This window comes from Manacus vitellinus, unplaced genomic scaffold, assembly GCF_001715985.3.
Source record: "Manacus vitellinus isolate BGI_N305 unplaced genomic scaffold, ASM171598v3 scaffold_21_pilon, whole genome shotgun sequence".
NCBI classification, from domain to species: Eukaryota; Metazoa; Chordata; class Aves; order Passeriformes; family Pipridae; genus Manacus; species Manacus vitellinus.
The window spans coordinates 12,310,800-12,589,758 of NW_021939546.1; the positions used below are offsets into that span (position 1 = coordinate 12,310,800).

General features: G+C 41.0%; 5 protein-coding genes across 9 annotated transcripts; 3 read left to right on the forward strand and 2 right to left on the reverse strand.

Annotated features, from left to right (window-relative positions):
* Positions 1–27: 27 nt before the first annotated feature.
* LOC103758125 (phosphatidylinositol 3-kinase regulatory subunit gamma) lies at positions 28–31,714 on the forward strand. Its single transcript, XM_008924342.4, has 11 exons — positions 28–225; positions 14,519–14,630; positions 16,928–17,026; positions 18,519–18,699; positions 19,548–19,673; positions 20,452–20,594; positions 21,647–21,823; positions 22,316–22,390; positions 22,739–22,909; positions 24,335–24,532; positions 25,005–31,714. The coding sequence occupies exons 1-11, from the start codon at positions 120–122 to the stop codon at positions 25,261–25,263; spliced, it is 1,647 nt and encodes a 548-aa protein (XP_008922590.2). The 5' UTR covers positions 28–119; the 3' UTR covers positions 25,264–31,714.
* A 12,549-nt stretch (positions 31,715–44,263) lies between these two features.
* On the reverse strand, positions 44,264–196,510 carry MAST2 (microtubule associated serine/threonine kinase 2). Of its 5 annotated transcripts, none has more exons than XM_018072085.2 (29): positions 146,906–146,955; positions 146,316–146,555; positions 144,162–144,368; positions 112,084–112,175; positions 105,273–105,348; positions 102,778–102,798; positions 100,435–100,513; positions 94,944–95,098; positions 87,287–87,362; positions 85,779–85,988; positions 79,889–79,990; positions 75,890–76,022; positions 74,191–74,252; positions 73,450–73,535; positions 71,293–71,501; positions 70,092–70,230; positions 69,531–69,663; positions 67,992–68,157; positions 66,800–66,901; positions 65,003–65,125; positions 62,660–62,769; positions 60,324–60,478; positions 58,780–59,084; positions 55,981–56,196; positions 53,961–54,187; positions 52,312–52,434; positions 51,458–51,594; positions 51,042–51,229; positions 44,264–50,333 (listed from the first exon to the last, which is right to left on the reverse strand). In XM_018072085.2, exons 2-29 carry the CDS (start codon positions 146,363–146,365, stop codon positions 48,232–48,234), a joined length of 5,784 nt encoding a protein of 1,927 aa, XP_017927574.2. In that variant the 5' UTR covers positions 146,366–146,555; positions 146,906–146,955; the 3' UTR covers positions 44,264–48,231. The 5 variants fall into 5 exon arrangements, with proteins under 5 accessions (XP_017927574.2, XP_017927572.2, XP_017927578.2 ...); XM_018072083.2 differs by lacking the exon at positions 146,906–146,955 and adding an exon at positions 146,642–146,869; XM_018072089.2 differs by lacking the exons at positions 144,162–144,368; positions 146,316–146,555; positions 146,906–146,955 and adding exons at positions 153,115–153,146; positions 196,311–196,510.
* Positions 196,511–245,815: 49,305 nt separating this feature from the next.
* Positions 245,816–257,572, forward strand: LOC103758126 (riboflavin-binding protein). Its single transcript, XM_008924343.2, has 6 exons — positions 245,816–245,880; positions 246,768–246,922; positions 247,560–247,659; positions 248,750–248,878; positions 253,145–253,256; positions 257,202–257,572. The coding sequence occupies exons 2-6, from the start codon at positions 246,784–246,786 to the stop codon at positions 257,448–257,450; spliced, it is 729 nt and encodes a 242-aa protein (XP_008922591.1). The 5' UTR covers positions 245,816–245,880; positions 246,768–246,783; the 3' UTR covers positions 257,451–257,572.
* Positions 257,573–263,936: 6,364 nt separating this feature from the next.
* IPP (intracisternal A particle-promoted polypeptide) lies at positions 263,937–274,604 on the forward strand. Its single transcript, XM_029959759.1, is given in 13 exon segments — positions 263,937–263,988; positions 267,389–267,757; positions 267,760–267,794; positions 267,797–267,818; positions 267,821–267,883; positions 267,886–267,924; positions 268,006–268,437; positions 268,747–268,902; positions 269,645–269,812; positions 270,577–270,714; positions 271,034–271,156; positions 271,782–272,002; positions 272,816–274,604. Coding segments are annotated over 13 exon segments (2,043 nt in total). The 3' UTR covers positions 273,041–274,604.
* A 606-nt stretch (positions 274,605–275,210) lies between these two features.
* Positions 275,211–278,948, reverse strand: TMEM69 (transmembrane protein 69). The gene is made up of 3 exons (XM_008924344.3): positions 278,831–278,948; positions 278,196–278,258; positions 275,211–277,570 (listed from the first exon to the last, which is right to left on the reverse strand). Exons 2-3 carry the CDS (start codon positions 278,238–278,240, stop codon positions 276,854–276,856), a joined length of 762 nt encoding a protein of 253 aa, XP_008922592.1. The 5' UTR covers positions 278,241–278,258; positions 278,831–278,948; the 3' UTR covers positions 275,211–276,853.
* Between the last annotated feature and the right edge of the window lie 11 nt (positions 278,949–278,959).

A 278,959-nucleotide genomic window follows, 5' to 3' on the forward strand; every position in this document is an offset into this window, starting at 1 on the left:
CTTCTCGGCTCTTTTTTTTTTTTTCCCTGTCTTTTTTTTTTTTTCCTTCCCCCCCACTCCGTTAAAAGCCGAGCTGCCCAACCTCTCATTCCCAACCCTGCCGGGACTTGGCTGTCGCGATGTACAACACGGTGTGGGATATGGACCGCGATGACACGGACTGGAGGGAAGTGATGATGCCCTATTCCACTGAGCTGATATTTTACATTGAGATGGACCCTCCAGGTAGGGAGCCGAAGCCTGGGTGCTGCCGTCCATCCCCGCCCTCCCTCCTCCTGCACACTTTTCCCTTTTGAAATAAAAGGAGAGGGGGAGGGGGGGGGAATTAATATCTGTTAGTTTAACTTTGCGTAAACTTTCCAGGGACTTGAGCTCGCTGTCTCCTGGGCTAAAGTATTTTGATACTGGGGGTTTTTTTTGGGGGGGGAGGTGGGAGGGTAACAGCGATTTATGATGCCTTTGGGGAGATGGAAGGAGGCAGGAGGAGGAGAGCTGCTCGCAGCCCCTCTCCCGAGTCTCCTTTTTTTAAAGCCTTTATTGAAAAGCGTATATTTCGGATGTATTCGCTCCTAGAGGAGCGCTTTTATTATCCTCTTCACCTGTGTGCCTTTATGTGCCTGTAACACTTTGATGGTGGTGATTTACCCACCTCCATTCAGTTCCAGTTTAATCGCTTTTACAGTCTCCGAGACCCTTTTCTCCCCAGCTCTCTTCCAGCATTGACAGATGAGGTGTGTGCTGTCGCTGGGTTTTGGTGCTGGGGGGATAATACTTGGGAACAGACTGCAATCCATCCCTGGAGGCACTGTTACTTTGATAACACTTAATAACCTTGTTCAAAAGGGTTCGATGCAACTTTTCCCCACACACGCTCCCCCACCCCCATGGATTGCCAGTGCTGAAAATGGGGAAATGCATTGTCCCTCCTTTGCCTGAAGTTTGTAGATGGGACAGAAAGTTTCTTTTGTGTCTAAAGAGTGAGGGAAGGCTTATGAGGAGGAGGAGGTGGAGGAGGAGAGGGTGAGTCTTTCTTTGGTAAGGAATTAAAGTAAGGCTAAATGGGTACTGGTGAAACTGTATCTGTACCTGTAAGAGTCAAACAGGCTGAAAGCAGTAAGGTAATTGAAGGGCCTTTATCTTCTCAGGACTCTGATCTGTACAGCCAGAAGGTACAGTAAAATATGCACCAAAAATCTTAGCCTGCAGAGGAATTGATAGCAAATAAGTACTTCTAAGTGGTGTCTTCTGTGGGGTATGTACTTTCAAAATATTCTTTTCAACCTGTGCCTCAATTGTGGCATGTATCTGCAAGTGTGGTTTAGTCTCTTTGTTTCAGCACAGTGAGCTGTATTTTGCTCTCTGGAGGTATGTGGTACTTTAATTAAAAAGAGGAGGAGGTGATCATCCTGAGATTTTTGGATCTCAAGGACTTGCTTCCTCTGGTAACTCTGACGCTTTGAAAACTGGGCAGATCTCTCAGAAACACAATACTGGCCACTAGTCATTAAATTCTTACATAGCTGACACTACCTATTTTTAGATGTTGCTCCTGAAAGCCTAAAGTTCAGTCAAATCTGTTTTCTTTTGTGAATTTCAAAGGATATCTTTCCTGCAAATGCTTTTGATTCTGAGGTTAGTATTTGTATGTGCTTGTATCAAGTGAACAAATACCTAAGTCCCATTGTAGGTGGCTTAAAGCAATTGGTGTGAGGTTTTTATGAAAAAAACATAAAGCCCCTTGAATGGTTTAGTGCAAAGAGGCTGCTAAAAAGGGCTGGCCTAACTGAACTGGTCAGAAAACAACTTTCCAGTGTTTCTGCAGGAATTTGGCCATGCAAAATTCTTAGGAAGCCTTACAAAGTTTACATTAAGAAGCAACTCTCCTATCGTTAATAATGTCAGTATGTCCATCATTGAAGCCCTCTTGTCAGGGATCAAGGCTCTGCACAGTCCAAACACCAGTTAGCAAAAGGACTTAATGTTACAGGCTGATCCCTGGAGTGCTCAGTAACTTTATCTTTCATATTTTTAAACTGGAAGAGCCAGAGCTGGAAATGATGTGGGGGATAATCCCCGTGTGTATGTCCTGATTTCGTAGAACTACAACTTTTAAATTGCAGGGGGAGGGAGGGAAGGAGAGTGTGTGGCAGAGGGGCTCTGCTTTTTCCCTGTCCAGAGGTGGGGTGGGAAGGCGTTTTCCGCTCTGGGATGATAGGTCATCCCTAAGGGGAGCGTGGAGGAATTTATTTGGAAGGCTTAAACATTCGGCATGCCTTGGGATAAAGTCGCTGCGCTTGCACCCGGTAACAACCACAGCTCCACCTGGCCCACTTCCAACAAAAATTTTGTGGAGGTTTTCGGTGCAGCGTTCCCCGGAGCTCCGGAGCAGCTGAGCGGCGGCGAGATGTTCCCTCAGCAGCAGCGCACGAACCGGCGATGTGCAGCACAGCTCTTTTGTTCCCAGAACTTGCCTTTGGAGAGAGATCCCTTTTCGGTTGGGCTTTATGCCGCAGCACCGGGCACTGGCGGATTCCGGGAGCCAAGTGTCTGGGATCACGCATGACTGCTCGTGATTACATTTTACTGCGTCTAAACTTCGGGCAGAAGACAAAAGCAAGGTGAACATAATGCGCGGTGTCACCCGTAACCTCCGAGGCAAGGGTGGGGATACTGTTTCTTGTTAAGGGCCGGTAGACCTTTAATTTATCTTGGCAGGCTCTCTTAATACCCACCTTAGCGCTGCCCAATAATAATGCAGAAATAAAATCTGGTGATGGCAGGCAGCCTGCAGCGCAGCCGGAGCTTCTGTCAGGCCTCAGTGCACCTGCACCAGCTTATCAGTGGGCTCGTGTTTGCTGTTCAGGGCTGTAGGTGTAAATGGATGTTCGGAGCAGGTCCTGGAGCCTCTCTGCTGGAAGGGCTCGCTTGAAAGTTCAAAAATAACAATAATGCCTCTCACACACGAGTTTTCCCCGATTCTAGCAGAGGCAGGGCCAGGGCGACAAAGGATTGCAAGCTTTCTGATAGCCTTTAATCCATCCTAAACGCAGGAGTGGGACAGTTCTCCCAAACGGAGTGGTGGAACTAGGGATTCACCTCTACCAGCTTCACAAAGCAAAATTTAAAGCAGTACAAGTAACGCTGGAGCCACAGTGATGAAAACCAGCAGGGTGACTCCTGTTACCTAATGGTTTTTCCCTCTGCTTATGTTTCATTTTGCATTTATACATTCGTCACTGGCATAAGGTAGGACCTCTCTGTGGCAAATAATACTACATGCAACAAATAACGTTCATTATCTAAAGACACAGCTGGAACCATCAGTTGCATAGAGCTAACATAGCTCCTCAACTTTCCAGTGATGGATGAAGTTAGAGTATTATGGCCATAGCAGCATCATGTGCTGGGTTCTGGCATTAGGAAACTGTCTGTTGGGGGTTCATTCACATGTTTGTCCTTCCCATGGGTCTTGCTGTCTGAAAAGACAAGAAAATAGGTTATTGGATTGAATTTAGTTTTTATTTCAGGTCTGCAAAAGTTCATTACTGCCGGAAGTTAAGTTTTTGAACAGAGGATGTCAAATTGACTGCAAAAGTTACTGGAGGACCTCAAGCACCACTACCTATGTATTGTCTAACTTCTAATCAGTAGGACTAAGTAATGTCTTTTTCTCTGTAGATCTGGGATATATTATCAGTTGTGTTGATGATAAAATGTGTAATCACTGAATACATTTTGTCACAGTTGGATGAAAATCAGTAAGAGTGCTCCACTGGGATTTCTGATACAGATGTCAGTAAAGATATTTGGCTCAACTACAAATTAGAGGTTAGTTTCATTTGTGTGGATTATGAAGAAAACCACAAGTTTAAAGTAGGCTTCCTAATGCAGAATGGGCTCTGTCTGTCTATGACTAAATAGTACAATAACCATTTGACCTAAAGCTATAGGAAAGTTGCCTTTTTGGAGCCCATTAGACCCAAATATGACCAACTATGTTTGTAACTTGATCCAGCTGTCTTTTTCAAGAATATTACTTTTCCTTGCCTGATGTGCTGAGACTGGCTGTAACAATGCTGTTGCTACAAAATCTTTTGATAATTAAGGGGGGGAGGGCAACAATAGTCTGTAAGCTGCTTGATTTAGTCTACTTTGTAAAAGCAGCACTGCCAGTGTATGAGTGAGACGAGTATTCAAGAGAAAAACTGTATTTATTCATTATAGTTTCTATTTTCTTCTCATATATAATTTGACAACCCTTATTTTAGGGGAGTGATACTATAATTGTAATTTGGAAAACACAGGGTTCCGAGCTCCAGGGCAGTGTTTACTGGGATACCAGGCGTGCTGTATCATTATCAATGTTACAGTGGAAACTGAGTGTGGCTTCTCAATTAGGGTGTGTGGTACACAGTAGCCAGATGTAGGTGAACACTGCGTGTCTATGCCTGACTAGTTTTCCAGTGGGAGAACAGATGCAAATTTTAATAGCACTGTCAGTATTGTCCTTCAGCTTATCTGAAGCTGACTCCAGAAGCTTATCAAAGAAAAGTTCTGCTCTTGCACATCTTAAAGAGGAAAAAAAAAAAAAAGCTAGTTCTACTAGTGCATGTAATCAAGACAGCAGCACTGTAGCTGCAACTGTCTTTTTTTGCTAATTTAGGTCTTGCTGAAAATCACATTTCAAAGAAAGTAGATGTTTAGGGTTGAGAGATGCCTTATTACAGACAGGAAGTTTGTGCAGGCTGGTTTGGGGTAGAGGAGGGAGTAAATTAGGCTCAGTCACTTTATTTCTGCACATCCTAGAAAATCCTAGTTTGATTGGAGTCTCAGCTTCTATGAGGACAGTGATGTGAAATGCTTATATTCTCTTCTTTTTATGCCTAGTTTTCTCTGCTGGCCTTTTCACTTAATGACTGCTGTAACCATTTTTTATTTCTGATTGCATTTCAGGCTTGCTTTTGCATTCCTTGCATTTCGTTTTCATTTTGATGGCTCTAACTGTTAAAGAATATCACTCATCAGGTTTCAATTAAATACATGAACACAAAAAATAGCATCATTAATATAAAGTGAAATGGTGTTTTGCTTGAGATGAGAGAGCCTGCTTTAAAAGGCCAACTTTTGTGTTTATCAGTAGGCTTTCACATGATGTAGAAATAGTTGGGGAGGGAAAGCTTGCTGAAGGGAGTTGTTCAGTTCTGTGTTCTGTAAAGCTGTAGGCTTATGCAAACTGAAACATGAGGGAACATTCTCAGAAGAAACCAAGCTCTTCAACACATGTTTGAAGGCAAAACTTGCAGCAAATGTTATTTCTGCAGTTTTTGTTCCCAACACTTGTGTGTCTTGCATGATGCCTGTACCTGACAGGAGCTAATCGTGGTGTTCCTTCTATCTCACCCCTTTAAAGGGAGAAAACTGTTCCTGGAGTTTCCTCTGGAGACTATTGCTTTCCCAAGCAGCAGAGTTGACTTCTGTCTCTGCCACTGCCTGCATGGTATCTTATTCCAGACTGAAGCTATTCGGGCTTATCTTTGCTCTACAGCTTGGGAAAACAGAGGCATAGCTGGTCATACACATCTGCGCCCAGGACTGAAAGCAGTTGGGTGCCTTACATCACCTCATTTAGTTGTTTAGTGAGTCACCTTTTGGGCAGAGAAAGAGAGAAGCATAAAGAATACTTTTTATCAGCATGCTCTGTGTGTTTTAAAGCTTAGGCTTTATTATTGTCAAAAAGACTGTTAACTGTGTTGAAACAGGTTGCTGTAAAACTTTGGCCCCATTAAAGCAATAGGTGTGTTCTAGCTGGATTTTTTGGAAACTCATTTTTGTAAAGTAGGTTGCTGAGTAATGCTTAAAGAACAGTCTCTGCTCATGCACTAAGTACCCCTATGGAAATGAGTCAGATTGTCTTTTTTTTCTTCTGCTTTTTTATCTCATTTCTTCTGACAGGTTAAAGTCTGCACAATAGCTAAGTAAGCAAGAATTCACTTCTCCACATAATCTCAACTACAGCATATGAGCTGGTGCCGGGTCCCCAAACAGTGTGAGTGGATGTAACTTCTTTAGAAGATATTTTCGTTGTCCTCCACTCAACAGTCAAAGATTTTGCAATGTTTCAGTGAATATATTTCAGTACCTTAAGTTCTTCTAGTTCTGAAGAAAAGTGTCTGTATATAGGGAGTTTTATAGGGATTCATACAGTTCAAAAAAGGCAAAGTGCAACTGCTGCCTCTTGTAACCCTTTCCAAAAAGGACTCCAGCTGCCCTGCTGGACACTGACCAGCTGCCTGGTGAATCCTGATGCAGAAGCGCGATGCACTCTGAAGCTTTCCTGTGGCTGAACAGGATCCAGGTTCTTCTCTGGCTTTGAGTCCAGCAGCACACTTAAGATGGATACCTTCCATCTGGAGCATTTTGAAAAAGGAGATGAAATGCTTCAACTGCTTCGGCCTGTGACTGCTTCCAGCATTCACCCAGACTCTACCAGTTTTTGTGAACTGGAAAAAATGTTGTTTTAGTGGACTATCAGTCCATAGGAGTGTTACTTCTAAAATCAGATATCCCTGAAGCTGACACGTGGTTATCTAGAAAAGGCTTGAAACCCATCATGTTTCTTGGTGCAAAAATTTGAGGGTTTGGAAGAATTAAAAAAATACCAATCTGTTCCTTATCCCCTTAATATTGTTTGTTCTTTCACTACAGAATAACTTGACTTTTGGTTGTGTCACTTTGGGATTCTTGTACTTCAGGTCAGTTTTCTCTTTCCAAACATAAACCTCCTGTTTCTTTTTATTAGCTACTCCTTACTCACTATTGCTTTCCTCCTCTAACCCTTGAAAGAAGAAAATCCACTGGAGCTATTTTTTTCAATTTTTTACCTTCTCTAGCCTTATCCTAATTTTCAGTCTCTGTCCCTCAAATCTGCTGCTGCACCCACTCATCTTTTCTTTTGGAGGAATTCTTGAATCCCTCCCCTCAAAAAACCCCAAACAAACCCCTTGAATCCAGAACTGCTGTAATGGAGTTCTAGAAAAACTGCTGTAATGAGGGAACATGACCCTCTGTTGGGGTGTGGGTTTTTTTGAATGCGGGCAGTAGGGCTTGCACTCCAACACTTGCCCCAGGGAAAGGTTTTAGAGGTGAGATGGATGAGGAGTTCATTGACAGTGTTGTGTATGTGAGTTCTGTTGTCTGTTACAACCTGAATTTGTACATTGCAGTGGAATTTCCGAGACTGTCAGTACTCACTGATAAGTCCTTGGACAGTGGGAGAAGTCAAGTTCCTGCTGTGAAATGGATTTCATTAAAATACTTTGAAGATCACCGTGTACTGAGTAAGGAGACTGAATCCTCTCGTGTTACACCTTGAGATGTGAGCATGAGCAGCAACCAGGCTTGACTACTCCACGTCTGCTCCAAATCTCCCCTTCTCCTGCAGGCACTGGAACACGTGGGTTGGTACTTCTGCCTCGGTGGAGCTTCCTTTGACATCTCCGTTCTTAAAGATGAGGCGTGACAAAATGTGCAGCAGATTTCCTCTGAAAATACTTTTCCACCTTCACATTTCTTCTGGAGCGTTGATTTAAAAATGCACCTTTTGATCTTGATTTAGATGGCTTACTGTTAGTAATTTAGGTGGTGTTGAAATATTTGTACTTTGGCACCTAGAGAAGGGTTTCACATAGCACAAGGACAGGTACTGTATGAGGAACAATTTTACATGCTGCTCTGAAAGATTGGAGCTAATGGTAAGCTGAAATAAAATGCTGCTTAGAGCAGCAAGAATCACATGTATTTGCAGCTGTATTATTATTATTTTTAAGTAGCCTCTTATGCAACAAACTTCTCAGTAGCACCAATTATTTCTATGAATTGGTTCTCCTATGAGGTTTGTACCTGACATCTGGATGAATGGTTAGTCTTTGAAATATCTGGGGGGGGGGGAAAGCTCTGGGCTGTTTTTATTTAAATTATCTATTATTTAAAATTACTTTTGATTTAAAATGGCTTTTTCTTTGGGCTTTGGTATGTCTCTTAGCCATAGTGTGTCACTGCTCAGTCCTGACTTCATTCTGTCTCTCTCACAGTGAAAAGCCAGTTCTTGCTCCTTGATCACAGTAATTCTCTGCTTATTCTGAATTTTTTGTTTTTTCCCTGCTCTTATCCAAAAATCTATTCCCATGTATTGACGAAATAGTACATTTTAGTAGGAGTTTGAAGACTCTGCCTGTGGAGTGGTATAAAACATGCTGTGATATTTCTTCTGTGAAGGCAGATGAGGAGCTGCTTTAGTAAGCAAAAAAGAGAATCTACTGACTCCTTGCACTTTATATTTACTTTTATTGTACACTCTTCTGGACCTGACATTGGATACTGTAAAGTACAGTGTTCTTATAGAGTATGGCGTTTTCATGGCAATAAAATGTCTGTCGTGGACTTTCATCCAGAGTTGGTAAAAGCCTGGACCTACTGTCTACATGATAAAACTACTCTTTCCTGCAGGGAGCTGGGCATGTGATGCTGGGTAGTGACAACCTTTGAGTGATGAAACATGTCAAAAGTTCTAAAAGCTATCCAGTTTATTAAGTGTGCTAATTATGCCTGGTAGGTAAAAGAGGACTTATCCTTTTTATCCTCCTTGTGTTAATTTTGGGACAGTCACCTCAACCCTGTTCATCATGGAACCTCTGACACTGCTGTAGATTTGCAGCTGTTACACTGTGGTCTGGGTTGGAAGGAAAACCATTTTTCATTAGGCAGTGAAAATAATTGGGAAGCTGAGGTTTCTTGGCTTTGCAACTTCATGCAAAGGCTGGAATGAAGAGGAGGAGCTGTGTTATAGTACAGAAGTCAAAGATCCCCATGTCATTTATGAGCATCTTCCATTTATTTCTTCCATCTCTGCCCATGAAGTGACAGGCCTTGCCAAGTAGTGAGGGATGCTTTTGAAATGCCCAAAAGAATGCGGAATTTGAACCATCCTCTTCACACACTGTTGTTGTCCATCATAGTGCAGGTGTCCCATAGCAGATAATTTTTTAACCTGTGCAGTAGCTGTGGATGCTTGTGGAGAACAGAGTGCAGCAGAAGCCTGGCGGGCTTTAGGAGGTGAAACAGTGACTGGGAGGTGTGGGAGAGGGCTGGATAGCTGGGGAGTTTTCAAACAAAACAGATCTTTATCAAAAAAGCCAATTAATCAAAACTGAAATATTTCTTAAAGGTGTTGTTTTTTATGAAAGTTCACAGAAACACAAGCAAAGCTATAATGGGAGTGTTTTCATTGGAAGCCCGTCTGGCTTTCTGCCAACTTGTCTGCTGTTTTCTGTAATGAGATATTGAAAGACCTCGATTCTTTGAATATGTCTTGCTCTTTGGCATGTCGCCTGTTCTGGGGGAGGAGAGCGAAAATGCGAGCGCGCCGGGGGTGCTGTGGCCAGCAGTAACGCCATGGAGCGGCTTCCTCCTCTGTCCCCGGCGGAGCTCTCCGTGCACACGAGCTGCCCTTTGAGGAAGGGCGGCCTCGAAGGGCACCGGCGCTCAGCGCTCTGCGAGAGGGGTCTTGGCAAGAGAACTGAGGAGCCGAGATGTGGAGCTGCCAAGATAATTTACCTGCCAGTGGTGGGGAATGAGCTGCTGTCAGCAGGTGCGCACGACCCTCCTCGTTGTCAGCTGGAAAACCTCTCCAAGAGCACGGTGCTTCACTGCTCTGGTGGGCACACATGGAGCACTTTCATGGAAATGACGTGCAAAAAGCACCTTTGTTCGGTACATGCTTTTATTCTCAACTGTCTTTGAGGGCTTCTTGTGCAGCAGGGACAAGTATAGGACTCCTGAGGAAGGGAAAGATTTTGAAGCTTTGCCTGAAAAGTGTTAGAGAAGTTGAGAAGAGTGTTTGAGAAATCGAGTAAGACTGCAGAGAGCAATTAAAGATTGGAGAGATTTTTTTCTTTTCAAAAAAGCTAGCTTATGTTTTCATTCCAAGCCTTCATCTATATCTCCAAAGGGAGAACCCTTCTCTCCTCAAGGACTATGTCACTAAAATGTTAGCTGGCCTAACCACAGATAACTTGCATGTTTCCATAGTAATGACACTCTGTAGAGCTTTATATTACAGTTTGCAGGGTATCTACTGTACATCAACCTTTTTGAAGCTGAGTAAGTGTCTTGGAAATCCTCTGATCTGTTTTCTGCTTGTCACAATGTGGAGGGAGAGTAGATTGAGTGCATCAGAAAGAAGGCTAGTAAACAAGCTTGTGGAAGTGCTAAGGGACTTAAAATTGACTTTATCAGAGTACTTGGTAGTTGTGATTATTTTTAACAGTAAGGTAGAGTTAATGCTGCATTTAAACCTGCTATGCTTTTAAGTATCTGGCCTGCAGCTCTTGAAACATACTGGAAGAAATAAGTTGTGGAGTCATTCTTAGGCTAAGTGGCATCTGCCTTAAAACTGAAAACCAGAGTTTAATTAACTGGCAGGTTGATTCTGTACACAAATACTGCAGCCAGAGAAGAAACAGGCTTCTTGACTGGATGCTGTGTGGGATGTAGCACATGGAGACCCGAGGCATCCTTCTTTTTTCATTCCTGAATTAGTGCCATTGAAATCCCTCACACGTAGGGCTCAGTGGCTCTTATATCATGTAAACTTGTAAAATTTTTTTATTCAAAACCCAACTGGGGAAAGTGTGTATCTCATGGAAGTCACGGTCTACTTCGCCCAAGTTAAATCCGGGTTTAATGTAGCCTACGACTTTTTACGAGAGACTCTAAAAGAAATACAGCGGCGCTAAACTTCAGACACTTGCCAGCTTTCTCAGTTGTCTTGGTGTTGGAGGTGGTTTGCATTTCAGGGAATCAAGTCAGTTATGTCTTGAGCTGCCTTTTCAAAAGAAGAGTTCAGTGCAGTCAAGAAAGCACCACAAAACTACCCGGGCAGAGCCTGATCAGTGGTCTTCCCTCTGCCCGGACCTGCGCGGCCGCTCGGCGGAGCAGCTCAGCTGGAGGTACCTGCTGGAGCAGCCCTCGGTTCCTGACGTCAGCAACATCCGATCCCGTGCCCCGACCACATTGGCTGCCATCGCCTCCACTCCATCACCAGCTCCTTTTTATTTCCCCCTCCTAAGTGACACCGAGCTGGGATTGGGATTTAGTTTCCCCAGGCAACCTAGCTTGAGCTAGGAAGAGAGAACTAGAGTTGCTAAAGAAATTAAAACCAGATATGCCCATAAATGCGTGAGGGAGAGACAGTCTGTTCTCACTGCTGCGTGCCAGGCGGTCGCTGAGGGCTGAACCTGATCCTTGGAATGTGCTCATATGGGAGTGGAAGGGTCCAGCTGAGCTGTCACCTTTTGGGATTTGGAAAGATCCATGCTCTAAAGCTGTCTTAGGGACATGGCAGGGGAAGGATGCTTGTGTATCTGCTGCTAACAGCAAGTTCTTTATTAGAACGGATAGATCCGTTGTGCTGTTAATCACTTGTGATCAATGTTCGTTCTCTCCCAGGAAAAAGGGAGGCAAGAAACCATCAGGATCGTTCACTTTAATCAGAGCTTGTTTTGAGATAAAGTAAGATTGTGCCTGTGGCTAGATCAGAATTGGGCTCAGTGACATGGAAAGAAACACGGCTGCTCTTGAAAGCATTTCTGTTGACTCCAAGCCAGCCTTATTTTACTTCACTCTAGGATTTTAGCTCTCTAATGTTCATCTAGTAAAGTATATAAAACTGGATTATTTTGAATTTAAATCAAAATCCATGGACTCTTTGAGGCTCTCTGTAACTTCTCCTAGAAACATCACAAGATTTCTCCTAGCAGGGCTGTTAGTACTGTCTAGGTACTAGTAAAAACTATTTTAGGATGCCTCTTTCAACAACCCATTTGGCCAGTGTTATGAGAGCAGCAGTGCAGTGATGCTGTTCTGTTGCAATAGACTTGCCATGCTGTTACAGAATATTCCCCTTGTGGCATCCAGGGTCTGGGCTGTGAGGTTTAAACTACCTTTGTGTCAGTTCTCCATTTGTGCAGGACTGCAGTACATGGACTGAAATGGTAGCCATGAAATGCTGAAATGGATGGGCATGTTGGTCTATGGGGTAAAGCATTAGCAGGGTCCTGGTTCTGTATCCAGTACAGGGGGAAATCTCAAAGACCTCTAAGTATTGAAAGTAAAGAATTAGATACATAGCTCTCTGGAAACAGGATCCACCCTTGCAAATAGTTTTGTATTTTTGAAATGTGCAAGCTATTAAAAAGCATTTTTCAAAAGTCTATTGTGTAAAGGACTGGCTTCCATGAGTCAGGTTTTACAGGAAGCGGTCCAAGCCTTATTCTTCTCCCTGAAAGAATTTCCTTCCAGTTTTCTCATGCAGGGTGAAGTTCTGCAGACATCCCCCTGATAGTGAGAACTGGTACCTGCCTACTAGAGGGAAGGAGAAGCTCCCACCTGTAAAAGGGACACTTGGTGTAATGTCTAGTGCTCTGTGTCCAAACTCCTGTTCCCTACCTTTCTGCTCTTTGTTACTTTGCTTTTCTATGCCCTGTGCTTTGGAGTGAGGCCTAACAAAGCTGCTAAATAATTCCACAGTATATAAAGGAGTAAGACTTAATCTTACAAGGAGGGCTAGAGAAGTATTCAAGTACTCTAGAGAATACTTGAAAGCCTCTTCTGGAAAGCTCCTATTACCAGTGTAAAACAGGCTTTTACACTGTAAAATACCTTGAAGTTTTTGATATGTCCAAGCCTTAATTTGAAAGACCCAGTGAAATAATTGCTGGTGCTGGTACCGTTTCCTAAGAACTCTCTGCATTGTTGTATGGTTTTTAGGTGAATCTTCACATGCTTGTTAAAGACTCAGAATCTACACAAGATTCTCAAGTAGATCAGAACATCTACAGGTTTTCTGAAATTGGATTAACTGCCTTGTGCAGACACTGATGAGACTCAGAACTGCTGAGACTCTGCTATCCCAGATGTGAGGTGGGGAGGAGGGAGGACCTGAAGACATTTTCTAATTCAGGAACTTTCAATGGGGGAGATGGAACAGCACAGTGAATACAATTGACTCTACAGGCTTAGCCTGGATATATGTTCCTGTGACCCCTGGATGGGGCTGAGACCTTCAAGCAAAGTAGGGTTAGAACCGTGTCTTGCTCTTAACGGTGCTTTGTACAAACACTTGTAGTAACTGAGCTAGGAATAACCGAAGCTTCCTAACCAGGAAGCTACTTCACTGAATCCGAAGGTTTTCACCTTCCTTTTACAACAAGAGGTGTTATTGCCTCACTAGATGTGTGCACACCTGAGAGTTCCCAGCTCACCCCATAAAAAGAACCTGTATGCTACGGTTTAATGCTCAGTCCCACAGAATGAATGCTGCTATCTGAATCAGGTGTTTGGTCAGCAACCCCAGGGTGCAAACGTCTGGGTCAAGGTTCAGGTTTAGTTTAGATTGGCTCAATTAAAGCATCTACTGGTTTGTCTGAGAACAGTGAAGTTACTGTGTTGGATATCCAACATGAAATGGTGTTTGGAACTGCAGTTGGAAGCCTGTTTTCTCTTCTTTAATGTGGGAGGTGTGGCTCAGAGGTGAGCAGATGGATGGTGCCAAGTAGCACACCTCTCAGCACTGAGCCATTCCATGCTGAAGCTAGAGATCAAAATCTTCTTTCTGCTCCCTTTATTTGTATTTCTGCCTGTGCACTGGGATTGTGTGCATCTGAAAGATGGCTGTTGTCAGTGTGTCAGGCCTGCTCGCTGATGCTTGTGTAATCTGATGGCGAGGGCACAGGGCTGGGAGCACAGATGTTCAGGGTCTGGCTTGAAAATGTGCTAGAAGCAAATCAATGTGTGTAGTTGCTTTCTTACTCTGAATTCAAATGTGACCTGTCCCTCTCTAAAACAGTCTCATGAAATGCCTAAAAAATGCCTGATGAAACTCAGGCGTTTTGTGTGGCAGTGTTTGTGATGAAGCATTCAGCACCTGCAAAGCAGGGGCCTAAATGACAAACCTTATATGAAACGTGAACTTTGGGTCTTTGATGGATATGCCAGTGTTTTTCCCTCTGAAGAAGAGTTTACCTGTTTGCTCTTGTGAGTTGACATAAGGACTGGTGATGCCTGAGCAACTGGAGTTTTTCCACAGTGGTGCCCAGTGCTCTCCAGGCTGTGACTTTCAAACACAATACACCTTTGTCATTTGTTTGGAGCTTTAAGCGGCACCTGCCCTTGTAGTTGTGCCTGTGCCAGTCTTCCTTTTAACAAAAACTCGTGTTTCCTCATGCTCCTTCCTTTTCTACTCCATCCAGCAAGTGTTTAGTTTGATGCTAGGAAATCTGGGATCACAGTGGAACTGCTTACTTCAGAATTCCTATAAAATTACGAATTCCATTTGATTTGAGAGAGCTTGAAAGCCAAGTTCAAGATGCACATTGTCTCTCGTTTTTTTACTGTCAGATTTCATTAATAGTTTAGTGATTATCTTCTATTTACCTTTTGTTCATCTGTTTTTAATTTTCAGCTCTTCCTCCAAAGCCCCCCAAACCAATGACTCCAGTCAATACGAATGGAATAAAGGACAATTCCAGCTTCTCTCTGCAGGAAGCAGAATGGTACTGGGGGGACATCTCAAGGTAAGCAATACTGTTAGACTATATTAATTGAAATGTATTAATATATTGTTAAAAACAGATCAAGCCAGCTACAATTCAAGATAAAAAGAACATGCCTGTTTCAGGCAGCATTTTACAGGAGGGGAACACATCAGGACTTTACTTAGCAAAGCACCTAAGTGAAACTATTCAGCTGGATTGAGGACATTTAAGTTGTTGCTCTTCTGGTGCAGATATTGCCAGTCTTGGTGACACTTATTTTTGGCTTTCTAAATTTGTCCAGATAAACAGTCTTTAAAAAGGAGAAAAATCTGAATCTGCTATCTAATAAGGTGTTGTAAGCATACAGTGCTGGAGTGCATGCAGGTCAGCGAAGTTTCAGTATAAAAATAAAACTTTAGAATAAAAGGAATTGCATTCTTAGTTTTGGTTTCTTTAACATTAGTTTAAAATTGCATCTGTATTAATTTCTATTACGTGGTGATATAAAAAATAGCTCTTAAAAATGCTACCCCTCACCAGCTATACTGAGCAGCTGATAGAAACACATATCAAATAAATTAAGCTTTACCTCTTAAGAAAACCTCTTTCTATGCACTTGAGAAAATAGATGGCTTGGGTTACGTTCAGAAAATGAAGGACTAGTTTTTATATACTTGCATAAAAGAACTGAAGTGTTCAGTCATCTCTTTCCCTCTTAAGGCACTTCTGAAGAGTCTAGAATTTGGAACTGTAAGAGGAAAGGTGAGCGTGCTGGGAGTGTGATCAGGAATTGCTCAAACTTGTGCACATAATACTTTGAAGCACTTTGGCAGACAGAGGCAAGAAGAGCGTGTTTTCCACATTAACTTATTGACGTTCTGAGAAAGGAAATAAAAGTTTTCATATCTTTATTGCACCACCCTTATCTCTTTATAAAGTAAACCCGCAGAGATCTTGCTTTTGAAGGGCCTCAGCAGAGATATTTTTCTGTTAATTTTAAATCGAGGCAGAGTGGCAAAAAGTGATCGCAAAGCCCACTAGACACAGTTTATTTAAAACTGCTCAATATTGGTATCAGTTTATTGACTGTGGATTTGCTCCTCAATCAACAGTGCACAGGATGGCAGGAGCTAATGCACTGCAAATCGCACTGGAGTGGCTTTATTAGATTAAAACGTGATACACGTGCATGTAAAGATGGAATTGTTTATGACCTTAATTTGGCAGCCAGCAGGTATGGGCTGCATTGGGCTATCATGGCAGGAGCAACGTTCTTCAGTCAAGAACTTGTGCTGGAAATTTTGTCACGAGCTCCAGGGTGCAACCTGCAGGCACAAGCCCAAACCCATGGATCGTATCTATCAATTCAAAAAGAGAGTTGTTTGGGTTAACTGGGTCCAATCTGTAAAATGGTCAGAGTAAGTGAATATGCACATGAAACTTCACAGGAGTCAGTTTTACTAACAGAATCATTTTCATGTAGCTAAATCAGAGCTAGGGCTATTCTGTAGGAATATTTTTCTTCCTTAGTATTTGAGCAAAAAAGCTGCTGTTGATTTTGCTTTGTAAGATTCAACTAAGCTTCATACAGCACTTAGACAACGTTGAGGCTACCTGAGAAACTTTAGTTTCCAAATGATTGTATTAAAAAGTGCTTAGTACTTCTGAAAGCTTTGAGGGAGCTGTTATGAAGCGAGATACATAATCTGGGTGAAATGCTCAAACCTGGCAAGATGCTTATCTCTTCAGCTGAAATAATTTTCTTAATGCTTACAGGTACTCACTTTCACTACAAGATTTCTTGGTTTAGCTTAAAGCTCTGGACTGGGTGTCCTTTTGTCTCAGTTGTAAATAAGGAAGAGTTGCCCTGAAGCTGGAAAGGTTGTAGAGCTTTAAAACGGCTGTAAATAAGATCAGAGTTAAGCCAATAAAGAGCCTCTTGAGACTAAAACTGTGCTAAACTTTAGGCACCTTTGAGCTGTGATGTTAGAGGCCATCTCTTAAGGGGTCAGGACTGGCTTCTCAAAGGGCACCTGTTTTAGTGTGGACTTTAAAACCTGAGCAGATTACAGGGAAAGGTTATGAACTGAGTCACAGCTGCTACTGTTGTTTAAACAGAGACTTCTCTCTAAGTGGCAGTTGACTGTAGCTGCTTTTCTTTAGTACAGCTACACAGGTTGAGACTTGCTTTAGATGTCCTAAAAGACTGGAGAGCCCGGACGTCAAAGAAGATTGAACTCTGTGCATGCTGGCGTTACTGACTCCGATGTTTTACCTATGGCAAAGATGATCATGTCCTCAGTGCTTCTAATTTTGCCTCCCTTTCCATTCTTCAGGGAAGAAGTAAATGACAAATTACGAGACATGCCAGACGGAACATTCCTGGTGCGCGACGCATCAACCAAGATGCAGGGAGACTACACCCTGACCTTACGGTGAGCACCGAGCACTAGCAGCCCACACAGTGAGACCCTGAGTAGCTGTTGCTATACCAGTGACAGCCATGGCTGTGTAAAGCTCATGTGGCTGGAGAGATGTTCCCAGGACTGCACATCACAGAATAAGCAAATAAATAAACCAGGTCACACAGTCAGTTTTGTTCTGTGCGTTGAATCCTGTCCCTCACTAAACAGTACTGTAAGGATCTGCGTGTGGATGAAATGAGACTTGGGGAGGAGAGCTGCTCAGAAGTGCTTCATAGTTTCAGATCATCATCACCATGGCTAGGCTTCACCAACAAAGATTTGGGAAAGGCTCTATCCACATAGTTTCAGAACTGCTAAGGTAAAAGATATTTGTAAGCTAGGGCTTTGATTAATGGGAGAGTGTTGAATATCTCATCAGTCTACAGCTGTAGAAACCCAAGTACAGTGTCTTTGTAAAAGGAGTATCTTGTGCTTTCTGATCTATCGTTTAGGAAATATTGAATTGGAGCCATGTTCTTTTCTTCATTAAAATTGTCTGCGAGTGGAAGGTTTCCCAGAGCTGCCCCAGCCCTGTCTGCTGCAGTTGGGCAGCAGACCTCATGTGACTGGCTCTGGTGCCTTGCCCAGCCTGCCCAGCCACTTGCCTCTGCCAGGCTCCCAAGACTGGTTGTTAGAGGCAAGCAGGTGAGGCACATAAGCGACTGCCTCTGTAGCACACCTTTGGGAGTTACTGTGATATAGCAGGTATTTGATCTTACCATGAAATTCCATTGCCTTAATAGCAGGTTTGACCCCAAGGGTGTAGTTGAAATTCTGCTTTAACTTCTGCCTTAAAGTTCACACCATGTGCACTAAGGTTTGGCGTGGTTTTATTTTGCCGAAATCAGATGTCTTTAGGAACCAGAATTGTGAGTGCAGGAAGGACAGGACAGTGTCTAAACAGTCTGTTGGTGGAAAAAAAGGAAGAAATAAGTGCTAAATTTGTGGAAACCACTAGAACAGATAAATCTGGGTAACATAAAGTCCTAAACTTAGAGCCATCTCATAATCCTCAAAGGATTTTGTTTAGGTTCAGGTATCCTGTATTAGCATCCATAACTCAAAAGACTTGTTAATAATTGTATAAATCTATACTCAGTTGTATACTATTAGTGAGCCCAAATTGCATGGAATTGTGGGTTTAGGTTTTCTTATGGCTCCTTTATTCAGCCTTCAGCATCCTCTTTTTCCCTTGCACAACTTCTGGCAAAGCTTGGACTTAAATACCATAAGCTGGCTTCAGAATGAACACATAGGAAGAGATTTACTTTGGGCTTTGCTCCTGTTCAAATAATCTGATGATAATTTCTGTGTGTATTGACTCTCAAACTACTTAATACTGCTACTGTGTAAAGAATCACTATGAAGGCCACTTGCCCAGGAATTTCGCTGGTGTCTTTGTTAGCAGCCCTAGTGTTGAAGAGGGATGGGAGTGACACAGTAAAACCTCTGTGCCTTACAGGAAGGGTGGCAACAATAAGCTGATAAAGATCTATCATCGGGATGGAAAGTATGGCTTCTCCGACCCGCTGACGTTTAATTCAGTTGTGGAACTCATTAACCACTACCGCAACGAGTCTCTCGCTCAGTATAACCCCAAGCTCGATGTGAAGTTGATGTATCCAGTGTCCCGGTACCAGCAGGTAAGATCTCCATCAGACCCCAGTACCTGTTAGGGCAGACAAGAACAAAAATAATTTTGTTTTCTTTCTGTGAATAGCTTGATTTTTTTTTTCTTTCTTTTATTTTTTTTTTTTGTTGAATACGGAAAAACTAAAAAGGTGGAGTTTTCACATTTGGCCTCACTTGGGTCTTTCAAATTTTCTAGCCATTTAAGCTGCTTCATTTTGTCAAGTTTCTGGTTTCCATCTGAGCAGCCATCAGGCAGCAGAGAAGAGAAGAGAAACCCTGGCATGCAGCAGCTGAACCTCTGAGAAGCCTTTTTATTTCCCCCTGGACCCTTGTGGACCCACCAGGCACTGTTCTAGGCAGTGTTACCCTTGAAGTACATATGACCCATGCAGATGCTCACTCTGTGCATAGAAATCTAAATTTTTCAAGAACATTTTTTTAACTTTTATTCAGTAGCTTGAGACATTTTCCTGCATTAAGGAAAAAGAACTACAGAGCTTTTGGGAAAAAAAAAAAAAAAAAAAAAACAACCCTCTGATCTCTAGCTTCAGATTCCAAGTAATGTGCTTCCTTCTTTCTTGAATAGGGGATAGCAATTCTGAAAGTAAGGTATGGTGTCTTTTTGGAAGCTTAGTATTTGGCATAGGTCTTGGTGTCCTACAGTTCCAGTTCCTACTGTCTGTAAAGTGTGGAATGTGTTGCACGAAGGAAGGGGGATTTAGAGACAATGTTCTCTAGAAACTGGATTATAAACATGATGCTAATATCTGTAAAATGCAAATGTGCATAAGTGGACAAATGAATACTCTTAAGGAAAAGCTGCTTTGCTTGAAGACTTAATAGCTCTTTGTATGCACAGGATCAGTTGGTGAAAGAAGATAATATAGATGCAGTAGGTAAAAAACTTCAAGAATACCATGCTCAGTATCAGGAAAAGAGCAAAGAGTACGACAAATTGTATGAAGAATATACCAGAACATCACAGGTTGGTTCTTCTTTGGCTGTTTGTTGAGTCTGTTTCTTGTTGTTTAAAAAGTAAAGAAAATTATTTTAACCTGTTATGGCTAATAAAGGCAGTCCATACCCAGAAAATACAAGGAAAAAACTTAGTAAATTGTGGAATAGAGCAAGGTAGTTTCAGAGGTGATGGAAAGAGTGAATATTGCTTTTGCTGGTAGTCCTAGAGGCGTGGTGTGGGGCAAGGAAAAAAGAGGAGCTGAGCTTCCAAGTATAAGATAAAGCTGTGGAGAAGGCCAACACCTAGAAGCTTTACACTGCAGACTTCTTCCCTGGCTGCTGAGTATTTCCAGCTGCTGTATTCTGCAGTGAGAATTGTAGAGGGGTTTGTCCAGGTTTTTTGTGAAGTCACGTGCGAGTCAGTTACCAGATATTATGCATTAAGGAAGTGTGAATACGATATTTGGACTGCTTCTTGTAAAATAAGATAGTTCATATATGGGGAGGAGGTTTGCTGGCAGTCTTCCTGAAAACTAAGATGGAAAATATGACTAAAATATTTGAGGGGTTTGCAGCCTAATAGAGAGCACTGTGTAGAGGAGGAGGGTAGACTTACAGGGAGTAAGTCTGCCCTGTTATTCCCTGACTCTACTTGGACAATTGACTAAATTTAAAACTGATTAATTTCATTTTGACTTAGTGGGGGGAGAAAAGATGGTCTTCTCAGTCAGTTTAGGGAATATACTTGGGTCTTGCTTTGTTGTCTGTATTATGGACAAATGATGAAGGACTCTTTCCTTACATAGGAAATCCAGATGAAGAGGACTGCAATCGAAGCATTTAATGAAACTATTAAGATATTTGAGGAGCAGTGCCACTCACAAGAGCGATACAGCAAAGAGTACATTGAGCGATTCCGCAGGGAGGGGAATGACAAAGAAATCGAACGGTAAGCTCAGGCTGTGTTTGCTTCCCTGGCAAAACTAGTGTCCACATGGACACTGCCATTAAAGCACCATAGAAACCACTTTGTAAGCTCAGTGCCTTCTCCAGTAAAGCTCTCTTCTGTCAAGGAATTGCATTGTAGATAGCAGAGGTGAGAGATCTCTGGATTGGTCTTGCTCTTAACTTCAGTAAATCAAGGTACTGTGATGAGGACCAGGAAAGAATTAGGAAATAATAATTTAATTTGCTTCTTCCACTTCTGTTTGGATTTGCTCAGAACGTAATCCAGAAAAATCTTTACTTTTCAGCTGTGAAACGTACATAGATATGGTGAATCTCATAGTCCATAGTCAGTTTTAGTCATTTTCAAAGATTATATTTAATAGCTGTCATCTAAAAAATTCAGTAAGGACCTCATTTGAAACTGCTTTTCTGTGAGGGTGCTAGCAGAAAAAGCTGTATCTGGCCCTTTGAAGAAATGCCAGGTATAATGCCTAACTTTTCATAGTGTTTTTTGAACCACGTAGGGTAACCTTAAGGAGATCTTTAGACTAAGAACAGTTACCTGTAACAATCTTACTGTACAACTGTGGTGCTTCATTCTGAACGAAGATCAGTTAACAGGGAAAATATGTAATTCTCCTGAATTATACCAAACCTGTAAACTAGTCTTGAAAGAAGAGACAGGCAGCATTACTTCCTGGTAGCTCTTGATAGTAATTGAAGTCTGCATTTGAAATCTTGCTAGTCCTGATACCTACAGTGGGATTGCATAATTGATATTACAAAGTGAATCTGACAGTGAAGGAGGAATCTGTTCTTGCTTACCCTCCTTTGGATAATTTGTTCCTGCATCTCTGCCAGGAAGAAGTATATTAAGGTAAACTGAAGGTTGTAGGCCCTCTGGCAAGAGGTCTTTTCTGTCACTCTTACAGTAGTTTTCATGTGAAGATGAGGCAGTCAAAGGGAGGAGCTGCTGTTATGGTACTTCTTGTGATACTCTTCAGTCCTAGACTGAAGTTGACCTTTTCTCTCCAATATTGTACTTGTTTTCAGGATAATGATGAACTATGAAAAATTAAAATCCCGCCTGGGTGAGATCCATGACAGTAAAATGCGCCTGGAACAAGACTTGAAGAAACAAGCTCTGGACAACAGGGAGACTGATAAGAAAATGAACAGCATCAAGCCTGACCTAATTCAGCTCCGCAAAATCAGAGATCAGTATCTTGTGTAAGTAAGCCTGACCCGTACCTCAGAATAGTGTCTCTGATGAACCTGATTAAGGACTGTTTCCATCAGGATAATGAGAATTTAATTTTCTTTTCATAACCAAAGTTCTGTGAGTGCTAAGGTGCTACTTTCTGGCATGGGATATTTGAATATTGGTTGACTTCTTCATGGCTTCATTATTTAAAGAGCCAGCCACAAATAGGTGCACATTCTGCAACTCTTGTACATAAAAATTTTAAAATAAATGAGCTATAAACAAAATCTGTGCCTGCTAGTACGACAGAGATTAATACTGCTTTTGTTAGGTGTGTCAGATGTTGCTCATACCCACACTTGATTTCACCAACACTCCTGTTATCCAGCTCCTAATGTCCTTGAGTTAGGCACAGACTGTTTCTTTGTGGTACCTTGTGTCTGAGCTTGAGCTTGCTTAGTAAGAAAACCCATACACGTACTCTGAAGTAATGTATTAATGCTCTCTTCTTCTGGCAGATGGCTCAATCACAAAGGGGTGAGACAGAAGCGAATAAACGACTGGCTGGGGATCAAAAATGAAAATATTGATGAGTAAGTGTCACTGTACATATGATTTTGTTGAGAAGTGTTCCATCTATGAACTTTTTCTCTTGTGGGGTTTGGTAACAAAAAACACCAGTTTTTCAGTAAAGGACTGGAGAAAAAAGGAGAAAGTCTCTAGGGGAACTTGATGTCATATGAAGGAGCAACTCTCCTGAAACATTTAGGATTAAACAAAGTGGAAACAATGAAGTTCTAAGTGGAAACCTTTAATATATGTCCATTAGGAGCCTGACCTCCCAGTTTGGGCAATTCTGGTATTTCTTTGCATGACTCTGCAAAAATAAATAACTCTGCTTACCAACTCCTTTGCTGATCACTGGTTAACCTCTCTTTCAGCACATACTTTATGAATGAAGAAGATGAAAACCTGCCACATCATGATGAGAAAACTTGGTTTGTTGGAGATCTCAACCGTATCCAAGCAGAAGACTTGCTCTGTGGGAAACCTGATGGAGCATTTTTAATTCGCGAGAGTAGCAAGAAAGGATGTTACGCTTGTTCTGTGGTGTAAGTCTGTTTTCCTTTTTGTTCTAACTACTCAATACATAAATCTCTACCAAAGCTTTTTATTTTGGAGAACAAAAGCCAGGCCTAGCTTAGGCCTACCCATTGGAATGTGTTTGCAGGAAGACCAGCATGGTATAAGCTTTGTAACAAAAATGTGCTTTGAACGTGGAATAACTGTAGTCCTGCAGTCTCTGTTTTTGCCACAGTAGTTAATACAAAATTCTGAAGTATCCCAACTTGAAGCTCTACAGTCTATAAGTAAGTTAACTCTGAATTCTACCATATTCCTGCTAAAGAACACATGGGAAGAAATAAAGCACGACTGTAAAGGTGTGACATCTTCTGTTCTCATTTTCAGACACACCCAACTCTGAATCTTTCTCTTGTGTGTTTAAGATAATGGTGATGCTTCAGAGGAGGCATTATTTGTGAGCCGTAGTTTTTACGACATTCACACAGCCTTGCATTGATTTCTTGTATTTCACTTCATTTTATGCTGGTGTGATGGAGGTCAGAAATACTGATTCCGTTATCTAAAAATCCTCCAAGCCCGTTCTGGAGTGCAAAATGGCTCCCGCTGATTTATTTCCCATGAGGTTAATTGCTTCTGAACGCAGGTCCGAGAAATGAATACATGAAGGTAAAGCACCTCAAGGTAGCTGAATACTGTAGTGTCTGCTCTGTTCAATGTACTGTTTATCACAGGCACTGTAGTGATGGGTTCCTCAGATGCTTTCTCTTGGTCGGTATCCCGCTGCAAGCTCCCAGAGGGATGGCATAATGTAACCTGTCCCTACATGTGACTCGGATTGTAGCAGGCTCCAGTACAGGGGTTACATAATGCTCGATCTTTCTGGCAGATAAGTTTTTGTAGCAGCTTTGGAAATGCTGCGTTCCAGTAGCTGCTTTGCCAAGTTAGAGACTCGGTCGCTATGGCTTCAGATAATGAATCAGCTTGAATCCATCCCGTGCTTAACATTAAAAAATGCACACTGAAGGTTAGTGCTGTATTTCATGGAGTACTTTGTAGGTCCTGAGAATTTGTGGATTTTGGCTTCTTTGCTTAGTGGAAAGGTTTCTAGGTAAGTTAAGCACAAAGTCATTGCTGACTTCGGGTGCTTGTCTTCTTGGTTAAGCTCTTGACTTTTTTTTTTCCAAGGAACATTTGGAGAACAATGCAGTAGGGAATTGTACTGCTGGGATGGAAGAGGCCTCTTATGTGGATTATTATGCAAGAGTGTTTAATCGCATGCCCTGAAGCACTGTTTCTTCACAGACTATATTAATCTCCTCTACTTGCATCTACTGGGTCCTCCATTATGTAATTTAGTGACTGGCGGGGCTGCTGCATTAGTTAATTGTTAATAGACTGTCACTTTGGGTTTGTCCTTTGATGTTAAACTCTCCTCTTTCCTTTCCTTGCAGAGCTGATGGAGAGGTGAAACACTGTGTGATCTACAGCACTCCGAGAGGTTACGGGTTTGCAGAACCGTACAACCTGTACAGCACACTTAAGGATTTGGTTCTTCATTACCAGCAGACATCCCTTGTCCAACACAATGATTCCCTAAATGTCAGGCTTGCCTATCCTGTCTACGCACAGATGCCCCCCTCTCTCTGCAGGTAAATTTTGGGGAGGAGGAAAGCGTTGGCTATCTTGGATTCTTTTCTACGATTTTTATTAGAACTCGGAGGGCATTCTTTCTCCTTAGACTGCTTGTTTTGCACAAGAAGTGATTCTGTGAATGTGAATCAAAAAGAGGCCTAGCAGCAACAAGACGACAACTTGGGTGTAGGTGTCCTGGTGCTACCTTAAAAGCTCAGCTGTGCTTTTACACCAATACTTTTGTTTCCTTATGAGGGGAATAAACTCAACGCAACGCATACAAAAATACTGGAAGCAAAGCATCATCTTACGGAGAAAATTTTTTGCCAGGCACCTTCAGTGGAACTTCTAATTGGATTTTGTTTTCTCTTGTTCTAGTAGAGACAATTTGAATCCTCTACTCGAGGCATCAGTAATGTCTTTCAGTCTTAAACTCCCAACGAACTAGGGGGAAACTCTACCACAGCAATTCTTCTCTGTTAATTTTAGCAGCTTCACTGCGATTCAGCCGGACTTCCAAAAGAGGGCTTGTCTTGAGGTAGCATGGAATTTGGTGAGAGAAGACCAAAGGAATTACGGGAAAGCTTCAGGTTTTTTGTTTAAATGGAAAAATGCTTGTAAAAGGAAAGTTGCTTTATTTTTTTTGCCAACAGTAACAAAGTTTTGGTTTCAATGGCACTACAGGTCTTCGCTTAAAGGAAACATAACCAAATTGAACATGCCAAAACTTTGTTCGTTGCTAGATTGAACACTTACAGGGGAGGTTGCATTAGCATCCACACATACTTTCTGCACCAAAACTTGAAACAAATAAAAGGAAAAGCTAAACATTGTGTGGCTTCAACACACTAAATTTGTCTGATCTGATGTAATTGCTCACTCTCCTCTTTCTTCACTCCCCCCTTCCTCCCATTCCTCGGCTTGGGATTCTGTTTTCAGTTTTTAATGATACTGTGCTTCAGAATGTAAACCAGAAGGAAGCTTGCACTCACCTGCTGCAGGTCTCTTGCTGAACAATGACAGACTCTTGTAAAGCTTGATCTTGGTACAGAAGAGGTCAGTGTAATCAAATGCTTCTGGATGGCTTATTGTACCAAATTTTTTGGTGAGGTGTAGTCACTCCCAGTTGTAGAGAGGTGAGCATGGTAATCATAGATCTGCTCCAATTTGTTCTTTGCAAGAGGGGTTCTAAACTCTCACACCACTGCAGCCAAGCAAGACTTTACGCTGGTATAATCTAAATTCCCTTGTAGTTATTTTGGACATGATGCAAAACACAGGAAGGGAAGAAAGCCATACTCCTTGATTATTGGTACCATCCTTTGGCAAGGGCTGCTGTCAGATACTGGAGTGGGTAGTCCTGGGCTTCATCAACTACAGCAATCATCAAATAAATCCCCTCCCTGGAAAGTGTACAAAGCAGCTTATTTCCATTCCTTAAGCTTCTAAAATGAAAAAGAGCTAAGTTTGGCAAACTGAACCACTTGGCATCAAAGCACAACTGGCAAAGTAATTGTTCAGTGTGCAACCTTGAAAGTTACTTTTGTTCCCATTACTGGAAGCGTTTCCCTTGCAATGCACCCATTGTGCAGGACAGGAAGCAGACAGTCATGCAGGTCTGAGAATGCTGGAGACCCGTTTCTGACCCTGGGGCTGATTTCCTGTTCAAATGACTTTTTTCTGTAATGCCTGGGCAGTAGTGCCAGGCTTGTTGATGTATAATGTTTACACTAGAAGTATTATTTTACTGAATGTCTTGAATTTGCAAGTAGGGAAGTGACAAGGCTGGAGCACTGACAGCCATTGCAGGAAGGGTAGTCTGGTTGCCTGGCATGCCAGGAGATGTTTTATTTTGCACTAATGACCCTGATGCATCCCAGGCACTTTCTAATCGGCCAGAGTGCAATCTTCAGGCAAAGAATTCTGTAGATGCCACTTTTCTCATTAAATGAAACACTTCAAAACTTAACCAAGACTGTGTGAGAGAAAAATAAAATCCAGATAAGTTGCTATGTCAAAAGTGAAACACATCTGCTAGTGTGTCCCTTCTCTCCTACTTCCCCAGGAAAAGGAAAAATGAGACATAGCCTTTGCTGTTAGTGGAAACCTTGAATGGATTCCTCAGTGGTATGTGGACATGGAATTCTTTTCTTTATAAAGAAACTTGCCCTACATTTTGGATAATTTGCAGTTCTAATCTGGTAGCTGTAAAGCTGTCATTCTCACACTTCTTGAGCATCTAGCATTCCCTTGATGCTGGGCTGAGACCAAATGCCCAATGAGGGAAATCAGTTCAAAGGCACAAATGATAGCCAGGTGCCTCATGCCTGTGGAGAAATCTGTGTGGGAGGAGTGTCTGATTGTTTTCACTGCCCTTGGGATCTCTCTGGACTCTCCTCTTACTGACAGCGTTAACATTCAAGGCTGATGGGCCCCATATTTCTGATCCCTGATTTTGTGACAGAGATAACCTGGCTGAAGTGTTTCACCTCTGCCCTGTTTTCAGGTAGGGTTCAGTTTTGTTTTAAACAAGCGCAGATCAACTTCCAGGCTCATAAATCCTGGCACACCCTCGCAGTACTGACAGCAGCGGGGTAGCAGAGCGGGGCTGTCTGAAGTTTCCCTGTAGTGGAATCTGACTGATCCTGTGAGGTCTTGGTCCGGGCTCCAGCCCTGGCTCTGCCAAGGTAAATACAATGTAATTCCATTAACGTCTGTGAAGGTAGCTTGGCTTTATCGTGGTGTGAGTGAGTTGAGATTCTTGGCCCTTTGCTCTCCGAGATCTTTTCGCTGATCACAGGTGATGTGCGAATGATGGACTCGGAGCCAATAAGCCATCTTGAAGCGTTCTTTGAAGTTCTGTTTTGCCCAGACCTTCAGATCAGGGCCATGGACAGACTAAGACCATGGTCCTTGCGTTTGGCTCCATTATCCTGAGCAGTCTCCCTGAGGCTGTTTTGCCATTGTATCTCTGTGTTTGGTTTAGGCACCTGAAGTCCTGCAGCTGCTGCAGTCGTTCCCCTTTTTGCATCCATTTTGGACTCACAGAGCAAATGAAAATGGGTACAAAACCAACTGACACATGTAGCTGGTGTGATCCATGAGGCAAGGGCTTGGTCCTGCACCTCTCATTGTGCTTGACCTGATTTTGTTTGCTCAGTGTCATTAGACCTGTGAGAAAACCCACAGCTTCCAGGAGCTGTTCTACACTTGCATGGCTGAGAAATCAGCAATGGGCCTGAGAGGTGCAGGATTACACCCCAGGATGAAAAGCAGCTGTTAAACCTAAAACAAATACAGGAAATACGAACATAAAGGCAAAACAAAGGAACTCAAGTTCTTTTAAAACAGTAAGATGTGAGAAGGTTTTAATTTTAAGAGTCAGAACGTCAGGAGGAAAGGGGGGAAATAGTCTCACTGTTGTAGCAGCCGTCTGGTGCCAGACTGCAGTTAGAGGAGCATTGATCTCATTGACCCATATTGTATTAAATATATATGTAGAGTTAAATAAATAACTTTTGCACAGTGTTAAATGGGGGGAGGAGGGGGGAGGGGGACGTTGAAACTCGAATATGCACAGTTACTTCTAATCTGTTTTGAAGTATATTTGCAGGGATTAGGGGTGATTCGGTGTTTTATATTGGTATGGATGGAAATCAGGTCTGCTTCCACAGTTGCCATTGGCCCCATTGTGTCAGCCACGAGTGCCATATTTTTTGAAGTTAGTAAATTATAAATCTTTTCCCACTAGTTTCTTTATGGATTACATGTTATGTGAGCATGGGAAGAACGAACCTAGAAACAGAGGGATGTCCCAACAGATGCTTCACTAGTATGTGGAGCAGTAATATGTGATTGTTCACTTTCTGATTCTGGAGTGCTCTAGTTTTGTGGCTTGTGTTTTGGTTTTTATTTAATTCTTTTCAGCAGTGCATTTGAGTCACTGCTTTGCACCGTTGGTAGTTGCAATCTAGAGTTATATCCAGTACAACCCTCTGTCTTATGCCAAAAATAAAATGCTCTTTCCACACTCATCTCTCCTGATGTGGCAGATGGTCAAGAAGTTTTCCATTTAATGTGATGGGCCTGATTCTCTTCTCGCTGATACCAGTGTTAGCAAGACTTCCACAACCAAAAGCCATTTCCAGGGAAAGATCTTATCTTTAATCACACCTGAATTCTAGTCACAGCAGGGCGAAAGTCAGTTTTTCCTTCACAAAGCCAGGCAACTGTAATGGGACTGTGGAAATGAATGTTGACACTTAGTGCTGTTTTAGTGAGGACAGGAGAAGGAGGAGGGTCTTGGTTGCCCCAAATCCTGGGCTCTCTGCGGGCTTGGGTGGCACCATGTCTGTAACTGAATGCTGTGGCTGTTTAAAACAGCAGAATTGCTATAGGAGTGTCACACTTTAAGTTTGGAAAAGCCCCTTATTTGGTACTTGAACAATCTCGCTTCTGTTTTTGAATGTCTGTTTATTTTTTATTTTTGTTACACTAACAGGGAATAAAAATCTGAAATGTTAGTGAGTCTTGTATGCTTGCTGCATTGTGCAGACATGAAACAGGTACTGCTTGTGGATCAGTAGGGGTAAGAGACAGGTTCAAAATGCAGTTTTACAAAGCGCTGTGATGGGTTGGGGGTTGTTTTGTTCAGGTCACGTTTAAAATCAAATTTTCTTGTGTTTATTTTCCTTATGTTGATTTGCAACCTCTGCTTTTGAAAGAGCAAAATCAAAATAACATTCCCGAAGATGCTGTGAGGGGAGGGGGGTCAGGCTCGCTCAAGTTCAGCATTCAAAGCAAATAGCTTTAATGAAGAGGAAGGCTCAGCACCCTAAAGCATCCCTCTGGTTGTAGTTTGTTGAAGCAGGAGACAGACCATGAAGCAGGACCTCCGCCTGGAACCACAAAAATAAGAGGAGATGCCAGAGCAGACCCTTCCCTTTGGAATAATCAGCTATACTCTCCTTAAATGTGCATGCCAGGAGAGAGTTAGGGAATTAACATAAGTCCTTAAGGAGTTGCTCCCCTTTCTGTGTTGGAAGGGAACTTGCATTGCTGATCCCTTTGCTTCCCTTGGCACAGTGTGTGCAGCAAGGAGAAGGGAACCAAGTCACCAGCCCAAATAAGCGCCGGCCTGTTCGCGGAGCGGCTCGGCCGGTTAAGTACTGCGTGAGGAGCAGCTTTGGATGGGGTTACATGAAGTTTGTCCAACATTTTTGTGAATCTTGCATTCTGTGGGCAGAAATACTTTCCACCGAATGGGAAGGGAAAAAAAAAAAAAGAAAAAAAAAATCTCTCTTGAAATCTTTTCAGTTCCTTCCTGTTTGTTCAAAGGGGCAGATCGGGAGCTTTAGCTTGTTAACTGTTTAGATGATGGCAGTGCTTGAAGTGCTGGTCTTTGGGGCTGGCTCCATACAATTAATGCAGAATTTGCATATTTTAAATTGCTTATTGGCATAGACTCACCATATTTCATGAGTAGACTCACCATTTGTCCTAAAGTTTGCCTTTAAAAAATGTAATACAAGCATCAGAGGCAATTAAAAAAAAAAAAGAGATGGGCCCTTATTGATACAAAAAAATGCTTCGTTGATCAACCTGTATTAGAGAAAGCAGCTTTAATTTGATGCCCCCCTCCACCACCTTCCCCTGGGATCACTTCTGTGAGATCAACATTGGCAAATGGGGGGGGAAGGGAAATTCCCTCTGTATTCAGCAACGCCGCACCCACGCACTTTCCAAGTGCTTGTAGCAAGAGGCTCGGGATCATTTGGAGAAAGTTATTACATCCAAAGACAGAAGGGGTCTCTAAGGGTGAATATCACCCCCCAGCACCAGTCTCGTCGCTTCATGGGGGTTGTAGGATGCTGGGACCAGCCACGAGCTGCCCCCGGGTCTCTGTTGGCTGCCGGGGTGGGGCTCACGTTCAGTTGGCTGGGTTGGGGTTTTGGTCTGTTTTGTTTTTGTGAGTGACTTCTACATCCAGCAAAGATATGTTTGATGAAACCTGTTAATTTTGTATATCTGGCTGTTTATTGCACCATGGGATTGTAATGGTCTGCATCATCTGTGTGTGCGTGTGTGTGCGCGTGCGTGTGTGTATATGTACTGTATGTATATAGATATATGTAAAATATATTCACGTACACATGTATATGCATTAGCTGTAAGTGGCACTGCCCCTTAAAAATAAAACAAAATTCACTGTTAGCACATTCTGCCGCGTGTTCAGGCAGAATTGGGTTGGTTTTTGTCAAATGAAAAGGAGTTTATTGTGTTCATCTTGCATATGTGCTTCTGAAATGCTGAACTCTGGATTTCCTTGGGGGTTACTACTCTATTTGTAAACCGAATTGACTTGGGGTGTTACTTACCCTGGGACAAAGCATTCGACTTTGTCCCAAGAAAAGGTTTAGCAAAAGAAACCCCTCTTGCTCTCCTGCAAGATGCAGTGATCGTTTGCACGTTCCAGTCGCCCCTCAGTGCCCCCTGTCCAGAGCTGATGTGCAATGGGTGGTGTTGGTGCGTGTCCCTTTGTGAGTGGACTCTTTGTACAAGGTGTGGTTCAATGTAAAGCATGAGTGGGTGTTTGATCTTGTGTCGAGGGCTGAAATAACAGCACACTCCTTTGTACAACCTTTGCATCAATGTTTCTGCTTTTCTTTGACTTCTATTTTCTTTAAGGGAAACTGCATCTGTTAAGAACCTGCTTCTCCAGAAGCTATGGAATTATTTTGTTTTCCAGATGAATTCCAGCATGTAACTTTGGTACTCTTGTTTGTTATTTGTGTAAAATCTGTTCTTCTGTCGTTTATGGTGTAGTCGGGGAGGGGGGTGGGGGGAAGAAAAGAAAAAAAAAAAGGAATTCATGTAGTTTAACTTTTAAAGAAAAGAAACAAACTGCTTCATAAGGAAACCAAGTGTATGTTAGTGTTTTCTGACAAGTCATCCTGTAGTTTCTAGCTCAGTAATGCAACACTGTACTTGTCACCAGGTGTGTTACAATTTTGCTGTACTTTCTTTTACTAGATGGTTGGGCTTTTAAATCCCAGACACTAAGCATCCTGGGCCTACTTGCTCTAGATCAAAAAAAAAAAAAAATGCAATAAAAAAAATTGCAATAAAGCACATTGACATGTAATGTTTTAGAAGGATGTACTGACAGCTGTTTCTAATAAATTCAGAACTGCAGCGTGGTCGGGCTGTCGTGGTGTTAGCTGTGTCTGTCTCCCAGCCGAGGCCACGGGCATCATCTTCAACAGAGGCTTTTAAAAAAAGACTTGCAGAGGTCTGATTTCCTCTCGGCTGGAGAGAAAGCCCCTCTCGGGGCTGGGGCGAGGGAGGGATACACGTAGCACACGCGCGCTCCTTAATGGAGCCTTTCCTGCGTTCCTTTTGCAGCCCCTTCGGAGAGAGCAGGAGCCATCAGCAGTGTTCTTGCATGCCTGGCTGCTTCCCCTGCCACCAGGGAAAACCACGTTTGGTGATGCTGATCCCGGTGCTGGGGGCTGAGGGGTGGGGGCTGCAGCACTGAGCAGGCTTCCCAAAGACCCGGCTCGGCTGTATCCGTTCGCCTGGATTTTGCAGGAGTTGGGGAAATCACTGTTCGCTTTCCGAATTCCTTCGTGAGCACCAGGCACTGAATCCACTGAAAAATCAGTGAGTTTGGGGGTAATGCTGCTCGTATTCTTTCATTCCAAACACAGGTGATGGCAGGAGGGCAAACTGTGGGGGATGTTTTGCCGCTTAAACGTGGGGGTTGGTTGGGATGCCAGAGCAGCATCCTTGGAAAATTAGGGCAGGGGCAGTTGCTGTGGCTGTGCGGGGCTCAGTGCTTTTGCAGCCCCGTGAGTCGGCGTTTTCGCAGACTGCTGAGCAACATTTTTCCAGCCTCCTGAGTCAACCATTTAAAAAAATGCTGCATCAGCATTTCTCACACTGCCAAGTAAGCCTTTTCAGCTGCTGAGTCAGCATTCCCTCCATCACTCACGCCACAGGACCCTCCACCATCAGGCAGGGAGCACCCAAAAAAGCAGAAGAGTCCCTGATGGTGCAGGAGAGCACGGACCCTGAAAACTTGCTCAGGCATCTGTCGTTTACACCCGGCAAGGAGCTCAGCCCATGTTACAGCACCTTGGGGTGCTCCTGCTCCCCTGTCCTTCCTGGGAAGGGACACAATGCTGGAGGGATGCAGCCATTCAGAGACATCACCCAGAGCATCAGGAGCCACATGGCTCCCAGTGGATGAGCCATGGGCACTCTGGGCTGATGACTACTGTTGGCAGCACTGGGCACCCAAGTGGGAGGGGAGCGAAGGGAAAACATCAGCGAGAAACTGGGAGGACTGCAAGGGGCTCCTGGGGCCTGGCTTCTTTTTATTATTATTTAATTTATTTCCTTTTAATAAAGACTAATGAGGTAGAGTTGCAGGAAAGATGTAAGTCACTAATTGGCGAATCGTTTTTCAGGGCTTTGCCAGACAGTTCGTTGTGTTATGAAAACATTACAGCCGGGAGCCGAGGTAGGAAATTTCCAAGCGGCCGTGCTGACTGGATGGAAAGAAAAACACCTCCCAGCTCAGATGTCTTCTCAGAGAAAGGGCAGATCCTGGGGATTTTTCCATCCTCAGCAACGCCGCAGAGCTTCCTGCAAGTCCCTTGGGTTCCCCCCCCCAGTCACATACAGGATCCTTCCTGGGGGCAGGCAATGGCATGGCACCCCCAGGCACAGCACCAAAGGGGAGGCTGTGGAATGGAGGGACAGACATCCCCAGGCTGCTTTCATGGGATTTCTGTTCCCCCATGCTGTAGTGGGAGGTTTGTGCTCATGGGAAAAAAATCTGGGGGGCAAACCCCAAACATCTCAAAGACTCCATCCTCCCCCAGCCAAAATGACTTGATGTAAGGGATCAGAGTTTAGTTTGAAAGCCAGAGGCTTGTTGCAGCAACCAAGGTCCTCCACTTCTCCTCTTCAGTTTCAGCTCTCAAAATAGAGTTATTTTAGTCTAATAGTTTAGTTTAATAGACACCGTGTTGCTGGGCAGCAGGAGCAACACAACCAGCAGCTGTAGCTCTGAGTACCACGGTCATGAATAACGGGCAGGGCAGTGAGATGGGCTGCACAGTGCCTGGAGCTACCCAAAAACCATGAGGGACAGGATTGCCTGTCCCCTCTGGCCCACTTCAAAATACACAGCCAGTGCATGGGATCCATCAGGCACCTCTGCCATGAAGGAAGCACCTGAGCATGGAAATGCAGCTGGGGCAGCTGCTTCTCACACCAGTCCCACCATGTTTGAGTCAGGGTGGGTGCAAAGGTGCCCAAGACAGAGGGTGCAACCTGAATCCCCTGGGAACAGGACCCTCCCCAAGGATGCACAACCTGGCCCCAGGGAGATATGAGGAGAATGAGGGATCATTTGCCCCGGCCATGGGCCACAATTCCCCCCAGTGAGACACGAGGTGCAGCATTTCCCTCCTTGGAGCATCAGATCCAAGCTTGGAGCAGTGAACAGCAGCTTTCAAGCAAACTGGTGGATTAGGGTTGGCCACAGACCCAGAATCCCCATTTCATGGGAAATGTCATCAGCTCACTTGTCGGGTTTGATCCAAGTTGGAGCAAAATGTTAATGTACAAAATCTGACTCTGGACAATACTTCCAAGGGGAAAAAAACACCTCACACCAATTTTGGTTCAGCTGGCACAGTCCCTCAGCAGCACTAGCAGCACTAGCAATCCATGCACCCGAGGGGTTTGAAGGACAGAGGCTTCACCCTGACCAGCATAAACCACTCCCTGGCTACTATTTTCTCCAGACTTTCTCCTGGCTACTATTTTCATCAAATCTCTTCTTTCTGATGGCAAATCTTTCTCCCTGAGGAAACAAATTGGCTCTGTGGAGAAGGGATGGGTAGGGGACAAGATGCCAGGACACCCTCTGCATGATGACTCTGTGCTCCCTGGGCCAGAGAACATGCTGGAGCAGGGGAGAAAAGGCTCCAGAGCACCAGCTGGGCTGCTGCCCACTCTCCTGTCTCCAAACCCATCCTTGGTGGTGGTGGCTCCTGGGAAACATCTTGGCCACTACCCAGTTGCTCCAGTGCATTGCAGGGCAAAACCACTGCAGATTCCCCTGGGCTCCTGCTGCCCTCTGCAAAACCATCTGCCCAGAGCCCCTCCCTTCCCCAGACCCAAGCCACAGGGCAGAGCCTTGACCTCTCCCTCCAAGTGAGAGGACGCTGCTCCTCATGCCCAGCTGCCTCAGCCTTCCAGCCCTGATGCAAACCAGAGCAACCCAGGGGCTGGCTCCCAGAAGAGGGATAAGGAGCAGGAAGAGGAGCATGAGCTGTCTCAGGGCCTCAGGGGCAAGCAAAGGCATGTCTCATGATTGAGCATCTTGGGCAGACTGGAATGCTAGGAGGGAGGGGGCCAGGATGTGTCCCTCCCTCCCAAAAACCTCTCCCTGGGCTCCTGTGTGGGAGAGATCCTGGTTTTTTGGGCTGCTGTCACAGGTCTGTGCCCAGGAGAGGCACTCACTAGGCACAAGCCTGCTTCAAGCAGAACTGTCACTGAAACATTCCCCAAACTTTTTCCCTTTGCTCACACTTTCAAGGGAAGGGGCAGGAAGGGTGCACGGAGAGCAGAGCCAGCCCGCCCTGGGCAGGTGCTGTGCACGCTCCCAGAGCCGCTCTGCCAAAGGAAACACAAACATCCTACCCAAAGAAAGCACTTTTCATCGGCAACACAGGTTCCCATTTTTGCACAGGGCTGGTCTGTTCCGGGCAGTTTTCCCCACCGCTCCGCCGGGCTGAGCAAGAGCCCGGCCGAGCTTTCCGGACTGGGCTTTGGCCAGAGCCGCCCTTCCTGCCCCATGTTAGATCCACCAAAACCAGTCAATGTGACCACGTCCGGCACCTGGAGAGGATTTAGGCTGGCCTGATGTGAGACACCCCGGAGTTAAAGGGGCTTAGTCAGCCTCAGAGTCCCTCCCACGCTTGGGGTGGCAGCTGGGGGTAGCAAACCTTGGGATGTGGCACTTGGGGTTGTAGGACCCCAGAGATTTGAGACCTAGAGGCTGTGGGACTCTCCTTCTCCTTACTTCTGGCAAGTGGAATTTTGGCCAGACCTGACTGTCTCTAGCCCTGAAAAGGCGAGCACCCCCCATAGCCTAGAAGGAGCTGTTGGAGGGAAATTCCAGTGTCATGGAGTGATGCAGCTTATGTATGAAATAGTCCAGGACAACACAAGTAGGTTGTTTAAAAAAAAAAAAAAAAAAAAAAAAAAAAGAGAGAGAGAAAAAGAAGGGGAAAAAAAGGATAAGTGTTTCTTTGGCCTAAAGTTTGGGAAGACCTGAGGAGGAGACAGGAATCAGAGCAGAAAGAGGGGGTGAGAAGGAACACAAGGGCACTTGGACGCACATCACTCACGGAATAAATAGCTCCGGGTATCTTATACCTGCCCTCAGTGGCAGGCGGGGAAAGGAGCAGCCGGGGCTCCTCATCCTGCTCCTCCGTGCCCATCAAAGCGCTGCCGCCGCGGCAGAGCCGGCGGTGCCCCTGGCAGGGCTGCCCTCCGAGGATGGAGCTCAGCCCGAGCTCAGCCCGCCCGGCCGCCGGCGGGAGCAAAGTCCGCGGGGGCAAACGCGGGGCCGGCACTCCAGGAACAAAGCGGCCTTTCACGGCAGCGGCTTGGCCAAAGGAGACGGGGAATATTCCTGTCCAAGGGCTTCCAAACGGCTCCCAGCTTTGATCCCGGGCACAGGGTGGGTTGCTGGCGTTTTTTCTTTCCTTCTCTGTGTTGATCTTATTTTTTTTTTTTCCTTCCTACTTCAAGGCATAATTTTTGTGAGTGTCTATAATTTCTAAGAGAAATTTCTTGCTGCTCCAGGACGAAAAACCTTCTGCTGGGAGCAAGGTGCAGGCACTGCATGGCCCTTTCCCCTATCATGTCTTTCCCCCATGGAGCGAGGCTTCAGCTGCCATTTCTGCCAGGAATTTTGGGTGCAGCACCAGAGTGTGTGACCCCTACCACTCCTCTGAGGACACAGCACTCCTCTTTTGTACCCAGGTGTCCTCCCAAAGAGAGAAGCCCCTCCTCCCAGGCCCACTAGAGGTGCAGGTGCCCATCATTATCATTTTTGACTCAGAGGCTGGTTTCTGAACATGTCTGATAAATCCCAGCCTCACTCAGTGGGGGAAATCAAAATAGCTCCACAGTTGTGTACCTTCTTTCCCAAACCATGCCCTTTCCAGGGGACCTGAGGGCTTGCACAGGCCTCTCAGGTGGTGAGGACAAACATCCTCCTCCTGACCAGCTCCCACACCTGCTGGCTTCCAACTGGTTCATCTGGCACTTGTCTAAAATCTGCTCCCCCTCCCTAAATGCAGAGGGAGGGGGATGCACCAGCCCCTCCCCACCAGCTGAAGCCATGCCAAGTGCAGGGCTCCCCCCTCCTGCAGCACAGGGAATGGTTCCCCACAGACCCATACACCCACACGGTGTGGGGCACACCTGACACCCCTGGCAAGGCAGGCCAAACCTCCCCTGCCCACCGCCCACATCCCAAAGATTTTTAGGCAGCTGGAAACACGCCTTCACTGCTGCCAGCCTCCAGTGCAGGGATGGGAGGAGACATGGAATGGAGAAGTGGAGTCAGCCCCGAGAGGTCACCGCTGCCCTGTGAGCTGGCAGCCAAGGGATTAAAACCACCCCCCTCCTTTTCCTCCTTCTCCTCCTTCTCCTCCTCCTCCTGGTCCCGCCAGCCGCCTTCTGACGGATGTTGCCTTTGGACCGGACCCTCTCGCAGCCCAGCTGCCGAAAAAATGCTGCGGTGAGCCCCGAGCGCCCGTGGGCCATCTGGAATCCATCACTGTCTGTGCACAGGGACACCGGCCAAGCCCTGCTCCTGCCTGCTGCCGGCACCACACGGCTTTCCAGGGGAGCACCTGCGGGTGCCAAGGGGTCTCCCCACTTCCCAGGACTGGCATCCACATGGAGACCCCGCTGTGCCGCCAGCAGTGGCTGGGAACGGGAACAGCCACCCCACAACCCCATGGGAACCCCAAACCACAGTGGCTGATGGGGGCCAGCCCCATGCTGGGGGAATGCTGCTTTTTTTCCCCCCCCCCCTCCAAGTTATGGGTTGGTATCTCCAGAGTATGGAAGGGCCACAGAGGATGCTCCTTGCCAGTCCTGATATGCTGGGCCATGCAGCAGGGCTGCAGGTGCCACAGGGCATTTTCTGGCCCTTCCACTGCATTCCCAGAAATCCCTTCAGCCCTCTCCATGAGACTCAACACCGTTTGGGGCTCATCCCCCTCTCCATGAGCAGCAAATGCCCCATCAGGCAAACAGACCCCAAAGGAGCATCATCCCCCTGTTTCCATGGGTTGCAGCATCTGCCCAAAATGTCACTGGTGTTCATCCCTTGGGCTATCTGCACATCAGGATAAGCCACTCTTGGAGCTCCACCAACGCCTGGCCAGAACACCCCTGCAGGTCTGTGGCAGTTCTGATGGAGCTCCAGCCTCATTCCCCAGAGAGCAGGAATTGGGGAGGGATGGGCTGGTTGCCCTGAATTTGGGACGTGCCTGCACACACGTGCCTGCCTTTCCCCTGTGCAGGAAGGCCCCAGTAGGCAGGCAGAAAAAGGAATGCCAGCCCAGCCTCAACTGCAATCTCACAGCAGATTAAACTGCCAAACCCCAGAGACCCCCCAAAATTCAAATTCTGTCTCCCAATCAACTGATCTCATTCCTGTCCCAGCACCTGCTCCTCCACCACAAGGACAGAGAAGCAGGGCTGGAATGTGTGCATCCCACGAGCAGGAGAGGTTTTCCTGGGTGCTGGGTGGGAGATTTAACAAAAACCAGAAAGTCTTATGGCACTGGCTGTATGAGCAGCACTGGCCTGACTCCTGCAGCTGGAGATTTTCCTGGGGAAAAGTGGGGCCTTCATCCAGCTGCAAAACAGATGGGTGGGCTGCCCAGGCATCACTGCGCAGGCAGGGCAGGGGCTCAGCTGCTCCGTGGCACTGGTCCACCAGCATCCCCTTGCATTTGGAGGCTGACATCCCCAGAAACAGTTTTCCATCTTGTAACAGCAGTTGCACCCCCATGGGTTTCTTCTGGACATTGTTGCATCCAGCTGAAAGGCTTGGGAATAAGGCTGGGGGGGGGGAATTCCTCTTAGCCCAAAGTACTTAATGGCTAAAGCAACCAGGAAAGTCAGCACATGGAAATGCAAGGGCTGAGGAGACAGGGAGGAGTAAAAGGACCTGCTTTCCTCCTCATCCTCTTACCATCCTCATCTTATTAGCAGTGAGAGGGAATGTGGGCAGTGGTGGGGAGCAGTGTGGCCCCCCTGCCCCAGACGAGCATCCCCCACTGCTATGGGAATGTGCATCCCTGAGCAGCCCCATGGACAAATCCGAGGGTACCAGCAGGGTTAAGGAGCACCCTAATTAATGACAGCTCCAAAATTAACAAGCTGGCCCCACCATCCACATCAACTTCTACAAAGTCAGGTGATGGCAGGAGGGAGGTAACAGGAGCCCATTTGCTTGTAAGATCACAGGGAAGCAGCCCAGGGTGGCAGAGCAGCGAGCTGGGGCTGGAAACTTTTAAAATCCCACTTTAATCTTCTCCTTTTCGTCTCCAGCAAAGCAGCCGTGGCCGTCAGAGGATGAGGATGGGGAGGAAATGGGCTTTTGATGCCGCCCTGTTTGCAGAAGGTGCCCGTGCTGCCTCGGTCTGTTTTTCTTGGGGACTGATCGAAACTGTTCAAAGATCCTCAGCACAGCCAGGGGGGTGGAGAGCAGGAGTCAGGGCCAGGGAATGCCAGCCCCAGTGAGGTCCCACTTCAGGTGTCAGCCTGTAAAGCCAAAAATCACAGCTGAGGGTCAGGGAAAGGCACTGCCCTGGCACCAGTGCTGAGAGGGAGCAGGTTCGAGGGATGCAGGAGCATGGGAAGAAGTCCCAGCACCAGCTCAGCTCCAAGCCGTCAGAACAATGCTGCATGTGGATGGCAATTCCTGGGAACTGCCTCCTCTCAGGAATGCTGCTCCTGCAATTTTAAGTCATGAACCCCTGCAACATCCATCTTTTCAGGGTCCTGGATCCATCCCTTACTCTTCCCTGTTGGAGGCGAAGGCAGAGCCCAAGGGCCTGCTTCATTCCTCAGCCAGCAGTTCCAGGGGAGCCGCCTGCATCCAGCAGAGTTTTAGGAGGTCCACTGCACAGTGCCCATAGGGACAGCACTGCTAAAGAGAAACTGAGACAGGAAACAGGAGAAGATGTGCAACCCCCTGGGTTGTGCCTGAGGTGTCAGGATCCGGCCCCAGAAATGCCACGTGCTCAGGAGCCCAGCGAGGGGACAGCTGCTGCAGAAAAGAGCCAGCTTAGGGGGTTGGCTTCTGGCTCAGTCCCAGGGACTCAGGCTGGGAGATTAAAGGCAGTGAGCTGGGCTCATTTATCAGGGAATGCAACCTTCCGCTGCCAGTGATCTGGGAGGGCAGCACCTTTCCCAGAGACCTTCTCCTCCAGGATTAATAGAGGTTGCCAGAGCAAAGCTCAGACTTATTCCTAGACCAGTGAGACCCACGTCCTCACTTACAGCAGCAGGGGTGGCTTGGTCATACACTCTAAAAGAACCCAAGGGAAAACCTGCTGGGATGCTGTCCCACAGTGTGCTGCTCACAGAGCCTCCCAGAAGCCAGTTTTGGGGCAAATCCAGCCTTTTATTAAAGAGGAAGAGCCAGCTGCTGACCAGAGAGGAGTCTGCAGCCACCAGGCCCACGGGTTTAGCCCATCCTCCCCTGCATCCCTCCCTGCTGGAACCCAGCGCCCTTGCACAGGGGCAAACCAGAAAAACGTTTATTTATATGCCTGTATTAGAAATAGAAGAAGATGCTAAAACCAGCAGCCATGGTGCAGCTCCAACTTACAAGCAGTTCCCCCTTGAAGGACCTCAGAGCCCAGTGAAGCCGTAACGAGTTAAATATTGTCTGACCCACTGCCTCGGGTGAGCGCCAGGGAGAGCCAGGGATGCTCCCAGTGAGATGTGGGGGAGGAGGGCACTCTCCCAGCCTGACCCCCGTGAGTTCAGTGGCAGCCCTGCACACTGGAGCTCTCCAGGCAGTGACATGGGAGAGCAGCCCGCTTCTAGAGAGGTTCCCACCCCGTGGTACCCCCACCCCCGGCACACAGCACCCCGTGGGATGCTCCCGCCTCACCGCTGACCCTCCTCACGCCGATTTAACCCCCGTGCCACGCTGCCCTCCCACGCCAGGCCATCCCTGGAAGCCTCCTGCCACGCCGAGGCCGAGGGCAGGGTCAGCAGGAATGAGCCACCAGCAATGATGCTCCGTGCCCAAGCTCAGGGAAGGCTCTTCAGGGGAGCCCCGTGACGCGGGCACAGCTTAGTGGGATTAGTGGGCAGACGGACGTGACTGCGAGGCAGTCGCCTGGTGCTAATTAAAGAAGGGATATATTTAGGCACCCGGTTATCCCCTGCATTTCACTTATTTTTAGCTCCCAGGCTGCCAAGCCGGGGTGGCACATGGGGAAGGGCACGGACGCGGGGCAGGATGGGGCCATCCCCTGCCGGTGGCTGGGCGGGTGGAAGGGAGGTCATGGCCTCATGTCCTGGCCAGCACTGAGCCCCTGTGGGAAGAAAACCTCTGTCCACACTGGCTGCAAAGGAGGAGAAAGCTTTATTTTTTCCCCAAAAGGGCGGGAAAATGAGTTTCAGGGAGCAGTTGGAGCAGCCCTGCTCAGTCCCTGCCCCAGGTCCATCCACAAGCCTTTGCCACCACCCTGACCCCCATATTCAAGGCTGAAAAGGGCCCTTTTTGGCATCACCCAGCAAAAAGCACAGCTGTGCCCAGGGAAGAGCAGCTCCCCCATCCTCAGAGACACATTCTTTCACAGTGGCACTGGCCTGGCAGCAATGCTACTGGTCCCCATCCCTTGTGTTGTTCCCGAACTGTCCCTCAGCACAATAAGGAGTGTGTTCCTGGCACATGGCTGAGCCCTGTCCATGTGGGCCATCATCAGGTGTGGAGCTTCCTCGGGTCTTAAATACACTGAAGAGAGTGGAGAAACAGCAGGTAGAACAGCGCCCAGCATCCCCCCTCCAGCCCTCCTGGGCCAGGACAGCCCATTAGTCCCATTCATTTCCCTCTTTGTTTCATTCCCACAAGCACTCTGGAGTTTTAAACTTTGGGGTTTAGCTTTTCCTCCCCCTTTCCAGTGTGAAATATTGATCAGGTCACTGCTAAGTTTACCTCCCCCCACCTCCCAAAGCCTCCTGGCTGCCATGCTTCCCTGGCGGAGCAAAGGGTGGGGTGGGGAAGTAAATCTAAATTAACGACCCAGGGTGTTGAAACCCAGCCCGAAAGTCAGGCTGCTCTAAGAAGGTTTCACAGCAGGGAAGGTTTGGTTTGAGGGCATTTTTGGAGCCCAACAGCATGCAGAGGTGGCCAAATTCCCTCCTTCAGTGGCCCATCAGGTAAAGCCTCTCCCAGAGCAGTAAGGCTGGGCAGTTTGGACTATGACTCAATACATTCGAGCTGGCAAAAACATCCCAAGTTTATTTATTTATTTGAATCCTTTTGACTCCAGGAGCAGGTGTCCTGCACCCTCCCGACTGCAGAGAGCAGCAGGGCCATGTTGGGCCATGGGCTCCCATCACCCGGGCTGCAGCTCGCCCTGGTTCCCTGCTGCCCATCAGAATTAGGCAGCCCGTTTGAGCGGGTTTACGATAATCATCAAATAACTCGTTCATTGACAGCGTGTCAGGCTGAGAAGACTGACTGAGCCCTCGTTTGCTGATTGCTAATTAGCTTAACATTCCTAATCCCTCATTAGTGACTATGAAGTAAGCTCTGAAATATGAGGTCAGCCCTAATCAGCGTTTAAAATATAAAGCTCACTAGCAAGCGATGGAGGCGGGAGAGGGGGTGGCTGCAGGCCAGCCCTGAGGGTTTCCATGGTCAGAGGGAATGAGGCTGCACAGGGCAGAGCCGGATATGAAGGGTTAAGCCCTGTGGAGCCACAGACATCTGCACATCCCCCCCAAATCTCAGCCCCCTGCACTCAGTTCACATCCTTGATGCACATGGGGCACAGGCAGCAACATGTCGGGTACACGCACGAGGTGCCCCAGGTTCCTGTCTAGTCCCTGGTGCATCCAACAGCAATTCCAGCTGCTGCTTCTATTCAGGGCAGGCTGTCAACAGTGGGGGACCAAGCACCCATGCAGATTGCTTTGGCTTTCTCCATTGTTCCCCTCTTCGAAATTCCAGGTTAACTGCAGGCAGCCTATCTGTTGGCATCGGGACTTTGCCTGGAGACTCACTCACACCCTCTGATTCTGGGGGAAGGAGTCAAATATCAGTGTTGGCAAGGGCACTGAAGCGTGCTGGGCTGCCCACGTGCATGCCATCATTTGAGAGGAAAATGGCCCTTATTTGTTGTGGCTTATTCCTTTGGAAGAATAAACTGCTGCCGACTAAGAGTAATTTATTCCTAGCCGGGGGAACCTCTGTAGGAGGGCTGTGGACGTTAAACTTAACCCCAATTAAACTCCAGCTAGTAAGTCTTTAAAAAGGAAGGGGGGAAAAAAAAAGTACGTTTCCATGAAGACGTAATTTGAAAATCCCTTGCTGCCACATCCCTGCTCGCCCCAACAGGAAGGACCGAGAAGACGATGCTCTGGACTTGGGCTGCAGGGCACAGCCAGCTCCTGCTCCAAGCCAGGTCCCTGCACGGTGGCCGAGGCAGGGAGCCTTTGCCGTGCCAGACAGGCCGTCTTGTTCAGCGCTGCAGGAGAGGCAGCAGCGTCCTTTCAGAGCGCTCCCGTCCCCGCGGGCCGTGCGGTCCCTCCCCGCGTGGGCAGGAGCATCGCTCGTCCCCGGGCCGGCGTCAGCGATGACGCCCAGCGACGCGGCGAGCGGCTGCCGGCGGGGGCTCCGCAAATCTCCCGCGGACGGAGCTCTGCCTCGCCCCCGATTTCTGCTCGGCAGCTCCTCCGGAGCACGGAGACATGGGATATTTTGAGCATCCTTGGCAGCGGCGAATGAGGATGAGTCCAATCCCCCCCAGACATGAATGTCTCCCCAGCACTATTTCCAAGGACAGGAATAGCCTCTGAAGGCTTTTCCACGTGGAGAGGGCACACCTGCAAATGTTACAAGCAAAGGGCTGTTTCTGGAAAGGTTTTGGGAGGTGCATCATGAGGGCAGCCTAAATAAGTGGGTGCCATTTGGCTGATCCAAGCCAATCCCATACCGGTGCCGCCGGCAGCCCCTGCCCTTCGGATTTTATTGTGCACCCAATTCCTACACCCTTCAGCCACGGTATTTAGTTGTGGCCAGTCACATCATCTTGCTCAGCCAAATTTCATGTCTTACATGTTTTTACTCATTTAATAAGAACTGAGAATCAGGACCCTGCATTGCCAGGGACACGGCACACTATATACTTATGGACTTGGTGGAGGATGGTAAATTTTGGGCTTGAGTTTCAGAGTGGGAAGCTTTGGCTTACCCACACACCTGGCCTTTGGAGCAGAAAATCCCAAAGAGCCTGGCAGAGTTACTGCAATACCCAGACGTTCCACGGGCCATTTTGTGCCCCATCCAGCAGCCGGCTGAGGAGGCGGGTTGGAGGCACAGCCACTCCTGGCACTGAAGGAAAGTGAGGGGAAACCAAAACAAGAGACAGACACGAGTTTGGATTTATGTAAAAAAAAAAAAAAAAAAATTATTTATTTTGGAGGAGGATTTGAACATCGACATGCAGGTACAACATGAATAAAAATTATTGCACCGCTATTATGTGGCAATTGTTCAAGTTTCTAAAAACACAGAAATTCCACACTTTCTCTTATCTAGCTAAGTGCTGAGTGACACGGCTTGGCAGAGCCCAGCGCAGGAGGTGCTCTCACAGCCACCTGGATATGGTAATCGAACACAACGTAAACACACACTTCTGTCAAATCTTCTACTAGAAGTACAGAATTATCCTTCACATCCAGTAAGAGAAAACCAGAGAAAGACTTAATCCTCCCCTCTTCAGAAGAAAAAGAAAAAAAAAAAATTAAAAAAAAAATACTCCAAATCACACCTTAATGCAAGTGTGGCAAACAAACCCACTGGTCACTCCTACCCCTTCCCCACAAGCGCTCTTTAGTACAGCAGCAGCCAAAGGCCTCTGACATTCGGACCGGGAGTGGCCGGAACAACGCTAAAGTCTAATATTTACAATAAATATCATCCATTTCTCTTAGTTTGCAACAGTAAGAGACAAAGGGAAAAATAACACTGAAATGAGGCACGGGGCAGGGATGGGTCAGCTGGATGCAGGAGCAGAGAGGAGCTGCAGAGGCTGAACCAGCTTAGATGCCGCCATCCCTACATGGATGAGGAGCAGGAGACACATCCAAGCTGACAGAAGAGGGAAACAAAGCGGGAAAGCAGCATATTTGGATGGTGACACGCACGGCTCATTCACCAAACACACACCTCACGCTCGTGACTTCCACCTTCCGCCTGCCTGACTCAGGGTTCCCTACGGAGGCCGAAGTCTGGGCTTGCCAAGAGCTTCCCTCGGACACTGCGGGTCTGAGTCGATGCTGGGAACACGCTCTTGCTCCTCACACACAGCTCTTCCAACATCTTGTTCTTCCCCAATGCATTTTTCAAGTTTATTTGAGAAGGCATTGAAGGAATTTGTAGCAGAGCAAGGAGTAAGGTCTTGGCGTATCTACCTGGTTTATTATCAAAAATTAAAAGGCTTTTTTCCCTGACTTTCTGCTAAGGTGCGCCATATAAATTTGACAGAAGGTGGAACTGGGACGATGGGGCACCTGGCACATGGAGGGAAACTACAAGACTGACCAGGAGTAGGGGATACAGGGCTTCACTAGGATGCTTTCCTGGCAATGCTGTTCGGCTTTCGCTTCCAAAAAACCAGGGATTGTAAATTGCACTGTTCACTTCCTGTACCGTAGCTACAAAAGAGGCAAGGAAACACACACCTCACCTCTTCTCTGGCCAACGTAGGCAAAAGCAGGAAGAGCTGTGACATAGCAAGGGGCTTCACTCCTCTTTTTATGCCTAAGAAAGGAAGCACTTGCTGCCAAGGCAGGGAGTCAGCAGCTTACAGCTGGTACCATCCCATCCCTGCCAGTGTGGGATGAGCCAGGTTACCCAGCCTGGCTCATCCCGTGCTAACCTCCTAGGAGCAGTGGTTGGTTTTCCCCTTGGGTTTTCTAAACACAGAAGGAAACAGGGGACCTGCTACCCAGGGAACAGCCAGGTTGGACCATGTCCTCACACAACTCTGAGCTCCCTCCTTAATTTACACAGACACTTCCATCTCGCCAAGGTCAGGTGCTCTCAGAGATCAGCCTGAGGCTTGTCTTTATAATTACCACAGACTCAGGATGCCAAATCCATTTTTCACTACTCCTGTCCATGCCATAACATCCTGCACTGTTTCTCAGCAATTTCTCAGGGAGAAAACCAGCCAGGTAAGTACCAGATCCTGCCAAGTCTGTTCTTAACTTGCTATTGCTCCAAATCAGCACTGAATGATGCTCACCACCAAGAGCGCTTTGAGAGGATGGAGACACCCAAGACCCTGACCAGGCAGTGGAAATACTGTGGTTTATAATTGCAAACCAAGTGTATACGAGCAGCTTATGAATTCCAAGGAAAAAGAGCAGACAGACAGCACAGCAGGCTCTGCTCTCAACACCATCACAGCAAAGTTTATTAACGTGTTACCTGGGAGCACTGAGGCTTTGGTTAGTGTAGTAGCAACACCATACATGTTCACACAGACTCATGGAGTAAACACTCATTTAAACGTGTTAAAGAAAAAAAGCCCAAATCAAACCAAACCTTGGTCCAGAAATGAAATTCAAGCAGCCAAAATCAAATATATAACAGGGGAAGCAGCGGCTACACAGAAAGAAGCAGGGTGAGATTTCAGAGATTTTTTTTGTGAGCTGTGGATTAAACTGAAATCAAGTTGAGAGATATGGAGAAAATATATTCCTATATAAAAACATATTTGCATTTAGGGGAAACGAATCAAAACTTCAAGTTTAGAAAAAGCCAAGACAGTGAAGGAAGCAGCAGCGTAAGGAAATCAGATCAACAGAGTGGGTTTTAGCTTGGAATACTGTTGCACAGTCATTCTGCTTCTAACAGAGTAAGCCAGTGAGCAGGATACTACCCCTCATGGGTGATCTGCAGGGAGATACACTCAGACAAGACTAGAATACAAGCTGAGCACAATCTGGGACAGATGATGGGAGTGTTCATCGAGAGGAACTTTTAACTGGATGAAGAAATGGCTTACAGTGCTATAGGTATCACCACTCAACACATTTATTGGTGCATTATTATTGACCTAATCCTCAGCAAGGAGCACTGTTACCCAGAGTCAGTCACACTTAAAGCAAAGCCATGTCTAAACCTAAGAGCCAAGAGTAAGTTTCTAATGGAAAGCGACCTCAGCAGTGGCAATGATCTAGCTATCAAAGCTGAAATCTGAAAATATCACATGTGGTTTGAAGTCTGCTTGCAGCTTGTCCACAGAACTTGAGGAGTCCAAACTCTTCACGAGTTCGATTGTTTTTAAAACGGGCAGATTCAGAAAACCCAGCAAGTTTCCCAAGCCCCAATTCAGAAATGTTAAGGAACACCTTAAAATCCCTACCTACTTAGACTCACCAAGAGAAGGAAAAGTCTCCAAAGGCCGTTTATCATCGAGATAACTTTCCCCGAGACACACTGGAGAACACATGACTACAAATTTCTCTACTTTAAAACCAACCTACAGGTACCCCTTTCCTGGGGTCACTTACTCCAAGGCAGGGCAAGTTATGAATTGAAGCCAGAGAAAGGAAGATAAAACATCACTAAAATTTTAAAAACAGAGGGAAAAGTTGCCATGTGTCCTATAAAGGATAAGTAAAAACAATCCCCCAACAAGCCAGCTTATGGATTGGAGATTTCTCTTTCTGATAATTCCAATGAAAAATACTCTTACTTGTTTTAAAGAGAAGACAGGGATCTCTCCCTCTGTCCAGCCTCTCCAGCCAAGTTCCTTGTCTCCATATCCTCTAAGGACACAGGACCGTGGAGACACACAAAGAGGTCAGACTTGCACCAAAGAGGGTCTGTAGTTTCAGAGTAACTTGTAGACAAGAGAGCAGTTTCTTATTCTTGTCAAAGGACATCAGATTGTAAAACTGAAGCAAAAACTTGATATTTTTGAATTTCAATGGAATTTCAAAGAGAATGCTGAAAAGCAGAAATCTGAAAACAAGCTGCCTTTTTTGTACTCAGAATTTTGAGGATCTCAAATAAATGCAGGATTAGAGGGAAGATCACACCAGGCCCTAAAATCAGGCAAAACAGAAGGTCTGGAAGGGGAAAAAAAAAATAAAAATAAACAAACTGTTTCTTAAGCCCTGCTTTAAAGATACCCTGTTCTAAAGAGACCTCAAACAGCAAGCATTACTGTGTACAAAAATAGAATAGCAAGGATGAAAAAACACAAAAAACAGTATGAAAAAAACCCTCCCAAAAATAGATGTACACAAGTTCTATTTTATATTAGTGTATATTACAAAATTCAAACATGCAGTCTCTATCTTGAATGCAGAATGCTCCAGTCCATGAGTACCAGTGATGCTGCTATGTTTTCTTTACAGCATCGTCATGTGACAGGGGAAAGTCTTGTATTTTTAACTGATTTCCAACCTCTTTGCTTTTTGCCTGTGCCAGAGTCCCTTCTTTACAGGGCCTCGTGCTGCCATCTGGCAGAGGAGAGGCTTTCAGCGCTGCTTGTCCAAGAGCATGAGACAGTTCTTTCGATGGAGTGATTTTGCAGCTACCTGCCAACGCTTCAGATGCTTTAGCACTGCAAGAAGTTGCCTCCTTTTTGACCACCACAGGACATGCTGCCTCCTTTTTGGCCACCACAGGACACGTTGCCTCCCAGGGCTTTGCTGAATGTAAGGACTCTGAGCAGGACCCGCTCCTCGTGGTCAGACCGTCTGTGCTAGATAGTTTGGCTTTCTCTTGGCATTCTCCTACCTGCGAAATCTCCTGCCTTTTTTGTTTCAAATCTCTCTCTTCTTTACAGGAAGCACCCGAATCCTTTCTCTTTTCCACCTCTCCAGAACCAGACATACTGAGCTTCAACGGGCCTAACACGCTCTGAGCCAGGGGCACCAACTGAGACACGGAGAGTGCGCGTTCAATGGCACCAGGGATGAGGAGTGTGGAGGATGCGGGTCCCGCTGGGCTCGTTTTCCTGGAGCTCAAAGCACTCTCTGCCTGGGACGAGCTGGGCTGCTGCTTTTCAGTACCAGGACTTCTTTGGGACATTTCGCTGGCGCTTCCAGGAGACAGGAATGAGGTGCTGTGCTGTTCCGCAGGCTGCAGCGTCTCCTTGGGACCCTTCTCGCCGCGGTCTGGGGGACTCACCGAGACAGGAGTGCTCGTGTTTGCTGGGCACCATGAGGAAAGTGCCAGCAGAGGTTTGGAATCCTGTTTTTTCTGACTGCTTTCTGTTAGCACAGGGTCTTTCAGGTCAAGTTTACCACAGGAGGCCCCAGAAGAATCACTTTCTTCAAGTTCCAGGAGTTTGATAGACGGGCACCGTACATGTTCTGTGCCATCTACTGTTTTTTGAGTACCTGTAGTTCTCCCTAGGTCTTTGATTGCTTCAGAAGACCTGTCTTTCGGACCAAAACAGTCAAAAGTTTTGTTTTCTGGCAATTTATGTTCCTTTGCAGTTGTTTCTGATTTAAGGAATGGCTTTTCTGAATTAGCTAATTGTTCTGGAGAAGTTCTTGACAGGAGCCCTGATGGGGAAGGCTGCACACTGACTTGCAGAGGCTCTGAAACAGGCTTGGCCTGTTGAGTATTTCCCTTCTGCAAGTCTTCCATACCTTTTGGATCTTCAGGTAGAAAAGCATCATCTTCAATACTATCCTTGCTTTCCAATTTAGATGAGAACTTATTATCCTCATTAAAAGAATCTGAGCCTGGGTCTCCACTGCCATGGGGCTTGTCCAGCCTTCTCCCATCCTGACTATCTTCTGAACCATCATCTGTTTCATCTTCAGAAGAATCCACTTCCCTGATGGCCTCTTGCTTTTGCAGAGACTCCCTCCTCTCCACCCTGTCCTGTCGGATGGCGCCCAACTTCCGTGAACCCGGCTTCTGCAGCATCCCTTTCTCTGCTAGCCCAAGTTTGCCACCTGTTGTCTCATTGGCAGACTCCTGCAAGCTCTGGAGACTGGGATCCCGCTGTAACATCTCCTTCTTAAATTCAGAGTGAGAGATATCCAAGCTGTGCTTACGTGAGGAGCCCAGCTTCTTCTCAGAGGAGGACAGCGAGGCAGCCAGCTTCTCGGCAGACTGCACTCTCTTCAGCAAAGGAGACCGAGGGGGCTCCGCGCTCTTGGGGCGAGAAATTTGTCTCACCAGTGGTGGAGAGGAGTGTAGTTTTACTGGGAAAGACTGAATAATACTGGAGCTGCCAACTGAGTGTCCTGGTAGAGGAGATGGGGAGCGCTGCGGTGATGTGGACTGTGGGGTTGGTGATGGAGTGTGAGCCAGTGGTGACAGAGGGATGTTTCCTGCAGATTTACGCCTTGGAGATCTGTACTGCCTTTGGAGCTTTGGTGCTAGTCCATGCAGAGAGCTGGGGCGGATGTGTCCAGAGCTGGCTGGAGAATTGGGAACACTGGAACTGGGAGAGCTGCTCTGGGAAGAATTGCCACCAACTTAAAAGAAAGAAAAAAAAAACAAAGAACAAATGAAAAAATACTAGACGATTAATATATATTTGACCATTAAAACAAGTTATTGCAAGTAAGATATGCAAAATCAAGGTACAATGCCATGTTACTCCAAAGGCCAGTGGTAATATTGCAAGGTAACATTGCCAGGTTTCTGATGGAAATTCACATTATTAGGCCCCAACACCAGAGCAGAGTAAGAAACACTCAGCTATCAGAACACTTTTCTGAAAAAAAAAAAAAACTCTGAGCAGACAAACCACGTGTCTCATTGCTATTCTCCAGATGTAAATCCCTTTATTCCAGCAGCTGATTCAATTTTCAAATATGACTCTGCGACGCTGTTTTGATTTCTTTTCTCTGAACATAGGAAATGTGTCAAACTGATATGAAAAGATTGCAACTTACAATACACATTTGCATCAAAGTGAAAGGATGCTCTAGTACAGCAAATGCATTCTTAAAAGGATGTATGGATTTTCATTTTTAAATGAATCAATGAGCGAGAATACATCCATCCTTAAGGTAATCGAAATCACAGTTGTCATTTACTTCACAAAGAGACCTACTACCTGCTGCTGTGTATTTTATTTCCAAAATTAATCAATCAGCAAAAGTTTTCTCCAAGCTTTTTTTCTGTTTGACTAGATATTTTTGGCTTTGTTTGTTTTTGTTTGTTTGTTTGTTTTTTACCTGAGTGTACAGACTCGGGAGTGGATCTGTAGCTCTGGGTTGGTGAGCGAGGAGACAGGTTGTGAGTGGGAGAGCCAGGCACACTTTCTCCAGAGGACAGAGACCGGTTCAGTGACGATAAACTCCGGCTGGTGTGAAGTAACGATGCTTGTTTAGTGATCTTCCTCAACAGAGAACTCTTCTTCTTACTGTGGAAGAGCATTCAAATGGTGTTTACAAGCCCAAATGATTTATTTACCTTTATTAGCACATTTCAGTCAATTTTATGTCACAGTTACAGAGAAAAAATAAATAAATAAAAGAAAAACTAAAGGATGTACCTGCTGATACACATTATCTGCAAATGGATTTGAGAAGATGGCTCTTACATTATCTTGGTTACCCTTTCACTGTGACAGAGAAACATCAAAACGAACCTTTCCTGACCATCCTTTGTTTTGCTCTTCTTGTTCCTACGAGCCATCTTGGATTTGTAGCTGGCTTTTCGAGCTGGACCAACTTTGATGGACGTGTTCTCAAATGGTGTGGTGGAGATGGACACTTTATTTCCACTCTGTTAGATACAAGACACAGGGACATTGCTTAAAATGTGGTTATTTGAAGCAGATCTGCAGGCTAAGCAGGTAGGCTGCTAGTTCAGTGCTGCCTGCCATTTTGTAATCCTTTGTCAAACTCCATTTTTCCTCTCAGCATTTCCACCTATCATTTATTAAGGAATTGCTGAGAGAGAGCCCTCGTTAGTCAGGCTTTCACAAATGATTAGCTCAGACCCCAGCTGGTAGGTAAAGCTTCCCAGGGCAGACAGAACACAGCATCTGACCTCTCTCATTGAGATCCCAAATGACTCAATTTAATACTTGTAATACTTGGAAACTTGAACAAAGTGATATTCTGTCACCAATCCTATTCCCAGTGCTCTGACTGATGGTAGATATGAACATATCAGGCATCTATCATGATGAATCTGCAATACAGAGCATGGTTCGTTTCATTCATCTTAAAAAAAATAATAATCCTGATTGCTCCTCTATTTGCAATCCCAAAGTCTTCTGTCTCTTAGAATAGTCCAGAACTTTAGGGTTTTTTCTCTGTAAATGGATTCTGCTCAGAGGAGGTATCAAACACAAGACCAACCATTACAAAGCTGCTCTTAAGTACCATCAGGTGCTGTGTACACACTTGTATTTCAGATAATGCCAATTACCTACCTATGGCATATGAAACAAGCTGGCTCACATTTTCCAAAATGTGACAGTGCTGAGCCCCCTACCTTCAGAATCAGCTCCACCACTTCTGTGTGCACCAGCCCATGGACTGGCTCCCCGTTGACGTGGGTTATCAGATCCCCTTCCCGCAGACCCGCCTCGTTCGCCGGGCCACCTTCCTCCACGTGCTGGCAACGAGAAGGGGATGACTGATTTGAGAAGGGGAACGAGCAAGATTGCTGGCCCAGATCAGACTCAAAGCCCACCCATCCACCTCACCTCCTGCTGCAGCCAGTGCCAGCTGCTTCAAGGAAGTGTGAGAGAAACCACTGACTGGCACAGACGAGCACAAAACCCTGTGCTCTTTCACTCCTCCCCCAGCATCCTGCAAGTCTTCCCCTGATCCAAGGCAGCCAGGATGGTTAAGCTGATCAAGAGACCAGCTCTTCCCAAAGCAGAAGGCTTAGCACACTTTAAAAAGTTTTTAGCACTTACAAATGTTAACTAGATACTCTAGATTTACAGACAAACATTCAATCTTTTTCAATTTCTTTGCCATCCCAAATCCAGCATCCTTCCATGTACATGCTGGAACCCAAGGTGGCCAACAGATTTTTAACAAAGACTCTGTGCCATGTGTTTAAGGTGCCTATATTGTATCTCATGCTAAACAGAGTTTCTCTTTCCACTTTCCATCCTTTATTAACCTATCCAACACCAGATCTTTTCCCCTGTGAACACACTGCCTTTCCCCTGTTGCTGATCAGAAAGGTAAACCTCCTTCACCATGAGGAGACAGATGTGCTGGAGAATGCAGCAACTCTCCCTCTAGCCAGAAAAGACTCCAAATTTATATCTTGGTAAACTCAGTATTTTTCAAGGAAAGCAAGAGAGGGGCAGGGGAAAAAAATGCAGCCTAAGGTTATATCTCTAGGTAAGAATGAGTGTTAAAAAATGACCAAAGCGTATGAAGTCCAAATTGTCTGATGAATACAGAAATACATGGAACAGAATGGGCCACTTTTACCCTTACTGCATTCTCCCTAACTACACAATCCTAACAACACTGCTTCGGGGAATGGATCATTCCAAGAAGTCATCTATGTTAATAAGAAAGGAACACAGAGATCAAGTACCAGAAGTAATGGGAGGGAAGCGATACAGCCATGGAAACCAGACCTTTTAGCACAGCTCACAACTAAGCCAAGAGCTAAATCCCATGGCAATCAGCATAGCAGCAGTGATGCTTTAAGGCTTGTAATCAATTCCAAGCGACTGCTTGGAAAACCCCAGCAGACTGAACCGATCAGAAGCAGGTTATAATCACTAGCACGAGCCTGAATAAATTAGGCACAACGGGCCCTCATGCAACAACCCCCAATACAGAGAAAGAGGTATGTACACAGAAACATGCTTTAAAGTATGTGCTGCAGGTGAAAGGTGGTGGATTCATGTAACCAGGAAAAAAAGAAGGAGAGAAAGGTTGCTGTGGTTCTGTGATGGGCTTGAAAACTCCTACAGGAAAACCCAAAACGCCGTTATTTTTTCATTTATTTACGAAGGGTTTCCCCCACCCCAAAAGGACAACTTCGGGTGTGAATAAGGAGAGGGAAAACGGAGTGGCAAAATACAGTTTACAGAGCTAAATCCCACAACCTTGGCTAGACGCACTTCTGGCCCCAAGGGTACTCTTTTTAGAAAAGCAGAGACATACCCAGACCATGTGATGCACAGTGTAGATATCACTGTCACCCATATAGACGCGAATGGCGCGCAGAGTGAAACCGTATTTCTTTCCAGCCCGATGGATGATGATTGGTGGTTTCAGGTTTGCGATAGCAGGAGAAAAGTCGCGGCTGGGTGAGGAGTCCCTCGAAGATGGGTTGGAGGAGAGAGAATGAGGTGACATTGGACTGGCCAATGGAGAACACGTGTGGTGATCTACAGTGATGACACAAAGGTGGGCAAAAATTAGGAAACCAGGCCTCCGAAAGAGAGAAAATTCTTGTTAGAGAACAGCTAAGAAACCATCTCTCCCAATGCTCTTAAAAGCTTGTGGTTTCTTCACCAGAGCTGGGTTTGTCTGCAGCTTCATCTCATCCATGCTTCATAATATAAAAATGGGCAGAGCTTTCGAAAAGGCACATTTGGAGATATATATTTAATACAGCAGCACTGCTCATACAGGATTATGGTTGGGTCACAGTGTTTATTACTTCTCTTGCTGGGATTTACAACCCACCATAAGCATTTGCCATAGGCACAACCCCAGAACACTCTTGTTTCCAGGTTATGACATAATATCCTCCAACAAAAGATCAGACATCTCTAGATCTTGGTGCAGGTTACACACTGGTGCTGAGATAAATCCAAATCAGTTTGTATTAATATAAAAAAAAATCAATAGACAATCAGACAACAACTACTAGACAGTTTTGGTAGTGTTTTAAATTCACACGGGCAAGAATATTTAACCCTAAAAAATTAGCAACTGCAGGGACTTTGCTGCTGAAAAACAACATCACAAGTGTATTTTAGAGTGAGTTTCCCAAACGAACAGCTGTGGGCTGAACCATCAGATAAACTATCTGACTCTGCTTGCTGCTGGAACAACATCCACATTTTAAAATACAAAGCAAATACAAAACTCTCATTTTAAAGTGAAGCTGGTCAACATCAGTAAAATAAACCCAAAGAGCAGGAATATTAAATGCAGCTGTAGAAGGGTAATCTCTAATCCATTAAGAAACACCTGCTGAATCGCCCAGCACATATTTACCTGGCAGATGAGAGCAGCTCTGGAGGAACCTTTGCTGGGTGATTAAATACACATTTTAGAGATTTTCACGAGGGAGTTTGTAGTTTGCAAAGCAACCAATGCCTAAACCACAAGAAATGTGATGTGCATCACCACGAGGGTGCCAAGAGCAGGTGCATCCCTGCCTCCAGCTCTCTGGCTGAGAGAGGCATGTGGGCATCGCTCTGCCAGCAGGTTCTGCTCAGTTGGCCCACTATTCCCTGTTCCCATCTAGGCAGGAACAGGTACAGCCCTGGAAATACAGCATGGTCTTATCCTCTGGAAAGAGGGACAAAGTCCCTGTGGGGCGAGCCTCCTCATGCTGAACCAGTCTGTCGTAGCTCAGTATGATTAAGCTGTTCTCTAGGAGTTATCACCTGGCTTTGGGAACTGTAAAGGTCTGGCTCTGCTTGTAGACAGAGCCAGGCCAACAATGTAAGTGGTTCAGCTTTGACTCACTTGGTGAGTTATTTACACTATTCAACTCTTGAACACTCAATCTCAAACAAGTTATCTGGAGTTTCTGATACCTCCCAGTGCATGCACCAGAAATGCACCAAACACATTTTGTTCCTGCCTCAGTTTGCATGTGACACCCCCCCCAAAAAACAGTACCTTGAGGGTTAAAATCATTCTCTGTCCCTGTACCTCCTTGCTGCAGCAAGCACCAAGAGACCAGCTCGGAGCCAATTTAAACAAAACCAGGGAAATAACAGGGCCCAGCTGCCATTTGCAGAAGCTGCAGTCAGACCACACACACAACACTCCTGTCTGTGGCACAGCAGTGCTCATCAACCTGCGAGCAGTAAAAGTTAGATCTCTCCCCTCCTGCCAGGCAAGGCATTATTCCAGGAGAGCGAAGGGGGAGGATCTGTCTGCAGACCTTTTGTTTAGTGCTTGCAGATTCTGACAATGCCTCACTCAAGGCATTTCTTACCTGAGGGAATCAGGAGAGACAAGGCAGTAGCGGATGCTGATTTAATCACTTTATTGACAGGTCTCGAGGTACGTTTCTCCCCTGATTCCCCAGAGAGCAACCTGTGTCGTGCCCGCCGCACTGCCAAATCGCTGATGGCTTTTGGAGTGGTAAAGTCTGGGCCTTCATTGCTATTACTGCGAGCTCGTGGATCAGAGAAATCTGCAGTGCTCCCAGCTACAGTTTAAATTAAAACAGATTAGAACCACAGGGAATTCCTAACAGTCTATTCCCCTACAGGCAAAATACATTAAATCAAAGTCATGTTTACATGAAGTCCAAGAGTAAATTTTCCTAAGAAGAAACCCCAGGGCTTGAATTTTTATTTACAGAAATGGTGTTATTCCAAACACAGAAAATTAGCGGCTTCTATTCTGTGGAAAAGCTCGCTAATGAAATCACATTGCTCAGTGGCAGTTCCATGAATCCTAAAGCTGTGGTGCAGTTCCACACGCCATTTCAATGGGATCGTTCACAGATGAAAACAGGTTTATGGAAAGTGCTCCATTTTTACAACCAGCAAGAACTGTCAATCTTTAAGTTAAAACTGCCTGTAATATAAGAGCCAGGTTCTACTGGAGCTGCACATAAAAAATCCAGTCTAAAAGAACACTAAGGTACTAAAGTCAGGGAGAGTAAAAATGTGGATTGCAAAGACAATCTTAATTTGCCCCCTTCTGTGCACCATTGCAATTTAGTCTGCTATAATTATACAGAAAATGCAAAGTAATCTTGAAGATCAGACCAGGCATGTAACAAGAGCAGATGCAGAGGGCTGAGGTGCTGTGCTCAAGTCCAGTGTCTCAGTCCCCCATGTGATACCTTAAAGGAGCACGGTGAAAATACAGTAATTAGAATTAACAAGGTGCTTAGAAATGAAAGTGGTGAGCATCACAGCAAGTCCACAAGGGAAATTAATCATTCTGTCTTCAAAAGCAAATTTTAAGCAGCGTGCAATAAATAAAGCCTAAGGGCCACATCTTGAACAATGAGGACAGAACAAAACATTGATCATTGTTATTTAAGTGGGCACCACTGCTCTGCATACTAAGTAAAGCAGGAAGTACCACGAAAATAAAAATTCAGAGCAGCATTCCCACAGACCTCAGTGCCAGATGCCTGTTCAACATTTAACAACCACAGAGTTTCAAATCAGGCTCCCAGACAATGAAGAACCCGGATTCGGAGGTTGCATGTGAAAAGGTGCCATGTACATTAGAGGAGTACTCCGAGACAGTAACAGGAATCAAACTTCTTTCAAGCCTCTGACTTGGGGACACCAAAGCAATGGTATCCCTGAATCCCATGCACTAGATTAAAGACTCCTCTGATGTATTAAGCTCAGGGGAGCAGGATGCCCAGGGGAGCTCCATGTTTGCCTACTTCAACTTGTAGATACTCGAATTAGCAATGAAAGTGTTCTTGCCATTTTTAATAGCATGTTTCTAGGCTCTTAGTATGACATTAAGAACCTAAGGTTCCACTTATGGCACCTATGGCACCTAAGTATGAAGTAGCTTACTTCTTTTACTCCTGCACGTTTTCTCCTGGGCTTAGTGGAGAACGTGACAGCAGCACCAGGCCTCTTTTGGGAGAATGGGCCATAGAGGGGAATGAAACAATTCTGAATTTCACAGACTGGATTGCGGAAGAATAATGAGATGTGGGGATCTTTGGCTTTACTCTGGAGCAAATTTCCTCCAAGGATTTCCACCTTCTGCTGTCAATCCACCACATCTTCCCAGTGTCCTCCACCTTGTCCATTCTTGCTGCCACTTTGAGTCCTTGCTCAGTATCCCTTCCTTCTCCATCCCCAAGGCAACTGCTTTGCCTGCTTGCTCCTACTTTCTCCCAGCAACTTATTTTCTTACCTAGTTAGTCCTTGTTATTCAACACTACAATCTAGTCCTTTCCTTAAATATGCCTTCTTTCTTAAATATTATCTTGCCCACCCTCTTCCATTAGTCCAAACTTCCCTTTTTTTTCTCCTCACTGCTTCCCAGTAGTTCCCAGCTCTGGCCTCCTCTGTTGACAGGAACAGGCAACTCCATTCCCTACCTTTCCTGTGCCCTGAAAGGGACAGGAGCTGGGGACACTCCAGTACCCCAGTCCTGCACTACCATAGGCCAGGGCACCATCACAGGCAAGGTCCAGCTCAGCCCAGTGCTGAAGAACAGTCCTAGGACAGTAAAAGTTCCTGAGAAGTCAAACACTGACTTCTAAGATTCACTCTACTAAATTTAGGCTGCACTCTTCTAAGCCTCCAACTGACTGAATTTTGGCATATTTGGCTGTGACAGAAAGTAGCATGTCCCTGACACAACCCCCACTTCCCCAGCATATTTCAAGTCTCTACTCTAAACTCTTGGGATGAATAAAACCATATGAAGCAGGGATCTGTTGGTATGGCTGACACCCCACGTTCTCCAGCTCCAACTCAGCAGTGATCTGTTCTGACTAATGCTTAAATTAATGCTGCCTCAGGTAGGCACCCAGTGGCTGTAAGTAGGCATAGATCATATGGGTCTCAAGCATGAGAAGACTTAAACCAATTTGAAGTGACAGGACCGAAATCTAAGATTTTGGAGAGATGAAACCACTTCTATTATTTCAAAGGCAAGCACATCCACAGAACTGCACTAAAATAACCACTCAGCATGAGACAGTCATATCACCCGACACCCAGACCCAGTTTTACAGAGTTAACCTCTGCAAGCTGACACGGCCTTCTTGGGCACCACCATCACACCGAGCACGTACCTGTCAGTGTCGAGGCGCTGCTGGCGGCCGTGGAGGGCGTGGCGGGTCCGGTATCACCTTCCAGCGGCAGCTCGTGCTCCACAGGCTGTTCTGGAATGGGCACGGGCAGCCCCTCCCGCGACTGCACGGTGGATAAGAGCATCCCCTCGGACTGCGGCCTCTTGAGGGCGGCTCCCTCGTCCTCCGCGGAGATGGCAAAGCGGGGCATGTCGAGGAGCCCCGAGCAGCGGCGCCGCACCGTCAGGGGCGGGCTGGAGTCGCTCTCCGTGTGCGAGGACTCGGACATGGACAAGCGCTTACGCAATCTGAGAGAAGAACCAAGACAGAGCCCCCCCAGTCAAACCAGGGGGATAACGAACCTTCACACACCCAAAGCCAATTTAAGGTGAAGTTAGGTAACCAAGCTTCACCACTGGGACTTAAGACAACAAAAGGCTTGGGGCATCACATGAGTTTAGATTTCCAATGTATTCCGTTGTTAAGCTTCTAAGAAAGGAAGGAATAAAACCAAAGGAAAATACAGTACAATGAACATGATATTATAAAATATAAATATTATAAAAATATTATAAATATTTTATTATTAAAAATATTGAAGTGACAGGACTGAAATCTAAGATTTTGGAGAGATAAATATTTTATATTTATAAAATATTATATATAACACTATATATTATAAATATTATAAAATACAATAATATAATATTATAATAATATTATAAATACTATTATAATTGTATTATAAATATATATTATAAAATCACATTATAAAACGCAAATCATCATCGATGCTCCTTTTGGAATTAGGTGAATTTTTCTTTCAAAGTTGCTGTAAATTTGAAGCCAGGAAGGCCTGATGTAAGATGAAGTGCACCTCAGTCAAGAGTGTAATCTGTAAAATGTTTTTGTTTTTAATGGAGTCACACAGACTAGGTCACTGCCACACTTTATGCTCTTTCTAATGCCAAACGTTAGTGTGAAAGCTTTACACTTTAAAAGCAAAAAATTGAGAGATATCCCATTTTTAAGGTAAATTGACAATTATTTCAGTAATGCTGGAAACAAGGTCAGCATTCAAATTCTGAGTATTCATATATTTTACTGACATTTTTTTATTAGAGCACAAGATTTTTGGGGCATATTCTGAACTTTTGAAACTTTGAACTTTCCTAATGGTTTCTCTACTTTGTAACAAATGGTAAAAGTCTGGCAATACCAGACTTTGGATTAATTTCAGAAAAAAACTGATGTGGGTACCTCTCTGATATAAGTGGTCTTTCCACAAAGGAAACCTGTACTTAAGGTTAGAACACCTTTAAATTCATTAAAAGTATTTGCTACAAATTCAGAAGATGTTAGCACTTAACTAGATACATTTAAGGACTGTATCACTTCCACGCATTCATTTTTAGCTATTCTATTCCAGGCTTCTCCTGTGGAAATACAACATATCCACCTAACAGCGGTCATAGGAATTTTTGGCACAGGTTGGCCTTTCTTTAGACGCTGTGAGAAACCAGAAGACTTAGTTCTACAGGACTTACATTTCAGGAGACCCAATCACCCAGCTGCGGTCTCGGCTCTTCAGGCCACCAAGGCTGTCCAGTCTGTCGTCCTTCTCTTCGCTCAGGCTCCGTTTAGTTGGTGGTGGAGTCTTCCTCTCCTCGTGGATGGACAGACGTTCCATGCTGCTGTACACCTGTGCATAGGAAAAGATCCCTCTGTACAGGGAAAACAAACCCACAAGGCCTTTTCTGATCAAGGGGCAAAATCTCTTCTCAAAATGGAAGGTACTCTCTGAAAGCATGGACTTGGTAACGTTCTTTGACCAAATAACACAGTGCAGACGTGACATGCTCGAGGTGTGCCAGGGAGGAAAGGCAAAATGCAAGCCTCGGGAACATTAAACATGCTTTTCTACAATAGCACCCAACGCCTCTCCTCTGAAAACACAATAGAAATACTAAAACTTTTGGAAATTACTTGATTTTTTTTGTTTTGTTTTAATGATTTCTCAAATCTAAGAGGAACTACTGCTGAAAAGACAGCTCCAAAAGTCTTGAGGGCTGGCATCTGGATCTTGAAATCTTACAATACAAATTCACTTCAGTGATAGGCATCATGCTCATGACCCCATTTCATTATCATCAGTCTATCAGCATTGCCCCAAGCTTATTTCAGAACAAAAAAGTCCTGCCCTCCTCAAGGAATCTACTATAAGGCTGACAGCTTAATGAAAGTGCCTTTCTTGGTTTTACAGCCGTCTTTAAATAATTAAATGATTAAGCAAAAAAAATCCATCCTTTTAAAACTACACTTGACTGTGGACCTAATTTACATAAGAAGAGATTAATGAAAATAATGTTATTAAAAATTCAGAGCATCAACAAGATAACTATTAATAAATCATATGGCTGAATTGTCAGACAAGAATTTCAAAATATAATGAGCCTTTTATGCCTCCCACATTACAAATGCTGTATAATTTTCCAGGTCTTAAAAAAAATTCATTAAAAGTGAACTTTTTCTCTTTGTGGCAAAAACACTGAACCCTAAAGAAAAGCTTCAGTCTAACAAATGAATAATACTCATGGTGAGAAAAGGCAGATGAAAGAAACCCCTACGTACTCATAAGAACTTTTTCAAAACACCAGCTAATCCTCAGGTCCAATTTTAAACATACTTTTGATGATGCAAATCAGGAGCAACTCCATAAAATTAAGAGTAACTGTTATTTAAACCACTGTAGCCTGGTTGAGGACAAAGAAGAACAAACTGGTCCTTAAAAACTTACTTCAGTAGTGGAAAAACTGGAGGAACTGTCATGAAAAAATGAAATATCTTTCAGAGCTCCTAAGTAAAATTCCTACTCCCATCTCACTAAGAGGGAAATACAATTCATAGGGCAGCCAGCCTTAAAACAACATTTCTTCTCCCTTCTCCCCCTCCCGGACATACCGTGTTTTATCCAAGCTAACAGTGGAGTTGTACTATTTTAAAACATCTGTAATTACAATTTTTTTATTTCAGAACACCTGAGTATGAATGAGAGGTCTGTACAGCCCTGAATTCAGAACGTGTGGTTACAAGGGACCTCCTCAGGGCTTCCTGCCCATTTCCCCACCTCAGAGCAGAACTCACTCTCTTCTAACACCCGACCGATGTTTCTCCAACTTGTTCTTAAAAATCACCAGAGATGGAAACTCTACAAATTCCCCAGGCAACGTGTGCCAGCACTTAATTATTGTTCAGTATTGGAAGCTTTTTCTTATCATTTACCCTATACCTCATTTGCACCCATCATTTCATATCAGTTCTGTGTAGAACAGGAAGACCAATGTACTCCTTTCCTTCCAGCAGTTGTGTATGGTTAGGTTTTATGTTTTAGATCTCAGGTCATTCTTGTTGCTCTCCTCTGGACTCCCTTTTACTGGTCCATGCTTATTTTCAAGAACATTGCCCAGAACAGGCCAGAATACCCCAGCTATGGCCTTCCTACTGCTAAACCCAGTATGGAAACTGCCTTTTCCTTCAATAATTTGGCACATGTAACAAATAAGCTTTGGATACTCCCTGTGCCAGCATCCAAGTCATTAGTAAATCAAGCTGTATCAGAAGCAGAAGAGACCTCTGCAGTACCCTGCATATTGTTGAAACATTAGGAAATACAAATGTCATTCTCCAATTACTCTGGTACTCACCTTCTAATAGGCCTCCAACTACCACAGAATAAACACCACATAGTTTTTCTCTTTCCTCAGGGAATACATGCTGTGCAATTCCACATACTACCCATATGATTAAAATCTACTCCACACAAAGCAACGGAACCGTGTTCCTCTCTAGATTCTTTTCTTTCATCAAGTCAGCACGCTCCTACCTTGCTGAACCTCGGTGAGCACGAGGAGAACTGCCGAATTTCCACGTGATCATCATCATTAGTGTCCTCCTCTTCCTCCGAATCCAGGTGTTGGTACCGTTCTGAACGGGCTGGGAAGCAGACATGGCACGTTGCATCAGTGCAGGGAGTGTTGATAACTCACACCTCAAGCATTCCTACTGGTCTACTTAAGGAACTTTGAATGTTCATACACCACAAAGGGTATTTTCCTTAATACTGACACATACCCAGCCAGTTTTGCTCATCCTGTGCAATTACCAGTGAATATCTCCTTGGCACGGAATTTATCTTATACCATCAGTTGTATCACATTCTGAAAGCAGCTGATACTCAGAAGCTGCCTTATCCTGCAGACCCTTCATAGGAGGGATATTTCTTCCCTACAGCAAACAATCATACAGAAGGACACATGGAAACAATTCACTGTGCCACTTTCCAATAAACAGCTTTTTGATTGTACAAAGTCTGTCCTGCATACATACATACGAGCCCACTTTAAAAAATAAAAATATTTACCCCCAAAAATATTTCCTCTTCTCCCTCCTACAACTAGAAAAAGGATTAGATTTTGTGAAAGAAAATGGGCAAGCAGCCAATATGCAAAGCTATTTTTAATGCAAAAATCTAAACTGCCTCCAAAGAGATTTTGTGCTTTGAGATTTGCAGCACTGGATTTCTAAGCCAGCCACACCGGATTTTGTAGGGTGGGCGTTAATAAGTTTGGCTACAGAAAGCTGATAGCTACACTGAGCCAAATCTGAGGCACCATATCAGCCAGAAAGCTACTTTTATAAATTCTAAATTTTTTTGCATTAGGGTTCATAACAGCAACACCAATTCTTATCAGTGTCTTTGTGAGATATTTCCTGACGTGAGAATTCCAGCCTTTATAAAGGACTCACATCAAAGTCACCCCAACAACCTGCTGAGCATTCCTGGGCACATGGGGGGTTTACCATCATTCCCTATTTGACAGACCAGTGATTTGCAGCCCCGAACACAACGTGGTGCTTTTACCCACCAGCATCTGCTCATGGCTGCTCTACTGGGCCTCTCCCAGTCGTTGGCCCAAACCTGAGTGGACCAGAGCTCAAGTTTCCATGTCCAGTAAGTCCAGTTAGTGGTGGGAACACCCCACTACCTTGGTTTCTACCTATATGTTGTACCAGTACAACCTCAACAGGTGTAAAATCCACCTTTGCCCCCTCTGCACAGCTTGACTCAAACTGGTCTCTGCAGCAACCACACAGAGATGTCTCAATCCTTCTCTCTCTCCCATCCTACCTCTCCATCCAACCCCTTACCTAAAAGCCCCTTCCCCAAACTGGAAGAGCACTGCCTAAATGGGATCACTGTTCTTGCAGAGTGGCTGCAGGCAGGCTGCTCCCTCCTTCCCTTTCCCCCCAGCAAATTGCAGGAGCTGAGCAAAAATGTGCTTCATACAAATTCAACCAGTCTCATGGCCCAAGGATGGAAGAGATCCCATTGAAGTAGAGCAGAAATCTCCATAGCTTATGGAACTGAAATAGCCCAGTATCATCCTGTTCTGCAGATGGAGTAGGGAAAAGATCCCCTGTCCCAGTGACAAGTCCAAACTCTCTCCACCTGCTCAGCTCCTCCAGTCAAATGAGAAAACCTAGGGAGCAGAGGCTCTGGGAGCAGAGAGATCTCCATCCCTCCCATGACGCTCCTCCCTTCTCTCCCAAGAGCACTGACTCTGTCTGCTGCTTATCTTGAAATACCAGGAATCTTACACAGCACTGATACCATGGCAGTTCCCAGACATTTATACACACCAGACAGACACTTCACTTCATATCACATTAGAGTTAATAATACTAAAGTGATATACTTGTAGTGAAAATAATTTAAAATACTTTAAATCTCTTAAGAATTTTCCCTACATACTTGTCTTCAAGGTTTAGGGTTTGTTTTGGGTTTTCTTAAAAACATTTTTTGGCTGAAAACAGGTCACTAGGGAAAGATCATATTGCTCAAAAACTCAAGGAATTTGGATTTACCAAATGCTTTGGAAGAAGTGTAATAAACCCAGCATGACAACGGCAGCACCTCTCCCCGCAGGGCCATGGCTGGCAGGACTACAGGCACCAGTGAAAGGCCAACTGACTTCAGCAGCAACATTTTTTCATTTAAAATTAATTTTCCTTCAAAGAAACCTTACTTGGCATTCAACAGAAATTTTTAAGGCAATTTCCATCAATGGTTTTATTCAATTTCTAACAATGACTTATCTCTAGCAATTTCAAAAATGAAATATGCACAAGAAATGCGATGCCATTTAGGCTAAATCTTTAGTCTTACTGTCAAAATAGCTTGTGTCATCCTCAGATTCCAACTGTGGGATGAATTCAGCTTTCTGCCGAAGTAATCCATTCCAGTCCAAATCTTTAAAGAACCGATGCTGTTTCACTTCAAAGGCACTACCTGAAATAAGCACCTTTTATTGCAGAGTATTTCTTTCAGCATTTGCATAACATGAAAAACAAACCCTAAAAATACCAAGAGCCTAAGAGAACGTACTCGAGTACACTTAAGTCACGCATTTTCCAGGAATTTTGAGAAACAACTTATCCTTTTACCAAAGTGGTCATGCAGGATAAAATCTGAACAAGATTTCCTCCTTCCCACCTCCTTTTCCTGTTTAACAACAACACATGACTAAACTGGGTGGAAGACAGCATCTGCTATTTATATTCCACAGAAAGTTGGAAGACTTAGAATGATTAACATCTTAATTTAAAGTTTCCAAATTCTAAATCTCATCTTGTTCATAACTGAATACAGAGAGAAAACTCGGAGAGGTATTTAGCATATGAGTGACTCCACTGTTGTGAATAAACTTATTCATATGCTTAGAACAAGGCAAGGCCTTACAAATCTTCTTGAATTAGTATCTTTTTGTTATTAACCTCAGAAGCTTGGGTACCCAGAAGGAAAAACTAAAGACTGTCTACCAGTATGTGCATTTTTTTCCAAATGAAATTAATATTCATAAAAGATGTTACTGTCTTTTTTAAAAAGAGAAGAAAGAGCAGAAGAAAAGAGATAAAAGGTCTGCTGAGTGCCAGTGGCACTACAACACACCAAGTGAAACAGCAGCCTCAGCATTACAGGTATATAAGAAATCAAAGAAATCAGTCCATCAACTCATTTTATAAGGCAAGAAACTCTACATCTTTTCCATGACAGCAACATCTTTCAAGTACATGGATTTTAAGTAGAGAAGAACATGTGAAAACCATCTGATAGCATTATTAATTCATGATCTATTCATCACCCTTGTGTGCACGTGTGCTAAGTCTGCTGAATACATGTGCCTCTTGGAATTTCATATCTGTATGTATGAAATATATATATATGGGGGATATATATATGACATATATGTGGGGGGTATATATATATATATGGGTTTTCTCCTTAAAGTCTAGTTTCAAATTGAAAATCCCAAATTAAATCAAACTAATCAAATCAATGAAAGACGAGCTGTGCTGTGAAGCCACAGCATTACACAGATTATTTTAAAACCAGGGTGTAGCTAGAGATTATTTATGGTTATTGACTATGAGGAAACAAGAAGTGTTGGCTTGTAAAACTTTAAATCTGACCTTATAATACAGAAAGACTGACATACAGATCTGGCTTAGCCAAAAATTTTATCAGACTTTGCTGTGTGTTTGGAGAACTCTACAGTACAGGCCCCTAGGAATGGGAAAGTTTTCATTTTATTATACCCAGGAATTCACATCCATGGTGGGGATTAAGCCCCTAGTCAAAGAGAATTTCAAAGAAATCTGATTATACACTGCTCAAATGGAGATACACCCCTCAAGCCTATAATGGAACAGCACAAATCAGAGAAGTTATGTTGCCAAGCTGACAGTGCCCCTCTCGTTTCCCAAACTAGACAGCAATATCTGCCTGATTCATGAACATTTGACACTAATTCTCAGAGCTTCATCACACAAGATTCATTGAATCCAGTATAAACTGTGCCCCAGCTCTAGATGAGCATTTTTCAGCACTGGTGTGTGTGCATCACTGGCAAGGTAACTGCTTCTCCTGCTTCTGGCCACTTTCCTACACGCACAAGGATCGTACCTGTTCCCATTCTTTCCAGAGGATTTTGTCGGAGAAGCTTAGAAATGAGGTCCTGGGCATCTGGTGGCAGTGCATCATCACCTTCTGGCCAGGCAATTTCATCTAGGGACAAAAAGAGACTTGACATTTTCTACCAGCTTCCTGACTAATTTGAATAACCATTCACATCCCTCTAATGCAAAGTGCAGTGTTCAGAACTGCCCCAGAAGCGTAAATACCTTGAATTCAGCAGCTTGCATACTTAATATAATTCAGGCATTGACATTTTCCAAAATGCATAAAATTTAGCATCAGTTAAAGCTGCTGTCAATCCAAGCAGTGCTCGTGGAGAAAAAAAAAAGCATTAAGGGCTCTATTAATAAAGTATGAAATGGGACTTCCATGACAATCCATAAACAATGACAGTGACAATACTGTGGCTGTATCTTGTGCCCGCACATTCCACAGCTGTTATACTTGGAACAGAGAGAACAATTCACAGGTAATGATTTCATGCATCATATTTAGTTCTTTGCTGAAATTTGCTTTTTACAGAGGACATTTGCCAAGTGTGTTAAAAATTTACGGTTTCAGAAAGCATTCCCAGTAGGAAATGTTTTCACTGGCATATTCACTGAGTGAACGCGAAGCAATCATCACAAAGCAAGAAGGAGATAGGTTTTAAAAGCCACAAGACGTGAAGGTAACAAGTACAACAGCTTCAATGTATTGTACTCAGAATTTCCTTTTATTTCATTTATACAACATTACTAATTGACTGGCTTTTGGACCTACAGAAACAATAATCAAAATCAGACTGAATTAGACCAGTTGGTGGCTGCTCCTTTCACATTCTCCATCAAAGAATGGAGAATGGAGAATGAACTTAAATCAAGAATTAACTTAAAGTTAAAAGACAGAACAGAAAAATCCTCAAATATTTTTCCTCAGTCCCACAAGGGTTTGTAAGACTCCCACACCACGCATAGTGACAGAACTATGTACCAAGATGTTAAGCAACTCATCAACTTCCCATAGCTGAAATCAGACGGATGCTACTTTGACCCAGAAAGTCAGAAATACTGAAAATTAAACCTCAGTGTTTTATACCTGCTCCTTCCTGACTAAACCGCGGACCCTCGATATTTTCAAGGTTTTACTTCACAGCACACTTTGAAACCCCTTCAGAGCCAGAGCAGAAATATGTACATACCACTGATCACTTGTCCAAACAGCTCTTCAGGTGTGTCCCCAAAGAAAGGAACGCAGCCAACCAGAAACTCATACAGGATAATTCCCATGGCCCACCAGTCCACGGGCTTCCCATAGCCCTGGCGCAGGATCACTTCTGGTGCAATGTATTCCGGAGTCCCACAGACCTCAAGAGAAACACGCAAGAAAGCCATAAATTTACAAATTGCCAAATTCATGTCAAAGCTTACTTCTGTGTTGGGTTTTTTTTTTCTTTCCCCCCTCAGAGCTTTACAAGGAAGTTATTAATGTTTTGCCACTAACCACTTTATGGTGTGAACTACTTCCATGGAGCAAGAGCCTGTATTTGAAGGACACACTACCTGCCTGCACAGAAATAACGCCACATGAAATGAAATGTTCCTAGTGTGGACGTGCCAGCTAAGTAGTTCTTTGGTGCATGTAAAGTAAAGCATATGGGAAAAATGCATATTCTGTGTGTTTAGGTCTGTCTGCTTGATGGATGTCTGCTGGCACAGCAACAGCTATCAGGAACTGAGTTTTGACAAACCTCTCACATTTCTGTGCTAGCAGAATTTAGTTTCACAGATGCAGAATTAGCAGCACAGCATGATTACACACTTCAGCCTTAAACTTGGGAGGTACAGCTGGCATGGACAACAGCTAAGGAAATCACATTGGAAGATCTAAGTTGCCTGGGGCTTAGAAGCAGCAACAAGAATAACAAAATAGTTATAAAAAAATACAACACTGCAAAGTGCGAGACCGTGATCTAGTGACCAAAGACAATTCTGTTAGAAAAAGCATCCTTATTCAGAAGCAAAGGAAGACAGTAACCCAGGATCATTATGAATTAACACTTGGCACAGCTAAAAAAGAAAAACTCAGCTCTGATCCCAGGTGTTTTCAGAGGAGTGAAGTATTTTTTAATCCCATTATACAAGGCACTGGTGAGCCTCCATCCAGAACAGTTTCTGTCAGCTGTGCCCAGGAAACATCAACTGAAACTTAAAGAGGTACATGGAAGAGCTCTTCATTCATCAAAGGAAAATCTGTCGTGTTAGCTGGAACAACTTAGCTGGTTAAGCCTAGCAAAATGAAGGCTAAGGAGAAAAATGACCCTTAGTAAATATCATGGGGATAAAAATCAATGTCTAAGCTATCAGACAAAATTACAAGAAACATATAGAAACTTGCCATGAACTTTCTAAGCACCAGAAGGGGGAGATCGTGGAACAACCTTCCAGCAAAACACACGTTACATCCCTAAACCACATTCTGTTTACACCCAAACTGCTGCCTGGGCCACCCTTTCAAAATCCTAAAGCAGGAGCTAAAGTGCATCACTCTAAAACAAGAAACTGAAGTAACAAACAATAAGAATTTATGCACAAACATTAGAATGGACTTACATCTTTTCCTCCCATTCTACAACACACAGCACAGCGTGGAGGCAGAGGAGCGCTACAAACTCTGATTCCACCCCAAGACAGAATGCTGCATCTGATCCCACATCAATGGACAAAATTTTTCAGCTTACCTGTTTGTCCAGGAATTCCCTGGTATCCTTCTCAATGTGTCCCTCATAAAGATTGGTTGTAAGACTCATCAACCCAATTTTGGACAGTCCAAAGTCTGTTAGTTTAATGTGACCCATGGAAGTTATCAGGAGACTAGAAGAAAGAGAAGTAAAATAATCCAACACTCAATTAATTGTTTCCTAAAAGCAATTTAAAAAAACAGAAGAACATGAGGTAGTACTAAGATCTCAGTGTTACATCCTTATTAAACACCTGGAAGAAATTTCCTATGCAACTGAGTATCACAGAGCAGCCAAGGCAACTAGGAATGAGACTACCTTCTGCCATAATTTCATCAGTGCAGCAACAGCTTTGAGATAATATCTAAATACATTCTTCCCACCCTTTCTCAGTGCCTATCTGGTTCTACATCAGTAGCAAGAGACTCCACAAAATCTCCTACATGTGAGATGCCACTGAAGATCTCTACTGTCTCCACCTCCCCTGTCCCGTCACCTACAGAGAAAGCCCCTGAAGGATTAGCTCTGTCCCTCCACCTTCTGAGGGGGCTAAAGACTTACTTATCAGGTTTTAGGTCACGGTGAACAATCCCATAATTGTGTAGGTACTCCAAAGCCAGAACAGTCTCAGCAAAATACATCCTTGCCATATCAACAGGTAGGGCACCAATGTTCTTGAGAAGCGTAGCACAATCACCTCCTAGAAAAAGAGTGGCACAGGTGGCACAGTGAAATGGCAGATTTCAGGAAGAAAAAACAGCTATGGGTCTGCAAAACTAGATTAGACAAAGTTTTCTAAAGGCTGTATCTCTCAACCTGCTGAGAAAGGGCAGCTCATGACTGCTTGGCCTCTCTATAAATTCCTTTGCTTCCCACCACCAGGCTATTACTATCAATATAGAAATATACAGTTACTGATACAGTAATACAGTGATATATTATGTGTGGTGTGTATATACATTATATATACTAGCGTAGCAATATTCAAATATAATATAGTAATATACTATTTCTGATATGCAAGCTTCTTAAAGTAGTAAGTAAACACCTCTACGACTCCTAACTGGTTCTCCCAACACATGCAGAGGCAGCCATCCCTTTGGACACAGTGGCAGACATGGAAATAAGCCTGTGGATCCCTGATTCAGGTTCCTTAAGGAACATTGGCCACACATTTCATTTGACCTTCATCACTACTTGAGAAGAGGAATTATTATTAAAATTTTCTATTGTCAATACCTCTGGTTTCATTCCACTAATTTATCTGAAAGAGCACTGATACAATAACTATAAGCTTATTTCTCATCCAGCCAAGCAAGCGAGGCATAAGAAATTAATCCTATCCACCAGTGGAAAAATATTGCTTACAATAAGATATAGTGATAAAACAAAATTAAATTATATTCCAAAGGATAAGCAAAACAAACAAAAGAAAAACCCAACCCCAGCATAAAATAGCAGTTTATTTTTTGAAAGGCTGCTAAAGAACAAAGACTGTGTTTCTCAAAATGCCTTTTTCTAACTGCAATGCCAAGCAAACGTTATTATGGATCTTGCCGTGCCATCCCATAGGAGAGTGGGAGGATTTCTTTCCAGTGAGGACTGGAAAGTTCATGCTGACTTCTGACCTCAGCAGCTTTCTACACGTGGCTTTATGTTTGCTCAGCTCCACTGCAGCCATGTTGGATCAGTCTCAGGGATTCACACTGTGCAGCCATCCCACCTAAGGACCCTCGGCCGGCGTGGACAGTGACGGCCGTACCTTCCACGTACTCCATAACCATGCACAGGTGCCGCTTGGTCTCAAAGGAGCAGAACATGCTGACCACAAAGGGGTTCTCGGCAAACGTCAGGATATCTCTCTCCACAAAGGCCTGCTGGATCTGGTTTCTCAGGATTAGGTTCTGCTTGTTGATCTTCTTCATGGCAAAACGTTGACGGGTGGTCTTGTGCCGCACCAAATACACCGCCCTGGAAAACAACGTGCCAAGAGGAAAAGTTCCAGTTTCAGTTCAAGATGGTTTGTCGTGCTTTTAGGTTTGGAGTTCTTTGTGGTTTTCTTGGGGTTTTTTTTAAAACAAGGACTGTAACTGTTTTGAATGGATCTTAACAGAATTATCCATAACTCCATAAAGTCCCATTGCAGTGGCAAGCTTCCCTAGAAAAGAAGGAGCCCCATGATGCTTCCTTCCCAAAGCTACTCTGCCTTCCTGACTAAAGCAACATTTTTGGTGATGTGCCTAACAAGGAGGTATTTCAAACACAAATGTCACAAGCTTCCTTAAGCATCATTGCAGACAAACATGTATTTCTCAACATTACAGTCACCATTTCTCTTTAAAAAGTTGTCAAAAACGTATGGAATCAGCACAATTTCCTTCCAAGCTCCATAAAATTAATTTGATGCAGCACTGTCACTGGGGAATTCCTTCAGTAAAGTATCTCTTACATTTCTATCATTTGCAGATCATTAGATTCCTGCACATTAATAATACAGTTTGCAAATAAAATTTTCATCCAGTTTGCCTGCCTTATTGAATCAGTACTTGTTTCCTTTTCTCTGGAGTACATTACATTTAACATGGCATTGTGCCTCACCAGCAGCTGACTATAATATACACCCAGGATGAAGACAGATGTAACAGCTTCTCTCTCCCCTTTTACAAAGTTACATGGGGCTTGTGCAGAAATATGACTGAAAAGATGAAATCTTCATGTCTAATAATATGGCTCTTCAACATGCTCTGTTGTGTCTTCACTGACTAAAAACATCCTTACACTTTTTCCACATATAATTTTTAAAAAGTGAGTGGATGTTAACTAAGCACCCACTTCCACAAAACACTCAAGCACATGCTCAGATTTTGTTGTTATGACTTTCTAAGTATCACTGCTTTCCAGTAACAGCCTAATGACCTCACTGGTAAGGATTTACGAACTGCAAAGAGTAAGGAACTGTCTTTTAAAATTCTGGATAGGTTTGTATGAGCAGTTAAAGTTTTAACTGACTGAATTCATACTTGATTCTTCAATGGACAATAAAATCTAATGGCTTTTTTGAGCTCCTCACAGTAGATTTTCCCCAGTGCAATTCTAGCATTTCAAGTGCTCACAAACAGCTACATGTGTTATACATACAATTTGGAAGAATGGAAAAGCATAAACTACTTCTTCCTCAATATTACTGCTGTTTCAATCAATCATCAATAATATTTGCAGGTACAGAATCTTACCCTCACTCATTTAGCCTTTAACAAAATACAAGTCACAGAACTTAACAAGACAGCATGAAAGCCTTGATAAGCAGTAAACAAACTGCTGCAAAGTAATTTTATGAGTCATGGAACTACATTTTTTTTACTATTACTTAGGAAATCTCACGATAAACTAAGAGGCAACATTTTCCCTAGAGACAATGTTTAGAGAAAATGGTTTTGTCATCTCAAGCTAAGATGCTGAAGTGTCTATATTTTACCTACTTGTCATACAGAAATAGTGCAGAAATAGTTAATGGAAAACTAGGCTTGATGTATCAGCCAGGAAGGGCTTCAGAGAACTTGTGCCACAGAGGGACAAGAAAGCTTGTCCCTGAAAGCTTTAATGTAGGGCAACTAATTTTTACAAAAGATCCCTGAGCTGCAGACTGTGTCAGTTCAGCACAATGCAAGGACTCCACAGCCAGGAACTATGCCCAGGTACAGGAGTTGTTGTCTAAGAAACCCCAGGAACCTGAAAGAAACGGCACCTCCCAGAAGAATGCAGAAGATATGATGAGTGTGGAACCTCTGTAAGACCCGAGCAAAATTAATTTATGCTTTGGACCCAACAAAACGCAGGCATTTGTCAAACTTTGCTACAACCCTTCGCTGGGTAGGACAACAATAGCATTTTCTTCTGACGGAAAGCCTAAAAGCCTTACCCATAAGCACCATTACTGATCAGTTTAATAGTTTCAAACTCTTCTTCAGATGGAGTTTTCTTTGACTGGACAGAGGCCCCACGGCTCTGGGGAAACACAACAAGGAAATGGAAATCAGGAGCAGGAATGACTTCATTCTATATATTTTTTTTTTCCTTTTCTTCTTTAAGCACCATTAACTCCAACTCAATCCATTTCTAAACTCCTGGAGTCCTCAGCTTTAGGACAACTGCCTGTATCCTTAGGGTGCTTGCGGATTCCCTCCACAATTATTAGCACAAAAAGTCAGTGGGCTATAAGATTCAGGCCCTTCCTCAATATTACATAAAAAAAAAAAAACAATAAAATGAACAACTAAGAAACCTAGCAAGTTACACAACTGAATTTTTCTAGTGCTTTTTATTTAAGTCAACTCTCTTCCATACGCATCACATTGCACAAATGTAGATATAAAGAATTCCTCCAGATGATTTCTATTTGTAAAAATATAATATAAAAAAAAAAAATCAAGAAAACTTGGTGATAACGCCTGTTTGCATCTTTTAAGCATTTCACCACCACTGTGTAAAGATTTCCACATTTTTATGAGTGCATATTCTAGTTGTAATATGTGCTTTTAAATGTCAGCACTTTTTTTTTTAATTAAAATTACTCTGCATTATAATTAATTCTTTACTGTAGACTACTTCTTTTCATAGAAAAAAAAAAGTGCTAGACAGAGTGAGTGTATTATTGCTTTACCTCGACTGAATCATCTGTCTCAGGAGTGTCTGGGCTGTCATAGCTATTCAGCTGGGCCATTTCTGAAAAGAAAGAGGAAAGATTACTCCTAATGATCTCAATCAAACAGTATTCTCTTTGTTTATACAAGAAAAACAAGATTTTAAGAGGTGCTTGTAGATGATGAAGGACATTCTTCCCCTCTGTAAAAAGTCACCCCAATTATACAGCGATAACCTTTAACATCTTGTGCGCTGCAGGCAGTATTTTATAGAGAGATGAATATAATTAATTGCTCTTATTTCAGCCTGACTTATTCTACATGGTTTCTATAATAAGTAAAAGCAATAAATGCACGTTTGGGGAAACTGCTGCCTAGTTAATATTAAAACCTAGTCCATACCTATATGTCTGCATGTGGCCTGGTGGCACCTCTGTGCTCCAGAAAGAAAAACCATCACATTTCAAACTGTGGTCCCTACATGAGACAGGTCTGATTCTGCAAAATGCTGAGCAGCAGCAAAGTGGGAGAAAGTCAGTTAGTTTAGGTTACTCAGCTGTCGTAGGAGATGCTGTAAACTTTGCAAACCCAAATCCTACGGTAACTACTAGTCTCTGAACAGACATCACTGACATTTCTGGGTGCCCTCCTTACAGAAAGGAAATGAGGCACCTTGACATCTCCACACATTTCTAAAGAAAATTTGTCTTTAGTAAGGGGAATTAGCAATGGAAAGGTTCTCTCCCATGACAGGGATCAAAGGAAATTTCCCTTTAATGTCAGATTTCAACAAATGCTATTAAATTGCATTTAGCAATCTTTGGTAGAAATTTTCCCAAAGAGCTCTTCACTTGAAGTCAACCTGTCACTGTCATTCCAGTAAACACTGCAGAAGTTAAACTAGTCCTAGCCAGACTACTAATTTATGTTAATATTATGCTCTCTTGAGATAGCAAAAAGTATGGTTAGATCACTGAAATATTCCACAGTAACTTCCAGTCTCTGTCACACTTTCTATTGTTGCTGAACACGCTGTGAATGCTCGGAAAACTTGTCATTTCAGCTAGAAAACTGCCAGGCAGAAATATTAACTCACTAATTCTAAAGTTAAGCTCATTTGGGCCAAGGCATGTTTATATTAAATTTACCAGAGGCAATTCTGGTAGCTAGCAGAAAGGCTGTTTCTGTCCTTACATTACCCTCTTTGGTTTAGTTGCCATGCAACATGTAAAAACACAATCTCACCTCCACCTAAAAATTCATGCTAATCTTGGTTTCTCGTGGAAAATCACAACAAACACACTTTTCCCAGAGAGGACAACCAAGTGGGATGACAAGATACTTTCCAACCAGGCCACTAGCAGGCAGGCAGATCATAAAAATAACAGGTAAAATTAACTTTTACTGTCCAACAGCACAGGGAAAACAGTTATATCATAAAGTCATTTTCTAGCATTGTTTCAGCTACAATACAGGGAGACATTATTAACATCATAAGTAAAGAACTGTCACTGTTGATGTGCAATCCTTATCCCAGCAACATTCCTTTGGGACATGGGGCTGGAAAGGACAGTCCAGAGTTTGAGAGCAAACAGGAAAATAAAGAAAAATGGCCTAGAAATTAAAGCAATAAAATAAAACCCTCCTTCAGTTATGTAGTGACCAGGAGATCTGGCTATCCTTTCAACAGTTTGGAAAGAACAAAACAAGAGTTCTTACCCTCCAGGGGATCCCTGGTGAGTCCCAGTTGGCTGATAATATAACGAGGAATGTCGCATTTAATTCCTTGCCCTTCCTTGGCATGGCCTTCTGCAGCTTCTAACAAATGGTAGAACTCTTCAGGATCAAACTCCTACAGCAAAGCAGCGAGAGAAACAGAGAGAGGTAAATAATGCAGCTTCACAATTATGAAGGTAAAGGTTTCTCCTCCAAACAGGAGATTCCTCAGAAACTCTCTTCCCACTCTGCTCTGCAAAAACAACAGACAGTTAAATCCTGCTGGGTGTCCACTGGCTTAGATCTGCAAACCAAAACAGGACAAAGACTGTAGGGACTTTTTACAAAGCAAGCCCAAACTATCAGATAAAATGGTCTTGATAATGTAAGCATCAGTGTGGACACACCTCCCAGTTTTGCCACACTGAGATGTGACAGGGAAAGGTCTGTTATGAGGACTGAGGCACCACCTTTTGCCACCTCTATCTGACAGGTGACTTAGCACAACATAAACCTTTCCTGCTGTCAGATGTCACTTCTGATCAAACCACATCCCCACCCAATCCTGTAAGTGTCCCAACCTTAGCAATTGCTAATAAAATTATTAATAAAAAAACAATTGCTATTTTAACATAGTACAGGATCACCTTAGGAACTCAGTCTTGGTGTATGTGATCTCTAAGGCCAGGAAAGGTTATAGAAGGTGTGATCTCTTTTACTGGACTAACAGATACAAGAGGAAATAAAAGAAAGGTTTGGGCAGCAGGAGCAGCCTGCTTAGAAGCAAGCTCACTAGTTAACTTTAGCTTTCCCCTACAAACCTCATCATTCATCAGCAATAAGTAGCTTCACCGAGTTTCTTCAAATATTTTCCAGTGAAATGGGATAAAAGGGGAAGAGTTACACACACAGCTGTGAGGGCATCAGTAAAGAATTGATGTGAGTGTGGTCAGCAGCATAAGAGAAAAGAGAGCACAGAACTGCAAACAAGAAAAGGAAATTAGAGAATGTAATGATGTCAAGATATTTGAATGGTTAGAGAAACAGAACAGATGCACTTTTCCGTGATTGCTCCAAGTAATGCTGCTTGGATAGATGCTGTCACCAAAGACAGTAACAATGCAAGAAACAAAGTTCCTTCTGAATTCTTCTGGAAAAGGATTAATCAACACACTCAGAACTGGCAGAGAGCAGGAGCCAGACCAGAAAGAGATGGTCAACAGTGCAATACAGAGAGCAAGGTGAAAGGGACGTTGGAGTCAAGAAAGGACTCTTCAAGGTACAATTGCAAATCATTTATTGGTGAGTAAAGGACAGAATTAAAAAAAAACAAACTTGGTGACAAAAAATTAAAACATTCAAAAATTAAGAAATTAAATAAATTCCTGTTTTGGTTTCTTTATAGTAGATTTAATCATTTAAATACAGAAGAATGATCCCTACTATGTAGAGGCAGATGCTACGGTAAAATAAACTGAAAAAAGAATAAATTAGACACTTTTTCCCAAAGCTAGTTTCAGAGATGCACAAAACACATTATTGTTTTCTTGAAGCCCCAGAGATTCACTCTGTCAATAAATGTTTCACAGCCCAACAGGTAAACAAAGACTGAAGCCAAATAGCTTAAGTTTAGAATATTTTAATGCCTTCAACTCCATTAAAACAATCACAACCATCACAAGCATTGCTTATATGGTCATTTACTTACAAGAAAGAAAGAAGAAGAAGCTGTGTTACTGAAATTAACCTCAATATTAAATTGTAGAAAAAATGTTTATAAATTCACATATAATTGAAGTTAAAACTTAAATTACAAAAGTATATAAAAACAAAAATGAGATGTAGTTCTCAAAAGCTATTTAAATGGTTGACTATCCATTACTATATTTCTTGTTTTATGGGATAAAAGGAACATTAATATTTAATTCTTCGTGTCACCAGATTAAAATATGTATTTGGAAAAAAAAATGCTAGAAAGGCAATGCAGGTTAAAAAAAACAAGGAAGGCTAACACAGAGATCCAAATATTATTTTTATACTTTGGACTCCAGCCACTTCATTGTCAAGGTTGTCACCACATACTTTGGAATTCATTACTCAAATCTCAGTGATTTCGCTGCTTCCACCTGCTCCCACTCACTTTACAGAACATCAGGTGCATAAGACATAGAGGAACCTGGAGACACTGATTTGCAGCTAAGAGGTGCCTTGAGTTTGGAACTCTAAGCAAGTATAGAGATGGATGCATAAAATTCACTGAAGTTTCATGTTTTCCTAGATGATGTGTTACTGTTAGAGTGTACACAAGCATAAATGACAGCGGTGAATGCAGCAAATACAACCACGGTAAGTTTAAATTTGTCTCCTTTCTTCACTGTCTTCACTTCAAAAAAAAAAAATTGAAGAAGTGCTGGAAGATAACTGAAGTCACAAAAAGTCATCTAAATCACAAAAATGGTTTTGAAAATCAAAGAACTCCCAGTCTGAATGGAGGTGAGCACAGGATTTTCAATGTAATCTGGGAGACTTCTTGAATAAGTAAGTGTAGGCTTCTATCTTGCTGGTTGTGCAGCCTACTTCATCACTGACAGTGGTCTTCCTTTTACTGCAGGGTTCCCAGCAAAGCAATCCATCTGATGGGCATGGAGGAGGACCAAGAGAACCCTCCAGAAGTCTACTCGTTCTTAGGACCTTTGCAGGTGTTTCCAAAAACTGGCACCATCGGAAAGACTTGACCACTCTTGTCGACTTTGTCAAAGAAATCTCTGCAAAACTCATCCATCTTTAGTGACTCCAAGGATAAAGTCACCCATGGACTTTATCATGAATGCCCTCAACATTCTTCACATGTTAACTGTGCATTTATACCCAGCCATGGATTCCTAATCTAGCCAACTTCTCTAATGACTGAAACAAATGTAGCATCTCTGCCATTTTAATGTCCAGAAAGAACCACCATGTGTGTGCTTTGACACACCAGGGAATTTCATCCTGTCATTAAATAAGTTTCCACTGTAGGTTTGTGACACCTTCTCCAGCACTCTCATAATTTTTGCTGACTCTTCCCTATACTCTAAACCACTTTTTCAACATCCTTTTGAAATGCAGTCACTGAACTGACTCCTATAACCAAAACCCACCACATAGCTGTGTATACAAGAGGCCTGAACACCTCTTCCCATATATATTCAAGATTTATATTAACCCTCTTGCTGTGGTATGACAGTGAGAATGAGTGTTCACGCTGTTTCTCCTCTGTACCTAGAAAATATTTTTGGAGTTGCAGGACTTCAGGACACAGTGGACTATTTCATTGGGATTGCCTAAACACTTTTCACCATTTTATAGAATTAAATTAAAAAAGACATTCTTATTAACCAAATTAAGTTGTTTAAAAAGCAGTGAGACTTGCTTTCGCACAAATTCCAATAGCACCAAATAGGATTTCAAACCCAGGCTTCTAAATCTCCTCGGATCTCACACTCCTCTGTCCCACTGCGTGATCACAGCTGGGAAAACCTGGCACCAAGTTTCCCTTCAATTGCTTGGTCTACAGTAAGGGTTTGAGTCCAAAAGCCCAAACACCATTTATATAATGGTAGGGAACTTCTTCCTCAGTGACAGATCTTCCTTAGCACGGTGTTTTGGACACCGTACTCACACCATACATTTGTTTACAGGCTCCTTACTGTAGCTACCAACAACAGAAGGAAAATCCGGTGGCATCAAATAGCATGGAATAATGCCAACAGCTACATCAGGCCCCTCCATAAACTTTACACCAAAATATAATTTAGCTGCAGTTGCAGCTGACAGTCCAGCAGAGAGATGCTTCCATATTAACTCAAAAGACACGTAGCACTTCTTCTTTTTTTTTTTTTTTTTAAATATCAATTTATTTTACATCAACATTTTAATGAGAATTTAAAGCTTTCTCTTGAAGGCTTGGTGCTCCTTATCGCCTCAAACACAGGCCACTCTTTAGATCCTGCACACACTTACCAGGCACTCGAGCAGCCGAGCTGGCCGAGCAATGATAATCATCAGCTTCTTCACCAGCTGGGTGACGAAGGCGACCTCGGAGCTCTCGGATCGCTCGTGGGCCTGTGGAGAGCAGAACATCACATTACAGGCTCAGCACTGAACTCCTCGTTTCTGTGTGCCAGGTGATGAACACAGAGCAATCCCCAGCTCAGCGACCATAACTCAGCAGCAGAAGCGTGACTTGAGTCAGGGCAGGCAATGAGCTGAGCTCAGCCAAGTCACATAGAGCTTTTCCATTACAACTGACTCCTATTATCATGCAAGAGATATTTCAAAGGCTCTATTTGCATTATATCATCTATCAATTATATTAGATACAATGTGGCTTTAGTTTATTTTTTTAAATGAGAAGGGGAATACTGATTTTTTTCAATTTTACCTTCCAGGCAATACTGACATCTAGGTAATGACTAACAGCCACACATATTTCTAGGTTTTACTGTCAGCTAGAATTTGAACTACTTCTGTTCATCATCAAGAAAAACTTAACTTCAGTTTCTCCTTTTTTAATTTTATCAATCCTGTTGAACAAATGCAGCACTGCATTGCATGCCATGTAGGACCAAGCAGACAAGCAAAGCAAAGAGCATACAGAAACTTAATTCAGAGGATTTACTCCTGCCTGTTACTTTACCAGATTTCAGTAAAAATTCAAGGCTTAGTTTCAAGATATATGCATGTGTGTGTGTGTGTGTGTGTGTCTGAGACAGTGTCTTTTTATAACAGTGAACATACTAAAATAATTTAAACAAAAAAAAAAACCACAACACAAAAAGTCCCCCAAGGACAAATTTGAACAAGCTCCCCAAATTACTCTTCTTTTGCTGAAGCACACAATGGTTACATTATGAGTCCTGGAGCAGAAATAAAATAGTGTTTCATTGCAGAGTGATAAAAAGGTGGTTCCAATGACATGCAAAAACTCTTAAAGTATAGTTATTTTTCTCCCAGGTTTCCCCAATTATGCTTTAACACAGTCACAAATATAGAGTTCAGAACTTAACCAGTGAGGTTTTGCTGGCAATGAGCCCCTTGCTTATAGGAATGATATTCTGTCAACAAGGATGCAAGCAGTAATAAAATAAAAGGTTCATTTAGCATTGTTCACTAGCACCGCCTAAGAAAAAGAAGTCTGAGAGGTCAAATCACAAGTGGTGATCACCTAAAAGAACAATAAAAACACAGGAAAGCCAAAATTCAGAGCTATAAATACACAGGCAGCATTTTAAACAATATATCTCTGATACTTTGCTATCAAAAAAAAAAATAATTAAAAAGTTCATTATTACTCATTTTGACAGAGGTCAGAATAGAAATGTTGATTGTCTCCTTCTGCACTGATTAGCTGGGGCTAGAATTTTAACCTTGAAAAGAACAATGTATGTGCTAGTTCATTACCTAAAAACATCAGAGATCCTTCCTGGCTATAGAGCCTTAAAAAATGGATTATTTTGAAAGTATTGAAATAAGTTGTAGGGTTTTTTCCCCTAACTAAAAGGTATTTTCTAATTATAAAATAGAAAATAATCACAACGAAGATTATTAGTATTCACTTTGTGTCCTCTAATGCATTATGCAAACTTATAAGTTAAAATATGAATTCTAGAAAGAAATTAATGCTTTCATATTTGAAAAGCCATTCCAGATCACCAGGGGTTAGCTGCATTGAAATTAATAAATAAAACATCAACAACTTTTTATTATTTGAAATATGAGCCATGCGATTGGGAAGTCCTTTTCTTCCCCTCTACATAGGTTATATTATGTAAAAATATAATAGAACAGATATAATTCATCATTTTGCATCCATTTATATTGTTAAAGTGAACCTCAGTCTTTTAAATCAAGTCCTTTTGTTTTCTCCTTTTCTCATCTATGACAATTCAGGCAAAATAACTTAAAAACGTAACTAATTTAATCAGGTGTCTGTTTTGAAAATGAAAAGTCAGACCATGACTGCCAAATGATACAGAAAAGCAAAAGGAAAAAAAAAAATAATTACAAAAACCAAACACAACTTGTAACAGCCACTCAGCCATCATCTCTGCACAGCGCTGCTCTTCCAAGATCCTCAGGAAAACTGCCTCTTCTTCTTTCCTCCTCACACAGGACAGCCCAGACATCCCTACAGACGTCTTGTTACAGCCTGTCCCAGGGCCAGAGCCTGGGATCCGGAGGGTTACTCAGCCAAGCACTGCCTGCCACCTCCACGTGCCGGGTACCAGACGTGCCACCTCACCCACAGTTCCCCATGAGGACACGCTTTGCCTGAAATGATGCTGGTGGCATTTCAGGGTTTCCCCCCACACACACTCCACCTCCCAAGGGGAGGAGGGAGAGGCTGATGGGGTTGTGGGGAGAGGCTGATGCCATTCCTGCACACACTGCCAGTGACACGTGTACGGGAGGTAGCGAGGGCTAATTTACAAACCCATTGCCTTATCTGAAGGACCCATCCGTCACTAACTGTAGCTACTGGGGCATGAAATTAAAATCACTGTCCTCCCCTGGGGTTCAGCAGGACCAATAGCTGGGATATATGCAAGTCACAACGCTGTAATTGAGCTAATATACTGATGGAAACCAAAACAATAGACCTGCAAAAGCCAAGAACCAATAAATTTACACTCAGGCTCCTATTAAGAAAGCAATCCCAATCAGAATATCCATTTGCACACGTGCACCATCAGTCACTGCAGTACAATACTTACACCTTCCCCTGTTTCTTTTGTTCCATGCACAGAAACACCTGTAATCCTTCACCTTCCTGACCAGCTGGCTACACCTACAGAACAGTCATTAGACTTCTTTTTTTGACTCTGGTCAGTAAAACTCTGGCCAGTTTTACCTCATCAATTCGGCCAAGCAATAACAGACCATAATCTTTTGTTTCCCAGTAACCTGAGGTCCTGTCCCATCCTCTAACCCATGGCAACAGATAAAGAACTGAATATTGTATATTCTTTTTTATATAAGTGCTTTATCTTATTTTTCAAAATCTTTATTTTGAATGTGAAGTGTAACATTCAAGCTCATGTTTTCCAAAATAAAGGAAATCTCTTAAATTCATTTTTGCTTCATGATAATTTCAATGATGCAATAAGCAATAAGTTTTCTGGCTAAAAGACAATATTTCATGCTCCAAACAAGGGAAAAGATCTCATTTGCCAGAACTAAAGAGATTTGTTGGCATGTTATTACAAAAGCCAGGATCTAAAAATCTTCTAAAAGCTTTCTGGTTTGGTATATTTAAACAGCTCATTATTTACATACTCAATTACTCTGGTTTATATTTTTACGATATAAAGTAGACTCAAACTATTAAATCAAGTTTCCTCTCTATGGTTTGGAATGCTGTGCAAGTTTAGTTTGTGATGAGGTGTTGGAATTGACACCTTAAAAAAGAATTTCAGGAGAATCCATTCTTTCACAGTAATACTGTATGAAAATCCATGGGTATTCCTGCCACTTGCTGACCTCATTCCTCACCAATAAAGCATCTTTCCAACCTTTAAATATGTTATAAAAATATACCATAAAACTACATATCCTGCTGCCTAAGCCAAAGAGCTTTTTGAATGACCTTGCAATTGGTATTATTTATGTAGGGAGTAACTGTGTGATACCTCACAAGCTAAGCAAAGGTTAAGACCCTGCCACCACATTTGGAATAATCAAACTTTCTTGCAATTTCAGATGAGTCATCCAAAAGAAATATTATCACCAATTTCTATATATTTCAACGGAAAGGTCCCAATTATTTCCTTGTAGAGCGCAGTTTGAAGGGCAAAGAAAGAGTAGGAAGTAGAAGAAACAAGTAGCTTTTAAATATTAAAATAAAAAAGATAAGCCAAGGAACTACGATAAGAGAGAAAAAGAATAAATTAGAAAGATGTGGAATGAAACCTTTGGCAGTCCTCTGCTGTCTTTAATGTCTTTGTTCTCTTCCTTCCTGGTCTGCTCTGCCTCCCTTGTCTCTCTAAACTTTCCTTTTAATCACTTCTAGCCCACCTTACTTCCTACAGTAAATCAATTAAACTTAAGAGCTGACCCTTCTCTCACCTCCTCTGCAGAAGATGTTCAGGAGGAAGGGGTCAACCTCAATTCCTGAACAAGCTCCGAGATGACCATTGTATCTTCTCTAATAACAGTAAAATGTCACCTTTCCCTGTGCTTCAGAGCAGCAGTATAATGCCCATAGGATCAAGGGGAAGAGGACATTTAAGAAGTGTGTTTTGAGGATTTGTTCTGAGGGAGAGGGGAGAAAAGGAAAAAGCTGATTTATCTGACCCACACCTCAATTGGGATCCTGATTAACCTCTTCAGGCCAGAAGAGAGGACTGAAAATGCAGACTGGAAGTGGCCAGCCCCAGTTTATGGCTCTTAATTCCTTACAGTATGAGAAATCACTGTCCACGCACAGAGGAGGAAAGTCCAAGAGAGGGAGAATTTCAGGCCCCAAGGGTGTGCTACCAGAAACAGTAAAACACACTGTAGTCCCCCTGTACCCCTAAAATGTAAGTGATTTCACCAAGTGTATACACCTACTTTTAATGAAACCTTTCCAGCTTCAAAACCATCACCCAAAGAGGCCTGACCCTTTATTTCACAGTTGACATGTGCAAATACTCTGCTTCCAGACTCCAGAGATTCCAGGGGGACCCACATGCATCCACAAGTGGTTACTGATATCCCACAGGCAGACAACCACATAGGCCCTCAAAAGATATTCCTTACCTCTCTTGATCTGTTAAAATTATATTCCCCATCCAAGTAGAACACCACAAATCCAAACGTGATGCGTTTTTCTCACACGCATAATAAATACCAGGAAAATTACAGTCACACTCATATAAATGGGGTAGCCAAAAATTTTAGTTGATACAAGGGAAGATTCTGCAGCTTTCACAAAGCTTTGTAATACAACAACTGTACATTAATATAGTATTTTTATTCATTTGCCATTTTCTAATGAAACAGTGGCAAAGAGGCACAAGCTATTGCAACTCATGCCAGTGGGTTGGCAGACAGATCAATGACTATAAAAATCATCACAGAAAACAAATGATTTCAGGTGTTCTGTTTCTAGATGTGTCTGTGATGCTTGTTATCTGAGACTGTAATCTTTATAAATCCTGTCTTTTCAGCTTGCTATCTCACTAAATCAAAGCAGAAGATTAGGAAGAAATTCCCAAGCAGAGGTCTGGACCCAGCAACTGGTAATAGCACTGATTCTTCAAAACAGTTATAGCATAAATTCTAAGCGATTTTTAAATTTAATGTTATTGTCATTTTACAGGATAAGAGCAATTTTTAACGAGTAGCTGAAGCACACTGAGCATGCATTAAAATTGTGCCCCCTTGTGTATTTTCATATGCTTTGATCACCACAAAACACACACAGAAGTACTGAAAGCCACAACTGGATTAAGTTCAGCTAAGAAAATCTTTTATGAAAAATGTAAAGCAACACCAAAAACTATGGCCTTTTCACTCCTTGAAGGCACTATTAACAAGTCATTCAGAGTCTTGAAGTTTGTGAAAGAAAAGTTCAGTAATTTCCTTCAACCGAATAAACTCAATTTTCTTAAATGGCAAAGACTGCCTTTGACTTGCTCATATGCATATTTAATTTTTCTACAAATGAAGTTCGCAGGTGAAATGATTTACTCAAATTCACCCATAGCAGAACAACAGCAAACTGGTAGGTACAACTCAGATCTTCTGACACCCCCACCTGTTTCCTCTTCCCTGGAATCAGCATTTTCTCTCCTAAAAATCAAAGCTCTGGCTTATTGGTTAAAGTTCCAACCAAAATAATACACTCTACTTTTCAGAGAGCACTTACATCCTGGAGAAGTTTCTCCAAGTTTTCCTGCAGCTCGTAAAAGTACCGAGAAGTAATAAGACCTTCACGTGATTTATCTAGGCAATCTCTGGCCAGTTCAATAACTTGATGATGAATGAAACTTAGGACCCCATCCGCTAATTGCAGCACGTTCTCCGGAGCATTCGAGGCAATAAACTCGGCCAGCCGTTCTTCCATCTGTGCCGTGGCCTAAGAGTACAGAACAAAGAGAAATTACCCCTGAATTTTACTAACACAGATCTTAAAACAAAAACGAGCAGGGTGCTAAAAGCAACACTGTCAATTCCGACTTGCACGAGGCTTAAAAAAAAAATATTGCAAAACACAATAGCATCTTGCTGAGAGTAAAAAACAGCGTATCAGAGGCAAAAGTTATGAGCTAACAACAAAAATTAATCAAAACACGCTTTCTGAAAATGCAAATGACCGTAGAAATATCTTGGTCCTGAGGCTGTATTCCCCCCTGGGTCTCCAGAGTAAGGATGTAAGATACGAGGCAGTTTTCAGAACTTTTAGACAGGACCGTGGAAGCTGAAAATCATTGCCCCAAGCAGCAGACACACAGCATTTCTATCACTCTAAGCCCTGATATCCTGTCTCCAGAGAAACATCTATTTTTGCTGGTGGTGGAACAGGAAGGAATGGCCATATTGACAGCTGTGGGATACACAGTCTTCTACACTCATTTCAATGAGATGTTAACTTTCAAAGCTTGCTTCCACAGATTTCAATATTCAGCTTTTTAAAGGGCAAACACACTTATTTTCACTGCAGATCACTTCAGCACATTTCAGCGTAACTGAAGCGTTCAGCTTGATTTTTCTAAAAACACAAATCTAATCTATCCTTATTACTTCTTGAGTACCAAAAGCCCCAGTGGCAAACTTGGGTTTTGTCAAAACCTCCAGTATAATTAGGACTGACTTGAAAACAAAACTTTGCATTTCCAACGTGTAAGTGGAAAGCCTACCAAACCCAAAGAAGTCTGGATCAGTATAAGGTAAATTTAATGCAGTTATACAAGGAATACCAAGAGAATGTTATTCAGTTTGTTTTGAAATTACTCTTTAAAATAGCTGTTTAAAGTATATGCGAAAATAAACAAAACACCCCTCTTCCAGCCTTGATCTGATTTGGAATTTTAAGAAAAATACAAGTATTAGTTAAAAACATACAGAGAGCCAAAGCATGGCCCTTCTTCTCACTCTTGTAAGCATTTGTCATGCCAATAAAAGACATCAGAAATTTAGTAAACATGAAATACATACAAAAAAGCTTTTCAGCCTTTTCTATCTGAATCTCTACGTATATTAAATCCATTGCTTCCACTGCAGAATTAATACATGAAGCTGAGAAGGCAGCTTCAAACTCTCAGCAAACTGCACTGCTTGGAAATGAGATGTAGGAGCAGGGCTCCTCCAACGAGCACTACAAATTAATCCTGAGCTTGGGTACAAGTTCATTGAATGCAAAAAGTGATTCTTTACCTTTGGAAACCTTTCTTTGTACACATGGTTCATCATTATTATTTCACTGTCAAAGGAAACCGGAGAGCGACCAGGGCTAGAGGAGAAAAGAAATTATGTTACCATTTACAGATATCACACCAAAACCTTTCAAAATCCAGTGCTGGTCATGACACTGCCACACTGATTGTAGCCCTTCCAAACCTTTGAGTTCACTTCAGTAATGGGCAAATGCTTAACTTAAGAGAAAATTCTAGCAAGCAATGGCAGTCTGCAGCGATCTGGAAACTGCCAACATCCCTCTCTCCCCATGGACTCAGGCAGAAAACCACCTTTTTTTGGTGAATGTAAGCCCTAACACAGAAGCATGTAAAACCCCAGTGCATTTGTTGCAGATACATTTGTTGTGTTACTGCCCTACACAGCAGCAGGAGCAGCCCTGCTCCAAAAGAAATCACCATGATCTCTGGAGCCTCCAGTGCCAGAAGGGAGCAGAGCAATAGGAAGCAAGGAAGTTGAGATGACTTGCTTTTCTTTGTCTGAAGGATACCACAATACAGGAGGGATGCACAAGCAGTGTTATTCAACTAAATTATATATAAATACCACAAAACTGCACTTCCTTGAGGCACGTTACACCACGGATGCATATGCATCTATGCATAGGTTAGCAAGGAACTTCAAGCACAGCAAAAAAACAGGACACTAAGTCTTGACAAGCTGCATTTATATTAGTGTTTGGGTGGGTTTTTTTTAAAGAAGAGTTGCATCTTGTTTCATCACATCTGATGGTATGCAGTGCTCTGACTCATCCTGCCACTGAGGACAGCAGATGAGGTAATGCAGATAATCCCCAGCTACAGGATCGCCTGCAGCATCTCATTTCTCCAGTTACCTTGTTTTAATGTTCAAGACAAGCAAGGGCTTCAATTATTTGGCATCTTACATGATCATTGTCTTTGTGATTTTAAGAGTACTAAATACTGCTAAAAATAATCTATGTCAAAAAATACAATTTTATCTTGAATGAATTCAAACATTTCAAACTTTCTAGTGAAGGATGAAATGAATCTCTCTAAATGGAATAAATGCATTTTAAACTTGGAATGCATTACAGTTACTACCTTGTTGCTAACCTATTTAAAGGAAAAATATTCTTTTGGCAACACATATTAACAATCCAAAGAAAATTTAACTCACTGTCGCACAGACTACAGCAATACCAATCCCTTTTTATGCCTTGTACTGAAATTCCATGAAATACATCGTGTCTTGTTTTTATTACTGTTTATCCCTTAGCTTGGGAAAAGCACTTCAGATTAAATCTCTCACTGAATCCTTACGTTGAAGGAGAAAAAAAATTATTTGAATGTTTTGAATATGAAGTAAAAACACATTCTCATCAACTTCCCTTAGCTTGGTAGATAGCTATTTTTAATCAAGGAAAATTTTATTTAGGAAGAAACTTACATTTAGATTCATATGGAATGTATGACATGATTAAACAGAAGGGTAAGAACATTTAAATTCCAGGCCTATAAGCAAATTCCCCCATGTATCTCGCCTGTTATCCTTTTTTCTCTAAGACCAAACAAGTTGACACAAACACAACACTTGTTTACTTGTGTACTTGTGGTACTTCACATGGAGCTGAAGGACTTGGTGAACACAGTTATTGAAGAATTTATTTTTCTCCTGTGTAATTTTTCACTGTGTGATTTAAGTGAGGTATAAATTACAAGGATATATAAGCTCTTTGATACTAACTACAGAAATATGGAGGCACATACATACTTCATTTTAGCACTAACATTTGCACATGCTTAAGTATTTGCTATCTTAGGGCTACAATAAAACATGAGGGACTTTGCCTTTTGCTTTCAAGGCACTTTATTCATATGGATGCAGGAAATTAAGAGCTATGCAGAAATCAAGCTACTTGAGCTGTCCTGCCAGCAGATGTAGCATTTCCTTAGGGAGACCCATGATGACAGGAAAATTTATTGGGTTTGCTTTCGTTTTTTACAATTCTGAAACAATTTCTGTGCACACCAACTGGCAAGAAAATAAACATTTAAAATCCTTCCGCTTCCTTGGGCACTGGCAGTTTTGTCTCTCACCTTTGGGAGCTCATCAATGCCACTTTTTACCATCTAAAACAACAGAGCACCATCCACAAAACTCTGGACAAAACCTCAGATCAAGGTTCACATTGTCATTCAAAATAAAATCTGCTCAATATACCAGGCCAACTTAAATGTCTAGCTGGCTATAGCAAGACTTCAACATAATACACTGCGTCATAATTTTTAATGTTGATCCTTAGCTTGGGAAACTAAGGAAATAATTAGCTGGATAACTGACTAACTAACCAAAGGCTGTCTGTCTGGCACTGCTGGGTACTTCACAGCACCCCTGAGACACAGTGAAGTGAAAAAGAAACAAGGACTAGGTAGATAACTTAGGGCCACCAAGGGAGAACATAAGGAAATTTAGAAAAAAAAAGATAAAAGGAGTTTAATATATTTTACTGGCATGACAGCTTTTCAAATGCAAAAGCTTCACACATCTATCTAGCACCAAAAATTTCACGTACAGAACTAAACCAGTCTAACATTTCAAGCCTCACAAAGGAACAGATTATTTTCTGCAAAACAGAGGACACATGCTGTGCACGTGCATAACATTTTAAGACAAAAAGCAGGTTACTTCTCTTTTCTTGGTGCAGACAGGTAGGTCAAAGAAATGATTATTGTCAGTGAGTTTTTCATTTCAGCAGAGCAGACATTAGAAGAATAATATCTGTCCCCTTAAGCTTAGCAGCAGAATGAAAAACTACTCTCTCTTCTCCCCTTCTTCGCCCTCCCTCCACTTTATGAAAGATGTGGTGGTAGACTTCCAGTGATATCTATCTCCCAAAAAAATTTCTATAGCCTTCAACTTGTCAAAACTCATGTGTCCTTATCTGATGCTGGAAAGTGAAAATAGCTTATAGACAGTTATTTCAAGGAGTAGCATTTATAGTAAAAACTGAAATCTTACAAAATCTAGTTTAAGTGTGACTAAATAAAACTGAGATGTTTATGAATACCTAATTTTTCCTCCACTGTGACAGCTGTATTTATCAGGAAAAAGCAAAGAAGCTGAAAGCACTGTGCTTCCCTCTGATTTCATCCTGTACATAAAGGTTTAATTAGGCTGTATTTACAGTACATTACAAAAGTCAGCAGCCATAGAAAACTTAGAACCATAAACCTTAATTTTCTGTCCTTTCCAGACACAGAAAATATGGAATTTTAAAACTAGAGACCTAACAGTTGAATAAAGTAGGGACTAAGGTAAACCTAATGCTGAAGGTAAGCCTTCCTCTTCTCTCAAGAAATAATTACTTAAATCTTTGACCTAATGAAAATTACATTAATACTAGAAGTCAGAAAACTCCGCTGCAATTAGCTCTTTCCAATAGTTCAGGTTTTTTATGCATGCCAACAAAGACTGAGACTGCTTCAGAATGAAAGTAGGAAGTTAGAATGATGAGCAGTACAAAGGGCAAATAAGAATACCCAGTTTTACTCGTAACAGAAAACCATGAAAATGGTGAGTGAACCCAAAAATTAATACATTTAAAAACAATCACTCTGAAGAACCTCTTCAAATCAGGTTCACAGAACCCACTGTCTTGAGAGAGAAAACAAAGAGACCAACGTCATCTGTAATGCTGCTAGAATGTATTTTCATAAGGAACAGATGCCTTATGCTTCAGAACATAAACCCATTATCCTTCTCCAGCAAATCCATGGCTCTGTGAATCCCCATTCCACAGCCTGTGGCGGGTGGCACTTCCTGAGTGCAGCAGCATGAAGGGATGAAGCCACCAAGATTACTCAAGTGGTTAAAGCTGCCCCTTCAGCGCAGTGAAATGAGAGAGCTCCACGACCTGCAGCATCAATTCCAAAGATAAAAATGGTCTATGCAGGCCCACTGGTGTGGTTTCACAACACCTATTCCTGCTTCCCATCTTGGGTATTTTATTCTTAAAAGTGGCAACCGGCATTTTCTAGGAGTTTTCTCTGTATATTGTTGATGGCAGGATCCAGCATGTCGGAAGTCAGGTTGGAGGATTGCACTTAAAAAGCACTACCCAGCAAACAGATGAAGGAGCATATCTGATTAAGGATGATCTCATCTACTTCAACTACATAAAAATTCATTGCAACAATCTTCAGCCCTTTTTCCCTAGACAACATTATCGTGAAATACAAAAAGAGATCAAGAAAAATGGGCAGATTGGTGGGCTGAGTGACTGCACAAAGGCAGCTCCTGAAGAAGTCGTTATTAGTTAACTCTACTTTTATCTCTGACATTCTCCACACATTCCCACATGTTAGCAACTGCTAAAGATGACAAGTAAAGAGAACTGGGAAAAGATGGAGGGCAGCATCTCTCTAACTTAAAAAGAGTAATGACGCCAAGTTCAGTGCAAGAATTCACAACTCTTCATGCATTTTACTCCAGGGAGAAAAGATCTTCAGGTAAAGCCCAGGATTGTTCAAAACAAGTCAATGTAGCCTGGGGATCTCTCTGTTGGTCAATAACCTGAAGGATTTGAAGGTTGCCTCACAAGAAAAAGAGAACAGTTGAGAGATATTTAGGAATTACTTCTGCAGGTAATAAAGAAATATTCTCTTCCACTGAAGACACACTGTAAGCACCAAAACAGGTGGGTCACATGGAAATATGTTCTTTCACTTAGCATGTGAGTGCTGGATCTTTCTGAGACAGATGAGAGAACAGACTCCTGGACTTTGCAAGCAACTCTATAAGCACATCTCACTTTTGCATCCCAGCGTTGATCTCAGGATCCCTCCTTCCCCCAGCATGGGAAAGCAGATGGGAAAGAATCAATGCCATTTCTTCAGTGCTGAAATTCAGGGCATTTCAAATAAGGTGTGATTAGTTAAAAGATGAGTATCCTCAAGCCACACTGGCAGAAGACCTCAAACAAACTGCTACCAACCTGTCAGTGCAGTGTAGCCAACACCACTCTCCACGACTGTGTGCGCTGTTATTTTTTTCATCCAGTTTGATCATTAGAAGTGTTCTGTACAAACAGAACATTTGCAGCTAGGTACAAGAAAATGGTAAATTTCTAGCTGAAGAAGGGTATTTTTCCAAAAGTTACATCCAGGCAGCACTCTATATCTAGGAGCATAAAAGGATCATCTGACACTTCTAAAAATTCTTGAGTTACAGAGACAAAAACGTCCCAGCACTTGACAGTGACATCTCAAAATGCCAGTTCCTCTTGCACAAAAAGAGATGTAAGGCTGCAGTCACATAGGATGAAAAATGAAAACCTGTTAACAATCAGACCATCTTCTAAATTAGAAAGACATGGCCATCAATTAAGGAAAACATCTGATATATTTTGTTCAACTGCTTTTCATTAGAGCTGATCAAACAAGAGTAATGAATGCTTATGAAAATACACATTTTTAGGAAATTCCTGCTAAATTTTCAACACATTAACTGCTCAGCTTTTATTTTTTAAGTAAGTGAAAATAGCCTCTCAGCAAGTGAGCTAATTCTAAGGTGTGAGCAAATAAACAAGCAAGCTCTCTGCAGTGAATAAGGTCTGGTCTGCACTTATTTCAGTACTTGTTTGTTTACAAGGACAGGCTACCCTCTGGCAAAGAGGGTATTTGCTCCTGCAAAGGTTGCTCCAAATGGTTGGACTGACATATCAATTTCCCTTGGAGGTGCAAGGGGTCAGCATGAATGCTTGGTAGTGGCAAGGGTGCTTTAGAGTCACTTGGCATCACAGTACTAGCAATAAGCAAAATGAAAAACAAATGAAGCACAAAAAGTTGAAAAAATTAAATTACTTCATTCAAAGCTTTGGAATACCAATAGCACTGGCCATTACCACACTAAAAACCAGAGAGAGCTAGAGAAAGTATTCAAGAGAGGAAGAAGATTAATCAGTTGTATGACACGCTGAATTAATCTCATCACAAATTCTAAACCTACTACACGATAACTCTGCTTTAAATTGGCTTTAAAATTCTAAGCGAGCTGATAACCCACACTAACAAGGAAGAAAATAAAATTGGGCTTTTCACACTGTTGTGTGAAATCATTCTGACATTAGCAAAAGTGTCTTCTGCAACAGAAATACACCTGAGTTAGAAAGGGTAACAATGGCTTTAGCCACCTGTTGTCTACCTACAGTAGCTGTCTTATCTATAAGAGAATTAGTACCACTACAGCTACACTACTCAGCTGCAGTCAGTGTTAAGAGTGACAGGAAGAGGACTGAAGTAGGACTATTGTTCAAAGAGACTTAGTACAAATCATACAGCTATTCTTTTACTACATGGTAATTTGCAGAGATCACAGGCTAAGTGTGCTACTACCCACAGTACTTACCTGCTCCTGTAGATTACTGTGTAACTACACTTAGTTGATCCATATGCAATTACCACGCAGCCTGCACTGAAGTTTAGAACATACAAATAATTACAAATAATCAAAGGTCAGCTCTGCCGTGACACAATACTCACCACGGATTTTTTTATTATCCTGGCCTGTTTCACTTCTTTCTTTTACAAACCCCCAACTAGGTCCTGAGCTGGGCACACTGATTCAGCATTTCCAGCTGGCAGAGTTTTTGAATATTATCAATGAATTTAAGGGTGATATCCACCTCTGACACCCTCAGAAGAGAAGCAAAACAGAGACTTCACCTCCTTGAACCCTGCTTGTATAAACCCTTTTTCTTTCACAAGAAGCTGTGCTTAGAGTATACATCCCTAGACTTTCATTCACTTGATCCATCCCTAAAGGCATAGCAAAACTTGAAGTTATTGCCATGATACAAAGTGTTTGCAGATTTATTCCATATAATTGTTAGAGACCTGCAAGAAAGACTGCTCATAGACTTTGTGGAATTTCTGTCTTTGGAGATATTCAAAAGCCATATAGACACGGTCCTGGGCAGTCTGCTTGAGCAAGGGTTTGGACAGGATGACCACCAGAGGTCCTTTCCAATCTCATCCATTCTGTAATTCCATGAAAGATGAAATTCCAGTTGCTTCTGGTTTTATGTATGGCAAAATCAATCGCACAAGGAAATAACCCCTGGATAGCTATCTTTGAATAACCAGTTCTCTGAAGCAACAGTAAAAATTATTCAACTACTAATGCAGGAGAAACATTTTCAGTGCTATGACAAAATAGCTCTGGGGTGCAATTCCATTTAAGCTTTTCACTTTATCTACTCTAGTTTTCATACTCCTTCAGAAACGCTGCCAGAAAAGTTATTAACAGTGGCTGTAACCACATCCTTATGTCACTGTAGCAAAATTCTGAGAAGAAACTTCACTACGGGAAATCTACATTCTATAGATTTAGTCTGACACTAAAGCAGACTATGCCAACCATTTTGCAATCCAAAACCTCAGTATCAAATGTTAAAAAAAACCAAAAAAATTCTGATTGGGTGAGGTGAGCTAAATATTGATCAAAATAGTTTCAAAGACATGTAACAAATCAACTACAAATGACCGTTCTTAGATTTGAAGGCACATACAGGAATGCAGTAGATTTGAAGGCAGATACAGAAATGCAGTACATGTGTTCAACATCTTAAAAATTCGAGAAACGACCCAAAGCTCACCTGAGACTGCGAGATCGAGGCCTGAGGGCTGGAGAATGGCGCCCTTCCTCATCAGTGATGCTCTCAGTACTGAAATGCTTTGTCAGGAAATGAAGTTCATCTGCCGTGGGCTGAAAGGGCAGCTGGTGCAGCTTCTCCTGAGATGAGCATGATGACTGAGTACAGAAAAAAATACAGAAAAGAAATGCACTAAACGCATGCATAGGGGTCAGCTAATGAATGGAAGAGGAACAGGCTCTGCCAGACACTGCACACTCCAGCAGAAAAGAAAGCTATTTATCAGACCAGGTGCCTCTTTTTATTGTTCTCTTTAGGCTAAGCCAACCCTTACATACTATGACAGAGCTGGTGAGATCAGGAAAACTTTGCGAGAGGACTTGGGAAACCACTGCATCCAATTCTGGAAGGATTCCATCTGATCACGCAGATAATTTATTATCAGGAGACGGAAAGGGAGGTACGTGAGAACCAGCACTACTCTGGAGAGGACAAGGAGGTTCCTGGAGTGGTGAGCAACTTTCTTTCCTTTTCCCTCATGCTCTCTTAGCTCAGGAGTTTCCACTGGCATGCAGAATGCTATGGAGCTGTGTAGACTTTTTTGCTGACTATTGGCTCTCATTGGAAATTGCTGCTGTAAATGGTCAGGATTTTATTTCTCCTTTCCTTTACCCATCAGGCTTCTTCTCTAACCAAGGAGACAATAACAAAATGAAACTCACCAACTTTGTTTTAAGATTAACAGAGTTTCTTATTACAGAGCTAAACAGCTTATTCATCTGTAAATAAGTTGATGCATTTATATGATGGATGTCCTGAGATAATGATAGACATGAAACTGTTCTAATCCTTGAACCTCATAAAACCTGAGATTAAAACAAATATTTGTGGGAAATGCTAATAACATCAAATGTTGGACATTCCAGGGGAAAAAGCTGTAAATCAACTAAGAAATGTGGGGGTTTGTGTGTGATTTTTCAATGTCCCTCTCCATTTTACAGAAAATATATTATGTAAGGACAAATTAAAAATTCTCTTTAAAAACAAAGGGAAAAAGAAAACAAGAAAAAAGGGCTGAATAACCAGAGTAGCACTGAGTAACACCAGTGGGCCTTATTAAAAATATCACCCTAATCTAAGTTCCAAGGCTCATTATTATCTGATAAAATTCATTATATACACTGTTCCAGTAGAAAAACTTGTACTTTTGTTAAAATGATCCTCACTCAAACTGGAAGCACTGCATTCTAGTACCAGAAGTATTGTTAGGAGAGAATTATATCTGATATAACATGTATGACTGAAGCTTAAGCTCACTAACATGGGAAAAAAAGCCTATATATCTCTTGTCATATAGCTAGATCCTTTTGATTGACATTTTCTGAGGAAAAACACCCAGTCAACCAACAAATCTGAGATAAACAAGTCACATAGAAAGTATCAGTTCAAAAACCAGTTCAACTACTGTAAATACTGTAAGCAACAGAAAAATGGGGTGATATGAGAACTTACAAACATAAAGGTTCTGTCCTTTAATAAAAATATAATTGGCTCAAGAGCCCAGATCCACCCTCTCTACACTGCACAAAGGTATTTACAGAAAAGAACTCCCCTGAAAGCCTTGGGATGTGCATGAACTCCTCAAGTGTGCCTGGAACTGGAAACCACCACTTCCAATGTTGTGCAGGGATCATGCTGAGAAGTCACCTCCAGCTCAGTGTCCACACAGTGATGATTCCCCAGATGGTGGATCAGTTTACACTGATAATCCACACTGAAGCCAAGATGGAGAGTTTGGTTATTTGCCCCCTTGTCCAGTCATTCTGCTGCTCACGCTGCTTATGCCAATTATAAAGAATATTCTCTATGGTATAGAATTACTCAAGTTCTGTTTTGATTTTCAGAGATTTCTTTGATGCCTTTCTGTGTGTCTCACACCACACAAGGAGCAGGAAGAAGTACCTGCCTATGAAAAAGCCTCACAGAAAAGGTACGTGGCAGCTGACATCCCATTCATGACGAATAACATGGATACTGCAACAAAGCAGGAATTACCAAAGATACTGTCTTACAAACCTGCATTAGCAGGTACCCAAGTTCTGGCACTACAAATACATGTCTAATTTAAAACAAATTAGAAGGAAAGTTACAAAAATTAGAAGGAAAAAAAAAGTCAAAACTTATAGTCTAGAAAAATCATTAAAAACTTTGTTTCCCAACAGCAAAATCACTGGGGAAGCAGTGCTAGTAAACCCATGGATGACTCAAAAAAAATCCTCCCTCCACTTCCTCTCCTTAAAAGCAATCAGATCACAAAGTTTGTAATTCCAAAGAATAATTAATGAAAGTCCTGAAGATAAAGACCATGGACTTTTCTTGCCAAGGGCTTCTCTAGCAGTGTTAAGGGGTATAACATTTTAATGAAAAACCATGAAAGCGAAGTGAAACACTCCTGAAGTATTGATTTTTAAGTAATCACATCACAGTATTCAACATTTGCAGCAGACTAACACAAACACCCCCCTGGTGTCTTAATTACAGATGGAGAATTAGCTTAGCCTTCTCCAGTTAAAAAAAAAAATCAAGTGAATACTACAGTAGGTTATAAACTAACTCTGCATCTAGAAAATGAATAGTAGATTAGTTGCTTAAAAATAATTGTATATTGGCCCATTTAACTGATTATTTTATGTTCATTGAGTTTGAAAGAAGGTCTTCTTCAGCTTTTCTAGAGTTGGTCTGATAATATTTATCTATGGAAAGGATAAATGTGGTTTGTTTGGGTTTTTTTTTTTTTTTGTAGTGTCATGACTCATTTGGAAGTAAAGAATTAAACAGAATCTACAGGTTTTTACTGACCTTAAACTACATAAAGGCCTTGGTTTGTTCAGCAGGTTGACAGAGCAGCTGATCTATGACCACAGAGGTGCAGGTCAGCTCTTGCTCTCACACAGAAACTCAGACCAGCAGGACATGGACACGTGCACCAGAAGGAAAGTCTATTGTCCTCTTTCTATCTTGCTTGAAAAAGAAACAATCTTGAGGACTGATCACACGAAATGGAAGCTCAAAAATCTGCTAAATTTGTATCTGCAGCATTAATTCACCGTGCCCTTTTGACAAGGCCCTGGACTGCTTCTTACTTCGGTTTTAAAGTCAGTGCAGGAATAACACCACTTATCAACTTCAGAGGTGTTATTCAGATCAATTCAAATTAATTCTAATCTGTGAAATACTACGATAATAGTATTGTCATAGACAAGTCCTAAGTAGGATTGGCTTAGAGATGTAATATCAAGTTTAACAGCTCCAACAATTGGATCACTACTTACTAAACAGCCCATTTCAATGTCTTACTAAGATTGTAACACAGACCAGCAAAAGGACAAGAGATGAGAGACTTAGCCATTTAGGAAAAAAAAAGTCTTGGAATTACATGTTTTAATCTATTTTCTGCAGGAAGGTGAATTCAGGTCTACCTACAACTATCACTTCATGATTCTCATTGCACCATCCTGTTTTCTGTTACTTATAATGCTTTGGAAAATTACACAGTTTGAACTGATGCTTTCTACGGGACATGTCTATCTCAGATTTTTTTTGTGGGGGGTTTTTTTGGTTTTTTTCATAGGAAAACATGAATCAAAATGATTTAGCTGTTTCTGGGAACATGACAAGAGACAAATATGCTTTCTTTCACATGCCAGCAAGTTGAGAACTTTCTAAAAGTAGCCTTAAAGTCCCTATTTCAAAGCAAGAACTGATAATTTCAACAGATTTTTCTTGTTGTTCTTGCCACTCTTGCTCTCTCTTTGGACATCTACCCAAAGCCTGGCCAAATATAAACTCTTGAAAAACTACTGATCACACCTGCAGGTAAGAACTTCCACACTGCAGGAAGTTTGGCCTCCAAAGGTGTCATCTTCACAGGCATCTTAGAAGCTGTCACAGTGACTACCATTGATCAAACTATTTGGATGCCATCCATACAGAAGTGACTGTACTTGCTCCACACTCTCATAGTTTCCTCCCAGAAGAGGACTTAGGCCTGGCTTATGCCCACAAAGATTTAACCTAAGACTATAAAGGCCAGAGCAGAGCTCCTTTTTAACAACTGCTCTCAGGTGCTTGAATATATAATAATGTTTGGCAGTGAAACCAGGGACACCTTTTTATCATGCTGATAATGAATTTCTTTTCTCTACATTTTCTGTGCTCCTGCCCACATATCTGTACACATACACAGACTTTAACAAGAGACTGAAATCAAGTCACCTGCCTTCTAAGGAGACCATAAAAAAACCACCCAAATTCAACAAAAAAAACAACTGTCTTGAAGTTCAAGAGATAATAAATTGTGGAAATTATGCAAACTAGAGTCTGAAGGAATGTGTCTGAGGCAATGAGGCTATAGAGATCAGATGAACATTGCAAAATCAAATTTTAGCCATATCAATTTAGGCTAAAAGAAAATTTTTGACCCCAATTCCTTCTCTTGCTATACAGACTGAATTTAACACTCACCTCCTAAGGAACTGTGTGATATATTTGTGTTTGAGAGACACTAGAAAGTTTATGGATGAGCTTAACAGCCCACACGGAAAACAATGATACAGTGTAAGATTTGCATAATGTGGAGTTCTGAGTCCTAATTAATGGTGGTATGGAATTATAATTATTGGGAACGTACTCTAAATTATTCACACAAAACTAAATTATCAGTAGAATTACTATGGGAAGAGGCAGTGATGTTACCACATAGTTGAAAGCACTCACCATAACACACACACAAAAGCAAGTTACATTAAGTCTGTACAGGCAGCCTTGACATTTCTACTTTTTCTCTGCTTGGCTTTGCAAGGTTGTTACATGGATAACCACAAAACTTACTTCACTTAAAGAGTAAGGTTCATTTTAGGGAGCATGTGAGAGTTACAGGGGTTAACACAGTGCTGTTGTCTTAGTGGCACTACTGACTGAACCCAAGCAAATTGCAGCCAGCCTTCCTAATGAAGGGTGTAAGAACTGAAAAGCTTCATTAGGAGGTTGAAATTACTGGAGTTGAGTAACAGATGTGGATTATCAGTTTTTCTTTCTGCTAGCCTGATAGCAGAGGTTTTAGTACTCAGAACTTGAAAGCAGACAAGAATTTCATTTCCCAGTTATAAAAAGCTGAGAGCTGGAAGGTAATTATGCACTATGTCTGAGTCCTGCCACTTCAGAGACAGTGTGTCTCTCAACTGATCAGTCAAGCCAAGTGCTGCACTGGGATTTCACCAATGCTAAAGGCAAAATGCAAGATGATAGGAGCTGGGAAATGGAAGAAAAAAGCAGCAGAACCAATAATTCAAAAAAATTTAAAAATAATTAGTATATTAAATAATGTTAGCAAAACAATGAAGAAAGATCAGATATTTTAGTAGAGACTCGGAAGCTGATTTGTTAGGGTGTGTTTGTACAAACTGAATTGCTTGGAAAAGTCTGTGTCACTTACTGAAACTGTTGAACTGGGAGTGTTTGTTCCATAGCCAGATGAAGGAAGGGAGGCCAAGGACCAGCGTCGTCCATCCGTCCTGGGGAAAAGATGTGAGGGGAATCACGGTCAGGGACATATTGTGGCTAATTCTTAGGAAAAAAAAGCAATTTTCTCCCCCAAATCTCTTAACCTCACATTTTTATGAAAGTCTCAAGTTATTCAGATGGATCGGGTATCCTAATTACAACGACATTTGTGAAAAAGCAGCCAGGCTAAGTTTTAAAAGTAAAATTAGGTGACCTCGGAAAACATAAAGCAAATGGGCATCAGAATCCTGCATTAAGTAGATGCTTTGTATGTGTTACCCCTTGTACAAAAACTGGAGTTTTTAAAAGAGATAAATGAAAACAGCTCCCTGCAAACTTCTTTGAAAAAAGACAGTCATGCTTAAGATAATTACTTATGCATTTTCTCGTCTTCCAGATGAACATTAAAATTGAGAACAAAAAAAAAAATCACATTACATCAAGAATCAACTGAAAGCAGATTCATTTGTCTACCTAGTCAGAAAGCATCACCTGGCACAGCTAGGGAATTAAAACCACAACAGCAGATACAAACAGAGATGTGGGGTCCACTCAAAATACTAAGATAAGAATCAGAGAACTCTCCCTTTCTCCTCCAGTTAATGTAATATTAGTGGCTATTCCCCTACTGTAGTCAAAGAAACCTGACTGCTGGGGAAAATAGCCAAAACATGGTGGAGATATTTCAGAAAAGGTCTTGTTTTACTAATGTCAAAATTGAGGAACTACATGACTGCTTTCAGAAGAATCAGTATTGCCCTCCCTGAAACCTTCTCCACCCAAACCCCAAGCCTACTGTGGAAAGACATGGGGCTTTCTGGTACAAACAAATACAGTGCATTTATGCAAGTGCATTAAGAAATGGGATGTTTGGTACAGGTCTGAAACAGTGCCTGTAAAACCCTCAACTGTTATCTTCACAGTAATATTTCTCATCCCACTCTCCACACTTGTGAAGCCTCATCTCCAGAAAAAAGTTCAGTGCCCACCAGACATAAACTCCTGTTTGCAATTTTTCCAGGTCTAGCTCCTTTTATTTTCAGATGCAAAGCACTCTTTGCCATCTATCTTAGAATGAGAGGGAAATAAATTCACTGTTCCACATCACTGAAAAAATATTATGTCAAGAGTTTTAAAAAGACTTACGCTTCATGCATTAAAAAAAAAAAATAAATAAGGCTGTAATGCAGATTTTTATTGCATGTGTATGTTATAGCTAAACCCCATCTAGCCACAGGTGATATTTTCTTTGGGAAGACAATTCAATGTAAAAGAACAATCTCAAAATTATTCCAAGAGAAATAGAATTCCTTTCCTAACCCCAAAAAACCAACAATCATCAGAATTACAAAGTTGTTGCTTTCTGTGGTAAGTGACTGAACATCAAACTTCAGTGATTTTCATTCAGCTTCTTGTAACACACAGGAGTACTGGGGAAACCTTTAGGTTAATGATTCAACCTCAGTTTGGACTCTGAGTCCCAAAGCAAGGCAGTCTGCTCACAGGAATGCACAAGTCACTCACTTTTTGCAAAAGGAAAGCCTAATTACTTCCTTACTGAATTACCTAAATTGTGCACTGAAATAACTTCACAATCTTCATTTTGACAAAGTTAAATAAAAAATATATTTATCAGTTAGAAAATTACAGGACACCCCCTTCATGCTTGGGCTATTTTCTGCTGATGCAATCGAGGCAAGCAATGTGCTAAGCAGTCAGAACACACGTGTCAGCTCTACTCTAGCAGAAAGAAGTGGGACAAGGAAAAAAACTTTAAAAGAAAATTCCTCCTTAATTTATGCAAAACATCTCAAAGTTATTTCAGTGTTCTGTTAATAAACATACTTTAGGGAGGTAACATGCAGTATTGCTTCAGGAAAAGACAATTGGAAAGAAACCTTTAGGTATTATATTTGTTTATTATGGACACCTTGCCAGCACAACAAAGACATGCAAACAACAAACTTTGCCTCTAAAATGACATTTTAATTAGTTAATTAAGGAAGTATTTTTATGGCAGCTAAATGCTATTTAATGAACAGTAGATCAATTTCAAGCAATAAAATGTCAGAAAAACAACGCATCTTCTCCAGAGCACTACCTGTTTATCACTTTGAGACAAAATGCAAAGATCTCCTGTTTCAACTACCAAAGAACAGAAGCTAAATGCCTAAATGGGGTTGTTACAGCAGGAACTTGTTAGGGACACGGGCTCAGCCGCACAGAAGCACAGTTCATACACACACACAAACAGCAGCAATAGGATACACATTACCTGTCTGCTCTGTGTCCGTGGCTGTATGGAAAAAATTGTACAATAATTATGAGAGAGGGAGAAGTAGAAGATGCACATGATTTCTGAAAAAAACCTCCATCTCCTGTTAGTGGTATTCCTCCAAGATCAGTTTTAGTGAATATGAGCACAGTTAACCATACATTTACTTATTCCAACAGGAGGATTCCCGAACATGCCAAATTTGTGGCTATGACACAATCATTGAAAGGGTGTCTAACGAGGGATTTATGATTAAGCACAAGTCAGACCAAGGACAATCTAGCAGTATATTGTAGTGGGTTTACAATAAGACATGGTTTTCAAACACGTTTCCTACTCTGTCTCAAGAAAGAACTCTTCACAGGGCTTCAATGAAAGAATGGAAATCACAAATGATGTCCAAACAGAACAATAAATGAAGAAATCACACCACAAATAACAGGCAGAAAATCAGCAACAAACAATTTCTGTGATTGCAGTGGCAGGAAATCAGGTAAGGGCCATCTCTAAAGACCCACTGAATGTCAATTAAAAGGGTACTGTAAAATATCCATTTGTCTGGCAGTACACTTGCAATTACTTAATATCATCATATAGAAGTTATTCTGATACCCCTATGTGATAATCTAATCTGTATCTGTTGTTACTGCTGGCATAGCTATTCAGGGTGTAATGCAAGTAGAAAATAGAAACAAGTTGCTAAAACAAGCTGTGCTTAAGTGTTCTTTTCACTGGAAGAAAAAAGTATAGAGAGGAACATGTATACTGTAAATGTACCACTGTACTCAATAGGACAGGCTTAACCTTTATTCATCCATTTCTTTAAAAGTTAGATTTAAAAAATGGGAAAGTATGAAAGGGAACTCTTTGGAGTTTTATTATTAAAACATTTATTTGCTGTCTGAACCTTTAGAAACCATAATCCTGAAGCGTCAAGTTGAAAGATAATGTTGAAACATTATGTTAAGTTTTGACAATGGTTTCTGCTGCAACTTTTCTCCTGTGTACCAGAGTCCAGAAGACCAGATACTGTGAAAACTGGTAAAAATTCAGTGGGCTTCAACAGAGCTGATTGAATACTCCCAGATCAGGTTTAGATACCTCTTTAAAAACGAAGGTGGATTCTGTGAGTCCATTGAATTGTTTTACCAGCAGGGAAAACACTAATTTTTCTCTCTGAGGCAACAGGAAAATACATATCCAGTTTCTTACATTTCACATGCTATTAAAAAGTTGTTTCTGACATGAGACATGAAGACCAAAGTCTATTTCAAACAGTATCCAAGGACACTGGGTCTTCCAGCGAATCACCTCACTGGAGAAACGCTCCAGGATTTTCCTGCCATTCAGATTAAGGGTGAACCTTATTCCATCAAATCCTAACCCTTTATTCTCCTTTGAAGTTTTGAGACCTATCCTTTTTTCTAACTAGTCCTCAAGCTAAATCTGTCATTCTCAGAAAACTTAACTTCCTCTAAGGATGATCACACATTTCTCATCCTCAGATCATTTTAACACAGACTAACTTTTTTTCCAGCCAAGGCAGGGTACAACAAATCCAAACCATCTCCTCCACACTTGAGTCTAATCATCCACCTGCTATGCACAAACCTTTCTTGGGGTTTCTCTATTTTCCTGGTTCTTTATTTCTCACAAAATTTAACTTTCTGTATCATTATCCATTTCTGCCTACCTGCTGGGATACAACAGTCAAATCACCCTTTGCCTGCTTTTCCCAGCTGTCTCTATTCTTTCTGTCCTACTCCTCACACGAAATTCATCACTAGAGTATCAGATTTCTTTCCACCAGTTTGATACACAGCGTGGCCAGCACCTGTCCAGCATTCACTGCAGGACACATGATGGCTTCACAGTCAGGTCTTCGGTGCTGCTCTTCTAGAGGCTCTTGTGGACTTGCAATTTCAATTATCAGCTATTTCCTTCACTAGAGCAATAATGTTCTCTTGACAACAATGCCCAAGACAGTAGAGAAAACTCAAGAGTCAGCACCAGTCAGAAGGCAGGGAATGAAGGCACACAGAGTGGTTGGTGCCTAATTTTAGGTATGTTTACAACTTTGTGCAGACGTAGCAAAGAAGATCAGCACAGTCTGAACACATCCCAGTGAGAGCAACATCTAGGACTGCAACTAAGTTACAATTATCCCAATCGACTGGTTTTAACATCACTGTGACTAAATTATTTGTCACATCACATGCCCCACATGTCATTCTTCTGGGAGAATGCTGCCTTCTCCCTAGGCAGCATTAACTACTTAATGTGATTTTATCTTCTTCTAGCTCTGAGAAGCACATTCCAGGTGCTGCCAAGATGTAGTCCATAAAGAATAAAATATAAAACAAAATAAAACACACATTTTTACATCAGAGAAAGTAAAACTCAATTAAAAATATCTTCTAACCTATAGGCCATTTCTAAATAAAAGTGTATAAACTATGTGCTTGCCAGTCCAAAGAGAATAGATCCTGCCTTACCTTCGGGCAGGAACAAAGGAAAAATGAGCAGGTGCATTTGGAGAGAAGTTCCTGGGACTGTCCAAAGGGCTGCTACCTGTTTGAGAAAGCCAAAATAAACAGTCCAGAACCATTCCATTCACATTTGCAACAGCAGAATGAGTTTTCACTATGCAGAAAGACTTTCTAGTCACAAGTAGTTGGAAATATGGAGCTTCGAACCTTTGAGCATTTGAGCATTAGTTTGCTAAAGAAATGCTCTGGGTATTTTCCTCCTTTTAAAATAATTTAAGGTGTATGTTTTATTTCCTATTTTCAGGTAAGTAATGTACCATCCATAGATAACATAGTCATTTAATATTTTGTAATAATTTCTATATACAAGCTCTTCCTAACACTTGTCAGGGGAAAATCTGAGTTAGAAATTACACTGATGACAGTTTCAGGAATAATAAATAGTAAGAAAACATTTCTTCACAATGTACATCAAGGCTGAATGTAAAATTGACTGAGGGGAATAAAAAGACATACCAAAAGAACAGCACATGATAATAAAAGCACTATACACATGTAAGATGAATGGGCTAAAATCTACCAGTATTCACCCTAACTACCACTTTTCTGAAATAGTACTTCCACCATGAAATGAAAGTAACTGTGAAATCATGCAGTAAGGAAAATAATAACACTTAATCTTCTCTTGGAACAATTTTTTTCTTGGGTTTTGGCATATGACGTGTAAGCATATGGGTGGTAAGAGGTTTATTGCAATGTATTTTATTTCAAAGTAAAAAGCAACCATTTTGCAGAAAGCCCTTCTGAAATCCAGGATCATTTACAAACTAACTGCTGGAACCTTTGAAAGTTATGGATGAATTAGATGCTTCAGGTCAGTGAGTGTACTTTCTATCAGGCATATTCTTCAGTGGTTTGCTCTCTCTGATCATTAATATATGACAAAAGAGGAACTGTACATAGTAAACATATGTCAACAGCAATTTCTTTGTGCACAGACAATAAGATAACATTAAAATAAATCCAGGAAAACGGAATAGATTCCGGACAAGCAGTACACTGCAAGGTACATAACTCATAAATGTTTTTAAATTTAGATCCCATATAAAATGGTTTTATTGCAAAAGTTATGTAGAAAAGTCAAACCAATTATCAGTCATCTGCAAAGGACTTGTCTCTGCTTCAAGAGAAGTACTAAGTGACCCTCAGACCAGCACTGTTTATGAGGTTACGGGCCCATCCAGCAGCATACTGCAGCTTTTAATTAAATCACCTTAATTTCAATCAGTTATCCACATAACTGCTACACTGAGAGAAGCAGAACACAAGCACAGTGCTCAGTTGAAGGTAACATTCCCTCACACTTCAGCAATACAAATGGTCCACCAAAGTCTGCAGCAGCATCCCTGCACAACCTCCTGTGAGCAAGGTGTGCACGCCTGGCACCCACAGCTGGGAGGGAGGGACGGGGAGAGGGGGAACAGGCTGATACCTTCTGGGGTGTGAGGATGGCCACAGTACAGCACAGGCCAGCAAACTCCATCTGGTCTACGAGTCTACAAGGGGAAAAGCAGCAGCTGGTTGAGATTAAAGCGCCCCAGGCTGATCTAACATGTGTCATGGGGTGATGAGAGAACTGGAGAGGTAAGTGAATGCCAGATCACTCTACAATCTCCTTCATCAAGAGCAAACTAAATTAAAAACAAAGGGTTTGAGCAACAGGTTTGTTTTCTTTTGGCTTGGTTTTCTTCTGTATTGTTGGTTAAGATTAACAATGAGTTCACAGTGTAATATAACACAACGCAAGTCTTCATCCAAAACTGGATACTGTTTAACCCATTCCCAGTATATCACAACTGAACAGGGGAGAGAGTGATCAGGAATCAGTAACTAAATAATTTTTGGTGCTTCATTTATTAAGTTGTACTCATTTTAATTCTTATGGTCACACGGGAAATAAAACCCAGAAGCATCATGCTGCCTTTGAACCCAGAGAAGACAGAGAGGTATGGCAGTCACAGTCTAGGTGGCACTGCAAGCTTACAAGAAGGATTTAAGAAGAGCCCACAACAGCCACTAAGTGAACAACTGAGTTGTGCATGAACACACACGTCCTGGTGGCAGCACATGGCTATAGGGTGAGGGTCACCAATTACTTGCTAGTAGAAGGGTGAAGGAGCATTTTAGATCCCAGGGAAATGCAGCAGAAGTGAGGCCTTTCCATGGTTATGAAGGTGATCTAATGAAGTAAGGAAGGCTGTCAGCTTTGGTGGGAACTTTGGCCTTTGCCTTCCCATTTTTCAAGTTTTCAAGTTTTACTAATGATGAACCCTACTGTGTCAAGATGATCCTCTTGAACAAAAAGCTCATTGCCCAACGTTGTTATAAACAAGCAATGAACTGTCATTGCCTTTTTATATCTTCATCAATCTTTTGTGAACTTTCTGGATTATGATCAAAATAAAATTTTAGAATAACTGAGCAAATTGGGTAATGACAGTTTTTAAATATCAGAATTAAGTATGTGGGTGTTCAAACTCTTCTGAGCCTGCACAATGTGGTACAGAGATACTACTAATTTTTAGGCAACTACTTTTTCAGATGTATATCGTATATTTCCTTCCAGACACTGGAATTTTAATTAGATCCCCTGTGATTTGCTCCTAGTGTTAAAATGAAAAGCAATTAGTTTTTCTACTCAATTCAAGTCTGGGTGAAGCTTTAAAAAAACAACAGGGAGAAGGGGAATTACTACTTTCCCTAAAATTTCCCAGTACTGCTGCATCTGCTCTAGATGAAGGCATTTTAATAAGAGAAGCCTCAGTGCAATGGTCTCGTTCACCAAGGCTGATCGAAACCCTATTTATTCTGTAGCAAAGGTAGGTTCTCCTGTTGCTCAAGGGTTATAGTTGGCTACTATTGAACCTGAAATGACTGTGTCTCAAGGGAGGCTGTTACACAGAATGATTGCCCATTAGGTAAATCAACACAGTTACACAAACGCCAATAATTCAGGCAGGAACCTTTACATCTTCTGGACACAGGAAGAAGGATGCAACCAAAGCATTTCTATATCCACTACCCTCAAAATACGAAACCAGACCTTATGGGCAATAGATACATGAAAGTGTCAGCTATCACCTACAAACATGACATTCACCAGATAGGTTATGAGTCCAAAAACTAACAACATGGCTCCATGTTGTAAAACCTGCTCCTGAGAATCACACAAATAAATAAATACAAAAAAAGTTTTCGTGGTCTTCTATGTAGCATACACAAATTTTACTTGTTGAATATTAATGCAAGCAGCTAAAGGTCATATTGCATGCTACAGAATTAGCTGCCTTCCAGCACACACAAATCTCAAAATGATCAAAAAATTTAAAGCACCCTGTGTACCACTGACCTCACCATCAGTGAATGCCACGGTGCTCTCACACCATCTGAGGATCACACACATGACATGCCGAAGAAAAGAAGCTTTGACAACCAGGGCAGGATCTAGAGTGGTATGTTACATACTCTGCCCACTCCAATAAATAAATAGGGATCTCAGTAATAGCCATTTTTCTGCCAGAAGGTGGGACTGAACTTGCAGTGTAAGAGTGGAATCATTCAATTCAGCAGCACAGTGCTGCCTGCAGCCAGCTCCCTCCGCCTGCCCTTACAGATGGCAAAGGTCCCAGCAGTGACAAGTGCCTCCACTGGAAGTCAGCAAGCAACCTGGCTACCTTACAGCTATGGAAAGTAAATTTTAAAATAGCCTGAACTTCAGTTTTCCAGCTGTAAGAACCTATCTCTTTACTACTAAATTATAAAAGTAACGTTACTACTTTGATTTTAAGCTTTCCAATTTAAAATATCACCTAATGGTAACTTAGTTATCAACCTCACGGTGTAACCTCTTTGTAATTTTCAGATTTTAAAAAATGGATTCAAAGAAATACAAAAAAACCTAAGGAATACATGTGTGTACCTTTTTCCCCACTCTCATTTCGACGGAAAAAGAATTTAGAATAAAGGTAAAATTTTCAAACTTCTATCCCTAAAACTTGGAACTACAAGCCTGGGAGACTAAACAAGCAGAGTGACTTACGAGCTAACTTGACAAGCTGTAGCTCTCTATGCCACAGTACTGGCTCATTTTGGAAAATGCTATTTCATAAAGTTTGAAAACTCAACTAGCACACTTAAGTGTTCTTGATTCAGAAGTGATTTCATGGCAGAGTTAAAATTGTTTGGATGTACTTCTGTCTCAAATGGTGAGATCCCTTAGTAATACTTTCCCTCTAAATGTCCTAGGATGTGAAATTGCCTGGCATCTTGTTGGGATGCTATTTCAGACAGTACGTGCATCTGCCTGTTCCTTAGGAGGTTCATTCTTACCTGACAGAAAGACAACTGAATCTCACCCACTGACTTTTACAGTACACACACAGAGGAATAACTCCTGGGATTAGTGCTACACAGGACTTCATTTTAGTGTGGTTTCTGAATAGAAACATTTTAGAAAGCCTCCCTGATTTTTCTGCATGCTTGATGTTCCTTTGATTTGTAAAAGAGGTTCAGAATGGGCATCAAGAAGACAGGACAAAAGTTCAAGACAAAACAGGCCAGGGAGAGACTCCAGCGTTTCTTAGTAACTCATCACTGCATGTGCCTGAACAAACAGATTGATAGATTCTGTTCAAATACTAAACAAATATCACAGCCTGTTCTCGAATTCACATCTCATATATGATATTTCTTAAGAAAATATTTGTGACTCTACTCTAAATTTCATCTACTTTTGTCTCTTGAATAAATTATTTTTTCCCAGGGAAGACTCCTAAATATAGTACTGGTAGAGAACTCAAATTACAATTAATTTACCTTCCTATGCTCTACTGGCTACTCTTGGAGGTCACAAAGGATTTCCTTTTAACTAATAATTTAAAATCCCATATGCAACATCAGAACAAAAAAGTGGAAACATTTGAAAACTACTGCTAAAATAAGGTGGCACACCACTGAGTCGATACTCTGTTTTTTAGAAGATACTCACATACTTTATCTAATAGATTTAATTTATCTAATAAAATATAAGCTTGTAAAGCCTGAAACAGCAACAAAACCACCCGGAGAAACTTCTCACTTTTGAAATAGACAGAAGAGAAAAGAAAATGTAAACGTTTCTATTATAAGCAATCCTGCATTTGTTTTCTGAGCAACGATCATATCAACATCTTATTGCAATCAGCCAAGCAAGGACACTTCTTTTTCTCAGTTAAAGGTTTGTACAGCTAATTCAGAATTTGTAAAACAAAATATATATTAACTCAAAGTAAGAAGTACAATGTAACTATGTGGAGAATTTCTTCCATGAAAAATGCCTTGTTGAAACCAAATTTTACAAAGCTATGACTACCATAATTACACACAACAGAACCAAGGGAGTTTGAGGTGAAAGGGGATGGCCCTATACAAACTTTTGGCCCTGCATCCTATTTCAGATTCTGAAGCAAAAAGAAAATTATTTTAATCTATCACCTAAAAGATTTTGTTAACATTTTAATTTGAAAATAATGGGTTATTTAAAAAAAAAAAGTAATTAAAGCAAATTCCTAGCCTTCCATGACTGGGCTTTTTATAGCATCCCAAGCAAACGTGACAGATTTTTACGATAACTTAGAGTCAATGAGGCTTTCATGGGCATCCCTGAACAATAACTTCGGCCTTCTTTTTCCTTTCAACAGGCTGGATGTCACCTCTCGAGATGCAAAGCTCTGCAAACAGAAGCAGATGGCTCCTTTTAGCTGAGCTACCATCAGTGTGCTGTTCTTTCTCAGCATTTCCTTAGTTTCCATCTCCAGAAAGCATTTACAGAACACGCTGCCATGTAGGAGGAAGAAAGTCTGATTATAATGAAAACAACAGTTCCTTGTCTTGCAGGCAGCAGTGATGTGCTTCCAGACAGGCTCCACTGTGGATGTGCCACAAGTGTCCAAGCTGTTTCATGCTACTCACTGGTGCCCATAAGGGCCATACCTGGAGCCCAACCATCTTCTCTGGCATTTTGAAATAGCAAAAACATTGCAGTCACACATCACCTACCTCCCTCAGCAACAAAAACATCAAGAGAACATGCTGTTCAGGCAAGCTGTTGAATCTGCATGTGTGACCCTTTCTGAAGAATCATTCCTTCTTTTTTCATAGAAAGAACATCTCCGCACGTTTCACCTCAATGAATAACAAGCACCTGCCCATGTGCTCTGAAATGAGCATTTCACAGTTGCTGCCATCACAAAATTGGCAGCAATTTAAAAATAAAAAAAAAAAAAAGAAAAGAAAAAGTAATCCCAAGCACCTCATGTTGCTCTAAGGAGCAGACAGAGACCACAAAATGGCACAGTGCACAGCTGCCAGAGGCATACGGAAACAAGCAGGATGTTCCTTCTCATGAGAACTGCAGTTAAATCACTGGCACAAATTAACCATGCTCAGAGACTCAAAGCAAGATATTTATTTAAATGTATTTATCTAATTTTATTTTACTTTGTTTTCCATCTCAGGCTCTTTCGCAGGACGCGAGAGGATTGAATCCCCCAGGAAGAGCGGAGGACGGATACGGAAGCAAACTAGGAAGTATGGAACATAAAACATTTATCTTGAAACTACAAGGACCCTCTTACAAGTTAGAGAAGGTGAAAAACTCGTCAGAATATGCTCTCCAAAGAGCACATTTGATGTTGAGTATCAATATGTTCAAACTCACCGCGATGACTACTGACATTTTTGCTAATGATTCCCAGGCAGAGCAGTCCCAGGGACTTACCTGCGTGCCCATGGAGAGGGGAATGTGGTCGTGGAAGAGTTGGAGACGTGCTGGATGTTACAATCAAACTCTTTCTGTTGCTTGTCCGACAGCTGAAAGAAAGAAAGATGAACACTAAGGCATGGTCAGATGAACAACAGCACCTGAAGGCAGGTCCTGCAGAATGTCTTTCAGCTAAGGAGGAATCTCAGTATTTAGGTCTGTGTTTCCTTATGCTCTCAACCTCAGTAGTGACCCTGCAAAGAAGAAAATGTACAGGGCCAAAAGCAGCAACAAGGTGTTTTAATACTTTGGAAACATATGCTGCAAAGGCCACAGGAGATAGCTGATAATTCATTCCTGATTCACAGAATACGCACAACTCAAGCTTTACAAACCTCACAAAAAGCAAAAAAAATGTACAATACCCCAGAGTGCTTTGGATATTCTTACCAATATCCAACCTAGCAAATAAATCCATGACAATTGTTGGCTGTTACTATAAGAAAGCAGAGCACATTCCTTAGGGCACAGTTAAAATTACAAAGCAAAGTGTTAGCACAGTTCAGCAGATGAGCAGGATTACTGACTGAACTTAAAACTTAGGATTCAAAACTCTTTGTGAATGCACGTGGCAGGACTAATGGAAAACTCTGCAAAGCAAGTTTCAGACACGCCTCTGCCACATCAACTCCACTCACTGCCGTGACTTTATTCCAGCAAGGAAAGTGACACTTCTTATGGGGCAGTTCAGATCTACTTTTTTCCCAGTGGAGTTTCAGAACTGAGCCAAATGAAGGATGTGTTTTGCTTCCCAGCTTGTGATTGCTAGTAGCAAACATTTAGCTTTAAAGATAATAAAAGGAATTGCAATGGGCAAGAGAAACAGTTTTAAACCATGGGAGCTGTGAACGAGAGCAACTAGACATTTAAATCACTTTGTGATTGCCACTTTTCCTGTTGTTTAAACAGTAAAATTTCACAACTGGCCAAGTTGTATATATTATTGCTACATACATTTGCTCATTGTACCTCCAGCTTGCTTTCTAGATGTCAGAAACATTTCTGCTTCCTTCAGCAGTTCTCAAAACAGGTAACTGGGGTGGGAGAATAGCCAGGAGTGGGGAAGGTTGAGGAGAGGCTGACCAAGGAGCTCGCTGGCCCCACTCTGGGGGTGCCCTGTGAAGTTCCACATTGGGTTCCCCAGGCACAGGCAAAGCCTCTTTGCTTGTAGAGCCCCAAATGCTGATGTCTGCCAGGTCTGTCCTGCACTGGTTGATCTGCTGGAGCTGCCCAACAATAAACACACTCAGACTGCCAAGAACTACAATTTAATGCAAAACTATTTTGCTGCCACAGGATACAGTGCATCTGACTATTATTATTTGTAAGCTTTTTTTATTGCTGTTCTATAGGAAACTAGAGAACTTGATGCAGAAAAAAATACAACTGAACTGCCAACTATAATAAACAGTAATAAAGTTGAAGCACCATTAACTGCTATTCAGGCTCTTTAGTGTACTTAAAGCATTCCTCAAAATTATCCAACTGATTCCATACAATCTCCATTTACATTCATGTATTATTCAACAACAGTCCATCCAAAACCTGATTGCCATTGTGCACATCATATGGAAAAACTAACAGACTGATTTTAAGAAGCTTAAAATCTCAGTTCATGGATATTTTGAATATGTTTTCAGTTACACTATTCCAGTAACTGCTGAAAAAAGATTGAATACTCAATTCCAACATTAATACCAGATAATCATTGTTTATATTACCAGAAAATCTTTCTCACAACATGAAATTCCTGAGTGTTCTAGTATAATATATATTACTATGTAAAACATAAAAAAAATCCCGGATATTTTACTATAAAATGTAACACAGAAATTTAAGATCTTGCTCAATACAAAACACTACTACAATGAGAAAATAGAGCTCCATTCTCTATGGTCATATTCTCTTTTCTAAAGAGAATTCTTAAAGTACATTTTACCACAGCCATGTTTGGAGCTGGCTATGGAAACTTAGTATATTTTAAACCACAGCGTAACAGGGAAAGCAAACTATTCCAAACTCAAAGCTTTTTAACTGTTTGCCTGTGTTTGCCAAATTGAACACAGTTTTACAAATCCATTTTCTCTGCTGTCCTTGTAAAGACAAGGAACCAAAAGAGAAAGGGTTAAGTGGTTGGAGAACAAGCACAGCTGAGACCCCTTAAAAGAGGTCAGGTTTACACAAATGTACCCAGAGGAGAGAATGGCTTGGAGTGAAAGGCTAGCCAAGTTGGGAATAAAACACTATTCTCTTTACACCCTCAAAATTGGATAACTTTCAATTTCCCTGGACCTCTCATCTGCAAAGGGGAGACACCACTTGGGCCTGTTTAGCCATTTCTATGACCTATGTGTGTTGGCAATAAGGCAAAGCTTAAACACAGAGACTAAAAACAAAACAGAACTCCCAGCTTCTCAGATTCATGTTGAGAAAAATATACAAATACAATCATACACTCTACTGGTTGAAGAGAGCTCTATGGATATAGACACAAAAATCCTTGAGGAAATACAGAACAAGAGAGATGAAGTTTGGTAGTCACTAAAATATAAAAACAAGGGGGGGAAGGGAGGAGGTAACATGCAGAGGAAGGGCAGACACCGATCTCTTCTCTGTGATGACCAGTGACAGGACCCAAGGAAATGGTCTGAAGTTGTGTCAGGGGAAGTTTAGGTTGGATATTAGAGAAAGGTTCTTCACCCAGAAGGTGGTTGGGTGCTGGAACAGGCTCCCAGAGAAGTGGTCACAGCCCTAAGCCTCACAGAGTTCAAGAATTGTTTGGACAATACTCTCAGGTTCATGGTGTGACTCTTGGGGACAGTACTGAGCAGGGCTAAGGGTTGAACTCAATGATCCTTGTGGTTCCCTGCCAAATCAGCATGTTCTGTGATTCTGTGACTTCAGCTGGGCAATCTCTTCCCCAGGAAGTCACTATTGACACCATTTGAGCACCTCCTAAAGAAGAACAGGTAAATATAAAAGAAGCAAAGCTGACTTTAGCAAGGGCTTTGTGTCAAAGAAATTCAAACAGTTCCAATGAAGAAAAAACTATTTCCTGGAAGATGCATTTTAGCCAGACAGTCAGTCCTGGGTTCAAAACTGAGCTACCAGGCCAATGATAAAGAGGAGACCATGCTGTTAATACTTTAAAATGCATTAATTATTGTTTATTTCTGTTCGCAAATTCTCAAAAAACACTGTATTTTTTTTACTCAAAAATTAATTCAATCTACATAAGAAAAGAGGAGTAATAGGAGAAAGCAGAAGAGGAAAAGGTTGCCTATACATCTGAGTTTTTTAACCAGGAAAAAAATCAAATTCTTAACCAGTCCAGAGAGATTCTAAGTATTATTATTTGTTTATAAGCCAAAGGTTTGCTATTTTCATTAAATGAGAGGCGACCCTTACCCTGACCCTCCTTTCCTCTCACAATTTGCTATGGGTCTTGTTAACCTTTTTTTCCTCAGGTCCCACGTCATAATTTCAGAGAACAAATCCCCTCCAGATCTTCCAGCTAAGGCAAAACACGATTTTAATAGCACAGAGTTTCTCTACAGCCCAGAGCTGCAGGGTTGAGCTCCACCAGCAGAGTGATTTGGATGTGCTGCCCCTCCACCCCCTGTGCCCCTGAGGTCCCACACCCACACAGACAAACCCGAGCCTAGAAACCTGTGAGAGCACGGGAGCAACTGGATTTAACTCTGAACACACACAGCAAAACGCGCAGTTTATATCAAAATAGTTGAAACAATGCCTTTGCATCACTGTGGAAATAGAGCCTTTACTATTTCTAGAGTTAACTTCTCTGCCTGCAGTAAAAATAACGTTTGTTACATGCTCTGAAGCGTCCCCAGCGCGTTCTTGAAACCGGACTCTGCAGGACATCGGACATGGGCCTGGTAACTGGACACTGGGTTTGCACCCACTGAAATGCACCCAGGGGCCAGCACCCCTGGCCAGAGTTATTTATGAGCACACTTGGCAGCGTATCTGTGAGCTGCACGCAGCCCAGGGGCTCTTCAGCTACATCCCAACTAACCTTCTCTGCCCCCACACACAATCCCATGTCAAGCCTCTAAAATGAGCACCGTGAGTACACCTTGTTTCATGTGCATATTCAGTCTGAAAAAGAAATCGATGTTTCAGTTTCAGCATAAATCAATTTTGGTTCTTTATTTTAGTGGTTTCCTCGGGGGACATCTTCAACTCACTGAGCAAAACTCATTAACGTCCATGAGGCATTCATGCAATGAATGCAAGGCCACAGAAAAAAAAAACTTAAAAATACATAACCAGCAACCACCATCAAGTAATTTCATAGTGTTGCTGGTTATTAGAAACCAATAACGATAAGGAAGTTTCTCAAATTTACCTGAATTTATAGAATGTCTCATATTGAAGCTACTGACTATGCAAGTAAACAAGATTAGCACCAATTGCACAAGTCTTCTCATTGACTTTGACAGAAATCAACTTGAAGAAATAAGATGTATGGAAAAATTATATCTTAAATCACATTTTGGTTAATATTTACGAATGCATTTTATTCAGACTAGCAATTTATTACAGAATCACTAAGGTTGGAAAACACAATCCAAGATCATCAAGTCCAACCTTCAAATAAAAATTTTCATTTTAATTATACAGTTTTAGTTTTGCAAACCACCTCAAGCTGTCAGAGTGCCAGATTAACTCTTCCATTAACTAATAATTTCTTTCAAAATAACACTTCAGAAGTCCAACATCAGACTTGTTCCAGATTTGACATTCAATTCAATGACCCCAAGTCCCTTGGACTGGGATCCAAAATTCAGAGCAATCATATCTACAAAAGTTATTTGTGGTTACATATTTTCTTAAAATGTAATATCACCTAACCAAACTTCACCAGATTCTCCTCTGATGTTACAGGAGTTTGGTTTCAGTTGATTTGCTTTACAAAGAATTCTTTACAAGAAACAGACATTTTGGAAATGAAAATAAGTATTTAAAATTTTTATTCACAATGGCAGAAAATTTACAAAATCCAAAATCTGCATGTCAATGAATGCACCAGCTGCGCAGAAATGTTAACTAGATGTGGAAGTTATTGTCTTAATTATAGTAATTCAAAGATGGAAGCAATTTTGTAAGCTTTAGCACTACCAACAACAGGGATAATTAGTTCTCAAAAATAGAAAAGTAAGCATCTGGTTCAAGTGATTTCTTCTTTTTTTTTTCCACATTCAAGAACAGTTTAAAAGTTATTCATCCTAGAATAACTGGGGGGGGGAAAAGTGTTATTATTCATGGTGTAGGTTTGGTGGTTTGTACATTTCTACAACAAACACTTACTTAGTCATAAAGAATACACTTACATGCACTTAAAACGTGAAGGATGGAAGTACAAGTTCAACAAGCAACTTTAAGATTGAAGACAGAGTCTCCACCACAACAGACACAGAACTATCTTCTTCCCAGCATCACCCAGGAAAACTGCAATTATTTCCTGACATTAAAGTCCCATGAGCAAGGAAACATCCTGAATTTGGATCCCTTCCTGGTTACCTTGTTCAGACTAATTAACTGAGGAGCCTTTTTCCAGCGCATTTCTAGACAGTCTTTCCCTGCCATTCATTTCTGCATAAGGTCAATCCCCAACTCCCATGACCTTGAGACTGGAATGCAGTATTCCTGTTTTGCCCACCTAATTGAAGAGCTTCAAACAAGATTGAACTCTGGAACCTAAAGGAATTTAACCTTAAGGAAAAATAACAATAAAAGCCAACTTTTTGGTTGGTTCAAGTACAGGATCCTCTTCCACAAGAAGCTTTCATGGAGTAGTTACTACAACCACAGAAACAGATGCAAGTTGTTAAGTAAGCCAGGCTCTACTCAAATTTGCATTGCCCGTTCTTTTGAAGCTCATGAGACAAAACAAACTGATAAAAAAATTATATTTTTTTATAACTGAACATTTTGCTCGGAGATTTCTGGCTTGCTGCAGGTGACATTTGTGCCAAGGTGCTGCAGACTCACTCTGTGTGCAGGGGTGTTTGTTCCATGAAGGATGAAAAGCTTCATCCCCCTCCCTCCTTTTTTTTGATGCCTGTTCCATATTATTAATTCAAATACATGCAATGTGTGAGCTGCTTCAGAGGAAGACATTTTACACAGTCACCTATGAGGTCTGGGAAAGTCTTCTTGGAAAGCAAAGATGACTTCATTTTGCCTTGAAACAAGTGAAAAGTCCTGGTTGAAGCCTTTCCCTTCTGCACTAAAGTAAGATGGATGCTAAGGGATGTTCCCATGCCTTATGTTGGTACCAGTAAATTTGAGTCAATGTGCAGATGGCTGCAGAAAAGTGTGAATTCTGTGAGACGAGGAGCACAGAGGTAAAAGATGCAGTCAACTTGTGAAGTGTGGGCTGCACTTCTGTACAGATATCCAAAGAGAAAATGGGGGTAAAACACATGAACAACATCTTTTTTCATGCTAACAAACACAGTAACAAGGAGTGGAGCAATGCAAGACTTACAAAGCAAGGAGTAAACTGGATGCAGACTGGTTCTTTTGTTTTAAGCAAGTTTAACATCTCACTACTTAGGAATTAACTTATTGTATGAAGGACCATTTTCCTTTCATCTAAAACAAGCTGTATGTTAGATAAACCCTTCTGCTTCATTTAGAGCTGAAATTGAAGCAGCAGCAGCATCTCAAGCTAAGAAATTACAAAAGAAAAGGGTAAAATTTCCAGTGAACACCAAATTTATGTCTAATTTGCCTAATGTTTGAGGCTGGTGCACACCTGCTTGCACCACGCTGTATAGTTCAGACCTTTTGCATTATTAACAGCATAGGAACAACTCTGCAAAGGCAAACAAAATGAGATGTCACAACAAATTACAGTGAGTGGTACAGCCATTCTCAACTACATGAAGCCACTTTTATTCCTAAATATTCCTCCCTCCAAAGCCTATCTTTGTTCTAGTATGAAAGAAAAAAAGTAAGAAAAAAAAAGTCTGATTATGGAAGAGAGACCCCAGAATAAATATAAACACTATTTAAGGGGCAAAAACATAGAGTGACCTTCTCAAGCATTCCTATCTCCTGCTTCAGTTCTGTTATGCATTATACTGCCATGAAGTTACATCACAGAATGTGAAAGGATGATTTAATGAAAGCTAAGCTTAACCGCACACTTTCATTTCTCATTTCCTCCAAATCTATTATTAAATGCTTCACGTAGCATAGCTGCTTTTTAAATAAGTCTCTACTTGGCAATTCTCGCAGAAGACAGTTCGTCATAAGTCTTTTCCTCCAAAAAAATCCAAGCAAACAAATTCCAGAACGAAATGACAAAATGATTTTATATTGTTTCAAATCTTCTAACCATGCAGAGTACAATTATATGCAGGTGTGCAATATAACAAACACAGTCTAAACACTCTCCCCAAAGATGGATCCAGAAAACTAAGCAAATGAGTTGAAAATGAAAATAAAGTTTTCCAGGTTTAATATAAATCTTGCATAAAACAATATGAAAAGTCCTTTGGTTGCTTTGTAGCACACAATGTGAACAATTTTCTTCATTTTGTTTCAGGGCATTTTCTTAGTTTAAGAATCAAAAAATGTTACAAATTAGCTCGTTATCAGCTACCTGCAGTTCCAAATCTCAGCATGAGGACAAATTACTGATCTAATTTTAAATCTCTTCTAACAATATAGTATTTTAGAAATAATATCCAAATCAGACTGTCAGGGGCGTTGCCTTTGCTGCACAGATTTTCACACAATCGAACAGAGTAATAACCAGGGTGGGAACATTCTGAATATAAACAGGACTAGTATGTTTGCAATTGAATTACTTGCCAAATTTTAAGAATATCTATTCTGAAGGTGCTCTCATCAACAGAGCAAAACCTTTCCAGTGGAGCTAAGATTCATCCTTCCAACAACAGAGACTAACAATAACAATCCTACTGAAGAGGTTCAGGGTTTGTGCTCGCTTGGCAGAACATTACACTTGTGATATGCCTTCCAACAGCTGGAACTACAGCTTTCCTTTGGCTCTCAGTCAAGTGCTGGGCCATGCTTCCATCCCTGGTGCCTATGATATTTTGCAGGTGAGCCTTATTTACTGCCATCCTCAGCTCCCCAAGGGCCAAGACGGACATCAACTTTCTTAAGAACCTCCAGCAGTTTCCAGTAGATTAGAGTACAGAAAACCCTGAACAGAACATAGACCACATCTGGACAAGTGTGCCAGAAGGGCAGACAACAGGGAGAGGATGCTGTTAGGCAGTAAATCTGCTCCTTGGGTCCTCATCTGCAACCAATTCATCAACATTTTAGGTAGCTTCATGTAAAATCACCATCCCTCAGTTTTTCAGTTATACACCCCTTTTGACAGAAAGGCTTTCTGGATATTTTGAATTTATCTAGAGGGACAAAAATATCTGACTTCTAAGAAAAAAAAAACCACCAAGGTAACCTGCAACATATCATGCTTTGCACCACTGATACATCAACACTCTCACCCCTCCTACCTTTTTGACCCAGGCACTGCCCTAACCTTTGCTGCTATGAGAACCATGTTCTTTTATCTTACCAGGGTTGCCATTCTCCCTTTTTTAATTTTGCAGGGTTTTGATATATAAAAAAATATTCATTGAACCGGTAAACAATTCTCAAGTGCATTCCCAACAGCAAAGTGTAGTAGATAATAAAAGAGCTCCACAAAATCAGTCTCAATCTGCCTACCTTACAATGATCATGTAAATTTATACTTTTGCTTCTAGCTTGAGAGGTGAGAATGTGCTGTTTTCATTAACAAGACCCTCCCCTTTCTAAAGCAATAATGTTTTCCAACTCTTAGCGGTTTCTTACAAAATTAAACCAACAGAAACAAAATCAACATCAACTTAACAAAATTTCTTTTTAAGGAGAGGATACGTCTAAAAGACTGTCCAATGAAGAAAAGTTCATTTTTAAAAGAGGGGGAAACCATTTTCCTTTGAAAGTGTTAAAATATGGACTTCAAACAGAAGAACTGAAAACAATTTGCGGCTCATTATATTTGCACACACACGAAGATGGGACAAAAATCTTCAAAAATGTCTCTAAAAAATAGCAGCAGAGCGTGAGTGTGCTAATGATAGGCCAATGGACATACTAGGAAAATATCCAGGCTTAAGAAAATTGTAATCTCAGCAAGCAGGATACAAAACTTTTGACATTTGTCCAGGACTAAGATGCCTTAGGCAGGAACGTGCCATGCTCTGCCTGCCTGGACTCAAACAGGGCTGAGCAGAGCAGTTTCCTACCAGAGCAAGACAAAGGTGAGACGTGTGTGCTTTAATTCAAAACAGACACAGAAAGAGAATACATATTGCTCCGTGCAGTTTATTCCCTTCAGCTATGGAAAAAAAAAATGCTGCTTGGGACACTTCTAATCAATACACTCATTGAATGGCAGAGAGGGAAAGAAGGCTACCTAGGTAAGGCTTGGCTCTAGGGTACAGGAGCTGAAGTTCTGTGGACACTGAAAATGCTCAGTGTAGCAAGTAAGTAAAACTGGTATAAATTCACGTGCTGTAAGTCAGGTATTCAGCTATGTGGTCCTCACTCATTTATAGAGACAGGACTGTCAATAAACCACTGTCTCGGATAAAAACAACCTACTTAAAAAGACATGGAAAAAATATTTACAAAAATACATTAGATAACTATACTGGAGTATATATCAGATCAAATAAGTTGACTACTAAAATAATAAGAACACAGACCTGTAGAAGGCATTTCATGTTAATGGAGAAGGAAAACCACAAAAGGCAGGAGAAGAGGGGGAGGCCCAGGGTGCAGATCCTGCCCTGGCACAAAGAGCAGCCCTCGGATCCCCAGCATGGGGAAGTTTCTGGAACAATCAAGCCTGATTACATGTTAAACCTCATTCTTTTGTGTAAAGCCTACTTGCTATCTGAGCCAAATGTTCATTACCCAACAGCCATCAATTTTTCATACAAGGATGGCTGTTCCAGTTTAATAACTATTACAAACGTGTACTACAAATAGATACACACACAGAGTTTTGAAATTTTAGTGGGCTGAAGCTGGAACAATCATTCACAGAATGAAGCAGAAGAAAAACACAAACATTAGAAGCCACAAGCTGACAGCTAAATCTTGCTGCAGTACATCCAAAGGGCAAAGCAGTTCACCATCACCTATGGAAGTGTACTTTTTTCAAGAGCTATTCTACTTTAAAAGGTTGAAAAGTAAAATCAAAATCAATTCCACATACAGTAAGATGGTAGAGAGCAGTAAGTACAAGTACATGAATGTATCTAAAATAAATGGATGGTAGCAGTGATAACAAAATTAAATCATAAAAGAAATCAGGAAAAAAACCTAAAACCTAATAAAATGAGAGCCATAATTTACACAGCTTTTAAAAAAGGTAGATATTTAATAAATGTACCTCATCTAAAATTGGATCAGAATGCAAATGAAGAAACTGCTAAAAGCTTTTTGAGTGCTTTATTTACTTAGTCATAACTACAGGAACTAAGAACAGGTAAGCATTATTTTCACAAATTATGTCTAACAAACTTTAGCACAAACTCACAAGCACAGGCAAACACAGCCCCAATTTTCTCTGATAAAATGCAGAGAAAGATAGGACTGTTCAATAACAATAGCCTATTTCTGTATAAGTAAAAGACTGCTGTAAAATACACTTCTGGGAGCTGAGTATTGCCACATCCCAGCTTTCCTGCCATACCAGTTACTTTCTACCACAAAGTCTTAAACCAGCATGAAACCAAATGAGACCCACAAAAATTGCAGAGCATACACAAATGAAGACACAGAGGAAGACAAATGCAAACACTATCAGAAAGTCAGGTATTCAAATAGCAATCATGCTTAATTTAAATTAAGTCTGCTAATTGTAACATACTAATTCACCATGCAATCAAGACTGGAACAAAATTAAAGGACGGGAAAACGCACAATACACTGGAAATAAGGCATTTCAAATGCCACCGCAGGATTCGAGGTAGTTTCCTTAGAGAACAAAGATTCAGGGAAGGACTGTTCTCATATGTGCTTGCAGAAGATTTTAATCTACAGAGGCTGACATTGCTTTGAGCCCTGGCAGCTCTCCTGTGGCACATGCTCACTGGCAGTGTCGCGTGACACCAAAAGTAACTCCTTCAGCATCAAACAAAACACGTGAGGTGACGTTTACATCTTCTATTAATTCTGAAGTAGTTTAAATTACATGCTTAGCACTACACAAACACAGCAGGCAGTAATGGATATGAGGAGTCTCAAAGAAGCATCATACCACTGCATAAGCATAACATTTGCTTAGATATTCAGTACATGACTAAGCTTTGTCCTCATATAAAATACGATAGTCAAGCACCAACTCCTCAAACTCGAGGCATTTTTGTGGAAAAGATGGTGATTCATTAAGCTGACAATCTCAAAACATGTCCAACTTACTGCACAGCATTACCTAAAACTATAGCCAAGAGAAACTGGTATCAGGAGTCTTGGATTTCACATTTGGCACAAGGACTCCCCTGTACAGGACTAGTAAGCATCCCCCTTCTGAATCTCAGTTCTCTGGACCCTTCCATCTTCAGGTGACATAGAACCAAAAGCCAGAACAGTCTTTAAAACTAAATTTTTAAGAGGCTTGGAATAAACTATGACATTTCACTACAGAAGTGCATATTATTTTATCTGCACTAAAAATCTCCTCTAAAGAACACTTAGGTATTACTCTGTAGTCCTCAAAATAATAGGAAAAAAGATATCTGGGGTATAGAGTGAGAAAAACTATTCAGGGATTATCTGATAATTAGCTACAAATGTAGAATCAAATCAAAAGCATTTTCCTTAATGCTTTGATAAGATATTTGCTTGCTCAATATGGTAACTGAGATGGTGTCCAAAATGTTCAGCACCAGACCGAAAACTAAGTCATTTGTCTCCAAGTAGGTGTATGGGATAGGAGATGATATACCATATACTGTATATCTTAAATAAGGTCTACCATTTATAAAAACCATTTTGCTCTAAGGTGTACAGCTCCTTGTCGACATCAGCATTCAGCTGCCAGTAAAATAATGGGAATAACAAGTGCACCAGAGAACATGTCTCTTAGTTTGCTCCTCACCACAACTCCACACCTCTTCAAAGAACAAGGGCCTGCAAAGATTAATGTCACAGCATGGGCAGAGCCATCCCACAGCTTTAAACTGATGGGTGCTCAGATTTAAAAGGCACTTGTCAGAGACAAACAACAGTCGAAATAAGCAGATGCACAGACTTTGTAAGGATTCCAAAACCCAAATGTGTCGACTTCAATTAAACACAAGAACTGCACATTTTCAGGCCAAACACGTGCCAGTATGTACTCTTTCTGCTTTACTTTCCATAGTAGCACTGATCTCATCCAAATGTCCTCTGTGAACTTCAGAATCTCCTTTCTCATACCTCTGCTGAAACCAGCCTCTTTCCCCAGTATTTCATTTAGCTTACTTAGAACATCAGTGTAAAATTATCTTATATTCAGCTGTCTCTTTCATGTGAAGGATCCAAATAATTCATGAAATCGTCCACAATTTGTGTGTTGCTTCATTTCCTCCCCACAAAGGTTTTGACTTGAAAAACTGGTTTGTCCTGGGCAATAGCCAAATGTTCATACAAGAGAGTTTCGATCTGAACAAAGAGCTTTCAGGGCTTAAAACTTCGGTGTTAACCCTGTAGGACCCTTCCTTTGGGTTTTAGTCTAGCAGGGAAAGAGCCAACAGTATTCAAAATTAATATAAAACATGATTTCCACAGAATCCCAAATAAAGTAGAAATTACCAGCAATCCAGGTGGATTGCCTAAATCATTACAAATATTTTGGGATATTAGGAAGACCTCTCTTCCAGTCGTTGGACCAATCTCTTTCATTGTATTTAAGTAGTGCAAATGTCCTCTAATGGAAAGTGTATTGGAAGCTCCCCAAAACTCATCCATTAGTGAGCAAAATACCCATTAAGTTTCCATGTAATCCAACAGACTATTCTCATACAGAGTTTTTCAGAAGATAAGGTAGAAATTTTTTCTCCCCCAAGTTGTGTTTTTGTCCTAAAGCCATACTGAAATACTAGCACAAGCAATTTGAATGAAATTTCCTCTCCAATTATGAGTGTCGGGAGGTCATTTAATATGCTGAGCTAGGTAAAAAAATTGAGCTAAGTATTATCGAAAGCATCAGATTTCCAGGTTTTTCACATCCTTCCTAACATAAGGGAAACATTTCTCATGTTATTCATTTGAGCAAGGAAATGTGTGGCGTGACAGCTGTCACTTTAAAGTTAATTATAGTATAGACTCACATTTTTAACATTAGCTTTATGTTACCACAAAAAAGTATTCTGCTAGCATCAAACTAATTGTTTTTCTTCAAAGTGACAATGTATATATGGAGGAGGTGGCATCCTTCTGACATACAGCTTTTAATGTCAATCTAGATGAATCAGCATAAAGAGACACTGAATACATTTGGAAGGATATGTATGGACTCATTGTCTAACATGGCCCTGTTATGGCAGCAGCAAAGTTTCCCCAAATGCACCATTTACAGGCTCCTGGTTGTCTGATTATTTCCTACTCACTCGTTTACATCCCAGTGAAAGGTGGTTTCTCATTGTTTGTGAATATTTCAATAATGAACAGTATTTTTCTTAGTTACCAAGGAACTGTTTATAATGAAATACAATGATTTCCATGGAATCACCAATTTTAGAGGGGTCTTGCTACTGAAAGATTGCTTTACATTTTACGGGTACTTAATTCTTGTGGTTTTAACAAATTACTGTATCACTGATGCTCTTTCACTGAAAGGAGAAGAGGAAAGAGAATTAGAGCATCAATGGCAGCAAATCCAACAGGCCCTTCTCAAAAATCCACCTTTGCCATCCTCCAGAATTACCTTTCAAGTCAGTTCAACACATGAATCTTCCTCGTCTTAACTTTGCAAAGAGAAAGTCACTAAACAAAATAAAATTATTAAAACCCATAGTCACTGCCTGTACCACCCAGAGAGGATTAAAATGAAAAAATGAGGAAACGCTAGAAATCAGCACTCAGTCAGTTTTACAAGACCAGCAAACACCCACTTGCACAATTCTACAGCACTGTTGTTATCAAATTGCAAGAGTAAATTCAAGATATGCCCAAAGTGCAAAGAAACTAAAGGACTTAAACCAGACGCATTTAATTTAAATACTACAGAATTATGCTTTATCTTTCCTTAACCTAATTTCAGTAGGCAATGCCTCAGTACAGCTGATATCAGAATACCAGCCCCACATGCCCTTTGAACCAAAGAGTTCTCATATTTCCTCTATAGTTCAAACTCATAAATATTTATACAGAACCAGTTTGACAGGTAAATCTGATTTATGCCTATGTCACCCCTCCCATGAGAAACTTATGTATTTACAGTTTGCTCTTGACTCTCTCTATCCTTCCGGGAATATGTTCAAGAAGAAACAATCCAGCCACTTTGACCGGAGGAGCAGATGGTTCACTTTTACAGCGCCATTAGCTGCGGCGAGAATCCCACCAGCTGCACGAGAGAGCTCATTTCAACAAAATGTACTGAGGAGAAAGAGGAGTCCTTCCCATTTGCCTCCTAATGTAGGAAAAGCCATATGGGAGTCAAGCCCTTTAGGATTTTTAGTACATATCAGAAGCCATTAGAGAGAAATGTGCCATAGCTCAGGAGTCAAAATACCACCAGTAACCCTTTCTTGCAATGCGAAACCAAATTAAAACTGAGAGAAATCAAAGGTGGAGAAGCCCAGAATTAAGAACACACGAGTCATGGCAAACGCAGTAGGATTGTACAGAAGTTTTACAAACAGAGCAGACGAAAATGGTATTAAATATTTGACACAGCAAAAAAATTCTCTGGTGCTAAACACGCCCAAGATTGCCAAGTTACAGAAGAAATTTAAATTGCAATCATCATTTTTAAAAGGAGGGAGTGTACTAAGTGAACATTATGCTTTCAAAGGGGGCCAATTAGAAACAGAAAAATATTTATTCCTTTAGTAATACAGTACTTCACTCCAAGTGCCCGGATGCCACCATCCTGAGAACATTAGTGCCCAGAAACGCCCAGGTCATGGCCCTGCAATGCACTACATGAACAGTGACCGCTCTCACAGCCCAGATACTCTCAGGAGCAAAGTTACACCGTACAGGTACACACAATTTCAGGACCTACACTCTGGCAGGAATCACAACACCACAGAGTATTATCTGAAGTAGCTGATTTATTACAATACTCGTAAGACCAGCCCAACCTGCCCACCCATCTCCCCCAAGACAGCAGGCAAAGAGCTGGCAGGCCACCAGCCCAGCATGGCAGAAGGTGATATTCCCAGCAAACTGTCACACGTTCTCAAATATTTCATTTCTAAGGCTGGTTGAAGGCTGCAGTTTCCATCCTGTGTGAAATAGGATTTCCACCACAGGACTTTGTGCAGCAGCTCTCTACTCTGCCTCCTCATAGTGCTGTTTGATCATTTTGAAATACCTAATACTCATTTATGTGATTAAATCAATAAGAAGTCATCTCTTTTCCATTAAGATGCCCAGCGGATTTACAGATCAATTTCTTTCTTTTTGTACTTGAACCACTAACAAATAAATGGAATTGTAAATTTTGAGTAGGAGTTTTTTGACAAAATATTGTACATGAAACCTTGTTAGTATCTCTCAAATTGTTTGGGTCTTTGATGTCTAATTTTAAATTCAAAATGGCACATTAACAAGGTATCGGAAAATAAAGATAGTTTATTTTTGTTATGAGAAACACTGCGGGTGTCCACTCTGTTTGGAAGATCATTATTGTTGAATATTCAAAAAATACTACCTTTAGGCACAATGGACACCACCTAGAGCTTTAGAAAACCAAAGTTCTCCAAGTAGGAGCAATAAATGGATCCAGAAACTGCAGGTCTGAAACAAGTTATTTTTTTTACACAACAGTGTCCTCTCTCACCTGCCCCAAACCAGCTCCTTCCCTCCACCTGGCTCTCACAGTGAGCCAGGTCCCATTACCCCACACTGCTCCTGTGCTCACTGGTTGGTGGCCAAGCAGCACCTGAAAGCCGAGTCCAACCTACCTTATCCTTTGGAAATGGAGGGACAGGACAATAATTTGCCTCCCTTTCCTCTGCTCAGACAAAATCAAGAAATCTTTAAGAAAATACTGAGCTTTATCTCTGCCACTTCTGTTCCTCCATCAAACTACTGCTGCAACTGCTCAATGGGTGTGAAAGTCACTGCTTGGAGCAGGGAGATCAACACACAACCTGAATCTCAAGGAGCTCTTTTCCTTTAAAAAACAGGCTAAAGACAACAATTTTGAAAAGAATAACACTGCTAATGCATTTTGTGGCAACTAAGATCTCCATTTATTTACAAAACCTTTCATCGTTGCCACTAAAATTTCTAAAAATCGCTGTCAGCACAGTACACAACTTCCATAAAATTTAACACAAATGTGGAATAATAACAGGAAATGAAGAGTCCACCAAAATATTACTATGTAGAAGCTACAACTCTCTAAAAAAGACTAATATCATTTCTGATAGCCGATGAACAAAAGTCACCCTAAAAATCAGGTCAAATCTTATATTCTGAGTCTTACATATATCATTAACCGTAGGAACAAACCAATTGCTGAGAAATTCTGATACCAGCTACAACTATTTATTCATAAATCTGAATATACTGCTTTAGTCAGGATTAACTGCCTACCAGTCTCACCAGTAAGTTTTCAGGCTACATACGTTAAGCTCCACGGAGCACCTGATGAGCAATAATTATGTTGATATTTCCCAGCCTTCAAGGGACACCCCTGTACTGCATCAGATCCAATACCATTCATTAGTTTACACACTTCAATGTGATTTTATCAAAATCCAGAGAGCAGTGTAAATACAAATACCCATCCTATTAACTACTACATGAACATATTTACATCTTCAAGAAAAAAATACGCTAAATGTATTAAAGATTATTTAAAATTTAAGCCTATGCATATCTCCATGAAGACTGTAAGTCCTATAAGTCAAAATATTTGCAAGCCCTGCACAGTGCTGCCTATATCATCATAATACTGTTTTGCTACTTCGAATAATAAAGCAGCTCGCTCCCAGTAAGCATCTATCCATCATTTTGCAAAAACAAACCCCTTCTCACATTCACATACTGTGAGAAGGAACAATGCATTTAAACAAATACCTTTAAAAAGAACGATCGGTGGATCTGCACAGTATGATTTTTACAATGAACACATTTACAAATCATTAAGAAATTAGGAAATCGTATCTAACGTACTAGGAATATGATTCAGTCTGTTAAAACAGAAGAAAACAGTATTAAAACAAGCAGCTTAGAAAAACATCGTAAGAATTACTCGCAAAATCCTTAGATTACCTTTTGGATCGCCTCAACATGCTGGTAGCAGGCAGAGAGAAATTGGACAGCACTGTCCAAAAGGAGTCAGACATGATCTTTAAAAGCTTTCATTGCTGGGAAAATACAGCACAATCAAGCCACTAGCAATAAATAAGGAACTAAATAATACCAGTGACAGAGCCAATGCAAATTCCCTGTAGACCTTGCAAGCTGTTCCATTAATGTGAGACAGGCAGGCAAGCGTACATATTGCTGCTGTTTCCACTGCCTCTGTTTTCTCCCGGCTCCATCCCTGCCTCCCTCCCTCCACCTTAGGAGGCAGTGCAAAATGAGATATTTATTCTCTTCGTAATGTGCACACTTTAAACCTGGAGTTTGATGACTACACAGCATATGTGCTTTATATATATCTCTCTGTGTTCATCTAATTACAATCAAAATATTTTTGATATTTTCAAAACCATAACTGGGTGCTGTTTGCGATCCTGAATAACAGAGGGGTTTTTAAGGCTGTGTCTGCACAGAGAGCACCACTGACTGCCTAGTTTGTGTTTTTATTCTGACATGGTGGCCCTTCTGTTTCCTAACTACATGAGGCACATCAGGGACATTTTCCTTAGTTTTTTAATTAATCTTCCATCTTTAAACAAATCCCACATTTTATCTTTAGTAACCCAAGCTGATTTTTAATTAAAAAAAAAAAAAAAGAGCTCAATGCTTCCTAAGATCAGTTTAAAAACAGAAATCCATTCTCCTCCTGAAATCAGCCGCACCACAACCACGGCAGTCACAGTAAACACAAACTCCTACGTAGCACCTGGTGCTCACAATACAACTCAACCAGCTGAATTCTGACAACAAAATGCAAGTGATGCAACTGGCACTTTTGTGATGCACATCAGAGGTTTCCCACGCACCCCCCTTGCACATCAGCTACAAGTTCACTGTTCCCCTTTGTGCCTGTAGAAGCCTCTTGCCATGTTTTTGCTTTTTCCGGGGTCTAAACAAAACCTCACTAGAGCTCCCTTTTTTTTCCCCCTTTTTAAATTTCAATATGCAATCCATTTTCTTTCTATTGTGGCTTTTTTAAGCACTTTTGCCAGTAGGAAAGCTAATGATGTTCTCATATTTCAGCCTTCTTGAGTGGTTTTTTATCACAAACATGAGAAAGATGACAATCAACAGCTGGCGCAGCCTTCCATGCACAATACAGCCCTTAAAACATGCACAGAAAAATGTCTGGGAGAAAGAAATCCCAGTAGGCTAGCTTTAGCTTTCCACGGAATCACACACATTAGATGGTCTTCATAATTTTCCATTAAATAATGGTACATTTTTAATAGATACGTTTATCAGGAATCGCAGCATCTGATGGAGCAAAGGATGCCCTTCCATCTGGGCTTCAAAACAGGGAAATGGGATTTCTGGAATCTCTGCTCATCTCTTCTAGTGCTTTTAAACATTTTTATGAAGTTAATCTAAGTCATACAGTGGGTTTGATTTCACAAAGTTAATTTAGAGTACAACTGAACCAAACTAAGCCACTGTCTACCGCTGATGTGAAAGAATAAACGCATTCATTTTTGTGTGCACATAATAACATATGCCAATCAAGTAGAAACTGAAGACTAGCATTTTGGAATTATATTCAGGATATTATGTGACCTTCCAATTCCAATAAACTCTGGTTTTGAAAAGGTATGAAAATTTTACTCTGTCAGCTAAAACATGAATTGAAATTGCCAGGCAATAATGGTGGAAAAAAAGTGGTCAGTTAACTAACAAAATAAACCCATCACAACAAAAATAAATTCTTGACTGTTTATGGTTAACAAATAAGATCACAATCAGCTAAAGCCCCTAAATCTAAATTCATCATGCTTTTTTCAAAAGTGATTGAAAACTCAGTAGTGGAAGGCGTATCACTCATAGTATCACTGTACTCAGCAGCAGCAGCACTTTCACATCTCTTGGAGGAAGGACATAAAAAGGAGAAGCCATTTTAGGAGAACACTTCATGGGCATCAGTGACTGACAGTCCCACAGCAACATTAATCCAGCCAAACCCTCTCCGTCCTCTGTTGTTCCTGGGGAACACAGGGCACCCCCAGCAGGGAAGGGAATGGGGTGTTTGCTATCCCCAGAAACCCATCTGTCTGCCCAACTCCCCATTTAACACGATTCTGCAGACCTTTTACCCAAGAACTGCAAAAAGCACTTTGGGAATTATATAACACTGGGTCAAAAACAGCAGAAATTTTTTAACACTTTATAGTCCTGCTTTTCAAAATGCCTGTTCCATATGCCAATAATGAACTCTGATCTTGCAAATCAGCACCTGTAAAGTGCTCATCTTGGGACCATCCCCAAATTTTAAGTCCAGAGAAGTTCAGAGTACCCCAAAAAAATGCGAAGATGCCACATTTAGAGATGCAGTGTTTTTGCTAGAAAAACAGAAGAACACAATGAAACTGTCAAAAAGCTTTTAAAGTAATATGACAGTGTCAACATTTGCAGACTTCTCTTTAGTTGTAACAAATGTATGAAGCATAAGGATTTTCTCACATCTACAATGACAAATGAAATCCTTCGAAGGAACTATATTACTGTCTCTGCACAATAAGCAAAACATTTTGCAAAATTTGGACCAGAAACTTCTCAGTAATTCAAAAATATATCCTCCTGTATATGAAAAAGCATGTCAACAGCACGCTCACACAAATAGGTTATGGGATGAGTCTTCTATTTTATTTAACTCATAATAACGTTAATATGTCTCTGTGAATTCCAGACCCTGAGGTATTCCAAGACTGAAGAAACCTCTTCTCTTATAAAATTCTTGCACTCATCTTTCAGGATATTTACTGTCCATCAATCTTCCTAACGCACCTTCTCCACTTCACGCCCAACTTGTCCTCAGAAGAGACCACCTGCGGAACATTTCAGCAGCTCCTGTGATGATGGAGTATTTCTCTGTCAGCCAAATGTACAGTTTCCAGGGCCCTCCTAATGACACCACATCCACTGGACAGTTATAAATAGTCAATGTCAATGACTTCCCCAATTTCTCATCTTTACCATTATCAAAGTAGGACATTAATTAAGCCTGACATTAAATGAGAATGCAATTAGGCAAACAGTCCACATGAAACTCATTGCTTTCTGGACTTTTTTCATAGCAGCCACATTCATCATTAAATAAATTCCCTAGGTATAAGACCATCTTCTTTTAAATAAAATCTGTCATTTTAAAAGTAAGCTGAACTCCCTGAAAAGTCTGAAGTAGTACCAAGCAGATCAATGAGGTAATTCTGAAAAGGAATATCCCAAAGGTCAAAACTCATGACTGACTACATTTTAAGTTGACTAGATATCAGGTAAAGTCTCCAAAATATTGACTATATTTTTAAATACTTCAAACAGGATGAACCATGTAGTAGTCCAGTAGTTTTCAAGTGAAGATGACTTTCATGAGTCACATTATGGTAAATGAAAGCTTATAATGGAAACCAGTTAAAATACTAATTGGGATAAACCTACCTCTTCCTAAATAACCATGATACTTTCAGACTTAACTTTTTTAAATAACCTCAAAGCTACAGATTACTTATTAGAAATATCCAGAAATCAAAATGATTTTGCTAGCAAAACTAAATTGTTTGGAAAGTCACAAAAAAGAAGACACATTCTATAAAAAGCATACTGATTTTATTTTAAACTTTAAATTGTATGCCCAACAAGCACAGAAAATTATTCTACTATAAGTAAGCCTAAGTTAACACAGGTGAAGAGATACCTGCCCTGTGTCACTTACTATACAGTGAAAAGGTGTAAAAACTCCAGCAGGAAACTTTGTTCTTTCAATAAAAGAAAGGAGAAAAGTTATTCCTTTGTGCTTCCCCAAAAAAAAAAAAAAGGAAGGTTCCTTTAAAAAAAAAATTAGGTGGGAGATGTGTGTTGAGCTATTTGGGGCATCATTATTATTTGAACACTGACCTACGCAAATGAAGAACAGACTGTCTTTGAGCCGTCTGCAATCACAGGACATGGAAGTAACAGTCTGACAGAAAACATTAAGTTGAATGTATCTTTAAGGTTCACTTTTCTATCATTATTTTCCAGGTTATATAATCATAGATTTGGGCAGAAATCACCAAGCCACCCCCTCCCACCCCCCAGAACTAAAGAGCTACACTCTTTTACTACAGTGGCTCATTCAGATTTCAATGGCCCTGTATAAAAGGGCTCCCAAAGACATATGCATATAAGATTAAACTAAGAGCTGGTGGTCGAGGTTTTTGGGGGTGAAGAACAACCAAACTTCCCTCTGCTGTGAATTTCCTATGCAGGGAACATCCTAGTGACTGCACTAGTTTACCACTCAAAGGATCAGAAACATTTACTGAAGTAGCTGCCAGGCACTGCACACCCCAACACCTGCACAAGAGCTGCCAGCTTCTCATGTAACTTTAATTGGGCACAGTTACTGAACTAACAGGGGTTGCCATCCTAGCAGGCAGCCTGAAATGGTATCTAATGCACTACAGTATCACTGCACAGTTAAGCATAAGCAACTGCTCTGATTTCAGTCTAAAACAACTCTCACAAAGTCGTACTCACTCAGATACAGAGGATGCCAACTACAGCTCTCTCATCACAATTAGTATTTTCTAAGTGAAAGCACTACTAAACAGTGATAAGAAGTGAGCAGTACTAAAATTGGGTCTCAAATCCCATGAATACTTAATAAGAAAGATTCTTTCTTTGTATATTTTTTTACAAAAATATCACTTCTTAGCATGCTAATATTCCATGCAACACTATTCATTCCAAGAAACACTAGTAAGATGTTTGGCAATTCCAATATAACATAAGCTTAACATTATTTCAAGCTCACAAAATTGACAATTGGGCTCAGACGCCATGGAAAGGTCAATTATCCTCTTTAAATAAGTTACTAGAACTTGCACTCTTTCCCTAGCCCTGCCTTCTTCATGTGCAATTCAAATGTCAGTTGTCCGATTTAATCAAATGTAACCTCCATATGTGATTAAAACGCCAGGAAAATGAGAAATGTTATTTGAAAAATAACAATACTGAACATGAGATCTGAAAATGTCACTTCACGTTTATACAGAAGTCTTCTAATGTTTCATCCAAAATGTTGCTGAGGACACTCGGTAGCACTTGTGAGAAAGAGGGCATCAGAGTGCTGCCATAACCTCAACATCCTCATCCAAAGGTTTTCCCTCCTCTTCACCGGCAAAAAATTATCCAAAGGAAAACACAGATTGAGCCCCCTCTTGCCACCGTAGCATTTCCTCATCTTTGCCATGTATTATTTATCCCAGTGCACTTAAAACTTCCTTTCCAACCTGCAATACAGTGTTAATGAATTCACTGTGCAACTGCATTTGCAAACAGGAAGATAACCTAATCTCTTCTCCTGCCACTCCAACCTGCAGCAGCCTCTCCATGAACAAGCACAGCACTTCAGCAGCTTCAGCTCTTTGCAGAATTCTTCCACCTCTGGCTCCTGGCACTGGAGTAACACAACCAGGCTAATATTAATTCTCCTGTAACATGGGGTCTGTATATACCCCAAAGAGCTGTAACACACAGCCCTTGACAGACATGGTCCATAACTATTCCAACAAGACTGGCAGCAAAGCAGATTTGAAAAAGCAGGTTTATTTCCCCCCCCACCCCCCCCATTTTACAGGAAAACTACAGTGCAGAGTCTGAAGGACAAATTAAGGGTAAAAGCAGCAGCAAAGGCAGTCAGCAGACTTTGTGTCTTTGCAGGGAGTGAGGACTGAAGAAGAACTACCAGTGGATGTTTAAAACTAAACCAAGACAACACACAACTAATTCAGGTAAAATGAACAAAGCAAACAACAAAGAAAGGGAACCGAGCTGTATTTCGGGGGGTGAATTAGAGGGCTTTGAGTTACTCAGATCACAACTACCAGCTTGCAAAAGCAAAAAAAGGGGCTCCCCTCATCTGTGCAAGGCCACAAACCCCCAACAGCAGCCTATGCAGACACTGTGCCAAGGATCACCATGGTGGCCCCAGGCTTGGGCACACGTGGTAAGCAGCAGAAGGGAGTGCTGTCACCTGTTTCACAGTGTATTACCCAGAAGACCAAATCAAGCCTGAACTCTAAAACAAGCTCTGGCATCTGATTTGTCTCTCGGTATAATTCAGGTTGTTTGCTCCAACCCAAATATCCGGTGCAGGACGTTCCACTCCACGGCTTGTTTCCTCGTTCCCTGGTTAATACACTGAGACTCAGCTGAAATGTTAAGGATACTGTAAACCCCTTGCATTTACCATGGCTTTTCTGAGACAAAAAGCTTATTTTGTAGGATGTTGGCTAAGAAGAGTTATTCTGGGAGCAAGGGGAATGCTAATGTAATGAACAGACGAAGAGGATGAATTTTACATTTTCAAGCATAAATTCTTAATGAAGTTAGAGCACAGGATAAGAATAGACTTTACAAAATAAGCCATGGTACAGAAGAGACATGAGAAATCAAAACCATGCTTGGGAAACATCATGAGTGCTGGTAGACACACACACAAAAAAAAAGATGAACAGTTTATCTAGTTTTAAAGGCAGAATTACATCCTAATTTAGCCATGAATTTTGAACAGGAATTGGCCCCTATTTTAGCTATTTCTTTGGAATACTACAAATCTTCACAGTAAAAGCTTGGCTTTTTAAGTCTGGGAAAGCCATGATAATGTATCATCAACCATCAGGCAAACAAACTGCTCCAGGTTGTGAGCCTCAGAAAAATACATAACATAAAAATAGACTGAACATGAGAACAAGCCCAAAACATGGATTTTTAAATAATTACAGATTGATACATCTCTATCAACTCTTTTACAGTAATTCTGAGAAACCCACAAAGGTGATGCATTACAAAAGTAAGGTTTCCTAAAGCACACATAGTATTTAGAAGTCTTCTAACAAAGTTATTTATTTTATTTATGACTTCTAACATATATGTCTACCTGTATATAAGTGGAGATATAAATGTTAGAGATCCGGAAGACAGAAGAGGATTTAATAAATCAAGATAAATTTACTCCAATTGAATTCTCAGCTTTGAAATAAAGTACAGAATGGGCAGCTATGGAATTCTGAATGATTTCTGCAGTCTCCAGAGAAACATTCTGTTGAAATACTAAAAGACATAATTTAACAGTCGGCAATCTTACTACACTCTACTGTAACATTAAAAATGGCACAGATAAATCTAAATAATATAGCTAGAAACAAAAATATATAACAAAATTGCTTGTTTTTAAAATAAATTACTTTCATAGCCCACCTCGCCTTTATATCTCAGATATAAAGAAAAAAAGAAAATACTGATAAATAGGAATATTCATCTTATATTCACTTTCTTTTCTTCCAAATTTTGACTAGCAGATGTAGCATTTCACAGATCTTGCAGATTGGGGGGGGGAAACAAAATCAAAAGTTAAGTAAAAATTTGGGGGGGGGTTAATATTTTCTAACAAAATCAAATTTAGGCTTCTGTGCTACCCAGCAAAACGCAGCTCATAAGAAAAGCAAATAATATTTCCAGCTTGCCTTCTAAACAAACTCCTAAACAAACACCCGGGCTGAGAGCGCACAGGTCACGCGTGCCAACGAGCAACACCTGCGTGCCCGGGGAGCGCACTTTCTGCAGAGAAAACCCGCAAAATTAGCAAATATTTTCACGTTAGCGACCACTTACAACAACACTACGTACACCACCGACCGCGGCGCTCTGCGGCGTGGGCTGCAGCTGCCCCTGTCCTTAATAAGAAGGGGAAGGTTGCAGAAGCGACAGGTCACAGGTTTCTGATCCATGTTGCCACGAGAGGAGGCTGCGCGCGCCCGGCCGTGGGGCACAGGCTGGAACACGTCCCCGTGGGCTGTTCCTCCATGCCAAAGACAAACGCAGCCCTAATCCACTCCATTTGGCTCAAATTAGTTGCAAGTTCTCTGCAAGGGCAAGGCAGACACTCGTGACCTAAAAGGAACACTTCTGGTCAATATTTGTGTGTTGATTCACTTGGAAAATTGGACGTTTAATGATTTTGAAATCTTCCAGTTTCTCGGAAGCAGAGTGGACGAGCGGTTGCATTTAAATGAAGTGTGGAGGAAAGTTGTGGGGATTTTTATCAGATTTCTCTCAGTGGAAAATTTTGCCCTAAAATTTTGCTGAGAATTATAGCTTGACCTGTTCTGCTATTTCGCCTTTCTCATCTGTTTGCAAATAAAACTGAGAATCACAGGAACAAAAACTGAAATATAAAAAAAATAGTATTCACCTTTTCAGGCAAGTTGTAACCCAAACATACATTATCACTTCTACTCGTGCAGCAGGTCTTAGATCAGAATCAAAAGAATTACTTCCAAAACTTTTTTTTTTTTAGTATTTATACAAATAAATGCCCATCTCAGCCCAGAGATGTGACAATACGACTCTCGGTGCACAGCAAGTCTTTACCAGACGGCTGGATCAATAACATCCCTGCTCTAAAGGTCTAAAGAAAGGAAAGGACAGGGAGAACAGGAAGGAAACAAAAGCACACAGAGCTCTTTCACCACAGCCAAGATTACTGTTTGAAGATTTTATTTTAGAACATTAATAATTCATAATGACAGTGTAATGTAAACTAGGTTAGAAGATTATGCTCTCAAGTACCACACAAGGCATTGAATGACAGAATAATAACCACTAGCCAAAGCAGCAAAATTTCAGGAGATAAATGAGGGTAAGAGAGAACTTGGAGGACTAGAAGAAGCATATTTGAGACAAATGAACAAAAACAAGAACAGAGAGATTTCGAAAAAAAGGGGAGCACAGATACAGCCTGGAGAAAAGAGAGCATGAATGGGTCCATTACAGAGGATAAAGCTCTGCTGCATTCAAACAAGAGCTTAAATTTGAGACAAAAGTTCACCATAGCTCAGGAGAGCGAGACACAGCTGAAATGGGACACCACTTCCCAAGCTGGTAAAAAGTTACCCTGAAATCTTCTTTCCTTCTTTACACTCTAAACGTTCCTTAAGCTCGCTATCAGTACATCTCTACTATTAGTGCTTCAGAACAGGACATCAACAGGCCAGTTTGCACACTCACCAATTTTCCAAGTCAGAACTAAAAATAGCACCTGGCTGCCTCATAGGCCGATTAAAAACAAATTTTGGAAAATGCATGGCACTGTCTATCAACAATAACAAACACATGACTGCCTGGTTAAGAATATATATTTCTTTCTCAGAATTATTCCCTTGCCAGGAATGTTTCAGCGCTCGGGTTGTTTCTGTATCTGTACTCAAGATCAAAAGGCCTTTGAGGGACAGACTATGTGGCAGGAAAAATTTTATACAGAACTGAGCACAGTACTGTTGTTTGAGGAAATCACTGTTATTTGAGAATCAAGACAGAAAAAAAAAAGGCTTCAGTATTTTCTACCGTCTCTTAAGAACCTTATGAGATTTTCATTCCTCACCAGAAGTTGCTAACTTGTCCCAGCCATGCCAAACTCTTAGTAGTGCAGCTGTAGCGAGTCAGCTCTTAGCAGGTGTAGCAGCAGATCACAGCCTTCAAACACAATTACATAGAAAAACCAGCTATGAACCATAACCATATATGGTTTATAGGTGAAATGGCTGACAAACAGTAAAGCCCTCCAACTTCTGAAGTCACAAGCACACACTCTCCTCTGGGAGCCTCCAATTTCCCAGGTCAAACCACCAGGTTATGATTTACAAGTGGTCCCATGGAGGGCAGCCAAATTGTGAGCCTGGACTGAGACAAGAATTCACACCTCGAGCTCCAAACCCCAGGGTTTAACTCTTCTGCTACTGCAGCTCCAGGCAGGACACCGAGATTTTTGCATTTAGGTAATGCCTTCACATAAAAAAAATCACACCATTCAGGCCACCATGCCTCAATATTCCCAACCATGTGACAGTTAACAAACAGTTTCCAATCAGCCTAAGACAGACAAGAAGTTATCTGAGCCTGTCACGTTTTAGGTATCACCTGTGTCCATCCCCCGTAGTCTCCTAGATGGGAAAAATGATCCCCGAGACTAATAACCAGTACAAAAGAAAAGGAATAAAGAGAAAAAATTCCATTAAAAAATAAATGAACTGTGGGAAATTCATTCATTTAATGTGAGATGTACATTAGAATTCAGTTGCCAAAAGCTTACCTACTCAAAATTCATCATTTCACGGTTCGCATAATGATATATCCACAAAGTTCTTCTGTTACTCATTATTCCTGAATTGCTGATCTACATTGTTTCCAAAAGTGACATTATGCTGTCTTGCAGTCAACTCTGACCAATTATTTAGCACCTTTAGGAAAGCTGAACCTGTACCAAATCAAGCACTAAAACAGGAGGATAACACTTGCTGCAAACCCAAAACAATTTCCAAATGTCATTCAAGCTGAATGTAGGCGTCTTCATTAATCCTGACATTTGTCAAATAGGAATTTCTAACTCAAAAAACCTCTTAAAACCTGTATCATATCAAGTGACTTTAAACTAAAAGAAATTTAAGTAGAGAGATAGGAGACCCTCACCAACTTTTGAGAAGCCTTGAGATATTTCAAAATAAAAATAAAGAACCTCATCAAGTCTGAATTCTGAAATGTTTTTGATCTTCCTTAAAAATATGGAACTTCTCCTGTTTACAGGTGCTGCCCCACAGCTGTAAAATATATGCAGCCTTCAAAACCCAAACCACAGGCGATCTGAGGATGAGTGTGCCAAGGACACATCCTTACACTATGGAAGGGATTTCTGCACCTGCCTCGGAGCAGAAGGACTGGAGTTACAAAGCTCTCTCCTGGAGACACACCAGCAATCCTGATACACAAGACAAAGAGCCACGGTCTAACAGGACACTCATTCCAAGGACGCGGATGTCTCCATCCCCACCTTTTGGTGAAGGTTTGCTGAAGCCCACCTGATTTACTGCAGTGGAGCAGACTCACCCAGGACACTGCCCACCCAACCTCACTCACACATCCAAACAAGCCATAGCTCTCAATATACGTCTCTCCTTATCCACTGCAACAGCTAGGGCAAAAAAAGGCTTTAAATAAAGGCAGGCAACCCTCCCAGTACATTTGGTGAATGCCTATGCATGATATATTCTTGTTACTTACCACAGTTATTGATTAAAAGCTTGTTTCCTAGAATAGGCTTTTTATGTAAATAAATTAATATATTCTTAAATTGTATCACAGATGTCCATAAAATCCTAATTATATAAAATTCATAACATTGTAATTACACACTGATCAAGTAATTATTTACTGTGCTCAAACACTGAGTATATCAGAGCAGCATTAGGTTTCCCATTTTGTTTTACTTAAATAAGACAGCAAGGGTCTGATCACCATCACTCCCAGAAATAGTGACCAGATTTTGTACAGGCTAGGAAAAAATTCTATTAAAGTATTCTGCAAAGCTATAAAAAAATTAATAGCTATTATCAAGAGACTCTATTAAAGCTAGAACTTCCAAGGGAAAACATTCCTATAAAAATAATCTCTACCATATATCTCTATAGGAACATGTTCCACAACTGGTATGAATTCATGGAATCAAAATAGCCGGAGAAAATACCCCTTGAAAGATCCAGCTGAAGTCAACTCTTCCATTGATTTCTTAGGATAAAGCAAATTTCCACTGAGACTTCAGCTAACCTACAGCACCCACAGATGCCAGAAATATGGCACCTGAACACTTTCATCCTTCTTATCACAAACAAATTGAACTGTTTCTAGAATTACTGAAACTGTCTTATATCTGCTGACGGTGTTACAGAGCGTGTAACATTTTCTGAAATAGGGGAAATTCACCCTCCTTTAATCTCAGAGTTCATCACTTCCAAGTTAGAACAATTAATTCATGACATATTTTAAGCAACTTGAGATCAAAAGATGCAGTAAATTCGTATTTTGATTAAATTAAAGTACAAATATGGGTGCATAAAGATTTGCCAACTCATAAAGAGGACCAGCTGTGAAACATGGCCTCATTTTTTTCTTCAGTAATTTGACTTCCCTGCTACCCCCAGAAGAGTGCAAGCCAGATCCCAAAGATGAGACTCAGTAATGTTTAATTTTGAACATCATTCTATTTTCTTCCTAAAGTTACATAACCTTAATTCCAACCCACAGTTCCATCAACTATTGCAGTCTTATTCCACCTGTTATCAATTTGCTTGTATTGTAATCAAGCCATTTCACATTTCCTTTTACTCTTCTGAAAGGTTTACATTATTTTCATTTGTTCAAAGGTTACGTATAAAATATTTTCAATCTCAATTAGATTAATTCTTTCAGAAGCCATGAACTTCCATGCCACCTGTCTGGACATCAGATGCATCATTTGTCGACGTAAAAATATCAATGACACTGTGAAATACGGAAAAGAAGGGAAAATCTGTGCAAATTCTTGCAAAAGCAACGTACCAAAGGTAAAAAGTGAGAAAGATTTAACGTCAAGGCCTTTTACTTGCTACATTTTTCAGCAGTTCCTTGCATAGCCATGGAAATGAACCTCTGCCTGGCTAACTGAGGGTGCTAAGCTGAGTAGATCAATGACAGTACTAAGTTGCCAAGATGAACCTTTGCTCTAAGCAAGCAGGAATGGCTATCACTGGTACCGTAACCAAGTAAACAAAACTACAACAAAGAAAGACTGGATAAAAACAGGATCAAGGGCTGCACAGGTGAAAGCAACGACGACGAAAATAAAAAGTTATTATAGCAGACCTAAGCTCTTACACAGAACAACATATCTGTGAATCATCAACCATTCAGTATTTAAAGAGCTGGAAGGTCCCCATATGCGAAAAATATTAATATCAAGGAGAGTCCATAGTAACAGTGGAATAAAACTTGATGATGAGACTTTCATATGAACCGCTCCTAAAGAGAAAATTATTCACTGACCTGTGTCAGAAGCCTGAAATTCGAAGGTTTCTCAGAGGAAAAAAAGCAGTAAGTACCAAAAAGGCCTTTTGAAAATAATCAATAATCATCAGATCTCATCTCCAAAAAGAACAGTTCTCAACTGACTACAACAATAATCTAATTTTGATATTTAATTGCCACTTACCAGTCTGTTAATTAGCCCCAAGGCTAAAAAGCATTTAATCGTATTTAATCACCCTTGTTTAAAGGAACATTACCCAACACCAGCCTTTAAATAATAAAAATTCATTTAAAATTAGATTGATGACAATGACACTGAAATGTCAGGAGACTGCTCTGTAGTTGCTGCCCTTCACTTCACCACCAGTGCTGCCAAAATGAGCACCTTATTAAGAATTGTCACCAATTGCTGCCCAACGTGCAGGGAGAGCAGCAGCCTGCTGGGCAAGCCCCTCTCCATGGCCCTGCACAGTGAGGACAAACACGGGTAACATCCCCTTCCTTTGCTGACAACCTGATGTACTATTCATCACTCTGCATTAGAGGGGCAGGTGCCTAAAATAATTCAACTTTGCATTTTCTGGTTACTCCCACCAGAACTGGCCAGCAGGAGCAATCTCCCTCTGAAATAACAGTCTAGATTCAGGGGCTATTGCATTACCACCTGATGAGTAACTGAAATTTGACCAGCTACATCCACCCTGCAGCATGTGAACTTCAGAACCAGCCCTCTGATGCTATGCTGGCTCAAGTTTTAAGTAGGTACCACAATGAGCTCCAGTTTCATAACCACACACACAAAGATCTCCAGCTTGTGTTAGCCTTTGCCTGGGACTATCTCACTAGGTAAAGTTTCCTCTTAGTGAAGAAGCTGAAGGTTTCCACTGGGGCTGCTGGTGGCCATGCATGTCCCATAGGAGCACAACAAGGAGCAAGAGCTAATCCTGAAGGAAAAATACACCAGTCAACCTCTCCAATGCTTTAATACAAACTGGGCTGGTTTGGGCTGGTTTTGGTTTACAGACTCTAGTACCCCACGTTTAACCCTGCTAACAACAGGCTTGATTCTACTCATTATCATTTGGAGACTTCATCCTGCCAGCCTCTGTAAGACAGCAATGTGGATTTCCAGTGAATAGAACTGGATGCAGTCCTTTAGCACAGACCCACTATTCTAGACAGGTAGTTTTAAGGACGTCACTCTTGGCTGTTTTACTTTTATATTCATTTTCTTGACATCAGCCATGCTTGTGAGGGCTCCTTTGATGCATGGTACAAGTTGCACACATATTCAGAAGCTAACCACCAGCAATTTGCATGCACACACCAGCAGACAGGTTTCCACTCCTTTATCCATTTTACCTTCTTCCCTACACAGGGCCTTATGAACTAAAAAGAACTTGTACCTATAAGCAACATGAACTTTGAACACTAAATGGCTGTAAGTAAGTTACAACTATAAGGCTGTTCCCTTCTGTTAGATGTTATTCTCTTAAACTATAAAGCTGTTAAGTTCATAGATGGTTATGCCAACACCAAACCATTAGCAATTCCTGGTTGACACCTTTCCTTACCTCCACTGAAAAGGATGGCTGTAGCACGGACTAGATGGATTGCTCTGGGGTTGTGAGTTCAGGTAAAATACTAGAGGAGAAGTAACAAGTGCACAGTCAGCACTAAATGGGAATTTAAGATGCTGCAGACCTGGAGCAGATGTAGGAGAGAACATGTGCTGATGAACATCATTTCCTCGGCAGTGGGAGTACAAAGGAGAGGAGATTCTGACAAGGTACCACAGTAGAAAAAAAAATCAAGGTCAATATCATTTTTTGTTTCAATTAAAAAAAAAAAAGATACTTCCAAAATACAAGTTATACCTTCTCAATAAATGCAATAAACTAAGTGGTCAAAAGTCATGCTTTCCATTACTATCCAAATCAAAATGTATTTTTCATTCAATTTAATATCTGTTATTTTTCCACTACAAAAACCTTCCAATCTGGAATTATCCAAATCCTTCTTTGTAGCGATTTCCAGGCTTTCTGGAATATGTACCACTGTCAATCTCTAATATAAAACATTTAATTGAGTAAAAACAACAAATTGATAATGGCACCAGTAACAGACATGGACCATTTTTATCACAGCCTTCACAATTTGGGAGCCATGGTCATACCACAGCTGTGGCAATAACAGAAATACCCAACTGCGAAAATATGAATTACACAAACCATTAAACTAGAAAACAACACTTAGCAGTGACAGTGTTTTAGAACAACAACTACTTAAGCCTGAAAGCAGCACTGCAAAATGGTTTTATTCTAATTTTAGCAGTGGGGAAACTGAGGCACAAAGAGGTTAAAGTGACATGTCCACAGCACATCCCTGGTTGTATCAGGACTGCAGCTGAGGACACTGATGCCCAGCTCTGTGCTCAGCTCTGTGAACTGTCCTGCTTTTGCAGGGGTAGCAGCCAACACACATTTGTACACACAGAGAGCACAGAAAATGCCTCAAGGTAGCTGCTTTTCCAAAAGCTGCAAACAGACTTCTACAGAAACACAGAGCAGAGGTTCTGACACCTACTTCATTGAACTATACACGATGAGATGTCCTTCACTAGAAATAAAGTAAAAGTTAACTTACAAATATTGGTATTACAAAGTGTTTTTATGTGTTAGAATACAAACTAGTGCCACTCTACTCTTACACCTGTAACTTTGATTTTTGACTGAGGGTTGAAAAAAGTTTCTCTTTACCATATTTAAACATAAAACTGAGAAGAATGGAAATCTGAAGGATGCTTCAGTTTTGTTTAGAATTCAGATACTTTACACTTAAAGTCCTGAAGTCAAGCATGTTTGTTCATGTTCCTTGCTTTAGATTTCCTAATGAATCTAAATACTTATCAGTAAGTAACCTTTACATATTGGAAATCCTCCCCACTAGCAATCTCTGCTTACACAGCTGATGAGCTTTACAGTCTGCAGACAGAAAAGGTTAAGCCTGCCTCTTACCCTGCTCCTCCCTCCACTGACTACGGGATAGATTCATTTAACCTCCCCTACTTATAAACATAGTATTAAATACACAATTTCTTTAATATTTTACCAAGTAGAAACAATAAATATAATTAAAAACATCAGAAATAGCAGTTTTCATTAGTAGATTTCAAAGCCTTTATAAAGGACACAAGCATTAAAATGGAATTGCTTGTTTGAAATCTATTTATAGAAATACATATAAAAATGTATTTCTAGAAAGTAAAAACTTTTAGCTTTAAATCTCAAAGTTTGCTATAACATTCTTTATTTTAAAAGATAATAATGGTAGCCAAGGTTTCTGAAGCTTTGAGCCCCGTGACACCTTCCTGACAGATTATTAGAAGTACTTTTTAAATCTCAAGAGTGATCAAACTAGAAAGACAGAGTTACAAACATTCAGTTTTACCACATTAATACTTGGTAGAAAACCTAACCACAATATACCCCAGATAAAAATATTTAAACATTGCTCTTTTTTGGCTATACTTTATGGTAAATACCCCACAAAAGTAAAAATGCTAAAGGTTCCAAATGAAATTTCCTGTGCAGCCAAATAAGCACGACAGATAAAGTTCTAAGAAATAAAAGCAACGTCTATTGGCCACAGAAAACTCTGGCTGGTTTTTCTTCACAGTTTCAACTGGAAATGTTTAAGTGCAATTTATTTTTCACTACAGTCCTTACTGGATCCGCAGAGATGGGGCTCCGAGCCTCTGTTTCCTCCGTTTCATCATTGTGCTGATACACTGTGCCTCTTCCCAGCATAAGAGGCTTAGAGCTGGGAAGGAGAGCCCACCGTTATCACTCCAACGCAGAGCACAGAACAATCAGTGCAATTCCAAGCTCTTCATATACCCCCAGCATCAGAGAGACCTCAGGAGCTCAGTAATGGTCCAGATTAATCGCACAGCTCATGTCAAAAACCTAATTATTTATAAATAGGGAAAAAAAAAAATTAAAATCTCCTGCGAGTCTATTCACGGCATCCAGCGAAAGGAAACGAAGCCCACCAGCACGAAAGGAAGAAGGTGCCGACAAGTCCAGGACACAGAGTGGCCATCTGACCTGTCACACAGCCAGCAGTGTGGTCCTGACACGCTCCGGCTGAGCCCACAGCAAATCAGAGACCAACTTCTCCTGGGCTCCAAGGAGCAGGAGCAGGAGCGGGAGCAGTCGTGCTCACCAAATCAAAAGGAAAGCGGAAAGCCAAAGGGAGCGATGGCACACTTGAAAGGATCCTGGCAGAAACCTCAGAGAGCAGCTTGAAAACTCACACGGCGACAGGAGCAGAGCCACTGCTCCCACCCAAAGCCCTGGCAGAGTCATCAGCGGTGTGCGAGGAGCAGCTGCTCCCGGCCGGCGGGGGAACACGTGAACCAGCCCCCGTGCAGAAATCAATCCCCTGAACGACACGCACAACTTTAATCTTAAAACACCTTCCCCTAACTCCCAAGCTGTGTTTCAGCTATAAAATTCATGGATTCCAGAGCTGAAAACAGAGCTACAGCACTGGCAGCAGCCTGGGGAGCCAGATACTGGGGGGGGGGAAAGGGAATACCATTAGGAGACAATGTTCCCTCACAGTGCAAGTCTGGCAGTTTGGCTTGCAAACAGCAACTTCAATCGGCTCAAAATCAATTTCATGCTATTAACAAAACCTTCCCAAATAACATCCAACATTTTCCAATTTTTTCAAGTATGCAACTTCCTCCCAAAAAATTTCCAAATATCTGTCTTTGATAGACTTCAAAGTGTTAAAGATTGTATTTAGGCAGGTGAAGACTGCCACTCACAACTACTCATCGACCAAGTCAAACTCCAGGTGACAACTCCTATCTTCAGACCCTCTCATAATTTCAATCACAGCAGGAGTACCCCACACTACAAAATCCCCCAAGCTCTCAACAGCTACAACTGGTCAGGAAAACAGACTGCCCAGGCTCAGGAGTAAGGACCAGGGTGACTGCTCCTTACACAGCCAGAGCCCCTGCCCCCCCACACTGTGCCTTCTGAGTAAGACAGCACAGCAAGGAACAAAAGGTACAAATTTGGTATGGTATGTGTAATTTTATTATACTCTTTAAATGAGAACCTGGATGAAGTAGTGGAAACTCGATAATAAGAACTGCATGAAAGACTCTTTCCCCTTTTAAATCCTTGATGAAAGCCTCCATAAATTCTTTGTCTCTCAGATTACAGTCTTTGCAGAATACTAAAATCCCCTTAATTCACCAAATCATTTTCTTAGAGAAGCAACGCTTCCGAATTATTTTTAAAGCTTAATATACAAATAGCAACACTGCTACGGAGCCCCCCAAGAATAATCTGGCATGTTCCACCTCCAGAGCCAGCCCCACGTATCAGCTTAAGAGCAGCAGGTTATTTTTGATCCACTGCCTGTGAGCTGCTTCTACACACTCAGAGAAGGAAGGGGTGGTCAGAAGAGACCACCTCTTTCTCTCCCCATCTACAGAAAGCATCACAAGCAGAAAGCATCGACTGGAGGCATTATTGCTTACTTTATTTCCAGATCCAAATCAGAACAGAGTGCGAAAGTAGCACAACTCCCTGATCCTTTTCAGAACCATTTTTCATCCATTTCCAACACTTTGGTTTCCCCACTCTTGGGGCAACAGCACTTGCTCCTGGCAGGGAAACGGCATCGATCCATCACCAGCAGAAACACTCACCCGCCAAGATGAGCAGAAACAGAGTGATATACTCCATTTCTCTGCAGATACAGAAGGAATTCCCACAGCACCTGAGCATGTCAACACGAAGACATAAACCAGCACTAAAGGCCAGACATTTTCTTTCCTGCCATCAAACTTGATGTTGTTTTCAAGGTCTAAACATTAAAAAGAATACACATAATTCAGTACATCCTCCCAAAGAAACTCCCTGGTGTGTTTAAGTGTTATTTTACTGTCAGGAAGCTGGGAGTAAGTTTAACAAATTATGATGAAGACTTGTTTAATGAAACACCCTCGGAAATGTAGCAACTTGCTACATTGCTGTAGCAACTAAGACCCTTCAGAGATTTGTAAGTAGAAGGGTAGTGCAGAGAAGGAGAGAGAGAGAACAAGAGAAAACAAGTCCCACAGTGGACATAAACTGTCTTAAAAAGCAATTAGAAGGGATAAAAACCACCATAAAAGGCTTGCACAAGTCTTTAGCAAACACTATTACGTTGCTTACCGTATCTCATAGAGATAGATATAAAAATTTAAGGTAAATACTACTTTTTACCAGCACCTATCACTATCAAAACAGCAGTCTGTAATATTTGATTTATATAAATATGTATTTTTACGGGACATATTCTGTATCAAAATTTTTTTCATGTTTCTTATGCCTCCATGTTCTTTTTCCGTTTGTACACAGAGTTTAAAATATATTTGATACAGATCATTGATAGCAGGAAAGAATTAACAAAAACAACTTATACCTGAAGTTACAAACTGGTTTAGCAAATTTAGTTTGCTGAGGAAATTATTCTTTTCAAATTTAGATATAATGTGGGAAAGCCATATATTCTTTTTAGCAAACTGCTCATTTAGATAGCCCAAAAATTACAACAACCCACACTGGTAACCCTGCCTTAGAAACCACAAGGATTTGAAATAAAACCCCACATTTTTCATTAAAAAGCCTGAAGAAGTCAATAAAATTCATGTTATAAACAACCACATTTATTATTCATTTATTATTAATGGGGTACTGAACAAGAAACCAGATGGCTCGAGTGCAACCCCAACTGGATTCAGTGACCGCTGATCAGCCGAGGAGGCAACCAGAAGAAATAGTGAGCTGCAGGCTGGTGCTGTGCATCCTGCAGCCACAATGAGAACTGCACTTTGCAGCCTGGTCTTTTGGGTGCTGAACTGCTGTTAAACACACGAACACACACAGGTGGTGCATCATGAACCTCCTCTTGCTGCACAGTCCCCACCTCTGTCCTTTCAGGTCAGGGCCGTCTCTAGTGCACTTCACGTGCAGGTGCACATCAAAACCACGTGAAAGCTGAAGCCAACAATACAAAACCCAATCTTTGTACATGATGTAGCTCCAAAAGAACACAACAGGCTGAAAATAATTAAACCACTTCCACTAATAGGCTGGAGATCAAAGTTTGGGTCTATCACTCCACATTCGCTATTTGAAATTAAAGAAAATATTCATGAATGGTAATTATTTCTTTTGTGAACAAAGCATGGGGAAATACATAACCAATACATTTATATGCATAATTCATTAAAGGAAAACTTTGAACTCTGATTACTGAACCACACCAGATACAGAACATAACTACTTGTTCCTGTTCTCATACTATTCAACCTCTTAGCAGCCTACAACTCAGTTGAGTATAATTTCCTTTAGTGTATTAAACATAACTCCCCTATAGAAACACAAACACTTTAAGCACATTTACAGCAAAATTGTATCTAAATAATTAGGCATTTCTCTTAGTGTCACCCTGCATACAATTCCCCCATCTGTTTTACATGTCTGCTCACTCTGTGCTGATTATTTCAAAATAAGACTGCAACATGTCTAAGGATAAAGCCATCCTTTACACTGTGCCTGTGTTTCTTTCTGCTAATATGGAAATAGAATCACTCATCAACAGATTTCACAGGCTCTATCCCACCATTCATTCTCTTCAGCTTCTACCCAAGACCTTCTTTAGATGAATTTCCTTCTTTAGGAAAACTGCTCATGCTCTCCTGACAAAAATACTGAAACATGTAACTCCACTCCTTTTCCTTAGCACGAACAGGCACAGCAACTGTTGTTGTCCATGCCTACAATCAGTCCCTGCAGAAAAATAGAGACTACTCATACTGACCCAGGAAATATGAAGCAATGAGAGTCAAACAAAGAAAAATTCAGAAGCATTGTCAGGAAAAGCTTGTCCTTCTCCATTCAGCAATGACAAATATCCAAGCTAATCCACAGGCTAAAACCTTTCAAACCCAGCAATCAACTGAAGCAATCACCAAGAAAGCAGCAATAATCAAGTCTTCACTCTGCTTCTGGCTGACTGTAAAATAATTACTTCCTCCCCAAATATTTTTTTTTACAGTAGCAAGTGCACCCCAGCCTCAAGACTAGCACACAAAAAAATGCTGAGTGGCTGATGTTTGTATATAACACAGTTGCTACTGAACTGCTACAAAGGCTGGAGTTTGTGCAGCAAATGGATGCACCTCTTGAGGGTTTGTGGCTTCAAGCCAGACACTTCATCCTCCTGTCAATTCCTGCGTCTGCTTCTGTCGGTGAACAAAAGTCAGTGACTGACAGCCAATGAATCAGGACGTAGCTACATCCATAACTATCCCTACTCATCAGCCACAGCACAGCAACAGCTTTTCAGAATAAATTTTACTTTCAGAATTTATTTGTGCTTATGAGGTTCACTGCTAAGTTGATTCAAGCAAATGAGAAGCCTCCAGAAGAATTGTGAACTGCTTACAGTTGTTATGGTGTCCTTTTTGAGACAACGGTTGAACAAATTTCTACATAGTATATGTATATTTTTCACCATATATATACACACATATAATTATTCCCTGGACATAAATATCTCTAATTCCTAATTCAAAGACTAAATGGTTTTTTTTTTTAATCCAAGTAAGTATTCTGATACTGGGATATACAAGACCACGTACATCAACTCCACAAGTCCCTTTTCAGTGAGCCTGTACACTTAATAGTACAGTATCAACACAAATGGTATATATTGGTATTTATATCAATTTTTATATGTATACATATATATGGCATTTATACCAGCCCAATGCACTACTCATTTCTTAAAAGTGAAACTTTTCAAACAACAAGAAGTCATTTGGTTCTTGACTCGACTTGGTACTGGATTTTATTACAGAAGCTGTAATTCCAGAAACCACAAGCCAATAATCAACTAGATAACACAGGCAACGAACTTAAAACATTTCAATTCTTCATAGATTTTCAATCTCACTAATAGCTGCAACCTTAAAATTTATGGCCTGGATCTTCTTGACACAGGTTGCTAAATTTCTTCACATAATGATGGCTTAAAAGGCATTCACTTCTGGAAGAAAACTAAAGTGAAGCAATGAAAACTGAAGGTGTTAAGTAAATATAGAAATAAAGGATTCAGTCATTTGGTTTAGTTATTAGTAACTAAAACACTACACACATATGAAGCACTTCATTTGCATCTCAGATATTTCAAATGAAAATACATAAATAGTTTTGTGTCATACCCACCTCCACACTGGAATGAGGGAAGGGAATATCTCTGGCATCCTCAATTTCAATTCCAAAAGTTTTGTGCAAAAATATCTAAGCTACATTAACAAAAAACTTACTGGTAACTCACTGCTCCACTATTTGATCAAAGAACCTTCATAATCTTCAAATGATGAACACCACCTGTCTTAGAAACCTCTCAAATCTCGTTAAGCCAGCCTTTGAGGCATACTGGTTAAAAAAAAAATCAAAACCAGTTAGTGCTTCATGTTCTTTAAATAACTCCCTGACTGGTTTATCATTGTCATATGAACTAAACAAAAAGGTCTGGTCATGCCTCACTGTAAAAAAAAGGACCTTTTGATCTGTTGTATTGTTCGGCCCTGAATCACTGGCACTACACAGCATTTTCCAAACATTGTTTCTTATACAAAGGGGATAGCTTACATTGGAAGGCTGAAAATAATTTCGCATTAGAACCAGAAACCTGAGGAAGAAAGGTTATATGCTTTTGTGAGCTTCATGTCCGTAGTCCACAAGCTTTGGGAAACAATTTTAAATCATAATGCAACAGCAGGCAGTACAGAAGCTTTCTCTTTTATACAATGCAATCAATAATGCAATTTCTTCCACCATAAATCTGTAATCATAGCAGAAACTAAGCTCTGTAATATCCTTGAAACACAAGTTAGTTCACTAAAATTCTTTAAACATCATAATGCATTTTAAAAAATTACTGTTTGTTTAAATCGCATTTTTAAAAGCCTACTTTTCCCAACATGTGCTACTTAATTGAAATACCTCTATTAGATTGCCTGCTCCACAAACACCTGACCTGCATGGCCCAGGAGCTGTGTGCTTAGACTTCTGTCAACAGACTGTTTGAAGAACAGTGATCAAAGTTGTCCATATCACATAAATAATCAGTGACTTCTCTGGAGTCACTTCAGCAATGTCAGTGCAGCAACACTCAACACCGCAGCTACTTCCATATCAGGATCAGCTCAAGCTGGTAATTAGAAGTAAGCTTACACTACTACTACTTCTCCTACTACGCTTAAGGAAATGAATAGAGGCTTTAGTCTCAGAGAAATCCAAGCTAGCTGTTTCCAAGAGCGTGACAGATTCTTAAAAATGCTAACAGAGAAAACGGAGCATCTGCCCATCTAAATTACTTCCACAACTGAACAGCTATATATGTTCAAAACAAACCAAGGGATGAATATAGAATAATTATACTTACAAGCTTCCTCTTCTGGGGAGACTGAGCTCTTTCTGGAAGAAAAATAAGAATGAAAACCTGAATTAGTTTTACTTGTCATTAGCTACTACTAATTTATTTATCAATAAATGACTGAGGTGAAATTAATAAAGAGCTGGCCACTTCCCAACGCATGCTCAGTGCAGAACTCCACAGCACTGCTGCTGCACATCCACAGAGCACAGTCTGGGGTACAAAAGTTCCTCACTTTGTCTAAACAGCCATTGCCTTTGTAGTCAAAAAATCATAAGCACTCAACAGAGCAAACATAACTTTGAAATTCAAGCCTAAGCACAGATAAGGCAGTAATTAATTCTGTCCTACATTCCGCATCAGCATCAGACCGAACCCCTTCCAGGAGTGTGGAACGCAGTGTGCCTGCAGCTGTGGTCTCACAATCTCACCAAAAGGAAGAATTAATGTAAGAGAATGGCTTTTGGGGGGTTGGTTTGGTTGTTCGGGTTTTTTTAAAACATACAAAAATCGGAGGCCAAACACAATCACCACTTATCAGCACCGTTTTGCACCTCGGCAGCACAAGCAAAGGCAGACGGGGGGTGGGGTGGGGGTGTTAAGGTTTTTATTTCAGTTTTTATTTTCTTTTTAAGGTTTTTATTCAGCCCACGGGCACGCCAAGGCGCGGCCAGCGATGGACGCGGCATCCCGAGGGATCCCGCTCCCGGCTCTGGATTTCGCGGCCGGGCGGGGCTGCGCTCCGAGGGTCGCCGCCAGGTGGCAGCCGCGCCCGCCGCCGGTTCTTGGTTTGTATCCCTAAAAATATTCCCTGGATGCTTCGCCAGGAAAATATTCCCTGATCCCGGGCTGCTTCGCCTCGGCTGATCATAGCAAGTGCCAGCACAGCCAATACCAAGTGGCTGTCAGGATCTACGTGCTGTGTTTTTCATCCCTTCTAAGGGACAAAAAAAAAATTAAAATCAATGTTTTCACCGAATTCTGGGGGGAAATAAAAAGTCAATAGAAAAGAACTAAATCCATAAAATCTGGTAAAATCTCTTTTCTATCTTTAGTTCATGACTGACATGATTGTGTTACTGACAGTCAGTGACTGGTCCGGTCAGTAATGCATGGGAATTGCCTGAACGTTTTTCAAAGATACCAAAAAGTTACAGCCTCTAAAACTAATAAATCAATAAACAAACAAATCAATCTTAAACAGGCTGTTATTCTTTTCAAGTGTGAGTTCCTCACAATTTGAAATTTCATTACAGTTTAACAGTACCAAGCAAATTTCATGTGTGAATTATCACAAGGCTGACAGCTTACAGCATTGAGAAATAAATTCCTGTCATCAGACAAACTTGTCAAGATCTAATCAAAACACTTCAAGTGCGTAAGATAATAAATCATTAGCATCTATAACAGGTTGTGTGTTTTATATTCTAAAAAAGGTACTTCTTCCACTTTCATTTGTTAGGAAGAATTACTTTCCAACCACGAAGCCTACGTAGCAATGACAGCTTTTTGCCACTACAAATGGATAAATAAATAGGTAAGATTACAGGTATTATATATTATTCTGCTTCTGTAGATAGTATAGTACTTACACATGCATATACATCTCTTACATCATATGAGCAGCTGTATTTAATTTATCCTCTTTAAAGAAGATGGCACCTTTTGGCAGAGGGCACTTTTTCCATTCAAATTATATATTTCTGTTTATTCCAACACAGTTAGCCCCAGAAATTTTCAGAATGCATGTATAAAGCTCTGGAATTTCATGGTACTGGCTGAAAAAGCAAAACAGTGACCTTTAAGTCTCTTTATCTACCTTCTAGTTTTTCAGCTTTTAGGGTTCATTTTTACAACCTTTGCTCTAGTCATTAGGGCTGAAAAGTCACTTAGAGAACACTCCCTTGCAGCAGCACAGCTCCAATAATTGTGACTTATAGATATACACCACAAGAAACATGGTCCAGGAACAGGAATGGACAAATCCTTTCCTTTCCTCTACTGAACACTTGTTTTACTCACACAATTATTACCTTTAATACTTCCTACAATATAGGTAATTCAGGATTAAATGCATGCAAGGTTAGAAGGAGGACTGCCTTGGGCTTTGTTCCTGAAAGCTTTGTACCTTTGAAAACTGTGATCAACTGAGTTCACAAGCAAGCAAGGAAGCAAGTCCTAGCAGATGACATCTCAATGCAACTGAAACATCATCCTATCCATGTAAGCAATTGTCTTCCTTCTGCACCTCCACCTTGACAAACACAGTGCAGCTGTGCAATCAATAGGCACTAGCTCACATTTAATATCACTGTGGTCTTGACAACAAAGAGCACAATCAAAACAATCAATTTTTATACCTGTTGTTCCACTATGCCTCGTTTCTTGTTAGTCTTAAAATCCCCTTCAAAAACCCTAACAGCCACACAGCGAGCCATGTCCCGACCTCCACAGCACTTTTCCTGTCCTCTGGAGAAATGCCAAGGCAGCACCCTCCCAGCTCTTCACCCTTTTCTGCCTCTCCAAAGCAGGGCTGGGAGCAGCACCCACAATCCCCCAAATCAGATACGACCAGCAGGGCCAAGGCAAAAGCACCAGAGCTGGATGTTACACAGCCACGAGCAGCGTAATCACATCCTTCACTTCTCCCAAATCACCAGTGAGTTGGGGTCTGAAAAGGTTATATCCCAGAAAGAAAATGCCTGGAGATGGAAGGAAGGAGAGAGCAGACTGCAGACAACTGATGGCCTACTTCAGGGCACCTATTTGAGGATGCTCACTGTCAGCAGAACACTGCAGGTCTCCAGGGGATCAAGCAGACAATGGAAATGCCTACCAGGGATGGGGACACACTCACAGGGTGGAGACTCAGCTGTGTCTTAAGATGGCTCAACACTAATGTGTGCAGTGGGACAGTTTACATCTTGAAATAACAGGGTAGTTTCAAACATATTGAAGAAGCACCATAAAAACAATGATTCAATAATTGCGCAAAATATAAGAGAAAAGTCCAACGGCATTTCACAAGCACCATACAAAGGTTAAACTCTACTCAGAGTCAGTTTTATAGTACAGATTAAATGTTTTAGTTAGTAAATTATGAGGGAAGTGGCGTGATTTGCCTGGTGATTTGACGCACACCACAATGGAGTTTGGCATTATATGTCCACGTATCCTGAAAAAATAAATCACATTTTAAGAGGGGAGATAACTAATAAAAGAGTGCTGAGCTGTGACTACTTGGTCTGAAACACTATTTACAGGGTGCAGCTGTAATCCTTTCAATAAGCTGGTTTATACTAAAGGACATTTTTCATTTAAGACCACCCTTCTGATGAGAACAACACATGAACATGCAAGATTCTTAACTGCCCCTTCCGACAACACATCTGCCTCCCCGAGCACTTGTGCTGCCAGTAGCTATATTTATATTACCATTATTACTTCAGCCAGCCCCCATGCCACCTGCTCTCTAGGTCAACAATACAACCCTTAAAATAGAGGCTTACATTTATATTTGATTTATATGAAGTGCTAAATAGCATAAGAACATTTTAAAAGATTGGTGCACATTATTCACACAGAACTTTCAGAAGGGGAAATAAAGAACTACGTCCACAGATCCTAAAAAGTAAAGAGTGTTATTAAATCTTGCAGTACCCAAATGACAAGAACAGACTGTTCTGAAAGTTAATTTTTTGTATCAGTTCCATATTTCAAGGCATAATTATTAAACATGCAACTTGATCTCTACATGACAAAAGAAGCAGCAAATTTTCAGATAAGTAGTTAAAAATGGATCTTGGGAAAGAAATTCAGTATTGTGGAGTTTATAAAAAGCACATTCAAATACCTGCCTTCAAAAGAGTTCCTTATATTTGTTTCCTTTTATCTTATCACCTCGGATCATGAGGATATCAAGTCAGTTGGACACCGTATCATGCTACATTTCAGGTTTGACAATAGGACTGAATCCTCATTTTTGAGGCAGCAAGGAAGCTAGAAGGGAAAATACACTGGCCATTTCAAACATCACTTCTTCTGTTTACATAATACATTGTTTAGTGCATAGATACTGAAAAATTTATTCAATTGTCAGCTTTCAGATACAGAAACTGCATCTGAAAACAGGAGTGTTTCAGGCAGCAGCAGAAACTGTATGCACACGGAAATGAAGTCTGGAAATCTATTTGTTCCTTGACCTAAAACACAACCCACACCGTTTAAACAGATAGGTTATGTTATAAAAGTGTGAAAAAACCAGGAGCCCATCACTCAAATTTGTCACTTTCTCTCAGAGAAAGTAATTTGTCCTTGAATGTGTAGCTGCACATATGGCACAGACCCACAGGCAAAGTTGGATGCTGGAGCCTGCACTGATGGCAGCTTAAATGGAGTCCTTGCAAATTAAAGTGAGAACCATCACTACACAGGATGTTCCATATTTTTGCCAGAGCAGACAGCACGATTCCTGAGATTGCCTTTGACCTTGGTTTCTTGCAAGGTAGCTCACTATCATCACTTGGGACAATAGACAAATATTTTTACAGCTATAAGAGCAAATACATTTCGGTTAATAAGTTAATATTTCACAGATGATGAAATTCCACTGACAGTCAGTGACCTGGTACCATGCACTCATGTTTTAATTTTTTTTCCTTTGCTGACTATGTTTGCTTTAGGGTATACTACCAACCAGCAGGGGATTAATTAAATCTCCTTCTATACATAACCATTTGCATTACAGAAATGATATAATGAGGGTTGGAATCTCCAGTTCTGATGGAAAGTACAACTGGCCATGCAAGGGCAAACTGTAATCCATCCATCAGATTAACAGGAAGGAATTTTTCATGGTGATTTAAAAAAAAAAATAAATAAAAAAAATAATAAAAAAAAAGAAACCCACCCCACAATAAGCTTCTCTTTCTCCTATCAGAATCTGTCAGGAAAAATAATTTCCTTCTTTTTACCATATCATTGTCAGTGGTTATTAAATACAGCACTTCTCAATTTCTCTTTCTAGAAATGATTACATCTGAACTTGTTTTCCAAACTCATCAGTGAAGAATTTTAAACAGCAACACTAAAACCATATATATCTACCTTGAAGGTCAGATTAACCTATGGAATATGCTGCAGATATTTTCTACAGTTTACTGACTTTTTAGAAACTAAATTCAGGATCATACTGTTAGATCATCTGCTTAGCTACAGAGATACTTAAAATACAGAAAACGAATACTCAAGCTCTTGCCAATACTATTCAAAATATTCAGAGGACACGGAGTTTAATTCCCAGACCTTTCTCCTCACTCTACTGAATTTATGTCTGCCATCACACAAATTCATGGATTGCCATGGATGGCTTAGCCCCAGTGCCTCTTCCCATATTCCCAGTACCAGCCCAACTGCCTGGAACCATCCTTTCCTAAGAAATCTCACCTTCTCGGTGACAAAGTGCCACAGCCTTCAGGACAACATGTGTGGCACAGAATAGCCAAAAGTGTACCTGTTCACCCAGCGCTACCCTAAACATACTACAAGTCCAAAGCAAATTAAATTTACTGTTTGGAGTAGTTCTCTACCCCAGCAGAAGTTGCACGTCAGTAAAAATGCCATTTGCAAAGTACATTAACATATAAAACCAAATGGGGAAAAAAACCTCTCAGCTGTTTAACTTACAGGCAGCCCTGCTTCTCTAAATATTCAGTATAGATCAGTCTTCCAACCCACAGGTCACAAATCAGCCAGATGCATTTCATGTTTTTAGATCTTCCAGCCTTTCTCTCCTCTTCAGCTTAGAAATCCCTTCCTAGTCAGCAAAATAAAAAGCCTTTGGATTTATTTCAAATTAGAGTTACTGCAAAAGGAAATAAAGCTAAAAGCCCTTTAAACTTTAAGTAAAATTCTCAAACACAGCAAGTTATTCTCCCTCCCCCACCAGCCCTTCTGCCTGAGCAACAGAAAGTTATTCCTTTGTAAGCAAAGCTAAGGATCCAGGTCACATCTGTGCATTAACCTGTCAAGAATAAATGCATCCAGAAGCTGCCCACTAACCTTTCCTATCACTTAACCTCAGGGCTTTCCATAAGATTTAAGCTTTTGGTTGCTTGACCTAAAATAATTCCAGAATACATCTCAAAACAGGCAAGAATTCACACTTTCCTCAGAATATTTTCAGTACCCACTCCCATTTACATATATATATATTTTATATATATATATATAGTTTTTAGTCAGCTGAAGTGTCCATTCCATATTTTATACATTACATCATGTTTTCAAGCCCAAAATACAACATTACCCAGCACATCATGGGCTGGACGGGACCTGCTCATGGTGACAAACATGACTGAAACCACACACCATGGTTTGGACAGGCAGAGGACAACAAAAAACAAGGGATGCAAAACACATTCCCAAGGGCTGAATGGGGAGTTGCCCAGCCCCTGGAAAAGCCACCTGCCACAGCTGAGCTACAGCTTCCATGGGACTGGATGCCCACATCCCAGGGCAGGGTGGCACCCACACATCCCGCAACAGCCACAGCAATGAATGACTCAAAGTTTTCCAGCTCTCATTTCCTCCACAGGACTCATTCCTATCTCTGTCACTGGGGACCAGGAGCACAGGTCACTCTAATTTCATGCCATCAGTCAAGCAGCATCTCTTTCCTTCCATAGTAAAGACAATGGCTCGTTTCATATTTGATCCCAAGCTTTTCAGCTGAGGTTAAACAGTGGGTGGTTTCTGAAAATTTGAGACAAGCTCTGAGATCCCTGGTCAGGTCGAGAATTGGGGTACAGTAACTCAGTTGTTCAATCCTTAGACATCAGCAAACTTATTTACTATCAACTTGATTGTTTTCCTCAAGGCCAAAAAAAAAAAACCCAACCATAGCAGCAGCCCTCTTCAAATACATTTCCCAGAGTTACTTTTAAATGATAAAGAGCACGTAAAAGAATGTTTTTAAGATGTAATTTCATTTCCAGGAAAAGGTAACTTTAAATATTACGGTTTGAATTTTGCAACCCAGAGTCCTAGACGAGGAGTGGAAGCACGGAAAAAACAGCACAGAAGAAAAAAGGTGAATTTGCTCTCCTAACAGGTAATCCATAAATTGCAACAGCAGTAGTTGCAGAAGACCATTATGATAACTTACTCACTGAAATAAACAATAACAGCTACCCAAAATGTGTGTGTGGATCAACAAAATAAAAAGTAAGATGTGGGTTAGTCCTCTGTAAATAAAAGGCAGGTTATACTTTCAAACCTGAGAAATAACACCCATAATAAATGCTGCAAATCTTCCTTATGTGTATTATATTTTTGCACAAATTTGCCTAAGGGAGAAGGAATATTGAGAGGAATAAAGCCCACAGCTTAGACAGGTCATTAATCTTCCTCATTACTTAATTCTAGTTTTACAAGGCCACGAAGCAGATTCCTGATGTGTGAAAGAGCCAGCCCAGCCTTGAACCGACATCCAAAATAATGGGAGCAACTGTTCAAAATTCTCTTTCATTTTTGCCAGACGGCGCCAGTTTCAGAAATTTAAGTCAAAAGGTCACATTCTACAAAATTTTGGAAAATGCAGAAAAGAGTGTCATCTTGGAGCCACACAGGACTGCAGCTGTAATGCTATTGTTAGAAACTGCTCTTAAAATTACTCTGTCTTGACTCGCACCAAAAATTCCTTCAAGACTGGGCATGCAACAATCACAAGGAAACAGTCACAGCTGCTAAAAATGCCAAGAGTATTACAAATTTATAAATCCAGTTTTATTCTCTCCCTTGTTGGCTCATTCTAATATTAATCTATGATTAAGTCAGCTGACATTTCTACCATTCATACGTCTACTCCTTAAAAGGTTGTTTTTAGAGGAATTAACAGCTGTCATCAAGGCTACCTGACCACCAAATTTATCCATAAAAACTCCTGGACAGGCTCATCAGCTCATCTCCATTCAGTGCATTGTTAATACAGACTGTGAACAAAGATCAGAGATTACAAAAAAAAAAAAAATTGAAATACACTGGCATTATATTATATTGAAATAAACTGGACATTCTTCAACACTAGTTGAAGCAAGAAAAGGTACGTGGTCAGTTCCATATTAACATCAGCAGCAGGTCCCTTAAAGCAGTCCAAAGGGTTCTGTCTATTCTGTCAGTCTGGTTTCACACTGAATCCCCAGCTGCTTGAAAGCAAACAGGCAGAAATTAAATTTGGTTGTTGTTTTTGAGAGGCATTCCCTGTGTCTCCAACTGCTTTGTCAACGTCAGGCTAACGTTTGTGACACATCGACAGAATTTTATCTTTGCAATTGTTTATTTCTCAACTAATTTAGGGGAAAAAAAAAAAATCTGAGTCAGACCAGTCTCATTGGAGAGCTGGACAGCTTGGCCAGCCCTGAAATAAAACCAAGTAATAGTAAAGTTCTGGGAGAAAGTTCTGGGGAACAAAGCATTTTTTGTTCCTCAAAACCCCTCAACCACGAAGGTGTTTCCCATCCTGTTCTAAAGATGCAGTAAGTCCATTCCACATAGATCATGTGAAAACACTCTGAGAAATTGAAAGCATAAGCAATCAATTTTAAAGATATTTAGTAATTAGTCCTAAAAGGAATTCCAAGCATACAGAGCTCCCTTGCCTTCATCTAGTTTATGACTGATAGCATCTGTAACCTCACGAGGCATCCATTAAGTTCAGCAGTTAATTACATCTGCTCTGACTGGACATTATTTACAGAACAAGCAGATGTAATTTTTCATTGCTTAGCTGAGCTGCATGAGGCACTTGAGCTTACCCCTCTCAAAACTCTGCTTCTCACAAAACCAGAGAAGGAGGCTCATGGTTTTTCGCAAAGGAATAGTTACAGGCCATCATCCACTCAGTGAAGAACTCCACATGCTGAGCACCATGTGAAAATTTGGAATAAGAGATGCCAGCCAGACAACAGAATTTTAACTTCTCTTTCTGCCCTTAAAAGTGAATAGTCTCTGATATTGCTTATGTCTGCTGAGCTCCAAACTGGAACACAAACCCTTGACAGAAATGATGAAAGAAAGGGCTCAGTTGTTTCACTCCCAGACAATAAATATTTTTTTACAGAAAAAGCAAACGGCCACAGAAGTTTTATGTTTTTATTATGTGTACAGGAAGAAACATTCATCCCCTAGAAATACAAGGTGACAACACATTTAGTGTGATTCATTTCAGAGTTATAACACAAACCTTTTTTGCCACAACTTTTTTCATAATTAGTTCTGAAAAACAACATTTTCAGTGGAAAAAATACCAAATATTAAATCGGAACATGCTTTCCTATTATCTCTTTCACACATACTTTCAAAAAGGTATTTGATCTGCTTAGGCATATTTAAATTAACCATAAAGACAAACATACAAAAAAAGACAATTTAATGGTCCTCTCCATCTTGGTGAGACAGAACTGCAATAACTACTCACCTTACCCTAATTTAAAAATTATAATCTTACACTATCTTAACTTCAAGGGTACAACAATGCCTGTCATGTTCACATGTGACAGTGCTCTATAGTGGAATATAAAGTGGGAAACCACAAAGTGGTGCTGGGCCAAATCCATGATTTATTTACAGGTTAAACTGAGTGTGGGGAAAGTTTTATACTGGTGTATGCAAGACAATGTTCATGCTTGAAGGAGGCAGAACATATCTCACAAAAGCAGCTTTCAAAATGAGAGGAGAGCTGGGAACTGACCTACCACATCCCTGGCCATATTTTTAAGTAACCACATCCAGTCCTGTCCTACATGTATACCACAAATTCTGCAAATGTGAACTGAAGTTTTTGGATCACTAAGATTTCTCCTGTGAAAAAGCACGGGATACATCTAAGCATCTTTCACAGATTTATTTCTGAACAACCTTACATTTAATACAGTTGGGTAATTCAGGCTTACTCGGTGCCAAGAGATCTGTTTTCAGAGTAAACGAAAATTCATCCCCAATTAAAGTACTGGTAAAATACAGGCATGCACTCCCAAAGCACAGATTTGAGAAACTGCAGACTGTGCATAATGACTTTTAGTTCTGATGGGCGATTAGTGCTCTGTAATGGACTGACAGAAACAGCTGATTCTATTACAAGGACATGTTCTGGCTAGGATTCTCTTTCTGTTGCATTTAAATTATAAATAGGGACTCTTTTGAAAATATATGAAGCCAAAAGATATTAATCAACCTCTAAAACTTGTCTTCTGTCCTTTACCATACTTCAAATCAGAACAAACACTGATTTCATCACCAGGAAAAGCCTTCCAGGTACTCAGGACTGTCTGTACCACCATTACTCTTCTGTACAGTCTTCATCCTCTACTCATTTCGGAAGAAACTGGAAGGGTTTTTTTTTCATTCAGCTGTTGACTTCAAAGTCAGGCTTTAAGGTGTATTCCTGTTTGTGATTATGGGTCCAGAAGAAATTTCCAAAGTCTTTGCAAGACTTGCAGATTCATCACAAGTTGTCACTAACCAGTGCTCTTCCTCAAAGAGGACTTGGGAAGGGGCTTTTCCTGAACCTGAGAGATCTCACAACAGCCAGTCTAATCAAGGTCCTTGCTCACACTTTCAGGTTGAGTTCAATGCATGGTTAAAGCACTCAGCTCACAATAGCTTCTAGGGAGTCAATAAGTCTTTAATATGTTATTTTTAACTCAACATCTTTATTGTACTATAGGAGAACTATAACACCAGAATCAAAGTCCGTGCTCCTCTGATACACATTTCATAAAACCTACCAAAAAAACGTTACTCGTGCTGGAAAGAAAAAGCAGCATGTAAACTGCTAACCACCTAACAGGCAAACTTTCAGTACATCAAAACAGTTAAGTACAAAAGTGCTGCAAGCTCCTAAAACCCAGCTGTATACCTCTGCACAAGCCTTCTCATTGTTGTTTTTCAAGTTCCATTGCAATTTTCTTCTGCCTATCCCACCCTGCTAACAATCACCCCCAATTAAATAGCTCTTCTCAGAGTAGAAGTTACAATTTTGATGTGCTGCCATGTACATTAGAGGACTTTCTATACAAAGTATGTTTGCTGTGGATGATCAAATGTTTAAGTTTTATGATGGTAACTAATGAAAAAAAAAACCCCAAAAGACTTTTCACCAAACTTTTCACATTTTTGTTTGAGAGGGACCAAACTACAAAGAAGTAACTAAAAAGATGAAAATTTAGTGACAATCCATGAAGAAATAATCTAAATAGCTTGCAAAGAATAACTCAAGATTTAACTTTCCAATAGCAACCATCTACTTCTGCTCTTTGGTATAAGTTATTTTTTCCATCAAGAAAAATCTTGGTGTATTTCCTTTAGATGTTTAACTCATTAATCTCTATTTCCACAATGTCTTCTCTCAGCCAGTGATACCCACAAGCTGTACTGGTGCTCACCAAATTCTCCCAAGAGAAGTGCAACTTCAGCAGCCAGAACGAAGGATTAGTAAAAGAATTAAAGAGATCCTGTAAATTCATTCACTGCACACAGAAAAAGCGAATTAAATAAAAAGTGAATTAATTCCATTCATTCTCTTCTAAAGTTAAATTCTGCAGTAACTGATATTTTTCAATTCAATAAAAAGAGTTTGGAAACTGTTAAAATAGTTCCAAAATGGACTGATTGCAACAGGTTCAAAGGTCTTTTAACATGCTTCCCTTTTTCATTTTTCACAATGTAAAAGCACAGCAAAGAAAAGGTAAGAGGTGATGATTTCCACTTAAATCCTATTCTTGGGGCTAAAACATTGCTCCAAATGCATTTTAAGCATTTCAGTTTATAAGAAGATAGACCTTCTGACAGAAACCTCTGAGATTTAAGGGTTTATTTTTAATATGGACTTTGTACTTGTCGAATTCAGAATTACAGCATAGGAAAGCAAACCCACCATGTAGTCAGGAAATTAGAGATGACTGGCTCTAGGGGAATTTATGTAACATCCATCCAAAGCAATCCCAATGCAGCTTCTGGGGTTACCCCAGATTTACATATAAGCTAAGTGGTGACAATTTAGACCTAACATCTTAAATGATCTTTTCTCACCTCTATGATTAAGAAAAAAGTATGTCACAGGTAGCACTATCCTTTCACTGTTATTAATTCCACAGTAGCTTCTTAAATAATGAATGATTCTTTTTCTGCCCATCACTTATTTTTATAGAAGTATTAATCTTTGAAACAAATTTAAAAATCAGCTTGGTATTTATTTAAGAAAAATACTAAGATGGCTCACACAGAGACAAGAATTACCAGAGACCTGGCAGTTTTTCAGCTGTAGTGAGTCCACTGTCTTACTGGGTGAGCCCTTGGGAAAGTGCATTGCTTTGTTAACATGGTGTTGGAATATTTTCAGCTGAAGGTAAAGCAATTGAAATCATACTCCCTCCCTTGCCTGAAACTGTAAGGATCTGCCCAGCATTTATGTCTAGTGACCTTAAATTGCAATGTATAACCTGCTTACAAAAATAAAATCGATAGACATTATGCCTACTTATTTAAAAAATCAATAGACACTATAGATGAATAAAATATTCTTTTCATTTTCCCAGTTATTCTAATTGAATATTTATAAGCCTCTCTGGCCAAGTTTAACATGAAATGCAGATGGACACAGAGCATTTAAATGTGTACTGGTTCTAAGAAGCAGAATCTGTACTGTAAAACAAACTTGAAAGAATTATTTCTAAATTAACTATACTGAGGAGGGCTAAACCTTATTTTCAGTCTTAATTCTTCAAGTTTTGCTAATTTCAGTATACTTAAATAGCATTTCACTGCCTGTTCAGCCCTAGAAACTGATAAAGCAAATGACTGACAAAAAAAATAGTATTTTCAAAACAATATTGGAACCTCACTGTACAAATTTCCATTAATTTCAACAGGAAAAGTGTGAAATTAAGTTCATTGTACTGTCTGAAAATCTCCATCTATGGTTTCCTTCATGCCTAATAGGCTTTTGCCTCATAGATTCAGGTATGCCTATCAGAGCAAATAAGTCTCTGGAGCCTGAGAAATGCAAGGAGCAAAAAGGGTTCAAAAAGCCAACAGGCAAATAAACAACATGATAGCAAGATGTGGGAAAGGGAAATGAACCTGCCTACAATGCCAGGGAGCTGCCATGTGCAATACTGAGGATAGAGCAAAGCACAAATTCAAGTGCTTCCACATTAATTCTAGAAGCCTGAAAAATAAAACAGAAGTATGTTTGTCACCAACTAACCACCCTCTGTAACAGGCATCCCACACACAGGATATCTACAGGATAGCATTGTGAGTGTCTGCTTTTCAGGACTGATAGATTACGACGTAGAGGCAGGGAAGAGGCTCTGTGCATTACATTTACCAGGATAAAAAAATATTGCAGAAGAAAAGCATCACAGAATCTCTTTGGGCAGGAATTCCAGCCTGCAACAGCAAAACATACAGTTCCAGGACTGTGCTACCAACTCTCAGTTCAAGACAGTGACATCAGGAACCATTAAATAAGGTTGGGGAAGCTGCAAAGTTAGGACAAGTCACGAGAATGGAAGATTTCAGTCTGGGCCAGTGCTCATTAGGATAAGCCATAGAGGGAGTATTTTGCACATAACAAAATAATTGCTTCCTGAAAGGCCAGTCTGAAACCTAAGAGATGCTATTTTGGATTTGTCTCCAGCCTTCTACATTCCTTCTGATTTTTAGTACCCACGGCATGATTCTGTCTTGACTGAGGTGCAGCATTCCTTCTGGGAAGAAGCCTTCAGTCCCAAAAGGTTCATCAGCTCCCATCACACCTAATCCCTTCTTTTTACACCATTATATCATCTGTTACATCACCCACACATGTGGGCTGCTAATCTCTTGTCTACAGGATTCCCACACATGGAGCTGGCAGGTATTACAGGGAATGCTATCACAGAACTCTTGTATTTCAATGTCCCACTTCACAACCTGAAGTTACCCTCAAAGCACCCTTGAACATCCCACACAGAAATCCATTTAACTGCATTTACTGACAGAGTCACCCTCTATCACAATCAGCTTCCTCTTATCCTTAGGGATCACCTCTGCTTGCAGGAGCCTCCTCAGTACAGAAGGATCAAGTGACTTCAGCTGGAAGGTGGATATTGTCCGAAGGCTGGGTCCATTCTCAGCAGCAGTGCAGAGGCTGCCAGAGTTCAGATGGGAGTGACCTGCTGTGCCTCTCTAGGTCTCATCTCTGAGCCTCTCTAACTAAGCTGGTCCAGTTCAGTTGCATTCAGTTCAAAAGAGCAAACCTGTTCTTTTACTGCTGAGAGCTCCTTGAGCCACACACACAAACACACGTAGCAGACCTGCTGTCTGACTACATCATCATGTATTTTCAGTTCCCTGCAATAACTTGAGAACCCTTCACTGAGACACCAGATTTTTACCTGTACCCTATGTTTAACAATCAGTTAGGTATTGGGAGCTAATATTAACTAAGCTTCTCCTTTAAGTGATTAAGATTGCTCTCTTCCCACCCTATTCTACTTTTATTAAGCAAATTAGAAATAGGTGAGATCTATCCAAGTCTGGTTTGTTGAATTTCCGGAGCTGTTTTTAAATGCTGACTTGAGGAATTCTCTCTCTCCACTGCAGACAGTCAACCTTTTTGCTTGTTCCCTGTTCTCTATACAAATTAGAAAATGCTGTCACTTGCACTCCTGCATCTCTGAACAGGTTAGGCACCTCAGATGCTCAGGCAGAACACTGGCTAATGTTTTAGGTGTGTCAAACATCTGACACACAGAAGTAAAAAAATAAAAACAAAACCACCACCACCACCAAAAAAAAAAAAAAAAAAAAAAAAAAAACCCACAAGTGCAGAAGGATAAAAATTAAATTGTTCTACTACAGCAAAATGTTAGATAAGAGATCCATAAGGTTCTCTTTGAGTCTTCTTCCATTCATTTCAGCATACACTGCAATAGTAGACACTGAACAAGACCAAACATGCGGATTTCCTATAAATCCTTGGCAGTGTGAGGAATTTATCCCTGGTCAACACAATGCCAGAATCATTATATACACAACTAACTACCCATACACCCACACACAGCCAAACCAGCACTAATTTGACAAAGGACAGAGGAGAAACTGTGAAGACAATGGACAGCTGTAATAGGGAAAAAAAGGCAAACAAGCTGTTAGGCAGCATCAAGAACGGGATGGAACATATTATGGAAATTATTATAATGCCATTAGCTCAATCAGAAACACATCAGCAGCTATGATGCCATGTCTGGTTCTGGGCATGTCATTCAAAGACAAATCCCAGGCTCCTGGCCGAGACAGCTCGCTACTATTCTTGAAATTCATTTTGCTATGTAATATATACTCAAGCCTGAAACTAGAAAAAAAGACTCCAAGCACAAAGGAATAAGTTTTCAGAAGAGAGAAAATAACTTGTCTTTCTAGCCAAAATAAGAGAGGTAGCTTCAAATGTTTGCAGTGTGACAGCACACTCAGAGAGGAGCATCTCCAGTTCATCTAAAATGAATATTCAAACGCTGGCAGCCATCATTCCAACGAAAGAAGCCTTTGGCTGCAGTAGGGACTGTCTCTTGGATTCATTGAGTAAAATCAAGTAAGAATTCCCATGGGAAGAAAGCTACTCAGAACAAAGGACAATGCTGGCACAAGAAATGATGCACACAAATAGGTGTAAGTGTGCTCGAAATGGAAATTAAAGTTTCTAATTTTCAGAAGACCACGCTTCTAAAACAGTAGCAATGAAGTGCCTACATTCTCTGAGGTCCTCAAGAGATACAACTGGACAGTGTATACACATTATTTCATACGTTTGGATATACACACACAATTTCTATGACTACACAGACACAAAGAAATTCTGTTTTCCTGGGATAAATGGAAAGCTCACACATTTTCATTTGTACATATACAAACTCCAAAGACACCACATGAGCACATTTGGTTCCAATGGACTGATGCAGCACAGATTGCAGTATTATTTCTAACACCTTCTTTTACAACTGACTTCTTTCTTTGGAAAACAAAAAGGCTTGAAAGCCACAGGTGTCTGGAATGCATTTTCTAGATATGCAATTTATGGAGGCATTCAAAAACAGCCTAAGATATATATATAGCAGGCCAACTGTGAAAGCTTAGCACAAGAGGAATTTTCCTAATCTTCTTAAGGACAGGATTTTTTTAGTGGCAACATGGTTGCTGCTATATGTCTGTGTTTCCCTGTCCTAAGTCTGTTTGTTTTGTGTTTTCTGTTTAGTTTGGTTCTCTGGGGGGGCTTAATAGTTTTTTGCTTTTTTGTCTTCATGGTAGGATCGCTTTATTATCTGCTTTTACGGCTGCCATTGCCATTTTCTGTGGGAGCACTTTTTTGTTTGTTTTATGGCCCATCTTCAGTGAATCCTCTCTAGTTACACTCAACCTTTTTGGCTTTTTACTCCACTCTATTGGTCTACTGCACTACAAGTTACTTTTGAGGGATAAGCTGCAAGACTATCAGCCCCAATTTTCAGCAAATGACGACTACAGAAGGATCTGTCTGCTGTGGATACACAGAAGTCTCAGCTGAAATACTTCTTAAGCCACAAACGTGTCGTTTTGGACGGATGGAGCTAAATCACCACATCTTTTCACAAGAGGATGCACTCCAGGAGCAAGAATCAGACTGCTGAAGATGACACTGGGGATCAGAATTTTTTCCAGGAGAAGGGAGAGGTACCAAGAATCCAAAGGTTTTCTCATTTGACTGCCATTCCACCAGCAACTATCAGGAGCTGTTATTTCAGGTTTTTGCATCTCTAAACTATAAGGCTTTCCCCATAGAAAAAGGAATTAGCACCTTTAAAGTAATTATTTTCATTGGTTAACATAATTTTGACCAGGTTATTATATTTCACATTACACATACTTATGATACGGACTTTGGAAATACATTTATTGATCTCCACCATTAATACTGCAACAGGAGAGTGACAGGTCTCTCCTGATCACCTTCTGGAGATGAAGATGCAAGCTAAAGGAACTGAAAAAGGATTATTTCAGATCTTCTAACACTGATCGCTGGCAGTGTTGTTAATGCATCAGCATCTTGTATTACCTGTAAAAACTAAAATTCTATGTACTTTGGAGAAAGTTCTACTTTGTCCACCACCAGGGGACAAAGGGAGCCTATCTTCTTACTCTTTTAGCATTAGCTTGTTGTTATGTCTTGTGCATCAGAAGGAAACCTCCCACGTCTAAAAATTAATTTCTTGTAAAATTATGACACTAGTTGGCAGGTTTTTCCCACTTTTGTCATCTGCAATATTTTTCTCTGTTGAAAGCTTAAATTGTTTTTAGCAAGTGTTCTTATTTAATATCTTGCTGTTAGTGGAGTTTTAATCTCTTTCCTGCAACCAGGAGTTACAGTGGTAATCCCAGTGGTACACTGGCTGCCCTTACACATTGCTGTTAAGTTTTTCCTATTGTTTTGTGACTGTCCTTAAGGAACAGCACAAATGGTCTCATTTCTCAGTTAATTCTCAAACTCCCCGCAAACCAGGCTGTGGTCTAACTATGGGAGGTGATCAAGTAAGGAGGGGACACGAAGCTGCCACATCCCACCCCAGGGGCAGTAGGTGGCACGTGCACAGCTGCAAGTCCATTTTAAAGCCTTCCTTACATTACCTTCATTATCTTTCTCAACACTCTCCTGCCCAGGTGAATTCATCTGATGTTGAAAGCTGACTTATGTTTCTATTTGTTCTGAGGCTGGAACTCCATCGAATCGGCAGCTCTGTGTTTAATGGTCCAGATCAAAATAGTGCAGGTGAAATTTTACCTGGATCAAAAATAGGAGACCTTATTCACATTAGTCACATTAGTACTTTTCTTCTAAAGTTAGTACTAATGTTTGTACTTTTCTAGTTGAGCTAATGCTGTACATTGTCCCCTAATGATAGTTCTACTTTGTATGTAGTCAATCCTGTGGCATTGGGTATATTGTAGGATAAATGTTCTATTTCTTCTTTGATACTCGTATTTTCAGTTTAAAATTTTCATGAGCTGATCTCCATGTTATGATTTTATATTTCTGCAAGACGACTCATATAGCTATTACATGAGTTCTTTACGGAATTATGATTCACATTCTGATATCTCTTACACTATTTAACATGTGTCAAAATAAATAGTAGAGAAATCCCTTTTAATGCAAAAGAATATCTGCATGGATATTGCACAAATCTTTATCAACTGAAACACTATTTGAAGATTTCCATTCCAAAGCAATTACCACTCCTGCAGAAGAAAGCAGCTGATGAAACAGGGGGCAGAAAAGATCAGTTCTTAATCCATTATCACATCCCAGTAATGCTAATCTAGGTGTAAGATTAATTTGGACTTCAAACATATTAAAGCAGCAAAATAAGATTTGCTTCCAGAGATGTTCAAAAGACACTATATCCATATGATCAGAGTCAACATTTACTGCAACCTTTCGTCCATAACATGAATTTGAAACCAATTCAGACATTTACTGAAAGATAATAGAAATAGATGGTATATGGAAGCACAGAATGCAAATATGGATTTTAATACGGGAAACAAAACTTAACCATTAACTAGATTGTCTTCTCTGACAGGGCAATTAAAACACAAGGAACATATTTCCAAGGCAACCCCTTCAGTATTTCTCTCATGTAAAATTACTAAATTATTTGGATGTAGCATTTTGTTGGTTTCCACCTCTGAGTTTTCTACTCTTTTTAATTCTATGTTTTTCCCTAAGAACTTGACAGTTACTTGAAAAATCAATTCTAAAAACATTTGGTTTAGTCTACCTGACCTTAGCAGTTGGTGTATTATTTCTAAAGTAATTTTTTTCAAACACAACAATTTGATAACCTACCAGCTTATTTCATAGTAGCAATGGTGAATAACCTCTAAGTATCATACTACTGTTAAATCTAAAGTTAAGTTTCTACTTTTTCGTTTTAGTTTCCCTGACTTTGATTTCTGCTCAGTTTATAAAGGCAAACACTGCTCAGCAGACTGACAGATATCTCCTTTTACCTGGGATTTCAGACTGCTCAGTTTACCTGCCATTGGCTCATTTCAGTGACACAATTAACATTGTGGATACAGTTCAGATGTGAAGGCACTGAAAGACTCTGGTCTGCCCTGTCCTTCTGGGTTCTTACAGCTTCTACAGCCTGCCCCCGTGGCATTTGGAATTCATCTTCCTGCCTCCTTCATTTTCTGTAACTTAACAGAGCCCTCATCCAGTCACTACCAAAATGGAGGTTGGAACAAATACTTGTTTTTCACTAACAGGTCCTGTGCTGGGGATCCCTGAGCTGGAGGCAGCACTCCACGTGGAGTCTCACCAAGCAGAGCAAAGCAGCAGAACCCCTTCCCTTGACCTGCTGCCCACGCTGCTTTGGATGCAACCCAGGACAAAGTTGGCTTTTTGGGCTGCAAGCACACATTGCTGGGTCATGTCCAGCCTCTCACCCACCCCAAGCCCTTCTCATCAGGGCTGCTCTCGATCTGTCCATCCCCCAGTCTGTACCTGTGCTCAGGATTGCCCCGACACACGTGCAGGACCTTGTACTTGGCCTTGCTGAACTTCACGAGGTTCACACAGGCCCACCTCTGACACCTGCCCAGGTCCCTCCAGATGCCATCTCTTCCCCCAGCGTGTCACTGCACCACTCAGCTTTGCCATCATCACCAAACTTGCTGAGGGGGCCTCAGTCTCAGTAAGTTGTTCAACAGCATCAGTCCCAATACCATCCCCTGAGGAACACCCTTCATCACTGGTCTCCACTTGGACACCACCAAGGCACTGACCACAGCTCTGAGTGCAACATCTACTTCAACATTCATTTTCCTCATATTGCCTCGTGTAATTAAAAAGTACTTCCTCTGAATTTGATTTAAAATTTTAACCTTTAAAAACTAATGTCATGCTCAAATGCTACGAATGTTTATCTCTACCTTATTGCTCTCTTAGATGCATTTTATGATATTTAGAGCTACTTTGACTCCCTTGGCTACATTGTCTAAGTAAAAACCTTTGAGATGCCCTCCCGTTCGGATGAAACTTTACTCCATTCAAGTAATTAAACAGTTTTTTACTACAACTTAAAATATATTTACAAATATTTTTATATTTTGTCTGCATCAGTTTTCATTTTTTGTTTCACTGTGGTTTTCTGGCTGATATGAAGCAGTTTAGAACTTCACAAATACCCAATGGAAGATTCAGAGGGGCAAAAAAAAGAGGACTGACTATTGAACAATAAAGTGAATGTTATTTCAAACAGATGAAAAAAGATATCTTGTCCAAATATATGTTTGCATGGTTGAAAGACTGTAAGAGAGAGCAGAAACAAGATTTTAAGAGAGGCATGTTAAGTAAAAGCCTATAGTACTGCTCAAGCTGTTTCAAAATACAGTGCTTAAAACCAATTTCTAGCCATAATATCAACTATCAAATATCAACTATCAATCACGATCTGTTACACTAATAAAAGAATTTTATTCTATTTTTGCTTTTTTAGAATTTACACACATCCAAGATGAAAAGTGGCAGGAGTTTTTCTCCCCTGCCTTTGTGTAGCATCATACAGTCCCTAAACCTGCTTGTTATGCAATTAATGGGAATTTCTTTTTTTTCAGAGAGTTGTATCATAACTGACTCAGCATCCCAAACTGACTGCTTGCAGCTTCCACATAATTTGGGTCACTTATCCTTCCCCATCACAATATGCCTGTAAATTTATGCCAGTCATTGGTTCCTGAAAACAAACAGCATTTGTTCATTTACTCCTTTTTATAAAATAAACAAAAAACAAATCAGCCAGTCCCATAAAAACACTCAGCAAAGACTCAAAAGCCCAGCCCACGTACAAAGATAGCCTATTTTTATAGCTAAGCATCTTCCTGGTTTGGGTTTGTTGGTTGTTTTTTTTTTCCAGGAGAACAGAGGGGCTCTTGAAATACCAAAAGGAATTATTTTAATGCTTTCTGAAATCTGCCTTCTAGGAGTTTAGAAGCATTAATTCTTCACAAAGAATACTTGTGGAGAAATTGAGTTTGGTAGCTAAGGAAAGAAAAAAAAGGCAACCATTCCATTTAAAACATCAGTTCTAAAGTGGTCAGGTTTCATTTGCATGATGCACCCTGCTGCCATTAATTTAGCAGCCCTCTAATCAAGCTCACTTCCCGAAAGAAAAGTAGAGAATATTGAAAAGATGGTTGTTAAACTCCAAGGTTTTCAGAAAACAGAAGAAATTTAAGTATGAAGCCTCCTTTTGAGTCACATTATACAACATGCCCAATTCTGTTTGACTTCACCTGTGGAACAATGAGGATCTGCACACTGCAGCATAAGGATAAATGAGGAATAATGAGGGGAGGCAAAGCCTCTTGTGACAAGGCTTTAATTTGCCTACAATATAGGATTTCTGTACATTCGAAAATAAACTAAAAATAAGTAGTTGTTTCTTGCAATACTTACTTTCACCTGGTCATAGTGATGAGTGCACAAAGAGACCCAGGACAGCAATACTAGACAGCCTTGTTTCAAATATCAAGGTCTATGTCAAGGGTATTTAAAGCCATCCTACTTCAGGATAAACTAGGTCACCTGAGGATTAAGGAATAAATGAATGAAGGCCATAAACCAATCTCTCAAACAATAAGATAACACAGCTGTTTCTGGTTGAAAGGTGAAGTTAGTAAAACTCTTTGTTAGCATTATATTGTCTGCCAAAAAACACAAGCAAGGAACAGAAATCACTTTATCCAGTAATTCACTTAGTAAAGACCAAGAGAACTATTGCCTTTTAGAAAGAACTCACATGCCACACAGTGACCAGAGTGACCTTCTCTGAAGTCACTGCAACTTTACCTCAAATGCTGCTTTGCTTGATATTTTTTTTAAAGAGAGAAAAAAATATGTTTATCTTGTGGTACATAAATGCTATACAAAGAGATGAAGAAGGCAGAAGCAAGATCTACCCCAAACCCCTCTCATTCCACTGCCTTCAAATCTATGCAAGTTACGCAAGGGCTCACTTTCAAGAAGTCATTCTTTTCAAAAAGTATGAGTTGACTACACAGAAAACTGGCAATTCCCAGCAACAGCACATAAGGACCTCTCACCTCCCCATTTAGACACGTAACTGGATTTTTTACCTGGCTGCAATCACCTCCCCATCGCTGTCAAAAAGAAGGAATTCTGTTAGAGCACCATTTTTAGGTAACTGGTTTGCCCAAGATTGCTGCAATCCATACGACCAGGCAAGGTACAGGCTATTTCTCTTGATTCATGGTAAATCAATATTATGTTTCCAGCACCACACAACTAAATTACATCTATTGCATCTGCTGCTGAAAGCTGTATGTAAGGGCATGGTTTTTCTTTAGTATTTCATTTTTATCAGTCCCAATGGTACTACATTGGATTCTATGTTATATTATGCCTTAACAAAAATGATTTTACTACATCACTCCATCATCTGTCTAAACTTAATCAAGCACAACATTGCTTTCTGAAAGTCTACAGTAGTCTCATGTCCCTGCAGGGCTTTCTTCATGGTAGCCACTTTGGAAGAAAAATATCAGCTCAGCACTGTCAAACTCTCAAAACTTACAAGCAGGCAGTCATCAGCACACGGCAAAATTGTCCCTGATTATACTGTTGTTAAAGAAAACCTTTAATATCTCCCCATTTCAATACAAGAAGTTTTGGGTGCTATTTCATAAATAAATGTTCTGAGATGAAGGGCAACAGAACTGCCAGGTTTAAATTTGGCCCACAGTTTTAAGGTAGGGCCTACCAAAACAGCCAACAAGCTCAGAATGGGAAGGTACCTGACACTGTATTTGAAAAAGGAGAAGATAAAAGCTAGAAAAACAAATAGCAAATGACTGGAGACCATTAGAGAAAATAAACTGTCTGCCCACAGCCTTTGCAATCTGAAATCAATCTCAATTGTAAAATCACTCATGTCCCTGTTTAAGTCACCTCCAATCTTTTTCTTGCCCGTAGCTCACCACAATCCATTCCCCCAGCCTTTCAATTTATCCCCATTGTTTAAGGGTTTTAAGATCCTAATCGCCTCCCAGCAAGCACCCCACAATTAGCCCCCCCCAGGGGATCTCTGTACTAGTCAGCACAAATTCTTCCACCTTGGCCAAATCGTTCACTAATACGATGAAAAATAAAGCCGAACGACGGATATTTTTACAGAGTGGGAGATCACTACCTACACCTACGGGGGGAAAAAAAAGCAACATAACATTGGAAACACTTCATAATAGTCTTAGGGCCACAGATTTGCTGGGAAGAGATGACCATGGGTCTGGCTTGCTCCGTTTCAGACCTGCAGCCCTGAGTCATTACCAGCACGAAGGAGCCACAGCTCACGGAACCGATGGAGCAGAAAGGACCTTATTCATGGACCACACCAACCCACCCCGCTGACATCTGATATCATTTCTTCCTTTTGGCTGGCAGCACAAGTGACATTTATTAGCCTGATGTAAAACAAGTGATAAATGTCAAATCCAATTAATATTTTCATCTTCTGATGAAAGTAATTTAAAAGCAATTATATCAGGTTACAGTTGTTTAAGCTATGCCATACAATAGGCAGTAATTATATTCATCCTCATTCCAAACATGACTTTATCACAGTAATATCCAAGAGCAGCTTGAAAAGAGAAACCTTTGGCTACAAAAGCATCTGCTGTGCTTAAACAATTTGATTTAAATGGAGCATTGCTGTTAGCAAAATGAGTCATTTACAGATGTGTCCAGGTAAAAACAAAGCTGAACCACTTTCCATCCAGAGAATTACTTGTTTGTGCTCATAGACAAAGTGCTGATAATGTCAAAGCCCAGATTATAAAGAGATATATATATCTCATTATCAAAGAGAAACAACACAAAATCATAAATGCAGTTATTTATTTGAGGAAGAAAAAATTAATTCAGAGGGCCGTGTCAGGAAGCCTTCTGCACAGGAAGTGGAAGGATTAAACTCTTAATTCACTATATTATGACACACCTGTAGTAGAGCACTTCACCCAAAGACCCACAGCAGACAATAACATGTCAAGATGCATGGAAAGATGGACCATATTGCCTTCAGACATATCAATAAAATTGATATTGAAAGAATAGTTAAGGACAGTGAAGTCGAATGTTAGGATGAAGTCCATCAAAATCTGAAACAACTTAATACTTTTTACTGGATTTACATCAAGAATGCCTGATTCATGAAGCAAAAAAGAGGAACTTCAAGGTTTAATTATATAGAGGCATTTATGTAAAATGGCATATATTTATGTATTTATGATATAGTATACAATAATTGAATTCAAGTTGAAATTACCTTTCTAAGAATAAACAGACTAGCAGATTCAAATTTATAACCTACCAGTCTTCCTTTTAGGCTCTGAATCATGAAACTACAGAGTGTGATTCATAGCAAATCTTTAAATAGTGATGATGATTTCCAAGCTCATAAGCCAAGTTTAAGGAACTCTGCACTGCATTATTTACAGTATAAATACAATGATTTCACAAGATATGACTAAACTGAAAATTCATATTTCTAAAGCATACCTGGCCTAACAAATCATTTCCATACCACTTGAATTTCCCGTTGTTTTAGGTGGTTTTTATTTTGTTTTGCAATTTCTTTCAAATGTCACTGATAGCCAGGCCAAAAGTCATATCACTAAGAAAAACCTTTAACATCTAGAAACATGAAATCTAGATAGTAAGGTTTTATTAAGTCCACCAAAGCCAACCCTATTTCTTTGATTCCTGAAAGAGAATGTAAACTTTAAACAGTTTGTTCCTGTAAGAAAAAAGACCACTAAAGTATATTCACAGAGCTGAAAATTCAGAGTATACCCACACAGCTGAAAACAAGCTACATAGGTAATGCCTGAACCACCTTGGATGCTAGAAGAAAAATACTTGCATTTGCACACTGCTCTGGTGGGCAAAAAGACTCTGCTGCTCATGTAGGTGCTAAATAAAGTATTCCAGATTCTTGCCTCTCACTGTTGTGCTAAGAACACATATCAAAAAAGGTCTAGGGTATGCAGCTCTTAAAAATGAACCCCATTTGAAGATTCAATATCTACTTCAGACAATAACATGAAAACAACACAGACATTTTGCACACAAGCACTTTGGTGTCTACAAATTATTCTGTGCCTTCTTATAGTAGCTCGTAGAAATTCAAGAATCACCAACCCTGAAGAGCCTACTCTGTCTTGACCCCAGAAATGGTAAAATCCTGTACCTTCTACAGGTCAGATAAATACTAATGGCTTCAAGTAAAGCAATTTAATACAAAGTAAAAGAGGAACAACTGCTAAATCATATGGGAAATATTGCTATATATTTATAATTGACTGTCTCCTGACATTTTAGAGAGCCTTTTCTAGGTGTTACTAAAATACTGCAACATACTTTTGTCATTTACGTGATAGTAGCCACAATGTACAAATATTCAGAACACAAACATACTTGATATTTATCCCTGGAAAATACAAGAGGACTTCCTGCTCCCAATCAATACCGACACTTTTCAAAAATTAGATTTTCACTTGGCATGTTTTAACTAGGTTTCCTTTCATAAAAAACACTGTCTTTCAGTGTATGTGAGAAACCAAAGAGGGCAACCATAACCAGGCAGAACTGACAGGAAAATAAAAAAGTGCTCTAACCAATTTCAACTTCCAGGCTGATGACATAAGCCTAGAAGCAAAATACACGCTGCCTCACTGCAGGACATTTCTTCTCATTAAAGAGGTAAGTGGGTCTGTGTAAGCAGTGAAGACTATTAAAGATAAGCAGATTAAACACCAGTCTTGCAGCATGGCAGCATTATGTTATGTTGCTAGGCTGGAGAACTGGTTTTCCTCTAAGGTTTGGGATTTCCAGCATTAAGCAAGTACAAAATGCAGCGATATTAACACCAGTGAGGCACGCCAAGTGGCTGATGGCAGGGAGGAGAAACAAAAGCCACTCTCCACACAGCAACCCCTGTCACCACCAGCAGCAAAAACCGTGCCTGGCAACGAGCAAGTCTACCAAGCAGACACTTTTAAGCCAATGAAATGTATGAAAAAGATATAGCTGTTTATCTTTGGGAAGAATCCCTTTATCCAAAATCTCCTCAGACTCAGATGCACACACAGAGATCCACTTTTTCATGCAGTCACCTGCTAACAAAACCTTTCTTCCTGTAGCAGAATTAATTACTGGCATTTTTATCTTTTCTCACAGGTTGAAAATAAAAAGTTTTGTGAATGCTTGTATAGCTGAACTAAGTCCTTAATGACAAACTGAAAGCACTTATTTAAGCATAACTATAGCAAATTATCAGAGCAATTTAACAATACCCTGAAGACAGCAGCTAAATGCCATCTTTTCTGCCTGAGCAAACCATTTAACCTTTTATCCTTGTCCATATTTCAAGGACATTTTATTCTGACAAGGTTACATATTTTTCCCTTGCTATATTTTCTAGTGTCTTCAAAGTGTATGCCAGAAGCATACACTCCCCAAATTCTGTCCCCTTTCCTACTCCATTGCAAAGTGGACAACAAGGGCAAGTCCTGAAAAACCAAACCAGGGTGAAAGCATGAGCCAGGCAGACATTCACTAAAAATCAACACAGGGAGCCTTTCTAAGCATGAATCCTCAGTCCTACAATGAGATGCAGCACACTCACACACATCATAACAATCCATTTTCACATGTTACAATATACAGCACCCAAGCACAAGATTACAACAGACTCATATAATAAAACTTCACGGTTTGTTTCCACTGACTGAGTTTAGTCAAAACAAGTTGCTTATGACTGATCTAGTTAACGAATTCCAGACAATTCATCCATAGTCAGTGTTCCCCAGTCCTTCTTCTCCTCACTCATGGCCCTCCAGACACTCCTGATCAAAAGACAGTGCACAGTGCCCAGCCAGGCTGGACACCCACAGCCCAGCCTCTGTACAACCGAGTTCAGTTCCCTTCACCACACTGCTAACACCAGTACAGATCCTGCTCCTTCTGTCACCTGCTAATTTGCACAGAAGCTGAAGAACTTAGACTGTCTTTTGGACATCTTCTCCAGTCCAAATTTTAATTGATTTCAGCTGTCAAGAATTTACCAAGAGAACAGGAACCAAGCCTGCACACAAGTCTTGTTTCTTTTGGAAGTTAACCTGAAAATATTACTTTTTTTTTTTTTAACTAGTATTTTTAGAAGAAAAACAGTGTGCAATTTCTTGTATTCTAAGTATATAATTTCAGTATCTAGATAAATCATTTTTATTTTTCTTCTTGTGTTACCACCCCTTCTTCAGATGTCAGTATAACTGGTGACTTCCTACATCATCACTGTTGGAAGCCCTTCAGCAGACATCTGACCTGTGGGTTCAGTTATGTTCCTGGTAAATCTGTGAGCAGTATAAAATAACTCTTGTCAATATATTTTCCATAGCAGGCTATCCTGTTCCAAAAACTCAAACCCAAGAGACTCACAATATCTGAAGATCTTCACACATGTATGTATGCATGTATCATGCTAAACTTAATCTTCAGTTAAAAATTTATATACTAATATTTCAGTTAATATGTTTCAAAAGTTTTTTAAAAGCAAAACAGAAAAATCAAATTTTGAGTCCAAATCAGAGTCTCTGTGCACCGTAAACAACTTGTTCTCCTTTATAAAACATAATTTTTACCTTTAACTTTTTATAAAAATACTGTAAAAAGCAACATTCTTACTAATAGCATCTTTATCAGATCTTGTGACCAGCTTTGTAGCCAGCAAAAAATATCTTGGGTAATTCTAAAAGATACTCTTTAGGAAACAAAATTGATGAGTATGTTGAGTTTCAGGGTCTCTAAATTATGACCAAAGATGCACCAGAGAAGCTTTAAATTGTACAGTACAGTAAGCCTTCTCTTGTTAAACATATTGAAGCTTAGTTTCCACTGATTCTCTATTTCCCTATAAAACAAAACAAAAAAGTGCTCAATCTGTAGAGTAAAATAAATCAGCTTAAAAACAAGTCCATAGAATATTCTGAGATTATATTCTCCGTGCCCTATTTCCCCTTGCCCCCAGGAGGAAAATGTTAGTTTTATGTTTAGAATTAATAAATCATTCTACTGGGGGTGGAGAAGGGGTATGGTTTTTTATATATATTATATTTTAGCCAAACATGCTGTGCAGCAGAAAATATCAGCCAAGATAAACACATTCAAGTACTGTGATGCAGTTTGTCTTTTAGATCTGCACTGAAACCAGCACAAAAAGAACCCCACAAAGTAAATTGCCTAGTTGAACCTAGCCCAAATTCCAGCAGAAAATGAAAGGGGGATATCACTCTGTAGGAAGAGGTGGATGCAGGGAACTGTGGTGATGACAAAGTCCAATCACTTCTGAACACTGCTTAAGTACCACAAATGTAGAATATAAGCTCCATGAAAGTATCTGCAATTCGGAATATCACACTCTCCATTAATTTTCTTACTTGCACTTACTCATCAGGATTTTGGGGATAGAATCACCAATTTCTTGCATGTGTAAGAAGAGTAAAAGCACACATGCAGCAGCTCCTGCAATGCAAATAAAACTCCCAAAAAATAACCATATTCCAGTACAGGATGATGTTCAAAATACAAGTTTATCCTCACAGGGACTCACTGGGTACTACTGCTTCTCACCTGCAATAATATAGCAACAACAAATGATACACATGTACAGGGAACAATAACAAACCTAGGTAACATCCTAACATTTGTGACTAACATCGCAATGTATTTTACATCACAACTAACTACAAAACAACAAATACAGATCTCTGCACAGTGTAGCAGAAGCAGCTCCACCACCTGCATTAGCACCTGTCCCTAGGCAGTAATTTATGTCAATAGTCCAAGTTCATTATCTAAAATGAAAGCCTAGAAATGAAAAGACTATTCCATTATTAGAAGCTCTTTCTCAGTCTTTTCTCATTGCTATTACACAGCTACATCCGGCTGTGAGCATATTATGTGTATGTATATTTATATGTATATATAGTTATATTTACATAGAACATTTTATTTGCCTCCCCTGGACCTTAATTTCCACACATTTCACTAAACAAAAACACCAAACAGGATGCAACAAAAGCAGACTGAACAAATGAAGAAGGTGATACAGATGGGCCACAAGCCAATATATTGACTCTGCATGTAGGAACAGTTCCTGTTCCTTTAGGTTATTTGCTCACACCACTCCATGGCCATTTACTGCAGGGATCACTGCAGAGAGAATTCTCAGCAAAGATGAAGTATCACAGTAGAGATATCAAGTATATTTCAGGTAATGGAGGTAACAAGAAGCACAAGGGAAACATATGCATACATTTGCTAAAGAACAGGAAGAGCTGGTGATGGCAGATGGTTTCTTTAATAGAGAAAAAAAGAATAGGTTTTGACAAGAGAACAAGTCTAAATCAACTGTGGTAAAAAGCAGGGCGGGGACAGGAGACTTTGGGGAGGAGGGACAACATGACACTAAGATAATCAGTTTGTTCATCTCAATCAATCCTCAATAGTCAATTTTTAAACATTACATGAAATAGCACTAACAGGCTGTGGAAAGTGTTTTGTATCAAAATACAAAGGAAACAAGATTTTCACAGTGCACGTGATTAAGTACCAGAACAGGTGCCAAGAAAAGCTGCAAAATCTCCATCCCTAGAAATACTCAAAACCAGCCTGGACAAGCCCTTCAGTAACCTGATCTAACTTTGGAATTAGAGTGCTTTGAGTGGAGGGGTTGGATTAGAGGACCTAATTTAGGCTGTGATGTTCATTTTTAAAGCCATCAACACCCAGTGTGAACTAAGAAACTTTTTCATCAGTGGCTTTCCAAACTAGTATCACCCAGCTCTCCACAGAAAGTAATTATAAAATATAGTGCCTTGGCAGAGTACCAACAGCTTTTTAATTTTTTCCTGATTGTCAAAGTTGAAGTTGACTATAAAATGGTCACTTTTCTGAGTCAAACTTCTTCTAAAAAATCTACTCCAAGATACAGAGGGAAGAAAAAAAAGTTCAGCATTAACTTCCTTTTGGACTTACTGGATATCTGCATTAATTCCTGGTGTCCTTTTAGCATATTTTCTTAGTTCTCAAAGCATTTTTGATGCAGATATTAATTACACTTATATATATATATATATATGCATGTGTATTTATAGATACCTACCCAGCTGTGCAAAGACACAACACCACACAGAGACAGTAAATACTCAAGACCACCAGAATGATTGAGTTCCACCACACTACACTGAGTTAAACCAGAGAAATGCATTCTCATTCCCAGCAGTGTCTTCTGTTGGCACTGGCAGACATTTGGGCTTCTCCAACCTCCCCTCCTTTTCCAATACTCCCCTGCAGCATCACCATAAAAACCACTCCCTGACACGTCAGACAGATACAACAGCCCAGAGAAATTCTAGGCTCAGGAAAGCTCTAAAAGGGCTTAAAATTTTTTTATTAACTGTAGTCAGAAACAATCTTCTTGGTTATGAAACTCTGACTAATTAAATAAATTGAAAACAAATATCAATTTTCCAAAATATATCCCAAAACAATCTTATTTATTCCTGTATACTCAGTTATACAGAAAGTAAATACAGCTGATTTTATGATGAGGAAATGCACTATCATAACACATTGTCACCGTGGTACATGCAGCACACAGTGTCAAGCTATTCCTGTGATTTTAATAAGCTGGCACAAAGAAAAATCAAAATATACACAAATTATAAAAAGGTGAGACATAGATCATATTCACATAAGGCAACAATTACTCTGTAATTGCCTTAAAGCATCAGTAGGGTATGAATGGCACTATGTTAAAATGGTAGATTTATTTTCCTCAAAGGAAGTTAAACAAAAGGACAGGCATGGTTAATTTAATAGGCAACGTTCATGGTCTATAAACAATTACTTATGCTAGCAAGTATGTAATAGGCTGTATCCCATCCTATTACAATGCAAAGGGGGGGGGAAGAATACAGTGCTTTCAAGCATTAATCTATTCCATGCCCAGCTCATACAAGATTTTGGAGCTCACTCCCTTCCAGCAGTTTTACTCCATAAGCATCAGTTCAGTCATCACACACCACTGACACTGGCAGAGATTACCATGTTTGTCATACCACTGCAACTGAATAAAACTTCCACAGCACCACTACAAAATGAAACTTCACTAGTTCAAGTTCAAAACAAATCAGAATATTTATTTGTACTTAATGATAGTTGTTCAAAGTAAAATATAAATATTCTTTGCGCTGTTGAATTGCATTCTGGCTTTGGGTTACTGTGCATTTGAAGCAATAATGAAGCATATGTCTAAAATAAAAGAGAATATTCACTGTACTTTGACATTTAATTTTTAAATAATGCTCAACTAAAATGGCTACTCTAAGCCAAGTCTGAAAAGTCACTTAACAGATTTTTATATGTATCTGTAAAAGCAGAGTTTCAAAAACAAGGTTAGCCTCATAGTTTAGATTTCCCTTCTTTCCATAGGAATATTCACAAAATTACTGGATAAAAACTAAGACATAAAAAAATGTATTTTTGTACTTTATACAAAATCCTGCTTTTAGTTAATAAAATATACACTAGGTGAAAACAGAAAACCTCAAATTCTAGCATCATTGTTATGTACTCAGTCAACCTGATTTACTCCAAACAATTGCCAGCATTTTTACGAGACTGTCAACATTACAAGCAGAAGAGTAAATAAAAGAAGGCTGAAGTTACACTCACCTGCAGCCCTCTTCTTCGAAGAATACTTGAATCATCCATATTTCAACTGCTGATCACTAAAGCTCACTTGCTTCTGGCTGGCTTTGCTCTCTAACTGTTAAAGAAGTCCATTATTTTCAAAGTTTTCTCCCCCCCCTCAACTCCCCCTCTGTCCACTTGCTAAAAATAGGGCATGGTCTTTCACTTGCCTGTCATGAAGAACCGCAGCCACGGTCTCTGACTATCTGTAGGTAATTTTGCCTGCCTCTCTGTGGCAGATTTAGCAGGTCACATTGGAAAAAAGCTGTTCGACTTTCCTAAATCTTTTCAAGGTTGGATGTCTCATTCCCCTCATACACACAACTGTCTACAAATTTAATAATAATCCACGACTCCATGTAAGGCCAAAGAGTGGAATTTAATTCAGATCCCAGACGCGTATATTTTTGCTTTATTTCTATTTACTCGAGCTGTTGTAAGGGATCAGTAAACTAAAACAGCTGCCTTCATTTACTGTGTATAATAAGCTCACAAAATCCAGGTCACATTTCCTTTAAAAAAATACACAGTCACGCTAACTAAAAAAGCAATACTGTGGGCACACAGGATACACCGCTACCTAAAACACAGAAAAATCTCGCTGTGAAAAAAACCCAGAAATTTTATTTTTCCAAATTTTGAAAAATTCCTTTAGTCCTTTGGCAAGACAAAGCGACTGTCAGATTCTTCAGATACTGTCACACATTCTTTTGTTTCTGCTATCTCTGAGGTATGCTGGGCTCCTCCGTATGCAGCAGACACTGCACATTCTCCAGCTCATTGCTGAGATCTTGCGACTCTCATGTGCTGAAGGGTCTGGAACACATGTTGCAAGTTCTGAACATTTAAGAATTCATTCATCTATTCATCACTGACAGAGCTGTCTGAAGAAGCCCTTCCCTCATCGTCATCCATGGCAAAAAGGGGGGGGGAAGAAAAAAAAGAAAAAAAAAACCACCACAGTTCAGCTGAGGCTTTTTCAGTCTGTCCTGCAGTTTCTGTTTTCCAGCTACCTTCACACAGACAACTCCAGCAAGGTCAAAAAAGGCTTTGCCCCTTTAGGTACATTATGCCAATCCCATTTTAAAGCATGAGCATATAGCATGTGTTGAAAAATAAAACAACAATAAAGCGTTTAGCTATACCAAACACCATTTCAATAAAAGTCTAGGTATGTTCATCCCAGTATTATTTAAATTACTGAGCATGTCAAGAAGCCTTTGTCCTACACATGCCCTTTCTATATTATAAAGGAAAAAAGAAAATATTGCAAATATAATGAACAACCTACTGCTGCAAAGACCTTCAATTTTTTTTGGCAGAAAGCTAAAGCAACAGATTTCATCTCCTGATAAAACCTAGGATGAGCCTATTTATAAACTTCTGCATATAAATACTGTATTTAAAAAGAACCCAACTTAAGGTTCTGAAGAATTTCATGAGATATATAAAAGAAATCAAACTTCATCGAGAGCTGTGTTTATGAGGGGATATCAGCCAGACATCCTCAAGTGTGCAAATGCAACAACAACGAGAGCCCAGACCGTGGGCTGCCTACCACAGCTTGATGGAGTGTTCCTGTTCCCACAGTTATGACAGCTGCAAAACCAAAAAAAAAAATGTCTCGGCACAAGCACACAGGTTGGCGGTGCTTAAAGGAATAGAGATTTACACGGCAATCTTTAGCTGATCTTCATGCTAAGTGACCGAGTCACATGAGCTAAACACATCATTGTAAAGTCAGCTGAAAGCAGATACAACTCAATCCCATTCACCAGGCTTTTTCTGATCCTCTGCGGAGCGAGTGTGGTCTTTTATTGTGAGTAGCTAATAAATCCTCATCTTGCCGTACCTCCTTCCATCTGCCGTTTTAAACAAGGGAACGCTGAACGAGGTCTGCAGCGCCTTTGTGCGCTCCGGAGAGGGCAGGCAGCTCATTTGCATGGAGTATAACTGTACCACATAAAAACCTGCGCGCTAGTGAAAACAACTCCATGAGCCACTTGGTTTTAAAGGAACAGCATCTTCTTTCAGCAAACATGGCTGGGAAGCGTCGAGCCACGCGCAAAAACTCCGCGGGAGGACTTAAGAATATGTCGGCGGGGGAGAATAGCAAGAGGGAAAATTCAGATGAAGCTCTGTTTAAAAGCAGACAAACGCAAAATGATCACAGTCCTTCACTGTGATAATATTTAGGATGGATGTCAATATCATTTCCTGCGTTTTGCTATCAAATGAGCTTCCTCAGAAAAATATACCAAAGACTAACTTCACTTATCAGACATTACTGTCAAACAAATGCTATTTTTACTTCAAAAAAATCTGATAGAAACAAAACATTGTGGCATGCTTGCACAAACACATTACATGCAGTTTGCATTTGATTTTAGTCTACACTACATTTCAGAAATATTTATATTAGCCCATGCACTAACCAGATCATTGATCTTACCTCTTCTGACTGAGGTCACCAGCATTAAACAACACATTCTGTGAGAGGAATCAAGGAATCTTAACAATTATACACCACCATTCACATTGTATTCTCTTCCTAAATCAGCCACTAAATGAAAATGTTTAAGCCAGATAACAGTAGTATATAACCATAACTTATTTCCATAACATAACTGAAAGCATTCCTATTGGCACATATATATCTAATCCTTCTTGGATTATTTACCGTAATATTCAGACATTGCCAATTCTCAGGATGTCTACACAAGTGACTTGTAATTGATTGAGGCTGGCATGAGTCTCCAAATACCATAAGAATCATCTGTTCTCTTCCAAATTTCAAGCCTTCTTGGGGAGGATGCTTTCAAATTGGCTGCCTGCCACACTCACCCAGCTTCTGGGGTAGAGAGGCCAATCAGGGCTGCTGCAAAAAAGCAGGCATGGCTTTTCCTCCAGCTTCCTTCTCTCCCCCCCTTCTTCAGTGCAAATAACGTTTATTTAAGTGTCAGATCAAAAACCACCACCAAAAACATCCTGAAGGTGGTGACCACCTCCTCCACCCTCCTGTTTAACTAGTGAGACTCATCCACTCTCACTTCTTCCTTCCACAAAGTCTACCACAGAAAAGCAATGATGAAAGAGGGTGGGAGAAAAAAATACTCAGAATCAAACTGGATCAACCAAAGGATAAATGGAATTTAAAAGCAACTCCCTGATATGGAAAATTTTTCTTATGAAATACTACCTTTAGAAATTTGTCCTTCATTTTACCAAGAGATTACACCATCCTTACACATTCATTTTGACATCTTAAGAAGTGTGCAGGTAAGTCTCCAATTAAAGATGACAAAGTATTTGTATAAGACATTACACTAACAGATATATTACTGAAAGATATTACAGAAACTGAAGTACACTTAATAAAGTTTTATCAATTATATAAAAAAGTTAACTATAAAACGAATTCCTCAGTTTTCAGATGCAGTCAGCACTTTGAAAAAGTCTAATAAAATACCTGTTTATCAGAAGAAAAATGCAAAATAAGGTCGTGTAATATTTGAATCCTTTAAGAATTACAGTACCTATCTTAGCACTCAACTTCACTAAAAAAAACTGGGAGATTAAAAAAAGGGAATTCAAAATTGGTTCACGAAGAACTTTAGCAAGCTCCTAACTCAATTCTTCCTTCCTACATCAAATTAACAAATCTGGAGAAAATGTTGCTTTTCTCTGCAGTAACAAGAAAAGAGAAAGGGTAGTGTAGTAGTGGGATCACTTGGACATAATCCAACCAATTCCTATTTGGCTGCAGTGCTCTTTATTCAATCCTGATTTGAAGACATCAAGAAATGGAAAGAGCCATGAACTTCCAGTACATTGCAGCAAGGGTTAGCTGGGTAAGTAGGGAAGGACAGCTTATCAGCTTGCCAATACTGGGATGAATGAAAGGAGCCTAAGAGTAATTTCCAAAGAAACAAAAGGAGGCACTGCTTTACACAACAGTCACACTGGGCCATTTCTTGCTGTGAAAAGCTGGGGGGAAAAAATCACGACCATGGCTAAAAGCATTTGGACAAATTCACTGAAGAATCTGCCAAGACCCCTTAAAAGAAGAAAATACATTGAAGAAGACCCAGATTCACGAACAGCTGCAAGTGTTCTGGGAAGGGACTCTGCCTTAAACACCTGCTATCAGAGATAAGCTGCTGGGCTCGGCAGTGTAATTGTTCTACGTTTTTATCTAGGTAGAAAGTACAAAGGTAGTGCTTGCTGAAGACAACAGTGTCTTGCAACCTACAAGGCATCAACTCCAAAAAGGAACAAGGTGTAATGGTGAATTTGTAAACTGGAATTCTAAAAATAGTGTGTGGCTCTGACAGTTCAAGTAAGCACTGAACAGACCAAAAGAACTTACACGTTGTAAAAGAGTGGTATTGTCTCTGGGTATGACATGGATGGCATCATCATGGAAAACCATATCTGTCACCTATATTTCTAGATGAATATTGAGAAAATGAAAGATCCAAAATAAATGTTTTCAGGGTAGAAAAAAATTGGGGTTAAAAGACCTCAGGAACTCAATCTCCTTTAAATATCACAGGAAAGACCACAAGTATGACAAGTCATTGAAGAGTATTAGGAGGCCCTGAAATTTTACTCCTTGCACAGTAGAGAGCCACCGACCCTCCCTCTCAGAGCAAAACTCCAGGAGGGGTCTGTACTTAAGATTTCAGTCAGCATTTCATTTCTTTTTATAAGAGAAAATCTCTTCTCACCCGTGCTGATTCAGACTTCATTCCACTGCCTGCTACCAAAATCTATTACTTCTCTGTCTTGTAGAAGAAAAAAATCTGAGAGGTTAGAACATTTCCAGTCCGAAGATGACTGGAGTTTTCCATCCATTAACTTCAGTACAATCAAAACACCAATTCTTTCAGCTGTTCTGTAGCCTGCAGGTTTTCAAACAGCGTCAGTGGAAGATGACCAAGGGCAGACCAATTTCACAATCAGGAAAGCAACGACCACAGGAAGTCTCTGTGAAGTCGTGCAACTGTTCCCGTGTTCAATACATTTTACTAAAACATAATTGAGAAATTGTGTATAAGCTATTATCCTATTACTCACATTTTCTGCTCACCAAAGCAACCGCAAAGGGGGATAAATAAGAAAGGAGTCTGTATCTACTATATTAGAGAGTGCATTTACATATGCACAAAGACATATCTGTGTGGAATTACGTCTCATCTCTGAGCTGCATTCAGTTTGCTTATTGTACTACCTATGCTGAATATAAAATATCTTTTATGTATTGTAATTCAAATTTGAGGTGTATTTCAGGAATCACTCAACATTCATGAAAAAAAAAGAATTAACTAAAACACGAAGAGAGAAATTCACTTTGCTGTGACTTCCTAGTCCTTTCGGTTTTTTGGCACTGCATCCTGCCATCTTTTGTGGTTTGTGCTGTTGGATCGGAATGGAAACTTACCATCACCATAAAAGCAAAGCCAGTAAAAGTTATCTTAGCAATCAAATCATCACACTGAGGATCATAAATGTGTGTACTCTCCAGTACAGCATAAGTGAATCCAATAGCTGCATACCTTAAACTCATAACACGAGAGGTCTAAGTCCACTTACACTGACCACTCAGAAACTTTTGATATTTCGTATGAACTACAAAAACTCCAGAAAGTCTCTCACACAACTGGGACCCCATCATTGGAGACGTGGTGTGAAGGACATCAACACTACACAACAGGATGATCCTGTGAGGAAGACTCATTGGTGCTTTGCCATACAAAGAATACTCCCATGTAAAAACCAGGCTAAAAAACCCAACAGCTTTTCTTTCATCTGCTTTTTATTACATATTTTATTATCAAGGAACTTCTTGAACCAATTCCCCGATCTAAGATACTGAGATTGAAAATTCACATTTGTCATAATTCAAAATTCATTATAGTTCTTATTCTATTTAGTCAAAACTAAAAGCAACAAAACATCAAGCTGTGGCAAACCTTAAAGATATAACACTTCCTTTACATAACATATTGTCAGCTGGGGAAAAAAGATCACTTTCCAAAATATTATCAGCTGACAATTTCAGCAGAATTTTTTTAAGTCTTCGGTAACATTTGTCTGTGCAAAGACAATGAGCCAAATGTTTCACTGTCAATCTGAAACTTGAGTGCTTGGGGTTTTTTTATTTATTTTGATCAAGCTATGTTTATCTGGAAATTTAAAAATGTGTCTCTTCGAGATACACTGACAGACTACTGAAACAAGGAGGTTGATGAAGTAACTTGTTTAAAAAAAAAAAAGAAAAAGAAAACAGCTTGGCAGCCAACCTAAGGAAACTCGCCTGACAGCTTGTCTGAATTTCTTCTGCATTTCTTGCCTATTTACAAGATTCAGTTTGATAAACTAAGACCTTTGGAGCAGAGCTGTGCATTAGCAATGAACCATAGCAGGAACTCATCCTGAACCACCACTTACGAGGCTTGGTCCCAGGAAAAAGAAATGCTGCAAAAAATGTCTAAAATCCTCAAGGTTTACAGGATACTCAGGCTTTCACAGCACATTTTCTGTTTCCAGTTTGTTGGGTTTAGATTCCTGGGCCAGACTGGCCCATCCCCCACATCCAGTGCCTTATGAAAGGCGGCACTCCCACTCATCTTCCATACAAATGTAAATTTGCTGCCTACAAGGGTGGAGGAAGGAGTTCATTCATCTACAGACCGACTGTTTTCATACTGTACCACAGAAGGTATATTCAGAAGAGACACCAGATCAGCTTCCAGGCAGAAACAAGTTCCTTGGCTCAAGCCCCTTTTAAAGCTAACACCTTCAGAAAAGGAATCTTTAATTAAACTGTAATATTTAGAGCAATTGCTAAATTCACTACACAAACATTCATGTTCTGGAGTTGAACTGCCATTAGAACACAATGGTAACCAGCTTCTCTGATGCTACATTTCAAATACAATACCATTCTTAAAACAAACATTTTTTTCTGACTGGCAGAAAAGCCTTTTTCAAGGTTAGCTGTAAATTTAAACCTGAAGAAAACACATTTTGATGACATTGCCAAAATCAGGATTCTCTTCCTTTATTATAAGACAACCCACATGCTTTAGAGGACTTGAAATATCAGCAGCCAATACCTCCAATCAGAACAGCAACAAACCCAAAGCTCAGGGACCCAATACCATCTCATGTGTTTCCCTAATGAAGGTATTGACTTAAAGAAACAAAAGACTCAAAGAAACAAAAGAAACAAAACTTAAAGAAACAAAGCCTATAGTTTCATGAATCCCACAGGAAAGACAACATGAACCCAGTTAGCCCCAGAACTATTTTGCCACAGAATTTGCTTTGATAAAACTACAGATTACAGACAGATCTCATATCTAATGCAACCACATGCTGGGAAACACCCCTAAAATTTTACTATACATAAAACATTTCCTCCACTATCCACACTCCTGACTAGCAGCACTCTTCCTGCAGCCTCACTGGTTTGCATATACAGACTTCCCCTTTCTGTAAACTATTCCCAAACTTTTCTGCTTCCGATTCTTACTTCACCAATAAAGCCACATTTGACTTTGAAGTACAAGCTAGACAATTTTTATATAGAGATATCACTTCCTTTTCAGAGTTAACAAGGATAAATTGCAAAGGTATGAAACTCTACCAAGCTGTATTTCACTGTATCTTCCTCTCTGTAGGATATTTGTCATTTTGGAGAGTCATTTCTTCAGAACAAACACTTGATGCTTCACAGAACATGGAACCTCTTCTATTACACTAGCATAACATTTACAAATAATGACTCACACTGTCATACACACTCATTCATTAGGGAAAAAAGCAATGAAGAAAAATGCCATGAAAGTCAATAACTGATTTTTCTTTAATTATTCTGCTCAGAACAGAGTCTACAGCACTGAATATATTCTTCCAACTTAATTCACATGCAATTCATTTTAATACACCATGAATTTTACCTTCATTTCCAGTTGACATTAAAGTGCTTAAACAAGTCTCCAAAGGCTGTACCATTTTGCTGGCTTAAGACCAACATGATATACATTCAAACACTGCCTTTGAAATAAATATTGAAGACAAGCCAAAACATTTGGAGTTTAGAGGGCTTTACTCTCCCCTACTCTCCTAGTCTCTATTTATACCTGACTAAGCTTACACTGATACCTAGGGAGACATCTCATAGCAGTTCTTTACTGATGGATTCTGACAGTTTTTTATTCTTGTTTCTGGTCTCAGACAAAACTTTGCTATTGATTTCTTACAATTTTGTCATCTCTCAAACTGGTGGATTAGTTAAAAGTTGTTCATTTTTTATAGATATCCCTTTTCCCAACATTTATCCACTGAACTAGAACAATAACTGTAAGAAAGATATAAGAATAAATTCATTCAGGATTTCAAAGATTTACAGTGCAATGATAAATATTTTTTTTGATTCTTCCTCTCCCCAAGATCTGCATCAGACCTTCCCAGTTTTGTAAATTCTCCCATTGTGTGGGTTTTTTCCTTTAAAAGCTATTTTTCATTTTTTAAAAAAAAGTAGAGGCATAATAATAATTTGTCAATCTCAAACTTTTTTTGGTTTTGTTTAACAGAACCAATTACACTCAGTCAGGAGAAGAAACAAAAGACAGTAAAATTGTTGACTTAAAGCCTCAAAGAATTTCTCAGAGGAAAAGTATGACATTAATTATTTTAAAAGGTATGTGAAGACAACTTCCTTTAGTAAAACTAGCAGGTCAAAAATGCTTGGATTTCAAATTAATATGCAAATATATATATTTTACATTTCTTGATACAGTTACACTTTACTCCAAATTAAAGTCAAACACAAAATTCTTATGCATGACACTACAATACTGTCATGTCCAGCAACAAACATTTCATAAAAGCAAGCATGCTTCGTTACAGCAGCAATATATATACAATATATGTTCTTTAAAGCATTCAGACATACTACTGAATTGCTAATATCACATTGACCAAAGCAGTTGAAATCTTTTGTTCTTTGTTAAAAAAAATAAAATCTGAGCTCACCAGAAAAAATTGAAATATGATTTTCATGCATCATTTGAATTGTCACCTGGGCTTTTTGTCTCTAGAACTGACAGAGAATATCAATGTGTTAATTGAAATAAGCAGTATGTAATCCACAGGACATCTTTAGCATATGTTTCCTTCCAAGAGCTGACAAGAGCTTTCTTGGATTTCTCAGCACTAGAGCCTGACGTTTCCATTTTCAAGCTAAAAATATGAACAAAAATCTTACACGTTTACATAAATATGTATTTTCCCAGCAGTATCCTTCCACAGGAATCAGACACGCTATATCAGTTTTGAGACCTCGAAAAATAAAATGGGAGTGTGGTAACATTGGCATGAAAGTGTTGAAACCCCCATCTTTAAAGCCGTGTTTCTCTTCATAATTCAGAGGCCCAGAAAAATAAATTCAATCAGAAATCTAGCTCCAAGATGGAACATACTTACTGATGAAGGAGAATGAGATAGTGGATGTAACAAGGCAAAGCTCAATACTCAAAGCTATCATAATTTAAAATTAGACATAATTATCCTTAACAAAACCAGGCACTGTGGAAAGGGGCTTTGGAACAGCTGCTCCTCTTCAATTTAAATGCTCATTTGTTTTACATTGACCTAGAAATCAGTATCCTCCTAACCAAAAGCCAATTAGATAATAGTCTGTCTTTCAAGCTTGTAGAATACTAATTTTTTTAATGTCTTTAGTAGTGAAAAGCAAAGAAATAAACTGCAGATGATGCCACAAGAGTGCTCAGCTCCAATATGCACAACAGAAACGTGAGGGTTCCCTTCTCTCCTTTCTGGAAGGTCAGATTTACAGTCCAGGGAAGACATCCATCACTTCCTTGTGCTGACCCTACAGTGCAGCCCCAGCTTGGAACAACCACAGGATGCTGCAAAGATGCACCGAATGCACCACATGGAAAGATCTTCAGTTTGCTGGAGTAACATCCCACCATTCCTTCCACAGTAAAAAGTAACATGCCAAACTGACAACAAGGAAGCATTTCAAGAAACATTTTCAAAATCTGCCCTTCCAACCTTGCCCAGAGTTAGGTCACTAACACCAGTGTTTTTGGAAACAGAAGGATGCCAGATTCTTTCAGTACTGCAATATAAACAAGCTGCTTCTCAAGCAATGAGAATTAAAGATACACAGTTTCTTGCAGATTTGAGTTTGCCTTTTTGCCCCTTGCTCCCTCCCATAGTCCTGACAGAGGTAATTCTGGCTCTCCTATTTTACTTCCACCCCAACTGGGGACAGCACCTCTCCCAGCTAATCGAGCCCTCTCATATTTGAGTGTCAACCAGTGCTGCCAAGCCACAATAAACAATGAACTGACTGTCACTGAGAGAATGTGAGGGGGTGTCTCCTACTCTATTCCAATTCTTATATTATTGCAATTACAGTTATTTTTGACGTTTCTTCTTCTTTTCAAGCCTGGATGAAATTGGCCAGTGGCTTGGAAGTTGCCAGGAAAGAAGGAACAATGGCAGAAACTTTGATTCCCTACCACTGCTCAGTGTTTCTGACAGTCATGACCATTCATACTATTACTTTCAATTTTGGTTAAAGCCAATGCCAAAAATACATATTCATCTACAGATCTGTTCTAGCTCAAAAGAGACAAAATGATGGTAAGTGCCAGTTAAATTACTACTCAAATACAAAGCCATAAGATTTCTTAGTCTTCTGAGCCTTGGCAGCATCCCTAGAGAAAATTCTTTCCATGAAAAAAGTAGAGCCTTATCTAAATACATCAACAAAATAAGCTTTTCAGAAGGCCAGTATCATACTGAGTCTGACAGGATCCAGCACAAAACCAATTAACACAGGAAACTACATTAGAAAACAGAGAATTCAATTCTACCAATTCAATTCTACGTCTTCATAGAAGAAAAACACTGACAGTCATCAGTAGCAATTCACAGTCCCATGCTGAAAAAGAACCTGCTAATGCAAAAGGTGGATGTTTTAATATTGAAAGGAGCCTTCCAAAACTGCTGAAGTTTTGAAGTAAACAAGCCTATATTGACAGAATGATCTCACAGCAGAACACGAATCTGTACAGTCAAGGTGGAATTCAAGGGAAGGAGAAGCTCTTTGCAGAATAGGTAATGAAGCTGAAGAAACCCCTGTCTCCTTAGGTTTCCTTCCGAAGTCACTGAAGTAGAAAGCAACTAAATCTAAGTGTGAGCTGCAATGGACAAAGCAAACACAACAACAGCAGCATTCTAAATATACCTCAGAGTTCTCAGACATCAGCATTAACAGTTGATTGTAGCAGTTTGCTCTCTGTCCTCCTGTGCTCCTGAGTTTCCCACACTAGCAGCCCCCGTTCCTTCTCAGTACTGCCTTCAAAGCTGCTTTTGCAACAGGAAGCAGGGGAAAAGCCAAAGTCCATCCCTACCCAGCCAAACGAGTAAGCAGATTATCGAGGAAGTTTCAGAGCAGCTAGGATGATGTCAATCCCAGGCAAAATAATTACTTCAGTCCTGTATCAGCTTTTCCAAAGAACAAGCAGAAGTAACATCAGCTGTTGAGATTTTTATGGGGGGAAAAAAAAAGGTTGAAAATAAGTCACTGTGGCTCCTGAGAAGAGTTCTTCTGTGCTTTGGATGGGAGAGGTGGAGGTTGAAGTGTTCAAATTAATGCTTCTGCTGACCAAGCAGACTTAGAACTGTTTAGAGATTTTAACTTGACTTAAAACTACATCTCTAAAACAATGTATCTCTATGAAACAGCAAAACTTTCTGGGTTAAGAACCTGCCAATCAATCAAATTTTCAAAAGTAGCTGTCAGAAGAATTGTTAGTGAATATGACCTTTCTGTGTCAACAGAACAGCCAGGCATATAACATTAGATATAAGGAAGAAATTATTCACTGTGAGGGTGGTGAGGCACTGGAACAGGTTGCCCAGAGAAGCTGTGGATGCCACATCCCTGCAAGTGTTCAAGGCCAGGTTGGATGGGACTTTGAGCAACCTGGTCTAGTGGAAGGTGTCCCTGCCCATGGCAGGGGGGTGAAATAAGATGATCTTTAAGGTCCCTTCCCACCCAAACCACTCAGTGATTCCATGATTTTAACTGGTGACTTAGAAATAAATATAAAACCACTGCTGACAAACGTACTGTAATAGCAGAGTATAAACAATGAGGTTGGCACTGTCAGGGTGATCTGAATGACTTGCTCTATGTACATACATGTTAATGCAACCAAATGGTAAATTACACACATAAGAATTAGGATTCAGGCAACTACAACATGAAAGGAACATGTGCAATTCTGTAACAAGATTGCTCATGGGTCCTGTTTTTTAAATATTGGTACCTCATTTGCCTGTTTCCAGTCCCCAAACTATTTTAAGCAATTGGATATACAGCACAAATAGTAGTTCACATGTTTCATCTTTGAATTATTTTAAAGCTGTGTCACTATCTCCTTTTACTCACAGAATTAGCAACCTCCTTTATTCCGTTCCTAACCACTCTGCTTTCCTTTTAACCACTTTTAATTCTTAATCAGGGGCAAGTGTGGGGAACACTGCATTTCTCTGCTTGAAGAAGAGATCCTTAACCTCTTGATTAAGGTTGTGGGTTTGATGCCTGTATGCACCATTCATTTCAGAGCTGGACTCAATGATCCTCGTGGGTCCCTTCCAACTCTGAATATTCTGTGATTCTGACTCAACTCGGTTCTTTGGAGACTATAAAGATTCAAGTCTCTTTGCTGACGTTCCTTGCTCCTCAACAAGCCTTCTCTTTCTAAATCAGTTCTTTTTTTTTTTTGAAACTGAAAGCAACTTTAGCAGGTTTTTGACTGGTTTTAGCTATGCATACCTCTATTTCTGTTTCAGCCTTTAGGGTGGTTTTTTTGACTAACAATTCAAGCCAGAACTGAGCCTTGCTAACCATTACTCCTCCTCCCATGGGATCTTTGGGATCTTTGCTGGAGCTCGATCTGCCTTATGAAACAGTCACTGTAACATGTAAAGTCTACTCTCCTCATGTCCCAGCATTTTGTGGGATTAAAGTAACTATTGGTAAAACAGATAGTATAATAATGATACTTCTGGGTAGTGAACATTATTATATGCTTTCCACAATTCTGAACTGGGGGGTTCAACACAAACAGAAGCTTGTAACAAAAAGCACAAGCTCAATCATGTAGCTTAGGTGAAATGGGAGTTAAATCAACTCCATCCATTTTATGTAACACAAAACTGAGTTTAACCAACATTTCACTGCTTGGTCCAGAATGGCAAATTGTGGTTACCTACTTCTGAACCACCAAACTACTGGAGAAGTTTCCTGATGTGCAAGGGAAAATGGAGCTAAATATTACTAACAATTGTCTATGACTATTGTCAGATGGAGATTTCATACAGTGCAGGCAAAGTTTGATGATAAAAGCCTTGTTAATAATGGGACAAAAATGAAATCCGATAGCAGATGGAAGGGCCTGCACTCCACTGAAGAAGCTGAGCACCATCACACCTCTCCCTTGAAATTAGTGCAATTTATGGTAAGCCAGGGGGAAGAGCAGCAGTTCACCTTTTGCTTATGGAAAAATAGAGAAATTCAGCAATTAGAAGGTAAAGGATATCTATCACTTCATTGCAGAGCCAAGTTTAATGGCCAAGTACCCTTCCAATTAAACAGGTTTGAATCCATTCTTGACACTTTCCCCAGAAGCTGATGCCACAGATTTGTCTGACAAAAAAACACAAGGAACAGGGTGTCCCAAGGGTTTTCAACACCTCTCATTTTACAAAGATTTGCTGCCATTTTATTTTTAAATCTAATATATATGTATGTATATACATGTATACAATAAACTGACTTCTAAATAACTTTTATCATAAAAAAATAAGAAGATAAGCAAGCCACTCAATTTATTAGAGTGCTCCCTTGGAATTATGTTGGCACATAAATCAGCTGGTTTGTTTGTGGATATTACCTGATATTCATACACGTTCATATCAGCCATCAGAATGTCTGATTTTCTTTCTACTCTCTCGTATAATTCAACTACTTCTCAGTCAGCGACATTTTAACCACAGTATGTAAATTATACCAAGGAAGTAAACATGTCAGCAGGCAAGTAATCATATGGAAAATAAAAGATGTCACTGTCAAATATTCCACTTTAAACAGCTGCCTATTTAATCAGGACTGATGTTGAAGCCTGATCAATATAGTTTGGCAATGCTGACATAGTACTTTTCCTCTCAATTCAGATAGTTCTGCATCTTCATGACAGTTGTTCCTCTTTTCTTTCAAAAACCTCATCAGTTTATCTTGCCAAACTTCTCTACCTCATTAGCTTATTTTGTTCTAAGATTTAAGAAATAACTTTGATAAGAAATGCAAGCATTTTAAAGTCATAACACACTACATTCTACTTTATTTTGAAAGAAAACATTTGATAAGTGAATTTTAAGGCAAAACATCAAAAGCTTACCTAAAACCAAACAAATAGCTATTAATAGATTTAATAATACCCACAAATTTTTATTTTTTACATTGCATACAGTCATTTGAGCAGAGTCAAAGAGATTGTGGATCAAAAGGCCATGACTCAGAACATCATTCATTTAGCAATTCTAAATAGTAAAGAAATAAAAGTAGTACCAGAACTAGTAACTGTACAAATTTTGGGCAGCAGTAAAGCTACAATACAAGATACAACTCTACAGCTTTCACACTAAGATTCCCAGACCAGTAGTCCATAGCCCAAAGGATTGACAGTGGAGAAGGATTAAGGAGGTCACAATAGAAATATAGTTGTGCATGAAGCAGCCTGAATTCACAATTAGTCAGAATTTTCTGGCTATCATCAAGTCATAAGAACTGAATATTACTGTGGTGAGGATTTTTTTCTAGGGGTAGGGGAAGCCATGTAGAAAAATAAACACTTCTGTGAAAACACAGGAGGGAAAGGAGAGCTCAGGAACATCCAACAGGCAGGAAGGGTCTTCAAAGGGATTCCAGCTCATGTTGGAGCCAGCACAGTGTGCAGAGCTGAAGGAGAACCCAAGGTTAGCAGCACTGGTGAAATGCAGGCAGTGATCAATGCTCCAACCTTTGCCTTCAACCCTTGGATCCTCGACACTGTGATAAGAACCGCATGTATTTCCCTTGGCAACAGCTCAACCATTAAATTAGTTCAATTAGCAATATTTAGAAAATTCGAGATGCAAATTTGCCAAAAGTACCTCTGCAGGTTTAACTACCTGAAATACAAGTCACAGTATCTGACGAGGTGGGTTTGTGTGAGAGATTTAGTGCATGCCCTGGTAACTTTGTGTAAACAGTCACAGCAGTATTCTCTGTGTTAAAGGCATTCAAATTTATTATTGCTAATTGCTAATTTTATTATTGCTTATTGCGAATTTTGAGTGAAGACAAATACAGAAACCATGTTAAACCTGAAGTTTCATGTTTTATTTAAACTCCAAGGCAGAGAATTTTAATTCCAAGTTTCACATAATAATTTGTTTTCATGGACAAACTCTGAACCCTGCCATAGGAGTTCATCATATAACTACTTTTAGTGTCACTATGCTGTATGACCACATTAAAATAATGAGGTTTGAACATTCCAGTCTTCAATTAGAGCTTTGTGGCTTCAAGCACTTAAAGAATAAATGTTGCCATTAACCTAGACCTTGCCCCTCAAATATGCACCAAATATATTAACAGTGTTACTGAATCATGAGGTCATTGTGAAAATGTAAATCTCAGTGGATTCCATCACAAAGCAAAATCTTGAGGATTTTAATAGGATATTATTTAAGGTATAAAATTAAAGTCTCTCATTAAGTGATCTCAACAGCTCATTTAATTTATCAGGCTCAAAAAATATTTTAAAGGTTATTTTAGGTTAATTACATTTCACATCCTTTTATGACAGATCTGAAACCCTGCACATCTTTCAATCCTCTGTTACAAACATTCCTCCTTGCCAATAACAGAGTTCACACTGACACACATTTTTGCATACTCACACTACAGTCTCAACATGACTGTTTTATATTCATGATGAACATAAAATCTTTCTTTTTAATGGAAACTTGGTCATTGCAATAAATAGCAAAAGCAGAAGCCTCTCAGTCAGGGGGTTATTTACTAATAAAACAGCTCAGGTAGCTGGTTTATTTTGAACACATACAGCACCCTCTCAGCAAATTGTGCATTAGACACTTAGGTGGCCACAAGTGCTTCCAGTGAAAAAAATTCAGATCTATCAAAAATGCCACAATACAGGAATTCTCCTCATCTGTTCCTACAGTATACAGCAATTTGAAACAAACACCTGGCCATTATTATTTATCCTAGTTTCTGTTCACAAAGGTAAGAACTACAGATATTGACTCGAAATCAAGCTTGCTAATGTAATGTTTATTCTGAATTCATAGCTCATGTTCTCACAGTCCAAGGAGCCTGCAGTGCCCAGCAGGGAAGAGTCTGAAACTCACAATTAATGGAGAAATGCTCGGGTTAGCAATAAAACACAGCAAGGCCAGGTAAGAGATCACGGTATGCCTCAGCTTTTGAACAATTGACTTGAAAATTTAAATATCTTGAACACAATCAGAAAAAAGAAAATTATACCAGCACTCTATAAAGAGTGACTGCACCGTCCATTTGAGCTCCAAACATTTGCCAAACATTAATAAACTGAGATTTACAGAAAGCCTGTGAGGTGTGCTTTACTTTCAGTTCTACAGGTGACCAAGGGACTTAACCTCTCTGTATCTTAGTTTATCAAAGTTCAGATATCAGGACTGTTGCATAAGTCTCAGGTTTTAGCAGCGTGTTTCACTTACAAGGCTACCCTTATCTCTGCCAAGAGATTTCACCTCTCCCCCTCCAGTAATCTCAAGGTAATAAGGATTTTAGATTAACTGTTAGGAAAGGTTCTGAGCTGCAGCTCTTCAGAGGCGATGCACATAAACCACTGTATTCCCACTGTCCTCCAAGTGGTAAAATAAGCAACCACTGTGTCTCTGTGGTTCAAACTGTATGGATGGAAAAACACATTGCATGGCATGGATAAACAAAAATGACACAGTACAGGAAAACATACCAAGCAAAAACCAGCCAAACTCAGAGGATTATGCTACTAATTTACAGAGCATCTCCAAAGCTTTTGCTTAGTCGAAATGCTATGGGGGATTAGTAGAGATGTCCTGAAGCTCAAAACAGTTTGTATTTCTGGAAGAAAGCAGTTTGAAACTTTTTTTTGAAATTTGAAATTTTTTAAGACCAATCCTTTTATTATCACATCCTAGGAGACAGTTTTGAGAAGTATTACCAGACACAGAAGGCAGCCATGTTAAAATACTAAATGCAGATATCTCACAGTGCCTTTCTATGGAAATACCTGCCAAAAATCACCAAAACAAAACAGCCGATTTTCAACTACTTTAAATTAAAAAACAGAACTTTTATTATCCATATCATTATGTAGGTTATTAAGAACCACAGAACAATACTCATGAAACTAAGCCTCACTCAGCGACAATGTGTGTTCAAGACAGACTGAATAACTATACTTTAAGTTCCCCACAGCTCCCCAAGCAAAAAAAGCTAATTTCCCATGCACACTACAGCAGTTTCTAACTTTACACCTACAATAGTGCTGCTGTCAGGAAGAGGACTGACTGCATGTGCCAAAAATCAATTCAACATATTCACAGACAAAAAAAAATAACATGCAGCATCTGAAGATAATGAGAACTGCAATCATTCAAACTGACAGTCTAGTGCCTAACAATTATCACAAGGCAAGCTTTATGAATTCATATTTCCTACAATGACAAGCCTCAGGTTACACAGAAGGGTGTTCAAATTCTCTTTCTAATATGAAAATCTCCTTTAAGCCAATGAGTCCACTCCAAAATGGAATTCACTTAACTGAAGTGAGTAAAAAGATGCTGACTGTGTTTAGTAATATGCTGAAGTTTCTTCAGAGCAAGATGCTGACTACATTTAAGTAATATGCACTATATAGTAAATATAACTTTAGTACAGAATTTATCACAATCATTTCCTGTTCTGTACATGAGTTATTCAGAACGAAGTTTCCTAGTGAAAAACCAATCAGGACTATCAGTTTTGGATGCCACTGTGAAGCATGTGACCTGAATCTATCATGAAAACACATAGAATCATAGAATCAGCTGGGTTGGAAGGGACCTCTGAGATCATCAAGTCCAACCCTTGATCCACTACCACGACAGTTACTAGACCATGGCACTGAGTGCCACATCCAGTCTCATCTTAAAAACCTCCAGGGACGGAGAATCCACCACTTCCCCAGGTAACCCATTCCAATGCCTGATTACCCTTTCTGTAAAGAATTTCTTCCTAATATCTAACCTAAACCTCCCCTGGCACAGCTTGAGACCATGCCCTCTTGTCCTACTGCTGGTTGCCTGGGAGAACAGACCAAGCCCCACCTGGCTACAACCTCCTTTCAGGGAGTTGTAGAGAGTGATGAGGTCTCCCCTGAGCCTCCTCTTCTCCAGGCTGAACAGCCCCAGCTCCCTCAGCCTCTCCTCACAGCACTTGTGCTCCAGTCCCTTCCCCAGCCTCGTTGCTCTCCTCTGGACCTGCTCCAGCCCCTCCATGTCCTTCCTGAGCTGAGGGCCCAGAACTGGACACAGCACTCCAGGGGTGGCCTCACCAGTGCTGAGTCCAGGGCAAGAATCACTTCCTTGGACCTGCTGGCCACACTGTTCCTCTCCTCACAGCACTTGTGCTCCAGTCCCTTCCCCAGCCTCATTGCTCTTCTCTGGACCTGCTCCAGCACCTCAATATCCTTCCTGAGCTGAGGGCCCCAGAACTGGACACAGCACTCGAGGTGTGGCCTCACCAGTGCTGAGTACAGGGCAAGAATCACTTCCTTGGACCTGCTGGCCACACTGTTCCTGATCCAGGCCAGGACCCATTGGCCTTCTTGGCCACCTGGGCACACTACTGGCTCCTGTTCAGCTTCCTGCCAATCCGAACTTCCAGATCCCTTCCTGCCTGGCTGCTCTCCAGCCACTCTGTCCTCAGCCCATGGGGCTGCCGGGGGTTGTTGTGGCCAAAGTGCAGGACCTGGCACTTGGCCTGGTTGAACCTCATCCCATTGGAATCATCCCAACTCTTCAGCCTGTCCAGGTCCCTCTGCAGAGCCCTCCTGCCTTCCAGCTGATTGACACTCCCCCCCCAACTTAGTGTCATCTGCAAATTTGCTAATGGTACACTCAATCCCCTCATCTAAATCATCAATAAAAATATTAAACAGAACTGGGCCCAACACTGATCCCTGGGGGACACCACTAGTGACCGGATCCCAACTGGACACAGCACTGTTCCCACCACTCTGCGGGCCCAGCCCTCCAGCCAGTTCCTGACCCAGCACAGAGGGCCCCTGTCCAAGCCGTGGGCTGCCAGCTTTTTCAGGAGCATGCTGTGGGAGACAGTGCCAAAAGTTTTGCTGAAGTCCAGGTAGACACATCCACAGCCTTCCCCTCATCTACCAGGCGGGTCACCTGATCATAAAAGGAGATCAGGCAGGTCAGACAGGACCTGCCCCTCCTAAACCCCTGCTGGCTGGGTTGGTAGATGATGGAGAGAGGCTTGGCAAGCTCTTCCATCAGCTCCCTCATCACCCTTGGATGGATCCCATCTGGTCCCATAGACTGGTGGGGGTCCAAGTGGCTCAGCAGGTCACTAACTGTTTCCTCCTGGACTACAGGGGGGCTATTCAGATTCTTATCTCTTTCTACAAGCTCCAGAAGCCAGCTGTCCTCAGGACAACCTGTCTTACTGTTGAAAACTGAGGTAAAGAAGGTGTTAAACACCTCAGCCTTTTCCTCAACTCTTTGCCCATGTCCAGCAAAGAGTGGAGGTTTTCCTTGCCCCTCCTTTTGCTATTGATGTATCTGTAGAAGGACTTTTTGTTATCCTTCACAGAAGTGGCAAGATTAAGTTTAAGTTGTGCCTTCATCTCTCTAATTTTCTTTCTACATGACCTAACTGTATTCCTAAACTCTTCCTGAGCAACCAGCCCTTTTTCCTCATAATCGGTAGGCTCTTCTCTTTACCCTTCAAAATCTGCCTGTTCAGCCAGACCAGTCATCTTCCCTGCCAGCTTGCCTTTCAGCACACTGGGACAGCCTGCTCCTGTGCTTTCAAGACTTCCTTCCTGAAGCATGTCCATCCCTCCTGGACCCCTTTGTTTTCAAGGGTTGTTTCCCAGGGTACACTCTGAACTAGTCTTCTGAATAGGCCAAAATCTGCCCTCTGGAAGTCCAGTGTAGAGCCACAGATTATGCTGGTGGTGAAGTAAAAGTTGAGCAATTTGCAGTTTGATTTAAAAGCCAAGAAATGGTTAATTCTTTCAAGAGGAGGTTTGAAGAATGCCAGCTAAGTTTGTCAGAACTACAGAAAGGGCACTTATCTCTGGCAGCAGGACTGTCAAAGGACACCAACCCTGTTGTGTATTTTGAAGTTTCTGCTAATGATGAACCTTTAGGACACATAACCATGGAGCTGTTTTCAAATATTGTCCCAAGAACTGCTGAAAATTTCAGAGCCCTGTGCACAGGAGAGAAAGGATTTGGATTCAAGAACTCCCACTTTCACAGAATAGTCACTGACTTTGTGTGTCAGGGAGGAGATATAACTAACCATGATGGAACAGGTGGATGGTCAATTTATGGAACAGCATTTTAAGATGAGAATTTTGAAGTGAAACACATGATACATGCATTTTTGTTTTCCTACCAGGGACATCTTAAAAGTTGTGACAAAGGTAAGTCCCTGCAAGCATTCTAAACACTGCCCAATGACTAGAACTTGCTCCCCACCTCTTCCTCAAGCCCTGTCCAAATTCCAAAATTGATAATGTACCAAAGCTCTCAAAAATTCACCAATAGACTCTGAAGCATATGTAAATGCAAATGTCTAATTAGTATTCATAAACTTAGACTTCACACATGGTCTTAATTTGGAAATCCACTTACTTCCCATCTCAGGTCATTACAATTACAACTGACAATTTAAAATGCAATTTCCATGCCTTCATACAGTAATAAAATCCGTTCATTCATGCAGCCATAGTTTCTGCTGTCTTCTCCTTTTCTAATATAAAAATATTAAATCCTACTTGTATAGTCAAGTATTGAAAGTCCTTTACTCCCTGAAACAATTTATGGCCTTTATCAACTGTAACTTTAATGATTAATCTTAAACAAAAATATTTTCAGCTGTACTGAGCAACATTTAAATAGTCAACCTAAAAGTAACATTATCTGTTGACAAAACATTTTGGGAAAAGAGCAGCTTTAGGTTTCAGAAGACACAAATGTAAATGAAGTTTTCCCATCAGATTCAAATGCCTGCTTCCATACTAAGTATCCAGGCAACCAGCAGGAGGTAGTGCTATGCACAACTGGCATTAATGATTTGTCCCCCAACTAGTATTGTATTTTTCTATAAAAAGACAGAGATTACATCCAATTCTTTTGTGAGGAGATAGAAATCAAAACTCTCTGCACTCACATCGAGCAGAGAAGTGGAGAGTGTGATTGGAAGATCAGACATTGTGGCTTGTAAACTAATATTTAATTTGCTAGCCATATACATGGTATCTGCTAGTCACTACAAACTCTATCCCTTCCAAGACCTCATCCCTCTGAGATTCCCAGGTGCCTGGGTGCATAAAGCAGAGATCCTAAATAATAAACAGCAAAGTCACTAAAGCACTGGGGACTAAGCAGGAGAGCCAGAGATAGAATTTTCTTTTATAACTGGGAGGGGTTTTGAAGCAGAGTATAAAGCTGGAACTCCCAGTTCCACCGCGCTTCACCAGGCCTTTTGAATTATTAACTTCCGTACTTGAACTGATGAGCAGCAGAGAACCAAGGTCTCCTTCTGGCCGCAGGAGAGCATCCCTGGCTCCAGCCCGGGCCGCCCCAGAGCCCCGGCGAGGTTCGGTGCGGGAACTGCAGCTCCCCGCGGAGGGACGGCCGGGGCTGCAGCGCCACCGCCAGCCCAGAGGCGGGAGCACCACACGGCTTCCCACCCAAAAAAAAAAATAAAATAAAATAAAAAAAAATCGCAAACTGTTTATAAAATCACCTCCAAATAAATTTTTTTAAAATGAATTTTGTTTTATTCATAGCTATCCTAGCCTTCATCTCTCTGTTGCCAGAGAGATGTTGCAAACCGTGGTACAGCATTATGATACGGAGAGAATTCATAGTCCAGCTAAAGGAAAAAAGCTGGTTATTAGCAAGTGATTCCTGTGGGATACGGTCCCAGAAATAACATACCCATGCTGTAAAGCAACTAACAATTACCAGGATCTCTAAAACCGTTTGACAAAAGCTCGTTTGGTTTCTGGAGCTCACGATTCCTGTCCCCAGCCCCGGAACACCAGCAGATGGCAACCCAGCTCCACAGACCCCTCCACAGGCTTGATTAAAACATAGCCATTAGATTCCACTTCCACATGAATTTACAGGGAATTACCTACAGTCACTCACTAATTCAAATATGTAGCCAACTAGCCACTCTTCTTCACAGCCAGGAAAAACACAAACTTGAATCTTCTTTTTAATGAACACTGTCCTGCACAGGGGAAATAAACTATTAGGGGAAGTTTACATTTTAGGTACAAGTGATTATATACCTAATATATCTAATATGAAATTAAAAAAGCAAAGGAGTAGAAGTTTAGGGAATAAATTGTAAATATTCTCTTCTACATCTAAAAAGCATACCCCAACTTGAACATCAAAAGTAACATGGCATAGTATGAAGTCTGTCTCAGCTACTAAGTTACTTGCTGAGCCAAGGACCCAACATCACAAGAATGACCCATTCTCCCCATTCCACTCAGTATTGCCTAATCCACACAGCTTTGGGGAACTAAACATTTGTAATAAATCAGCTGAACTGAATGAGCAGCATCACTGCCTCAGTGTTATTCAACACAGGAAGTTCTTCAGCTTGTTAGCAATTTCAAGTCATTGCATTTGAGCCTTTCTACCCTCTAGATCATTATTATAATTCAAAATCTAAGAAGCTTGGGTTTTTAATCATTTCTTCTAGAACAACACCAGGGAAAGGTGAGCCATCTGGCACTTTGTACAACCACAATGAATATGCCATAGCTTCATTTTGTTTAAATCATTACCTTAGAAAGCAAATGTAAAACCCTAAGTCATTTGATTTTCTCTCAGATGAGACTGACCCTACAAGGAAATCTTTCAAGTCTGACATCAGAGGATTAATAGAGTGCCAAGTGCTTAATCAGCAGCCTTCATCTCTGAAGATGAAGAAATGGCTGTGACCACATCCCATGTGGTACAGAATATAAGGAAGAAAGTTTAATCTAAAGAGAACTGCAACCACCCAGCTGGAATCCTCAACCTCATTTTCAAAAGTTATGTTCAGTTTTTCCATTCAATGGGTACCTCAAGTTTCAGTTCTATACTGGGAACACTTCAGAAAGCTGAAGTTTGTAAGTATTTAAAAAAAAAAAGGTTTCAAAATCTCTTTCACAAACATATCTAAGTTTCCACTGACAGGCTTCTTCAAATGTTTTCCTATCGCCACAGTTGGCAGAAGGAACACATGATTTCTTATTCCTGGAACATCTCAAGCTTTTCCAGGCATTAGATGCTGAGCAATGCATGTAAGACATAGTCCTAATTAATGGGTTGCACACTGTCAGATATTTCTTTCAGAAAACCCTGAAGACAGTGCTCGAGATGCTCTCTGAGGAACCAGGTGGTAGGACACAGACACAAAAAACCCTCATCTCTCTCCACAAATGTAGATGCATATTCAGCATTTGTGCAGTGCTCTAGTTGAGCAACCTGTCCTTAATAACCACGAGGTGAAAAATCATCCACTGCCCACCCATAAATGCCCCAGCCCTGGAATATTAACACCTTACAGCATCACTTCTGGAAACACTGAGTTCTGTCAAAATGAATAGCTGCAAGAAAGACACTCCCAATCTACCTCCTCTACAACGATCACAACCTTCTCTTCACAAGCTCCTTTTCCTTTCTAAAATTTACAAACCCTGATGCTCTTCACGCTTTTCTTCATAAGAGAAGGCATCCATATTCCTGATCTTTCACATCATCTCCCTTCAAAACACAGTGCATGTTCTAACTCTTTTTACAGCAGGGTGAGATTTCAGATAAATAAACCCCCAAATTAAGTCATAAAAGATTTTCCACAAAATTACCTTTCTGTTCCTTAAACACAAACTTTACATACGTTCCCTGTGCCCACATCTTTTACTATATTTGAGTCTTGAGAGCAGGAAGCACCACTGAGATGCCCACAGTGATGCTTTATGTCATTTCCTCTGATTACTTCCTCAGCTATTTTAGGGATTTAAAAGTCTTCACCAGAATTCAATCTCTTAGGATCAGAGCCATTTGTCTTAAGGGTAGATGATGAGCTGAAGGTCATGCTGTGAAATCCTCACATATATTTAGAAGGCACACAGATCAGATCAACACTTATCATTCCACAGCATTCACCCTGCCCTGGCTTCTTCCTCAAGTCAAGGATCTCATGGCAACTGCTGCACAGACATTAATCCACATTGTCACACATGTACAAGCTGAAAGATTCTGCCCAACAATAAATTGTGTTTATATAGTTTAGCAAGATAGAATTTGATGTATTTCCAGTTCTGGAGTCGTTGCTGATAAGCAGCCCAGCTATCAGTCTTGTTCCAGAAGTTGCAAACTAATTTCTGAAGATTTGCTATTGTTACTTTATCTTTTTGCTTTGCCAATGCTTTCAAAGCGGAAAAGAATGCAATTTAAGCACTGTAAACAATCTGTAGGATTAGCAGTGGTTAGAAAGCAAAAAAAAAAAAACCACATTACTGAATGCCAGCAAAGCAATTTAGCAAAGGAAATCTACTGATACCTGCAGTGCCATAAAGATGGAGCAGAAACAATCAACAGAGCTTTGAGGATTCTGGCTTTCCCATACCACATAGCTATCCAACTATTGTATTATAACAAATAATAAAAAAATTAAATGCTCTACCAGTCAAGACTGGCATATTAAAATGACACTGCATTATTGAACCTACTCAACTCTTAATAGAGCTATTCTTCAAAGAAGATTAATTATACTGGCAAGAGACCTTTTGCTATTCTAATTTGTGAAACTTATTTCAATACCACAAGCATATTAAAACAGCTGCAAACGTGTAACTAGTTCCAAGATCCCAGGACTCCCTGCATTTAATTAGGTGTTCATCTTGTGACCAGCTCTTTAGTCATTGCTTTTGAAGCCCACTTGGCATAAAAATTTTTCATTTCTAGGCTTAATTAACTGCAACTGTAATGAAAATACAGCCCACCATGAGACATGGAACAGTGACTGGATAGTTCAGCACCTAAACACCATCACAGAGGGACAAATACTGGATTTATAGATTAATTTCTCTGCTTTACTTATGTAAAATTCTGGGGGTCTTGTTTTAAAATAACTTACTGGCATTGTGTTTCATATCAGAACATTTGATAGACAGCACAAACACTGCCATGACAAACTGAAAGCACATCATATTAATAATATGCAGAATCATAACACGCAAACATCTGCAGCTTGCTGAGCTGCACACAGCTGTTAAGCAACAACCTAGTATTCCAAATTAAATATCTGAGAATTAATGCTTTGTTTCAAAGCACAGTTCATTAACTTAAGCTATGGAGCTTCAAGGCATTTGCCTGCCTCTAGAGAACAGGCCTGTGTTTTAACATCTTAATTTTTTTAATCTCTGTCAGATAAATATACTTCTATGCCAAGTTTCATATGAGCATTTTCCCTTTCTGTTGATACAGTTGAATTTAGAACCACTGGTAAGAACATAAATTTAAGGCAAACGCTGAACAGGCACCAAATTAAGACACACTACAATTAAATCAAATCAGAAGAATTTCTATATAGTAGCATGTCTGAAAATGCCATGACTACAAGTACTTCATTGTGAAATCAAAATTAGATGTAACACAAATGAGTGGCTTCTTGAACTATAAAGATCTAAGTTTCCTTTCATAGCCTGGTGGTGTCAAACTGTCTAGGGTCCCCCAAAACAATTCTTTGGGCTATATCCAAGGTACACCCTTTTATTTGAGGGGGTCATTGCTTCTAAACAGTCTTACAATGTTATATAAATTTATCCAGTTACTTGCAGCTCTCTAAGAAGAGCACACCAAAAATTCCTCATTTGAGTAAAACTTGTTACACAAGCAACTCTGTAGAAGTTTGGCAAAAAAGGATTTCATCTTTGCTTTTAATCCACTATTTACAATTTCTGTTGCATATATGACTGCTCATAAGTAACTGTCTTTTCCTACTCCTGTATTTTTCTTCTCCTCACATTTCAGTGATTTCACCTATTTAGAGGTAATAAGGAACATCTGCAAACAAAATGTATGTTCCTTTTGGTGTGCAATTCAGACTTGACTGTAGCCACCTGAGTGTGTCTCTCCCCACACAGAATACTCTCTTCTTAGAAAATGCTAGTTTAACACATGCAACACTCCTCAAAAATACATTCACTCTACCAAAACCTTTTGACAGAAACCACATAGAAGAACAGAGGTCAGTTCCAGCTCTTCAATTCCTTGGGACAGTTATCCCTTTCAGATTCATTCCCCTAGCTGTTCCCTAGGGAAACAGGCAGAGGTAGCTATTCAGAAAGCTGCTTCCCAATTAAATTTGTTTTAAATGGTTGGGTTCCCATGTTCACATCTCCCTGGACTTCCACTGATATTTCTTTCAGGTATCAGGCAGCTTAAGTAGCATTGAGAAGGAGCATCCCCAAAAAGAAATTATTCTTCACACACACATTTTTTTCCTGCTTTCTGTCGAAAGCAGGGTGAACGTATTCTCGCCCTAATTCACCTTCTATCCTAAAATGCCCTACAGGAACAAAATGCTGCATGCAATGAGCAGGAGCAGGGAAAACAAGGTAAAAATGAAAGCATAGAATCACACCACTTTTTATAGCACAAAATCATGACGAGTATTCCCAGACTCACTCACCAAACCAGCAGTAAGTGAAGGAGCAGATTGTCCTAGAGACTGATTTCTCATGCGGACCAGGTTTGAGGTATCTCCAGGAGGCTGCCATATTGTCTGTCCCACTCCACTGTGGACACTATTTGATAAGGGAAGTAGCTGTTTTCCTTTAAAAACAAAATCAAAATACCATCAGCTTGCTTTTAAACGAGTTTGCAAGCTCCAACTGCAAAGCTGAGAACAAATACTGCATGCGAAGAAAAAGCGTTTAATAATAAAAGCAATTTCAAGATTTTGGTAGATTAGAACTTGTAAGAGCACCCTACCAGTAAATTCATTCTGTTTGATAACTAGCAATTTCCAAAAAATCTAGTTTACAATTATGAGATAATGGGGAAATCCAAAAATGTAAAAACAGACTTCTATCACTTTATACCTTTCTATATTTTACACAAAGGAAACCAATATTTGCTGCCTTACACAGAGGCAAAATCTCTTTAGTATTGCTGTAAAAATTCTTATGAAAATGTATTCCTAATTGTAAAATATTATCTCCTCTAAATAGCTTAGTCATCCAGACATCCCCACCCTTCTCCTACCACTGGAACATCCCGCACTATCTTTCATGCACCTGTAATCATAATATAGTGTATGTTTAAATGTTGTCTTCCTTTGAACCATGGACAGATGCTTTCTGCAAAATACATTTTTTTTTCTAGTCAATATAACTCTCCTTTTTGAAAAATGTCAAGCAGTAAATTTCCACAGAGAGAAAGAACCAAAGTCAAAGTAGGTCATATTGTGACTCCATGGAGCTTGACAGCTTCCTTTTATGTACAGTGTCATTCAGAAAGAAAAAAGAAGAAAGATATTTTTGTGGTTAAAAACACATAAGTGAAGAAGTCTGTGAATCTGGGTTCAGTTATTAGCTTCCAGATGACTTCCTCTGTAACTTTGGTCAGTCAACCTCTGTAATTCAGTTCCACCATCTGCAAAAGGGGAGTGGATAATACCTCTTTTCCTTAAAATTAGAACTATGGGACTAAACAACACATGTCCTTCCAAGCATGGTAAATATAGTTGCATTCAACAGATTATTACATGCTCAGGAATCACAGGGAACTAAGACATTTGTTGCAATAAGTAGCAGGAAGGACACTACACCTTTAATCATGTATGTGCTGTAGAAAAACACTTATTTTCTCAGAGGCAGAAAGCTATTTTACAAATTCAACTTCACCTTAGAATTAGATGTGAATTATTATATCCATTCCATGGAAGTGGCTGCCGTATTTGGAAGACTGTCATATAACATAATTAGCTACCATGTGGGGGGACAGGGAGTGGAAGTGGTGTCTTTTTTTTCTTTTTATAACTTGTTTACATTCATTTTCTGTGACAGTTGAGCAATGGGCCAAGTACACACCAACAGAATGAGTCAAAGTGTATGAGACGAGCAGGCTCAGCTTTGGCTAACGAACAGAGACACAGCATATTAGTACATTTTTCCTAGTCCCACTCAAGCTGCTTACAGCTGTGGGCATGATTTTCATGGCTTGCTCATTTTCAAGGCAATGTACAAATACTATGATTCCTCTTGTCTACAGAGTTCTAAAACCACAGAAATGTACACTGCTGTATTTATCTCTGTACAGCACTAACAAAGATATCCTATAACAGCAAGTCAAATAACATAATTATCTAACAGTTCAAAATACCTGTGCCTGAGAGCAGGAACAACTTTAAGATTCCAGAATATATAGTTATCACTATGTCCTTTTAGTTCCACAAAACCTGAATCCAGAAGGACAGAATTCCATCAAGAGTCAAATCTCAGCCAACCATACATGAATTGTGCACACTTTGCATGCACAATCATCTACACTCTTAAAACTCTTTGGATTCTGTTGCAAAAAATAAGGTGGAATCATTTTCAGGATGGAGCTTTAAGCTAAAGCCTTTCCCTATCATGCCTTAAGTTCTAAACACGTTGAAATATACATCTGAACATGTACATTTTCTTTATCCAGCTGGGTCAGATCGACCTTGTTGGGGCTCTTTACTCCATCCCGAATCAGGCTGTAGTAGATTGAAATGTCATTAAGATGAAGCAACAAGTTCTGGAGAACATAGAGTTCTTGTGAATTTTTTGTTCTGAAATGAGAATCAACAAAAGAGCAGGGCTTCCAGTTTTCCTGCTTCCACCTATTTACTTTGCTTTCCTCTACTCAAGGGGAAAAAAAAGGCAAATTATGGTACTAACTTGGGCCATTGCAGTCAGCCAACAGCTGCGTAGTTCATGCACTTCTGTTTTCCTCTAGTGATTAACCTACCTTGGAGAGCAAACTTACATGAATACAAAACATGATGAATGTTTCCATTTTTCAGAAACTAGCCACTTATTACAAATAAAACATGAAGCCAAAGCCAAGCCAAAATAAAACATACATACTTTACTGCTTATTTAATTCTATTACACCTAACACCTCAAACATGAAAATATTTATCTTCCTCTGATAAAAAATGAAGGGACCAGGACTGGATGTATTTTCACAATCATGTAAGTCCATGCTGATGCCAAAAAGGGTGGTTTCATCTTCTTCCTCTTCCCCTCCCACCTGAGAGTTTTCAGCTCTTCTAGTTCTTGCACTAACATGCAAATAGGCAAACAGTCAGCCTAATTAGGGAGGAAATGGGCTGCAAGTTAACCCTACACAAAAACAGCAGCATTCAGGCATATCAGCCACTTCATTCTACACTGATCATGCAGCTCCCCATGCTCTAATTCCAGCATCACAAACTTTGATATCAGCTTTAAACAACTGTAAAACTATGCCCTCGCCCACAAATAAAGTCTTTGATAAAAAAGAAAACTACTGAGCTTGGTCCACTTTTTTTGGCTAATCACTAGCCTATGCTCACTCCATGGTTCTAGAGCTGACAAACTAAAGTCTCTGACAGGGCTGAATATTGCATTCACAAGAAAAAAACCAAACTTAACACAAACTGAAAAAACATCTAGTCAGTAAGCAAGGTTTTTATTTTGAATCACAGTGCTTTTGAAGCCAAAAAGAAACTAAATAGTAATTTGAACCTGATGTAAAAGTCAGCTTTCCAGTAAGAAACAATATGGCAAAGTAGGCAGCTTACATTCAAGTGTTGATGTTAAAAGGGGCAAGGAAGCATCACTGTGTTGCCTAAAGTTTCACCACTCCATTCTTTTAACTTTGCCCATTAAATCTTAGCTTCTAACTTTTCACTGGGCCATATACAGAATTTCAGTCCAAATCCAGACTCTCCTTTTCACTCTTTTCTACTAATATTTTTTCCGCATCTTCCTCTTATGTAAAGTTTTGTATGCTCTGCCAACAAGAGGTCACCTCTAATTTTTAAGAAGTGACTTACCAGTATCTTTTATTACAACTGCTATGCCAACAAGTAATGCTGCATCTTTAATACCAACAAATACTATCTTTACAAAATGGCATACCTGACAAAGAACTTGCCAAACTACCCCTTCGTAGCTTGCAGTCATCTTGACTCAGCTGACGATGGAGCTTGGTTTTCCCAGCAGATGAAAAGATGTCAGGATTGCTGAGCTTCCTGCAACGCAGCGGAGTGGACTCCGTTATCATCTCCTGCAGAAAGAAAAACAAGTGGAAGTTTGTTAATGACAGCTCAGGATCTCTTGTCTGAAACATACAATCTCCAGAACATAAAGGAGAATGTTTTAAAAACCACAAACAAACAAGCCCCGCCCCACATACCAACAAAGAAAAAGAAAAAAAAAATTAACACTGTAAATCCCCCTCTTTTGTGCCCCATATCAGCGTGGAACACACATTACAACACCCCAGTCAGCTGTGGTCCTTGAACACTACTGCTGTAAGGAATATCATTAATAATAGTCAGAGAAAAGCAATTATGCTACAGCAGTTCTCTTCTCTTACAGTATGTGGGAAAAAAGGCTACCAAGAAAACAGGCTCAGCTTTGGTTAAAGCTATTTCCTGCTAAAGCAAAGAGTACTCTCTCCAATTTTCTTGAATATTTTTTCCATCCAGTCTATGAGTAACGTACCTATAAAGAAACTGTTGCAATGTCTATTGCAACCTAAAACTCCTATTATAAGTTGCAGCTCTACGAAGACCACATGTATAACTAAATAATAATTAGAATAGAGATCATCCTTTTGTGCAATGTCTTTGTTATTACTACAAACAAAATTAGACATGTATTTGTCAGAAACACTCCCACACACGTGAATTCCTTTCACAGCACAGAGCAAAATTTCAATCAAAATAGCGTAGGCAGAACAGTGTGAAGCACAACCACAGTGCTTTCCTCCTGCATTTCATTGTTCTGGAGGTGTCAAACTCTCATTCCACACCCAAAGAAGAATTATGAGCATTGCTATCAGACATGGATTTGAAGATGTGACACTTTCCATTACAGCCCACACAGACGAACTGCTCGAGTTCTCCCTTCTCTGCAGTAGTGTGAAACATTCCACGTGCCTTAATGGACTGCTCCATTTTATTTCAAATGCCTCTCATTAGCTATACAGCACTTCAAGCCATGCTTATCCTCATAAAAATCTCATCCGAGGCAGAAAATAAACTTCCCCTGCATGATACGTCACCGCACAATTTAACATAGTTTTAAATCATGTTTAAATCAAAAACTAGTAGAGGTTTTTAATTAAAATTTGCAGATTCCAGTCTAAATCTATTTCTAAAGCCATTAATTCAAATCTATTCAGTCTGCAGTGTTCTGTATCAAACTGTCAAATCCAGACCAGGAGTATGCACTTTAAAAACCTCAAGGGGAAGGGAAGGGAAGAGAGGGAGATGAATAAAGTGGTTTTTCATGGAGAAAAAAAACACCAGATTTGGGATTTAAAACAGAATTCTCATTCAGCTCTGAGTCACTCATTCTCAACCTTTTGTAGACCCTGTCTCCTAATCAGGAAATCTTTTGGCACCTCATAACAGTAAATAACTTTGTTATTTGTTTGAGGGACAGCAATGCTTTGCTCCACGTTGACTTCAACGGTGCATCTTTCCCAAGCTGCTCTAGATACAATTTCTTCCTCTGGTTACAGTCAGACTTTCAGTCGCCACAGTGTCTAAACCAGATCAAGAGAGACACCTGGGTAACAAAATAGGTCACTTCACTTACCCAGTTCACCACACAGCTGCAAACAGTTGTGTTGGTGCAAGAGTGGGGAGAGGCTCAGAAACAAGTGACCTGGGGTAGAGAAAACTGCTCGAGCTGAAAACTGTTTTAATCTTATGGTTCCTCACACGCATCTTGGAGCAAAGAGCCTCACATTTTCATTTGTCCCTGACCTTTCCCACAAAGGCACTGAATTCCCTCATTTCCAGTAGCCTGTACTTCTGCTTTTCTGTCATTTGGAGAGCTGAAGGGACAGCAACCTGTCTTTCTGTTTGTACTTGGGAGTAAGGAATTGCAACATTAGCTGTACCCCAGCACCCCTCTGTAAGCTGCAGAGAACAAGGGCAGAAAGTCTTTGCTGTTTCTGTTTGGGATGGCAGAACATGGTTACATATATATACATGTCTGTACGTAGACATACAGAAACATACACACACTTTTAATATAGAATGTCCTAAATGCCCAGACTGTCTAAAATGTAGCAAGTGTTTCCCACCTGTGACAGTCTGAAATTATCCTCCCTCAAAAAAACCACAAAAAAACAACAAACAAAAAACCTCCAGGTTACAAACAAATTACTTAAAAACGTCATCCAGCCTACCCTCTCATACTCCTTATGTTTCAATTCCAACAAATGTTCCTGGCATTCCTCAGGATCCAGCTACTTCCCTGAAACTTCACCTATGTTTAAAGGCCCCATGCCCAAGATACTACTGGTCACCCCACAGCCTGCTCTAATAAATCCCTAGAAAAGTCAGATTTTTCTTCCCATTCTCAACCTGCACAGGCCATTGCCGTGATTGTCTTGTCTCCACCACTTCATGTAGATCCCTATAGGAAAGGGAAGCACAGTCCTGCTTGTTGAGCTGATCCAGCAACTGTAGCTGCTCTTCTACCACGTTCAGCTGAGTTGGGGCAGGGGGAGGAAAAGGGCAGGGGGTGGTTACAGAGGAGCTGGTGCCACTAGAAATGGCATCTGCCCACCTGGCTGCTGCCCATCACTCCCCAAATACATCTGCACCCAAGAAGACTGTACAAAAACAATTTTAAGCTTATTGTATTAATACTCAACAGCAGTTAAAATTTTAAGATTAATTTGAAGATAAGTGCTCTAACTGGGACTTCTTTGCTCAAGGTATTGAGGGTATTTGTTAGTGTGTTTGGGGTTTTGTTTTGTTGCTTTAGTTTGTCCCCCTCAGGTGCATGTTCACCTCCCCTTCAACACACCCACAAACACACACAAATATACATCTCACCAATCCTCCTCAGTGAACTGCAACTGAATAAGAACATTCATTCACTTGGGGCACCAGAGTAAGGAAAGGCACTAAAGTCAGTAGCAAAAGTACTCTAAGTCATGTTACTAGCAATTTCTGTACTCTACATCTTTCTCTCTCTACCCATAGACATTCACAAACCCCACCAGACAAAGAATGTGCCCACTTCCCTACCCTTTCCCCCTTCCCCTCTATGCAGAGTCTCTTTTTATTGGCAAAAATAATTACAAATTCTTAATATGTCTTCTTAAGTTACAGTACATAAGTTTTGTAGATTTGGTAATCAAAAGTTCCCCAACTGAAGGAGCACATGGAGCACCAACACTGAAGGGCACATCTACTCCTACCACAATTTCTGCTCAGCTACAACACCCTGCCCACACACACCTTTCAGCTCAACCCAATGGCATATGCTACTTCTCAAAAACACGAATTCCATTCAAAATTAATTCTTTCAACAGCTGTCCCCAGCTTAGGCAACTCCTTCCCACCAGGCCTTGTACCACAAAGATATGAAAGGAACAGTAGAAAGGTAACAGCTTCCCACAATCACCAAAGAATCCAGGCTGCCTTCTACACAAGATAGATTTGGTACCTATCACATATGGGAATTTCCTCATAAACTCTTTTTTTGTTAAGCACATGAAACTCTTGGGCAATATTCAGAAGACTACGTAGGTGTTGAGTGTGTTGAAGAAAGGGACTCCAATCGTATTGTGCAGGTTTATATACTGTTAAACTCACCTTTCAAATATATATTTAAAAAGGGAAAAAAAGAGCACTGTTCTGAGACACCATTCTGTTTTAAAAAATGCTAAGCACATCACAGCCAGTTTAAAATTTCATTTTCTAAGAGCTGTGCCCATATTGTGTCAGCAGAACAATGAGGAGGGAAAGTTTTAGCTTGAAAACAATAGAGTTGTCTTTCACAAGACTGCAATTTATTTCACTCATCCATCAAAACCCAGCTTTGATATTGCAGTTCATGGATGAATTGCATAGAAATAGCAGTGGATTACATTACCACTCTTAAACAAGGAAGGAAAAAAAAAAAAACCTAGAGGAAGAGATTTTTCCTTGTCCTTACCCCAAAGCAATGCATACAAAGAACACAAAAATCTTACACAACATTCCAAATTGCTGAATAAAGAAACTCTTTGCAGTGATAGAATCTTACTTACAAGCTTTCAAACTACTAAATTAGACTACCAGAGCAAGTGGTTGGAGAATAGATTACATAGCACGGACTGCCATAATTTTAAGGACTCCATTTCCATTTTTCAAAAGAAAAAATCCTTACAGCTTTAGAGATGAAAGCATTAGTAAGCACTTAACAAACACTTTGCTCACACCGTGTGAAAAGGACTGTGAGCCTCCCTCCATTAATTTCTTTTCAAAGGTGATAAAGAACTTAATTTACTTTGGGCTTGTGGCTTTTGCCACAAGTTAAAAATCAGGTTCAAGCAGCCAGCTGAATCCTGCAAAGCTTAGGGCTGAAGATAAAAGAGTCACAATCTTGGTTTGCTGGGCAAAGATTATTCCTATCAGTCCCTACAAAGGTGCATAAAAATTTGCTCACGTAACTTGAAATAGCAGGATATGAAGAAAAACGGCCAAAGCTTTTCCTGAACAGCAAGAGTCTGCATTTTTCAACTTGGTCACTCACCACACTTGAACAGAAGAAGTGTTAAAATAGTTGTGGTACTGGAATAACACATGAATGTGCTTCTCTTGCCTGAAATCTCCCATTGGGATTATCACACTCAGCTAGATGGAGAACCAGACAGGTTGCAACAATAGCTGCTGACAAAAAGACGAGAAACCAAACGTGGCTCCTGACGTGCAAGATCACATTAATATCCCATATTAAATTCTTGATCTGGTAATTTCAAAATACAGCTACAGGGAACCTTCTCAGTCATTTTTTCCATTCCACTGCACAAGGAAAGTCTTCCATGCAATTCAAACAGGAAATAAAAGAACAACAAAGGTTTTCAGAGGCTCTTTTGTTTCCCCATTGTTCATTTAATGGTGCTGCAGGAGAGCAGCACAGCACAGGTCCTTTATCTACAAATGGCAGGTGAATACTGCAAGTGTGGATGCGTTTTCCTTGGACTGCCAAGTGAAGTATCACCCAGTGGGACTGATACATCAGCAATAGATCAATGTTTGGAGAAAACTTCTTAAGCCCTGTCTTTATGGCCTACATTTGAGATGTAATATCATCCAAAGGACACTTCCTTACATGTAACTGTGTTATAACTAACTTAAAAATATATACTTCCTTTGGATCTCTGTGAGAAGCAAAAATACTCAGCTGTGACTAACAAATATTCATGACTGCAGGTCAAAACATGTTAAACTGTTAGCCATGGGGTGGGGAATCTACACAAAAGTTTTCTATGAACAACTAATCCGTTAATGAGAAAAATGAGAAATCTTTTTTTTTTAAGCCTAATGAGCATAACAACCTCAGGTCATCTGGAAATGAATTCTAGCAAACTGTCTGAAGGAATAATGACAATTTAACTACAATGAATTGGCAAAGGATCCACTATTATTAGCCCATCTTATAAGGAAGATAACTAATGAGCAATGTAACTTGAGGGTAGCTTGATATTTTCTCAATTTTTTGAAAGTAATAAAAACAGTCAACACTGAAAGCTGCATTTTCTATTTTTTAACACAGTACTGTTTGTCCTTTAAAAGATAAAAGCCTATTGTGTCAGGGCTGTGTGCATATCTGAGAAGCATTCTTTTTCTTCTCAGCCTTTCCTCATCACTTTATATAACCTTATCTTTCATGCCCTCAATGAAAGATAAATCTGATCCTGTCATTAGGCTTGCTGTAATATGCTCTAAAACACACTGAAAAAAAGAAAATTAAAGGCCTAGAGAACAGATCAAAAACCAAATATCTACCTATATAAGTTGCAATTAGCACAATGGAATCATAGTGTTTATGTTTAGTGTTTAGCACTGAAATTTGCTTTAACTTTCTAGTCTGGACATTACATATTTAGGGAAGAGGGCCAGCAGTTCACCAGGAAGTTGAGGTGAGCCCCAATGTGACCAAAATTGTAGGCTAAATAAGTATTTGCAACTAAGACTCTTTTTAACTGTTTCTGCTTGACTCCATGTACTTGCCAGCAGCACCCTAAAAAAATGTCAGAGACAGCAGAATCAAGGAAAATTACATTAAATCAACACAGCCTCTTAGGGGCTAGAATATATTGGTTTACCACACCAACAAGAGAGAAAAGCTTTACAGACTGTATTACATTATACAAAAGTGTCATCATTTTTAAAGACAGAAGAGTTCTACAGTATTTTTCTCTTCAGTAGACTTATTTGAAGAACTTTGCAATAAATCCCAACATTGCTACAAAGGTAAATATATAAACTTAGTGTCAATATTAAGCTTTCAGAATGACTGCAAAGCCAAGTGCAATTGGCCACAGTGATGGTTTTCAGCACATCATGCACACATTTACCATTCTGAATACCTCTATGCACTCACCTGAGGTTATAACACAGGTGACAGAAAGTTACAAGTTTAAAACTTTCTGTATTAAAAAAAAAATCCCACAGTTAAAAGCAAACAAACAAGAAAAAAAGGAATGTTTCTTTCCAATATCAGAAGCCTATACTATCTCATACACCCTCATTATCTTGTTCTTCCAATGAGAATATTCTTTTTTTACATTACAGCACTTCAGGAAACAACTCCAAGGAATGTTTGATTGGAACTAATGACTGAGAAGATTTAATGTTTCACCAGGGAAGTCGGTGTTGTTAACTTTGTTGTGAAGTATCCCAGCTGCAGGAACACATTAAAAAGCTTGTTAAAAAGAAAAAGTAAATATTTACAACTGTGTACCTTATTAGCCCCTTTCTCAGGGTCATTGAGATGCAGAATCATTTTATTCCTAATGGAACCACAGTCTAGAAGACAAGGTAATTGATGATTAAATTATATCAGCTTGAATGTTTGGTCCTTATATGGAAAACACAACACCACAATGGCTTAAACAAAGTATTCAGGATCTCCCTAAACAGACAAAAGGGCAGAGTAATTCTTAAATTCAGATTGTAAATGCCTAAAGCCAAATGCATTTTATCAACAGAAGAAAGAGCAACAGAGCCTCTAAAGTCTGTATCAGAATTTCTCAGAAGCTCAAAGAAACCACTATCAATATATCAAGACTCAAAACCCCACACGTTGCTCAGTAGTTGCACTGACAACAAAACCAGTCTGAACAAAGACACTGCACATTAAAGGCCACATCATTCCTTTATCACTGGTCTTCTACCATGAGTATTGCAAACATTAAAAGGATGTATAGAGCAGGGAAATTAACTTCTGGCCAGATAAAACAAAACAGAAACAACTCTATATTTCACCACCCTTACTCATCTGCTGTAAGGATTAAAAGAAATATGACCCCCCCAAAAAATGTGATTTGTAATAAAATTTGGGTTTATAAGACATCAATAACACCTTCTCTTTGAAGATTTTCTTTCAATAAACTCAGAAGATGTGCCAAGCATGTGATATTCCTAACACCACTGACTACTATTACTGCAAGTTCTCTTGAGCATCCTGTGCATTATCGAATACTCATTTATCTTCTCTATTCTTGTCTATCAGACTTTACGCAGTTAAACAGAGGTGGATGTTTAGATTTGCTAAAGACCACACTCCCCAGTGGCAGCAAACCAAAACTTTTCTCATTTGTGAGTTTCTTAAAGATTTATTGAGATATCCATTACGCAGAATACACTGAATTTAACAGCTTTTATTACAATTATGCTGTGACACAGACTAGAATGGGAACTGCTTATGGAACCAGGCAAGGAGCAGAAACAGCTGTATTTTAAGCTGTGTAGGCAAAGAGACCTCTGATTTCATATTGGCTATAAAAAGAATTACCAGAGCATTCTGCAGGGCACCTTGATTCCCTGCAACACTGATGCTTCTCTTTTTTTTTTTTTTCTCCAATGAGTGAGCTCTCAGATCTCCAAACATATTTATTTTTATGTACACAGTGTCCTGTCTCATTCACAAAGAAAGAGCAAAACAACGTAAAAATACCTACTTAAACCTGTGTAAATTCTGTTTAATGCCCACAAACAAAGTTACAATCAAGTAATTTTCATTAGGAATGTAAACTCCCACGGGTTTTTTTCCTAGGGAGGAAATGAACAAGACCTAGGGATAAGTTAAAAGTTCATTCAATTTATATAAACAAACAATTGCTTCAGAGCAATAGACGTGGAAGAGAGTTTCACCTGATTTCATGGATTACAGACCAGAATCTCTCAGTCAAATTTCAAAAACTGAGAAGTTATCTGCATTACCATTTGACTCTCAGCCCAAAACAATATAGAATTTTCTGTGTCTAAGGCACAAATAAAATATATTTAAAACTAAAATACTGAAAAAGCTGAAAATACAACTTTGGCAAGTGAACAATAACAGTGTATTAAAATTTGCATACTGTATAAAAATTACTTATTTCCTAGTAATGCAGAGTTCTAATCTAATCTTGTTTTGAAAAGAGCACTTTCCAAAGAAAAATGTTACGAATCATTAAGTTTGAAGTACAATCCCAAATAAAAGTCTCTATTGGTCCACTGTGAGATATAGCACTTAAAAAAAAAAAAAACCTATCACAAGACTAATGGGGCTGGAGGAAAGAAATCCATGCCCAGCTGCTGTTCCAAGGCTTTGTTTCAAATCAAGCTGCCTACAAAGAAAAGAAAAAGGTAACTCCACTTTGGCAAAGAACTACTCAGGTGACTTCAAGGGGCTTTTCTAATTGAACATTCAATGACTACTTACAGACACAAAATACAATTTTAAGACTCAATTGTGATTTTTAAAGCTCACTCAAACTGCACTCATTTCACAAAGTACGAAACCAAAAAGCACTACAGGGATCCACTTCATCCACACTAATTTTTTTGCCCAGGATGCTTTTATGTATCACAACTATGACCTGAATAGTAGCAGTAATGAAAGACCTTCATTTGCAGTATAAAAAAAAATAAAATAAATACTTTGTTTTGTTTGTGAGAGTGCAAGTTCCAATCCTGTGGCATCAATATTTTTGTTTTCATGAACCATTTGCAACCTTCTCACTTCCTACCACAAATGAGAAAAGCAGATCGATTCAGAGCAAAAAATAAGAAGCACTTATGTGAACAAATCTTCCCTGAGAACAAGTTTTCACTCAAACTCAATAGCAGATCTGCATATATGGAACAAAAAAAAAATTATCATTTTATTATAAAACTGTAAATAAAACTACAAATGGCTTTAGAGCTGCACAAAATTAAGTCAACCTTTGGAAATTCAACAACTGCTCAGTCCTTAGCTTTTCTTAACAGAAATCCCATTAAACAGCAAAGATAAACTAATTCACAATTCTTATCAGTGGCTGCACAAAGAAATGGAGACTCTACAATCTGGCACAAAACCTTCTCCGCACCAAGCAGCATAATACAATTCCATCACAAAGAAACAAAAGCCAAATTTTTTTCAAGGACAAGACATGTATTTCTTCCCTTGTGCCCGAGAACAAAAACAATGCCCAACTGTTGGGTTTATGAACACCACCGTGCCTTGAGCTCGAACTGAAAGACTGGAGTCAGCAGACACTTCTGCTCAAGCATCTGCAAAACTGGCAAATCAACACTGTAAACAGATCCTCCTCTGTCCTAAAACTGGGGGGAAACGCAAATGTCAAAGAAAATATGAGTAACTCACTGAAATGCATAATTTAACTTTCAGGCACCGTGTATTTTTGCCATCTTCACATTGGACAGTCCAATTTAAGTCAATTAATAAAAGAGAGAAGGACACAGTTACTACTAACGTGTCACTGCATCCATCTATGCCTGAATGTTCAGACATCTAAATGCCCACAGTCACTGCAGTAACCACATGACTCATTTATAAGCTTTCTCTAAAACAGTGATTATAATTTATTCATTTGTTCTCTGGTCTCCTGGTGCTGTCCAGAACACTTGACATCAGTTCTGACCACCTCGTTTCCTTTTAAAGGTCTTTTCTAGGGCTCCATCTTGAAATGTTACTCTTATCATAATAAAGTGTTTGTAAATACACTAAAGATTGAAGGGTGTGATTTTAGCAACTAATAAACCTGTTTCAATTACTAGAATTACTAGTTATTCCATTTTTGAGATGACATTGCCTTGCTCTGGGGCACTACAAAAGCTTCTTTACAATAAAACTGGACAAAAGATACAATCATAAGAAGAACTGCTCCTCTTAATCTGTTCACTGAGGACAAGCTAACAGAACAAGCATCAAAAAAACAAGGAAAGACATGAATTATTTCACTACCTATCACTGCAATTTTCCCCTAAGTAGCACCACAAATCTCCATTACACACTCTTTTCCAGTTTTGCCTTTCCTAGACTTTAACACTTTGCTTGCATTAGTGAAGTTGGATTCTCTGAAAGCCTCATGAAGGACAAAGGTATCTAAGCAGTTTTGTCCATTTGTGTACTTGCTTTGTAATGACAAATTGTACTTTAAGAAAGAGTGCAGAGAAATGCAATTTGATGATTGTGAGCTGTGTGCTCTTCAATGCAAAAAGAAGCAAACCCCAAGTTTAATACCTGGAATAACCTGAAATAACAGAATCATAGAATGGTTTGGGTTGGAAGGGACCTTTAAGGTCATTTCATCCAACCCCCCTGCCATGGGCAGGAACATCTTTAACTAAACCAGGTTGCTCAGAGCCTCATCCAACCTGAACTTGAACAATTCCAGGGATGGGGCATCCACCACCTCTCTGAGCCTGTTCCAGTGTGTCACCACCCTCATCGTAAAAAATTTCTTTCTTACATCTAATTAAATCAACCCTCCTTCAGTTTAAAACCATTTCCCCTTGTCCAATCCCAACAGGCCCTGCTAAAAGAAATCAACATAGAAGACAGTCCTCCTAGAAACACAGAACCACACTTAAACCATTTGTAGAGTCTAATTCAGGTGTTTGTGCAGTCCTTCTGCACGTGTATGACTCTGACAGTGATGAAGACAGCATGCATAAGCAGCAGCACCAAGTTCTGATTACACAAAGTACCAGAAAGGCATATTGGAAAACCAATATATTAGAGAACTAGTTTTTTTAAATCGTTCTTGTTGAGCTCAAAACATGACAGCTGTATTTTCAAAGGGTAAAAGGAGAACATGCTTGAGCACTAGTTAATCAATCTGACAAATACTACATTTCATAAAAGTCTTCAAGCTTCCTGAAATACAGCTACAGTGTTTTCTCAAGTTTTTATCCAACAGACAGCACTGAATTCCCCTCACTCCTCAGTGGATTTCCTTTTGCACTTAGTTTTTGTTTGCTTGGATTAAGAAAACACAGCAAAGTGTCTCAAATCTTAGTTTAACTGCACACATAATTTAGTCTTTAGCAAAACTGCTTTCCCTTTGCTTCAGGCCAGCACTTGTTTATCAGTGTAACCTTTCTGTACTTCCTCTTCGGTCATGAAAGACAATCTGGTCTGTGAACTCTTCCATCAAATCCAATAAGGCAAAAATCAACAGGGATGGCAGGACCTACAGAATCTGCTACTTGTTTTTCAATCCTGTTGTGCTGGCAGCTAAGGTATCCAAGTGATAAATGCACACAGTGTACACTGAGCTTATTTCCACAAGACAGCTCCCAGTCACTGTAAGAAGTTAGGGTTAGCAGAATGAGCCTCTTGCAAGCAAAAACTTTACTGGAAATCTGCCTTGAATGGATTGATGGGTGTTTGCACAACGTGCAGTTAATGGAATCTGCACTCCAGAAGTGCTTCTTATTCTGACTGTTGTTGAGTATTTTTACTATTAGCAGAATAAGCTGAGATGTCAAGCACCTACAACAAGAGTTTCATAATACAGCATGATGCAGTAAAGGCCAAGAAAAAAAATTATCCAAGTGGCACTCAATTAATTAGTTAAATAACTTATTTTGGCTCTGATACTGCTGAAAATGTTTATGGTGGACTACTTGTCACACCATGTAACAAAAAACACTAGAGAAAATCTTCCTATACACACAGATAAAAACATGTGTGGACTGAAACTGAAACAGAAATTATATTTCAAAAATTCCTATTCCTACGCTCCCCACAGTCCAACCTCAACAGTGCCACCTGCTTCTGGAAATTTAAAAAGGTAGATGGAATGTTTTGAAGTGCTGTCTTCCATCCATGAAAATCCAGACCAACTAAAAAGTTTTGGAACATTTTTTATTGTTAAAGTATTTACTATACGTACAACAGAAAGCGAAAATATTTATGATGGAGTTCCAGTGGCAAAGATATTATTTTTTTCCTGGAAAGAAACACAGCACCATCCTATTTTCCAGGCACATAATGGACCGCCCTTAACACCAGAGCAATTTCAAATAGCAAAAAGAGGACAAGCCAGACAGCTAGATTCTCAAATCATTGCTGGGTTTTCAGTCTTGAATCCTCTTTCCTCGCTGCACTGTAATGTGTATTTATAATAGAACATTTGAAAATAACTTCTGATAGATCGCTAGATTTAGGGTTTGTGGGAGCTAAGCTGTAAGTTAGATAACTCACAATAAACACAGCTTAGAGGAAGAACAAGTAAAAAAAAAAAAGAGCCTTTTTAAAGCTGATTTCAAAGACAGAGGTACTTAATTACACACCAAACAAAGCCTTCAGACCTTTCTACTACAGCAAGATATCACAGAGCATCGATTTCCTATGTCCAAGAGCGACATCTATCATGATACCAAAAAAAAGTGCATTTTCCTCACCTGAAACAGGTGCAAAAAGGTAGAAGCTTTTGGAGTGTCCACGGACTCTGCTTCTTCCTCCAAAGAGCAGCATTTTCACCAGGCTTCAAATAGTACTACAGCACTACAAAAATACACTGACCACAGCACATCATTATTTAATGTGGAAATGAAATCATTGAGACTATATGACCTGTCCATTTATCTGCTGTGGTTTTTGAGGAACAAGGTCTTGCTGAGTGATGAAGTATTTTGTTTTAGTCTCAAATAGTTCACTAACCTGGTGGTCTTCACTGCTTCCTTAGCTTCAGCTGCTCAGTTTCCATGAACAAAAATTAAAGAAGACTTTAAAAAAAAGAACTTTTATTTTAAATAAATGCCTATTATATCTACAATAATCCACTGCACTTCTTACAAGCACCAAAGCTGACAGAAGACTTCTCTTGGCTCTTTCACTTCTGTACTGCTTCTGGACAAGAAACGCAGTGCACTGTGTCTCTCCACTGCCTGCTTAGCTATTGTAACATGGAAGATATGAAATTTATGTGACTAATACAAAATATTTGCTCTTACTCTTCACTTGCGATGGGAAATCGAAATCTCACATGGGCCAACTGAATCATCTAAGCTGCTGATGCAATGCCTACCTACTTATTGATTTACACAAAAGAGTTTTGTCCATTAATATTCAACTTGAAGAGATGTTTCTATTCTATCAGGCCAGAGAAGTGCCATCAGCCTTTTGGTGCCCCTTTGCTCTTATCTAACAAGCCCATTACAGAATCAGTCACTTGACTCTATGTCCCTTTTGTCTGCTTCTAGATTAATCTTTTGGCTCAATTCTGTTATTATCTAATAAGCACATTGCAGAATTGATCACTTGACTCTATTCCCCTTTGCCTGCTTTTAGATGACTCTTTCCCTCTGTCACTTTTTCAGTCCCCCACACTTCTAAACATTAGTATGAACAAACAAGTGAACTCAGAGAAACAGGTTGCCAGGAGCCATTGCTGCCCGATCAGGACTCAGAGAGGCAAAACTATGGCTAATAAAGAAGTCAGATGTTGCTTTAGCTCCCTTGACAAAACAGGCACAGGACACAATTACCCTAAAATCAGCCCTCAACAACAACAGCCATGTCCCAAAACAGGTAGCCAGAAGCACCTATGTGAACAGATATTTCCTGATCTTCTAGAACTCAGCACTTCATCCCTCCCTTGATAAGAAGGGGCAATGATGTTTACAGAATGTATTTGGCTATGATTAATCTATACTTGCTTTTATGGAATCTGTAACAGTGAACAGTAAAACCTACACTTGACTGCAAATGTGATCTGCATTGCTAGAAACAAGCCCATTTTATTCTGTTTATTTACTTATATTTTGAAATAAACTTCTATCTTCTTCAGATTAAGTTTCATCCCAGCTTGTAGATTTTGATATGAAGTTGTAAGAAACATGTTTGAGTGTTGCAGGACTCGGGGTCCATGGCTGCATAGCTGCAATGCAGCTCTGTTCAGCCACCTGAGAGACAGAGCTGTAGAGAAAACTCAGAAGCAAAGTGCCAGTTGAAATACAAAAGCTTTCTTCTTCATCTATCAAACAAAAGGGAAGACTCATAGTAGAAATAACCAAAGAACATCAAACTGTTCTGCAGTCTACACACAGGGCTCAGCACACCAGTGGTACTGTCTTTACTAGCACTGATGGCACCTGGAGAGAAGAGAAAAAAAGAGAAAATGCTTATTATACTTGAAGTACAGAAGTTTGATTAGGCTTGCCACGCAGCAAGGAAAGCATAGGAACAGCTTCTTTGCAGCTGTGGAGACAAAATAAATCTGAGTAGCACTCTGGGGTTTGGCCAGTTTCTCCCTGCTGGTCACTGACTGTTTTCCAGAAAAAGAAAGGGAACAGGGTGAGAAGTCAGTGGAAAAGATCCTTTGCTATTCCTTCCAAGAATTTAAAAAAAAAAAAAAAAAAAAAAATCAAAATATAATGGCAACTTGAAAGGTGGAATAAGCTTTCTAACCTATTGCTTATAAGTACTTTTGGACCGATTTGCATGATTTGTATGGAGTAGAAATATCCACATATGCATAATGCTACAAAACCCTCTCTTAGATGACACACCCAAGTGTGGTAATGCAATCCCCAAAATTGTAAAAAGACAAGTACCAAACAGTAGTGTAGAAGCAACCCTGTCTGTGATCACACTATTCCAGATTGCTGCCAGAAAACTACCTATTTTTGGCACACACTCCAAGAGCAATCAGGGTGAGAAAGCACAAAGTTCTAGAAGCAAAAGGACTCCGTGTCTTCTGTTCCAAGCAAAGCTTGCTTTTACATTTCAAATACTTCTACATGGAAAAGAGATCAGATAGTAGAGAATTTTTACTGCCTGTGCTAGCATAGGCATATTCCACAGCTGAAAGTTGGACATTAGACAAAACACGTGTTGAAATAAGATGTCGTTTAGTTTTCTAACTGTGGGAATAATTAAACATTGGCAGAGCTTTCAGAAGAGGTGACAGACACACCACGATCTAAGGCTAAGATCAGATCAATTTCTAAGAGAGATGTTTTAATTTATTTTTCACGAAAGCTCCACAAAGGGCACACGTGGGGAAATCATACTGCATAACCTCAGCAACCTATTTTGGTTTGGGGACATGGTAGATCTACAAAGTTTCAAACTCAGGTGGAGAAAAAGGAATACTTTTGCTACTCTCAGAAAATTTGTAGCACTACAGTTCCAAGGGACTGTAATTGTTAAATGATTTAATTGTTAGTCAGTGAGTTACCTTGTTCAAAGCTCAGGAAACACTTTCTATCCAGTACAGAAATTACTAAATGTACTGTCTGGGGAACATAGATCTCCCTTCTTCAGGTACATCAAAATTTACAACTGGAGATAGTCTGTTGGCATCAGCTGAACATTTCCCATACAACAAACAGAAATGCAGCAGGGGAGCCTCCAGGTTTGGCAACATTTCAGTCCAGCTCTTAAGCAGCAGCAGCTGAGTTAAACTTTATATATGACAAATGGTCCATCCAACCCAAAATCCTCCCTCTACAACTTGCAGTCCCTCTACCAGCCCCTTGGACTGCTTGTTGAGATTCCGCTACTGTTTCCCCCTTCACCTCTTATTAACCAACAAAACCACAAAGTCATGGAATTTACTCATAAATCTTTTCCTGGCCATCCACAACAAGAGGAGTAGGAAGCTGCAGGAAGTGAGGGGAAAATGCTGACAAGCATGAGGTCTGTTTCTGTTCCCTCACCTTGTCACATCTCTGAGCAAGGCACCCCTGGGTACCACTGACTACCTCCCTGCATGCCTTTAGAGCAGGAAATGCCATCCAGGGATACTCAGTGCTCAATATTCTCTATTTTTACTCTTTGGATTCTCAACCTTCATCCCCCTAAACCTGTCACTATACTTCAGTTCTCCTATCTGTTTATTCTCCCCCTGCATTCAGAAGAAGATAGGATTTAGATTTGTTAGGGACAGGTTAACACCCACTCTTCATGCAAAAAAATTTTGTAAAAATAGCAAAGACATTCCCTATAGACAAGGAAAGGGAAGCATCATGCATTTGCCCAATGCCAGCGTTCTCCTAATTGGTAGTTAATCTCAGGTGTTTTCCTCAGGTGGATTCCATCTGCCTATTTAATTATCTTTGCTCCTAATCGCCTCCTCCGAATGATTTTTGCATCTATTACATCCTTTGGGGGGAAAAAATAAAAAATACATGCATTGCCTTTTGCATGAAGATCTACCTCATTTAAAGCCTGAGTCCTTGTTTGATAGTAGCAAACAGCAACTGCTTCCTCTACCTCCCCTCTCTGGACCTACCATAACCATGTGCACTTCCATCATAACCCCCTATAGTCAACTCTTCTAGAAAGTGAAGAATCTTTTCTATGAGAACTTTGTCTTCCACCTGAAGTAGAGAAATGTAAATAAAAGCACACCTGACAAATATTGGCTACGATCCATGTGAAGTCTTTCACTATAAATATCACAATGCCTCAAACTAATTACGTAAGCATGAAATGGAAACAGCCTAATGCTTGAAATACGTCCCTGGATGAGGGTGGCTGACATTCATAAGAAACGACCACTTTCACCTCAACTTCCCATTTTTCTCCTTCAATGTAGTCAGCAAACATTTGATGATTAAGCTGATGTTTTCCAGAAATCCAAGTGGGCTGTGTTTGACAAAGACGCCATCGCTCAATGAAACTGAACTGTCACAAGATAAGAAGGACAATTCAATTATGAATTAATAACTGATTAACAGGAAATAAGTTGGAACAATGGGTCTTTTACCCCAAAAAAGAAGGGTCACCAGTGGGGCCCCACAAGGATCTTTTCTGGGATCAACACCTTGCATGTTTTAAAGCAAAATCTAGCAACGAGGCTTAACACTTTTTTTGTCAGAGTTTGCTGACAATGCTTAAAGTTATTCAAGGTTGCAAAAGCAATAGTCAAACATCTGAAGAAGACCTTAATGATACTGTTCAAGTGGGCTGTAAAGTATCAGATAAGATTAAATGTAGATAAATATAAAGTGAGGAACAGTATTAAAAAAAAAAACTAAATTTACATTGACAATGACAAATTCTGAACTCTTAAAAGAGTGATTGTGGAATTATCATAGTTCCACAGAAGTGCCAACTCACTGCTTAACGACCATCAAGAAAAAGCAAGCAGAAGATTAAAGAATAAAACCCAATATACTCTAGAAGTTTACAGGGTGGCATACACTGAAATACTGTAGCCACTCCTGCTTATTGTAACTCAGCCCTGTTCCTCCAATTCCTGCATCACTGTCTCCAATCAGGAACACATTAGCAGGAGATGCAAATAACACAGCAAGGGCAATGAAAGGAATGGAGCCACTTCTTTCTAAAACACCCCTGGAAGAGTCACAAACAAGGGATGGTAAATGAAAGAAAAAGTCATCAACCCACAAGCCATGCAGAGTAACATGGATTCTCTTTTTCACTGCCTCTTCCAACATAAGAAATAACAAACAAGGCATGAAACCAAGCATGCAGAAAGTTTAAAAACAAACAAAAATAAGTGTTTTTTCCACACTAAATGTGTTTGAGCCTTGCAACTCGGCCACAGGATGTTGTGGATGCTACAAGCATACACGGCTTCAAATACTGATTGGACAAATTCACAGAAGAAAAAACACACTGGGGGCTCTAAAAACAAACATCACCTCTAGTTCCGGAAACCTGTGAGCCACAAATTACTGGAGGCTGGGAGAGGCATTTCCTCAATACACACTATACTCTTCTCCAAGCATCTGCTTTTGGCAGCTGGGAGAGGCAGGATACTGGGTCAGAGGGATCTTTAATGTGACCAAGTACAGTAATTCTTACATTCTTACGTAACTCATAAAAAAGTGAAAACATTAATCGTATGTACGTCGGAACTATAAGCAAAGCACAGCAAAGGACCAGATTTTTGAAGGCCTAAAGGTCAGTACCATGATTAACTTGCAGTCACAGTTTGATAAGGACTTTTTTTTTTCCTCAACACTAGAGTAGCTTAGCCTCTCCCAACCACAAACTTGTGCAAATGTACGGCAAACAAAGAAATGGGAATTTAATTCTGAACGTTCCCTGCAGCTGTGCACACTGTTGCACTGGCACAGCTGAGGGCATGTTACAGGCTTGGAAACAACTGGGCTACTTAAATCAGAAGTGGCCCCAATGGAAATACTTGTCAAGCTACAGGCTGGATCAGAGGAAATGGAGTATCATTCTGCATCTCAGAAGGCCCTTTTTACCACATCCACACTCTCACCTATGGATGTTTAAAGAAATACTGTATTATTGATATTAAAGACAGAAACACTGAGTTTGCCCCGTTTATTACATTTGTCCAACATATCCATTTATTTCCAGTTGTTTACCACATTTACAAAACATCAAATTAAAGACAAAAGGGGAGAGGGGATGAGGGGTTCTCCTTAAAGGCTGGAGGGCATCTCAGACAGGATGGGTAGAAGTCTTCTTAACTTTAGCTGAAAAACTCCTCAAAGACTCCATCACACCAAATACCTGCCAGCATGGAAAGATTTGCTCCTACAAGTCACATCAGGTCCTAGTCAAGGCACCCAAGCTAAAAACAAACCGGCCCCATCTCCCATTAAAAAGCCTTGTGCATCTCAAAAACCAGCATTTCTGAATTCGAAGCCTTCCCAGGTTTGCAGTGTTGATGTTGTTTTGGTGAAGCTTCCCGAGTGTTCAATAGACTGCGAGATAGGTGGCATGTTCTGTGGGCCCGGTTTGTAAGTTCAGGTCACAACTACCAAGAATGGAAATAATTTCCTTCAATTCCCACATCAATGTCACAAACAACAACACAACAGCACAACAAACACCTTGGCATTGCAGTTAGCAATAACTCTACAAATTTCTTCCTTTAATGGCCAGCTGGGAAGGTACTAAGTCACCTCTTCTGATTTCAGGGTTATTTTCTTTTTCCTGAATAAGGATCTTTGCATTCTTTAATTGTTCCAGGAAGGGATAAAAGGAGCAGCATCTATCTATCAACCACCTGGATTAACAAGGCACTAGAGGATAAAATAAGAGAGTTTTCTTCTTCCAGGGCCCAGTCTGAGAAATATATATTCAAAAGATATCCAAGAGAAATACTACTCAAAGACAAAATACAAGTCTCCTATAATTGAAGGCAATGTAATGCAGCTTTCCTAGAAAAAAAAAACTTCAGAAATTATTTTTAAAATAGCATGAACCTGTGCAACAACGTAAATTTAAGATACCTTTCTGACAAAGAACCTAGTTTTTCGCTTTTGTCCAAAATACAGCAAAACAAAGCAATGAATTACTGAATCCTGGGAATCTTCATACTTGTGACACTTCCTCCTACTCCTCAAATAAAAAAAAATAGCATTAATTATCACCTACATTTTTAAACTGCTAAGTGTCATCCCTCGTTTTTCTCACTTGTAAAACTAGGAATATCAAAACACACCAAAACAAAGTGTTAACGATCCCAAACTTTGGGTTAGGATGTCTTCAGTATCTCACGCCCAGAAACCCTAAGCAGCAATCAGTGGATCCTATTTTTTGGGGGGGATGAAACAGGAGAGAGGATGTATTGAACTTACACCCTCTCACATGTAACAAGCCTACGCATTTTCAAGTACCTGCAAAGGTATGGTACGTTCCCTAAATAAACCACTTCTGGAACTGAGACCTAAAAAATGCTGGGAAATGCATCGTAATTATCGCCGCGACTAGGCGTGACCTACAGAGGGTTACTAGAAAGACGTATTCTGTAATTGTTAATACCAGCAAGCACGTAAGAGAGGCTCGATTTCACCGCATCCTCCCTCGCTCCTCCACGGGCGCACCGCGGCTCCCGCACCGCTCGCTCACGCCACGCCGGGCCACGCCGGCAGCACCGACACGGACCGCCGCCACCCTCCCTGTCCGGGGGCAGCCCAACCTGCGGAGCGGCGGGCGAGGATTCCCGGGGGATGCCGCCGCACCGAGCGCCGCCGGTCCGCTCCCGCCCCGCGCCCCGCTCACCCGCGCCGGGGATCCCGGCCGGCCGGGACAGCGGCCCCGCCACGCGGGGCGCGTCTCCATAACAACGCGACCCCCGCCCCCGGCGTCCCGGCTTTACCCGCTCCGGGGCGCGCCCCGCGCGCCCGGGGAGTCCTCCGGCTCCTTCCTGCCGCCGCCCCCCAGGCAGGGCGGCTCTGCCGCTCCGCCGCGCTTGCCGGACACGCCCGACCTGCTCCCTCGCGCGGCGCTGCGGCGCCGCGTTTGTCCCCCCGAGAGCGCGCCCTTCCTCATCGCGGCGGCTTCTCCTCCCCTCCTCCTGCTCCTGCTGCTCCCGCTCAGCGGCGGCGGCGGCCCGGCCGGGCGCCATGGCGGGCGGGCGGCGGTCACGGAGCGCCGGGGGGCGGCCGGCCGCCGCGCACCTGCCGCGCGGGCGGCGCGGGCGCGGACATGCCGCGGCGCTCCCGCTCCCGCCGCCTTATCAGCGAAGCGCGCCCGGCCGCGGGCGCTCCCCCCGCCCCGCGGCGCGCCTCGGCTATTCGCGAGAGCCGCGGGAGGAGGAGCGAGACGCGGGGGGCGCTGAGGGGAGGGCGGCGGGCCGGCGAGGGGAGAGGGGGCGGCGCACGGAGCCGGGGCAGAGCCGGGGACACTCGGACACCCCGCAGGCCACGGGCTACCCGGGCGGCTCCGTGCGGCACGGGCTCTGCGCCCATGCCAGGGCTGCCTCGCAGGAGGAGGCTGGGAGGCGCGGGTTGAGGATGCAGCATGCGGGAGTGTCACCCCGGCGTGAGGGCAGCGGTTGTGCCCCACAGGATCTCAGTCTCCCTCAGTGGACATAGTCCAGAACTGTCTGGATGCAATCCCGTGCCACGTGCTCTGGAAATGCTCTGCTTGGGAGGGGGACCCGCGGTGCCTTCCAGCCTGACCCATTCAGCGATTCTGTCGTTCCGTGACTCTGAATCACAGAATGTTTCGGGTTGGAAGGCACCGCAGTGGCTCATCTGGTCCCACCTCCCTGCTCAAGCAGGGGCGTCCCAGAGCACGTGGCGCAGGATTGCGTCCAGACGGTTCTGGAATATCTCCACTGAGGGATTCCGCACCCTCTCTGGGCAGCCTGCTCCAGTGTACGGTCACCTGCACAGTCAAGTTCTTCCTCATGTTCCGATGGAGATTTCTGTGCATCGTGCTGCCCCCATCATCATGATCCAGGATCAGCCCAGGTGTCCAGCAGCATTTGCTTTCCCTGACAATAAACTCTTAATTGCCCCTAAGAACGTCAGGTGGGCACCAGGACCTTCCTGGTAGTGCCACCCGTAGTCGGTAGCATGGGGAAAATGCCACACTGTTCCTCCAGCAGGATGCAGTGGGATCCAAGCCCCAGGCCCCGCGGTGCTCGGGTGACTGGAGCATCCCCCCATCCCACTGCAGGAGCTCAGAGCTACAGGGAAACATCCACCAGCTGCGCCACCAAGCTCTACAGCACACTTACTGTGGGGCACACTGAGATGTGGTTCACCATCTTCTCGGTAGAAAAGACAAACCTTCAGAGATTCATTACCTTGAGGAGTAATCAGAGCACATATCATCATCTTGTGTTTCATCTCAGTAATTCACACCCTCTCGGCATTTTTGTCTTCACAAATTATTTCCTGAGGGTTTAAGTTACCAGTTTCTGCATTCATTTTTCACAAAAGCAACTTCAAAGTCGCCTTTTTTTTTTTTTTTCACCATTACATAGCCAGGAACCTTGCTGCTGCTGCAGAAAAAACAACTCCTTCTCCCTTTTTAAAAGTGCTGAAAAGGCTTATGCATCTTCAACCAGGAAACCTGATGTATAAATTTTTTATTAATTTTGTACAGAGACAGACAACAAAAATACACTTCCCAATGATTTTTTGAGGTAGAAGAGTGGCAGCATTATTAAGTACTTATTAAGAGTATTCAAATGCTTGCTAAAAACTGTTTCAGGATGCTGGATTAGTCACAGAGATCCTTTTCCCTCATAATTGTATATGATAGGGATGGACAACCATGTGGAACTTCCCAGCTGGGAATCCTGCTCTAACTAAATGTAAATAATGCAAATTTATGGAATCTTGGCATCCTCATTAATGGGAGTCTATTGGGATGGCACAGTGCCTCATCATAATTTGGCTGGATCTTTGCCCTATTGCAACATAGATGCCAATTAGTCATTTGTTGGTTATGGCCTGTGGGACACCTTGCACTGGCTCACACCTCTTCGCTTCATGTGCCAGAAAGGAATTCATGCAGGAAGAAAGGAAGAAAACTCACAAAGAGGATTTGAATAACATTACCTGTCTAAAGTATTAAAAAAAAATAAACATATTAAAAACAAATCTTCAGTTGTTTGTTTTAGACAGAATTGCAAATAACTGCCTTCTGGTTCCATATTTTAATCAAAAACTTTAAAAATCTCTTTCATCTCCGCAAATCAAAAAGCCATTTGGGGGTTAATAGGGCATTTTACTTGTGAAAAGATTGCATTTGGTTTGCTTCTGGCATATTTCCTTCTCTGTTTAATCCCTGTTTAGTATTTTGGACTCAAAATGTCTTTCCGATATTTTTGAAACAAAAGAACAGTGAGGTTTCATGTTGACGGAATAGGAAAAATACTCATTTTACTGGTTCTCCCATAGTTTTTCCATTCAAACTCGTCACTGAGTATGACCTGAATCTGCAGCCCAGTCTGAGTGACCTGATTTTTCTTTTCCATATGAGCTAGTTTTCTGAACTTTTTTTTTTTTCCAGCTTTAAATAAAAGTAAACGACTCATGAGAGGCTTGGCAGGGAGAAGGGGCACAGATGAACAAGGCAGAGCGCGGTGTGATGCCACGCCAATGCTCATGGTGTTTGTCTCCAGAAATATTCTGTCACATCCAAAAAAGACAGAAGAGTAATTAATAAAGGCTCATATTCTTATGATTCTTGTGTTATCCAGACTGCCCAACACAGAGCAGGGGACCACAGAGAGCCTGTGTAGCTCACGTGCTGATACTCAATTAATGCAGTTTCTCTTTGCAGTTCCAGATATTTCCTTCCCTGGCTTCCACCTTCCGTTTTCTCCATACAAAGAATGTCTCAGCATGCCCTTCTGATTCAGAAGGAATTATGCTATCAGGAAGAGTTCCCTTCCATTCTTCTCTAGCTGGTTTAAAGAGACTTTGGTAAGGCAAAACACAGAGTCTAGTCCAGCTTATCCCATAATGTTTTCTGAAAAGATATAAATTCATCTGCAACATTTTTATGACTGCCGAGCACACAGCTACAGCAATAATTCCTGGAGCTGGAATAGAGATATGCACCCTGAAGCTGTGAGGTTAAAACCTTTTTATGCCAAATAGGATAGAAAATGCTAAAAGTCATTAGGATGCTGCTGAGCAAGAGAATTTCCTCTTAGAAATGAAGTACTTCACTTAATCATTTTAATTCCTATTAAATTTGAACGTTTGGCAAAACTGGTGCCACACAAAACCCATCTGATCACCTGTTTCCGCTGTTTCCAAGGCAGAACTGCATCATTAATGCCACCAAACAAGTATATCACCACGACTTGTCATTTGTCATTCCGCTCACACCGTGCACACAACCTTCGCTCTCGGTGTTTCTGCTCTGCGTGAGACAGAGGAAATGTCTTTGGTTGTTCTGCATGTGAGTCTGTCAAGCACCTTCTGTTAGTGGCCCAGTTCTAATGGTATTCACAGACAAGTTTTGGGCTTTACAGTGGAATACTAATGTTTGGCAATTGGCACTGTGCAGTCAGGCAGGAAGACAGCACGGCACTGCAGCACGTTGTGCTGTACCTGCGTAGAGTGTCAGTAATGACAAGTAATTACAAAGGCTGCACGTCAGTGCCGTGACTCCTGGATGCTTCTCTAACTTCCCCCTCCCCCGTGACAGCATTCTTTTTTCAAGATTCACAAATAAAAAACAACCAGCACGACACAACTAGAGAATACCAGTTATAAGCAAAATAAAAAACAAGGGTGAAAAGGTAGTCCTACAGAGCCCAGAAAGTCGTGCTGGACAAAGCTTTGACTGAGACTAATCCATTACTCTTTACAGAGTGAGGCAGCATTTCGTTCAGCACAGTGCAAGAACCTCATCCCAGCCCTACCAGGCTGGCCAAGCAATGAGTGCTGCCTGCACAGCTGAGGTCTGCAGCCACAGAGTACAGCTCCCCATCATCACCTCTAAGCTCCAGAGAAATGGTAAGAAATGCAGGATTTTCCAAAAGAATGCAGGAGAATTAGTAAGTCTGGGACCTTGACACAAAGTAGGCAGGATTTAGTGAGGTCTGCTCTTTGAGGAGGCCTGCATTAGACATTTGTGTAATCAATAAAAATACTTATAGTTACACGAGGTTTTTTTACAGGAAGGTTATAAACAGTCATGTTTCAAGGCACAAGCTAAACATTAAGGAATTCAAGAGGATTAGGAAGAAATTTCTTGCAAGCAGGTTTTTTCATAAAAGTGTATTATACCGTATATTAATCCAGTGGATCTTCACTGGAAACTGCCACTATTAGTCAGTCTTAGGGACAGAATAACGAAGTAAACTAACTGGATGGCAATTAATTTGAATGGCAATTACTAGATCTAGATATAACAAAATTCCAGTCATAACTGTATATGATTTGCTTTCCAATAATTCTTTTCCTTCTTCATCTACCATGAAGGACATAAATCCTTGTTTGCAGTGATGCACTATGTCAAAGTGCCAGCTTTGCACTGCTCTAACCTTGGTTTTGGTATCATATTTGAATCTGGTAAGGAAGTAGAAGATATAAATGTGCAAATATGTAACAGAAGTTAAAAGTATGGCTGTGAGATTTAGGGAGAGCTTAGTGCAATAGTGCTTAACAGCACTTCTTAGCAATAAAAGCTCATCAAACACATTATAGTTTTAAAGAGAGAAGAGACCTGTGAATGTGCTGCTTTCATTGTCAGCTTGGATTTTTTTGTACAGCAATTGCCACAGTAGGGCTGTTACCCCCAGGTGTTAACAGAGGAGAAGTTACATATGCACATAAATGTGTTTATTCGTGCATATTTCTGAAAGGTCCGAAAAGAGAAGCACGTGGGGAAGGGAAAGATACCGGCCAGCAGGAGTGGCATCAGATCCTAACTGTTGTCACCCTCTCTTTGTCACCCAAACAAAGGTGAGTTTTAGGAAGGGCCCAGGGGAGGATTACAGGTAGTTGAACTGTTACTTGTGGAAACACCTCCCAAATAGATGACAAGTACAAGACTGCAAGCCATGGAAATCCAACAGGTGTGAGGTGGAGACTGGCACCAGGACACTTGTAGAGACTTAATGTGTCTGCACTGAAAGAGAACAGACAGAGAGAGCACAGATAAACTGAAAGGGATTTGGAAGTGAAAACAATCCTCAGCTGGTACAACAGGGACAAGAGCCATTTGAGGGATGCAGAGAGAGAGATGACTATGTAAATAAAGGTACAGAGTAAAAAAATACCTGTTTCATGAGTGTCGTGGACAATTTTCTAACCACAGATTCATCACAGGACAGTGAGTCAAACTATCAAGTACCAATATGGCATGTATGGGAGTCACAGAGACACAACGTGGACCTCAGCTGTGTCCTCCTTAACATTCATGCCTGCAGTGATACTAACAGGAAAAGCTCAGCAATGACTCACTTGGTGGTTTCCAGTCACTGCCTTTTAATATGTTGACCAGCGTGATCTCACTGTTACCTTGTGCTTGCATTATTTGTTTTCTCTGTAGATCTGTGGCTCTTCATTTTGATTACAAGGTGTTCAACAAAACAATTTGAAAAACCAACACCGAATGCTAACACAATGGGGCTCAGAGGTTGGCAGTTCTGACTGAAAGTACTGCCAGTCCTCCCCTCCCCTGTTTGTCTCTCTCGTTGGGATACACCACCTTCTGCCTCCCAGCAACACAAATCTTGTACAGCTGTGTTTTAAACTGAATGGGGCAACTGATTTGGCCAGAAACACTGGGGACAGGGGGGAGTGCAGGAATTCTTTTTGCTGGATCATCTTCCCCACTGGGTTGGGTGCACAACACCCTGTGGGTTGTGCCAGGGCAGTGGAGGGAAAGGGGCAGCACAGAATCAGGGGGCTGTGGGATGCGGCCATCCAGAATCCAGTATTGGCACCAGGTACTTTAAAACACTACATCACAGCTTTACACATGGACATCTAGGCATCATCTCTACACAAATAATTAATATCCATAAGTTTAAATTTAAAAAATAGTGTTTATAATCCCCTAAGAAGAAAGTTATCTTTCCTAAATGACTGTAGAAAATTCATTCAAATATTAATAGTCTGAATAAGAAACAAGATTGCAGTTGGTTATTTCTGGAGTACAGGTAAAACAGGACCCAGATTTTCTTTGTCACTTGTGAGAGCCCCCATCACACAACACAGTCAGCAGCTACCCAAACCAAAGCCCCTGCTTTGTAGAAAAACTAACAGTAATTGGTAGTGGTTCGAGGAACCTCCCAGTAACAGCCCAGCAGAATGTGAAAGGCAAATGAAAGACTAGTGCTAAGCAAGAGCGCTCTGTTGTGCTTTCAACTCAGTAATAAGCTGAAATAAGTAGATTTTTGTCCCCTTTAATTTTGAAAAACCTAACGTGGGGCTTAAAATGACACTTTTGCAATTCTAATTTTTTTGTTTGGGTTGTGATTTCTTTTAAAACCTACTATTCACAAAACTATCTGCTTTTCTTCCCCCCACTGACTCACTCTCTTGGTTATATAAAATTACTGGTGCTTTTGTCATTCCTGTGCCCTGGTGGAGAACTAGCTCAGCAACATTTGTATACTCAAACAAAGCAAGTAAGACTTACTTTGTTCCGTGAAGTATTCCTTACGCCGAGAAAATAAAAGGAGAAATCCCAGCCCCACTGAAGTGAACAGAAACAAATCACACCTCAAATTCAGTAGCATTAAGATTTGACCTCAGCTGGTTTTTTTCCATAGTCAGAAGTGCCAGACTGAATCCATCTGGAGTGTCTCCCTTGGCATTCAGCTTGACTTGTGACATGATATATTCAACCAGGACTTGTGAAGATGAACTCTTAGTTCTAAAGTCTAAAATAATGAAAGTCAAGGTTATATACTTAACTGATCATCAAATAATGTGCCCTTGTTGCAACTTTAAAAGCAGTTCTGCAAAAGAGCTTCGCTAAATTAGATTATAACCCATGCTCCTAATTACATTTCTTGTTACAGTTAACAAGAAAAACACTTCCAACCTCTGAGCATGCAGGCTCACGCTGAGACATGAGGAACAAACAGATTAATTTCATTAGCACACATTGCCACGTCTAATAAAGCTATAACAGGCCAAATGCTCTAATTTACACTCCTGAAACTCAGCCTCCCTCCAGCCACACTGTTACACTTTCAGGATGCCAAGAAGGGAAATGGATCTGGCAATTGTCACCGGTTGGAAGCGCAAACAATTTTTCCCTTAACCACATCGGCTTTTCAGATTTACCGAGAATATAAAACCCTGAAAGCTTCCTGCAGTCATTAAAGAGATCTGACTCGCAAAAGAGGAATCGCTCTGCTGAGTTGGGAGATGTCAGTTGACACAGTTACTAAACTGATTGCCAGAAGCTGGGAAGTTAGCTACTAGCCTGATTTTCTAAACATTTTTCCCTTATTTTCTGCTAATGGCTCGTGCTAGAAGGAAGTTGCTCAGGTTAGATGGCTCTTGAGACCTAGTATAGCAGTGGTTGTGGTTTTGGAATAGATGCACGCTTTTACTACTATCACTGGCCAGTATCAATTAGATCATCAGATGATAATTCATTGTTGTGGTGCCTGAATTGCTGTCTGTGGTGATACCTTAACATCAAGCATGCTTTAGCTCTTGAAAAGATGAATAGAATTTACAGGGTACTGGTTAAAGTTAAAATTAAATGGCAATAGGAGTCTTAAAAGTACAAGAATATCACTGAGTGCTTGAAAAGAAGTTCAATTTTAACAAATAAAGAGAAATTACCCATTCAAGTATAGGAAGGGGTAAGAAACTTCCTTGAACAAATTTCCCAGTGTAAGACATCACACAAAATAACTAGCAGAGAACACTTTAAGAATAAACAATCGAGATTCCCTTCTCAGGAGATGAAGATGTGTAGCTGAGATCGCTAAAAGCTCCTTAGCCTGAGCCTCCTAACATGTATTGCTAACCAGAGCCAAGTCTGGGAAATCACAAACATATGACAATTTTCCTTCCTGCTGCTAGAAACTCTGCCTAATCTCCCAGCAAGTGGTCCCATTTGGCTCATACTCAAAGGCTGAAAGCAATCCCAGTTTCCTATAGCTTAATATAATTTGTATGCCAATTCAGCAAGCAGAGGCATTACAAGAGCCCTCCTGGCACAGTTACACCTCACCCGTGTCCAGGTATTTTCCTCAGACCGGGCAGTGCTGCACAGAGCATGGGCTGCTCCTGTGCTTTTCCCCAGGCTGGCCAGCCCCTCCACCCGTGCCAGTGTTGGAAGTGAATGTTCACATTATAGAGTGAGCTTTATTTTGTATGAATACACAGACCCAAGTGCTGAGCAGTAGGCACGAATCCCTCACATTACAAAGCAGCGAGGAACTCCATGAATTTCAGCCAACACTAGATCGAGCCACATGAGGTGAAGGAGTGGGTAATAAGCCGTTAGATTTACTTCAGTTTCTCCCATAGTTACTTTATGCCTTTTTAGACTTGCCTTAATTAAATTCATTCTTTAAACTTGTCTTAATTAAATTCTTTCTGGAACATAAATATCGCTCAGTTTCCACTGATCTGGAAAAGGCTCTTTTTAGGCCAGCAAGACGTTGTCCTTGAGGCATTTCCTAGAACTAGGATAGAAATCAGTGCTTATAGCTTATAAAGGTTGTTTTGTTGTCATGCTCAGTGATTTTGCTCAATGAGAACCATACCACACTTCCATTGTGCCAATGTTTGTATTTTCAAGAAAAAAGGTTAGTAAATAATGGCCCCAGAGTATTATCTGACAAACCAGTGTTCTATTCAAAACAGGAAAACAACAGATGCTGCTTTCCTTATGCATCTAAATAATCACAAGGTACTGAGTGGTGCTGCTCTTTACAGTACTCAACAAGACAACCTGTGAAAGTAAGTGCAACTATTTGTCATCACCACCTCTACCTTACACCATGATTTATGTTTAGATGCAAATCCTCTTTGCAGAAAGCAAATCTCCCAATGAAATCCCATCAAGAACCACTATAAGCCACTCAATTAACAGTTTCTTGTAGTGCTTGTGACACTGGCTGTAAAGTACATATATGAGGCAGGTAGAGCAACCAGAGTAAACAGCAGCAGGTTATGAAGGGATCTTGTGAAGAAAGAGCAAAGACCTGGGAATCAGGAGACCTGGACTATCTTCCAGGGGAGGCAGTAAAATTGCTGTGTAACGAGGCAAGCCATCACACCTATAGGAAAAGTTAAGCCAGTCAGGTTGAAATAAGAAGAATTTAATGTCTCGAATTCAGTGAAGCCTGAATCAGTGATAAGAGCCCCGTGAAACTGTTGTGGAAATTACTCTAATAATTAATAATACAGGGAATCATTGAAAAAACAGGCAGGGGGGTTAGTGGCATTTGGATTATAGGAGAGCTGTTGTTTTTCTAATCCTAACCCACATTTGTACTTTCCTCTTTATCATGTGGACGTTTGCAAGCAATAAAAGGGCATTATGTGCTGGTCATTGCATCTGCTCTTGAGATAAATCTGTGTTAGCATTCCAAAGGGTCAAGGAACTCTTCCAGGGCAAACAAATTCTGGAGCACTGATGCCAGATGGTGTGTGTATATAAAGTGGAAAATGAGAAAAGCAATTTACTGTGTTCCTGTTCCAGGGAGAAGTATCACCCGGGAAGACAATAGAAGAGGTGAGAAACTACTGAGAAATTGAAGAGACGGTTTTCTTCTTCTCTATCTGTTGTGTTCTTTCTATCTGAAAAGTATAGGTACATAGAGGAATGGCAGTCCTTATTCAGGAAAAGTTATTCCAAAAAGTTAACAGGAATATTTGACTAAAGAATGAAGGGTTAAATTAGTAACATGTATAAAGAATTTTGCATTGATTTATGTAACAGGTTCTAGATTTATCTGTATAGCTGGCTAATATATAGTCTGTGTTTAGAGAAATTTTATTCATAAAGACAAAACGTTTTTATCTTGCATTTTTGACCAAGCTCTACAAAAGAAGCAGAAAATAGTGGATCAGATTCTTAATTATAAATAAGCATATCTTAAACAAAGACAAGTAATCAGTGTAATTTATCCAGCTCAAGTGCTCACCACTACTAGCTCACTTGCAGCTGTATTTGTTATGTAATTTCCAAAACAACTGTTTTCCAAAACAACTGTGCAAAACAACTCAGCAAATTTTAAAACTCATCAATATTTTTGTCAAATCGAGTGAAGCAGAGAAATGTCTCTTGGAAGCGTTCAAAGATAATTCAGGTCAGTCCAAGAAATTTAAAGTAATCTTCTTAAACACTGAAAATTATAACAAGTTTTCATAAATAGCCTGAACTATGGATGGCCTTTATCACTTGCCACCACACCTCAGAATTAAGCAGCAAAAGTGTAAGTGTTCAGTTGTAAGGAAAGGAGAATGTGTGTCTTAATGTGTGTCTTAACATTTCTGTGTGCATCTTTGCTGAACATATTTTACTTGATTATATATGTAGTTTTTTAAAAGCAATCTTTATTTTCATGTTATGGCTTCTCCTAGAAAAAAGGTTACAAACAAAGACTTCTCTCCATACAGGAAAAAGAACTGGACAATGCTCAGGTTTGCCATCACCCTCTTTGCTGTCATAACGTCATCCACCTGCCAAAAATATGGATGCCTGGAAGGGGACACCCAAAAACCGAAGCCAAGTCCTGAGTCAGATATGCAGGAGTGCACTCTGTACTCTAAATGTAAGAGAGGTTTAATTTTTGCCAAATATAGTTGAGAAGTACAGCGTTGTACACACTAATTGTTTTGGCAGTTCCCCTAATTTCTCAGAAGTATATAAGATTCAGTATACATTGTATTTGAAAAGCTTCCTTCATTGGCATTTTGCTGCATGCAAACCAAGAGTAAGATTCTGGGTCTTAACAAAGTCAACTGCAAAACTCCATTGACTTCATTTCTTTTCTTCTAAAAGTCTGATGCAGTTTGCCTCTCTTCTAACTCCATCTGCTTAAAATCGGTTAGAGCAAAGATGAATCTGGTTTATTGTGATTGAGTATAAAAATTAATTGTAGCAGAAACGAAATGGGAAAGGTTGAAATCAAAATTCTATTGGGAGAAAAGTACAGTACTTATTACATTTTTTCAACTGCTCTCTGGGCACACCTTGACAAAGCACTGTTGGTGACAGTCCACCTCACCTAGCACACAGCTATTTCCAAACCCAAAAATGTTAGAGCTTGAGTACCTCTCCTAGTTAGCACTAAGATTTTACCATATTATGGTCCAAACCAGATTAATCTTACATTTTGAGTCGTCCAAATACAGTATTAAAAAAAAAAAAAAATCCTTATTTCAAAATCTTTGTTTTATTCCCAACAGCTTCGTGTTGCTATGCAGACTTCACAGAGCAGTTGGCTCCCTCCCCAGTAATTAAAGTAAGCAACAGCTACTGGAACAGATGTGGGCAGCTCAGTAAATCGTAAGTGAGCTTTGAAGTTGTCTGTGTCCTGCTTCCATGTGTCTGTGCTGTGGCAGCCACACGGCTGCTGGTGGACACCAGGTTGCCCTAGAGATTATGTCACCCAGCCCAATTCTCATCATCCTGTGTCTACACCTTACCAAATCTGACTCTTCTTCTCCTCTCACTAAAGCCCATGAATACTTAATTTATACTCCTTATGCCATTTTATCATGAAAAATTATGGTTTTTCAAGTTTGCTTTCAGCATAGAACGAGGTGTAGCCATTGTAAACCCAGTAGGTAACAGCTACACCACACCTCTGTGGGTCTCCAGCACAACCATCACCCACCAGTGATCCCTAGTGAATAGGGACCAGGCTTCTTCCTTTGTTTAGAAAGAACATCAACTAGATTATTAAATCTCAGGGGAAAAAAAAAATTCGCAAGAGTCCAGAAATGAAACTTCTGAATATTTAGAATAAAAATTCTTGTAGCCCAGTGGGCTTTGTAACCATGCAGAATGTCTCCATAATTAAGACTTTTAGTATCCCATTAGATGTTAAAGCTGTGAAACATGGCAAGTTATAGAAATAAAAGGATGAAAGTACAAAACAATTAAGCAAAACCAGATGTGCAAAAGTAACAGCTCTTGCCTGCCACTCCCAGGAGAGCAGCACAGTTTGTGATTTTAAGTAACTTCAGCTGGGCTGTGGGAAAATCTAAAGAATAGCGAAACTGTGAGGCTACAGCATAGACAGTGTTTTGTGCCATAGCTTTAAACTACATTTTATTATTTCCCGGAATCATTCTTGCCAGGAAAACTCAAGGCCTCAAAAGTTTACAGAAAGCTCACACAAATAGGGCTGAAATATGCATGGAAACATTTGTGCACTCTGTAGCTGGCTGTGGGGATTGCACGGTCAGAGTCTGTGCACAGTGCCAAAGGAACGAGTTTGGAACTTAAATACTAACAGGGCCAGAGGATGCTTTTCTGTGTTTTTCTCCTAATTTGTAGGATTGCATCCACATCAAAGCAGGCCTAGAAAACTGAGGCTGTAGCCTTGATGCTCAGAAACAGGCTTATTTGTGGCTTTTCTCATCCACCACAGCTGTGAAGATTTCACAAAGAAAATCGAGTGCTTTTACCGGTGTTCCCCACATGCTGCTCGCTGGATCCACCCCAATGACACCGCTGCTATTCAGGCTGTTCCATTGTGTCAAAGCTTTTGTGATGACTGGTAGGTTCAGCTCCTCAATGGAAGTATTTTTATTTAGTTTTAATATGCCCACGATTCAATGGTGTTGTACCAGCTTTTCTCTTGTTCTGCTTCTCCATCTCTACTTTTTCCTCTGCTAAGCTACTACCCCTAAAATAATAATGACACAGGCTGTGAATGCAGGATGGAGGCACTAAATTGAGATTAGTGACTCAGGGACAGCACTGCCCTGCTCTCAGTGAGGATGCAGTGCAGTGGCATCATGACAGAGGAGCTCCCACCACGTTGACAGGCACTAACAGCAGCCTAACACCCTTTGAAAAGTCCATGTCTGTGAGTTAGTGTTCATGCAGTTAGCATTTTCAATCTAAATACTTGATCACTCTATGATACATTTCTTTTGTATGCATAAAATGCACTACAAAATCAGCAAAGAAGCCACTTCCTGTGGGATTTCATGTAACGATTAATTCATGTAACAAATTATCTTCATTCCTTAATATTGTGCCTTTGACCTTAACTCTTCCATTCCATTATCACACTCTCTAAAATCTCTTCTAAAAGCCTGAGAGAGTAAATTGCAGCCAAGTAATGCTAAAATTATTAATGGCAATGGGCAGCATAATAGCATTTAATTTTGTTCCAGCATCAGGGAATCACATTATTTTTTGAGCACAAGGCACACGGTGGGACAACAGCATTATATTCCTGTAGGGTTCTGAGATTTTCCCAGTGATACACACACAGCATATATCCCTCTCTCCCTGAAATGCTGGATCTTAAATAACATCATCCTGTGACACATAAACCTCAGTCAGCCCCATATGAATGTTGTGCCCAGTCACTAGAGTAACTTGTCTGGAAGGGTAAATTGCTGTGAAGCATAGTGCAAACAGCACAGGCTCTGTTCACACCATGGGATTTTAACTGCTGGCTTTCCATGAAAGTGATGGTCTGTGAATGTCTGGATCCCTTAGGCTGCTCTGAAAATCATGGGAAACTGTTACGATACTTCTAAAAATGTTATAAAAGAGATTTTCTTAAAAGTGCAGAGCACAGGGTAGTGCGAGGTAGGGTTCTCTTGCACTGCTCTCTGCTGTGCCTTCCTTAGTGCTTACACAACTTGAATATTATTGACATGTGGATCCATTTCCATTCTCATATTCCCTCCAAGGGCAAAGTCATGTATGCAGTGCAGAATTTTGGTAGGATTTGCTTTTAAATATGTCTCCACTCCTTTGTGCCAGAGAAGGAAATGAAGCCTAGCTTGCATTTGTAATGGAAGATAGTGAGAAGGGCTGGTGTATCTCTTAGCTTCCCTAGAGTTTTCTCTAGTGATGAAATTTATTTCTGTGTCATGAAACTCCATGTGCCTCAGGAACAGATTTGTCATATGCAGTCTTCTTTCCTAAATTTTTGGTAATCTTTTAAACTGAATCCACATTACTGACCTCCTTGAAGATAAAGACTGAGACCTTGAATTTCTCTCAGTGCTCCTAGAGCTGAGTACCAAATATTACCAAATTTTGCATTTGGATATTAAAGCACTGGAGTTGCCAGTGAGCTTTACCATAGATCTAACAGCAAAATTATAAAATATCAATATCTAAAACTAATGTATCCCAAAATAAGTAGCATAAAAAGTCATCGCCCAACTGCTATATCGAGTAAAAGAGTAAAGATGAAAGAAAATGTTTGCTGTAAGTTTAGTTTGCACCTATGAAGTGGTTTAAGCCAGCTTTAGTATATGTGAGATTTATACCAAAGTGTATATTGTGGGTCAATATTACATTGCAAAATCCTCAGTGTCCCCTGGGCATTGCCAGAACCTGCAGGTATACAGGACTTTTAACTTCCATTGCTGGAAAGTATGGTGGGGTGATCGAGAGCTGCTGCACAGGAAAAATTGACCCTTTTCCAGTATAAGTCTCCTGCACAGGAAAAATTGACCCTTTTCCAGTACAAGTCTCCTGACAGAGAGCAGGCTCTGCTCTGAACAAATACTGAACAATGATCTATTGCCCCTGTTGGCATCACAGATGCCTGGCCTGAATCAAAAATGTAGTGACGACCCACTACCCTGAACACTGCTCTGTGTGTGCCGGCCTAATGCCAGTGTCAAACCCATTCCTTCACCCTGCCAAAGGCCTGAGGCTAGAAAAGAGCCTGGACAGAATTCCCAGTCTTTCTGGTGATTTAAAGTAACATTTTTTCATGTTCTATTCACTGGAGTCCCTTTAGCATGCTGTAGCACTGCTGGTGATGTGACCTACTTTCTCTGCATACTGAGAGTGTGCCTGCTGCATACGCTGTGTCTTTGTGGCCAGAAATGTGCAGAGTATTCTGAATGAGCAGTGACTTAATTTAAAAGAAATTCATCTGAGTAGCTTGGGGCCTTCCTTTTCTTCCTATTGTCTTAGAATTTCTTGCTCCCACTAGTTCTAAAACTATTGCTTTTGAAAGAATCCAGTGTGTAAGCCACTTTCTCATTCACCTGTGAAAGGGCCTTGTGCCCCCTAAAAGAGAAACAGCTCATTATAAAAAATACAGGGGGAAAAAAAAGCTTTGAAATAACAATATCCTGCCCATTGAGCATAAGGAACTAGTATGTTCAGGAAGTATTTATGTTTCTCACAGGTTTTAATTAATATTTGAAGAAACAACTTGTGGGTTCCTGGGCAGCAGAAATCAGACTCATCACAAGTCATGATTTTTCATAAACTTGGCTTCATAATTATTTCCATTGGGATAAAGAAAAACCCATAACAATAGAGTTATGCCTTGCCACCTGCTCCTAGAACAAACCACAGTCAGCCAATAATCGTAATTAGGAAACATTTCATCTCACAATTCAATAAATAATGGTGAATAAAAATATAAACACTTTAATAAGCATATTCTATTCAAGTTCCCGAGGAAACCAGATGCATACCATGAATATTAATTTATCAAATTGCAGCCTCTATTTCCAGCAGAGCCCCTCTCTCTGACAGCAGATTAATGGATGAACATGTTTGAGAATATGGGTCTCCTGCCCCAGACCTGCTGAGGCCCTGATTACCCTCCATCTGTTACTGCTCTTTATCCCTTCGAAAAGCCCAAAAAACCAATGTGAAGGTTCTGCAGATGTGCATGTTCTGACCTTTCTGCATTTGCAAATGTACTGCAATGTCTCGTTCTTTTAGTTCTATGACCACGTGACAAACCCACATATTCCATTTAAAAATGTAAGGCTGCAGCCCTCGTGATACCAAAACAGTTTCGGAAACATGGCCCTGAAAATGAAAAATTCCAAACAGAAAATATATCCAAAGGCATTAATTACAAATATCACACTGAATGATGCTCACTTTTTGGAAGCTGTGCCTTATGGTTTTGGCACTCTCAGTAAGTGGGTGTGAATAGTCTGCCTAAAGCCAATGAGACTAAATTTAAGTAGATGTTAACTGATTTGCAGAAAAGGATCCTTAAGAAAGGTAAGAGCCAAAAAGTAGAACATGAAAAAGAAGTGGAAGGAAGGAAGGAAATTATGTAGGATAATAGTAAGCCATGAGATCTCTCATCATGTAGACCAGCCAGTTGCACACTCTACTCATTCCAGGTCATTTATAGCCTTTTTTCCACATTACCACTTACAAGTTAAAAAGAACTTAAAATTTAAAGTTTTAGTCCTACACCCTACAATACTTATCTTTCCTCCATTACTACAAGTTTAACTGCTTTGAAAACATCATTTTGAGGCTGACAGCCTGCTAGTTTATATGATTTTGTTGTTTGTGGATTTTCCTTATTTTCAGTGCACGTTCCTCAGAGCAACCCCTCTGCCCAGGAAACATCAGTCTCCTCCCATATTAATTCACAAATACAAACTTTCCCCACGCCTCCCTCAAGTGACAGTTCACCCCTGGCATCCCTGTGCTCTGTCACAACGTTGAACATCAGCATTTGTGAAACCCCCTCCCACACAGTGTTTCCTCCACTGAGTAACATCAGATAACCAAGCAGAAAACACCCAGGCCACGAGCCCTTTGCTCAAATCTGTGAGTATAAAACGTGGTGAGCGAACTGTTTAGTTTCCACGGGGATTTAGGTCTTCCTGGCCAGCTTGGAGTTTATATACATGTCAAGCAAAGATAACGTGCACATTTCTTGAAGGTCAGTTGCTAAGCTGCACTGTAATCACACCACAGTACTAACAGAGCCCCTGGACACTTTTTGAGTTGAATGTGAGTCCACAGAAAAAGAGTGAGAGAAGTAACCGTGTCTTCCACACTGATCTCCATGAAGGTACGAAGCCTGCAAAGATGACTCCATATGTGCTCGTAACTGGCTGACGGACTGGGAATGGGATGAAAGTGGAGAAAACCACTGTAAGAATAAATGTATTCCATACAGTGAGGTAAGAAAACTGGATCAACTGAAGCAGAAAATGTGGCATTAGGAGTTCTTTTTTTTTTCCCCTGAATATATGAGAGTAAAATGCCATCAATGAATTACCTTTACTTCAGCAGTTCCAAGCCATACCTACATCAGACTTTTTAAATACAGACATTTTCAAACATTTATATTTATGTACATCGCTTACTCAAAGTATGTATACATTTAATTAATCACTATTCATTCCACTTGTGAAACAAAAGTTCAAGCAGCACTGATATTTTAACCACAGTGGGATTTAGAAAGTAAAAGATAATGAAAGTTGCTTGTACAATGGAGACACTGAGATGCATTTCATAAGGTTCCTTACACAATCCGGGGCTCTACACTCTTCCTATTTTTTAAATTGGGATGTAAATTCCCAAAACACTGAGGAATTTTTAAAGTTTTCTTGCCTATTAGGCATCTTTGCCCTTTTCTCTATTTTACCTTGTTACGTTCAAGTAATTCTCCATCCTCCACACCCCTATATCCTGACATTCTTCCAGTTGTCTCCCTTTTGTTCTCCATAGACCTATTGTATCTCTCACGTGTGTTCACCACTGTGTCTGACAGTTGTAGGCAGAGCTAACTTTGCTCTTTGTAACTCTGGTGGTTAAAGAGCAGCACTAACAAGGTTTCTGAGAGCTCATCCCATCTTTCTGAGAAGGTTTGATGGTTGAGATAAGTAATTTTGTGAGCAAAAGTGCATAAAATGAGAACTGACAAGACTCACAGGAGTAAGGTTGCCTGGAACCTGATCTACAGACCTCTCAGGAGTCAGGATTTTTTTAGTGACTCGAGTAAATTTAGCTTCAGGGCGATATAACACAGCCCAAAACTGCTACACTTAATTAAATATTTTTAACAGTTGAACTTTACTGAGTCCGTGAAAAACTGTCCAAATTGCAGAAGTAAACCAAATTTAAGTGAGGTGCTTAGGGATGGTAGTAAGGCTTGCACATTCATTGTTTTGAATTGAATTCAAATTCCTGTACTTTCAAAAGTCAGTTCAGCAACTGATATAAGTGGAAGACACAGTCCAGTCAGTGCAGGACTGCTGTCTGCCTTGCAAAAGTGACACTAATCAGCAGGCTCAGGAAGGTGGCCAAAAACAAATGGGCTGTAGAAACTTAAAGCTTCGTTTCCCAGATGTGCTAAATCATCAGTAGTTCCAGATGAAGTGAAAAACAAAATGATAATCTCCGTAAATAATCTCCAGTCTCTGTTCAAACTGTCCCTGGTTCAGAGATAGGAGTTTTTAACCTTGAGTTCCCCTGTATTTATTTCTTAAAGAAAATATACCATCTGCAGGGAAAAACATGCAGCAAATCCCGAGGTCTTATCACTTGAGACCAGGCGCAGCTATTCCTAAACTAAGTGGAACCACACCCTAAACTGTCCATGTTTTTCACCAAAAATAGGCTTGCATGGTAAGTAGAAATAAAGATGAGGTTTCTTCAGAGAAATTTAAAAAAAAAAGCATTTTCCATATGACATTTACACGATATAAAAACACTAGACTTGATTGGTTTGGACTCAACTCATGGAAAAGAAAGATACTGTTACCCAGAGGCACTGAGGGTTTTCCAACCTCAGAGCACTGTGGACAGTTCCTAATTTTTTTTTTTTTTTGGTGCCCTCAGCTCCCACAGAGGAGCAATCAGCAGCCCTACATGTGACATATGCAACTGGATCTAATGGGTCTTTGGAACAACTGCTGAATAAGGAACAAAGGCTGAATATTAAGGATGCACAACTCATCATGGCCAGTTTAGTTTTAACCTGGCTAAAACGAGGCACATTTTGTCACTGTTGTCCCAGCTGAGTGCTCCCCAAGCAATGTTAATGCACAGACTAGAACATTTTCCAAGAAGCTAAAAAGTCAAAGTCCTTCGCAGTAACTTAGGGACATGTTGGGTAAATGGGCTGTGTGCACTGTTTGCTTGCTGCAGCATTCTGATTGTGTTCTGATCTTTAAGCAGAGTTAGGAGGAAGGTCAAAATAAAATTGCCAATTTAGCAAGTAGAAGAGCACGAGCACATGTTACAGAACCTGTGGGACACAAGAATAGAATATAGCCATGTCTCTTGCATACAGACCCAAGAAAACCCACATGATAGGTTTAAATGCTTTCTTGAATGATTACCAAACAGCAGGTCAAAATCTAGGAACTGCACAGGAGCTGGAAGAAAACGTTTAGTGCTGCATAAAATCGCAGGAATAGTGGGAAAGAAAGAGCTAAGATCTACCTGCCCAAGAACATAAGGAAAGAACTAGGTGGATTAATGTTTCCTTTTCTGACCCTGCATTGCTCCCAGTGCACGAGGCAACCTCCATACTCCTTCTCCAGCATTCATGGCAAAAGCCCTGGCTAGAGATGGTAAGAATTGAAAAGCTATTTTACAGACTACAGAGTCTTTGGGGCTATTTGGAATGGACTCTATTATTCATAAAGGATAGAATTCTAAGGCAAAAGTGATTATTATGCTTTCTTCTCATCTGCCTTCCTTACAGTATAGGTCAACATTGTTTTGCACATGGGGAGACAGGGAGATGTAAGAAAAACTTGTTGTCAAAAATAACTGGAGCAGAAGAAGCTGCAGGACTACAGATACCCAATGCCACTTCTGCCTAATAGACTTAAATTTTTTGCACACAGAGCAGCTTCCATGCAGAAGTCTCCCAACCACAAAGACAAGGCATCTGCACAGATTCACAGTGCCAGATCTTTGTATAAGCTGGTGATGGTAGTAAATCAGCACACCAACCAGGAATTACAGCACTTTGAGAAACACTGTAGGATTAAAGAATCAGTGTAATGGGCAAGGAAAACTTGTACTATTACAGATGAAACCCAGCTTCCATCAGAGAGATGCTGGTGACATGATCAAGGTGAATCATCAGTAACAGAGCCCAGTGATCCTGCTGCCTGACCTACAGTTTCAGTTATTAACACTCCTGCCATCACTCCCACCCCCAACTTCATTCTTAGCTTTGCTTCTGGGAGTACCTAAAGCTTCCTTTCCAGGAACAGAAAAGATTGAACTTCAACCACAAACACGTGGGAGAAATGCAGGCAAGAGGAACTGTACACACTGCCTGCTTTGTGTCTGGGCATGATAACTCCTAAGCTAATACTTGTTAGGCAAACTCAGGCGGGGTGGGCAGAAGGTTATCAGAACTGCTGTGTGCTTCACAGGTCCTATGACACCAGCCTCACAAAACAAGGTAGCACCAAAACCAGGACAGATGCTCTTGAGGAGAGTACAGGAAGCTGCAATTGGAAATTCCTTGAGCCAGAGGGGCTGTTGCACCACTGGACACAGGGCTCTGGAAGCTTGAAGAAAAGTTACTTTCTTCAAGCAGTTGCTTAGTTATGTCCCTTCTCTTTGTCTTTGAGGTCCTGCCTGGACATGAAGTACATTGCAAGAGGCACAATGAGATCCCTCAGAGCTGTTATTCCATTGGGCTGTCTCTGGCCTGTAGACAAAAGGATTCCCATATTCAAAGCACTGTCTGGCACTTTCAGCACTACTCAGATTTTGAGGCATGTCAGAGTGTCCTGACATGCTACAATTTGTACAGCCTCTCACACACAGCTTTGGTCTGTCAGCCCCAGTGAGCTGCTGGGCTGTCAGCCCCAGGGTGGAAACAAAGGGCAGCTGTTGATCCCTGCACTTTGTGTAGCCACTTGCTCTCACAACAGGCAAATCACTCTTGCCAGCTGTGGGACTGGATAACATTTTAAGATATTTCAGAAAAGATGAAGTATGGCACATAGCAGGACAGTAAATGAATGCAGATAACTTTTTTATAAGCTAGTACCAATTTTTAAAAAGTGATAAATGTTTATCAATTTGTTACAAACTGATTTTAACTCAAATCTTTCAAAATGTAATTGAGGCATTTCTTATTTGACACACAGATGTACGCAAATGGGACTGACATGTGCCAGAATATGTGGGGGGAGTCATTTAAGGTGAGCAAATCCTCCTGCCTCTGCTTGCAAATGAACAAGAAGGACACGATTGCAATCAAATATCTCCTCTCCAAGAGCTCAGAGGAAAGCTCCAGCAGCAGCAGCAGCAGCAGCAGCAGCGAGGAGCATGCCTGCCAAAATAAACTCCTGAAGTTTCAGAAACCAGAGGAAGAGGAAGGTGAACAGACAAGATAAATGCTAGTGGATGTATGTCAGGACAAGAGAAATCATCATGGAGGCTGGGCTCAGGGCATCATGCCAGCCTGCTTTATTCCTTGCTTCCTAGAACATAATAAATCAATGGCTGGTTGTATTAATCTTTCTCTGATGTTTTTGCATCTGCATCACAAAGCTCCAGACAGGTTAGCACAAGTGTAATCCTGTGACTTGAACTGAGCAGCTACAAGCCTGAAGGTAACATCTAGGGGTTGACTTTCAAAGAGGCACAGGCAGCCCCTGCTGACTTAAGGTGGAACAGTGAGAACTAGAGACCTGTAGAAGGTCATGCCTGCCAGTAATGCACCAAATCTTCCACCCAAAGCCTTTGTTAGCACAGGCACACAGCACTCCTGCCACGAGCTCCTCTGTGCGTGGCTCTGCTCAGGCAAAGAAGAAATCTGCAGGCAGAAGTAGGTCAGTGAGCCTGGCTACTGACCACTGAAAATGTATTTATTTTGTATCAAAAACATTCTCACAAAACAGGGGATTGTGGTGTACCAGATAAATCCTCGGATCCAAATATTGTCAGTATAGAGCATCCACCATCTGTTGCACAGGGCTTTTACCTTAAACAACAGCAGTACAAAAGTCTCCAACAACACCAATTTGAAGCATAATTTTGAGTGCAATTAATCATACTGAATGATTCCAAACAGAATGACCTCTGACAAACCAAAGTGTCGGGGAGGGCCCCAGTCAGATTTCTCCCATCAATAATTCTGCTTCCCAGCATCACTGTTACAGTTAAATTAAAACTAAAATCTGCACCAGTCCCAGAGGGACTCGTCAGGTAAGGGTGAACAAAATCCTGCTTTCAGTTGTGCATCCATACTTCTACTGCTGTAGAGTGGACAGGTCTGTGCCATTCTGTACAGCCTTTCATAGTGTCATCACCAGGGAAACTGTGAAAAGAGTTGAATTTGTGGGTCAGATGATCAAATTGTGAAAATCAGCATCATTTCAGTGCTTTCAAAGCGGCTCAGTGCCTGACAGCATTTAAAGATCTGGCCCACAGTTAAAACAATGACTTGGCACATCCTGTTAAACTGAGAGAATCTTAAAAATCCAGCACACTTTCTTCACTGAGCTGGTTATTTATTGGAATGGTTTCACACAGCTGCAATAGTAATGCTAAACCCATTAGGTCATGCTCTGCTTCCAACCAGCTTCTCAGCACATTTAACAATTAGACTAATTCCTACCAGCACTGAATTGTTCTTAGAATGATACTTTGCCACATCTGCATTTCGTGCTAACTCAAATTGTCAGTTCTACTGTTTTGAAAAGAAAGAACAAGAATTTGGTCTTCAGTAAAGCTCTCACAGTCTTTCCCCCCCCATTTCACTAATTCTGTTCTTTCCTGTCCTTTATTTCACCTGGATCAGAGCAGAAATTTTCCTGCTTTTTATTTTGACATGGTCAAAATTCAAGAATTAATTATCCCCTCTCACTGCCATAACACCAACTTTTTCTGTATCAGCATGGCCAAAGATTTCCTTCTTGGTTTTTTTTTAAATATAGCACAATTGTTTCACAGAATCACAGAATATGCTGAATTGAAAAGGACCCACAGGGACCATCAAGTCCAACTCTGGCCCTGCACAGGACCACCCCCAAGAGTCACACCATGTGCCTTTCTGCCTATGTCTCTGCACTTTTTATTCCATTCCACTTTATTCTCTTTGCTCTGGCTAAACTACTCTTGAAATCACTCTCAATAACCAGCTCCTCCATGCTTAGTTTCAGGATGACCTATGACACTGGTTATTGCGTGCTCTTGGAGAGCACCAGGTCCTACAGCAAGATAAAGGACCAAAAAAGACCATTTAGCTCCTATTCATAATTTTCCCACTGACTTGTGATGTACCCTAAGCAAACCATTTAACTCTTTTGTGATCCCAATAATCTTGCAGAGCTACCATATTTCTTCTAGGTCATCTCTTTTCTAGGACAAAAAGTCAAGAACTCCTCTGTTGTCCCTAGCATAGAAATTGCCCCATACCTTTGGTCATTCTTTCATTGATCCATGCATTTTCTTCCAGAAAGACTTTCAACCTTGATTTAAAACTTCAAATAATGGGGGGTTTAATTTAAAACTCAAAATAATTGTCCAATGCACCTGATAATTTGTTTCCTCAGTGTTAGAGATAATTCCCAGTTTAACATTTGTTGTTTCAGCTTTCAGCCACTGCTTTCTGCAAAAGTCTTTTTTATTAAAGAGTTCTTCATGTTTCAGGATTGCTTTTCTGCTCAGTAGCACATACCCTGGATCAAACTGCTTCATAGCAATTAGGTCTGTCTTAGCTCTCTTCAGTTTACATGTGTTATTATAAGACATTCCCTCTCTCTTTAAACCATACTTATGGTTCTTCTCTGCACCTTCTCCAGCCCTGAATATCCTCCCTAAATCATACAAATCAAAGCCATACTCCATGGCAGTGTTAAGGGTGACCTACAGAGAGACCTTGTCCCTGCCTCTCCCCACACTTCTCCCTAACTGCACTGCCCATGTCTACAAGAGCATAGTTTTGATTATTTTCATGCCTCCAGTGTCCATGTGTTACAATTCTTGGTGTTACAGTCAGTTTTCCACTGTACAGCTCCCTGGTCCCACAGGTGTGAACTCTTAAGCAATAAGCTCCTATAGTTCTTGCTTTGCACTTGGTTGTATTACAAAACCTTCACCTGAATACACCAATCTTCTTAAGCCACTGTTTGCTCTGTCTAGTTGCTTCAAACTCGCAGTAATTTATGTCTTAAACAACCTTTGTGACACTCAGAAATGGGATCAGTGGGGATTTTACATTTGCAGAAAGGCTAGGATAACTCAGGTAAAGCAAAATGAAAAACAACAGAAATCGCTAAAATATAGACTAGAACAATACACTGTGCAGGTAACCAGGGAAAAGAAGGATCCAAGTTACTGGTGGCTGCAGACATCCCCACCTAACGCTGCTTGGATTAGCTAAGTTCTTGCTATGCCTCACAGCCCAAAAGCATGTCCTGCCTCTGGACCCACACTGGCCCAGACCACTGAAATGTTTCTGTATTTAGTGACTTGACCGAGAGCTTTATTAAAATGTCACAAGAGTAAATCAAATGGTTTGTGAAATAGGTTGTGAAATATGTTCCTACAGCAATCTGAGGAAACAGACTTACAACCTTTATCAATAAATTACACTGGACTTATCAACAAGACAGTGTTGAGAAAACAAAAGTAATTGCCAATTATTGACTTATTTACGACCTGGCTGAGAATCAGCTTGTGTACTGTGCTACTTGGGCCTGGTGTCACGTTAACCATAACACAGCTAGCTGGGTCATCCTGATTGCTCTGTTTATTTAATTTTCTTTCCTTAAACATTGGCAGAATACTGTGAGTCTTCTGAAATTTCACTGACATGCCAGGAGTTCTTACAAATGAGATCTCTCTTGACAGTTCTGTTAGAGATCTTTACTATATGTTACCTGAGCACGCTGCTTTAAAATTATGAATGTTACTCATAACGAGGAAACTCATCTTTAATTACTTGCAGACTGAAAAGGATTTCATCATCCTTCTGTAATACTAATACTTCATCCTGTATATATTTCAATACTAAGTATTATTAAAAACCTTGCCCACTGTACCTTGTGCCATTGCAAGGCCTTCTTCCTCAGGCCACAATTTCCTGTAGTACCTTTGGAGTCCTCACTCTATTTTTATAGTTCATGATTCTCCATGGATATCGATTGCCTTGTAGTCTTCCTTTTTAAAAAATAATAAGCATCAGTAATTATGACATCTTCGGCTTCTGTTGCATTTTTCATGTGCAACATAAATATTCATTAATCTTCAAAATATACCTGAAAGGAAAATAAGTAGTGAGAAGCAAACTGAGTCAGTGGGAGAGAGTCAGAAAGAGACTTATCTGATCATTGCAAGTATTGCAGAACTCAGACTAGCACAGACAAGTTCTCTTTCAGAGTCTTTTTTCACACTGCAAATGGAGCTGTGCTTTGTAAGACGATCCTGGGACAAAAGTTACTATGAGAAATTATTAGGCAAAAGTTATTATGCAAAAATTAGAGAATCACAGAATTTTTTAGGTTTGAAAACACCTTAAAGATCATCGAGTCCAACCATTAACCCAGCACTGCCAACCCCACCACTAAACCCTGTCCCCAAGTGCCACATCTGCAAGTTTTTTAAATACCTCCGGGGAAGGTGACTCCACCACTTCCCTGGACAGCCTGTTCCAGTGCCTGACCACCCTTTCCATGAAGAAATATTTCCTAACATCCAACCTAAACCTCCCCTGGTGCAGCCTGAGGCCATTTCCTCTGGTCCTATTGCTTGTTTCTTGGGAGAAGAGACCAACCCCCACCTTGCTACAACGTCCTTTCAAGTAGCTGTAGAGAGTGATAAGGTCCCTCCTAAACCATCTCTTCTCCAGGCTAAACACCCCCAGTTCCCTCAGCTGCTACTCATAAGACTTGTGCTCCAGACCCTTCACCAGCTTAGTTGCCCTTCTCTGGACACACTCCAGCCTTTTATGAAATAAAATAGCGCAAAAAGTCTGAACATCCAAAAATCAAAACAAGTTATTCAACAGTGGATTTCCATGTACCTTGAAGGACAATGGAATTATACAAATAATAATTTTTGCATTGTTTAAGACAAATAACATCAAACAGGCTAATTTCCCTTGCTGAGAGACAACCTGCCTGCAGAGAAAAGAAAGCTGTAAATCAGATATGACTTTTTAAGGTTTTTGATAACATTTAATGTAACATTCTGATGAGCAATCAGAGAAAACCAAAGTGCAAACAAAGTCACTATAACACAGGTGCACAATTTGTTAAAAATATATTAAAAGATTACTATGACCATGTTGTCATTAAACACAGACGGATCTTCTGTTTGGAATCCCAGAGGGTCTCTTCTGATTCTAGTCAACACTTATGTTTAGTCAGAAAATGAAGTAGAGAATTTGCAAGCACTTTGAAGAACAAGATTAGAATAAAAACAGTCTTTCTAACCAAAGAACTAGACTAAGCCTCCAAAGGTGAAATTCTGAAAAGCGAGGTGAAAAATGCTTGCACTGAGGAGAGGTAAATCATTGGAAAAACTCATCCAGGGAAGTGTATGACAAGGCAAGAGCAGAGCAGCCAAGGAGCTGGGATGTGTAGTAGCAACCTATGCCATTTACAGGTGAAATGTTACACTGTGGGAGTTTTAATCTTTTAAGGCTTCGGTGTATGAGGAGCTCTGGAAGTCCTGACTCACTAAGCAAGCAGGACCTACAGACATCCTACTAACAGTTCCTCAGAGTTCATGACGTATCTCACATTCCACTGAGGCGCTGCTTCTGGAATGACCCCACCACACACACAGGCGGTGGAATGTGGTGGGTATCAGGCAGAGTTTAACTCTATCCATCTTCTCAATGAACTCAGTTCACGGGCTCTGACAAGGCAAGTGCAACATGTTCTAGGAGAGCAAACATGCTGCTGATATGTATCTAATGACTACATAATATAAAAGGAATAAAATTAGCCAAATTTATGCACATTTTCTGTTCCAAAGGTTTGCACAACTTGAGTTATTAAAAAAAAATGCCACATGCTCTAGACAGCTCATGGTTCTGTTGTGTGTTTGCTCTACACACAACACAGAGATTTAGACAAGAAGAGTTAAGTAAGGAGTCCAAAAAGCATTAGGGTTTGGATTACCATTTGAAACAGTGCCAAACTTTGCTAATGGCAAGACTGAACTCCCACATGCCTGCAGACTGATAATTCTCAAGCACAACACATTTTTCCTTTTGGCAAAAAAAGATCTGCACCTTTGATCCAGTCACCTTACCAAGCAGATCTAACTCAGTGTGAAGCTGCAGGTCAGCTCTAGACTCCTAGTGAAAAAAGACCCAAGCTATGAAATCAATCATCTGCTTCAAACAAGTGTGAGGGCACAGTTAGGATCAGACCCCAACAGTCTGGCAGCTTTCAACATCTCCAAGACAAATTTGCAGCAATCTCCTACTACTGAGGTTTATCTTCACAGAGACATGAGGGGGGAAAGTCTCTCTGCTGCTAAAGGGAAGTATTGATTCCCTTTAGCTACTAAAAGCACATCTCTCCTGCCTCTGTTTTGGTCTGCTATCTGAGCCTTAGTATTATTCTGGCCTCCTTCCTTGGAAATGCAGTGAGCTCTCTGTGGAGTTTGCCTTGGTTCCCCTCTCAGACATCTGTGATTAATTCAGTATTCAAGCTCTTGAGTTAATTCTCTCATTAGATCACTTTCCTTCTTCATGGAATGATTATTCCCACAGGAGAAATGAGAAAGACTAAAACAATATTGTGCTAGTATCTGACACATTGCATCCAGGATGTTTACTTTAAATCAAATTGCCTGGAGTTGCTCCAGATCTGTGGCTTAAACACAAGAATCTTCTAAGTGGTGGGGAACTGCAGCCGTGCATGTTGCACAACATTCCCAGTTTAACTGGAATTCCTCCAAACTTCCTGCTAGGTAAGTGTACCCAGAACACAAACCTCTCCAAACAAGTAGGTCAGATGACAGGATCCTTTCATTGTTAGGGCATACCCTAGGACCAAAAAAGTTTTTTTCCTTGTTTTATTACTTTTTATCATACACCAGTCACCTTTCCACCCAATGCTACTGTGAAGGTGAGGCCTGGAGCACACAGCACTGAAATATTGCCGGTGCTCCTGAGATCACAAGACATTATCTGTCCATTACTCATTGGAAATGTCACATTCCCTCTGAAGGTTCCTATGGCTCAGATGTGTTCCCCACTTTTGCTGCCGCCACGTGGCTCCCCGGGGCAGGGCTGATCTTTGGAGGGCAACACCCCTCTCAGCTGGACACCAGCACAGCCTGTGCCTCAGTGCTTTGGGTGCAATGAGGATACTCAGGAGTTTCTCAATACCCACTTCAAGAATGCTAAACCCGTTCCAGACTGACAACTCTGATGCCAGACTGTTACCTGAATGCCACCTTTACCTGAAGCCATATTATAGCGGAAGTAGTACAGAATCTTAATTGCAATTTCCTAAACAGACAAGAAAGTTCGCAAAGGTTTCTAAAGATGAGAGGGAGAGGAGAGGGAGAGGAGAGGCATTCAGCATGGCACGGCAGTGAGCTTTACAGTTTCCCAAGCCATTAACAGTTCAGCTGAGAAATGGACAGAGCCATCACCACCTTGCTGACAGTGTGAAAAATTAAATGTTTCCCCACAAGCCATATATTCTGGGACTGCCTGTGCAGAAAGATTAGCTTTGGGGACCCCTCTTGCTCTCCATCTTTAGGTCAATTCCAGTTCACACCTTTAGCCTACACACACATACACACATATTCATCAAGATTCATTAACCCTCACAGGAACAAAGGTAAAAGCTCTTGGGCCTGGCCCAAACCTGCCAAGAGAGAGTTTTCTCACACATGGCTTCGGCCTGGAAAATGTGTTACCTCACTGGGAAGCACACTGTGACCCACAGAGACTGGAAACATTCAGATCCTGAAGGGAAGCTTCTTTATCCACTAAAGCTTATGTATCACGTGAAAATGTAAGCTGATAACAGGTTTATGCCGGTATCTAATTAGAATCTAGTGCCTGTAGCTCATTAGAGGCTTTTCACTGGGTAGACAACAAAATAACTAGTCATGATTATCAGCATTGGGGTGATAATGGGGTAACCAATGTTTTCTTCCAGGAGTACAGTACCTTCTGTATTCCTCTTCTTTCCTCCACGTTGCACGAGTGTGAAGTCAGCCTGCCTGTGAGTGTGTGGTTGGGGGTTTTTTGGTGGTAGGTTTACTGGTGTGGGGGTTTTTTGAGACTGAAAGCTCTCCATCTGTATGGAGTTCAGGGGGGGGGGAAAAAAGACAGAAAACCTTGAATCTAACCAAGATCTCCCTGTAACAGAGGAGGGGTTCAGCACCCACACATGCAACAGCTTTCAACCTCACGTTTTTGGTAATGTTCTAATACATCATCCTGCAGTCCCGCTTTTGCTAATGTTCCAATACATTACCCTGCAGTAACAGCGGCACCTGCAGGATTCGGGAAAGGTAGCAAGACATCTCCCTCGACTCCACAGATCATCCAGGCATCTGGAAAGGTTTTCTTCCTGAGAAGCCTTCAGCCAGTGAAATCTGAGGAGCCACGGGCCTCTGCGGGACAGGGGTTTTTCAAGAGAAAGCCTGAATAGCTTGTTTGGTTCCTGAAAATCTACAGCATATTTTGGGAGACGCACAATAGTATATGGAAGCATTAGCCCCATCCTGTACAGCTCCTGTCTGATCACAGAAGACACCCGCTGAAGCAGTGCCCTTCCCTGGGGATGGAACCATCCAACCACATCAACACAGCACAGTCCTTTGGGGCAAAATTAGCCAACTCAGCAACGGTATTTTGTGTCCATAAATTTGGCACCGTGGTGTGAAATCCTAGTGCTGGCCTGGAGTCTAACAGCTGACATCAGCCAGAGAGCAAGCCACTGGCATTTAGGAGAATTTTAAGCCTTTTATTCACAGGCCACTTCCGATGAATAAAATGTCAGCATGAGAGGGGTTTGGTTTCTTTTACTGATGTGTCAAAGAAAGAAAAACCTCAATGCATTTATTAGCCGAGCTTAAAATTTGTACTGAGTTATATCAGCATGCATCCAACTGTGTGTGCTTGCAGAAACCTTCTTCTATCTAGATCTATGTTTTCTATGGATATTTTTTTAAGAACAACTTGGAATGTAATTAGAATGTAATGCTGATGAACAGAGAAACCAACAGGCCCCAGAGGGTATCACAATTCAAATTCCTTCCAGAAGTACATTTTAAAGTCATTACAATGAAACGCAGAATCATGAGAAAAGCCTGAGGGGCCATGACCATTGTAACTGTGAGCAGACATGTTTTTCTTTCCCAGTCTCACAGTAAATAGATATGGAAGCGTTCCAAGTGGTTCTCTGATTGCTTTTTGCTTTGGCTGGATGTCATGCTCCCGGAACAGTTGTGGAAAACTCAGGAGGGATGCTTTTCTCTCAGAATCGGTGCCAGCTCTGCCAGGCCCGGTGACCGTGTGCCTTTAACTCAGTGTGTGATGCTCATCCCCTGTCAGTGCTCAGGCATGCACTGACTCAGGGAATTATACAGACTGAGATGGAAGCATGCTCTGCCTCAGGGTCAGTGCTGACTTCAGTGACCCACGTGGTGCTGCTACAGGACACTGATGAAACATCTGTGCTGGAATGAAGAGGAAGGCCCAGAAATGGCATGACACTTTGAAGAAAGGGGGTGCTGGGCTGGGTCTGCCTGTCACGCTCCTCGAACAGTTGTGAAAAACTCAGGAGGGATGTTTTTCTCTCACTATCGATGCCAGCTCTGCCTGACTCAGTGACCACATGTGTTTAACTCAGTATGTGATGCGCTGGCTCTGGTGCCACAGCCCTGAGCTCAGGACAGGCAATCCCCCCACAGACAGGCAGCAACTGTGGTTTCTCCCCAAGACTGCCACGTTTCTCCCTCACGAGCACAGGTCGAGGTGGGCAGGGATCCAGTTTGCAAGAGCATGACTGAAGGGAATAGGACCGAGTGACAGAAATTGTGAAGACTGAATAAGTGAATAAGCTATCGGGGGACCAGGTTTAACAACAAGCAAGCTCCCCATGGAGCAGGCAGCGAGCAACAGGGTGGCCAGAGGTGCCGGGGGGGTGCACAAGGGCTCTTCGTTTTAGAAAGAACATTGAGCGGGTCCAGCGAAGGGCAACAAGGCTCGTGAAAGGTCTAGAAAATACGCCTTTTGAGGAGCGGCTGAGGGGTGTGTGCTCAGTACACGGACCCTCAGCACACAGAGAGCCCTCAGCACACAGAGTGCCCTCAGCCCATGACCCCTCAGCCCACGACCCCCCAGCACACGGAGAGCCCTCAGCACACGGAGACCCTCAGCACACGGAGCGCCCTCAGCCCACGCCCCTCAAGCAGCCCCAAATCAGAGCACGCGCCCTGCCCAGTCAGCGCGGCCTCAGCGGGGCGCGCGCCCCCGCGCGCACGCGCCCGGCGGGCGGAGCAGGCGCGTGCGCGGCGCGGGCGGGCCCGGCGGGGTGTCGGTGCCGCCCGCAGCAGCAGCAGCAGCTCCGCGATGCGGCGAGCGCCGGGGCGGGCAAGGGCAGCGCCAGCCCCAGCCAGCTCCTGCTCTCCAGCTCCGAGCGCCACGCCCGCCTCCTCCTGGCCCAGATCAACCGGCTGCGCGCCGGGCAGTGCTTCTGCGACGTGCGGCTGGAGTGGGCCCGGAGGCGTTCGCCGTGCACCGCCTGGTGGGCTGGCGGCCAGCAGCCCCTACTTCGCGCGCTGTTCGCGGGCGGCATGAAGGAGACCGGGCGGGACGTGGTGCGGATCGCGGGCGTGGAGGGGGCACCTTCCACACGCTGCTCGACTTCATCTACACAGGTGAGCGCTGTGGCGGGGGCTCGGGCGGGCGCCCCGCGGCCGCAGGCTGGAGCGGGCCCCGCTGTGGTTTGGTGCCCGCAGGGGTGGTGAGCATCGCCGAGCACAACGTCCAGGAGCTCATCGTCGCCGCCGACATGCTGCAGCTCACCGAGGTGGTGGAGCTCTGCTGCGAGTTCCTCAAGGGGCAGATCGACCCGCTGAACTGCATCGGCCTCTTCCAGTTCTCCGAGCAGATCGCCTGTCACGACCTGATGGAGTTCACCGAGAGCTACATCCACGCGCACTTCCTGGAGGTGCAGGGCGGGGAGGAGTTCCTGGCGCTCACCAAGGAGCAGCTCGTGAAGATCCTGCGGAGTGAGGACCTGAGCATCGAGGACGAGTACCAGGTGTTCATAGCGGCCATGCAATGGATTCTGAAGGATGTGGGGAAAAGAAAGAAATACGTCGTAGAAGTACTGGAGCCCGTTCGATTCCCTCTGCTGCCAGCACAGAGGCTGTTAAAATACATAGAAAGTAAGTGAAAGAAGGAAAGAAAGGATATCACGTGAGCAAGCCATGTGTTTTTTGGAGTTACTGGGCTCTGATGGACTTTTTTTTTACATTAATAGCACGATGAGTGAAAATACTTATAGCAAACGAGTTCTATTTTTTAACAAACAAGCACAGCTTACTTTAAAAACTTGCTTTTGAAAAAACCATATAAAAGTAGGCAACCTTGATTTGTCTGCTGTTTTAGGAGAAGCTATTAATTTTTCTACAGCTGAGTTGCTTACTGCCTCTAACTTTTCACTGTGCCTTTTTTATTCTGCTTATTTCCTCAAGGTATTCCAGATTTCAGTCTTCGGGTGGCTCTGCAAACTCTGTTGAAAGAATATTGTGAAGTCTCTAAGTCTCCCAAAGAGAACAAGGTCAGCAGTTTTCTGCAGGCTTCTAAAGGTCGTCCCCGGAGGAAAGCCAGGAAGTACCTTTATGCAGTAGGTTAGAACGTGGCTGTTTGAACCTTGTAAAACAAATGAAGTAGTATCTCCTGTTACAGTACTGAAGAGATACTGGATTTTTTTTTTTTAATCAAAATATATAAAGATAGCAAAATGTTTTGTCATGGCTGAGTTAGTTACCATGTTAGCTGGTTTCTGCTTAGAATTGCACAGAAGTCCAGCATTCGTGTTTTTTGTCATTATGACATGGCATTCAAAGCCCAGATTTGCTGTCTAAAAGTAATTTGCCTTGGGTGGAAAGCTGCAAATCAGCAGAGGATTTACCCAGGGTTCGCTGCTGGAATGGTACATGCAAATCCACTGCACCCTTTGTTCTTCTGAGAGCTGTGGTTTTCTCTGTCCAGGATACTTTGGTTCATGTGATGGGGTACTTGAAATTGCAAGTTTTCAGCAAAGCTTTATATTGGAAGAGAATGTGTTTGTTTCACCCTGTGGGAAGTAGCACTGACTTGGATAGCAAAGGCTGTTGGCTGATCTCTGTGTTTTATTCAAAACATGAATTCTAATATTTGTAGCATTATGGTGTCAGCTCAGCACAATTACCATGACCCTCAAGCCAACCTGTCTTCCTTGTGGGCTGAAGAAACCAAGCTATTGTCAAAACCCAGTTCCTACTAAAAGTGGCTAAATGGCTGTTACTGTAATTTTTTTCGGTGGTTGAGATATAGGAGCATGGGGATGAGCAAGAGCTGTTACCCACACTCTTTCCACTTACTTTCCAGGTGGGTACAACCGACTGCAGGGAGGACGCTGGAGTGACAGCAGAGCCCTCAGCTGTGTGGAGCGATTTGACACTTTCAGCCACTACTGGACCACAGTGTCCTCTCTCCACCAGGCCCGGAGCGGGCTGGGGGTGGCTGTGGTGGGAGGAATGGTCTATGCCATTGGAGGTAACAGCTCAAATATGCTTTCTTTGTTACATGGGTACTGGAGAACTCATGGATGGGGATTTTTTTAAATTATTCTTCCTGTAAGTGGTTCTGAGGAACCCAGCAGTAGACAGTACAACTTTTAGGTATAATTGGGGTTCCTTCGTTCTCTGCCTTGGTTCTCTACTGTCACTGCTCTGTGAATGTCTGTTTGGGCTCCTGTGTTGGGCAGTTTTTGCTAAGCTGCTCTCCCCTCATGGTGTAGCAACTCAGAGGTTACCATACGGCTTTGCATACCCCCACTAATGGAATTCCTTGTCTCACTTGTAGTCTGGCAGAAGCCCATAGCATAAAAGGCAGTAGCACAGGACAGACCACTTGTGGTCTGCCTGCCTGGAAAGGCTCATTATGTGTGTTTGCACAAGGATGTGATGAGTAGCTCTACTAGCCCATCACTCAAGAATGCATATGTGGACTGGTTTTGTCACCTCAGAACACATTCTTTGGTCCTGAAAACCCTGGCAGTTGTGCTGCAGAGTAAAAGATGTGCAGCACTGTGGTTGTTCATCCCTCTGATGTTTTCAGTAACGTTTCAGGGAACTGTTGATGAAAGCGATTCCTAGTGATTATTCAGTTCTGGGTATAAACAATGCTTTTGCTACATTGGCTGTTTGGCTGAAAGATAGATCTTGTATTCAAATGTTGCCTGTCCTGGAAGGAGTTGAAGAATGTTTCCATGTCTGCAAAACATTTCCTCCATCTCTGTTCTTGCTCTTGTTATGCAGGTGAGGACAACTCGATGATTTTTGACTGTACGGAATGTTATGACCCTGTTACAAAGCAGTGGACAACTGTGGCTTCCATGAACCATCCCCGCTGTGCACTGGGAGTGTGCACTTGCTATGGTGCTATCTATGCTTTGGGTAAGTTCTCTTTTTTTTTTCCCCTAAGTGAAGTTAATTTTAAAGATTCATGGAACTTGCAAAGCGATTTGATCTTAAATATCACGTCTCGGTGATGCAAATTTGCAATTTAGGTTTTGAAAACCAGCTGTGTCAATAAGCATTAATATACCAAATCTTTGTGGATTAGTTATTGTTTAGTTGTAACTTATGTCCATTGTAGACTGACTGCATGCTGGTTTCAGAATTTGTCCTGGAACAGTGCACTGTATGCTAAACATGCAGCTAACACACAACTTCATGCCATTAAATTCTTTCCTGTGTTTGCTGTTATTTGCAGGAGGTTGGGTTGGAGCAGAGATCGGCAACACAATTGAAAGATTTGATCCTGAAGAAAATTGTTGGGATGTGGTGGGAAGCATGGCTATGCCCCGTTACTGCTTTGGGTGTTGTGAAATGCAAGGTGTGTATTGTTAAGTTTGTATCCATAAATAGTTCCAACAGCTGTTGGATTTTGAAGCTTTATGTTTCAGTCATGAATTCTTACCATTGTCTTGTACTGAGCTGTCAGTTGCACATGTTTGTGCTTCGCTTGTTTGCTCTTCTAATACCACATTTCTAATTCTACAGAACTCAAAGACTATAAAGTTCTCTCTTGTCTTCTGCCTTTTATCTCATGAAAACAGTTTTTCCTGATACTGTTTTTATTTACCTTCCATATTTGGGTTTGTGTGTGTTTCTTTGTGACAATCTGAAGAGTTGCTACAGGTTATTTTAAGACAGACATGTCTAAAGACTTGGTAAATAAATGTGCCTATTAAGTGTTTGATTCAGACCTGGTCAGCATTTGCAACCTTCTGAATTCCTTCCCCTGGACTTAATTAATTTTTGCTTTCATCAGAGCTTCCAGTGTTCAATCCCCAAGTTACTCATGCAAAAGCTTTATGTGTGCTGCTACTGAACAAAGGGAGGTTTTTCTGTCGCTCTTAAGCCATCTTAACGTCAGGCTGGAACCTTTGTTGTGACAGTCATTTTCTGTCTTTCTTCGTATTATGAAACCTAAGGGAGGAGAAATTCTGTTCCTGCAGGTTTGATTTACGTTGTTGGTGGTGTCAGCAGTGAAGGAGTAGAGCTCCGCTCTGTCGAAGTCTACGACCCGATATCCAAACGCTGGTCTGAGCTCGCTCCGATGGGCACCCGGAGAGCGTATCTTGGTGTGGCTGCTCTCAACGACTGTATCTACGCCGTGGGAGGCTCCAGTGAATCTCAGGATGCACTTGCTAGTGTAGAAAGATACTCATTTGAAGAGGTACAGTAGAGTCCGTTCCCTTCCTAAATGTAGATTGCATCAGGTTTGTGTAAGATGCTGTAGAGGTAACCTGCTTCCTTTCTTTAAAAAGAAAAAGCTGGAAATTCCATTTCCTTTTCACTACTGGCTGGTGATCTTGAGTGAAACAAAGCTTTGGTGATCTCAGGGTCTATCCTAACTAGTTGTTGTGGTTTAACCATGCACAGATATACTGTAGGTTAGTAAATACTTGCTAGGGTTAAGGTGAGGGGATAGATTCCTCCTCTTCAATAGAAAGGTCGATAATTTGAATAGAGAGAAAAAACTCACTGAAAAATTGAGGACCTTCCTTCTGCATCAAAATGGTGCTTCAGCATGACTAAAATAAGAAATTATTCCTGACTGTTATTGCTTATGTTTCTATGATGCTGTTTAGAAGAGTAGCTACTGTTAAAAGCAGAACATAATCCAGTGTGCCAATCTGCTTGCTTTTTGAATTCAATCTAGTTTTCCTTATTTCCCATTTCAAACTGTACCATTCTCTATTTTGGAGACAGACTGCATCTTGCAGTGACTGAAGAAAGGGAGGGGCATTGTGTACAGACAGTATGGGATCTGCTCTTTAGTGACTAACGTGATTTGGACCCCTCGTGAAAGTGTTGTCATTCCTGGCTTGATAATCCTCTTGGTACTGTACACATACCATATTGGAGCCTGTGAGGTGCATACATAGTGTTCTTCGGATATGTTTCAGCCTTTAAGCTTTAGAAGTTATTTTGTCAGAATCAGGGCTTGCCCTGAAACTACTTGTTGACTCTTTCACCCTCTCATTAGGAAAAGTGGGTTGAAGTTGCTCCGATGAAGATCCCAAGAGCTGGTGTGTGTGTTGTGGCTGTGAATGGACTCCTCTATGCCTTGGGAGGCCGAGCTCCCAGTCCTGATTTTGCTGCTCCGGTAACCTCTGACTCTGTTGAAGTTTATAACCCTCATATGGACAGTTGGACTGAAATTGCCAACATGATCACCAGCCGCTGCGAAGGAGGTGTGGCCGTGCTGTAAAACACAAAGAAGAAAACTCATTGAAGGAATGAGTAAATCTGTCTCCTCAGGTCTCCGGTTTCATAGGCCAGAAACCTTTTTTAACACAGGAGCTGCAGCGGAGAATTAGATCAGAGGGATTTTCCTGAGCAAAAGGAAAAGCCCTTCAAAGTAAATTGGCTTATCCAGTGTCTGTCTTGGGAAGTATTCTGTTAAGAGTAGGAATGCCTCTTATAACTGGATTAAGCTCACTGAAATAAATGGTGAATTTGCCCCGTAAAAATCTGAAGAAATAATTCCAGCATGTCAGAGACATTAATCAGGTTGTTAACTCTCTCACATGCACCCAAGCTGGCATTTTAGCTGCCCTTGCAGTCTGGAAGGGGGTTACTATGGACAGCAAGGAGTTACCTGGAGATAAGACCAGGTGGGCAATTTGGATGGCATTAGTTGTCTTTTTCTGGTGGAAAACAAGGAAGAGAAGGTAACGGGGGAAGCTTGGTGTCTCTACTTATGACCTTGATACATTTGAGCCTCTTTTCTGCTCCTGGACATTAAATATGAATTGGATATTTACTTTCTGGCTACTCCACTCACTTGGATGGTGAGTGGCTGAGAATTTCCTATTTTGGAAGGTTATCCTTACAGTTCTAATAATGTCATTCCACTTAAGCATTGGCTTTTCTTCTCAGTGGTATCAGCTATGACAGTAGAGCTCCTTTTTGTGTAAGCTCTGATCAATTTTAAATGGAAATGCTATTCATTAGATTTGCTGTTCTCTTTAGGACTGCTCTTAGTAAAAAAAATTAGGGAAAGCCTTTTTCCCCCATTTTGTTTCCCCACAGTTAAATGTGCTTTTACCCTGTGTGACACATGCTGAGACTTGGCATTGGAGTATTTGCTGTTCTAGAAGGCACACACGTTCACCTTCACTGCATCTTGTGCCTCTTCCAAATTTGAGCCAATGGAGCTTTCTGTGATAGAATTAGCTGCACTCAGCATTAAAGTGATGCTATCAGTGTGCTCTTGAGGAGTTCGTGTTTAGCTTGGATACATCTAGTAGAACAAACCTACTAGGAGTTTGGAGTTTTTTCTAGATTCATTTAATTAACAAATTTGATGTTGCTTTTTGCACACTTGTGATTGCATTTTCTGCACAGCTGTGGATGATTTGGATGGAGCCTGAAGTGAGGCTGCTTGAACTTTGATAGACAGTGTTATTCTGGAACACAAAACCGCAAGTGGAATGTCACTGAACAGGAAGCCTGCACGGTGTAGACAAAGGAGCATTCATGCTGTCTAGGTCAATATCCCCTGTGTAAAAGTAACTAATTAATACAGGAATCAAATCCTCCAAGGTGAGTGCTGCAGGTACCTTAAGAATCTAGGTTTTAAAATCTGACATAGGGTTGGGCTAAAACATGCTACGTGATGGAGAGTTTCTTTCTCTGATTGTTCTATAATCTTGTGTGTGCTTTTACTTCAGAGGATTTCTTATATGTCTGAATTAATGTCTATTTTTTTCAAGTATAAGCTTGTATTAAACAGCATTTCATAATAAAATACGTTTTCAGAACTGACTGTGGAATGCTCTTGAATAGGTTGAATGAGTTGCATCACTGCCACTTTCATATAATAGGTCCTTTTTTCTTTTTATTGAAAATCCTATTTTCCAGTAGAACATTAGAAAAAGGTTGGTTATAAGTTGTGACTGTTTGAGTGGTGCAAGTAACACCTTTCTGCAGTAAAACATTCACGTCTCTTCTCAGTGTAAAATCACTCAGACTTCCTGGGAGTCTGGCTGCCTTGCCAGCTCTATTCAGCCCTCTGTGGGATGAAATTACAGGTAATATTTCTTGGGCATTCTTCTTTACATTTCAGGGTCTCTTGTGGAACCATTGGAGGAATACCTTTGCTGTATTTTATTAGTTTGGGAACTAGGAGTTCACTTCTGATCCCTACCCCTAAACTTCCTGGTTTAATGGAGCTTGAGGGAGCCTGCAGTTGTGTGGAGTTACCTTCTCCAGGTTCTGTAGCTGATTCCATCATGTTTGAATGGAACTTGGAAGCTGATTGATTATGGCCTCTGATACTCAGCACCTCTTTCACTGAATCAAGCCAAAGGCAGGTCTCTACTCTGGATCCATCTTAAACAATGACACGTGTAAGTAAGAAAGAACAGAAAAAAACATTTTAGTTCATAAACTCAATTTTATTTTTGTTTCAGAGGGATGATGCTGTTAACATACAAAAGTTGACAGGTTGCCAAAGTGAGAGGCTGGTGTACAGAGCTGCTGTTTCAGCAATATCATACAAGATGGCTCTATCTCCAGGACAGGCAGGCTTCTTAAACCTCTGTTCTTTGCAGAATGAACAAAGTTTAAGTGACAGTATGTGCTTTAGTCCGGGTAGAACAACAAAGGTTAGTGATTTAAACAACTGCAAGGATCATCTGGTCCTAAAACCGTGTGTGGACGTCACTTTTCAGCTTTCTTGCATATTGTACTGTACTTAAAGACTTACAATTAAAAGCTTACAATAAACATGCTCACATACAATTTCATAGCTTTCTGGAGGTACCTGAGACTAGAGAAGAGAATCCACGTGACTTCTTCCACTAAATGATGTATTAGGAAGACTGAAGTACAAAGGCCATCTGCTTCTGCAGGGGTTTCAGTAACAGGCCCATCATGGAGGGTTTGCAGACTACAAATGCATCTGTACCTGTTCTGGGTGCTCAAATGTATGGATTCTTAGGAGGGACAAGACACAAACTACTTTCAATCCCTTAACTAATCCCTTAGTGCCAGCACTGGAGTCCTTGTGTCCTACTGTACCTCTGTCTGTGTGTATAACATCAGTTTGCAGTGCTTTAATTTAGGAGTGTGACAGATCTTCATGGCTGTGTTGCATGCAGCTTCCTTTGCTGGGCAGCCCTAATTCCAAACAAAACCTCAGAGCAGGTGGCCCACATATCCTTTTTTATTTCAGTAAGCCTGAGCAGGAAGTTGACCTTCTGTCTTCTCTGGTGCCTTGTCAAAGATACAAAGCTCCCCCTTCAGCTTTCCCCACTCCAGCACAGCAACTGAATGACACAAATTAGGTGAGTGCTGACCTTGGCTTGCCCTGCAAACAAACCTCACCTGTCCTTTCTTACTGACTCTACAGAGCACTTCCTCACACAGCATCCCTGGAAGTGTTCAGGCTGGATGGAGCTCTGAGCAGCCTGGTCGAGTGGAAGGTGTCCCTGTCCACAGCAGGGGGGTTGGAATGAGATGATCTTTAAGATCCCTTCCAACCCAAATGATTCCGTGATTTTCAGCACCTTCTCAGGGGAAATAGGAGTCTTGTTCCAGAACACAGGAACTGAACACGGATGTGCTTGTGCACAGTTCTCTGCTGCTGCTTTAAGCACCAAACTACAACTGCTTTCACCTTGTTACTGTTTGTGACCACACAGTTGTCCTCCCCATCTCAGAACATGATCACACATTATAGTTAAACCAGATACTTTAATAATTCAGCCTACAGCAATTCATACCCACATCATTTTGAATCTCCATTTGAAATTCCTATGACAGCAATATCTCGTTAAAGAGTGATTCCTTATTCCATGGATAAGGACAGACTCCCGTTTACCTTGGAAGTCATTGCTATTTGCAATCCTTCCCTCCTAAACTAGCTCGAAAGTCAGTAGGAAAATCAAGTTTGCTTTGAGAGTAAGCATCTTGATCCCTGCCATCATCACTTCTAAGCACAAATCAGTTCTTTATTTCTCCTGGAACTCCATGCAAATATCTTACTGGCAGACAATATCTTTTCCCTATTGATTTATTATTTTGTGTTCTGCCATTTATCTCTGCCTTCAAGTCTCTGCACCTCGAAAATGAGCTTCAGTGCTGCAGTGGCCAATAGGGATAACACCATCACCACTGTTCCCCACACCCTCAGTCTTTTAAAGCCTCTCGGGTAAGGGGGAAGAAGGGCAATGTCATAATGCAGAGCTATCCCCAAGGCCATCACCACCATCACTGCTCCCAAGGTGGCATCCTTGAAGAGCAAGGCCTGCCAGGCAAACACAGGAGGAACGACACTATTAGCCAGGTTCAGCCAGTCTGGCTTGGCTGGGCTGTTTTCCGGAAGGGCAAAGCCCCACCTCATTCCCCCCAGGAAAGAGGCTGTCACAGCACCGTATGTGACCTGAGCAAAGGCCACCTCGGGGTAGTAGGTGCCCTGGATGACCATGGCCAGTGGTGCCATCACAAAGGGAACCAGCCCCCCCAGGCTCAGGTAAAGGGCCGGCTTGGGAACGTCCTTCAGGGATTCCTTGCTTTTTTCGGATTCCGTCTCAGATTCTGGAGGCTTTTTCTTCTTGGAGACAGGGAGAGAGGTGTGAAAAGCCTGGAGCTGGGTTGCATAAACTGATGCTGGTTTGAGGCTTGGAGGTCTTGAGAGAGGACACACATCCCTCCGGAGCCAGAGGCCAAGGGAAGACCAAGTTGTCTTATTCTCTGCACGGAGCAGCAGCCTGGGACCCGTTAACTTCTGGAGCTGCAAGCATAAAACTTGTCCTGAGCACCACACAGTGCAGGCTTACAGACCTGCAGTTACCTCAGCCACCTATGGAATATTGCACCAAGTGGTTTTCCAGGTCAGGTCACATCACAGCTGTCCCTGCTCTTGGATTTCAGGTGTTTTTAACTGAACTAACCAAGGTACCCCATGCAGCTGATGAAGAGCAACTGGGCTCTCCAGAGTGAGTAAGAAAACCTTTACTCACTGCAAAAGGTTTGTACACCCACCCATCCTTCCCCCCACACATGTGTTCTTTAGGCACTTTTAAAATATACCAGTCCCTTTCAGAACAAAATGTAAAATAATTTCCTGCTGAAGCAGGACAAGGTCACCTCAGCAATAACTACTATCCCCTCACTGCTCTATCAAAAAGTGAGAGGAAAAACGACCTTGAGACAATAAAATTTCATTTTATAAAAGAAACAGCTTTGCCTAAAGGTGCTGTAGGAACCAGGAGCTCTCCCAGAAGAGCTGACTGATAAAACAGCTGGCTACTTCAACTGAAACCCACCTTTTTTTTTTTTCAAAGCTGCAGTTCATATCTTTTCCTATTTTACTTCTAAATAAAAACAGAGAGCAAAGAAAGGCTTCAGTAACTTACTCTGAAAGATGTGTGGAAGCAGCATCGTTGTATGAGAGGAAACATATTTGTTTTATCAACGTCCTAAAACCAGAAAAATTCAGGAGAAGGTCTGAAACTGATGAATAGGTGAGTTTGTCTTATGTCCAAAGTCTACACTTATCAGATGCTTACCGACTCTTACAGGTGTATTTTAAAGAAATATATATATGTTTCTTCATTTCTCCTGGAACTCCACACAAATACCTCATTGGCAGATAATATCTTTTCCCTATTCATTTATTAGGTTCTGATCTGCAATTTATTGCTGCCTTCTCTTCTCTGTTCCTCTAAAATAAGCTATAAAATATATAATATATGTACACAATCTGTACGTGCCCACTACAGAATACTTTGTTTCAGGCAGCTTTATGAACTGAAGCGGTAAAGTTTTAATAAGTGTTGCAAGAACAATTTCTGGTTAATGAACGGAGTATCAGGGAATAGGCGACGGCTTCCTCTTCATGGATCATCTCCTTTTCAAGGGATAAATGGCTGCGCACAGCTGATAAACGAGCAATTCCTCACATGAGGAAAAAGCGATCTTTAACAAAAGAAGGAGTGGAAAGGCCATCCCATCCCAAGCGGCAGGTAAGCTCCCTGCGGATGACACTCACCGGGGAAGGCAGTTCCCAGTCCTGCTGCTCCGGGGAAGGGCGGCGGCTCCGCACGGCCAAAGTCCCCGCACAGAGGGAAAGGGGAGAGGAAGAAGAAGGAGCCCCGCTGCCCACGGGCACCGGGCGGGA

What these genes read in the sequence shown, in the direction of transcription:
- LOC103758125 (XM_008924342.4), top strand. Translation starts at nt 120, where the DNA reads ATGTACAACACGGTGTGGGATATGGACCGCGATGACACGGACTGGAGG. An exon ending in AATATACCAGAACATCACAG is followed by an intron (nt 19,674 to 20,451) that starts GTTGGTTCTTCT and finishes TTCCTTACATAG; the next exon opens with GAAATCCAGATGAAGAGGAC. An exon ending in TGTTACGCTTGTTCTGTGGT is followed by an intron (nt 22,910 to 24,334) that starts GTAAGTCTGTTT and finishes CTTTCCTTGCAG; the next exon opens with AGCTGATGGAGAGGTGAAAC.
- TMEM69 (XM_008924344.3), bottom strand. Translation starts at nt 278,240, where the DNA reads ATGTTTCCTCTCATACAACGATGCTGCTTCCACACATCTTTCAGA. An exon ending in GCTTCCACACATCTTTCAGA is followed by an intron (nt 277,571 to 278,195) that starts GTAAGTTACTGA and finishes TTATGCTTGCAG; the next exon opens with CTCCAGAAGTTAACGGGTCC.
- MAST2 (XM_018072085.2), bottom strand. Translation starts at nt 146,365, where the DNA reads ATGATGAAACGGAGGAAACAGAGGCTCGGAGCCCCATCTCTGCGGATC. An exon ending in CCTCGATCTCGCAGTCTCAG is followed by an intron (nt 87,363 to 94,943) that starts GTGAGCTTTGGG and finishes TTTCTCCTCTAG; the next exon opens with CCCTGGTCGCTCTCCGGTTT. An exon ending in TCCCGAGTCTGTACACTCAG is followed by an intron (nt 50,334 to 51,041) that starts GTAAAAAACAAA and finishes CTTTCTTTTAAG; the next exon opens with TTGGTGGCAATTCTTCCCAG.
- LOC103758126 (XM_008924343.2), top strand. Translation starts at nt 246,784, where the DNA reads ATGCTCAGGTTTGCCATCACCCTCTTTGCTGTCATAACGTCATCCACC. An exon ending in TGTGGGCAGCTCAGTAAATC is followed by an intron (nt 247,660 to 248,749) that starts GTAAGTGAGCTT and finishes CATCCACCACAG; the next exon opens with CTGTGAAGATTTCACAAAGA. An exon ending in CAAAGCTTTTGTGATGACTG is followed by an intron (nt 248,879 to 253,144) that starts GTAGGTTCAGCT and finishes ATCTCCATGAAG; the next exon opens with GTACGAAGCCTGCAAAGATG.